Consider the following 248593-nt stretch of genomic DNA (forward strand, 5'->3'; position numbering starts at 1 on the left):
AATAATGTCCTTCAGTTTTAGCATGTCACTATCTTGACTCATGGCAGTGACAATTTGTTCCAATGAAATAGCAGCTGGGGTTATGGTTTTCAGATGACATTTCTGTAGGCTTCAGCTGTCCTAGAAGGGGTGCCAAAGCACTTGATAGGCACTTTTGAGAAGTAGTCAGCGAGGTTCTGATAATTCTCTGGACAATGCACCATGGTCAAATTATATTCTAGAAATTGAAGACCACAATGTCAATGTAAGGAGGCATTTTTGAATTTGGATTGCTAAAGAAAGTCAACAATGCTTGATGATCTTTCATAAGCGTGAAAGGCTTCCCATACAACAATATGTGGGAATGTTCAATAACCCACACCACTGCTAAGCTTTCTTTCTCAAGTTGTGAATATGTACATTCAGTTTGGGACAATCTTTGACTTGCATATGGCACAATACGTCTTCAAACATTTGGGTGTCTGGTGTGCAATGATGTTGCCTAACTCGACAGGGTTAGTATCAGCAATAACCTCAGTATGGGCTTTGGATCAAAGTGTGTCATTTCAGTAGCGTCCTCAATAGCTTGTTTAATTTCTTGGGAGCTTTGTTTGCACTCATGTGATCAAAAGAAAGAATTTTTTTTTTCACCAAATCTGTTAATTGCGCACTGTCAGTGGCAGAGACTTGTATATATCTAGAGCAATAGCTGGCCATGCCAAGGAATGAACGGAACATGGAAACATCTTATGGAGGACTGGTAGTTGACAGCGCTTGCACTTTAGCTGGATTGGGTGTCCTTCACCATCAGAAAAGATTTGGCCAAAGAACTTTAACTTTGTCTTATGGAACTCACATTTCTCAGCGTTCAAAGTTAAACCGGCATCAGTGAAGAACTGACACACTTGTATGAGAGCTTTGTTGTTATCCTTCTGTTTAGCTCCAAAAACCAATATGTCATCACCAAGGTTTTCTCTATTTTTTTTTCTCTGTGTGCAGACGTGTAAGGTCTCTGTGCGCTGCAGCAAAGGCTATGTGCATCAAGAGCCTGACCATGCATGCAAGTACAGCGAAAAACACCACTCCAACGTTTTGCTTAAAAAAAGATAAAAGAAGGTGCATTTCCATATGTACAGTACCGTGTGAGGGATCTTAAGACAGGTTTGCAATATAGATACACACACCATTACATGAATTGGTTACACAGGCAAGTACACTCCGGGTTTATAAAAGCATAGGACTCCAATGGTTGTACCATTATAAGACTCATCCTACACAGGCCAGGACTGGGAACCCAAATCAGCCCTGGCAAATCTTGTCAGACCAACCTTCGTACGGTGCATAGTGAGTGCAGAAAGCAAGTCTGACCATTACAAGCAGTGAATTTTTTTCAGGGGGGGGGGGGGGTTCTTCCCACAAAGAAAATCTGGGCAATAGTGACACATTCTACAGCACTTTTTGCATTATATATTAATTTGTATTTGCTTTTAAGGCATAGTAAATGATGACCTCAGACTGCACCAGGATTCAACATTATTTGTTGGGGCTTTTTAATGAATCCCTTACTCTCCAGTAGTGCCCCTCATCTCTCCATAGCCCCTCTCTCACATATAATTCATTTGTTTTATAGCACCTCTCATACCAGTTTAAGGTGTTGGAGCATTTTACATCACACAGAAATGCAGAGACAATGAATCTTAAATGTGTAAATCATTGTATAGAAAATTTTACATTAGACAACGGGACCACGAGGTGTAAGATTCATGTCATCCATACTGCTAGGCCTTTTTTTAAGTGGCTCGGTCTGGAGAAGAACAAACACAGGATTCAGAATGCTACAGTGTTTAGGGTTGACTTTACTAATAAGAATTTATTTCTACTCAAACAAACCCTTTTAGCAACATTAGGCTAATGAGGCTTGAAAAAACACAACTTTCTATCCTGTACCATGTAGTTTACATGTAGCTCTTCGATTACACTTCATAGCTCACTGTGCTAGATTATGAGTGTAACTGATAAATTGCACAGTAACAAAAGGGTCTTTGTGACAAAAGCTGTAAGCCACTAAGGTATGCATATTCTGTGAACTGCATGGTACAAGTAGTTTGCATCAGGCATATTAACCCTCTGCGCTATCTTAGATGAGTCAAAACTGCCACTACACAAAACTCCCATTTCTCTCCAACAGATACATTATTCACCATTAATTATCTTGACATTTTTATTATAGCCTGAAAACTACTGGATATACAATTAACTCTTCAGTGAGTGCTTTCAAAACCACTGCACTGTTTGTTTAGTACTGTTGCAAATCTTTGGTAACGACTTCATAAAATTGGGATATATTTTTGAATGTTGCAACTTAACATCGCCGGTTTGTAAGAAAAAGCACTGAGGGACTGGGGTCTCCCCTGCTCCAGTGCGAAGCTGTCTGTTGATCATAGGGAGAAATTACATAGAGGTTGGTGTTGGTGTCGCCAGTCTTCTCCCTAATTCAGCATCAGCTGAAATGAGTGGTGGGTTCACCATAATGGCATTGCAACTGCACTTGCTGACTCTGGTACTAAGGAAGTGCCCTCGACTCAAGATCCTGTGATTCTGGGCAAGTCGCATACTCTTCCCAGCCAAAAAGAAATATGTTACACATCCCGGTGCTCATTTAAACCACCCTAATGACCTCTGGTGAGGCCCGCGCTGTTTAAACTGGCAAAAATAATTTACAAAATAAAACCTGTCTTTTCACACTATGCTGAAAGGGGAGCAGAATCATCAAAGATAGAAATGTTGCAGTCTGAGGCAGGGAAACCCCACACGACTGGTCACAGTGGCAAGATGAAAATACTGTCTGAACATCAAGAAATAGTAACGGAAAATGCTACGATTATACTGAGACGCTGACAGCGCGCTTACCTTGCTGATTATTTATTTATTTATGGAATTTATTGAGCGCGAACAATTGCCCAAGGGCGTCTCGGCGCTGTGAATGAGGCAGAAAGAAACAAAAATTGAATTATTGATCAAAAAGCCAAGTTTTAATTTTTCTTCTGAAAATGATAAGAGTAGGAGCTGATCTGATCTCTAGATCAAGGGAGTTCCAGAGTTTAGCGGTTGCAATGTGGAAGCTGCGATCTCCCCATGCAACTGTTCTGGTGCGAGGGACTGTCATAGTGAAATTGTTCATGGACCGAAGTGAGCGATTGGGGACATGAAACGTGAATGGATCAATGAGAAAGCGAGGGCCTTGTTTGTGCGCGGCTTTATAAGCTAAACAGAGTGCCTTGAATTTTATCCTTTTGTTGACTGTAAGCCAGTGATAGTTTTTTATAGTGTTGGCAATGGATTTGAATTTGGGGGTGCCAGAAAGTAGTCTGGCTGCAGCATTTTGTACAGATTGTAACCTCTTAATGACCTTCTTTTGGGCATTCATTAAAAGTCCGTTACAATAGTCCACTGAGGACATAACAAAAGATGTGATCAGAGTTTTACCAGAGTTAGGGGGAAGATAAGGGAGAATCTTTTTTTATAGTTTTCAATTTAAAAAAGGAAGATGACACCGTGGTATTGACATGAGTTGAGTAAGAGAGTGTTTTATCTAAAGTTATACCAAGGTTTTTGACCTTGGTAACAGGGGGTGGAGGAGGACCCAAATCAGTAGGCCACCATACATCAGACCATGAGGGGGTAAGTTTGCCAAAAGTCATTACCTCTGTCTTGTTAGAGTTTAACTTAAGACAGTTAGATGACATCCAATGACTGATGGCTAGCATGCCCTGTTGGAAACTGGCAGCTATTTGTTCTCCATTGTCTTTGATGGTGAGAACTAACTGGGTGTCATCCGCGTAGGATGTTAGGCTCATCCCCCAGTTCTTGATTACCCTTGCCAGATCAGTGACGTAGATATTGAATAGGGTTGGACTGAGGGACGAGCCTTGAGGAACACCACAGGGTAAGGTCAGTTGTTCTGATGAAAATGTATCTAGCTGCACCATCTGAGTACGGCCTGTTAGGAAGGATCTTATAAGATCTTTAGCTTTCGCTTGGATACCAATGGCATTGACACGGTCGATCAAGATGTTGTGATCGACCGTGTCAAACGCCGCGGAAAGATCCAGCAAAATGAGGACCGCAGCTCCTCCCTGGTCAAGTGCTTTCCTAATCTCATCGGTGGATTTGATGAGTGCCGTCTCAGTACTATGAGATTTGCGGAAGCCAAACTGACTACTACAAACTGACTACTGATTAAAAAAAAAAACCTACGTTGATGTTCAAGAGAAAGAGCATTAAAAAAAAGAAATCATGCAAGGAAAATAACACGAAATAAGAATATGAAGTGGGCGCCTGATGCCAGTGCAACCAAAATCCCCACCATTTGATAACTTACCGTCAAGACCTCCGGCCTGTCTTCACGAGCTGAAACCTCTTTCCAATGTTAGTCGTGTACTGGTAACGCATAAGGGGCAGTTGAACCTCTGGCATCATGAAAGTAAAAATGGGACTACACAAACAAGAACCAAGTCTGGGACTGCCATCTTAACATGGGAAATTAGAAGAATCTAACTAGTGATGCGATTAATTACACATAATATGAAGTATCTGCGCTTTTCTGTTGAGATGCTGGTGCTGCAACTGAAAGGTCCCTTGTATGCCCAGAACGAGGTCTCATGTATCAGACTTGATGTAATAATATATTCTGAAAGGATGAATCGAAAAGCAGTGATACTCATGCAGCAGAATGCACATGTGTAAAATGCCAAAGTAAACATCAATGGTATAATATACGATGTTCAAAAAAGCTGTAACGTATGTCATTGAGAAAGACCGCTGCATTGCTTCCAAATATGAGCCTAATTGCGAGACTAAAATGTGGACCAATAACTGGTATTGGCCATTAATGAACCACATCGAGTAGATAAGTAACAGAATGAAAAAGGCGTACCACTCAAACTTCCTGAAGGAAATATAACACATTGAGGTGTGCATAGTCATACTTTTCTTATGACCTTTGGAAATAAGAGGTGTATCAATATATAGGGCGCTAATGCTCCAAAAGAATAAGATTAATATGAAATGAGAAAATCCTGTGCCCCCTACAAGTGTTTCCCACCACCAGTGGTATTAGTGTTCCTATGGGTTGGGTTATATGATAGATTGTATATCTACATGGGTGTGATGCTAGGTCCTAACCCCATTATAAGGAATGTCCCGTCTGGATATTTGGTTATAAAAAACAGCTCATGTCTAAACGGTCATTAAAGCTGTAGGAATCATGGTGTCCAAGTACTTAATCCAATACATTTCTCTTTGAAGTAATTTCATAGTATTGTCAGTCCCTGGTTGGGATATCACTTTTTCTATAATTTGGAACCTGAGTTGCGACATAGTCTGTTTAGCCTCATCCCAGTTAAGTGCTAGGCTTCTGGTTCTGATCTTACTTTTGTGCTCTGTAATCCGTACCTTTATTTTATGCTCCATCTTCCCTACATAGGCCTTGTCGCATGGACACTTAATGCAGTAAACCATATTATTTGTGTTGCGGTCGCTTGTGTGTGGTAGTTGAATCTTTTTGCCAGTGGATGGATTTGTTAAGATATTGCCAATTATGACATTATTGCAATGTATACAATTGTTGCATTCCTTGGTCCCTTGAATTTTCTCCTTGCTAGATGGTTGCTCAGGAATGGATAAGATTTTGCGTACATTTCTGCCCCTGGTGTAAGTATATACGGGTTTGTGCCGAAAAATACCATTAAAGTCTGCTTCATTCTCCAATAATTCCCATCTGGTGTTAATGATCTTTTTAATTGTGTTTGAGGAAGTTGTAAACTTAGACACAAAGGGCCCCATTAGGATGACGGGCGGACTTTGCCCGCCCGTCATCCCATCGTAAATCGGGACCGCCCGCCATAAGGGCGGGGGTCCCGGGTTGCCATTAGGATGTGCCCGGCACAGTGGCGGGCACATCCTGTATTTTCAGCATTGTGGCGGGCGGTGCTCTCTGCACCGCCCGCCACAATGCTGAAAATGCACTTTAACATTGTCATATGCAAAGCGGCAGGCATATTCCGAATGGCGTGTAAAATCAAGAAAGATAACAAAGATAGAAATGTTGCAGGCTCAGGAAGCGCATGTAGATGCTACAAATCGTGATCCTCCTGTTTGAGGCCAAATGCCACTTGGGTTCCAGTTCATACCTGAGGAGCTTTTAGGAGCACTAGATCTTTGCTGTGCAGCATCCTGACAGAAGTGGCCCTCTGACCCGGAAGGGGTTTGTGACCAATCTGACCGTCTGTTGATATTGACACTAACGTGACAGCCGTTTCCAACTTTGACTAGTGCCAGGCTCTCCCGAGATTGTTTTAAAAGCAGCAGCGTGAAACAGTCTCTAGTGTGAAGTGTATGCTTCACGTGAGACACTGTACGCTTAGGTGTAGTATGGGTGCATGCGCAGCCATGCGCGCAACTTATAGGGAACAATGGTCATCACTATAATTGAAAGTGTTCATGACAGACTGTATGGGATGTTGAATGACATCTTGGGATAGCTAAGCAGCTGATGACACACGAAAACTTAGACTTTTGTAACGAAACAAACCAACATGTGTAGAAAAGGTTGTAATGTACCTTCAATTCTCCTCGACTTCCAACTGATTATATCCTTTATTCAGATCAAGGCGAGAGAATACCTTTGCACCATTAGTTTGTGTTATCATGTCAGCAATGTGCGGACCTAGATGTTGTTCTTTTTCAATTGCCTTGTTTGTTTGACCCATGTCCACACAGATGTGCACAGCTCTTTCACTGTCCATTTGGGGTATTACCACCATGGGCGAAACCAATGGAGTTGGACTAGTGGAACGCTAAATGATATTGTGTTTGAGTAAGGATTCCAGTTCTTTTTCAACAGCTTCCGGTAAGTGAAAGACGATTTGTCTTTGTCCCTGACCAACAGGATGGACGCTCTTATTATTGCGTAGTTGGACTTTCACAGTCTTAGGTTTTTCCAACCCATGAAACAACAAAGGGAATTGACTTACTGTTTTGTGATGAGCATTCATGCTATAGTTCATGGATATCAATCCCATATCAACAGCTGCGCTAAAGCAAAGTAAACAGGGGCTTGATGCCTTTACCTGCAAGTACATGAATGGGTACTTGCACTTTTGTTTTCTTATGCTGCATCATTGCTACAAACAAACCTTCACTTTTTAGTGGCTTCAATGCAGCCCTTGTATACACTATAGTTTTCAATGACGTAAGTTGGCGCAATGGAGACAGTTAATTAGATTTCTACTCAGGCATAATATTTATTGACGCACATCTATTGATAATGAAAGGTAATGAACAACCATTGACTTTTAGTGTGATTTTCCGCCAATGTGTGAATAACCTTGGCTTTTTGTTGTGTCGAATTCTCTTGGACCAGTATTTTTCCTCACATGCAGCCAGTCCAACATGAGCATGTTCCTCTGAGGCCCAACCATCTTCATCACTTTCACTTGAAATAGTTACAGAAGAACTATATGACAAAGATTTAGATGTCAATTGACTTTGTTTGGTTTCGATTTGCCTCAACTGATGTGGCTGCTTGGCATTATGGGCGTGCGTCTAAAGTCACTTCTGGAATGTTCGGGCAGCCATTTTGTCTTCACACCGTGACACGCTCACTTTTTCCTTTGCCTTGCACACCATTACAAAATGGTTCTCTTTTCCTCAGCCTCTGCTGATTTGTCCAGTGGCAGGAAATGTACCTTCTTATGGAAATGAAAATTCACATCTGAAGCACAACTTCTTTTTCTGTAGAGTAGTCACTCTGCGGCCTTCGCCTATGTGCTTTGGCTTACTTTTCACTTTCACGACTGACGCACTCTGGGCATCTCTGGCCTCCATTTCAACAGCTTGTCAATCAGCATTCTCTTCAGTGCTTGAAGTTATGAAAACTCGCTTCAGATCATGAGTTTCTCTCAGCATTCGTCATCTTAACAAATCTGACAAGCATCCATCAGCTTAACATTGTAAACCTGCATTCACTTCACTACACTCTAATGCTTACTTCACAGATCTAAAGAGTCCATCTGAAGCTACAAGTGTTCTGTAATTACAGATGCACACTACACTATTCACTGTCACAGTCATATCAGCATTTGTTTAGTCATACGAAAGCTGCAAGAGCCACCATTATCACTTCTGTGACTAAGTGGACTACTGGAGCTCACTATTTAGCTGCATAAACTTTTTTTCTACTTATTCAACTTCAACAGTGATAAGGGAAAGGCTCAATGAGTTCCAGTGTGTTCTGAAGGTCCCAGCTGAGCTGGCTCAGCTTCTAGTCCTTCCGAGGTCAGTAAGTTGATCCTCATTGAATTGGGTGATACATATTATTTACTGAGCTTTGAAGTAGCAGGAAGTGCAATATGAATGACCATATAAAAACAAATTATTATGATTACTATTATTATTATTCATTCATTGTAGGACATTTCAATAAAAATCCAAGGAGAGGGGGCTAAGCTAAGGAGACAGTTGTTTTGACACTCTGTGGAAGGCAGTGCCTTGCCTCTGATAGGCCCAGTGGATCCGCGCCCTCCCAACTGAGCTCCATGCGCACTTTCAGCATTCTGAACGGCTCTAGTCATCCATCTAGTCAGCATGCAACCATTTAGAAAATGAGGGTAGCAGCCAACTGCAGTAACACAATATACTTGAAGCCCTAGTTTAAAAATTCAGCATACTTTCATCTTGAAAATCAGGAAAGCTAAAGCAGATCAAGGCAGGCAAGTTGCTGATATCAGAGAAATCCTTCCTACACTGGGCTTCTTTCAGGCACCTTCATCAAACTAGGCATTTTAAAATCTGCTAAAATATTCTTATTTGCAGTTGCATGAACATCACCCCCTGTAGGCTAAGGAGTGCTAGCAACATGAACTAAACTAGTTTCCAACCCAGGTGTCGTGAACTGCTCAAGGGCACTGGTTTCTCTGTTGACTACAACACAAATCAGAGGTCCACTCACGCTTTTCTGTAAAACATCCTTTGTTCGTCATCATCTATTGTGTCTCCTTTTCTCTCTTCCGAGGGGTAGTCTCTGAAAATCCTGTTGTCATGCTATTGCCACATACCATAGCTGGCATATTGCACTGCATCCCATCATTACAGCATTGTCATACAAGTGATCGAAAAGTTCCATATTTTACCCGGTTGTTAATCACTCCTTCTTACCTGCCAAGAGAAATCTGATCACTCTGCATTGTCCATGTGAGTGGGGGAGATGCACCATTTAGTGGATCCTCTTCTCTAAACTCCCACATTTTACCATTACATTGCTGAGCACCAATTCACTTCCTCATGGGACATTATGTTATCATTCCAATATTGCAAAATATGGGAATATAGGGCTGATCTTTCTTGGGGCTTGGGATCCAACAATGGAAATCCAGGTTCCACCTACTCCACTAAAAATGTTTAAGTTTTTACAAAATTAAGTTATACCTTTCTCTTTGTCTGTAAGCTTTCCGGTGCCCAGGAATCTGTCTTGAAATATGTGAGAAGTTAAGGGTTGGAGGAGCACTCCAATTCATGCTACTTTCTCAAAACGTTTAAACAAAAACTAGTTGCTTGGTGGTGCTACAGTGCTACACTTGCTGCCAATCCAAGTGTTTGGTCAAAAGGGGCTATTAGAAGTATGGTAACTTGAGTGCACTGTGCACTATTCACTGAGTTGTAACCAAACCCATACATTTAATCCAAATATAACATTCTACTCAAAACAATACTCAACAATGATTATCATTTATAAATGAATATTATTCTTGTTATCATAACTTGATCATAGTCATAACCACAGCAAAAACAGAAACAGAAATGAACATTCAATACATAAAAATATATATTATTTAATTTAACAATTCTACTGATGGCTTCATAGCTCATGAATAACTTTCATACTACATGCTTATAAATGCCTGATGCATTTCGGGACGTTTCAGTCCCTTCCTCAGGGGCCAATCTACAAAGGAAAATTATACACTTTTAAAGTCATCAACATAAACTTTGTAATACCACATAAGATTTATTACCCAGTTGCCTGTGCATTACTGGACTGCTGCAAAAGGTAGGAAAACCAAAGGTGCAGAAGAGCTGACTATCGTAGAACTTAATAACCCAACCTAACCAGAGTGAGTCTTTGTTGTTAAAACCTTATGTCAAAGAATGATAAAAAAATAATAATGTGCATGAACACCCAATGTGCCGTTTAGACCTCCAAGAAAAGTAAGAAAATACCTTGTAGGTATACTGCATTGTGAGAAAAAAAAACGGTGATGGATCTAGCCCTGATCTCTTGACTGGGTAAGAGTATTCTGCATCATTCATAAACTCTGTCCATCACCACCCCCTTTTCCAAAATCGATTTTGTCCACACTAAGTGTGGGAGGGTATACTCAGACGTGAGTCCCTTGCTCATTGCACCATCAGGATTCAAGCAAGCCGGGCCGACGATGGCTGAAATGCCAGAAACCGGTCCCCGGAAGCTTGTTTCCTTCCCAGTATAAGAATTGGCTTGGTAGTTTGGTTTGCCCTGTTCCCATCATGCGCTGGTACAGGAACAGACTAATTTGCATGTAGCCAGGTTCTGAGCTGGGATGGTGCAGTGAGCTAAAAAACGGTGATGGATCTAGCCCTGATCTCTTGACTGGTGTTAGGATTCGGTCCCCAGTCCTCTTTTGATGACCATAGCTTTCACCATCACATGACACGCCAGCTGTATAAAAGGGAGTCCTAACATAGTGTCGTTGCTTGTTATTGCAAACCTGTGGGTTCCTGCTATTTTGGTTCCTGTGAAGCTGTTGGTTGTTGCTGTTTCTCACGGGCTCGTGAGAATCGTTGGAGTATTACCCTTTTCCCGTATCCCTTACCCTGAGTCCCGCTGTTGTGAACTACCTGTTCCCTTCCTTCTGTCCCCTTGTTTTCCCGTCCTGTGTCCCTGTAGTTAGTTAGTTAGCTTACTTGTTTCATTTTTCCCCCGTCTCTTGTCAGAGACTTGCCAACGACATCCAGGGGCTCCTGTTTGTCAGACACTATTCAGTGTCTTTTTTCTTTTGTACCCGAGACGTTGTAAGATCAACAAGTACGGACGCTAGGCGTTCGTATCGTATACAAGTCTTGTGGTAACCGTCCGCCTCGTTATGGGCGGATCTGACGTTTGAGCTGTATCCCGGCTGGGATTACTTTACACTCATTCACCCGAGAGACGAGTGGTTATCGTTTCTCAGAACTTTAGGTTATCCCCCTCACTTCCCTTTTTTGAGACACAGGGGTTTTTTGTTCATGCACGTTCTTTTGGGCATGTTTTTTACCCAGTGAATCCCTACACGCCCAAACTGAAACACCCGAATAACTAGTCTTGTTTTTGCAAGATAAACCCCCTCGAAGCAAAACCTGCATCTGTTTCTGGTAAGTGTATGTGTGGTGAACTGCTGGATATGGTCTTTTGTTATCAAGGTCGGATTGGGGACTGAGGTTTATTGTGTGGTGTATCCTTTTTTGTTTCCCTGTTTATGCAGGTGCGGAAGCGAGGAGGAGGGTGTTATTTGACTCTACGCTCTACAGGGGTGGAAGGTTTAGTGCCTTTATTTCCACTCCCTTTTCTGGTTCACCGGTTTACTCATCTGTACCATCTAGTGAGTGACTGGTGAGTCGGGGAAGTGGTTGGGACACACCTCGTTCCTGCAGTGTGTGGGTTGGGCTGGAGCCTAACAGAATAACAAGCCCACGTTAAAATACACTGCCCGAACTTGGATGGACGTGGAGGGAGGAGCTATGGCAGGGGCTGAAGTCCCTACCATGCTTGACATAATGGGTGCCCTAGCCGCATTACAGGCCCAGGTGCAGGATTTAAGACAGGAGAACGTAGGGTTGAGACAAGAACTGGGGGCAGTAAGGGCACGTGAACCCGTCCAACCCAGAGGACCGACACCCATTATACAGCCGGCTACGTTCCAGTATGGAGGGGCGGGACAAAGTAACCCTGGAGGCGGTACCCCTGTTGCTATCACTGTGACATCCCCTGTTCCTGTTCCCCTGGCTCAACCCGAACGATTCTATGGAGACAGTGGGAAATTTGGGATGTTTATGAATCAGTGCCAGTTACACTTTATGTGTAGGCCAGGGGCCTTTCCTGACGATGCGGCAAAAGTAGCCTTTACGCTTTCATATTTGGCTGGTAATGCTGCCCAGTGGGCTATCCCCTTAGTTGAAGGCAAAGATCAGGTGTTGCGGGATTATGATGCTTTCAAGGAGTTGATGCGGGGGTTATTTGCCAAACATGCATTCATGCAAGCCAGCAACTCCGAATTGCTGAAATTGCGACAGGGCAGACAGGATCTCCTGACATATATAGCGACCTTTAACCGGTTGATCTCAGAGACACATTGGCCAGCCGATAAGCGGACTTCATTGTTTTACCAGGGTCTTAATGATGATCTGAAGGATGTGGTGTCACAGGTAGTGGATCCACCGGAGGAGTGTGCCGCATTCATTGACCTGGTGGTTAAACTGAACCATCGGCTATCAGAGCGACGTGGGGATCGTGTACGTTTTCAGGTGTCCCGAGGAAACTTCATGAAAACTGAAGTGAAACAGCCCCTTGGGGAACCGAAGCCTGAACCAATGGAAATAGGGGGAGTAAGGGGGCCTTTGACTCCTGAAGAAAGGAAAAGAAGAAGAGACAAGAATCTATGTCTCTATTGTGGACAGGGTGGTCATTTTGCAAGGGAGTGTCCCGTCAAACCATCAGGTGCAGGGTATGGTAAAAAGGTGGCATACGTACAGGTGGAAAGGTTGCCTCTTCCTGAGCATAAAAGGGGTCAGTATGAGGTGTTGGGGGCAGTGGATTTGGCGCCCAGACATTTTGTCATCTCGGCCCAACTTTTATTGGCAGCGCATAAACGGGTGCCTGTATCGGTGCTGTTAGATTTGGGTGCCACTGGCAATTTCATTGACATCTCCCTAGCCGAGAAGCTAGGTGTGCCTTGCCAGTATAAGAAACAACCGGAGCCTGTACGAGCGATTGACGGAACAGAGTTGTCATCTGGGTGCATCACCAGACAGACGGTGCCTCTACGGTTGGTATGTGACAACGGACACTCGGAGTGCGTGGTGTTTGATCTGATTGATGCGCCTTCCTTCGGTTTGGTGTTAGGGGTGCCTTGGCTCCAGGAGCACAATCCCAGGATTGATTGGGTGCAGCGTCTAGTCACTCTAGATTCGCATTATTGTCTGAAGCATTGTTATAGCGAGGCCAGTGAGAAGGTCCCTCCGTTGTACTGTGCAGCCATGGAAGAAAGAGGGGTTCCAAGGCAGTATGTGGATTACGCCGATGTCTTTGATAAGGGCTGCGCTCAGAGTTTACCACCACATCGGTCTTTTGACTGTAGAATCGATCTAGTGGAGGGGGTTCCTTTGCCCTGTAGCCGTGTCTATGCACTGTCTGAACCGGAGGAGAAACATCTCAAAGAATATCTGGATGAGATGTTAGAACTAGGGTTCATCCGTCCTTCTTCTTCGCCCGTGTCTTCAGCGATCTTCTTTATACCAAAGAAGGAAGGCACCCTGAGGGTGTGTGTGGACTACCGGACATTGAACAAGGCCACCGTTAAGAATAGGTACCCTCTTCCTCTCATCCCCGTGTTGCTGGATCAACTCCGCAAGGCCACGGTGTTTACAAAACTGGACTTGCGTGGAGCTTACCATCTGATCCGTGTGCGGCCCGGGGATGAGTGGAAGACGGCTTTTAAAACTAAACACAGGTTGTTTGAATACTGTGTGATGCCGTTTGGCCTGTGCAATGCGCCAGCAGCGTTCCAGTACTTCATCAACGAGGTCCTGAGTGAGTACTTGGATAGGACTGTAATCGTGTACTTGGATGACATCGGTTGTTGCGAAAGGGGGTCTCTTTTGTGTGGTCCCAGGAAGCTCAAGGCGCTTTTCGGTTATTGTTGAAGACCTTTACAACCGCTCCGGTGTTGGCCCATCCTGATCCTGCTTTGCCCTTCTTTGTGGAGACGGATGCTTCCGCGGGTGCAGTGGGTGGGGTACTGTCCCAGAAGGAGGAGGGCACAGGCCATATGCATCCTATTGCCTATTTTTCGAAGACATTGTTGCCTGCCGAACGCAATTACACGGTGGCGGAACGTGAGTTGTTGGCAGTGAAACTGTCTTTTGAAGAATGGCGTCACTATCTGTGGGGGGCCCGTCATGCAATCACGATTTATACGGACCACAAGAACCTGGAGTTTTTTAGATCGGCCCGGGCGTTGACACCAAGACAGATGCGGTGGGTCTTGTTTTTCAACGAATATGATTTTATCATAACATACAGACCCGCTGCTCAGCAGATCAAATCAGACGCACTGTCTAGGATACATATCGATCCGGAGGAAGTGAAATCAGGGAAAGAAAGTAGACCAATGCTTGATAGCAGGAGGATTGTGGGTGTGGCTTCGGTGGAAGAGTTTGCTTCCAAGGTGAAAGAGCTGTTGCGCAGGATGGATTTGGGCCCATGGTTACAGCTGTCTCAGGTGGTGGTCCAGGATGGGTTGCTATATCAGGGTGATAGGTTGTTTGTTCCACCCGAGTTGAGACCAAAGGTGGTGGAGTGGTGTCACTCCTCCTCCTTGGTCGCACATCCTGGAATAGGTAAGACGAAGGAGTTGTGCTTGAGGTGGTTTTGGTGGGAGACTGTGGCACAGGATATTCAGAGGTATGTGACAGCTTGTCCTGTTTGTGCCATCAATAAGCCTTCGCATAGTAAGCCCTCTGGTCTATTGCAGCCATTGATGGTACCCCCTTCCCCTTGGCATACCATCAGCATGGATTTTGTCACGGATCTTCCTTTGGTGTCCGGATTCACAGCCATTCTTGTGGTAGTGGACTTGTTCACCAAAATGGCCCACTTCATACCACTTAAGAAGATTCCCACAGCTAAGGAAATGGCCTTGGAGTTTATGACTTCGATCGTAAGGTTACATGGGTTACCTACAGCAGTCATCTCAGACAGGGGGGTGCAATTTGTGTCCCATTTCTGGACGGAGCTCTGTCTGGTGCTCAAGATGGATATACGGTTGTCATCTGCGTATCATCCCCAGTCAGATGGGCAGACAGAGCGTACCAACCAGACAATGGAACAATACCTGAGGCGCTTGATTACGTCCCTGTCGTGTGATTGGGTGATGGCATTACCCATAGCTGAATTCGCTTATAATAACAGTATACACACGGCCCTGGGAATGACACCATTCTTTTGTTCTATGGGATACCATCCTAGAGCCCTAGCTATCCAACCCACTGGGCACATGCCAGCCATTGACGAAGTGTGTAAACGGTTGGGTGACATCTGGGAAGCGGCTAGGGGCAGGTTACAGGAAGCCACTATGAAGTTACAGGCGGATCGCCATAGGGTCTCGGCCCCTGGTTATAAGGTGGGCGATCAAGTATGGTTGGTTTCCCGTAATCTGAGACTACAGGGGTCACGCAAACTACAGCCCCGGTATGTAGGCCCTTTTTCGGTTGTACAGGTAGTCAACCCTGTGGCGATGAAGCTGTTATTGACATCGGACTATAAGATCCATCCAGTATTCCACACCTCATTGCTGAAGCCCTTTGTTCCGTCAAATCAGGTCTTGCCCCCTCCCGCTCCGGTAGTGGTGAATGGAGAGGAGGAGTTTGAAGTTCAGGCCATTCTTGATTCTAGGCGACGGAGGGGTAGGTTGTATTACCTGGTAGATTGGAAGGGTTATGCCCCGGAAGACAGGACATGGGAACCAGCTGGAGGGGTGCATGCGCCCGTTTGGTGGGGTTGTTCCATAGACAACATCCCCGGAAGCCAAGACCTGTGGGGAGGATCATTGGGGGGGGGTACTTTAGGATTCGATCCCCAGTCCTCTTTTGATGACCATAGCTTTCACCATCACATGACTCGCCAGCTGTATAAAAGGGAGTCCTACCATAGTGTCGTTGCTTGTTATTGCAAACCTGTGGGTTCCTGCTATTTTGGTTCCTGTGAAGCTGTTGGTTGTTGCTGTTTCTCACGGGCTCGTGAGAATCGTTGGAGTATTACCCTTTTCCCGTAGCCCTTACCCTGAGTCCCGCTGTTGTGAACTACCTGTTCCCTTCCTTCTGTTCCCTTGTTTTCCCGTCCTGTGTCCCTGTAGTTAGTTAGTTAGCTTACTTGTTTCATTTTTCCCCCGTCTCTTGTCAGAGACTCGCCAACGACATCCAGGGGCTCCTGTTTGTCAGACACTATTCAGTGTCTTTTTTCTTTTGTACCCGAGACGTTGTAAGATCAACAAGTACGGACGCTAGGCGTTCGTATAGTATACAAGTCTTGTGGTAACCGTCCGCCTCGTTATGGGCGGATCTGACGTTTGAGCTGTATCCCGGCTGGGATTACTTTACACTCATTCACCCGAGAGACAAGTGGTTATCGTTTCTCAGAACTTTAGGTTATCCCCCTCACTTCCCTTTTTTGAGACACAGGGGTTTTTTGTTCATGCACGTTCTTTTGGGCATGTTTTTTACCCTGTGAATCCCTACACGCCCAAACCGAAACACCCGAATAACTAGTCTTGTTTTTGCAAGATAAACCCCCTCGAAGCAAAACCTGCATCTGTTTCTGGTAAGTGTATGTGTGGTGAACTGCTGGATATGGTCTTTTGTTATCAAGGTCGGATTGGGGACTGAGGTTTATTGTGTGGTGTATCCTTTTTTGTTTCCCTGTTTATGCAGGTCCGGAAGCGAGGAGGAGGGTGTTATTTGACTCTACGCTCTACAGGGGTGGAAGGTTTGGTGCCTTTATTTCCACCCCCTTTTCTGGTTCACCGGTTTACTCATCTGTACCATCTAGTGAGTGACCGGTGAGTCGGGGAAGTGGTTGGGACACACCTCGTTCCTGCAGTGTGTGGGTTGGGCTGGAGCCTAACAACTGGGTAAGAGTATTCTGCATCATTCAGAAACTCTGTCCATCACCACCCCCTTTTCCAAAATCGATTTTGTCCACACTAAGTGTGGGAGGGTATACTCAGACATGAGTCCCTTGCTCATTGCACCATCAGGATTCAAGCAAGCCGGGCCGACGACGGCTGAAATGCCAGAAACCGGTTCCCCGGAAGCTTGTTTCCTTCCCAGTATAAGAATTGGCTTGGTAGTTTGGTTTGCCCTGTTCCCATCATGCACTGGGACAGGAACAGACTAATTTGCATGTAGCCAGGTTCTGAGCTGGGATGGTGCAGGTGAGCTAAAAAACGGTGATGGATCTAGGCCTGATCTCTTGACTGGGTAAGAGTATTCTGCATCATTCAGAAACTCTGTCCATCACTTCCCCCTTTTCCAAAATCGATTTTGTCCACACTAAGTATGGGAGGGTATACTCAGACGTGAGTCCCTTGCTCATTGCACCATCAGGATTCAAGCAAGCCGGGCCGACGACGGCTGAAATGCCAGAAACCGGTCCCCGGAAGCTTGTTTCCTTCCCAGTATAAGAATTGGCTTGGTAGTTTGGTTTGCCGTGTTCCCATCATGCACTGGGACAGGAACAGACTAATTTGCATGTAGCCAGGTTCTGAGCTGGGATGGTGCAGTGAGCTAAAAAACGGTGATGGATCTAGCCCTGATCCCTAGACTGGGTAAGTGTATTCTGCATCATTCAGAAACTCTGTACTTCACCACCCCCTTTTCCAAAATCGGTATACTGCGTTGTGCTCAGATAAATGTAACGCTTATCCTGCCCTATGTTAAAAAATCATCTGTTATTCTTTGGTGCCCTAGAAAACTAGTGGTCAATATGTGCAAATACTCAAAACTCACTCACTTGGAAGATTAGAACATGAAGTTCCAAAAAGCTGTTTGAGCTTCATAAGTCCGTGCATGTAGCAAGATGAAAATACTGTCTGAACATGAAGAAATAGTAACGGAAAATGCTACGATTATACTGAGACGCTGACAGCGCGCTTACCTTGCTGATTTAAAAAAAACGTACGTTGATGTTCAAGAGAAAGAGCATTAAAAAGAAGAAATCCTGCAAGGAAAACAACACGAAATAAGAATATGAAGTGGGCGCATGATGCCAGTGCAACCAAAATCCCCACCATTTGATAACTTACTGACAAGACCTCCGGCCTGTCTTCACGAGCTGAAACCTCTTTCCAATGTTAGTCGTGTATTGGTAACGCATAAGGGGCAGTTGAACCTCTGGCATCATGAAAGTAAAAATGGGACTACACAAACAAGAACCAAGTCTGGGGCTGCCATCTTAACATGGGAAATTAGAAGAATCTAACTAGTGATGCGATTAATTACACATAATATGAAGTATCAGCGCTTTCCTGTTGAGATGCTGGTGCTGCAACTGAAAGGTCCCTTGTATTCCCAGAACGAGGTCTCATGTAAAAGACTTGATGTAATGATATATTCTGAAAGGATGAATCGAAAAGCAGTGATACTCATGCAGCAGAATGCACATGTGTAAAATGCCAAAGTAAACATCAATGGTATAATATACGATGTTCAAAAAAGCTGTAACGTATGTCATTGAGAAAGACCGCTGCATTGCTTCCAAATATGAGCCTAATTGCGAGACTAAAATGTGGACCAATAACTGGTATTGGCCATTAAGGAACCACATCGAGTAGATAAGTAACAGAATGAAAAAGGCGTACCACTCAAACCTCCTGAAGGAAATATAACACATTGAGGTGTGCATAGTCATACTTTTCTTATGACCTTTGGAAATAAGAGGTGCATCAATATATAGGGCGCTAATGCTCTAAAAGAATAAGATTAATAGGAAATGAGAAAATCCTGTGCCCCCTACAAGTGTTTTCCACCACCAGTGGTATTAGTGTTCCTATGGTTTGGGTTATATGATAGATTGTATATCTACATGGGTGTGATGTTAGGTCCTAACCCCATTATAAGGAATGTCCCGTCTGGATATTTGGTTATAAAAAACAGCTCATGTCTAAACGGTCATTAAAGCTGTAGGAATCAGGGTGTCCAAGTACTTAATCCAATACATTTCTCTTTGAAGTAATTTCTTAGTATTGTCAGTCCCTGGTTGGGATATCACTTTTTCTATAATTTGGAACCTGAGTTGCGACATAATGTGTTTAGCCTCATCCCAGTTAAGTGCTAGACTTGATGTAGTGCTTCTGGTTCTGATCTTACTTTTGTGCTCCTTAATCCGTACCTTTATTTTATGCTCCATCTTCCCTACATAGGCCTTGTCGCATGGACACTTAATGCAGTAAACCATATTATTTGTGTTGCGGTCGCTTGTGTGTCGTAGTTGAATCTTTTTGCCAGTGGATGGGTTTGTTAAGATATTGCCAATTATGACATTATTGCAATGTATACAATTGTTGCATTCCTTGGTCCCTTGAATTTTCTCCATTTAGATGGTTGCTCAGGAATGGATAAGATTGTGCGTAAATTTCTGCCCCTGGTGTAAGTATATACGGGTTTGTGCCGAAAAATACCATTAAAGTCTGCTTCATTCTCCAATAATTCCCATCTGGTGTTAATGATCTTTTTAATTGTGTTTGAGGAAGTTGTAAACTTAGACACAAATTCTCTTTTTATCTGAACTGTCCTGCTTGATGAATAGATCCCGGTGTTCCTTAGTTTGAACATGTCTTAAGCAGCCTTGTAATATTTCCTCAGGATAAACACATTCCAGGTACCGTTATTTGTATTCATTAAGTTTCTGTATGCAGATGTTGGGATCCGATCATATCCTTTTAATCCTGATGAATTGTGAGTATGGCAAGTTCCTGATCAAACTCCTGGGATGTAAACTGGCTTACCTGAGTGCGTTATTACGATCAGTAGGTTTACTGTAGATTTGAGTGTCAAAATGTGTGTCAGAAGGTGATTTGCACTAGGATACATCCAAAAAATGAATGCTCTGGTCTTCAATATTGTAGGTGAATATTATCCTGGGATTAATAGTATTCAGTGTGTCAATCATCTGTGTTAACTCTTCCCTGGTGACTGTCCAAATAATGAAAATGCCATCTATATACCGACAATATATTTTGATCTTCTGCCACCAAATTGGATTGCTCATGATATTGTCATGCTCAAATTGGACCAAATAGGTGTTAGCATATGCCGGGCCCCCGAAAAACCCATGGAGGTCCCCGTAAGTTGTGCAAAAAAGTGTCCTTGCCATAAAAAATAGCTATGATATGGGCTGAACTTTAACTGCTGCAAAATGAAAACATTTTCCATGCCAATGTCTCCCATCTGGAGTACGGCCCATTCCACTGCTTCCAGACCGGCTTTGTGTGGTATAGACGTATACAAAGCTGCAATGTCGATGGTATATAGTAACATCCTGTCTAAGCTCTCCACTTCAACCTCTTGTAATTTCTATAAAAAATGAGTGGTAACTTTAAGGTATGATTTCCAACCTTGAACAAATTGCTGCAAATAGAAATCGAAAAATCTACCAAGTGAGTCAAAAAGTGAACCACACCCTGAGACTATAGTGCGGAATGGAGGAGTTTGTACATCCTTATGAATTTTTGGTATCACGTATAGCTTCGGTCTGCATGGGTTGCTTATAGTAAGAAACGTTTTAGTTTGTGAATTAATCCAATCTTGGTCTAGAGCATTTTGCAAAATATCCTCCAACATGCCTTGAAGTTGAGATGTGGGATCATAAATTAATCTCAGATACATGTTTCCATCATCCACATGTGCATTGAACTTTGCATGATAAAATGAGATGTCCATGACAACAATTGCTCCTCCCTTATCGGCTGGTTGCAAAGTAATCTTGGGATTATTTGCTATGGCTTTAATGGCCTTTCTGTCATGAATCTTTAAATTACTGCCTCTGTTAACATCAAAATTCAAATGCTTCAGATCTTTATGAATCAAAATTTCAAATGTGTCAAGCATCGTATGTGAAACAGGTGGCAAAAAGGTACACTTAGGTTTAAAAATAGTGGGTGTGAGTTCCTCTGGTTCAGTTTCTGTGGTTACTATATTGGTGAAATAGTGGCATAGTCTCAGTGATCTCAATAGTCTAAAACTAAAAAAATTTGCTTCAATTTCCAGTTGATTGTTAGTTGGACCAAATGTCATGCTCCTGCCAAGCACATTAATTTGTTGATGCGTTAGTTGCGTTGATGTTCATTTCGGTTTATGCTTTTGTTGTGGTTATGACGATGATCAAGTTATGATAACAAGAATATTAGTCATTTATAAATGATAATCATTGTTGAGTATTGTTTTGACTAGAATGTTATATTTGGATTCAATTTATGGGTTTGGTTGAAATATGTGAGCCATTCAAGAAACATCATAGAAATTGTAGGAAATTGGTGTTATGTGTAGTTTTCTTACGTTCTTTAAAAATGTTTTGGCATATTAGTACTTGTGGGCAAAGGGAGGCTTTTAAACTTCCCAGTGCATGTGCTCCATTAAAAAAAAAGTATTAATACTTTATTTATATAATGTGAGATACACCTTGCCTCTAAACGCTCTAAAAACAGAGGTTTCCCCAACTGATTCGCACTTTTATATTAACAGAAGGACAAAAGGGACGTGTATAACAGCAGTAGCTGCCTAATCCATTGAGCTACCTAAGAATCATATAAATAGTAGTTAAAAGACTGAGGACAAGCAGTGCTTGCTGAGGCTAGGAGCCAGGGAGTTTTGAAGGGGACCTCCCAGTAAAAAAGGTGTCAATCTCGAGTGAGGTGAGGAAGAAGGGGGTTAAAGATGCGAGCATGTCGAACAGTTGCCGGAAGCTAAACGGAGACAAGAGGTAACTCATGATACTGGGAAACTTTGCCATACCCTGACCCCTGATTCATTACACAATTGATTTAGGCAACCCTCCTGATCCCAAATACTCAATGAAAAACCTGGGAATTTGGCTTGATAGTACTCTCACAATGGACTATCAAACAAATAAATTGTCGGGAACCTGCTTTACGTTACTCAGAATGATTAGGAAGATTATCAAACTGATCCCAGATCACTTAAAACAAAACGTCATTCAGTCCCTTATAGTCTCTCGCCTGGACTATGGCAACTCTCTTTACGTAGGCTTGCCAAAATATGTAATAAAGAGACTCCAAGTGGTGCAAAACGCGGCACCCAGGCTCCTGCTAAAAGTCCCAAGCTACGTATCAGTAAAAGAATCTTTTAAACAGCTCCATTGGCTGCAGATCGAAGCAAGAATCAAGTTTAAATCCCTCTGTATTGCTCACCGGACCATAAATAAAAAAGGCCCAGTAAAGCCTTGACAACTGATATCTACGTACACCCCTACTAGGCACCTTAGGCAGTCTTAGAGATGAAGGGTGAGCGGAGGCCACACCTGTACGCGCAACCGATACCGACCAAAGGGCGGGCAATGGAACCTATTATGTGCTAAAGGGTCCAACCACCCCAGATTCTTCTACGGGAGCCTGGTAGGCTCAACTACATAAGGCCACCTGGTACAATAAAGGGAGAATTAAGACGTGCAGGATTCACGCTGACCCAATAACCCTGATGAAATTGCCGGTAAAAGGAATTCGGCGATGAAACATGTTGGTTGTTTTTAATTAGAGCGGGCACAAGGCACAGAATAAAGTTGGAGTTGCCAGTGTAGCTCAGCTCTTTTTATGGTGATGGGACCAGATCTCGAGCACTGGAGGTTTGGTGCACCACAGTGGGTCACTAACATTTAGAACACATTTAGTAAGTAGTAAGTAAATATAGCTTTATTCGATTTTCATATAAAATCATAAAAGCACAACACATACATCAAGTCATAATCACAATTAATAAATGCTTACATATGCACATACAATTAAAATCAAATGTGATATTCGGGCAGGTAAAAGAATATCAGTTGTTATACATTTTAAAGTGCAATATCTACTATCTGCAACAATGAGCGGGGTGAAACCCACAAGAGGGATGTTTTACCACATGGATTTCCGCAACTTTATGACAGTTCTTAAAAAGCAAGATACCGCAAAGATCACGTGCTCATCTTCAAATCTTAACAGTCTTGAGAAAGCTGGCCTGCAATTTCTTATACCCCAGCGATTTAGTAGAGGTTTCAAGTAAAGTTTTCTGGGGTTAGAATAAAAAGTGCAAAAGAACATTATATGTAAATTAGATTGCACTGCGATATCGTCGCATGTACAGAACAGCTTAGTGGTTGACCAATTGTTCATGTCAGGTAAATTTACCATGCAGTAAAAAGACCCAAGGCGTAAACGGGACAGAAGCATTCTGTGATACGGACTAGGATCAACATTTAGGTACATTTGAAAGCCTTCGTTGGGGGTGATTTCCTGAAAGTTTAAGATGGTTTATTTATGCTTTTCAGAATTCCATCTCAAAGTTTCCAGATGGGTGATTAGTGTTTTTTTGAAAACTGATCTTAAGACACCCTCCATAGATCTCGGGTTTTCATAATATTCTGGGTGACCTATCTCGGTAAGTAAGGTTCTTACATACGATAGCCATCTGAAATTTGCAACCCCATCTAGGGCTAGACAGTCTTCTAAAAGGTCCCTGTTGAAAATGGCTTCACTTGTAGTCCATACCTTGTGCCATAAAAGGATAGGGGCCAACACATTTAGTCTTTTCTTTTCACACACAGTCTTTATCCCCATTCTTTTCAGTTGGGAGTTGCTGATGATGAGAACGTGAGTATCCAGGCTAGTACCAGTCTGCCATATCCTCCCCGGGTGTTGCTCCCGTGAGGCACTGCCAACCTCCCTCCCCCTTTTTTCACAGGAGAAAGGTGTAGTGAGGTGTGGGTTAAACACGCGGGTTTTATGCATACACATACTCTGTTTTACAGTTTTTTCTTATTTTTTAAATTGTGACTATAATTAGCACACACAGATAGAAGGTGGCAGTATACCCTCTGTTTAGTTGATTAACATATTAACAACTAGGGGTCCCCGACCCCATAGTTAGTAGGGGCAGGCCATCGATTGTCTATGATGTATTGAGTGGGGGGGGGCCTGTATAAACCCCTGTTCTCTCCCCCCCTAAGGCTCCCTGTAGTTTAGACCACAGCCATACTTACCAGCATTGGCAGCATTACAGCTGGGGGCAATGCCTGTGCTGTAGCAGGCAGGGTCATGGCAAGTTAAGCAGTGGATGCCAATGCCATCGCCTTCCCTAGACCTACTAATTACAGGCAGCACTAGTAGTGACATCACCTGCTGTGCTCGAGCAGCTACCGGCTCTGCAAATAGCCCAGTTACACTGCACTGATTAATATATGCAAAAAAATAATTTTCATTTTGGTGTACATTTTGTTTTTGCTCTCGGTGTAGGTAAGAAAGTAAAACATGTCATCTTCCTCTTCTTTAGGAAAGGCAACAGGAAAAATCAGAGTTCAAAATAGCCGGGACATGTACAGGCTGACGACAGGGGTCACAGGCAGCAGCAGTGTTATAGATGAGAGAGAGAGAGCAGGAGTAAAGAGGAGAAAGAAACAACAGGAGAGGAGAAAGATAAGACGGAGCTAAGTAGAAGAAAAGGAGAGCAAATCAGATACGAAGAGAAAGCAGCCATGATGTGAAGAAGAGAGCATTAAGAAGAGAGAAAATAGAAGGAAATTATGTAGATGACAGGACAGAGGAAAAAAGCAAATGATAAAACGGAGACACAGCTAATCATTGCTAGAAGAGTGATCGTAAAGAGCCAAGATCGAGGGGAGAGAGAGCAGAGCATGGATAAGAGTGACGAGGAAAAAGTGCAGGGGCAGAATGAATAGAGGGCAAATCAGAAATGCAGGGAATAAAGTAACACACCAGGTGTGACAAAGATGATAGAAAACAATTAGAGAGGTTAGAAGATAGACTCTTAGAGCAAAGACGTAGGGGACAGACAACAGATCAAGGTTAGAAGATGGAGACTTAGTCAGTGAGAGTGTTGAAATTGGGGCTCACCGGAGGAAGAAGTGAGCTGTGGCCTCCTTGGCAAAATTTTCAGCACACGCACTTCTTTTTTTACAAATTAAGTACTGGTTAACATGTTTATCATTGTAAAGGTTGATAGTTCAATGCCAGGCTAAGAGTTACAGTTTCAAGAAAAGGATGTTAAGGGGGCGAGAAATTTAGGGGTTGGGGTAGGAGGAATTAGATGAAGTCCTCTATAGTGAGGTCTAATTTTGTGAGGCTAAAGCCTAAGGTGATTTTATGTGATGTTCATCCGTCTTAAAAACATAAAGCGCCCTTTGTCACACAAGAAGCAAGTAAGTGGTCTGTGCTGCCCCTTGTGGCCCAATGATATAATAAATCAGTATTTCACATATAATGGATGTCCTGCCGGAGAAACTTCAATTTCGGAAGCCTTCAATGTAAATATCTGTGACAAGATTATCACATTTTTTGCGAAGGCTTTACATGGTATCAAGTTACATTCTCAATGTAAATATTTCACCACCACATTCGCCAAAATATTGACATGCCAAGCCATCAGAGAGCAGGTATTGAAAAGACTGTATGAAAATGTAATGACAAAAGTTTTGTATATTGGGGATATCTTTATATTGTGATTTTTGTAAATAAAATTATAATCTAGAATTCTTTTAACATGAATAAGAGAAGACTCAGGAAAACATGGGCTTTTCTAAGCATTTCGTCTATGAAAGTCACAGGGGTACTATTCCTCTCATTTATGCTGTAAATATTGACTATAAATCCCTGATAAACCTTTAATGTTTCTGCTCTTTTCAGCATCCAAGTGTACATGTTTTTTGAGTCGTTCAGGGCGTGGACCAATAAAACGAAATGGATGGATAGGTAGATGTAGCAGTATTATCAATAGAGAATGGGATCAGACATTTTATCAAATTGTTGATGTCCTGAGGAGCATAACATACATTAGCGATTACAACTGTGAATGGTGTAGTCATTTATTATTTATTTTGTTGTTTTGTGTAGCTCTTGCTTGAGCGACAAAGTCATTTCATATTACTAATGTGGTCACAGAGATTAGTCCACTTTAAAACTTCCTTGCCAGGAGGCACTCACAGAAGTATGGCGATGGGTGGTCCCCCATGATCCACGACAAGCACTTCTGGGTACTACAGATGGGCTGGATGGGTCTAGAAATGAAAAACTGTTTCTTACTACGGCAATGTTTGTAGCCAAAAGGGACATAGCTGCTTCTTGGAAATGCCCTGATCCCTCAAACGTTGGACGCTGGTGGAGCGGGGTTGACAGGTTCGCCACACAAGAAAAAACCATGTATGAGGCAGGCGGCTGTCCCAAAAAGTACCGTCAGGTGTGGGGGAAGTGGTTGGGGGGATTGGTATAGACTTACAGGGAATGTCCAATTGCATTATTTCTTGTACGCTACCAGATCCGCAATCTGAGAAAGTCGAGCTGTTGAATATGTTCATGCATTTTCATTGTACCGAGATGACTGGCTGATATTGCGTGTTAACCCCTTCACTGCGGAGGCTATTACGCCGCAGTGCTAAGGGGGCGGGGCGGCCGCATGCTGGTGACGGAGCCGCTCCGTCACTAGCGTCGGTGGCGCTGTGCTTATGACGGAGCGGTTCCGTCACGGCCCGCCCCGCTCAATAGAACGCTCAGCGCAGGCGCGGAATTCGCGCCGCGCTTGAGCAGCGAGCGGGCCATGGCGGAACCGCTCCGTCATCAGCACAGCGACACCGCAGCTGATGACGGAGCGGTTCCGTCATCAGCAGACAAAGGGTTAAAAACAATAAAAATGTGTTTATCAAAGGAAAAAAAAAAAAACTTTCTTGCCATCGATTGTAAGTGGTTGAAGGACTTGGGGATGAAATGTATTATTCATAAATATGGGCAGAACCATCATTTTTAAAACATCAGATTGTTCATTGTTGCCCGATTGCTTTACAGTAACAATGGATTTTTCACGTACTTCTTTTATTCGTTACAGTAACAGTTTCAAACCATCTTCAGCTTATTCCCAAGTGCTCCCCGCACATTTCAAAGACTTGTTTTTCAGGTATATCACTATTCAATACATCACAGCATGTGCATATGAAGATCATCTGCCTCAGAAACCTCTCCCTTACCTCCTGCCACTTTTTGTGGGCTCCCCTGGTTTTCATACACCACTTTTGCATACTTCTCTCCTCTTGTAATCAAAGCAGGCATAGTCATTTATTTTGAGTCTGATATAGCAGCACATGCTTGGCCATTTCAGAGCACCATGATAGAAAGAAACAAGCAAGATTTTGAGAGAAAGTTAGTTAAGGAGACCAGCCTGGTGAGTGTACCGGCCCAGGATCAAGAGTTATTCAGTCCAGGATCCAAAGTTAATCTGTCTCTCTCCTTGGTGTAATCAGTGCTTAATTGACGATGGAAGAGCTCGCTTCTCGGGAGCTTCTTGAATTGAATATGGCTTTATTCAGGTCGGATCTACTTCTTGTCAAACATGTATTTGATAACATGGATTGATTTTAACAATAGTTTACTAAATAGTGAGGTGTACTAACAAGGACTTGAAAGGTTAATGGCAATCTGGGATGTTTTCTGTGACTTCTGTCCTTTTGTTGATTAGCCTTTAGAGCTGTAGATGAGCTGAGAAGCATGAGTCGGACAATTTTGATAAAATGCAGAAGGTTGTTTCAAAAACTGGAAAGCTGTCTCCGTGGCCCAGGCTAAGCGGATGAACATTTGCCATTTGCCCAAGAATGGGTAATCTTAAGTGTTTGGTTAGAACTGTTAAGTGGCTACCCTTTCAGGTATTAGGTCGGTGAATATTGTCCAGAATTTAGACAGGATGCTGATACCGTATTGTTTTTAATAATGGGATAGGAGTCCCTTTACATTTTACTAACTTAAGGGCCAGATGTATCAAGATACACTTTTGCGATTCTCAAATAGCGATTTTTAAGGAATCACTATTTGAGAATTGCAAAATGGTATGTATGTAGAAATTCGCTATTTTTTTGCGATTTCTTAAAATTCCTTAATTGCGATTAGCAAATTGCTAATCGCAATTAAGGAATAATTTCCCATTCATTTCTATGGGCCATAGGAATGAATGTGAAATTATTCTCAATTTGCGATTTGCAATTTGCTAATCGCAAATTGAGAATAATTTCAAGGGTGCAAGGGTGTCCAAAGGACACCCTGTTGCACCCCTGAAATAGGCATAGGTGCACATGTGGTGCACATACATGCCCTGAGGGCATGTATGTGCATCACATGGCACTTCGAAAAATGCAAAAATGGGCATTTTTCAAGAAATTTGCAAATTACCACCAACTTGAAGTTGGTGGTAGTTTGCGATTCCTTAGGGACAATTAGCAATTTTTTTTGCATCATACATTGCATTTAAGGAATCACAAATTTTGCGATTCCTTACATGCAATCGCAAAATAAGGAATCGCAAATTTGCGATTCCTTATTTTGCACTGAAATTTGCTACATACATACCATTTTGAGAATTTCGGCGTTTGCGAACCCATTTGAGATTCATACATCTGGCCTCAAGATCTGCAGGGTTGGTCAGTGCAGGGTCTAATATTCAGTTTTTTTATTAGTTTGATCATTTCATTTGGGTGGAAAGTGAACTTTATTGTTATGTACTAGTTACATGGGGTTCTTGTGCTATGGATTAGCTTCCACCTATGTGTGCTTTGTCTATAAACAGCGTTCTGTTGGTTTGATTTATTAAAATTGGAAGAAGTGTGAGTAGTATTCAATACTCTATTATCATTACATTTCATTAGTCACTGATTTGTCTATTCCATTGTTTCCTTAAAATGGTTGGGGGGAGGAGTCTAGCTTCATTAGTGTTAAGGAGTGGAGAGCTGATTGAGTATTAGAGTCTGGAAGATTTTCTGGGATAGGTTTTCGGCCTGGATGCTTCTGTTTATTGAGGATTTATTTTAGTAGCGACAACAGTAGGTAAGTGTTGCCTTTGTGCTTTATACCGTATGCAAACTTTATTAACATGGTATTTAAGACGTGAGTCTTAGAAGCCTGCGTTGTTTCTTTCAAAGATGGTGCCTGCACCATTTTGAAGTTTGAGTTCTGAAGTGTACTTTTCATGCTGGTGAGTTGTATATTTGTTAGCATCTTTTTGATGTAGCTACACACTCTGTTGGTGATTTATTGTAGGGCACTAGTTCACTGTTGGCATGAAGCTACTGACATACTAATCCAAATAACTGACTAGCCTATCCACCACTTAAAATGTACTTGCATGTTTCACTATATTAATTCAACACTAATCCTCTATGGGTCCCAGAGTAGCGTGCTACTCGCCGAAAAAGCGCTTCAACGCCTCGTCTGCGGTAGTAAGCGCTATATAAATGCAATTATAATACAATACAATACTGTATCACTTGATGGTTTTAAGGCTGACTTTGGTGCATATGACGTGAGGTAGTAAGGTTTTCAGAATGTTGCTAAAACGTTCTACTCCTGCTATGAGAAGGCTCTATTTTGCCACATCCGACCCTTTGTCCAAAGTTCTTTTGGTTTATCCATTTCTACCTCATTTCTACCCCACTAACCCATACGTAAGATAACGTAACATCAGTTGAGTTCTATTTTACCATGTATGGGGATAATACGCAGATCTGACCTGCATCAGACTATGAAAATGGCCTTCCACAGACGTTAAGTCCATCACAGCCAGGCCCCTTATCTTATCTTCTACTCACCAATGGACAGCTGAAGTTTATCTAAAATTGAATGCTTCCAAGAAAAAACATTTAATCATGAAAGATACAGAGACCCCATGTCCGCCTACTATCCTTCCAGATTTAATGGACCCATGTCCGCCACCATCAAAACAAGTTTGTAATCTTGCCAGATTTAATGGACCCCTGGCCGCAACCATCAAGAAAAGATTGTAATCTAGACATAATAATAGATCCAGAACTCAAAATGGGTTCACAAGTGGCTAAACCAGATGACAATTGTATTTGGTACCTTAAAAAGATATTGCCTTTCATTGAAAAGACCTTGTGCATTAGACCTTCCACAGATGAGTGATAAATATTTTCATTCTTTCAGGGTTGGATCAGGGTAATGCCTATTATCTGGGTCTTCCTGTCAAATTGCTCAGGCGCTTACAGATAATCTAGAACATAGGTGCTTTTTACTAGCTGGTGTGCCATGTAGGGAGCATATATCCCCTGGTCTTCACACTCTGCCCTGGCTGCCAATCAAACATCAAATGTGGGGAGTGGAAACGCACACCTATCTAAATCTATGCTTGGTATACCACAATGTTTTAAACTATATGTACAAAGGTGCTACAGTGTGACACTTGCTGTCTAACAAGTGTGATATGAAACACAAAAACCGTACTGCCCAGGTAGGTAGTAAACACTGTGCACTGTTCAAATTCAATGGTACGACTGGACCCTTATGAGTTCATCAACAGGTCATCCAAAATTAGTATAAACACAAACACATAAACCTTCCATTAAACTTGTATTTTTTGCAAGTCTATTCGAATAATTATTTATCATGTAAACGCAAAGTTTGAATTAATTCATATTTCAGACATAAGCGTATACAAAAACAGAACATAAATTAATTTCATCATGCACAATAATCAAAAATGTGTTTACGAACAATCCACTCATGAATGAAAGCTTGAAGAGCCCGATGACTTTCGGGACATTGGTGTCCCTTCGTCAGGGTAAGCCTGGCTGAAGTCTTATAATGGGTACAGCTAATCTTGGGAATAGATCACGGAGTTAGCGGGAGGATATCCAGCGGAGATCCAGTATATTGGAATGATCCATTGAAAAAGGGAGCCGTTTTTGGATTTAAGAAGATTGGCACACAACACTGGGTGTTTGACCATATCAGCAGAGTGAGTAACGCATTCCACCCATTTTAGCTGTACCCATTATAAGACTTCAGCCAGGCTGCCCCTGACGAAGGGACACCAATGTCCCAAATGCATCGGGCTCTTCAAGCTTTCATTCATGAGTGGATTGTTCTGTAACACATTTTTGATTATTCTGCATGATGAAATGAATTTATGTTCTGGTTTTGTATACGCTTATTTCTGAAATATGAATTAATTCAAACTTTGCGTTTACATGATAAATAATTATCCGAATAGACTTGCATAAAATACAAGTTTAATGTAAGGTTTATGTGTTTGTGTTTATACTAATTTTGGATGACCTGTTGATGAACTCATAAGGGTCCAGTAGGACCATTGAATTTGAACAGTGCACAGTGTTTACTACCTACCTGGGCAGTACGGTTTTAGTGCCAATCAAACAAGCATTTGCAATGCAATTGGTCTTGTCTTTGGACCTAAGTATTTAGCCATGCAGTATATTATTGTGAGTACAGCAACCTTTTCTGGAATGGCAGCTGTGGCTTATCTATTCTCGGCAGAGCAGCGGGTCAGCCGACAATAAAGGCGCAGTCTCCATAAGAGGGCAGGAGGACCTGGAGAAGTGTAGAATAGGCTCACTATTTTTGGTGGTTGGAGGGAGGGCACTCCACAGGGTGATGCAGCGCCAAACCTGCAAATAAAACATAAAGCGCAGCCCTTGGTAAACGGGTGCCCCACTGGGGAGAGGATGTGGCCTAACGGCCTTGGCTGCCAACTTTAGAGCTGGGAATTAGGTTTGAGCCTCTGCATCGGCTCAACGTCCTGTGATTCTGGGCACATCACTTAATCTCTCAATGCCTACCAAAAATGAATGTGTCCTTGTGTAACATAACTGGTGGTTATGTACAGTGCTCCAATAACTTCGGGTCAAGTTTGTGCTATATAAAACTGCAAAAAAAAAAGTTAAACTACGTTCCAAGGCGGGAGGGTACCCCATGGGGAGATGTAGTGCAGAAGCTGCAAGTAAAAGATAAAGCACGGCGCTCATAAAATAGGCAATGCATTGAAAATTAAACTATGTTCCAAGCTGGGAGGGCACCCCATGATCAAATGCAGTGCCAACATGGCCAATAAAACATAAAGCCCGGTGGTCATGAAACGGGCGCCATGCTGAAAGTGAAACTATGTTCAACGTTTTTTTACAAATGGAGGTGGGCAGGCAGGACTGTGCAGAACAATAGAAAGGCGCAACGTAATACTTCAAGATAAAGCCTGGAATGCTATGCTGCAACAATTTACAAATATGATTCAAGAATAGAAGCGACAAAACAGTGCATGAACACAAAAGGAAAAACACTCCTGAGAAAGGATCCCGTAATAGGTCAATACTCCAGGGGAGGAATAACACAGGAAAAGGTTGAACAAATAAGTAAAATAAACCATAGAGAAGAAAGCCCTTGGAATGACACACACTTTAACCAATCAGCAGCAAGGGCGTGGCCAAAGCCCGTAAAAGCGAATACAGCATGCCTCGCAGAGCAGCGCATGCACTGCCCAGGATTGACCGAAAAAGGCTATTGTTTACATTTCTGATGCTTTTTCATAAGGTAATATGCGGTACTGCCAGGCTGTTCCTGAAGAAAAACTAACTACTGCCACATAAACCTTCGGGATCTCTAAGGCCACAGGCTGCCAATCTTCCCTGTGTTCAAAGAATCAAAACAAAAGCTTTTGGTGATGGTGCCTTTTTAATCATAGCTTTAAATGATTGGAATAATTACCGACCATTTCCATTCCATCCATATTCTACTAAGCTTTCAAAAACTTTTAAAATGTCATCTGTTTAATTTACATTAATTCACTCTTTATCTGTTTTATTTTAGCGCCAAGAAGCTTTTTGCATATGTGCGCTTTATGAATAATAACAATGCAATAAAATACAATACTCTTGGTCTCTTTACAGGCACAGGCTCTCCTGTGGTACAGTCAGCAGTGCGAGGAACTGTGGGCCAATCCATCACCCTATCCTGTACTTACCCCGTTAGGGCATGGAGTGATGTCACCTCCATGTGCTGGGGTCATGGGCACTGCCCTTATTCAGGGTGCAACAATAAAATCCTAAACACAGATGGCTGGAAGGTGACACAACTTAGATCCACCAGATACCGGATGAAAGGGGACATCCCAGGCGGGGACGTGTCTCTGACCATTGAAGATGTGGGAACTTCAGACGCAGGGACCTACTGCTGTCGCGTGGAGATCCCAGGCTGGTTTAATGACCTGAAACTCACGCAGAGTTTCGAGGTGGATCTAGGTGAGTCAAGAACCCCTTCGGAGTAAAGGTCGGTGTAACAGCTTGTGGGCTCCTCTTATTCTTTGTGATTTGTCTTCCTAATAGTTCCTGCAGGGAGACCATCATTTCTGTTCAGAGAACATTGCAATTTCCAGCGGTGTCTGCAAAGGCACTCAAGGGTGCATAAATCAGAGCCTCGCCACACCTGCAGCACACGTCCTTTCACAGATCACTAATTGACTATTCGTCCAGTGCAGTAAGTGCTGCACTTTAGTTTATAAAAAGTACTAGTGACAGTGCTCTCACTTTCAAGTGTTCAAAATACAGGAAGTGCTGAAACTCCTGATTTGCCAGTACTCTTAAGAGTAGCCCTCGTCTGTGACTCATCTTTTTAATTTGTACTGAGAAATTACGTTTTTTATGTCCCATTGCATGGTCATGCCATTTCCTTTGCCTTCTGTGAATGTGTTTCTTTCACCCAGTATGACGACCCATATGCACTTTTGTCCTAGGTTAAGAAAATTTAGACAGGTTACTTACCAGAGAGATAACATTTCAAAGGGGGTGTAATATTGACAAGCATTGGCAAGCAGTATTGCTGAGCTTTGTTATTGAATAAGTGCATTAGCGTATGATATGTCAAGACTGATGAAATGAGGAAAAAATGGCAATTTATTTATATATATAGTGTACTTGAAACTGAAACGTTTTAAATATTTTTTAATTTTAAACAATATTATTTCTAGATTTTAATAAAAAAGACTGTAAAATGTCTTTTCTTGTTAAATCTTCAGAACTCATATTTTTATTTACAAAAGAGTAAATTATTTTACACCACGGTATTTATGTTCTTTTAAAACGTGAAAAGGTAGCTTTTTTGTAAAACACTGTCATTTTCTATTTTTGCCTTTGAACAAATTTTTTTTTTTTTAAATCTCCTTCACATTTGGTGATAATAAAAATACTGAAGAAATGCTGCCATTAATGAAATATAAAAATAGGCAAAATAATTTCATTTTCAGTTTAGAAGCTTCAAAATAATTGTTTCCTGAAACAATATAAACCTCATTCAGGTAGGGCCAAGAGAAGACTGGTAAAGTAACACCTAGAAGCCACAGGAGAATACAATGAAGAGACAGGTGAGGGAAGACGTGGTTACGTGAGGAGGCTGTGAGGGTGAGCTTTCGGAGGCTCTAAAAGACATGGCTGTTTAATCAGTGAACTTTATTATTGCGATCCTGCTAGCTTACACATGCGCCGAGACACCTCAGGGTAATTGTTTGCGCAATAAAAATTCCAAAAAAATAAATAAACAATGAGAGAGGGCACAGAGGGAGGCAGGTGAGACACAGCGAAGGAGGCAAGAGGGCATGTAAGGGTGAGTGGGTTGGGACAGTGTGGGGCGCAGTGCACTCATTGGTGAACAGTGCGGGGGACAAAGCTGGGGGATATCCATGCAAATACGACTGCAGAGTAAGTGCTTGAAATACGTGCTGCGAGAGAGCAGAAATAGAGTGCTGAGGGACTACAGTCGTATTCAAGGGAACAGATAAGTAGACTGGTGTGCAGAGAGGAGTGTCACGTGTGGAGGTTCAAGGGAGCTGACTAGAGAGGCACAGGAGAAGACTGCTGATGGGAGGAGCCTGAGACGGCACAGGAGGATGAGTAATAGATTTGACAGCATACAGCAGTAGGGGAGCACTCACTGCATGAGAGAGTGACTGTCTAAGTGCACAACCGTGTGAAGCATTCCCTGAAGCAGGGAGTAGTTCTAATTTCGGCGTCTGGTAAGCAGCTACTCACTTTTGATTGGATGTTAGGAAGGGTTGGGGAGTACTTGGTGAGTCCATCTCCTTGATGGACTCCTCCACCCCCCCCTCCCAAAGCTCAACCAACAGCGAAGAGAAAGCAAAGGAGGGTGGAGACCAAGGGCCATATGTAGGTTAATCCCAAATACCGATTTTTAACGAATTTTACCAAATTGATAATAAGAAATCAGTATTTGGGATGTAGGTAAAAAATCAGTAAAAATTACCGAATCGGTATAATTTGGTAAATAAATACCGAATCCCCAACACCGATCGGTAAATACTGATTCGGTAACATCCGTATCTGTAAATACCGATTCGGTAAATATCGAATCGGTAATTCAAAAATAGAAACAATTAAGGAAGCAGCCAATTCGGTGCAACCACCCCTCCTCCCAACCAGGAAGTGGCCACACCCATGCAGGTGCACTCAATCAGAAGCTGCTGGAGAGGCTGGGAGAGCAGAGCAGAGCCCTTGAGCCACTGGGAAACTTAATCCTGGAAACCTTCAAAATGGCAAGCAAAGACACTGACAGGGAAGGTGTAGAGAGACAGAGGACGGTTAAATTCAGCATCATGGAGCTGCAGGTCCTCGTGGAGGAGGTAGTCAAGGAACACCACCAGTTGTTTGGGAAGCAGTCCCTGCAGGTGGCAGAATCTGCCAAAAGGAAGATTTGGCTGGCAATACAGACAAAGGTTAATGCCATTGGAGTGGCGCCACAGGACATTGACGACCTGAAGAAGAGGTGGTATGACCTCCGGAACTTGACAAAGCGAAAGATGGCTTAGCTCCACAAACAAGAAAACCTGACAGGAGGAGGGAGGAACAGGGCATCTGCCCTGACTGAGCTGGTGGAGTCCACCATTGAACCAGACAGCATCTGTGGGATTGGGGATGCAGACAGCTCAGCCCGAACTGCCACCAGAAAAGGTAATAAGCATACACAGGAATCACCCCCACCCCTTCCCCTTCCCTTTCCCCTTCCCCAACGTGGTAGTGTTAACCCCACTCCAGTACAGGTTTTAGTATACACCAGCAATGCATTATGGGAGATGTAGTCATTAAAACACCTACCATGTCAGACAGCACACCAAACAACAAGGTGTCAGGAATGGGCAAATCCCTGTCCAGATTTTATCCTCAGCCCCTTTCTACCCGTTCTGCAAAATGAAGAAGAGATTAAACAGAATGTTTCCATACCTGGGTTGGAGCCAGTTAGTTGCCCGTTACCTTGCTAAGAGAGTTTAGATCTTCCTGTTTCCCTTAATCATGCTGCGGGTTAGCGTTCTAGTGTTTTGACCTCCCGCGCGCGCAGGTGGACATTTGGTGCGCGAGCAATTAAGCCGCTGCGCACTTCAACTGAAATTTCCCGGGAGACGGCAGCCTTCTCGTGCTCCCTTTTTCAACCGCCTTTATTGGCGGTATTCTCTTCACCCCGTTTCAGTATGCAGCTCGAGTCCCTTTCTGTCTGCGGAGCAGTTTCCTGAAAGACTTCATGTAGTCCGAAGTTTCCTGTCAAGAACTTCATCTGGGTATCGTTCTGAAGCTGGTAAGATCCACCCATTTTCTTACCGCTTATGCTTTGAGTGAATTCCTGCGTTCAACTTAGAATTTGGGGTGCTGGTGTTTCAACTTGTCCACTCTTCCGTGCTTTGAGCCTCATGTGAACTGCATCCATAGGGACTTACAGAGACTTTATTTGTTGTTTGAATTAGAGGCTTGAGACATTAGTTCAATTTTGTTAGAGCCCTTTTGACTGTACTAATTAGCGCTTCTTACAAGAATTCAGTTAACTCCCCACTTGCCCTTCTGGAGTCAAATCGTTCTACAGTAAGAGAAAGCCTGACAGCTACCTCATAGTAGATGAAAATATATATATATATATATTTTTGCTTACCACCTTTAGTGAAGAGTTCCAGTAGCAGGCTAAAGAGACATTTCCTTGGAGAATAAGATAACTGAATTATCTTTTGAGTTTCCATTATTTCATCCCGAATACTAAGAGAGAAGCAATTGCCCACACAGAGTGAGGTAAAGAGGCAGAGCAGGAATTCCAAAATCTAAGTCTCTAAGTCAGGATTTACAAGAACTGTAGTAATAGTCTCTTTGCAGAAGAATTGAGGTGAAGACATCAGTGTGGCAGTCTCTCTGTTTTTTCTTCCACTTCCCCTTTCCCCCTCATCTCTGAGTCCAGAGTCCTCTGGGTCAGTGGTGTAGGGGAGTTGGGAATTAAGCTTCAATCCTTCGGCCAGACGCTCCCACGGAATTTGGAATTCCAGGTACAGATTCATGACACAAGGCATGTGACACACATCAGTGATGAGCAAGCTGAGGCAATAGCGACAGTGTTTCAGAAATGAGAATTTAATTGTATAAGCAGGGCTGCAGGACCACAGTGTTAATGTACCATTTTCTGTCCACAGGCGAGACATCTCGCAAGCATCCCAAGGACAAGGAAGGTAGTGCACCACGGAGGGAGGACACACAGGAGGCGAGTACCAGTGCAGGGCAAACCACACAGGAAACTGCTGCATCAACAGCACAGCCAGCCTCCCAAGACCTTCCAGCATCACCACAGCTACTGGCCTCCCCAGAGCGGTTTGGCTCACCACTACTCCTGTCTTCACCTGAACTGGTAGCATCACCGGCTGCAACAACACCTGCAGTGCAAAAAAAACAAGAGGCGCATCGTTGCCACACTCAGGGATATGGAGTCTTCTGCAGGAGACACAGTGGGGGGTGATAAATCAACCGTGGCAGTTGAGGACAGCAATGCCAATCAGCAGTCCACCGTCGAGGGGGCCCACACAGGTACCAGACACCACCAGGCCAGAGACAGCAGTCAATACCAACATGGCGAGGGTCCTGGTGTCTTCAGCGGACTAGAGGCTAGTATGGTCAAGGTGCAGCGCATGCAGGGGAAGGACATCCAGTCTGTCCAACGACAGATGATGCACCTGAATGAAAATGTGAAAAACATTAATAAGGGCATCAGCTCAATGGCGGAGGAAATGAGATAGATGGATGCAGGCATGCGGGACATGTCCCAGTCTGTGCTGCTCTTGTGCAGCAAGCTGGATGAGGACAGGGCAACAAGGCGGAAGGAGAGGCAGAGGAAGGAAGGGGAGGCAGAGGTCAGAACAACACACAAGGGCAGTGAACCGCCTAGCCACTACCACTTCCCTGCTTTGAAAGCGCTGCATTAACATGCAGGAGGGACTGGCACACAGCAGCAGTGAAGTCTCTAGGGGCCTTGAGGGGCCAAGTGCAGTTGAGGTGCTGCTGACTGCTCAGTCGGCAAATACTGTTGCTCTAGATGTGGGGAAGAGCGAGGAGAGCACCAGTAGGAGCAGCATACCCCCCCTATTACTGACACCCAGAGGAGCAGCAGGCTCCATGGGGCTGCCACTGCCTACACAGCCAGTGAGGACAGCCAGCCAAATGCATCCAGCACCGGTAGGCGTGCCCGCTAACACTGATGCTGCCCACATGCCCTCCCCTGGAATGGGTGAAGTAACCCAGGACTTCCATAATGGATGGCTACAATTGGACTGGCATATTTGGGCCTTTGTGTACTGGCGTAGTGCAAAAAAGTTAAACTACGTTGTGTACATACTACAACTGGCTGTGTCTCCTTACTTACTTAGAAACAGTTGCGTGTGATCTCTGCCCGTCTCTGTCTCCCATCTGTTGCTTACGCCACTCCTGCTGTGTTGTGCTCAGGGTGTGCAAATTCATCATCGTCATCCTCAATATCTGTTAATTCTACTGCTGTTCCTTACTTAGTGGCAAGGTTGTGCAGCATTGCGCAAGTTGCAATGATTTTACAGCAGATGAGGGGTGAGTACTGACGTGCGCCTCTGCTTTTGTGGAGGCAGCGGAACCTGCTTTTTAACAGCCCAAAGGTGCGCTCCACAAGGTTGCGAGTAGATTTGTGTGCCACGTTGTATCGTCTCTCACTCTGGGTTGATGGGTTCAGGTAGGGTGTCAGGATGAACGAGCGGACGGCATATACTCTATCGCCTATGTGGAAAAGAGATCCATTAATCACATGCACAACAACACCTACATCTGCAGTGTCTATCAGGGTGTGTCACTGTGTTTTACCTAGCAGGTATCCTTTTACGAATTCCCCCGCTGTCAGGCTTGTGTATATCACACTGTTCTGGAAGATGTAGGAGTCGTGGGTGCTTCTTGGGATTTGGCCACGATGTCTGTGATTATGTCGGCAGCATCACAGATTACCTGCACATTTATTGAGTGTGTGGACTTTCTGTTCCTGTAGATGTACTCAGAGGCTGCAGGTGGGCAGATTGGGATGTGTGTGCCATCAATGCAGCCGATCACATGTGGGAACTGTGCCATTTGGTAAAAGTCAGTCTTGGTCTTCAGCAGTTCCGCATGTGTGTCAGGGAAGCTGATGTAATGATGCATTCTCTGCATCATGGCCTGCAGGAACTTCCTGAAGAAACGGGACAGGCAGCTTTGGCACACCCCACCTATCGCAGCTAACACCCCCTGGTAACTGCCAGATGCAAGCAGGTGTAGGCTACAGAGCACCTGCACATGTGGTGGTATGGCATGTGCCCTTGGTGTTGGGTGCTCCAGGAGTGGGTGCAGGTCCCTTATCAAGTCCAGGATGGTGTGGGGGTGTAGCCTGTAACTTTCATGAATCTCTGCCTCAGTAAGTTGGAAGAGTATGATCCGCTGTCTGTAGACTTACTCCTCTTGTCTCCAGTGCCTCTCTCCTGCTGCCTGTAGCCGCCTTGCTATCACATAGAAAGCCACCATTCTGATCTCACTGTTGCATTTTGGGGCCTGTTTTATGGCCTGCACCTGGTTAGCACCATCTTTCAATCCATGGTAATTACTGACTCTTAAATACCGAATTTCATGAAATTCGGTATTTTCGAAGTTACCTACATCTCTATTCTAATTTTTACCGTTTCTTATTTACCAAATCGGTAAATAAGGATTCGGTAAATACCGATTCGGTAATTTAGAATTCGGTAATGAAGAATCGGTATTTACTGAATCCTTAAATTTAGCCTCCTACATCTCAAATGCCTAAATACCGGTCGGTAACGGCAAATTTACCGAATTTAAGCCATTATCGACCAGTATTTAGCTACCTACATATGGCCCTAAGACTTTTTTCAAAGCCTGCACCACCCACTGCTGCCTTGAATGTGCTTGTCTGTGCTGCCACCAGATCATCGAAACCTATGGAGTTGAGTTGGCCTCGCCCTCGGCCACAAACAAATCACCCTAGGTCAGATAAAACCACCAGCGCTGACAAGAGGAAAGCTCCTCTTCGTTGATGCAAGGACTTTCACTCGTGCCTCAGGGGCGAGTGAGAATCTCGCTCAGCACACGCGCAGTGTCAATGCCTGCCAAGATAATAACACACAGCTCAAACCTGATGGGGCAGCTATTCCTTTCACTGAGATGCTCGTGTGTTTCATTCTTCTTCTCGATCTCTCCTCCTTTCTTTTGTGTGGCAGGGCACCGCCCCTTCCGCCCCCACATGCAACAAACGCCCCTGGCTGCCACCAGTGATCCGTTCACTGACCGTGTAGCCCATAAATACTGGGTGGCGGGTGCTGTGCCGCATCATCATCCCTCACCTCTTTTGCCAGGGACCCTTCCATGTGGCATCCCAAGGCCCCCTGAGTCACCATGCACCCTCTTCAAGCACTCTCTGGGATGCCTTGTTTCTTCCATTCAGTTTACTCCAACTCTGCCAAGCTGCTCTGGGGAGTTCCCCCTAAATGGTCCATCCGTGCAGCCAACTAACTCCAATATTTCAGTAATGTTGAGTAGGAACACGTCAAACCCAAGACCATGTGAAGGGCTAAAATTGATTTCTTGCCCCATATTGCACTTGGCACCTTCTTTGGAGGAGATGAGGCACAATTCACTGCTCTGCATAAGCGTGCTTGTCTCCAGCTGTGTAGGGCATCCTGCAGACCTGTGGAGGGAAAAAGCGGATTACTCACCCCAAATTATACCTGCCACTTTCTTTGGAAGAGGTGGGCCACAATCCACAGCAATACATAAGCACACTTGTCTCCTACTGCTCAGGAAGCACGTGGGACAGGCAGCCCAAGCCAGGCTACACCCATCACAGAACCTCGGTGACTGCACCGACCCACTTCTCTTTGAAATGAAGGAAAGATTTGAAAACACACACTAATACCCAAAGGTGTCTAGGCGCAGGACTCAAGACAGGGAAGAAGCCGACTGATGTGAAGAGGTGGCTCAGCTCAAATTAGTGTTTAAACAGCTATGTTTGAATGGCCTTCCTGAAAATAAGCAGATTAGTTTCCTTCTTCAGTGCAAGTGGCAACGAGTTCCAAAGTCGAGAGGTCCATCCAAAAGCACTTCTTCCTCCCCATTGTGCTTCCCTGAACCTAGGGACAACCTGATTGAAAGCTGTAGCGGAGCAAAGTGATCTGGGAAAAGAAAGCTTGCCTAAATAAAGCTGGTCCTTCTCCATGGAGTGCTCTAAAGGAAATACAGAGAGACCTAAATTTGATTTGTTTCTTTAGGGGAAGCCGATGGAGAAGGGAGAGAGATGCAGAGGATTCCCTTTTAGGGTGCCTAAAAGTAGACGGACAGCAGAATTTTGCAAGATCTGCAATTTGTTAAGACATTTTTTTCTAATATTAACAACAAGCATTTGCAATGCAATAGGTCTCGCATTTGCAAGAGTTTGAGCAATTGGCTCTGTAAATGATAATACCTTTTATTCACGTGATTTGCAAACTGGCAAGCATTGTATAAACACAGCTTGCAGGTTTTCTAATCACATAAATAAAAGAGATTGTCATTTGAAATGCCACTAGCTCAAACTCTTGCAAATATGAGACCTTTGTGGCACTTGTGCTTTAGTTGTAAACATCGTAAACTCAAGCGCGGGTGCTGTGATTACTACAAATGTAAAGAAATAGTCTTTGCTTTTAAAGCAATCGTGGCACCGCACTTTAGCTTAACATGTTTAAAGCTAAATACGGGTGCCGCAATTGTAACAAAAGTAAGCATATAGAAATAAAATAGCGTCTGCAAGCTTTTGTTTTTCTACTTGTTTACTTTTGTTACAATGGCAGCACCTGTGCTTAGGCTTTAAACATCTTAAGCTAAAGTGCAGGTGCAGCGATTGCTTCAAAAGTAAAGAAATAGAAAAAAGTTCAAATTTTTTCCTATTTCTTTAGTTTTGAAGCAATCTCGGCAAGCGTGTTTTAGCTTTAAATGATTAAAACTAAAGCGTAGGTGCCACCATTGTAAAAAACAAAAAGTACATACCTTTTAAAAAAGGCATGTGGCCACGTTGGGCGATCGCAAGGAACAAAAGAAAAGTGTGGCCACCATTATTAGTGCTGAGCCGTGCTAGATAAACAAAAAACAAAAAATTGCGGTAGAGCGTTTCCTGCCTGCAAAAGCAGGCAGGGGAAAACCCCTTTAACATACCGAGTAACAAAACATTTAATTGGGTGTGTCCTCATGGGAGGTTACAAGAAGAGAGGTAATAAGGAGGGACTACTAAGCCTATTGACCAATGAAAAGCCACTATTTACAAAGGAAAGGGACAGGCGCCAATTAAAAAGATGGGTGAAAAGTTTTCAGAGCTTCATGCCCATATCCTGAATGCAAAAAGAACTGATGATGGACGGAGTGCTGAATTAATCAAATATTTACCCCCATCGTTTTTTTTGCACGCCACGCCATTCCAGTTTGAAACCAGCCATATGCAAATCAGTCTTGACCTGTTCCCTATGGGAACAGTCCAGCCCGAACTGCTAGGTCAGGTCTTCCGTGTTGACTGGGGGTGAATGTTTGCATTGTTCAGCATTCCGTCCATCAATTGTTTCTTTTTCACGTATCCTGCATGCAGTATGTCTCAAATAGACAGCGCAAGCGCTGCCTAGGCGAGACCTAAAAAGGAGCATTACCATAATCAATCCTAGAAAGCACTAATGATGATATGACTGTTTCTGCAAGTCTTTTGGTATAAAGGGAAAAAAATACCTCTGAGTTTCATGATAAAGAAAGAGGCTGAGGTGATGGAATTTATGTGGTCCGTGAGTTGGTTGTCAAAAACCACTCCCAGGATTTTAACTTTAGTGACCAGGGTAGGGAGTACTCCAAGTTCAGTCGGCCCCCAACTGGGGAACCAGAAAGATGTGTCTTTCCCAAAGAGCAGAACTTCTGTTTCCCTGAATTCCCTGTCAGGCAATTCTGGACTATCCAATTTCCTATTTCCTTCATACAGTTATGAAAGTGCCTGGCTGTGTCTACAGGGTTGGTTAACACAGAGACCACAATTTGAGTATCATCTGCATAGGTTACCACAGAGAATCCGAATGACCTTATCAGTTTGGTTAGTGGAGCCTTGTACACATTAAAAAGGGTCGGACTTAACGATGAGCGGACACCACAGGGAAAGTGAAGGAGGAAGACTTAACATTTTCTAAGGCCACAAATTGTTTCCGGTCTAACAAAAATTATTTAACAAGTAGATAGGCTTTGTTGAATGCAGTCAATATGTTTAAAAGAATCAGAGCCGCATTTCCACCGAAATCTAGCATCTGTCTAATTTTCTCTGCCGCACTTATCAGGGCAAGCTCTGTACTATGGTGGCTTCTTAAGCCAAACTGGAAGGGGTCTACATGGTTATCCTCCTTAATGTGGGAGGCCAGCTGTGATGGCCTTTTTGATAATCTTTACAGACTTGAGATTGACCATATAAATTGGACTTTTTGAGGAGAGGAAGGTTAAATGCTGATTTCCATTTGCTTGGAAATTTCCCTGAGCTAAGCATAAGATTAAAGATATTGGCTAGGTGTTCAGAGTCGATTTCCTCTACCAGGTGTATTTTTTTAGGAGTACAGGGGTTGAGACTTGTTCTGAGGAAAACTCCGAAAGGTAGATAAAGTGGCCAGGGGTTCGTCCTGCTTGGGTTGAAGATCAATTAAGTTTTCAGTGTGATTCATGGAATTGGTTGAGAAAAGAATAAAAACTGTGTGTACCTAAAAGAAAGTAGACAGCGAATTGCAAATGGTTTGATTAATCATTTTATTTACGTTGTCCAGGGGCTTTCTTAATTTCTGTACGGTAACACAAAAAGTTCTTTAGAGGAATTTTTTGCAGATTATATTTTGTGAGTGTAATATCTGGTTTTCTCTTTAAAAATCATTTCTTTTTTTAGGAGGCCACGGTGCGTTTGTATATTTCTTTTTCTGTAAAAGCATAGTGCTGTCTCCATTTCCTTTCTTGCCTATGACATGCTTTTTTGGGGAATCTTAGCTTCAAATGGAGATGATCTTGCATTTTGTGTTAAATCTGACTGGTGCTAAACAGGGATGGTTTGACAAGGCCGCTGTGTTCAGGTTGTCAGTGACCGGTTGCAGGGTCGCAGCGACCCTTGAACCCACCAGGTAGGTCGCTCCCCCTCCGCACAGCACCGCCTGTGCCTCCCTGCCCCAGCTGCCGCTGTTGAGAAAGTTGGAGGCCCTCCACCACCCGCAGGCTACCACCTGCGCCTCATTCCTGGTGGTCAGTGGTAGGCCGTAGGTAGGTTTGTTCATTCTCCGCTTTATTGCTTTTATTGTATTGCCAGTATTTTCATTGTTGTGTCTGTGACTGCTGTTGTCTGTCTTCCCCCGCTGCCTGTACGTGGTCCGTGCCCCCATTTCTTCCCTCTGTTCCCCTCGCTGTGCCCTTGCTCTCTCTGCCTGGTTTTTCCTTCTGTTCCCCTTGCTGCCCCCGTGCCTCTCTGCCCGTTCTGCCTTCTATTCTTAGCTGCCCCTGTATTTCTGTACTCTGTATTCTACCTCTGTTCCACTCGTTTTTTTGTGCCCTTCTGCCCTCTGTGCCACTCTTTTTTCCCTTGTTTTTTGTGCCTTTCTGCCCTCTGTTCCACTTGTTTTCTCCTCGTTTTTTGTGCCTTTCTGCCTTCTGTTCCACTCGTTATTCCCTCATTTTTTGCGCCTTTCTGCCCTCAGTTCGATTCGTTTTTCCCTCGTTTTGTGCCCTTCTACCCTCTGTGCCACTCGTTTTTCCCTCATTTTTGTGCCTTTCTGCCTTCTGTTCCACTCGTTTTTTTGTGCCCTTCCGCCCTCTGTGCCACTCGTTTTTCCCTCGTTTTTTGTGCTCTTCTGCCCTCTGTTCCACTTTTTTTGTGCCCTTCTGCCCTCTATGCCACTTGTTTTTCCCTCGTTTTTTGTGCCTTTCTGCCCTCTGTTCCACTCGTTTTCCCCTCATTTTTTGTGCCTTTCTGCCCTCTGTTTCACTTGCTTTTGTGTGCTCCTTTTGCCTTCTATTCCACTCATTTTTCGTGCCCTTCTGCCCTCTGTTCCACTCGTTTTTTTGTGCCCTTCTGCCCTCTGTTCCACTCGTTTTTCCCTCGTTTTTGGTACCTTTCTGCCCTCTGTTCCACTCGTTTTACCCTTGTTTTTTGTGCCTTTCTGCCCTCTGTTCCACTCGTTTTTTGTGCTCCTTTTGCCTTTTGTTCCACTCATTTTTTGTGCCCTTCTGTCCTCCATTCCACTCGTTTTTTGTGCCCGTCTGCCCTCTTGTGCCTCTCGTTTTTCCCTCGTTTCTGTGCCGTGTTTGCCTTCTGTTCCACCTGTTTTTTGTGCCCTTTTCCTTCTGTTACCTTTGTTGTCCCTCACCGCCCTCCCTGCTGCGTTCCCTGCGGCCCCGCCCCCCTGACTGCCCACTGCCCATTCTCTGCACCCGCCTCCCGCCTCCCAGCTGCTCCTCCCTCCCACCTTCCCATATATGCCAGCCGTTGCCCGACCGTGCCACTGGCGCGCCTTTGGCGAGCCCATCTGCGCCTGTCCGTGCCTGAACCGGACCCAGCGTCAGAACCCCTGGCCCCCGCACCCGCCACGATGAACGCCGCCACTACGACGCCAGCACTCTCTCAACTCCAGACCGAGCCACACCTGCTTCAAGGCCACCCCAAAACGCACACACGGCCCCTTCATCTGCCGGAACTGCAGCGACACCAGCCTCAGAGCCAATAAACCACCCACCAAGAAAGACCCCAACCTCCTCTGATGCATTCTACTGAACACCCGCTCCGCACGCAAGCATGCCGTCGAGCTCTGGGACCTGCTCGACACAACATCCCCGGATGTCGCCTTCCTGACAGATACCTGGTTTAACGACTCCTCCGCACCCGACATCGCCATAGCTATCCCAGATGGCTACAAGATCACCCGCAGAGACCGCACCAACAGAGTCGGAGGAGGAATCGCCATCATCCACAAGAACAGCATCAGGGTCTCGACTAGCACCGACGAACACATGCATTTCCAGATCCACACAGACCCTAATTCCACCCTCAGAGGCACGGCACCCTCATCTACCGACCCCTGGACCCCGCTCCCAGTTCAGCACGCACGCCCTGAAGTCCACAGACTACATCCTCCTCGGAGACCTGAACTTTCACCTTGAGAACAACAACAACAACAACTCCACAACCATGATCGATAACCAAGCCAACCTTGGACTGAAGCAACTCGTTACAACGCCCACCCACTCCACCGGCCACACGCTCGACCTAGTCTTCTCCTCAAGCCTGTACGTCTCCATCAGCCACACCACCGAACTCCTCTGGACTGACCACCCCTGCATCCACTTCGCCTTCCAGAAACCCACCACACACCACCGCACTCAACAGCTTCCCCGCCCCTGCTGGAGCAAAATCATCCTAGAAGACAAACTACAAGCAAACCTCGCTCTCAGCCCACCCACCGAACCCTCCAACACCGACAACGCTGCCCACAGCCTCAGACGCTGGATCGAGGACTGCGCCAACACCCTCGCCCCGCTGAAGAAACCCCCCACACAGAGACACCAGCAAGAGGGCCAGCTGGTTCACCGCAGAACTCCGAGCCTCCAAGCAAGCCTGCCAGAAACTAGAGAAGAAATGGCACAGTGAACAAACTCCGGACAGCCACGCAGCACACAAGGACGTCATCCACAACCACCACCATCTCATCAGGGCGGCCAAGAGTACCTCCTCCAAAGACCGCCTCGACAACAACACACACAATAGCAAGGAGTTCTTCAACATCGTGAAGGAAATCTCCAACCCCAGCTCAAAAACCAACGACATCCCACCGTCGCAAGCCCTGTGCGACTCCCTCGCCACCTTCTTCTACTGCAAGATAGCAGACATCTAGGCCACCGTGAGTATCGATGACACCATCAAGACCATGCGCTTAATCCACTCCGGCTCTCCGTCAGACCCATTCCCGCACCACGTCTTCAACAGAGCAAGCAGCTCCATCGCACCCCACCTGCGCAACGTCATCAATCTCTCCCTCGAGACCGCTACCTTCCCAGAGATCTGGAAAACGCAGAGATCAATGCCCTACTCAAAAAACCTAAGGCAGACCCAAGAGACCTCAAGAACTTCCGGCCCACCTCTCTGCTCCCCTTCCCGGCCAAGGTCATCGAGAAAAACGTCAACAGACAGCTAACCCGATACCTCGAAGAAAACAGAATCCTGGACCCTTCCCAGTCAGGGTTCCCCAGCAACCACAGCACTGAGACTGCCCTCATCGCCGCCACCAACGACATCAGGACCCTGCTGGACAATGGCGAGACCGCAGCACTCATCCACCTAGACCTCTCTGCCACCTTCGACACTGTCTGCCACCGCACACTATGCGCACGCCTTCCCGCCCAGGGATCCGAGACAAGGCTCTGGATTGGACCACCTCCTTCCTCTCCGGCAGAACCCAGAGCGTCTGCCTCCCCCCATTCCTTTCCAAAGCCTCCAAGATCATCTGCAGTGTACCCCAGGGATCCTCCCTCAGCCCAACGCTATTCAACATTTACATGGCCCCGCTCAAACACGTAGCCCGACAGCACAACCTCAACATAATCTCCTATGCTGACCACACGCAGCTGATCCTCTCCCTCACCAAGGATCCCTTCACTGCCAAAGCCAACCACCACGAAGGAATGAAGGCCGTTGCCGAGTGGATGAAGACCAGCCGTCTGAAGCTGAACTCGAACAAGACGGAGGTCCTTATCCTCAGCTCCAACCCTACAGCCTGGGACGACTCCTGGTGGCCGACGGCACTGGGGGCAGCCCAACACCCACCGACCACGCACGCAACCTGGGAATCATCCTCGACTCAACGCTCTCAATGACCAAGCAAGTCAACGCCATCTCCTCCTCCTGCTTCAACACCCTCTGCATGCTCCGCAAGATCTACAGATGGATCCCGACAGATACAAGAAAGACAGTCACCCAGGCCCTCTTCAGCAGCAGACTTGACTATGGAAACGCCGTCTATGCGGGAGCCCCGACCGAGCTCATCAAACGACTACAACGCATCCAAACATGGGCATCCGCATGGGGGGCAAGGAGGGGTGCTTGCCCCCCCTGGAGCGCCCCTCCTTACCCCCCCGCCAGAGCCTACTCTAGAGCGGTACGACCGGTGCCATCGCACCGGGTGCTGACTTCCTTGGGGCGCCGCGTTTACAAATTAATTATGATTTTAAAAGCACCTGCTGCCCATTCCTTTCCTCCTGCAATTAAATAAATCCTGTGATTAATGTTCTTCCTGGCCAGAGATCAGAGTTTTGTGTAGTTGAGGTTTTTGACTTATGTGAAGGTAGTACAGAGGGTTAATATGCCTACTGCAAAGAACGTGTACCAAGTAGATTACAGAGTGCATTTAATGTAAATAGATCAGCAGGTTACTGTTTTTAAAAGAGCCATCCTTTTGTTACTTTCAATTTATAACTTAAAGTCCTAATATAGAAGAGTAATGCATTAACTTTCATCATAGAAGTGCATACACTCTGCTAAGTATAGAACATTGATTAATGTTGAAAAAACGGTTAATTTGGGTAGAAATGGATTCTTATTATTAAAGAAAACTCCGAACTATGCTGTTTCTTTTTTTACTCTAAGTTTGTCCTTGTCCAGACCAAGCACTCCTAAACTATACTGCCTACCAGTATGGATGACGTGTGACTCCTACACTTTTAGTCCTTTGGCTTATGTAATATTTCCTATACACTGATTTACACAAGTATGATTGATTGTCAGTGTAATGTGTGTGTGATGCAATGAGCTCATCATACGTTAAAGGTATGAGTAGCGCTATATAATGAATTCAATGCATCTGAGAGAGAGTGGTTATGGAGACTTGGTCACTGTTAAAGGGTGCTAGTAAGAGAATCTGTGGTGGAGGTGGTAATTGGGGGCGCAAACTAACATTGTCGCACTGGGTGCCACCAGCGCTAAAGCCGGCCCTGCCCCCTGCGGACGCCCATGCACTATGCATTGCACATGGTGCTCCAGCCACTGTACCTATCCAGCTCACACTCTCTGTTCTAGTCTGAAGCTCCTCTGCATCCCAGGGCTCAGTAGGACAAGACGCGGGCTTCCTTTTCCTGCACCGTCCCTTTGGCACTCTCTTCTAGGTGAACTGTCACATCTAGACAACACCTGTAGACTCTGCTCTTTTCTAGATCCTTCTGAGTACCCTCTACCCCCACCCCCCCTCAATCTTATAATTTAGTCAGAAGCGCCAGGAGACCTCAGACTTTATAGAGCGCTCTGACACAATAACAAGATTGAGGCAAAATCTTTTCAAATAATTATTGGATTATAGTGATGGACTGCCTAGATCAGTTGCTGTTAAATACATTACTAAGCAGAAAGAATATTCAAATTTGAATAAAAGAGTATATTTTAACATAGGCACAGCTCTGACATAAAATGGTGGACATCAATGGATGATTTTTGTTTTAATAAGTTGCCTTTATCAAGAAAGATAACACAAACAGAAAAAGAATGGAAATGAAGTGTTAGACATAAGTCAGTACAGAGGGGGATATCCAGATGAGTTAGGAAGCGTGAATGCTACGAGGAGAGGGGCTGAATCCATGTGTAGTCACCACTGTAGTCCAGAGCAGGGAGGAGGCGCAACAAGCAGGCATATGTAAGATGTATCCATGAGTAGAAATTATCATACAGCCCTTCCGAGTCTTACTCATTGAGGGTTAGAGCAACTCGTTCTGGGCACTTGCCCGCATTGCCGTAACATTACAGGTTTCTCATGCAACTCAGGGATGGTATAGATAGCCAAACAGAGGAAAGTTTACATCCATGTGACTGATAGGCAGGGCACTGGAATTATGCAATTGTGCGGTGATTTTCACATAAATTGTGTATTTGCTGCATTTGTTGCATAATCCAACATATGCCTCATAATCTCCAGAGTTTAAGAAAAAAAATTGTTTCTAGCTCAAACGGTTCAAAAGTTAGTAAAAACGCAGCAACACATGTTGCCAGGCAGTTGAAAGTCCTTTGAAAAGGTTGACTGACCAACTTTCTGTAGTTTGATGCTATATTCGGGTGTTTAACTAGTACTAATGAGGTGCAACTAATGCCCAAAAAGTGTTAACAAGTTTAAAAATGACAAAATGAAGTTATACTGTCACAAAATGTGCCACATAATTTGCTTTTTCTTGACGCATAATTCACTCAACCCTTCCACTTTATGTGACCCTCCCTGACTCATAATTACAGTGGCCCTGCTGTTAGGATATCCCTGCTGAGTGCCTCATATTCTACTCATAGCGTAGAGTGTGATTGGTGGAGTAAGGCTGGGCCTGCCTTACCCGTGTGCTCTAGACTAAGATGTTGTGGCTGCGCTTGTGTGGTGAATGTGGCCTCAGGGAGTTCAGACCTCTGTGAGGACAGTAGACAGACAAAGTGAGGAAAGCACCTGGCTGCCGATGGCAGAGCCACTTTTCGCAGCTACCTCTTACCACTGGCGGGCCTCAAAACTATGGCAGTGCCTCATACACACTTAAGGGTCTCCCAACCTGTCCACTAGAGTCTGAGCCTGCGCTGTCGTCAAAATGAGACGGTCAGAGAGAGAAAACAGTAAAACTCGGGGAGTCATGCAATGACACAGAAATGAGTATGAAAACATAACACAAAATCAGCGTAGCAGGTGCTCCTGAGTACACTGGGGAAGATATTTCCGTAGCATCCTGCCAAAAAGATGTCTGCATTCTTCACCTGCACTAAGTGACTATCTGGTGACATCAGAAACAAGGGGTTAGTGGGGCAGCGATGACCAAGCAGTTCGAACTTCCACTCTGACCTAATTTTAGAATTGCAACACTAGCTCAAAGACTGCTTGAGCTTGATAAAGGTAACCAAGTTAAGTAACACCAGTACAAGAGGTGAATGTGATTTGTGAGGTATAGAGTAAAAAAGGATGTAGAAACATCCGTTTCATTTTCATATATCAACTCCTTCCCTAATTACCAAAAATACAGTACAAAAGGTCGAGAATCCATAATTAGGTATTTTGTAACGCGACAAAAAAGGCCATCCTTCCATCCTTTTTCAACTTTGGGCTGAATCTCTTTTTCTGTCCATCTGTTCACAGTTGTTCTTAATCACAGTAAAGCATTGTAAATGGCCATAACATGTGTTTTATTTTTGCATACATTTGACACAGGCAGCCAAATAAATAGCCAGTCGGTGCCTAGAAGAATGTAGGGTCTAAATGTAGTGGATTTGAGATTTGCATAATTGAGGACCCTTTTTCCGAGATCCTTTGCATACATAGACCTTCTAGGAAGGGGGCGCCACAAGTTGTAACTAACACCCCAGATCTCAGGACAAGAAGATTTCCAGGATAGCACAGGTACTGGTCCAGTTCCCGAAGTAAAGATGGGAGATTTATATATTTATAGTGTTCTGGCGTGTGGTGCTTGCATCAGTAATTGCCTTTTGTTAATGGTGTAAAGCTGTAAGTTGTACTTCCAGGTTTCGGCGGCAGTCGTCTGTCACTCTGATTTCTCCCATGGCTGCTGTTTGTTCGCGATGGGTCAGGTTCTTGGATCTAGTGAAAGGCGCCCTTCGGCTGCTTTGTAGTGCTAAGTAGTGTACGTTTCTTCAGTTTACACCAGGGACCCCGCGGAGCGTCTGTCTCTTGATCTGGTGTTGTTTTTGTCCTCAGGCTGCTCTCCACCCCTTATCACCTCTCCGAGAGCCGGTGCCCCCTTTGACCCTCTATCTGCCGCCCACTCCTTCCCCGCCTCTTCTCTAGGTTCACACCTTGGTGCTTTCGCACTTAACGTCACCTCCAGCTCCCATTTTCAGAGAGGGCCCCGGGCTCCCTATCACCGACATGAGGAGGCGGTAGAGAGAGGGGAGACAGAGGAAGACTTGGTGGGGTCGGGAGACGGATACGGTGGGGGTGAGAGTGAACGAAGAGGGGGAGAGAAAGAGAGAGAGAAGCAGTGGGGAAAGAGAGACTGAGAAGTAGGGAGGAAGGAAGATGAAAGAGCAAGTGGAGGGGGAGTGTGGGGTCTGGGTGAGGGAAAGCAGCTTCAGAGAAGTGAGGCCTGTGTCCTAACTCCGCCAGTGAAGACAGCGGATCCATAGGTGAAAGAACCAGGCCAGACAGAGTAGGTCCAGGCAGCATGCACGGAGGCAGGCTCGGTGGGTCCGGAAGAGGGACAGGGCAGGCAGAACAGCTCCAGAAAAGGGCGAGCAGAACCAGACCAGGGCGAGCCGATCCAGACCAGCAGATCCTCCCTGAGCAGGGAGACGGCGCGATACTCAATCAGAATGTAGTGTTCAGCTTTTGGGGTGCCAGGGGGATAATTTTAGGGTTCAGGGTGGATATGGGTTTTGGGGTGCCAGGGGCGTAATTTTAGGGTTCAGGGAGGGTATGAATTTTGGGGGGTCCGGTAATTTTAGGGTTCAGGGTGGGTATGGATTTTGGTGTGTCAGGGGCGTAATTTTAGGGTTCAGGGAGGGTATGAGTTTTGGGGGGTCGGATAATTTTAGGGTTCAGGGTGGGTATGGGTTTTGGGGTGCCAGGGGGTACTTATAGGGACCAGGGCAGGTATGGATTTTGGGGTGCCACAATAGAAAGAGATGGCTGTGGCACAACAACCCTATGGTGTATGAGATCATATGCGGCCTGCTTCCAGCCCCCCATGCCTCCTTCTGCGCCCCAGTGTTTCTTGTTCCCCACCAGGCACACATCATGTCCGAGGATGGTGATGACGTTAACATTTTGCCCCCCCCCCCCCCCCCCCGCTGGAAAAATTTCTGCGGACGCCCATGCATCCAAAACGCCTCGGCATGACTGATCCTTGACGTACCAGGTCACGGCCACCTCACCCCCCACCTGAGAAACCTGCACTGGCTCCCAGTCAACAAGAGGATATCCTTCAAGCTCCTCACCAACACACACAAGGCACTCCACAAGACTGGCCCAGCCTACCTCAACAGACGGCTTTCCTTCTACATCCCCAACTGCCAGCTACGCTCCGCCGACCTCTCACTCGCCACCGTCCCACGCATCGGAAGAACAACCACCAGTGGGAGATCCTTCTCCCACCTCACCGCCAAGACATGGAACACCCTCCCACTGAGCATACGACAGACCCAAGACCTGCTGACCTTCAGGAGGATACTCAAGACCTGGCTATTGAATCAGTAGCACCCCCTGCCTCCTCCCCCCCAAGTGCCTTGAGACCCTCACAGGAATGTAGTGCGCTTTACAAATGATTGATTGAGTTAAGGCCGCTTTCAAGTCATTGGTCTCTATAGTATGCTATTTGCGAGCAGACCTTGGAGGCTTGGTCGTTGCTGCATTCGGAACCAGATTGATATTAAACATTACTGCACGATTGTCAGAGAAGAACAAGTGGAGGGTCGCGATTGTTTGAAGAGGTGGGCAGCAGAGAAGATACCATTAAGTAAATGCCCTGCAGAGTGGGTAGGACCCGTGACCTGTTGTTCTAAACCTAAGTTATTCATCATATACGTGGAATGGAGAGAGTCCTAGTTGTCTGGATTTTCTAGGTTAAGATTAAAGTCACCCAAAATGGCCAAATCCTGTGAGTCAACTTTTAAGTCCAATAGGCCCAAGAGATTGATAGAAAAGGCTGCATACGGGCCTGGAGGGCGTTATAGATGTATACCATTAAAAGCAAAGCAATCGTTTAGCTGTATTTTGAAAGAAAGTGCTTCAAACTCCTTTGTGCTACTGAGCCCCGTAAAGGAGGTTTTAAACAAATTCATATAGATGGCGGCAATGCCTCCATGTCTCTTGCCTACTCGATTGTGCCTGAAACTGAGTAGACTGCTGGCACTGCTGTTAGGAAGGACCAGAGGCCTTATCATCGGCTCACATCTATGTAACGAATGCTATATCTATATCTGTGATTCTAGAAAGTCAGTAAATGTAAGTGCATGCTTTAGCAGGGAGGGCATATTGATAAGAGTACAGCGTGTGGGCCTATTTTGGAGCAAGGCCTTGAGGTTGGAAGCCCTCATGCTTTTTATCTTGAGGTTGTCGAATGTGAGCTTGCACTCAGGGCAGACCGACTCATTTTCTAAGTTAGTTGTACAGAGAGTGGGGGCTTTGCATTCTCTACGTGGACAGTCCAGGTTAGGCAGTTGTTCCTTAGTGTAACGCCCGATGGCTTGGGGCTGGGAGAAAAAAACGGCATAGGGGCTGGTGCTGGCCGCTTTCCGTTCGCGGACGGGCTTGTTTTATGCGCATCCTCTCAGTAGACGTGCTCTGGAGTTCAACCATAATTGGCGGGTGGCGTGTCTTGAGCATGACAACACGGAGCATAGAGTGCAAGCTAAAACAGTGCTCAGAGGAAAGTAAAATCCAAACAGGGGTCCAGCAACCCCTCATGTTCTGCCGCAAGCTCCCTTGCGGCAGGCACTACTGGTAACCAAAAACGAATTAAAGAAAATGGTGTTAAAATCGGGGCAATCATGAAACGATCAAAACACGCTTCACATACGTTAAAGGACCAAACCCTTAACAAGAGTAGGCTCCTAATTCACTGCTAACTAGACAACTTCAAAACAGTACTTCAGTGCTTACAAGAATAGAAAATAGTGAGGTCTCAGCTACTTTCGTTTGAGGCAGGGTGGTCGCACTCTGACATTCAACTTGAAGGCCGTCATCGGCAGGGGCATGCCTTGGGGCGTGCCCCAGTAGGGCGTAACACACCCCCTACGAAATCCCCTTTGTAATATTTCCAGCTCGGGAAGTGAATAAAATTAGCTTTTTCTACTAGCCAGGGATTTTTTAAAGACCCTATTTTTGTATCTTTCATAGATCCTACCACTCTCACTACCCACACCACACATAGCCTATTTTCATAAAAACAAGTGCTCCCGCATATCCTTAGGTTGAAGCACGCCCTGCCCCGTAGAGGGACGGGAAGACCCCTATGATGAAGCATGACACTATGGAATTCTTAGTGTGGGAGGGGTATTTTAAAAACACTTAGTGTTTTTCCTTGACATTTCCGTGATCAGCAACACTCACTTGTCTTTAAATCATGAAAAATATAAAATACAAAACATAATACGAATTAGTATATAGGGTAGAATCATATTGTTTATGACTACTGGTAACCAGAAACGAATTAAAGTAAATGGGGTTAAAATTAGTGAAATTCTAAAACAATCAAAACACTCTTCACATACGTTAAAGAACCAACCACTTAACAGGATTGCTCTCCTAATGAGCTTGGAGCCAGGCAACTCCAAAACAGCACTTCAGTGCTGACACGAAAATAATATAGTGATATCTCAGCTATCTTCATTTGATTTTTGCTCTTTTTATTGCCTGGCCTTCTGCCAATGGGTAGCCTAACATTGGACCTTGTAAACACTCTACTATCCTAACATATTTAAAATCGGCAGTTGGAGGACTTACTGATAAATCACCTTGATTGAGGAAGATTTGAGTTTGAATGCCTGTGAGAAGGGTATAGGGCATCTGGCTCCAACGCCAAAGGTGATTCACTGTCTGCCCTTCTCCAAGCCCCCGAGGTTCTGACAAAGCCTAATTTGGGTGGCAACTCACTAACCACCATTGTTGATGTTCATCATCCCCCCATGAGGGGCCTGAGGATAAAGAGCCTCGAGCAGGAAAGAGGAAAAACATGATGATTCAATGAGGAATGGCCCCTTAAAGCCAAGCAAGGGATCAAGCAGGGGAGATTAGAGTATCGATGCTAAAATAATAGAACCCCAACTGGGCCACCGGTACAAGAAGTTGGGAGCCTTAATTTTGAACTCTTTTGAAAGCTGTAATAAAAGACGGCTGTCAATTGAAAACCCTATTTCTGATTTAGTTTCTTTTGTTAAGGATAATGCTCTTAGGTTGATTTTTTTCTTCACTGAGGTACTGAATTGCTGAATATTACCCCTGCAAACCCATGCAGTTAGTTTGCTGTGAGCTTACCCTTGTGACCCTAATCCAACAGGCCTGGGAACGGATGGACTTAACGGGAGCTTCTTTCCTGGTCGCATGCTACACAGAGTAGCCTCCAGGAAAGCATTAATTCAGTAATTGGTCAAAGTACGCATACTACAATACCCTTGCGTAAAGGGTATGCCCAACATTGGTCTAACGTTAACCCACAGGTAAAAGGTGACAGCAATACCAGTGAGATGGCACTTTCAGATATACCTTCAACTGCACCAATTGCATCTTTTATCATGTTGAACCTGCCACCTGAAGCAACCCTGTTTGTTAAAGCTCTGGTTAATGTTCCTCTCTTCAAATCTGGGACCATAGAACAATGTCACTGTTAAAAAACATAAAAAACAAAGCCATTCATGAACTTATACGCGAGTGGGCGAAGGGACATTTTTGTTCTCACATATAAACATAGGTGGGGAGGCGAGATTCTTGGATTTTTCATAGGTCCCAAAATATTAGATGGTGACTGTATTGTGGTAAACTTTGATCAGCCTTATCTAGCAGGATGGGCTTTGTAATCTTGTTCTTATTGCAATGTCATTCCCTCCCTGATTGTACCTATGGGGTACTTAAATAAGCAGGCTTATTTCCAACACAAATTGAGTTAATTTGTTCGTAATATTCCTAGGAATGGGTTTCCACTAACTAACTACAAAATTCCATTATCCACCTGGTTTGAGGCATTGTGTGCTTTGGAAAATGATGACTGACTTAATAGTTCACGTACTGCAAGTAGGGAGGATCTTTGAAGATAAGACCCCAGAGTGCCTGCCTACCAACTTCTATGAGTTCTTGAGTGAATGTTGTGGGTTTGGCAAGCAAGACCAAGGATGTTGATTGGCTCCTGTTTATTAGAAACTATGAAACAATTTTCCTTCGAAAAACAAGGAATGTTTTCAGTTCTTTCTTTCTGGATGGATATAGCTCCTTTATCACTCCGGCAGTTCCATCTATTTCAGGGAGACCAAAAGAGGGCCTAGCTATCATTGTACCTTTCACATTAAATTGCAGAGTCTTGCAGATGCCTTGTCTCCAGTTCACTGAACTTGATGGTTATTGAATTGTTTTTAAAAAAAATTCCCATAGATTGTTTATCATACATTTTTACAACCCCAATTCCCTGCTCTGAATTCAGAAAACATGTACACTTTAAGAAATTTCTTAGACTCCTTTAGGGCTCTAGACTAGATTATTGTCCTAATTGTGATATTAGGGGATTTTACCCTACACCTTTGATCAAGCGATTGTACTAGGGATGACAGTTTTATGCTAAATGTACAAAGACTTGATTTACATTTTGTCCATACTGAACAAGGGAAAACAATGAAAAACATTTTAAATTATTTTAACTTTTGACTTACAAATGATATGGGACCTAATTTTAACATGGATACTGATCTTGCAGTTCCAACATATGTAGGCAGAGGATGTAGTTTAGTTATTCATTTTCTATGGGTCTTGAACGCCCTCTTCCAGTTGGTATCTGACACCAGAGTTGTTTAGAGTGCACATAATCCTCTTGTTATGTTAATGAAGTGGGGCTCCAATCATAGGCACGTCAAACAAGGTAAGAAGAGTCCTGAGCCGTATTACAGATGACTGCGTCAGCGCTAATCGTCGCTGTGCGCCAGAATATGCACCTGATGGCATTACAGAGGATTGGTCTGTAATATGCCGTGATGTTGACGCAGACTTTGAACTCTGTGTTTATGTGCGTTTGCATCTGTGCACATATTGTATTAGCGCACAGACGCAAATGCACATAAACAGATACATTTTCTGGCGCACAGCGACAATTAGCACCGGTGCAGTCATCTGTAATACGGCCCCTGATAGGTTAAAACACTAGGGCCATAGACTGAGGTGGTCCTGGAGAAGTTTATATAAAACTCTAATTTCCAAATATTTGTTTAATTTTCAAACTTGCTTAAAGAGTACTCAACTAAGGAAATAAATATTGACTCATGATGATTTGTAAGATATTTAATCAAACCTTGATCTTAGCACATAGCCTGAAGTGGTCAAGTGGTCAAACGCTTGCAGATGGTTTGATCATATATGCCCGGTTACTTACCGGTAATTTTCATTAATCTGAGTCCATGCCTTCCTCATCACAGTCCCTATGTATGAGGTTATCTCCATTCATGCAGAACCTCATTACCAAACTTGACTTTTTCTACCTATCCAAGATTGCCCTCATACAAAAGGGTACAAATACATCACTTCCTGGGAAGGATTTCCTTAAACAACAAAACCTAGAAATAAATCAGTTGAACAATAGGGAGTGTTAGGAGCCAGGCCAACATCTCAAAAAGAAGCATCAGTAAAAGCCACCAAAAAGGCATAAGCACCCCCAGTAAACCTCCCAGGGGAAGAAGCCAATATCGTGAGGCTAGCAAAAGAAAAAGAAGGGGTTGGGTCAACCAAAACCAACAGAACAAAGTAGAGAGACAGATGGATGCTTTCAGTGGCATTCTCAACACGCATAGGAGAGAGGACGCTCGGTCCCCTTCCCTCTACCAGGACTCCCAACCCTTATTCTTTTGGTTCCCTAATCGCGGACTACTACGCACATCAGACAACATGGCACAAAATACTTATCTTGCCTCTAACTCCTTTGTCCAATCTGGCGTAAAGTCGGTCAAGATTATCTACCCCAACCAACCTATTGTTAAAGGCTAAGAAGGCCTTTAAGTGCAATATCCTCAAGAGGTGGCCTGAAACTCTGATATCGGACACATATTTCTCAAATAAGGGCACTATAGTGACTGATCTTATCCTCTACATCAATAGAAGAGCGCAGTGGAGAAAGGCCTTCACCTCTTTGCTGCGCTCCAAACAGACCAAAACTCTGCATGGCTTTTGTTTACCACGCTTCCATCCCCGGCCATTATGGTGGAGCTGACCATCTCCATTTACAATAATGGTAATGTCCTTATCCAAGCCTTGGACCTGAACCTCAAGCGATTCAATCATGCCTTCTTGAGGTTCAAGAACAATCTAACTAACTCCAACACCTCCACCGGCAGTCATAATGTGCCACTCACTGGCTCTGATCCTGAGATGATTGACGGCCCCCCCTCCCCCATTGCCCATGCTCCTATCTGTTAAGACACCCCCCACAATTCGACCTAAGTTAACAGAGGCTATACCTATTCCCCACACCACAAGCCCAAAAAACACACAACTATCTAGTGCTGACGAAGGTTTAACTGACCTGAGTACCCCCACCTTGTTGCTATCCGCACAAATGCTCCTCCTTTACCTTGCATCACCTCCTATCCTCAATCCCCTGGGTCACACACAATTTGCTCTATTAATGGGTGTGATTACCAACCCCATCACTCAGGTAGGATTGTATTCTCTCCCCCTAGACCCTGGATCTTCCAATCGCAGGGCACGGAACCTTGTAGATGTCTTCTATTCACTGACAAATAACAAACACTCACCCACACTTTCACCACACGCTTCACCACCCTCTACTCTTCCTAATTCCACTTCGCCTCTCTCTATTCCCACTTCGAGTTCTGATTCCTATCTTGATTATGACCATATCTCCCTATGTAATTGTGCCAATGGTCCTACCCAACCCTCTACTAACCCTACCACAGCGGAACCTGTCCTACCTGCGCAGGCTACTCCTGCGAATAAGTGCTTGAACAATCATGGCCTTGAGAAGAGGATTGATGACCTCAAGCATGATATCTCAGTAGTCAAAGAATTGGTACAAAGCATTTGCAGTTCTCCTTTATTATGGAGAAGCATTGGGTATCCCCCTGTTCAGAGGAATTATATCTATAATTCACAGAAGCTGTACTCAACCAAAGACCTCACCTCCTTCTGCTCCCATTTTAGCTCCAGCTGGAGCTCGAGGCCTCTACCTAACGACCAATCTCGGCCCCACAGACCCTTACCTCAGCTATCAGATGAAAACATTCTCGTCCTGCTAGGGATCTACACGGACTAAAAGACGTCTCCCAACCCAACTCCACTCTCTACATCCCTTCAAACATTTTAGACCCTGACAGGGAGCCAAGCCTTAAACTCAGAAAGGTGAACACTGAGAACCTACCTCACATACACACCTCTACTCAAGAAGTGGTCAATTCCAACCTGCACATCAACTCGATGCTACTCAATTGTAGATCAGCTGTGAAACATGCAGATGATATTTCTGATCTCATCATTATGCATAACTTAGACATTCTGATCATCACTGAAACCTGGCTCAATAATACTTCCTGCCCAATTCTTGACATCTTAATCCCTCTGCCACCTCCATTCTCAAGAGTGATCGACTGGATAAAACAGGAGTGGGCATTGACTGCATTCATCGCTCCAACCTCACAGTAAAACAATACTCATGTACTGTCTTATCCTCCTGTGAACAGCTAGTCTCTGAAATCTGGAACAAAGGCAAGAAGATGTGTGTGCTGCACTCAATCTACCACCCTCCTGGTGACAATCTAGTCTTCATAGAGCAAATAATGGAGGTCATTAGCTCGAGCTCGGATCAACACTGTCACATATTCCTTGGTGACTTCAACCTTCATTGCAATGACACAAATGATCCAATTGTTCGTACCTTTAAGACTTTCCTCTCTGACCTCAATTTCTCACAGCTCTATAAAGGCCTGACTCACAATAAAGGCGCCATTCTAGACCTAATTATTGTCAAAGACAACTTCATACAAATAGGAGAAATCCTACCCTGTGACTGGTGTGATCATTTTCAAATTCCCTTCCTCATCTTAGACAAGGGACCGGGTCAATAGGGTCAACCCCTAAAAGCGAACCTAATGACCCACAATATGAGAGACCTTAGCATTAGCATGATAACGTCTATCACCAAAAATAGACTACAGCCCCCCCTCAATTTGACCAAGCTTGACAATCTCTCTGAACATTACATTAATACTTTTTCTAACATTCTTCACTCTATTGCTCCGAAACAGCTCAAAAAGATCCCAGTCAAACATTGTAATCCATGTTTTAATGGTGCCCTAAAAGATAAACGGCACAATCTAAGACTTTCAGAGGTACTCTAGAGAAACTCGCCTTCCACCACAAATCTCTCTCAACTGAGGAAAGTGAGAAGCGTTTACAACAAACACATACAGTTGGCGAAAACCGAACACTTCAGAATTCAACTAGATGGAGCCAAAAAATAGACCAAAAAAACTCTTTGAAATCATTAAGGAACAAGCTAACCAATCTTCTAACCAGAGCTCAACTCTGTTACCCCTGCTCCCTAGTGGTGGTGATTTTACAGTTCACTTCACTGATAAAACAAGGAAAATAGAGCGGGAGCTATTACCTACCACCCCAACTTTGTTATCCCAGATGCTGCCCTCAGGATCAGTGGAGGTGCAAGATTTCACAACAATATACTCGCCTTTGTGCAGCTCTCTCAAAAACAACGCCTCTTGGAGCAGTTTTCTCCTACCAGCCTGTAATGAGATACTTAGCAACATGTCATCCATCAAACTCTCCAACCACTTTGGTGATCCTCTACCCGCCAAGCTCTATAAACATTTAATCTCAGCCTTTCTCCCTCTTTGGTCCAAGATCATTCATGAATCCCTCTTACAGGGAAAGATTCCAGATTGCCTAAAAATTGGGCAGGTTACTCCCATTCCTAAGAAGCCTAACACAGACCTATCAGATCCAAACAATTTTCGACCTATCACCAGCAGTATGACTCTAGCTAAATTGCTTGAAAAATGCGTACATTCGCAGCTCTGCAAACATATTTAGAAATATCAACTCCTTGATCCTCATCAGTCAGGATTCAGAGCAGAGCACAGCATGGAAACAGCACTAACTCACATTGTGGATGACGCTGTGAGAGCCCTTGAGCAAAATGTCCCATGTCTCCTGATTCTTCTAGACCTGTCCTCAGTATTCGATACCATAAACATGAACAACTGATTGATCTCTTACAACATAGGATGGGATTTTCGGGCCAGGTCCTAAACTGGTTTGCCTCCTTCCTTCAAAACCGCACGCAAAGCATCAAAGTTAATCATGCCCTCGCTTCCAGTACCCCTGTCCTGATTGGAGTCCTCTATGGTTCTACGCTCTCGCCACTCTCTTCAACCTATTTATGGAGCCTCTTGCGGTCATTCTGAACAGAGTGAACATTCAATACCACATGTATGCAGATGACATGCAATTGTACCTGAAGATCTCCTTGCAAGAGGACATAAAAACTTTAAATACTGCACTTGCCCAAACTCAACAACGGTTAGCTCAGAACCATCTCCTACTAAATACTCTCAAAACAGAATTTCTTTTGATCACCCCTCCTAGTCATTCAGCTCCTACCCTTGACTGGATTAAACACCTAGCAGCTCTGTACTGCACACCTCACGCTGTAGACTTTGCCAAATCTTTAGGTATCACCTTGGATAAACACCTAAACATGGAAGCACACATCAGTGCTATTACTAGGGGAGCCAATGTCCAACTCACACACTGAAGAAAATCAAACCATTCCTAGCCCCTGAAGATCTCAGGCCGGCGGTTCAATCACTGATTATCCTTGGAGTGGAATATGGGCTGGTGATCCTAGCAGGACTTTCCAAAGCTAGCATGGCCCCACTCAGAGCTACCTTGAACGCATCGGCCAGACTTTTAACAGGCTTGAGGAAATTTGATCACATTTCACCCGACCTTTTGCAGCTAAATTGGTTATCTATTGAAGCTAGAATCCAACTTGAGATAGCTTGGCTGACTCATAAAGCCATACACCACAATACCCCATACTACCTAGCAAATAAACTTGAACTATCGAGCTCCAGCCAGAGCCTCAGAAGTACATCAGCCCGTCTCTTGAAACCTCCAAGATTAAAAAGAAAAGATCGTACAACCGTGAGCTCACTGGTCTTGCTCCGAGAATCTGGAACTCCTTGCCTTCCGAGATCAGATCCAATCCTTCCACTACTTTCTTTAAAAAACTAGTCAAAAGGCATCTAATGAACAAATATTAGTGCGTTGATTATGCTTGGGTGTTTTGTTAATAACCAAAATCTTGAATCATTTTCACAGATGTTCTATTTTATGTTTCTCTTACATTCGTTTTGTTCTAGTCCTCGATAGTTGATGTTTATTTTTGCTTGTTTCCTTTTTGTTAAAACTCCAGATGCATATTGCACATCTTGGTTCTTTCTATTGTATGATGTTTTTCGCAGAGCACTCTACGCACCTCTGATACACCCTACGTTTTATTCTTGAATGTTTTCCCACAGGTTTTAACTTCACTTACCTTCTTTATGTTTTGTATACTTACTGGTGCCAACTCTGTACAGCGCTCTGATACCCTTTTGGGTCTTGTTCGCTCTATAAAAAACTTTTCAAATAAATAAATAAAAATAAATAAATGGCTAGAGCCCCTCTCCGTCAGACAATGAGAGACAAACAAAGCATCCAACCTGTGAAACAAAGTAGTGCACAGCAAATAAATAGAGAGTACACAATGGACAACTAGAGAACACAAATACCCCTCATCGACAGACACAGGTGGAGGACCAAAGGCAGGCAAAACAATCTCAGAACTCCAAAAGGAAAAGATGAAACCATCTTATCCGGAAAACCACTGAAGCCACGGAGGGGAGGACAACAAAGCCCCAAGAAACCCCAACCCGTTACCACAAACACGCAACCACCAGAAACACAACTGTGGCAGAAGAAAACTAGAAGGCATTTGAATCCAAAGGTTCAAAGCCCAGACATAACACCTGCCCCCCCACCCCCAAAAAGCCAGAACACCGCCCGATGTCTACGGGGGCAGACACAGCCAATACCAACAGAAAAGTTCCCCAAAGGAACTCCAACCCTGCTGAAGAAGCACTAAAAGAAGTGGACAACCCCCAGCATGACACTAAATGGAAAACGTCACTCAAATGGTGGCCAGAAGTCACAGGGGGGATGGCAAATGGGACTTCCGGATCAGGGCCGCACCATCAAACGAACACCCTTGTACCAAGAGGGAAAGCCACACAAGCACCAGACCACAAACCACAACCTAAGAACCATAGTGAAGATGCAGAGTTGGTTGAGGCCCATGTGACAAGGGAGGCAGCACCACTCAATGTGGCCGCACCTACAGATGGAGAAGACAAGTGAACAAAAGGCACAATGACCTAAGCACCAGCAGGTCCTGCACTACCATCTGAAACACCTGAGGGAGGAGAGGAATGGGTAGCAAAAAAGAAAGGAGAACCCTGGGCCATGGAACAACAGCGAGGGCAGTCACCGCCCAAGCCCCCAAGGATGGGACCAGACTTCAGAAAATGGAGAAAGAGGGCGTGCACCTCTGACTCAAACAAAGCCAGCCAAGAGAAACTAAACTGAAGACGAAAGGTCTGAAAAACTTCAGACCCAAACAGAGAATGGACCGACTCAGGGCATTTGCAGGCCCAAACACCCTCCCTGGAAGATAGACTGCAGTTAGCCCAGAGATGGGAAATAGCCCAGAGGTCAAATCCCTGGGAAAAGGAGAAACAGAGAGGGGCACATACCGCTCCACAGGTGCACAGAGGAGCAGACAAGCTGGGTGTCTGCTAGAACACACACCACCGTGTGCAACAACAGGGGATGGAAAAACATAAAGGCCATCACAACAGCTGCCAGCCCATCCCAAGGGTAAGATAGAAGTGTCACCATCCGATTCCATCACCCCAGAGCAGTGGATCCACAGAGGAGCACCCCATCTAACCCACCGGCATTTGCTGGGAGAACCAGGCTGGGAAGAGGAACCAATGAAAAAACACTGGAAAAAGAGCAGGGACCAAGCACCCCTGTAGATCCCTGGGAGCAGAGGAGTCACTGGAACCCGAAACTCTCCCATTCAAGACAACAGGCACCGAAGCCTTAGGTCTTAGGAGATGGAGAACCAGGGGAGACAGTCATCCTCTCCCCAAGGGGAAAAAAGCACCAAAGCAGAGGCAGCACCCCCAGACCACAGAGCCACGTTCCTGCAGAAGCCCAGGAGCGAAGAAGGAAAGAGGACAAAAGGGAGGGGAGAGGAACACAAAGCTCAACCGATACCACCACCCCCGCCCCCCCAAGCTGAAGCGGACGACTATGAAGAGGAGATCCCGGGGCGGCTGGACCAGGAACAAACCCCAGTTGACCAAGAAGCCACCCCCCAGCAACAACATGGTCAGCCAGAGAACCACCAACTGGGCATGAAAAAATAACAGGAGGCAACCAATCAGTCATCCAGAGCAGGGAAGATGAGGACACCTACAAATGGAAAATAACCATCAACGGTGGCAAAGTATGGAGAACACTCTGGGTGCGAATGCCAGCCCAAAGGTAGTGGAGGGCCTGGGCAGGGAAACAGAGGAATAGCTGGGGAGACTACCAAACTGGACCCAGAGAGAAGCAACCATGAAAACAATAGAGGACAGGAATCTGCCTACCAGAAGAGAGACAGAATCACCCGGAGAGACACCTACTAGACAGACACATGAGGGATAAACTGAAGGACCCCCCATGAGGGCCAGAACAGGGCAGAACACACACAGACCCAGCCGGATCAGAAAAATCAGGAGCAAACACCGAAGGAAACCCCACCCAGGAGGAATGATGGCAGCACCAATGAACAAGCCAGAACCAAGACCTGCCAGCAGAGAGGCAACCCACACCAAAGAGGGAAAGGCTACTGCAAAATCACCAGTGGATACCCTAGAGAAAGAAACGGTGGAAAACCTGCCTCATCAGTTTTGGCCCACTCTCCACACAATTGACCACAAAAAGCGAAATGAGGGAGAAGAAAACCAGACTCAAAAACTGAAAATGAGGGCCAGCAGAACCCACATATTTGAGCCCAAATGAAACTGCCTCTAAATACTGTAATCTGGAACAGCCGAACATGACGCCTTAGGATCCATGGGGCCAGAGCTTCTCCTCAGCTGCAAAAACAGAAACCCTGCTGCGTCAATCAATATCTGTAGCAGGGGTAGTACACGTGTGGACCCCCTCCTCCCAGCAGCAAAACCTTTCAGGAAAAGGCACCCTGGGGCAGGCCCCCTCCGCCTCTTGAGGAGACCACAGCATGGTGACATATAGAAGCATGGCTCACCTCCATGCCCACCAAAGAGCCCAAGTGAAAGGACAATACGCCACCAAGAACCTAGATGGCCTGTGTCCCCATGTTACCCAGCAATGGAGAGGGGTCCATGCCCACCAAGCACCGTACTGGAACGCAGGAAGGAAGAGGCAACAAGATCGTGCACACAGGAGATCCAAAGCAACTTCCCACAGCCGGAGCAATGCGCGGACCAACATCCCTGGTCCTGAGTCCAACAGAGGAGTGGCAACCTGAGTACCAGGAGTGCACTTACCACAAAGCTGGCCACTCAGTCTCCCAATGGATAGGGCAGCATACAAGGTAATCCAACAACAGATTAAACAAAGCAACGCAGGGGCAAGCAGTGCAGATATACAATGAAAAAGCTAAAAAAAAAGAACAAAAAGCTAAAATCCAAACTCAGACCCATCAGGGCCAGCACAAACGGCACATTAGCACCTTATCACCCTCTCCATGGAAGGAACCAAACATTAGCCCTGAAACGCAGCTACCACAGCAGCTGCAAGACAGCCCGGACAACAGGGGACACGGCAATCCCAGAAAATGGTCCAGCCACCTATGGAAAATCCCCAGCAACATACTTCACGCAAAGGTAGAAAACCAAAACCTCAAAAAGGTGGAAAATACAGAGCACATAAAAAAGCAGAGAGGGCCCTTCCAAAATGCCCAAAGCTGCCACTGAATACATGGTGCCCAGAACAGAAACCAGACCGGCACTGGAAACTACCTGAGAAAGCTGGCCGTAACAAGGTCAATGCTGCTCACGTCCCGCTTGCTCACTGCCCTCTGCAACTGAACAGGCAGAAGTGCCAGGAAATACCCCCAAGCAGAAGTGGAGGCGCCAATCAGGAAGCAGACAGCTGGATGGGAGACAGGGCAACGCTAACCTCGAGCATGCTCCCCGGCCACAAAGACAGGCCAAAGAACCAGGATGCACCATCCGGTCACAACAGAGGTGCCATTTCGAGATCATGCAGATGCCACACGCATGTTGATCTAATTAGACTGCACCGATAGAGCCACACAATGTACTGCACACCCTTACACAGTGACTCAGTAAAACAATAAAGAGTTTGGAGAAACAAAGACCACAAATATAAAAACAGAAAAAGAAAGGGTCAAACTTCCCATAGGTCGTCATAGACATGCCCTGCACTCGAGCATGACCACACAAAACCAAAAATAAACCGCAATAGCAGCCCTGAAACAAAAGAAAAATAGAAAAACGTACCTGTAGCCAAGGTAATTGGCTGCAGAAAAAAGAAACAGGCAGTCCTCCCTTGGAAGTGATGAATGTATACCCTTTTGTGTTGGGAGCCATCTTGGATTGGGAAGGAAAAGTCAAGTTTAGTAATAAGTTCTGCATGAATGGAGATAAACAAATATGTAAGGACTGTGAGAGGAAGACGGATGAAGAGATAATGCTCTATAGCACATCGGGCCCAGATGATGGCTCGAAAGAAAAAACTAGGGCAGGAATACAGGAAGGGGATGCTTACCATACTAGTTATAAGCAAGCAATTGGAGACAGGAAAGTACTGTTACTGGAGGAGGCATGGGACCAGCTAACTCAAGCAAGTAGCCTCACAAGCAGTACACTTGTTTGAGGCATTGTGAATCAGACCCTTTTTTCTCCTTTGGAGGATGCATCAGTTTGTTCTCAGATTCCTCTTGAGAGTGGGATCTACTATTCTTCAGGTCTGGATTTAATGACCCAGGAGCCCATTTAAAACTTCTAACCTTCGCGTTTCTCTGGATGAAGTTAGTTATGCTTTTCTATTGATAACTAAGAACAAGTCATCAGCTGGGGCATGACCGAGGCTTCTCATGTCCTGCAGGGGACAGGCATCCCCAACTCCTCCAGGGGACCTACCCACAACCCATCAAGAAGGGCCTCATTCAGCCCAAGACCAATGAATTTCAGTCCATCACATTCTGCCACTGGGCACCAGGATTGGATGGGGAGCTATCACATTTTTATAAATCCAAACCCATGGTCTGGGCTTCCTTACTTATGATGGCTATTAAGACCACAGGGTTTAATGGTACCTGGCGACAGTCCATAATAGTACCTGTGTTTAAAACAGGCAACAAAGATGACCCTTGCTATTAGAGACCAATCTCCTTAATCAATTTGTTGATCAAGGTGACAGGGTGGATCATCTTAAGTAGATTAACAACATGGGCTAAGGATAATCACATAATATTGGATGTGCAGTATGGGTTTAGACCTTTGTTGGGCACCATCGACCAATGTTTAAAGCTCCATTTGAACATTAAGAAATATACAGTGACCAGGCAAGGTGTTGTGCACATTACATTTATCGACCTTAGCTCGGCCTTTGACATGGTCAGACAGGACAAACTTTAGAAACTTATGTTTTCTTTAAACATAGACATTAACATTGTCTTGTTTTTATGTAATTTTCATATTAACCTGCTGCTTTGGTTAGATAAGGGGTGAATTGGAGAGCGTAGGTAGTCTTTCAGTATAAAGCAGAAGGAGCATCAAGGTTGCATCATGGCACCCTTTTTGTTTATATTAAATGTTCCCAATTTAGAAAAGATACTGGTTTTAAATGGCCCTGAATGGGAAATCACCAGATTCCAGATCTACTTTCTGTTGACAATACCATTTTATTGTCCAGGACAACACTGAGGCGTCAGGCTATTGTATTCCTTTGTCTAATTTATGGGCACTGTGAGAAACGGGGCTCTAGTTGGCAGTGGCTTACACCCTGTACAAGTAGGGACCCTTATTCTGGTCAGGGTAAGAGAGTTAGATACCTAAAATAACTCCTACTCATCCCCTTGGTTGCTTGGCTGTCAAGCTCAGAGAAAATGTGTAAAGCATTTGTACTTACCCACACAATAAGACAGTGAAAACACTACAAATTGACACCAATCCACTTTAAAAAAATTGACCAATCTTCACTGAATTAGACAAGATCAAAACGACAAAACACCAACATACACAAGCAAAGATATCACTTTAAAAAGGTTCAAAATAGTTCAGTCAATAAGAAACTATGGATGATCGCTTTTATGACAAAGTACATGAGATGCTTCAAAATCAGAGCTGAAAACAGGCGCAGGTTAGATAAAGCGCTGGAAAACAAAACCAAGTTTGATTCCTTACTTGCAGGGGAGGTGATGTGTTGATTCCTTGCTCCCAGGGGAGGTGATGTGTTGATTCTTTAGTGCTGTGTAGGAGAGGTGATGCTTTGATTCCTTAATGACAGGGGAGGTGATGCGTTGTTTCCTTACTGCAAGGGGAGGTGAAGGCTTGGTTTCCAGACACACGGCTTCGGTTTCTTACTGCTAGGCTATGCCGATGAACTTGGTGCACAGGTGCGATGTGTTGAAAATCCAGACTTGCTGGGGTCGATGCGGCAGTGGCAAAACAGGCGCTGTAACAATTTTCCAGCTGCGAGCAGGTGATGCGTTGGTTTCTTCAGCTGCACAGCATGATCTGCCTCAGAGTGGGTGTCTCAGACATGGTGGTCAACCACACGGCAGGCGCTGCATTGAGTCTTCAGCCGCATAACGGTGAGGCTTTGGCTTTTCAGCTGCACTGCAAGACTACGGTGGGAACAACAGGCGCTGATGGTCGATAAGTGGATTTTCAGTCTTCTCTGCAGCAAAACTACCTCCAAGGGTTCAGAACTGGTATTGGCACCACTTGGCAGGTCACAACTCCCAGCAGAGGAATTCAGGGACAGCAAGTGAAGGCTTTGATGACCCTGAGGCTTCTTATCAGGAGGCAAGCACACACAAGTCCTTGGAGAACCTTGGCAAGCAGCATACAGAAAGCAAAGTCCAGTCTTTTCACTGTCCATGACAGAAACAGCAAGCAGCAGGTCTGTAGTGAGGATACGGGATCAACTGCAGACATTGCTATGTCAGCATAAGTGAGGTATATGCAAAAACGCCATTTTGCTGCTTTTGCCGCTTTTGCATACAACACTATATGGCTCTCGTAAATAACCTGCTTGTGCTCTTTCACATGAGAACTTTCTGTTTTTCACAACTCTAGGCGTGCTCTGTGCCCTAAGACTGCACAACGTGCCCAAGGTCGAATAACAATGTATGCTGTTAATTCATGTTGATCAGTCCCACAAATGTTAGACATAACAGAAAACGCAGCTGCTCAAACTCAAACTCGGGTGCTTTTAATATTGCATTGCATGCACGAGGAGGCACTTGGAGACAACCTTTCCAACATCAAGGAGCTGTTCTTGTTGTGGGATGTGATTAATTCCATCTGATCTTGGAGGTATGGGGTCTCCTGTCAAAGCCTAGAGGTCTTCTTCTATTATTAATTAAAACTAGCTAAGAGCACGGGAAGGGTGGTAACAGACCTATAATCTTGTTTCCACTGTTATTTATAATATGATTTCCCCTTTTGTGTTTTATGGAATTGTAACAATGCTGATCTTATTATTACCATGCATCTCATTGTTAGTGTTGGCGAAAGTACTGCATCTTAGAGCACGTTAGTTAAAATAAACATTTTAAACGATACCGTGTCTCTGATTACTCAGGTGTTGGACTGGTATAAGAGCTAGAACGAAAGAGTGTTCTTGATTCCCACTATTCCTGAGAGTTTACTAAGTGGCATGTTCTAGGGTGTCTAATCATTTTTAGCTTCGCTGTAGTACGGAGAATGAATGAGACGCTAATGCTAGTCGGATCGGGGTTCTGGACACTGAGGTGGGTTTTTGGTACACCACAATACACCGAGGTCCTTGTTTCCTGTGCATAATTCTGTGCATGAGCAGAATCCCTGCAACAATGGCGCACCTAACGTTTGGTCTGGTACTTGATTTTGAGACACTTTAGTAGTGCTTATACTTTTTTTTTTTTTTTTAAATATATTTTTATTGCAGAGTTATAAACCACAGGATACAATTAATCAGCCAGTACACCTGTGAGATCCCCCCGTCCAATAAGAATTCCCAGTCGTACACAGCCATTCAGCCCACATCCCGGAGGCCGGGCGGCATATTAGATCACTCAAGAGGAACACATCACAGTGTACGTCCTATAGGGACCCTGGTTGAAAGATCGTTTTGCGTATCTGCTTTTACCCCCCCACCCACAACAACATTCCCATCAGCCATCCCAGTGATAGTCAGTGATGTCGCCCTTGTTGGGACCTGCCCTAGGCGCCATGGGTCGGCCCACCTGGCCGCTCTACCCAGCCATTCTACCCTCCACATAGTGACCTCCGTCCCAGTAGATCCAAGGCCCTAACAAGCGACCATCTAAAGGCTTCCGGCCCTCCCCAAACACCCAACAACCAACCCCCCCAAAGCCCCCCCTCCCCCGGCAACTGCTAAGGTGTGTGCCTCGTCCTGTCGAATTGGATGGGTCCACTACAGTGCGTGGTGCTATACTTCTGTGTTCGCCCCGCGGTGTCCAGCGGCTCAGTCCTCACCATCCTCATCCTCTACCAAAGAATCACGCATAGCCTGTACCACTAACTCCCATGCACGCGCCGCATCCAATGCCTTCTCATTCCCCAACTTTACAGCTTGCTTCATCCGGAGCACACTCTCGCAGTCAGACCACCGCAGCAGCTCATTCTTCCATCTACGCAGTGAGGGTCCCCCCCTGGACTTCCAATGCCACGATATTTCCCTCTGTGCCAATATCAGGCCCAGGTCTATGAATTTGCTTGTCACCCTGGTGTGCTTAGTATGCGGGAACCAGAGCAATAGGCACGCCGCCATGTCGAATTCCACCTCTCTGTCAGTCACTTCATTCAGAAGTTCCCCTACCTCCGCCCAATAGGTCCCCAGTTGTGGGCACCCCCAAAACAAGTGGTCCATGTCCGCTCCCTGGGACGAGCACCGCGGGCAACAGGCATCCGGCACCTGAAAGTACCGCTGTAATTTCTCAGGAGTTAAGTAGGCCCTGTGGAGCACATAGAAATGCACCTGCTGAAAACGCGCGTTTCTAGTGCCCTTCCACGTGCGTCGCAGGATGTGACCCCATGCCGTATCCGGTATGGGCCGGCCGATGCTCACCTCCCATTTAGCCTTGAGCCCTTGGAGAGGTTCTAACCCCTCGTTCAGCATCCTATTATGGAGGCACGTCACAGCTTTGAACGTACCAGCCGCCATCACCACATATTGGCACGCCATAGTCGTCGTGGGTTCCAGGAGCCCCTCTCTCCAGTGCTTTTGTATGGCAGCCACTACTGCCGCGTGTAGGAGAAAGCTCCCAGCAGGCAGCCCGAACTGGGCCCGGAGCACTTCGAACGGCGCCAGAGCCCCATCTATGTACAAGTCGCCCACCACCTGCAGTCCCACCTCCTCCCAATCCAGCAACGGGGACCAATCTCCTCCGTGCGGCAATGCCGTCAACATCCCGATCGGGATCTCCGGGGCATAAGGCCGCGATGCCCTCGCTCTCCGAAGGCTCCGTTGCCAGCACAGCCGGAGCGTCCGCTCTTCCATGGTGAGGGCCCGTAACTCGAGCCGCTGCTGCATGATGATGTAGGACAGCACGTGGCGTTGCATTCCCCGATCCCGGTCCTCCTCCGGGCCCCGGAACACCCTAGCTACGTTCTGTGTGAGGACCTGCAACTGCGCTGCAAGATAATACAGCTCGAGGTCGGGCACAGCCATGCCCCCTTCCAGCTTGGGGCGAAGTAGCGTGCTCAGGGCTACTCTACGGCGGCCATGCCCCCAGAGAAAGCCAATTATCATTGACCGCAGTTCTCTAAACACCCCCTGGGGAATCCAGACAGGCAGCGTTCGGAAATAATAGAGGAAGCGGGGAAGCGCCACCATTTTCAGCAGTGCTATCCTGCCCAGGACCGACAGCGGGAGGGTCGACCAGAAAGACAAGCTGCCCCGCAGCGCCCGGACACAGCGGCCAATGTTGCCCTCCAATAGGTCCGCAGCCGCGTGGTAAATGCGGACACCCAAATAGGTGATGCAAGAGGGTTCCCATACTACACCCAAATCGCTGCTAGGGGCTGGCGATCCCGCTCGCAGCGGAAACACACAGGTCTTCGCCCAATTGACCTTAAGGCCCGACAGCCGGCCAAACTCAGACAGCAGATCCATCGCTCCAACCAATGCCTCCGAGGTGTCAGCTAGGTACAGGAGCAAGTCATCCGCGTATAGCGATATAAAATGCCACTGCCCGCCACTAGCTATCCCCGCGTATCGGTCACCTGATCTCGCATGGACCGCCAAGGGTTCCATCGCCAGGGCAAACAATAGGGGGGAGAGAGAACATCCCTGTCGTGTTCCCCTGCCCACTGGGTACGCCGCAGACACCAGGCCGCCCAATCGTACTCTCGCCGTCGCCGAGGTATATAAGACCCTCGTCCACCTCCGAAACCCCTCACCCACGCCAAACCTCTCTAGCACTCCATCCAGGAAAGGCCATTCCAAGCTAACAAAGGCCTTCTCGATGTCCACGGACAGAACCGCCGGTGCTCCCTCCCTATCCAAGATGGCGTCCATTATTCCCACCAGGCGGCGGATATTGAGCGCCGTGCTCCTCGTGGGTATGAACCCGGCCTGATCCCTGTGTACCAGACCCGTCATGTGCGGGGCCAGCCTGGTGGCCAGGATTCGGCTCAGGATCTTATAATCCACCGTCAGCATGGACAGCGGGCGGTAAGACCTCACATCCGCGGCATCCCGGCCAGGCTTAAGAAGCGGTACAATCAAGGCCTCCCGCATGGACCCAGGCAATGCCCCCGTCTCGAAGGCTTCCGTATACACCACCAGCAGCCTGGGCGCCAGGCTATCCACATATTGTTGATAGAATTCAATTGGCAGTCCGTCCACCCCGGGCGTCTTGTTGCGGGCCATATGTTTGATGGCCACCCGTATTTCCGTGAGCGTGATCGGGCTACCCAGCTCCCTCACGTCGTCCTCGTCCAGGACCGGGAGCTGCCTCTCCCCCAGGTATTCCGCGATGTCCTGAACCCCCACTCCCAGCTGACTCCGGTATAGTTCCTCATAGTACCCCCTAAATCGTTCCAATACCGCTGCCTGGGAGTACACCATCTCTCCCTGCGCATTATTAATGCCGAGAATCGGGCAGCCCCTAAGTTCCGGGTTAGCTAATCTGGCCAAGAGGGTACCCACCTTGTCCCTTTCTGTGTGTGCCCTGATGATGTACTGCCTATAATCATAGCACCTCAAACGTTCCATCTCGGTGGCAACCACTTCCTTCGCCTCCAACAACTGGGCCTGTAGACCTGGCCTAGCCGGCCTGCGGCGCTCCAAGTCCCTCAAAGTTTCTTCCGCTTTCATTAGGTCATTCAGCACCGTCGTACGAGCATTCGAGAACCTACCCAAACACACCCCTCTCACCACCACTTTCATCGCATCCCATTCAATAGACCTACTCGCAGCCGTGCCCTCATTCACTCCAAAATAACTATCAATGCCTTGCCGAACTGCATCGCCGAACACAGAGTCCTCTAGCGTCTCCGGCCGAAGCCGCCATGTTGGTATCACTGAGCGCTCTCTCTGCCACTGAATGTGCACCAATAAGGGGTTATGATCGGATATAGTCCTAGCCAGGTACTCCGCATGGGTAATCAATGGGGCCAGGGATCCCCCGCAAAGCACCGAATCGATCCTGACATGTAGATCATGGAGAGCGGAATAAAAGGAATAATCCCTGGTTCCCCTGTGCCGCTCCCTCCAGACATCCAGCAACCCCCATCGTTCCTGCCAGTCCTTCCTGTGCGCGGCCAGCCTGCGCACTGGAGAGTCTACTAGGGGGGGATGGGACCTGTCCAGAGCAACATCCGTAATCGAGTTGAAGTCCCCCCCTAACACTATCGGACCCGCCAGGAAAGAGGCCAAGGACCCCGAGAGACTATCAAAGTATCGGCCTTGGTCAGTGTTCGGTGCATAGACACAGCAGAAAACCACATCCCGTCCATATAACCTCCCCTCCACCGCCACAAACCTGCCATCCGGATCTACTACTTGATTCAGCACTTGAAAGGGTATCCCCGCCCTCACCCAGATCAACACCCCCCTGGCATACGCTGAGTAAGTGGTGCCAAACACCTGGCCCCGCCATCTTTTCTGCAAGGCAGCGCACTCTTTTTTGGTGAGATGAGTCTCCTGGAGCATAGCAATCTGAACCCCCCTGCGTACCAGATATGCATGTACTTTGTGACGTTTCACCATGGTCCGCAGCCCCCGGACATTCCACGTTAGGCATTTCAGGTTAGGTAATGTCCCCATTCCAACTTCGTACAGTCCGAATCAAATAACAAAGGTCCATGGCCCCCCCATTGCAGTTGCCCCCCCCCGAACATTCCCAAAACTGAAACACTTCCCAAACCCCACTCCCCAGGACAGAGCACACGAACCCAATGGCCGCCCCCATCCAAACCTTGAACCAACTTCTCACACTCTTACCCTGTGGTCTCCACCACAGTCGACCTTAAGGGCCCAAGGGGGGTGAGTCGCCGCCGACCCCAGCTAGCGGAGCCCGCACCCCGCACCTTCATCCCCTCCAAAGCACACAGCTCCCCCTCCCGGCAACCCGCCCTCCATCAACAGGATATCACCCTACCATGAAGTCCCGATCTAGTCCCAGTTCTATCTCAGCCGCAGAAAATACCATCCGATGTCTGTGGGGTCACTATCGGCCCCTTCGAGCTTTCCGCCTCTGAAAGTTCCTCTCCTGTTCTGCTGCCTTCCCCTCCCGAGTCCGTTCCTGCCCGTTCACTGTCCTGTTGCGACCCTGTAATGGCCGCCGTCGCTGCGAGCGCACCCCTCTTCTCCGCCGCCCTTTGAGCCTCCCGTTTCTCCCGCTGGCGCCTGTTGCGGGATCTGATGCGTTGTGACTGCCTCACCCGGGGCTGCTTGGGTTGGTCTCGCCTACTTTGGTGTGATCTGTCCGTCCCCGCTCTATACGACTCGAGCCATTGCCAAACTTCGTCCGGAGTCTGGAAGAAGTGCGTAGTGCCGTCCATAATGATCCGCAGCTTGGCCGGGTAGAGCAAGGAGTACTGGATGCCTTCCTCCCTGAGCTCCTTCTTCACAGCGAGGAACGATGCCCTGTTCTTTTGGACCGCTTGAGTGTAATCCGGGAAGATCGTTACCTTACTGTTCTCCACCTCATACGGGCCCGAGTTCCTGGCCCGCTGGATGAGAAGATCCCGGTCCTTGTAGTGGAGGAGCCGCACCACCATCGGTCGGGGGGGGCGGCCAGGCCCCGGCGGGCGAGCAGGCACCCGGTGAGCTCGCTCCAGAGTGAAAAAAGGAGTAAGCCCCTCCGGTGCCACCACAGTGCGGAACCAGTTCTCCATGTAGGCCACCGCATCCTCCCCCTCAATCCGTTCCGGCAGGCCTACGACCCGCACGTTGTTCCGTCTATGTAGTGCTTATACTTGTCCACAATACCCTCACTCCTGTTTCCGTAAAGCAATTGTAATGGCACAACCTACAACCTACCTATATAGATGATTTATAGGTCCATTCAAGCTTGAGATTTAAAAAAGTTCACATTATTATATTGAATTGCTAACCCTTATTGTGCTACCACACATATAAATAGTTTCCCTTTCTTAGTCGTTATGGCAATCGAAATTGCACCGCATAGTCGCGCGGCACTCCTTCGTCATTTGATACAATATGGAGTGCCTGATGCAGGTATTGCGCTTATTTTTGTGGTTGGTGCCAACGTAGAGTTCCAATTTAAAATTTTCTACTCTTGGGTTACCTTTGGGGCTGTGGATGGGGATGATAACTTATTCCATTCATATAGTCACACAGCAATACCTGTAGCATATCGGCCATATACAACACTTGAAGTTCTCATTTTGGCATGGCAGCATTATATTTGGTTTTATGGTGCCCTCCCCTACACAATGACTCCGGTCCCTTTAGCCCTTCCTCGATCGCAGGGGTACACACCGCATCCACGTTATCTAATTGTCCCGGTGGATGAATTGCATGTTTTACATACCTGCTTAGTAGAGGTACAGCGGGCTTTAGTCCAATACGTTTACTGCATTCTCCAGGTGGGGGCACCTGGGGTTGAGGCACAACTAGCTGGACCTGTCGGGATGTCAATTAGTCCGGTCATGGTTAAATACGGTTATGGGCAAGCGTCCCCAGAATAAGGACGATTTATCTTAATGGCTTGCTGAGAAATTTGACCAGTTGGAAGCTGTGTTTCCTAATACTATGCCTGTGGAAAAACACAGGATACTATTAGTTTGCAGAAAGACTTAATACCAGAGGTAACTGATTGTGAAAATATGGGTATAGTATTTGCAGCAGTGTATGCAAAGTGCTTCGGCACACCTTCTATGACTGTCCTGGCCTCCGTGATCAAGCGTGTTCAGGATGAGCATGGTCCAGATGCGGCAGTTGAGTTGGGAATGAGGCTTGTCTGAGTGTTTGACGTAGTTGCTGATCTCATCTCATCCTTGCGAATGTAAAGAGAGATGCGGTTAACTTTCAAGTGTCTAATGCTTTACGCCTTGTCCCGGATGCCGCGAAACCCTGTGAGTTACCGAAAATTATTGCAGAGGCATATAAAACCAATGGTCGCACTATTTGGGTTTCAAGCCTTTTGCTAAAACAGTAGCACAACCGCAAACTCAGACGGTGCAGTCTAATAAAGACGACCATCCAGTTTTTCCGAAAAAGAACTGGAAAAATAAAAAGCAGGGGAAGCAACATGAGAAACAAGGGTCGCGTGCTGCGTCACCAATACCTGAAACTACTGAGCGCACTTATGATTTGTGCGACCGCGCGAGAATTAGATCTGATGGATTTCAGGTCTCCGATCAGAGTTCTCCATGTTCCTCACAGGAAACACCAGGCTCACAAGCTGGTGGAGGAAATCGCCAGGATCGCGTTAGAGGTCGAGGTGCCCGCAAGGACGGAGCACCCATTTCTGAAATTCTAGAACAATTAGAGTATCAAGGAAGGATTGAGATGTGTGTCACCGATGAATAACCCTCTTTTTACTGTGACCAAACCCGATGGGTCGTACCGCCTAGTTTTGGATTAGCGACATTGAACTCTCAATGTTGAACATGTGCGGTACAAAATACCCATAGTTCTGCCCTCGTAGACAGTCCGAGAAAAAGGTTTAAAACCACACTCAACGTTTCCAATGGCTTTTATAGTCATAACCTGTCCTCAATAAGTAGTCAATGGACAGCCTTTACTTCCGGCACCAAACAAAAACAATTCAAAAGATTGGCCATCTGCTACAAGAACAGCCCAGGCGTTTTTGCTGCATGCGTCGCCTCTTTGTTAGACGACATAGACCCTGATGCGTACTCTACCTTGATGATATTTATCTCACGGACGACAAATTATGGCCGCATCTTTGTCACGTGGACCGCATCATAGTTTTGTTTGCGGATTACGGTTACAAATTTTACTTTGCAAAGTCACACATAGCAGAGTACACAGTGTTGTTTCTGGGCTATGAGCTCAACAGTGAAGGTAGAGGCTGGAGCCTCAATTCTTAGAGAAATGTGCATGTTTGCGTTCTCGAACAACCCTGAAAAAATTACAATCTTTGCTGGGATTTTTGACCTTCGGTCAAACTTACATTCCCGAATATGCCCAGCGTATCAAGCCGCTATATGACTTGATACAACCAACCTTTGCAAAAGCCTGCTGGCTTCCGGAATATTCAGCTATACTGCAATCTTTGCAGTCTGATCTTCTTGAATCTAAATACTTGTTAACACATGATAACCACACAAACCTGGTCATAAGAATTATGTCAGGCGCAGTGGGTTTTACATACTTGACATTAAATAAATGAGACACAGTACCTGTTGCTTACAAGTCACATTTGTACACTTTGGCTGAAATGCGATTTTCAACAGTTGAAAAAATCTTGACACCGGTCCAGATGTTGATCCTGAGGGAACGCGCACTGGCGCAAGGAAAACGCATGTTGGTTGTTACACTGTATCCTGAGCTCTAGGCAGTGACGAAAGCCAGTGTACCAAATTCAAAAGCTTTACATCCTCGTTGGATACAAAAGACTACTTCGCTGACATCTCCTGATGTCACATTTATCTCTGATTCCTTATTGCAAACACAGGAGTTCTTACAGTATGAATGTGTTCATCCTGCTCCTCTGTCTATGCGCCTACTTTAGGATTACCATTGTATCATTTACACCGACGGTTCAGCGCAACCGGCGACTGGATCTAAACAATCTTATTCAGCAGCCTTCGCTATGGTGGCCGGTATCATGGTGAATGGTGAATTCAAGTCCAATGTCGTGCACACACAGGCATAAGGAGACTGTATCACCTAGTTGGCAGAGCTACGTGCCCTGGTGCTTGCACTGGAGTTTGCTGATCCACATTTGACAGCTTTGATTGTAAGTGACTCGTACTACTGTGTTCAGTCCTTCAACGACAAATTATTCTTTTGGACTCAGAATGACTATTGTGATTCCAAAGGTAGCACAATCAAGCATAAAATGCATTTTTGGTTCAAGTCTCAGATCTTAAAGAACGTCTGCCTCTCACACAATTCATACTCTTCATTACCAGCGTGTAGGAGTAAACGCTATTGGCAACAGTTTGACTGACGAAGCAGCTAAAACAGCAGTATCCACATACACAGTTGCAGCAGTTACAAGATCCAGGGGTAAGATTGATGATGACATTTTAGAAGTGATAGCAGCCACAGAGAAGGGAGGTAATTACCCAAAAGGTTTCCCTTCTAAATACTCTTATAATTTAAGTCCCAATAAAGTTCTCTATGTGAGAATAAATGACATCGGTGACAGGTTGATTCCCAACATGGACCGCAGACGTTCATTGATAATAACCGCACACGAAGGCATGAGCCGGCTCATGCAGGCGTTTCGGCGACTGTTTCTATCTTACAGCAACATTACTGGTGGTGTGGATTGTATAAACAAACCTGTGACTATGTGCTTTCTTGTGACATTTGTCAGCAGATTAAACCTTCTACTGCTGTGCGCCCGCCACAAACTCACCTGTACATGTCTAATAAACCCTTCGGTTGTGTTTATTTAGATCACTGCAGTCCATTTTCTGCAGATACTGCGTATACGTTTATCTTAGTTGCAGTTGATTTGTGCACACGCTTTCTATGGGTCTGGCCACAACGTGGTGCTGACGCATGAACTGTCATCAGGGATTTGCATGCCTGTGTGGGAATTTTTGCATGTGGCACCTTCCATTCTGACCGGGGTCCAGCGTTCGCCTCTAAGGCGTACAAGGAAGCCATGGGGTCATTGGGGGTGCAAGTCAAATTTTCATCTCCATACAGGCCTGAGGGCAATTCAGTTGTGGAGCGAATGAACCGTAACTTAAAGCAATCCTTGACAGCTAGAGTTTTAGGTACTGGCAGGAACTGGTTTGCCCATTTGTATAGCATACAACTTGTACTTAATAATCTCCCTAGAAGATTCTGACCCCATACGAAATGCTCTTTGGCATAAAAATGTTTGTCCCTGACCTTGATGGTCTCGACATGGTAGCGACAGCCGCAGCCTTTGAAGTAGATCATAATTCTGCTGTATTACAGAACCTAAAAGAGACTTGTGACAGTCTTGCAAAGGACCACTTGCCCTGCGCCACAGAAGCTGCACTAAAGATTCCGGTAGTTGGCTGGCTACCTAGAGTTGGAGACCTGGTCCGTGAGAAGGTGGAGAGCAAGAAAGAGTTTGGCCCCTCTTATCGTGCACCAGTTCCAGTGCTTGATGTGAAGGGTACTCGTACAGTCATTTTACCACTACTTCCTGGTCGCAAGGATAACAGATACATCTCGGTGGACAATGCCAAATTACAGCGAATGGCCGATTCTTCTTAGTATGACTCCAGCTGTTTCCTGCCCAGCAATGTTAAGGAATTCTGTCTTGGACTCAACGAACAACATCAGGCCTGACATTGCCATTAAGATGCCTACTGTTACCAAATCCATTGTTGAATCCTCCGGCTTGCAGTCCACATGAAGATACGGAGTATCTGTTTCCCTCTGATGTGCCATTGCCTGGTTTGCAAACAGATTAAATTAACCAGTCACGTTTTTTTTTACACTGACTCCACAACATTGAGTTCCCCCTCATAATTTTTCCTTTTTGTTACCTGGTTTAAACACAATTTTTTTGTTCCACCTTGGACTTATATCTGGTTGGTACCCATTGCCATTTTCTTGTTCATGTCGATTAGATTTGTGACATTCTTTTTCCTACTCAATGGTCACTACCTTACTGAAGGCTCTGCTGTAAAGGTGATTGATGGAACTTTGGCACCCCACTCTTCTTCGCACATCATGAAATGAGACCAGACTTTTGTCAACATCTCTGCCTGGCCAGTTTTGGATGGAAATGTTTGGGATGCTGTAAAGTTTCAAATTCATGGACCTACAGAGGCGGTTAATGTCACAAATGTATCGTGTTTCAATGGAGGATGTAGTGAAACAAAACGTAAGCTCTGATGATTGGGACGTTCAAGCCGTACAGTCTTTATTTTCTGATTAAAAGTATTATGCTGCTGTTGATGCTGAAGATTTGTATTTGAATCCTGCTAATTATGCTGATTTATTTTGATACCAGCATTATGGCCATCATTTCCTGCATAAAGCTAACACATTTAGAAATATGGTTAATTATACACAATGGGAACATTGCCCAGCCCCCGCCCAGCTTTTTCAAAAACCCTTTTGAAAAAATGTACATACTTCACTGATTTTTATAAATCCAATCCTGATTCATTTATTTTGAAATTAATTCTACATCCAATTCTAAAGTAAGGCTCACCCACACAAAATTACAATATTCCAAATCTTTTATAGATCAATTGGCTATTGGCGGCTATGAGCCATGGAAAGAAACTGTCGATCTTAAATCTGTTGTGGGTTCTAGACCCTGGCAGGTACAGGGCACAGAAGCTTTACATCGAGCGTGCCTTATCCCTAACCAAATGCTGTTTTTAAACAGTTCAAATTATCAAACAACCTTTTTTGGGTTGGCCACTTCAAAACAAATGAATGCCCCTAATATTCCTAATCTGTATGCTTACTACACCTGGAATAATCATGAAGATATGACCCTTGATGAGTTGCAGTCATTGATTGCAAATGCATCTTTTAATGTTTCTGCCTTAGACCCCATGGGTTGATTGGTTTGGCAAACAAATTCTGACTCCCGCCAACACCGTCTCCTTTCGGTATTCACAAAAGGCATTTAGGAGTAGTAAAGTTAGGATTCCTAACTTTACTACTCCTAATTACCTTTTGTGAATACCGAAAGTTGTAAAGTTCGAATTTTTCTCAGTTTACTTTTGTGAATTGGGCCCTATATCTTCAGTCCTCAACTTTGCAACAAGGAAGGGCAATAAACCTTGGCTGACGATGTTAAAAATGTATCAATTTAAATGTGTCTCGGTCACCTCCTACGGGAGCAACATCTAGGGCTACATTGACAATTCAACATTACAAACTATTGAAAATAAATGTATGCGACGCCTATTGTCTCTGCTGCAGGGGATTCCCGCTTTTATAGCACAGGAGGAGCAGGGCCAAAGATATTTATCAGATGTCTTACAACTGCGTCCTTTTCTCCTGTGGCTTTTAGCCTGGGGGGCGGAGGAAACAGAGCTTATTCAAACTGTAATCAGAAACTGGTTGAGTTACATTAAAACCACTTTTAGAGATCTTGGGAGACTTGAGTTATTTTAAACCTCCGAAATTACATTCAAGGGAGACTTGTTATGAACTAAACCCTCATTTCTTGTGAGAAAGCAAGAAGATAGAGAACAACGTGAGCTGACTTAGCCTACTGTGCCGTCCTATGTAATGTTGAAAACTGTGAAGTTTACTGACCCAGTACTGAATGTTTGTTTCAGTTAATAGTCATCGTTTTTTATTAACTAAGTTTAGAATGAATTTCATTCATTGTTTCCTGGAAGTTCCAAAGGACTGGACAAGTATTTCCCTGCTACATTCATGTGGATGTGATGATATCTTGATAAAACATACAATGCGTTTTATGGTATTTTGTTCATTTTATAAGAAACTTCGCAAATTATTTTTTTATCCCCTTTCTCAAAGGAAAAAGAAAACAGAGACGTTAGACCTGCCTTATGTATTTACAGATTTTATTCAATGAATGTACCTGTTACCATGTGGCATGTTTTCTAAAAGGCTGTGAAAATGAGATTGTTGCTCGATGTTTAATCACTTGTTTTTAAACGTTATTTGTTCTTTTATAGTTTTTATTATAAAACAGATGAAAGATTATTCTGATTCTGACGTTCAACCAACCCCTGCTAGGTGGACCCCATCTTCGATGTAGTACCCTGGGACCTGCAGGTTGTCCAGCCTGTGTCTGACAAGCTCCCAGCCCATGCTCATGCAAAGCCTATTCATTGCCATGTTCACCTGCCTTTGAACCCATCCACAGCCCTGTAACCCGCTGCTTCCCTTCAGCTGAACCTTGGCATGAGCTCGGAACATACAACGCAGTTAGGTCCAATAATCACATCTATTGCTTTCTTCTCTGTTTTCATTGCCGCTAGCAGTTGGCCTCGCCTAAGGGTCATGAGGTCAATACCCCATACCATCAGAGGTAAAACTAGCCCCTCAGGTCTACAGCGCTTTGCTGGTAGACTTTTTGTTGTCAGGAGTAGCAGACCGCACATCACGCTAGACCTACCAAACCACTTGACCTGTGTGTTCGCCAGCGACACCCCTTTGAACGTTCACCCTCATTCTGTGCATGGTTGCGCTCATGTCGCGAATTAATTCCTGTCTAGCCACACCGTCTTTTCATCCTGCGGGTCACCTTCGAAAGTTAAACAGATGTCAACAGTAGCCATCCTGGCATTGCTCTTGTAAACACTGGCTTTCTACATGCCTAACCTCAAAAGGGCTTCTCTGCAGTCCATGCTAGGCTGATGTGGTAGCTACCTCTATTATGAAGGAGTGTCTGCCAAACTGCATATGCACCACCCAAACCCTTGGCTTGCCTTACACATTGCTGCCGTGAATTGGTGTTTACTCAGGAAGATACTATTTGCATGTATGAATAGGAGCCGGCTGCCCAGTGGCCTAAAAGCCCGGTATGCCCTCATTAAGCCCACTGGGCAATATTCGACTGCCTCTATACATTCCAAATAGAACAAACATTTGCAATGCAACAGGTCTCGTCACATTTGTGAAAGCTAGAGCTCTTGCTGTTGAAAATGACAATGTTTTTTTACTTTTCTTTTTTGTGTGCAGTGCAGTGATGATATTTGCATAGCACTAATGCCATTCATATGACCTTGCAGCGCTGGAGAACCACAAAATGGGAAATAGGTTATGTTATTGGTTTGCAAATGTTATTGTTTTGAATTTCAACTTTATTACTGTTTTGGTACTGCATTAATACTTTACACTTTGCACTATTTTTTCTAATTTGGCTTGGGAATTTTATGGTTTTGCATTTCAACTTTATACTGTTTTGGTACTGCATAAATACTTTACACGTTGCCTTAAGTTAAGCCTGTCTGCTCAGTGCCCTACCCAGTGGTGTAATAAAACTTGAGGGGGCCCCCTGAAAAGATCATGGAGGAGGCCCTCATGCTCAGACCCAGGCAGGAGCTCTGGGGCCAGCCACCCGTGCACAGTGCCAGAGGGAGCCCACTGCAGCTTGGGGATGTCCTTGTACCCCTGGGGCTGCGGCGGCTTTTGTTACCTCACTGGCCATAGCTAACATGGGGTGACGCTCAGGTTAATTTAGGGACTTTTAGAGTTCACCATGACAAGGGGTGTGAATATTCCTTGGGTTAGGTAGTAACCCACCTCAAATAATAATCCAATTTCTTGGCTATGGACAGCATTTAACGAAGGCTCTAGTGGTTATTTCTACAAGAACCGCATTTAAGATTTTGTTCATCCTGTTGGGGAAGGCTATTAGAGAGAAGCCATGTTTTTGGCACACCCATTTTCTGCTTCATATACAGTGCTTTGGAAGCAAGATACTTCTGATGCTAAATACATGTTTTGCTGTTGAAGAGGGATAATGTGTATCAGTACTGTAGCACACCTGTAAATCTACATACATCTACATGTGCTTTATTATGCCTCATATAGAGACCACGAGACAGGCAGACAGGCCATAAGGTGTCTAAAGACTCAAACCCAGAGACAGACAGGCATCAAACTAACTGAAGATAAACACCACAACACATGGCTTCTGTGACAGATCTCTACCTTGACAGAACGTTTGTAGACTCAAGAAAAACAACCCCCAACATATAGCCCCTAATTCTAATGCAAGGCATCAAGTGTAGACTGACCTGAAGTCAGACAGACAGGCTTCATGTCAAACACACCCTGAAACTGAGACAGACAGGAGCAAGCCATACAAGACAGCAGGAAACACACATGGATATACTTACAGCTCCTGAAACAGGCACACATATACCACTACACTAAACCCCCTGCATGCCCTTTACAGTGTGACATCTTTGGCTAATAGCTCATATTCTTCCCCTGCTGTTTTGCAGATTTGGAGCCTGTCCCAGTACCCAAGAAGCAAGTCAGTGAAATCAGACCAGGTAATGTTTATGAAGCCTCAGCATCTCTGGTGGAAGAACTGCTGATTCAGATAATGTGTATAAAATTCCAGCATCTAAAGTGTGTAGGAGCCTTTGATCACAGGTAGTATGCTGGTCTGTTACTGGTAATCCGAAGGCTGTGTGCAGCGGGTTTGGCTACGCTACAACAGGTTGGGCACAGTTCGCCTAAGGGGTTGGACATATGTTCAACTTTTAATATGATCAAGAACCTCAGAAATGTCTTGAAAAAAATTAAGGTGAGCTTATAGTTAGGGGTTGAAAAGAGATGTGAACTGATGTTTACAAAATGAACCCCCCCTCAAATTTGCCAGTTATTGATTAGTGAACCAACTATAACTTGCTCACCTGCCATGCACTGGTTATGACAGCATACATTACCCCACATATTGCATGTACAATGAGATCGTTGATGACATCACTGTGAGAAGTTGGCCTGGCATATGATGTACACTATTCTAGTGGGCACCTTGCACCAGTCCAAATGACCCTTATTGATGGTAGGTTTAAAGTCAACCTTTATAGAAAGCTATCCTAGTGGTAGCTGTGGAGAGCAGCCTTCAGGCTAAGACTTAGAGGCGAGTTAAGCAAGTTGTTTTACCAGTATTTAATCTCTTGAATGACCACATGAAAGTACACCACACAAGGTATATATTAAATATATCTATTTATTCTAAACACAATCCCTCTGGTCTCTTTATGAGGCTAGAGGTAAAAGTACAATACAAGGAACTTAATTAGCATATGCTAAGTTGCACAGTATACGTTTTGCCCTAGGGTCCTCACAAACCATATACTAAAATAGTGGAGTCAGGGAAAACATATGTCTGTACTGTTGTAGAACTTGTCTGCAAGCAATCAGTTTGCTGCTGATCAGTGAGGCTGCCTGCCAAGGCTACACTATCTACTGATCCATCATCAGGGTTCTGAGAGAGCAGGTCTGGGAGAGGGTCACTCTCTTCCTCCTGTCCTTCATCAGTAGCCATGAGCAAACCCATGTCTGCCCTCTCAACATATGGTTTCAGTCTGTTGACATGAAGCACCCTAAGGGGGCTCCTGGAAGTTCATAGGTCTACCAAATAGGTAACCTCACCCTTCTGTTCAACAATAGTGTGGGGTCCACTCCACTTGTCTTGAAGAGCTGCTGGGGCCACAGGCTCCACCACCCACACTTTCTGTCCAGGCTGGTAAACAGTCAGCACAGCCTTTTGGTCATGCCAGGCTTTCTGTAATTCCTGGCTAGCCTCAAAGTTTTTATTTGCCTTTTTCATGTACTCGGCCATCCTGTAGCGGAGACCAAGTACATAGTCCACAATATCCTGTTTAGGGGGTTTGAGAGGTAACTCCCATCCCCCTTTCACCAGACAAAAGTGGGCCTCTGACAGGGTGCCCAAACAGAAGTTCAAATGGGCTGTAGCCAACCCCCCTCTGAGGAACCTTCCTGTATGCAAACAAAAGGCAGGGTAGCAGGATATCCCATCTCCGCTGGAGCTTTTCTGGGAGACCCTTAGTCATACCCTTTAAGGTCTTGTTAAATCGTTCAACTAGACCATTACACTGTGGATGAGAGGTTGTGGTGAACTTTTAGTTCACTCCACACTCCGTCCACATTGCAGTTTAGTAGCTAGAATAAAGTTTGCACCTCTGTCTGATACTACCTCCTTAGGGAAACCCACTCTTGAGAAAACTCCCAGGATGACTCTTGCCACAACAGGTGCTGTAGTGGTCCTAAGGAGAATAGCTTCTGGGTACCTGGTGGCATGATCCACTACCAACAGGATAAACATGTGCCCAGATGCTGTTTGGGGATCCATTGGTCCAACAATGTCAATCCCTACATGTTGAAAGGGAACCCCCACCACAGGTAGTGGTATTAGGGGGGGCCTTTGTAGTGCCACCTGCTTTACCACTGGCTTGGCAGGTGACACAGGAGCCACAAAACTCCTTGGTGTCTTCTGACATGTGAGGCCAGTGAAAGTGAGGGACGATTCTGTCCCAAGTCTTGTTCTGGCCAAGATGTCCTGCTAGGGTAATATCATGCCCTAGTCTTGGGGTCTCTACTCTCTGAATACATGAGTTCATCATCCCAGTAGATCTTATGGGTGCCACTAGTATTCCCAGGAGCCTCAGCAGCAGCTTGCTATCTGAGGGGTTCAAGAGAAGGGTAGTCCAACTGTGCCTGACTCAGATCTGCCCTGGAAGGGCCCCCTGACCCCAGACACTCAACCTGATCAGGTTCAAGCTCCTCTGGGACAGTTCCTTCTTCAGGCTCACAATCAGCTTCCTCAGAAGGCTGATCCTCACTCTGAGTCAAGGGGGAAGGCACTGCCTTAACCCTACTGCTCCTTTTCCTGGTAGGCAACTGGTCCATTATTCCAGAATCCAGTGCCTGTTCAGTGTTAGACTTTTTTACCTGTGACCTAGTCACTGCAAGGACATGTGCTGAGATTCCTAACATTTTTTTTTTTTTAAGACCTTTATTGTTAGTATCGCCGATCGTCAACATAGATAGATCTTGCATTTCCACATTATGGTACAAAAGAAAAAAAAACACTGAAGGCCCCGAAGGTCTATACTCAAGGGGTACTGTACACAGCCAGAGTGCCGGCATCCCGGAGGCCCGGCGGCGTGAAGTGGTGGAATCAAGTCAGCACATACTAGGCATATCTCTCCCTACATGCCATTAGCAGCTCAATTGGACAGTCGGCATTCGTACAATGCAAATATAACATTGCGGTCTTATAACAAAAATAAACAAGTAAGAAAACTACCCCTAAACATCCCCAAGTCCCTCCCCGTTTGCTCTCGAGTGTAATCGTGGATTCCCTACCAACCTCCCTATGCTAACAATGTTGGTTGCGCCCTCAGTGTGTGTCATGACTTCCCTCCACCCAAGTCGCCCCCTATTCCACGTCCCACCCAGCCCGCCTCCCTTGTGTAGTGTACGTCTACCCCTTCCACCCTCTCCTAAACTCAAATCTTCAGTCCTCCCCACGTGGCAGGTGTCCCACTTCTAAATCGTTGTCCACCTCCCGTGCCTGGTGCTCGTCAACGTCTGACGTGTCAGAGCTGTCCTCCCCCCCCTTGTGTAGGTGTTCCTTATAAAGGTCCCAGAAGGATTTCGGCCTGCTTTTGGGCGGCAGCAATTCGCTGTACAATTCCGTTTGGGTGCAGCAGTATTGCAAGTCCCTAAGCCACCTCGTTTTGGTAGGGAGTGGTCCACGCATCCAGCAAGCCGCTACTACTCTTCTGGCTAATAACTTTGCCATATCCACCATCCTGCGCAACGAAGGGGCCAGCGGTTTGGAGAAGCCAAGTAGTGCTAGTGCCGGGGACCTTTGCAGCGGCTCCCCCAGAATCCTGTCCAGTTCCGCAAATACCTCCTCCCAGAAGGACCACACCCCCGGGCAGAGCCAGGCCAAATGAAAGAAATCAGCGACCCGGGCTCGACAGCGCTCACACTCCGAGGATGTGCGAAGGCCGTAGCGATGTAGGCGCTCGGGGGTGTAGTACACCCGCTGCAGGTACTTAAAATGCACCAGTCGGTGCCTGCCGTTCAGAGAAACTCTGCGAGTATTGGCGCAGCAATAGCGCCACATAGCATCGTCTATGGGGACTTGGAGATCAGTTTCCCACGCTGCTCTAGCGGCAGAGGTTGGCAATGTTTGGTGCGACACCCCTAATTTGTTGACCTGTGAAACCAGTCTGGTAGGCGTTTTAGTCCTAATAACATATGTCAATTCAGGGATCTCCTCAGGTTCCTCCAACGTGGGGCCCAGTATTTCCCGGCAGGCTGATCGGAGCCTATGGTACTGGAATCTCTGCAGCAATGAGGGGCCCGGGGTAATGGGGGGGAGTTGTTCCCAGGTTTTCAGGGTACCGTCCAAGAACAAGTCCTCCATTGTTACTATGCCAAGGGCTTTTAAGGCCTCTATCACGCCTTTTTCGTTAAGCGGGTCTAGCCATAGGGCCCAGGCCACCGGCATCCGTGGAGAGTACATCAGTTCACAGCCTCGCTCCCTCGTCAGAGCGTGCCAAGCGTGGTTGGTCGCCTTAAGTGAGTCCATCTGCCCGACTGCTCGGTCCGCAGGGAGGCAGATCGTGACAGGCAGGAGATTCCTAACATTTCTGCATGAGTCCTAAGCTCCACCTCAGATCAGGCTGAAGTTTCCAGGTCATTGCAAAGAAAGCATTCAATAGGAAGGTCTGCACTGTTCACAACCTTCTTAAGGTCAGGTACCCCTCCCCAGGAGAAATTAACAACTGCCATACTATAGGTGGTACTAACATTGCGAGCATTGGTTACTTGGTAAGTCTCTCCAAGTATGACTTGTCCAGGGTCCACAAAGTCAGGTATCACCATTGTGACACTAGCCCCTGTGTCTTTGTAGGCCTGAACCTTTTTCTCATTGTTTAAAGGAGTTTGTCTGTACTTGCCCAGGTTACTGGGACTCACAGAGGAGGACATGTCCATGCCTCCATCACATATCAAAACAGTTTGAGTTGGTACTCTGACTAGGCCAGAGTCCATCTCAGTTCCCAGGATTAACCCTACAACACCCTTCTGTTGAGAACCACCACTTGTAGCTGAACTAGGGGGAACAGTTGCCTTAGGGGCAATGGTGGCTGGAGCTGTCTCCTTTTTGGTGCACTCACTGGTCCAGTGAGTATTATTTTTACAAGCTTTGCACCAGGGTTTCTTTGTGCCTTCTTTCTTTTTAGTTTGGGGACCCCCACCATTAGAAGCTTTTTGGGGACCTTGTGAAAACTTCTGGTCTTTACCTTTCTCCCCACCCTTTTGATCCTGCTTTTTCTGGTCACCACCTTGGTTGTGTACCTACTGCTTCACTCTGGTTCTGACCCATTTGTCGTCCTTCTTTCCCAATTCTTGGGGAGAGGTCAGATCAGCGTCAATCAGGTGCTGATGCAACAACTGGTTCTGACAATTATTAAGATTCTGTTCTCTCATGATTAGATTATACAATCCTGTATAGTCACACACTTTACTGCCCAGTAATCAGCCTTCCATAGCCTTAGTAGCACAATCTACAAAGTCAATGCAGTCCTGAGTCTGTGACTTCTGGGTATCTCTGAACTGCAACCTATACTGTTCAGTGGTTAGGCCAAACCCATCTATCAGAGCACTCTTCAGGACATCGTAATTGTCAGCATCCTTTTCTCTTACAGTGAGGAGCTTTTCTCTACCTTTGTCTGCAAAGGAGTGCCACAAGATTGCTGCTCACTGCTCCTGGGGTACCTGCTGTACTTTGCAGGCCCTCTCCAGTGCAGTAATCCATTTTTGGATGTCATCCCCTGACTGATAGGGGGACAATCTTGTTTAGGTTTCTATGGTCATGAGACCTATCCCTACCACTAGGGATGTTGCTGCCACAATGGGACTCTAGTCCCATCTTTTTTCTCTCTCTTTCAAGAGCTAGAGTCTCTTTTTCTAAGGCTACTTCTTGTCTCCTTATTCTAAGCTTGGCTTCTCTCATCCTAGCTTCATGCTCCTTCTGTTCAAGTGAGGTATTCCTCCTTTGAGCAGAGGTAGAGGACTCTATTGATGCATTAGAATGAATGGATTCATCTGAAGGAGATCTATCTCTTCTAGGTACACCACCAACCCTACCTGGGGGGACAAAGGTAGGCCCACGGTGGCCCTCTCCATCTCCAGGTATGACTGGATTCTCCAGGTCTAGACCATTGTCTAGTTCCTGGTCTTTCTCATCTCGAGAGACCTGTGGAAGTGATTCCTCAGTGTTCTCTCCCTCTGAGGTACTAACCCCATTACTATCCTGTGGAGGATTTGATGCCTTCATAAAGTCATCAAGCAACAGCACCTCTACGAGGCGGTTGGTATTGGGATTTTGCCCTGGATTTAACTTTCTCATGGCACACAAAGTCCTTAACTCCTGGAAAGGAAAGGTGGCATATTTAGATGTCTGTCCTTGACTGACATCTGGCAGAGACCCACTAGATCCAGCCTTTAAAGCCATGACTAGTGTGGTGTGGTGTGTGCACCTACCTACACTACTTGGTTTCCTACTAAACCTCCCTAGTAGTTGTAGTCAGGGTGTGCTAAGCCCTTACCACCTACAACTGCTAAGTTCAGTAGAACTTTTGTATTATAAGCTTGATTTATATGTACCTACTGATACCTTAAGTGATTTTTTAAATGCTATTCTCAAAATTATCTGGTAAAACAATGCAAGCTGTGATCTCACACACCGAACACCAATGTGAGAAGTTGGCCTGGCATATGATGTCCACTATTCTAGTGGGAACCTTGCACCAGTCCAAACGACCCTTATTGATGGTAGGTTAAAGTCAACCTTTATAGAAAGCTATCCTAGTGGTATATATGTGGTAGTGGTGTATATGTATTTATTCTAAACACAACCGCTCTGGTCACTTTATGAGGCTAGAGGTAAAAGTACAATACAAGGAACTTAATTAGCATATGATAAGTTGCACAGTATAAGTTTTGCCCTAGGGACCTCACAAACCATATACTAAAATAGTGGTATAAGAATCATGTGCGAGTTAGAAAGCAGGCCTAGGGCCTGTAGAACCATTGGGGCAACTAGGAACCACCCAAGGTTAGGACGCAGGAGACTCAAGGGGACGAGTGCAGAGTCTAAACACAGCGGCAAATCACCATTGACTTTCTATGGAAAACGAACAAGTTACAATTTTAAACATTAAGGACACTTAGGGGTGAACTTCGATGGAACCCTTTTAGACTTAGAGACTTCGAGAGTCAAGACCAACGGGAGCACCGGAGTACTCGAGTTACCTCACCCACGGAAGCCGGGTGCATAGGTGTCTTTTCGTTGTCGATTCCAATAGAGAGCTTCGAAGAAGAAATGCTGCAGGCAACCAGAGGAAAAGTGTCCGGGTGGATCGGAGATCTGAACAACCTGGGGCAGAGGGGACAGAGTCTGGGTCACATGCCAGTGACCAGGATGCCTACAGGAAGATGCCAGCCAATGTCGGGTATTTTTAGGTGAAAGAGGTGAAGCTTGACTCTTCAGCCATAAAGGCCAGGAGGCGTCAACAATGAGCAGGAGCTGGTTTCGAGCTGTCCCACGAAGTATTTCGAGTGCTGCAGTGTCAGAATCTGGATTGGATTCAACAAGCCTTGGCAACAGCAACCCATGCAAGATGACAAGATTGGCTTCGGTGCAGAAAAGCAAGGTCTGAGGGACTCCTCCTTTGGAGAGGAATGAACCACATCCGGAGCAACCAGGTAATCTCAAGAAACAAAAGATTGTCCTTTGTGGGGACCCACTAGCCAATGGACTAGAGATTGCGAAGGAGCCTCGAGCGGAAATGCACAAAGCTGGCCCACGGAACACTCGTGGAGTGAAGGGCTCTGAGCTTCGGTGCAAAAGGTGCTCGGGCAGGGGCTTCAAAATACCCAATGCACCACTTCAGGAAACTTCGTTAAGTAGGTGCAGTTGCTAGGGTTGGACTGGCTGTTGCTGGCACCGGGCAATCCCCCGGTGCACTGCACGGTTGGGGGCTGGTTTTGGGCCCCTGGGGGCATTTTGCCTACAGGGCTGTTTTTGCAGCATAGCTGCAAAATCGGCCCTGTAACAAAATCATACAAAAACCGGCCCTGGCAAAGAGCACAGTCAAACCAACGATGGATGCCATGCCACGGAGCCGGCAGAGACCACTTTGAACGCATTGGAGAACAAGGACAGCTTATTGGGACTGATCCACCAGTGCGCGAGTTTCCATATAAGTGATATACCAGGAACAAAGAAAAATAATGAACAGATAATCTGGAGCTAAATTGGACCCTACTAGTGAGACATTGAAGGAATCTATAGAGAACACAGAAAATTAAATCTTTTGCCCTGAAGAAGTCTGTAAAGGACGAAAGGCGTTGGCTACGGTTACGGTCTGTTTTTATTCGAAGAAAAAAATTATGGAATAAAGAATATACTACAAACAACTCCGCTAAATCTCCATCATCTGCATTGAATAAGTTCTGTTAATACATGGAATGATTGTTGTTATTTGAGCTATAATCGCAATCAAGTGTGCTGGACCAATGTATACCGCTTCTCAATACTTGTTCAAACAATTGTGGTCTTAAATCGGGTGCACTAACTGCCGGTGCAGCGTTAAGGGAAACAGACCACAGGTTCCCAAATCTAATTTCTCCAAAAAGGACACGGCACTCCCAGAGGCTTAAAACCTGCATTTATTAGCACAGCACTTGACCAGCAATGCACACCATGACGCGTTTCGACAAGTTTGTCTTTTTCAAGTGGTGATCATTGTTTAATTCAATTACCAAGTCTTAACTATCTTTTCAAAGCATTGTGGGAATTATAGTATTGTTGTTAACAACATTTAATGCACAGTGCAACTTTTTTATAATACATCCACAATGCACCAGTCATATCCTTGCACTGTATCATGTTCGCCTCCGGACCCTTTCCACACAGACTCAGGCTGCATCGTTGTCATCAAACATAAAAGGGCATCTGTTCGCCATTGTGACAAGCCTGTCCTTTTAATGGGAGTCACGCATGGTGTATTAGAAGTTTGACAAATGTCCATCATCTTCTAAGGTAAGGTACCCACGCAGGGGCATAGTATCCCCTTGCCGATTCCACACTGTGTCAAAACACTGGGCACCGCCGCTTCTCAATACTTGTTCAAACAATTGTGTTCTTAAAGCGGCGCTCACTAACTGCTGGTGCAGCGTTAAGGGAAACAGACCTCAGGCGCCCAAATGTAAGTTCTCCAACAAGGACGCTGCACTCCCAGAGGCTCAAAATCTGTATTTATTAACACAGCACTTGACCAGCAAAATATATATATAGGTTACAGGGACGTTATAGTTAGGTTGACCTTTACCTACACAAAACCATAGAAATTCAGCAGTTATAGTTATACTTTTGTTAAGAAACTATTACTCATGGCCTAAAGTTACTTAACAGCACAAGTTGTAGTTTCTTCAGATAAGTATAACTATAAGTATAAATATAACTGCAGGATTTATATGGTTTTGTGTGGGTAAAAAGTTAACCTGACTATAATGTCCCTGTAACATTCATTCTTTTCAGTGAATTTCTATGTTTTTTAATGTAAAGTAATATATATTTACTGTACATTAATACAACCACTGCCGTGCATGACCATAGGTGTGCCACGATGGCCTGTGGCAAATCTCCCCCCGCACGCATCCAACCCCATACTGCACATGGCCTTTGGATGTGCATGGCAGGATATGGTGTGTGAGTGGGTAAGGTTTTTTTTCCATGTGGGGCTTCTGATCCGCAGGTATCAGCAGATCCTAGATTTGTGCTGCAAAACAATTTGGGACAATTTCCTGCCCATCAGGGGTCCTTTGGGGTCAGGATACCTGTTCCATGACCCCTTATGTGTTTTGACACTTTATTTTTCTCTCCCATGGGCCAAGCGACAAAAAATTAAACAACAGGGGGTGGTGATGGACAGAGTTTCTGAATTAAGCAGAATACTCTCACCCAGCCAAGAGATCAGGGCTTAATCCAACACCGTTTTTTAGCTCACTGCACCATCCCAGCTAAGAACCTGGCTATATGGAAATTAGTCTGTCCCTGGCCCAGTGTATCATGGGAACAGGGCAAACCAAACTACCAAGCCAGTTCCTTCACTGGGAAGGAAACAAGCTACCGGGGACGGGTTTCTGGCATTTCAGCCGTCTTCGGCCCGGCTTGCTTGAATCCTGATGGTGGTATGAGCTAGGGACTCACGCCAGAGTATACCCTTCCACGCTTATGGTGGACAAAATAATTAAACAACAGGGGGTGGTGATGGACAGAGTTTCTGAATTAAGCAGAATACTCTCACCCAGTCAAGAGATCAGGGCTTAATCCAACACCCTTTTTTAGCTCACTGCACCATCCCAGCTAAGAACCTGGCTATATGCAAATTAGTCTGTCCCTGGCCCAGTGTATCATGGGAACAGGGCAAACCAAACTACCAAGCCAATTCCTTCACTGGGAAGGAAACAAGCTACCGGGGACCGGTTTCTGGCATTTCAGCCGTCTTCGGCCCGGCTTGCTTGAATCCTGATGGTGCAATGAGCTAGGGACTCATGTCTGAGTATACCCTTCCACGCTTATGGTGGACAAAATAATTAAACAACAGGGGGTGGTGATGGACAGAGTTTCTGAATTAAGCAAAATACTCTCACCCAGTCAAGAGATCAGGGCTTAATCCAACACCGTTTTTTAGCTCACTGCACCATCCCAGATAAGAACCTGGCTATATGCAAATTAGTCTGTCCCTGGCCCAGTGTATCATGGGAACAGGGCAAACCAAACTACCAAGCCAATTCCTTCACTGGGAAGGACACAAGCTACCGGGGACCGGTTTCTGGCATTTCAGCCGTCTTCGGCCCGGCTTGCTTGAATCCTGATGGTGCAATGAGCTAGGGACTCACGTCTGAGTATACTCTTCCACGCTTATGGTGGACAAAATAATTAAACAACAGGGGGTGGTGATGGACAGAGTTTCTGAATTAAGCAGAATACTCTCACCCAGTCAAGAGAGCAGGGCTTAATCCAACACCGTTTTTTAGCTCACTGCACCATCCCAGCTAAGAACCTGGCTATATGCAAATTAGTCTGTCCCTGGCCCAGTGTATCATGGGAACAGGGCAAACCAAACTGCCAAGCCAATTCCTTCACTGGGAAGGAAACAAGCTACCGGGGACCGGTTTCTGGCATTTCAGCCGTCTTCGGTCCGGCTTGCTTGAATCCTGATGTTGCAATGAGCTAGGGACTCACGTCTGAGTATACCCTTCCACGCTTATGGTGGACAAAATAATTAAACAACAGGGGGTGGTGATGGACAGAGTTTCTGAATTAAGCAGAATGCTCTCACCCAGTCAAGAGATCAGGGCTTAATCCAACACCGTTTTTTAGCTCACTGCACCATCCCAGCTAAGAACCTGGCTATGGGCAAATTAGTCTGTCCATGGCCCAGTGTATCATGGGAACAGGGCAAACCAAACTACCAAGCCAATTCCTTTACTGGGAAGGAAACAAGCTACCGGGGACCGGTTTCTGGCATTTCAGCCGTCTTCGGCCAGGCTTGCTTGAATCCCGAAGGTGCAATGAGCTAGGGACTCACGTCTGAGTATACCCTTCCACGCTTATGGTGGACAAAATAATTAAACAACAGGGGGTGGTGATGGACAGAGTTTCTGAATTAAGCAGAATACTCTCACCCAGTCAAGAGATCAGGGCTTAATCCAACACCGTTTTTTAGCTCACTGCACCATCCCAGCTAAGAACCTGGCTATATGCAAATTAGTCTGTCCCTGGCCCAGTGTATCATGGGTACAGGGCAAACCAAACTACCAAGCCAATTCCTTCACTGGGAAGGAAACAAGCTACCGGGGACCGGTTTCTGGCATTTCAGCCGTCTACGGCCCGGCTTGCTTGAATCCTGATGGTGCAATGAGCTAGGGACTCGAGTCTGAGTATGCCCTTCCACGCTTATGGTGGACAAAATAATTAAACAACAGGGGGTGTGATGGACAGAGTTTCTGAATTAAGCAGAATACTCTCACCCAGTCAAGAGATCAGGGCTTAATCCAACACCGTTTTTTAGCTCACTGCACCATCCCAGCTAAGAACCTAGCTATATGCAAATTAGTCTGTCCCTGGCCCAGTGTATCATGGGAACAGGGCAAACCAAACTACCAAGCCAATTCCTTCACTGGGAAGGAAAGAAGCTACCGGGGACCGGTTTCTGGCATTTCAGCCGTCTTCGGCCCGGCTTGCTTGAATCCTGATGGTGCAATGAGTTAGGGACTCACGTCTGAGTATACCCTTCCACGCTTATGGTGGACAAAATAATTAAGCGTGGAAGGGTATACTCAGACGTGAGTCCCTTGCTCATTGCACCATCAGGATTCAAGCAAGCCGGGCCGAAGACGGCTGAAATGCCAGAAACCGGTCCCCGGAAGCTTGTTTCCTTCCCAGTGAAAGAATTGGCTTGGTAGTTTGGTTTGCCCTGTTCCCATGATGCACTGGGCCAGGGACAGACTAATTTGCATATAGCCAGGTTCTGAGCTGGAATGGTGCAGTGAGCTAAAAAACGGTGTTGGATTAAGCCCTGATCTCTTGACTGGGTCAGAGTATTCTGCTTAATTCAGAAACTCTGTCCATCACCACCCCCTGTTGTTTAATTATTTTGTCCACCATAAGCGTGGAAGGGTATACTCAGACGTGAGTCCCTTGCTCATTGCACCATCAGGATTCAAGCAAGCCGGGCCGAAGACGGCTGAAATGCAGAAACCGGTCCCCGTAAGCTTCTTTCCTTCCCAGTGAAAGAATTGGCTTGGTAGTTTGGTTTGCCCTGTTCCCATGATGCACTGGGCCAGGGACAGACTAATTTGCATATAGCCAGGTTCTGAGCTGGGATGGTGCAGTGAGCTAAAAAACGGTGTTGTATTAAGCCCTGATCTCTTGACTGGGTGAGAGTATTCTGCTTAATTCAGAAACTCTGTCCATCACCACCCCCTGTTGTTTAATTATTAAGCGACAAAAAATGGCAGCCACAACCTTCTTTCCAGGTTGCAGCCAGCCAATCAGGGTTTTGATTTTCTCTTGGATCCGCGGGTGTTGTGAATCTGCTTTTCACAAAAAGGACAGATCCTAACCACAACACTCCCTTGGACCAAGGCAAAACCCCCAAGGCGAAGTAATAACACCAATCCGAATGTATGGAATGTAACACATAAAAATTCATTAATACACTACTTCAACAAAGGCAGACTCCCAAGTAACAAATGGATAATTGGAATAAACGGTCAAAATAGAATGCAATATATATGTGTAGCAATGAATGGAAAATAATAAGAAAAGAGTAGCAAAGAATAGAAAGAACTAGAAAATGGTTTGGCTTGGAACACCTCACCGATTGATTCAGCAACATCCTGCCAGCCCAAGCTGAGAGGAGTCCGGTTCTGCAGCCTTAACAGGAATGCAGTCAGGGCACAAATTCCTTTGCCGTACACAGCAATATGTCTATTCTGTGGTGATCCTCCGTCTGGCCTGCGGAGGCCCCTCGCTTTAATACCATTTATAATGTGAAACGAAGCTTCTAGAAAGCCTCGCCCTTTCTCATTGGAAAACGGGGCTGGCTCGTACCAGTCCGCGTCAAGGTCAAGACAGTGGCTGGCCAAGCCTCTGTATTTTGGCTTTGAGGCGGAGTTTGTACATTTCCCAGATAATATCAAGTTCACTCTGGTTAGTGAGGTGCGATAAACAAGTGAGGAGCAAAATATGCCCTCCCCACCTTGTGAAGCACAGAAAATGGTGACAGTCGAGAAAATGGAGTCAGTTATGCAAGTGCCATTATGCACATAAAGAAGCTTAAAGCAGAGCAAAATTAGTAAGCAAGGTGACATGAGGTCATGTCAAAGCCAATAGCAAGCATTGCCGTGAAGCAAGATTAAGTTAGAGAGCAAGATTGACATGAAACCATGTCAAAATCAATAGTAAAAGCTCATATCAAAATGTTCTCACTAAGGAGGTATATATATCGTTCTACATTAAGGCTAGAATAAAATAATACGCTAAAGTCAGTTTAAGATGGTGATGGGTGATGGTTGATAGTCGTCATCAAGTACCCGACCACAAGAGTGGCCCATTCATAACATTAGGTACTCCTCAAATCCCCTGCAGGTGGATCCGTGAAGGATACTAGTCCCAAGATCTGTATACATTTCTTTCTTGAATAACTCCCAGACTACTGAACAGATTTACATCACTTTCGTGCTGTAGCCATGTTCAAAACCTGCAAAATCCCAATAGACATTGCATGGGGAAAAGTGTTTTGGGATCCTCCTTTTCTCTGCCCCACTTGCCAAATCCAGACAGCAGCTATGGTAATTAGCGTACTACTTTAGATATATATATTAAACAAACAATGCCCGAAAGCTATTCCGAGGGCACACAGCAGCTTGCCTGCCATCCGGCATATCATTCACGGCTTGCACCTTTGATCCTGGATTAAAGTTACTTCTCGACGCGTGGACTGCGAATTCCATGATGCTTGGGGGCAAATGAGGAACCAATAAAAATGCCGGAAGTGCGATTGAGAGAGCCTGTGCTGCTTTTTTACAAACAAATCCCATGAGTAAGAGGCTGAATGCCTTGAAACACGTCGGGAAGTAACTTTAATCCGGGATCAAAGGTGCAAGCTGTGAATGATATGCCGGATGGCAGGCAACCTGCTGTGTGCCCTCGGAATAGCTTTCGGGCATTGTTTGTTTAATATATATATATGTGTGTATATAAATATATATATATATGTATGTGTGTATATGTATATATATATTCAAAACACAGTTTTGCCTGGTAAAAGAGAGCCCACGATGGTATTCAAATTCAGCCAGTTTTAATGGGGAAAGGCACCGCAGAAACAACAGACAGGTGTCACGCTGGAATATGAAGTCTTTTTCCGACGCGTTTCATGCTAAACAGCACTTCTTCTTGGGATACAGGCTTCGCACTGACTGACTGCCACAGCGTTTTTTCTCTCGGCACCTGATAAATCCATTTCACCACGCCCGGGTGGGAGTAGCCACACGAGTGGCTTGCTGGTTGTTGTAGTGCCTAAGCGTATTCCTGCAGTGGGCTGCCGTTTAGGAAAGTCATTGTGCATAATTAAAGACCCTCGTGTGGCTACGCCCACCCGGGCGTGGTGAAATGGATTTATCAGGTGCCGAGAGAAAAAACGCTGTGGCAGTCAGTCAGTGCGAAGCCTGTATCCCAAGAAGAAGTGCTGTTTAGCACGAAACGCGTCGGAAAAAGACTTCATATTCCAGCGTGACACCTGTCTGTTGTTTCTGCGGTGCCTTTCCCCATTAAAACTGGCTGAATTTGAATACCATCGTGGGCTCTCTTTTACCAGGCAAAACTGTGTTTTGAATGTGAGCGGTCAGCCTGCACCGCGAGAAGAAGCCCAGCTGCACGCTGTGCAGTCCGCTTCCACGCCAACTGACGTGGCAGCTTGGAGATGAGTATGCCGATGGGACAAGGATACTTCACACGCAAATGCAGCAGTTGGTTTCCCGCTACCCACGAGGGTCTTTAATTATGCACAATGACTTTCCTAAACGGCAGCCCACTGCAGGAATACGCTTAGGCACTACAACAACCAGCAAGCTACTCGTGTGGCTACGCCCACCCGGGCGTGGTGAAATGGATTTATCAGGTGCCGAGAGAAAAAACGCTGTGGCAGTCAGTCAGTGCGAAGCCTGTATCCCAAGAAGAAGTGCTGTTTAGCACGAAACGCGTCGGAAAAAGACTTCATATTCCAGCGTGACACCTGTCTGTTGTTTCTGCGGTGCCTTTCCCCATTAAAACTGGCTGAATTTGAATACCATCGTGGGCTCTCTTTTACCAGGCAAAACTGTGTTTTGAATGTATATATATATATATATATATATATATATATATATATATATATATATATATATATATGTATATATATATATATATATATTCCAAAAAGATGCTCTGCGGGTTGCTAGAGGCCCCTGGGGAGGTGGCGTGTACTCCGGTCGAGCACGCCGGAAATCCAATTCAGGACGGAAGTACTGCATAAACACGCTCTCAGTGGCAGCCAACGATACGCAAAACAAGAATAGTCCAAGGGTGTTTAATCACCTGCTACATGTTTCGGCTTCTCACAAGCCTTGATCACGCAAATGAAAGGAGTGTGCACAAAGTTTAAATGGAGTGAAATAGAAGTGATAGAAAGGGGACTGCTGGAAAATAAGGGCAGACATCTTGTGCAAATCATACACGTAAACAACATGTCAAGACCTGAAAACCAATGAACGGAAAACATAAACAAATAATATGTACATATCAACGTTCAAAAAGATATTAAATTCATATCAAACGTCGAGATACAAAAATTGATGCAAATGTTCTCGAAAGATCCAAAAGTCCACAGCAAAGTCTCATACAATATGTCATGGTAGATATAAGCAAATGCAGAAGAAAAAGCGCCGGGGACATAATGCAGTCGAAAGTCTGTGACCACACGGAAACACCCGGGAGAGATGGAAAGTTGATTGTGCTGTCTCTGTCATTAAAGGGACAGCGCCATGTAAACACTGGCAACAATAACATGCCCAATGGGAAAGTAAGGGCATGACGTGAGCATGCGAATACCTGGACAAATATCACAGGAAAGTATAGAAGGCAAAGTCGTAGTTAACGAAAGGCAAATCAGATGCCCAGTACTGTAGATACAGTAAAGGTAAAATACTTGCAGGGCAGTGCTGAAATCCCAGGTGAACACGAGAGTGGAGGTCAGGTCTGCACGTCATGCCCAGTGCCCGCTTTATAGTCCGAGATGTGTTCAGTGATGCCCAAGTGGGCATGCTCTTTAGAGTGTGAGCAGGAACATGGTGGATAGCACGCCCTGTGTGAAGTGTTGTGATGGGCTAGGTTCCTGAAGTGCTCTAGATAAAAGAGAACAATGTTAAAATCAAACATGACAACATCATGTGCACGCGTAATAAACAAGTTCAACAACATGGAGAGATACACTAACACATCAAATAGTTAGCGAAAGAAAGTTACAGAGCTATGTATAATCATCTTTAAGATGCACAGCAAGTTCTTAGTCATGATTTAACCCTCCCGGGGCCTTGGTTTGGAAGGAAATTATGTATTTGGATTCCATCTGTCTCATTTTAAGTAGTCTATTGCCGCCCATGGGGTTCCTGTTAACCTGCTCTAAAATGAAGAATTTCATCAGAGAGGGATTAGAGAAATGGTGTTCACTGAAATGCCTGGCCACTGGGTACTTAGCGTCTTTATGAATGATGGCACGATAATGCTCAAGAATGCGTTTTTTGGCATGTGCAGTGGTACTGCCAATATACCATAGTCCGCAGGGACATACAATGACGTAGACTACGAACATGGTATTGCAAGTAAGAAATTGATTGATTTCTTTGCTGACCCCACTGTAAGTAGCTTTCTTGATCGAGGTGCTGTATCTACAGGCCTTGCAGTGGCTACACAGAAAAAACCCTTTCAAACCAAGATCTTGGCTATTGGGGTAAACCGTGATGTCACTGCGGACACATATGTCCCTTATGTTCTTGCCTTTCCTATAGGTGATGCTGGGCCTATCTGCAATAAGATGGCCGATGGTAGCATCGCTCTTGAGGATATTCCAATTTTTGGCTACAATTTTATGTATTTTCTTTGACTCCCTGTTGTATGTGAGAATGAGACGTGTGTTGTTTTCGTCACAAGATGTCTCTTCAGAGGGTTCATCACGCAAGGTGTCGATGCGTGTGACAGAGTCAGCCCTGGGTTTAGCTTTCTTCAGAACCCAGGCAGGATAATTTCTGAGTTTAAGACGTTCCATCATTTCAGAAGCAGCTTGTTGTTAGCTGCTTTTTGTATTACAGTTTCTTTTTGCCCTCAGCAATTCGCCGTATGGAATGCTCCATTTGAGAGGTTCCGGGTGGCTGCTGAGGGCATGGAGAATACTGTTACCAGCAGTGGCTTTCCTGAAGAGAGAGGTTTTGATATTGTTGTCCTTGATGTCAATTCTGACATCAAGGTACTCTGCCATCTCCCTATTGATATTACTAGTGAGTCTGATGTTATGACTGTTATTGTTGAGGATGTCAATGAAGCGCAAGGCTTCGTCTTCAGTGCCATTCCAGACCATGAAGAGGTCATCGATATACCTCCACCAAGTAACTACATAGCTTATGTGTTCAGTCAAAGATGGGTCCGTGAAGATGGTCTGCTCCCAATGTCCCATGAAAAGATTCGCAAAACTTGGGGCAAAACATGAACCCATTGCGGTACCAATCTCTTGTTTATAGATGGCACCATCAAAAAGAAAGAAATTGTTTTTCAAGCAGAATTCCATCATTTCGAGGAGCATTTTGCTGTGCTCCCTGAAACGTAAAGGACGCCCATCAAGAAAATGCTGACAAGCATCCAAGCCTTGCACATGCCAAAAAACGCATTCTTGAGCATTATCGTGCCATCATTCATAAAGACGCTAAGTACCCAGTGGCCAGGCATTTCAGTGAACACCATTTCTCTAATCCCTCTCTGGTGAAATTCTTCATTTTAGAGCAGGTTAACAAGAACCCCATGGGCGGCAATAGACTACTTAAAATGAGACAGATGGAATCCAAATACATCATGTCCTTCCAAACCAAGGCCTCGGGAGGGTTAAATCATGACTAAGAACTTGCTGTCCATCTTAAAGATGATTATACATAGCTCTGTAACTTTCTTTCGCTAACTATTTGATGTGTTAGTGTATCTCTCCATGTTGTTGAACTTGTTTATTACGCGTGCACATGATGTTGTCATGTTTGATTTTAACATTGTTCTCTTTTATCTAGAGCATTTCAGTAACCTAGCCCATCACAACACTTCACACAGGGCGTGCTATCCACCATGTTCCTGCTCACACTCTAAAGAGCATGCCCACTTGGGCATCACTGAACACATCTCGGACTATAAAGCAGGCACTGGGCATGACGTACAGACCTGACCTCCACTCTCGTGTTCACCTGGGATTTCAGCACTGCCCTGCAAGTATTTTACCTTTACTGTACCTACAGTACTGGGCATCTGATTTGGCTTTCGTTAACTACGACTTTGCCTTCCATACTTTCCTGTGACATTTGTCCAGGTATTTGCATGCTCACATCATGCCCTTACTTTCCCATTGGGGATGTTATTGTTGGCAGTGTTTACATGGCGCTGTCCCTTTAATGACAGAGACAGCACAAGCAACTTTCCATCTCTCCCGGGTGTTTCCGTGTGGTCACAGACTTTTGACTGAATTATGTCCCCAGCGCTTTTTTTTTCTGCATTTGCTTATATCTACCATGACATATTGTATGAGACTTTGCTGTGGACTTTTGGATCTTTCGAGAACATTTGCATCAATTTTTGTATCTCGACTTTTGGTATGAATTTAATATCTTTTTGAACGTTGATATGTACATATTATTTGTTTATGTTTTCCGTTCATTGGTTTTCAGGTCTTGACATGTTTTTTACGTGTATGATTTGCACATGATGTCTGCCCTTATTTTCCCGCACTCCCCTTTCTATCACTTCTATTTCACTCCATTTAAACTTTGTGCACACTCCTGTCATTTGCATGATCAAAGCTTGTGAGAAGCCGAAACATGTAGCAGGTGATTAAACACCCTTGGACTATTCTTGTTTTGCATATCTTTGGCTGCCACTGGGAGCGTGTTTATGCAGTACTTCTGACCTGAATATATATACATATATATATTACCTACTGTTATAGTTAGGATTGTTTTCCATAGGAAATCCTCAACATTCTATTTGGAATAACTTTGGCCCTGGTGGATGAGTCTTTGCAAATTTCTCAAAGAAGATGGCTAGGTTCGCTGCACTCCTTCCCTGAAAGTTTGGGGGGGATTGGTCAAGTGGGGGCTGAGATATAAGGGGGGTCCCAAAACGTGTTTTCTCAATGTTATTTTCCATAGGACCTTTAGACTCGGCTACAGTTCGAACGGGTGAATGAATTTATAAGAAATTTGCCAAAACTGTAGAGTCTTGTTAGCAGATTACGCTTTTTTTGGAATGGTGTAAATCCGTTCAGTAGTTGTTGAGAAAATTAAAGTTAAAGTCAATTATATATCTATAGGCGCGCACACGTGCGCGCACCCAAGCGGCTGCGCGTGAGCCGATTTTTTTGGGCTGCGTGACGTCTGTTAACGTTCGATTCGAAGGAAATCAGGAAGTTTTGTCCGCCATTTTGTCACTGCGAGTAAATATATTGTTCATTTCAAAGCGTTGAAACATGGAAAGGGGAGAAGGTAGAGATTGTCTTCCTGCGTAGGTTTTCTCAGGGTGTGTAGTAAGGCCCTTAAACGCGAAAAGATATAATTTTCCCCCGAAAAAAAATACGGGGTGCGCGCACCCGGTCGCGCACACCTATTTACAAGAGTGTGAAAGTGGAGGTAAATCAGAAGTTTGAGTGCTTAGATATAAGGTGGCTCTGAAAAGAGCCCTTGTGTTAATTGAGTGTTTTCTGCATTTATAAGTAAGTACCGATGCAGAGCCTGATGTTGCAGAGGAAGATTCTGTTTCCCTCATTCGTGAAATGAACACCGTCTCTCCTATAGACGTCTTGCATGTGGTATCGCAAGTTGTTGTGGTAAATAGAACCCATGCTATAATCTCTGAGGAACGCAGAAACAGATTTATTTACATGTCTCCTTGCTTTCTCAAATTGTGCCCAATGGTGATTGGACCAATTCCATTTCTGTCTTTGGCATATATTGGAATATACCAAGGCAGATCGAGGAAAAAGTGTCATCAATTGTCAAAAGGTGTCTTTTAGTAGCATTTCCAGGCCTACCCCAGTGATTGTGCCTAGATCGTTCCCACCACAGTGCACAATTATAAGGTCTGGTTCTGGGAGATGCATAAAAGTTTTCACCAATGGAATTAATCGGTGACATTTCAATCCTCTTTTGGAAATCCATGTTATGTGTACATTTGGTAAGCTGAGGTTGCAAATTTGTCTGCTTACTGCATATTTTTCACTCCAGTGAATATAACTGTGTCCTATTAGCCAGACCTTCATTTTCAAGGGATTTGTAGTCGTCTCCGATCGGTTCTGGAAGTGGAATGGTAGTTAGAAGTTGAAATTTTAAATAAAGAAAAAGGAAGAGGCTGGGTGTGGTTAAAAAAATAAAAATGATTGGTTGATTGTAACAAGTGGAGAGTGAACAGGTCAATGTTTATGTTAAACGAAAAGTACTATTGGGTGTGAAAAAACAAGACATGTAACAGAGTTGTGGATTGGCAGGTGTTTCTGGAGGGAAAATAGTCTTCTTAGTTAGCTGTAGAACGTTGAGAGATGAACTTTTGACCTGTGCCTTCTGCAAGGTGCAGAATGAGGTGTAACCATGGAAACAGCCGGAGATGGCAGTTGGTGATGGGTTCACTCTTTGGTGCCTCTGCATCTGAGTCTGTTCTCTGGTGGCTGGCGGACAACTGTTTGTTATTGTGGAGATGAAAGGGTGATAAGGAGAGAAATACGACATAGCAACTCCACAGAATTAGGTCGCCGGCTATGCAGTGGAGAGGAGCAGAATGACTTGATAAATTTTCTAGGAGTCTAGTCACTTATATATTGCTTAGTGGTTATTAAAAAAGTAGCTTTTTTTGAACTGGAGGATGCGTTAAAAAATAAGGGAGTGATTTGAGGGAGTTGTAAAGCAAGGTCAATTTTTTTTTACATCAATGCTGTTTTCTGTGAATGTTAGCTTAGTGAAAGATATGTGTGTGAGCAGATGCAACGTTCAGTTTTAAATGTGACAATGGCGCTCTTGTTCATGTCTTCCGATTCAAGGTCGGTATTCGCTGCCAAATACAAAGATTAAGAAACGCATGCGTGGGGTACATAGTGTGCATTCTTAAAGGAAAGTAAATGAAGGGTTATTTTTACCGCGTTAGCATTGTCGTTTAAAAAGTTATAGTGATTTCTATTGTATGTGAAGAAAGTGTCACTGATGAAGACTGAAAATAAATCCTTATAAATGATACGGACTGGTGTATTTTAGAAAAGGTTTGTAACATTACATGAATTGTGGAAAAAAAATAATGTAATTGAAAGTGTATGGTTTGAAAATGAAAAGTAGAGGTTTATAGTTCATGTTTTGAAAGCAGTTCTAGAGGGTCAGAAGAAAGTGTATGGTTTGAAAATGAAAAGTAGAGGTTTATAGTTCACGTTTTGAAAGCAGTTGTAGAGGGTCAGATGCATGATAGATTTATTAAAAATAGAACATGTTTTTAAATAGTATTTTGGAAAAAATATGTGTCTTTATGTACTATTTACATTATGTGCCTGTTGCGTATTCTTTGAGTTTTAGTAATCCTGTGTCTTATAAGTTTTCTAGGGGCGGTTTGAGGTTCATGGTGGGTTTGGGCAGGGAGGGTAGGTTGGGGGTTTGTAATAGGGGGTTTGGCTGGGGTGGAGTGCGGAGTTTAGTGAAAAGTGAGGGAGGCGGGGAGTTACGGTGTTTGGTAATGGAGCAGAGTCAGAGGACGCCACATTTGTGTTATGGGCTGCCACGGAAATATGTATTTATTCTCAGAGGTTTATTATATTAAGGATATATATTAGCATGGTGGCTCTTGTCGTTTTGTTGTTTAGTGTATGTTTATAATGCTGGCTCTGTAGTTTTTGTTTATGGACCTTATTGCGACACACAGGGGATCTACGTTGCACAGTTGGAGATCAGAGACTTAGGAAATAAAACTTTATAATTGTAAGGGCTGTAAGCGATAGAAATCGCCCGTTCTCGGTGTAAAAAATATCACCGCTATTGGTGGTATTTTCTACGGTGTTAGTACTCGAAGGAGACTAGTAACATATATGTGTAATAAAATTATGTAATAGGCTCAGCATTTTACATTATCTTGGAAAACAAAAGTTGATTTTACATAGCAATAAGTCTCTTATAATTAAGGGACGGAGTGTATATAGTGCTATTTAGTACTCTGCTATGTGATTGATGTCGAATATTTCATAAGAGGAGGCTTTAAAAGATTTACGATAAACTGGTTTTCTAGGGAAGTGGGTGGAGTGTTCCGTGTAAATTGCAGAATAGAAACTAGTAAGAACCAATTGGAAGTGTTGTTTTAAAGTCACATGACTGCACATGCGTGTCTCGACGCGATAGGTGGGTGCGCGCACCCGGTCGCGCACTATAAGAAAGCGGCGAGAAAATATCAGCTAATATGCTCTTCAAGCTTGTTTTGGTACAAAGAGTTAGTTCTGAAAAGAACTTTTTTTTTTTGGAAACAAGTGTTATGATGCTTTTTATTTCTTAAAGTTGCGACGACATTTTTCAGTATGTCATACTATCCAAAGAAAGTGAAGCAATTTAACTTTTCTTGGAGCATTTATGACTCTCAATTATTTGTTTAATTAGAGTAAAGCTTTGCTCTCCGTATACAAGAAGTTCTCCACAGTTCGTGCATTTCATGTGCACGTTCGCCAGATATGGTCTCAAGTCCATCTCAGCACTCGATGGAGATACAGGTCGTCCACCGGAAGATGTGTTGATTACTTCTGATGGTAATAGCGTGGCCTCCGTTTTTCTTGTGAAAGGTGGTCGCTCATTTTCATCAGATTCGGAAGATGAATGCGGAACGGTAGCCATTGTATCGAAGTCTTCGGGAAGATGTTCAACGTTGTTGTCTCTTGAGAGTAGAAAAGAAAGTGATGGTAGTGGGTGGAGTGCTGCGTGTAAATTGCAGAATAGAAACTACCAAGAACCAATTAGAAGTGTTGTTTAGAAGTCACATGACTTCACATGGGAGTGTCAGGTCCTGTACGCGATAGAAGGGTGCGCGCACCCGGTCTCGCACTAAAATAAAGCGGTGAAAAAACATCTTATAATATGCTCTTCGAGCATGTTTTGGTGGAAAGAGTTAGTTCTGAAAAGAACTTTTTTTTTTTTTTTGGAAACAAGTGTTTTGATGCATATGATTTCTTAAAGTTGCTATGATATTTTTCAGTATGTCATACTATCCAAATAAAGTGAAGAAATTTAACTTTTCTTGGAGCATTTATGACTCTCAATTTTGTGTTTAATTAGAGTAAAGCTTTGCTCTCCGTATACAAGAAGTTCTCCACAGTTGTTGCATTTCATGTGCACGTTCGCCAGATATGGTCTCAAGTCCATCTCAGCACTCGATGGAGATACAGGTCGTCCACCGGAAGATGTGTTGATTACTTCTGATGGTAATAGCGTGGCCTCCGTTTTTCTTGTGAAAGGTGGTCGCTCATTTTCATCAGATTCGGAAGATGAATGCGGAACGGTAGCCATTGTACCGAAGTCTTCCGGAAGATGTTCGACGTTGTTGTCTCTTGAGAGTAGAAAAGAAAGTGATGGAAGTGGGTGGAGTGCTGCGTGTAAATTCCAGAATAGAAACTACCAAGAACCAATTGGAAGTGTTGTTTTGAAGTCACATGACTTCATATGCAAGTGTCAGGTCCTATACGCGATAGGAGGGTGCGCGCACCCGGTCTCGCACTAAAATAAAGCGGCGAAAAAATATCTCATAATATGCTCTTGGAGCACGTTTTGGTAGAAAGAGTTAGTTCTGAAAAGAACTTTTTTTTTGGGGAAAGAAGTGTTATAATGCTTTCGATTTCTTAAAGTTGCTACTACATTTTTCAGTATGTAATAGTTTGAAAATGAAGTGAAGAAATTTATCTTTTCTTGGGGCATTTGTGACTGTCAATTTTGAGTTTAATAAGAACGAGGCTCTGCTCTCCATATAAAAGAATTTCTCCACACTTGTTGCATTTCATATGCACCTTCGCAAGATATGGTCTCAAGTCCATTTCAGCACTCGATGGAGATACAGGTCGTACACCAGAAGATGTGCTGGCCACCTCTGATGGTAATAGCGTGGCCAGGGCTCTTGTCGATGCTTTTGCATAATGCTCAAGATGCCTTTGTTTAACATGCCGCTGCATGGTGTGTGCAGAAAAGGAATATTTTTTATTTGGATTTCCTCTTGAGAGCTCCGAATTGCATATCGTGCAGGTTACTTTTGGCGTATTCACTTTCTTTTGATCTTCAGGATAAGTGAAAAATTGCCAAATGAAAGATTCCTTTTTTCTTCTTAACGGTGGTCGCTCATTTCCTTCAGATTCGGAAGATGAATCTGGTAGGGAAGCCATTTCAGCAAAGACTTCCGGAAGATGCTCGACGTTGTTGTCTCTTGAGAGTAGAAATGATTGTGAGGAAAGTGGGTGGAGTGCTTCGTGTATATTCCAGAACAGAAACTACTAATAACCAATTGGAAGTTTTGTTTTCAAGTCACGTGAATTTACATGCGCTTCTCAGGACGTGTAGGCGGTGACACTATGTAGTTACGAACGTGATTACATACTTAGGAACTAGCATTCAAAAAAACTATGAAATTCACTGAAAAAAACATAGGTTTTACACACGTTATAGTTAGGAAGTAGCATTTGAAAAAACCTATGAAATTCACTGAAAAAACCATAGGTTTGACACCAGTTATAGTTAGCTGGAAATTTTACTGACATAAAACCAATGAAATTCCACGTTATAGTTAGTTGGACTCACTATAACTTGCGCGTGTAATGCACTGCTGATGACATTACATATTACATCACTCATGACATGCTCAGTGACATCACTTATGACATCACTGATGACAGACCTCCTTTAAGTGTAATGTAACCCTTAAAACACATATTGGAAAATAGAAATTAACATTTTCAAAAAAATGGACATACCCATACCAGTTACAACAACCAATTCAGTAATTCCACCATCTATATACACATTCTCTCATTCACCAACAGTTCTATATAGTCACTCATACATATACTCACTCATCATATGTAGTGATACACCTATACATTCTGTTACACACCGACAATCATCCAAAAGTTACTCACACACATACTCACACATGCAAATAAACTATTGAACATCCATTTATTTGCATATAAAACTATACACACTCAACCACCCATACAGTCCTGCACATATGGTGTCTTCTAAACACATACAAAGAGAGAGTTAGTCATTCATGCATCTATGTGATTAGTAATACCCCCATGAAACCATAGAAACACTCATACTGATACTAAAAAAACATCTAAGAACCCAAATACCTACACATGTAGGTACTCATCAACCCATGCAGCCAGTTATTCACAAAGTGAAACACTGATACATATATTTAAATATTTAAACATTACTCGCTAATATATGTATTCACTAAGGTACACTTAATAAGCCAGTTATCCAATCATTTCTTTTTGAAAAAAACATTCATTAAGACAATAATTTAAACATTTATTCTTCCCTCGACCTTTACATATACATATATAAAACATATTTATTTTTTAGAAAGACACACATTCACTGGATGGTGTCATAAGTGATGTCACTGACCATGTCATGAGTGATGTAATGTGTAATGTCATCAGCAGTGCATTACACGCGCAAGATATAGTGAGTCCAACTAACTATAACGTGGAATTTCATTGGTTTTATGTCAGTAAAATTTCCAGCTAACTATAACTGGTGTCAAACCTATGGTTTTTTCAGTGAATTTCATAGGTTTTTCAAATGCTACTTCCTAACTATAACGTGTGTAAAACCTATGTTTTTTTCAGTGAATATATATATATATATATATATATATATATATATATATATATATATATATATATATATTATTTTGTGAAAGCATTTATGGAATCGCAAATTGCGATTCCTTAAATGTTTTGTAAAAAGCACCCAAGTCGTGCGATTTCTCCTTATGAAATCGTAAATTTCCACCAACTTCACGTTGGTGGTAATTTGCGATGCACACATGCACATTTCAGGTGTGCAACAGGGTGGCCTTTTGACACACTGGCACCCTTGAAATTACATTCTCAATTTGTGATTCTCTAATTGAGAATCTAATTTGAGAATGTCTTCCTATTCATGAATGGGTAGGTATTCCTTAATTGCGAATCGCAATTTGCAATTCGCAATTAAGGAATATGTAGGATTTGCAAAATTATTTGCAAATACTACATGCATAGCGTTTTGCGATTCTCAAATTGCGATTCTCTAAAAATCGCTAGTTGTGAATCGCAACTGTATCCTTGGATACATGCCCCTATATCCTCAATTATGTAAGAACAACTTATGAGTACCGTTTTTGCCTTATAACAGTAGCAACATCACAACGTAGAACCGTCTTGTGCATTTTTAGGCAGTCTGCTCTTAAAAGTAAGAGTAATATCATTATATTCTGTCCAACCTATTATTCTTTAAATAGATTGTATAATGTCCTAATGTTGTAGTCGCTCAATGATTAAAACGTATGGCATTTGTAGTATAACTGCCCCCTGAAATAAAAATGTATTTATTTTTCGGTTTTCGACAGTACATCTTTAAATCATAAAAATTATATATTCGGTTACCATTGTTAAATTAAGTATAGATACAAGTTCTGATTTATAGTTAGGACATAAGTTGTTTTGTACAGCTTTTCATATTAAATTCTTAAATTCAATTGATATTCAATCAGGCATTGGTAGATATACAAATCTTTCAAAGTCTGTAAAAGTGAAGCTTAGCTGTAGGCAATTGAAGCATTCATGTTCCCAAGAGTAGCTTAGAGCAAACAGGTAGGAATTCGGGTGAGTTTTGGTAGCTATTATTCCCAGAATAGCCATACAGAATTTGTGATTCATTGATGGAAAACTGAACAGCACCTATACACACATCTACTATATCATTTATGGCACCTGTAGAGTGGAATATCTGGTTATGTGACACAATCTGTTCATGAAGCGTTATCAATGGTTTGCAGTAGCATTGATCTACATGCTGTCAGATTATTTCTTTGACAGATGTTAGGTAAAAAAGAAGAGTAACAATTACATTGCTGTAGCAATTTATACCATTCTGATTTAGAAACTGATGTCCTGTTGTTTCTGTGAGTTTGGTTTTCTGTTTCTGTTTAGGAAGTGTAATTTCTTCTTTGTCATTGTAGTTTGTTTAAAGTTTTCTTCTATAAGACATTTTAGGTTTTAACAAAATGAGATATTGACCAAGATGAGGAGCTTATCTGTTCTGCAAATGATTATATTCATTTGAACATCTACTGCTTGCATCAATTCCTGTCTCATCGAAATCAGTTATGTATAGTCCTGTAAGTTTTCTCACTCTAGATAGAGAAACCTATGCCCTACCTTCGTTGAATACTGTTGACTCAATGTTAATGAGTGCATAATCTAATCTTAGTCCTTGGGATTTGTTTATTGTTACCTCATAATCCAAATAAAGTGTAAACTCTTGTCTATGAATATATAAATCTTTCAGAAGTAATAAATCCCATGGCTGCATTTACTTGTCCTTCTTCTACATTGAAATTTTGACTTAAAAGTACACCATTTTTTTACATACTTGTGAATCTTTCTCGCTGTATGTGAAACTGATTTTTTTAATATTTTGTACTTTAGTAGCTAAAGTTCTGCTTATAGCTATGCTTAGTCCATGATTATCCACGTTATCTCTCGAAGGAAGATTTACAATAGTTTGTTTTTATATGTGTAGTATATTATAGTTTATTTGTGCACATCCTCATACATTTGGTATTAAACAAGTAACGAGTTCATGTATGATTCTTCCCATTTGCCATCAATGCCCACCTGTTTTTTAGCATGTCAAGTAGCACACAATAATTTACTGTATCAAAGTCTGCCAGAAAGAATTTGGTGGTTGGAGTTGCCTGACTCCAAGACGCGAAATGCATCATCTACCACCTGGAGTAGTGCTGTTTCAGTGCTAAAAGCTTGATTGAAACCCGATAGGCTTTTATATAGGGCAGCAGTTCTTAACTTTTTTACTCTGTAGACCCCCACCGACACACTACTGGAAGCTGGGGATACCCACTTAAGCAATTGCAACAATTAGCACTACATAACAGTACACAAAATACAGAAACAAGTGTAAATCAAACAAATAAACAAATTATGAAATATTTTATTTAATTCACTAAAAAAAAATATGTAAAAAAACAAATTTTAATGGAAAGTTTGAAACTTTAAAAAATATATATTTCTAAAAGATGAAGCAATATTGTAGATTCTAGCACATCACTTTGTATGTTTTACCTTGTAGCATATGCCAGTGCTTCACTTGAGGCCACCAATCATAAATACTCGTTCCCGTTTGCTGTACTTAAGCTGTTCTAACAAATCAAAATAAGGATACCAACTTAAATGTTAGCCTCCACAGACCCCAGGTTAACAACTGCTACTTTAGGAGGTTGTTGTTTCAGATATGTTGGATAAGTTGGCCTGCTACACATCTTCAAAATTATTTTTGCAAGGAAAGGGAGGTTGGAAATGGGACAAAAATTGTTAAGCTCATTTGCGTCTGCAGAAGGTTGTTTTGGGGAGTAGGATTACTTGTCCAATTTTGAGGCAGTCAGAAAGCATTCCCTGGCTGAGGGAGAGATCCACAAATGTAGCCCTGTAGTGGAGAATGTGTGTGTAAAGGTCTGTAACCCCTTTACCGCAATGGCAATTCCGCCGCAGTGCAGGGCGTTCCATTATGTGGGCGGGGCCACGTCAGCCAACGGACGTGCGCAGCACTACCAAGGTAGTGCTCGCGAAGGCCGTTGGCCGGCAGGCGCACTTAAAGGGTTAAAAATGTTCTCATGAATTGGGTCAACAATGTAATTTTAGAGTTTAGTCTTCGTGCGGATCTCAGTAACTATTCCTCCTCAAATATATCAGACTTGCCAAGTGTTCTTGAATTTACTTATAGTGATTGGGTTGGGATGGTAATTTTTCCCTTAGTGACTGCCTAGACTATTTTAAGAAGGATTAAAGGATAATCATTTGTGATCCATTAAATGCTTTGGGAATTTTACCGCCCATTGTTTGATGTATTTAATCCATTGTTTCACTTTGCTTTATTGAGGTAGAGTTCGGAGTTCCCTCAAACACCCCCTCCTCTCAGCATCCAACCACACAAATGCCAACGGAAAGCCAGAGTTATGTGAGTATAGATCTCATTCCTGTCAGCAACGCTCATGCAGTATGTGGCTCTGTTTATGTTTTCAGTCATTCTTGATTGCCTTTTAGAACTGGCCTGTTTCACCGATCCCATGTGCCCAACTTTCACCCAACACAGCATCTTGCACTCTTATTGGGGTTATTTTTCCTGATCGCTGTTACACCTACGCCTAAGAAAATGTGTATTTTACTGCCAGAACTGATGGGCTAATACTTTACTTTGTCAATGTTTTATTTTTTCTCTCGTTTTTCTATTTTTTGTCATCTTTGTCTGTTGAACCCGTATCATCATGTTATAGTAATTCCAATAGTAATTCAAAGCCAATAGCATATTTTCTTTGTGCGATTAGGAATCATATTTTCCTTGCAAGTGCATTAAAACGAAAATGGAAAGGTTTCTATACATATTCTAAATACACTAGCCATATAGGATGTATCCATACTGCTCTTTTAAAAATAAAGTCCTTTTTTATTACAAGCATATGGCCGCAATGGTTAGGTGGCGCCTATTTCCTTTTCCACGTTTTTTATGTTTGTGGCATACACTTAAAAAACATAGCCATCATACCAGCTTGCTATGGCCACAGTTATTCAATTAGCCAGTGTTTGTTCATTATGCATGTCTCCGGCTTGTAGTAGACACATATGTAATTAAAAAGGTCATGTTTTTGAGTTTACTTTGTGGCCATGATTAAGTGGTAGGCAGTAGCACAGAGAGCAGAGTAAACCTGTTACTGCCTGCTTATATGTTATGGCCAGTAATGCCATGAATATTGTTTCCCGTTACCTAAAGGCCAGCAGTAAGTGGTTGGGGGAGCACAGAAAATAAAATGTCAGTGCTACGGTAGTCAGATTTTCTTCTATCCTTCTTGCCAGTCCTTTTGTAGCTCTGTTTTATCACTAATCATGTAATATGTGTCGATACTACACTGGCAGCAATGGAAGGAGTAACACTGTTCAGAATAAAGCCAGCTTTTAGCTGGTCTTACTCCAAATGACATTACTGGGATGATATTGTCAGCCTTGCAAAGGCAACAGCATGAGTGGTGGTCAAGTGTCACGAATCACATATGACATTAATGCATTTTAGTGCACTCTACTGTGTACAGCAAGCAGAAGGAAATAGCACACATTTGACAAGTGTTAGAGAATGAGCAATACATATGTTAAAGTTATTTTTCACTTATACTTAAAACAAGTTGTGCCTATAGGAGGTATTTTCTGCATTCTCTGTCACATGGTTCCTTCACAGCATTTGGGGCACACCAGTAGGTGAGGGGGGGGGGGGGGGGGGGGGAAGCACTGACACAGACAACTGAAATGTGTGACAAAGGCCGCTTTATTGGAATCAGGTGCACCTACCACAAACATCCCACCTGGCCTGTGCCGAACAAAACTACTGCTCACTAAATAAGAACTGCCTGACCCCCCCCCCACCCCCACCCCTAACATGTTACCCCCAAACATTGCAATTGTAAACAACACATCCGCTCCGCAACCTACCCTCCTACAGCATGCCCCAATGACCTCCATGACCTCACCCCTGCTACCACGAGTCCCCAGGCCTGCAGCAAAACCCCCCTATCTCCTTAGGACAGCGCCCCCAAAAACAGCACCTGTTCCAGCGACAACACAACGAAGCCCTAACCAGTGCACCATCATCCAACAAAACCCTTCCAATGGATACCATGACCAACCCCCCAAGGACCCCGGGACAGAACCCCAAATTCCCCCGACTATACCACAGGGAGGGTGGGCGGGACACGAAGGATCACCCCTGGCTGCTGTGTCACCGCACCACGAAACAGTGTGCGGTGACACAAAATGGCCGGTTTTAAACCCAACCAGCCCAAAATTACCAACCCACCCAAACAGCCCAAAATGCGCCGGCTACGGCACGCCCTGAGTGCCAAACTTCCTCCCCCCCCCTCTACGGTGCCCCAAAAATCCCGGGGGGGGCAAGCCTCCCTCCGGTCGGCCGCCCCCCCAAATCCCCATTGGGGCACACCAGTAGGTGAGGGGGGGAAGCACTGACACAGACAACTGAAATGTGTGACAAAGGCCGCTTTATTGGAATCAGGTGCACCTACCACAAACATCCCACCTGGCCTGTGCCGAACAAAACTACTGCTCACTAAATAAGAACTGCCTGACCCCCCCCACCCCCACCCCTAACATGTTACCCCCAAACATTGCAATTGTAAACAACGCATCCGCTCCGCATCCTACCCTCCTACAGCATGCCCCGATGACCTCCATGACCTCACCCCCGCTACCACGAGTCCCCAGGCCTGCAGCAAAACCCCCCTATCTCCTTAGGACAGCGCCACTCGAAAGCCGTTTATGACTTTCGACCCCCCCCCCACTAGGACTCCTGTCTCCTGGGATACCTGAGCACCCCCAAAGCCCCATCCAATGCCTCCTTCAGCTGGACTATATAAAGCTCCATTCCATACCTGGACAGGTGAACCCCATCCTCCCGGAAAAAATATATTGCGCCACAGCGCAACTCCGGGTGCTCCATTCTCCTCACCCCTTCCCTGTCACAGAAGTCCCACATCTCCTGATTGATCTTCCTTCGTGCTCTGTCAATGGCTGCTGGGCGCTGAGCCCCCCTCCACACCCGCCTAGGAATGAACTCTGACCATATAACATGGCAGCCCGCCCACTGCTCCTTGATTTACTTCAAGTCCCGCTTCATTTGCTTGAGTAGTGCTAACCCCTTGCACTGTACCAGGTCATTCTCCCCCAGGTGAATCACTACCACATCCGGGCGCACCCCCCCTCTCACCATCAAGTTCAACAAAGGAAATAACTCATGCCACCGCCTACCCCCTTTTCCCCTCCAATGGCACCTGTACAACCCCGTATCCAATCCCAAATTGAGTGTCCGATGCCTGTCCCACTCCGCCTGTTCCGCCCTTTTGACGAACGAATGGCCCACAATATATACATTCAGCACAGTCACCTCTGGCCCCGCCACAGCACCTGTAAAGACACACATGTCAGAATCGGGAATCACTGCGGCATCAACCCTTCCACCTCCCTCAACCGCACATACGTCCTGTAACAATCAGACTTCCACCGCCCCAGCCTCTGTATCTCTTCCTTCCCCCAACCCCTTCGAGCCGCCTCCGTCGCCGCCCCGATTCGAAAGGAATGCGTCCCGAAAACTAGGGGATCCTCTCCCATGTACCGCAGGGCGCTCCGCAGGACCCACAACGCCTGTGACGCGGTGACTCCAATCCCCCCACCTCGACCAAAAACCTCCACCTGCTTCTCGCCCCCGTTTGCCATCAACCGCCTACCCCACGCCGCCGGGCTCACCCCCTCCCGGCCGCCCGGACCCAGTACCACCCAGGTTCCAACCCCCCTCTGGTCCGTCTTTGATCGTCGCAAACGCACGGCCACCTCCTGCTCCCGCACCTCTACGTCCCCCCACAACAACCCCCGCCTCCCCCTACCCCCCAGCAGCTCCGACACCCGGAACGCCCCGAAGAAAAGCCAGGACATCAATGTAGAAAACCGCACCACCTCGCCTTCATCCCGGCACACCTTCGGGAGCGCCCCGACCACTCCTTCCAGCAGGTCCACCGTGATGGGACGGCGCAGCCGCGCCGCCGACCCCCTCTCTCTCGCCCACCCCTCCAGCAACCTGGTCCCCAGCTCACCCACCGACGGGGGGTATCCCCCCCCACATCTTGCCCATGAATGCCACCGCCAACAACTTGCCCGCAATCGAGACCCTCGACAAACCTTTTTCCATGAGCGCCAGCATGAACCTTACCACTTGCTCTTCGCGCCGCCACCGGTCCCCGATGCGCACCGCACCTGACTGCAGGAATTCCTCCCAAGCTAGCTCGTACGTCTTCCATGTAGACGCTGCCACCGACGCCTTCACCAACTGAAAGACCCGGCCTCGCCCACCGACCACAGTTCCTCCGGCACCGGCGTCCTGACCTCCTCCGCTGTCGTGGCTAGCCCATGGAACCTCTCCCACTGTGAACGAGACAAAGCATCAGCAATGTCATTGTCCACACCCGGAACGTGGCGCGCCTGAAACAGTATGTCATTCTCCAAACAGCGCAGCACAAACACCCTCATCAGTTTCAGCACTTGCGGGTCCCTGGCCGACTGTCTGTTTACCACCTGCACAACAGCCATGTTGTCCACCCGGAACAACACCCTTTTGTGGGCCAATGCCCCCGCCCACACCGTGGCTGCCACCACCAACGGGAACAACTCCAGGAACGCAATGCTCCTCCCTCCAGCCTGCCACTGCTCCGGCCATTGCTCCGCGCACCACCTTCCGTCCCAGTACAGCCCGAAGCCGCCGACGCCCGCCGCATCCGAGAACATGGTGACGTCCCACTCCCAGTCCTCCGCCGGCGCCATCGGAACCCCGTTGAAACGCTCCAGGAACGCCCGCCACATGCGCAGATTCTCCTTCATTCCTGCGGAAAGGCGCACATGATGATGAGGCAAAGGCAAACCGGACAACGCCAAACCCAACCGCCGGCAGAAAGTTCGGCCCGTCCGCACCACGCGGCAGGCAAAGTTCAAATGTCCGAGCAACCCCTGCACCTCCCGGACCGTCACCTTCTTCTTTGAAAACATTCCATCCACCAAACCCCGCATGGCAGACCTCTTGTCTTCCGGTAGGCGTGCTTCCATGGCGACCGAGTCGAGCTCGATACCGAGAAAGGACAACACTGTACTGGGACCGCACGTCTTCTCTGGCGCCAGGGGAACCCCAAAATCCCCCTTCAACCCGGCCAAACCATCCAGCAGCCGCTGACAGTCCGCCGCACCGGGCCGCCCCACCAGGAAAAAGCCATCCAGATAGTGCGTCACTGACTCCGAGCCTGTGCGCCTGGAAAAAACCCACTGCAGGAAGGAGCGAAAACGCTCAAACAGCGCGCATGAAATGGAACACCCCATTGGCAGCGCCTTATCCACAAAGATGAGACCTTGGAACTGGATCCCCAGCAACTGGTGATCTGCCGGGTGCACTGGAAGAAGCCGGAACGCCGACGTGATATCGCACTTTGCCATCAACGCGCCCCTTGCCCTCCGCTGCGACCAGCCTCCGCGCCACGTCCACAGACGAGTATGTCACCGTCGCCAAGTCCGCCGCAATGTATGCATTGACTGATTCCCCCTCCGGCCACGACAAGTGCTGTATCAATCGGAACTGCCCCTCCTCCTTCTTGGGCACCACCCCGATGGGGGATATTATCAGGCCCGGCAACGGCGGCGCCGTAAAGGGGCCCGCCATCCTCCCTTCCCTGACTTCTTTGAAAAGCTTCTCGCGTACAATGCCCTTGTGTGCGTTCACCGACTTCAGATTGTCCGCCCAGCGAGCAATCCGTGGGCCCTCGTACCCCAGCCTGAAACCCTCCCGAAAACCCCGACGTAGCACGGCTGCATCCTTCGCCCGCGGATAAGCCGCCAACCAGGGCTCCATCCGCTCGATCCTAACCGGCGTACGAGCCTGTTCCCAAGGCCCCCGGTCCCCCCCCTCTGCACCCACCCCGTCCCCCCCACGTTCCTCCTCTGGCTGGGGTCCCCCCGTGGGCGGGCTGTTGCCCCGGCGGGCCCCCGGGCCCCCAGCAACGCAACGCTGGGTGTTTCCGGCAGCATGACGAGCACTCGTGCCGGAATTTGCACGCCGCCCTCCCAAAGGCTCCCCTGTTGAAGTCCCAGCAGGCTCCCACTGCCGCCTGACTTCCCGAGTCTCCCTGACCCACCCCCCCACGGGTGGGGCGGGCCACAAAGGGGGGCGACGCCAGGGGCAGGCCGCTCGCTGTATAGATGGTGCGGCCGAACTTCGCCCCTCCCATCGTCTACTGGTACAAATCCGAATCCAGCTCCCCCCATTGCGCTTCCGGGTCCGCCGCCATGCGTGCCTGGAACTCCTCGTCGTAGTGCGACCATGCATACCCACCATAGGTCACCTGAGCCCTCCGTACGACATCCATGTATTTGAACAACGCGACACACCGGTCTGGGAACTTCTCGCAGTACACACTCGCATAAATGAGAAAAGCCGCCGACCAGTTGTCTAATGTCAGGGGAACCTTTGGGCGCCTAGCTAACTCCTGCTCCTCCTCCTTAGACCCCTCTTTGGACGTCAATTCCCAGTGCAAGAATTTCAGAATGTCTACGTATTCTCCCTTCCAGATCTTCTCCTTCGTCGCCGCCGACAGGTGGGCTCCCAACGGCTTGGTAAGTCCCATGTACGGTAGCTTTCGCACTGGCACCACGCAACTCTCTTTCCCCCCCCCGCCGTCTCCTTCTCCCCCGCCGCCGGCGAAACGCTGCCCGCGCTCAGGCCGTCGCCCTGCGCCGCCCCGTCCGTGCCCACGCCCGCATCCTGCACATACCGTCCCCGTACCAGCCGCCACCCATCCTCCCCATCGCCCCCCGTCCCCACTGAAACCTCCACACATCGCCGCTTGCCACCCCCGCGCCATCACCTGTCTTACCTGGTGTCAAGGTCGGCGTCCTTGCTGGATCCCGCCGCCTAACCAGTGGAGCTGAGGGGGCCATCACCCTTGGCGCTTCTTGCCTTGCTGGCACTTCTCGCCTTGCTGGCACCTGCAACACACTGTCAACAACGTTACCAGCCCTCCCGTCCTCCCTAAGCTCCCCTTCCTCTTCCGACTCCTCATCACCCGGTTCCACACCACTCCGGCCCCCCACCTGGGGTTCCAGCCGGCTCAAACCCGCTTTCTCTCGACACACTCGCATCAAATCCATCCAATCCGCACTCACTCTCCATCCTCCCCCGCATTCAAATCAGTGTCATTCATATCCTTCCTCGCTCCCCTACCCCCGGCGGCCGTAGTGACCCTTCGGGGAGGGGCCAGCAGAGACGCATCCCGCCTCCATTTGCCATGCTCACGAAGTAGGTCCCTCGCTGGAGCTCGGCCGTCCGCACCAAACAGAGCCGGCCCATCCACTCGGTGGGTGGGAGCCGCATGCTGCTCCCCCGAGCGCCTCGCAAACAGCTCCTGCCAAGGAAAAAAGGTGGAGTCTAGCATACCAGGGTAACAGCCACTCCCGTCCCCCCCACGCACTGCCCCCTGCCCCAACCCCCCACCCCATCGCCGCTCCCCTCCCCCATCCGGCCGAGTGACCTCCGCACCGCGACGGGACCCCCCTGCCACCCAGGTCCCAACCCCCTTCCCCGCTCCACCCCCCCACCCCCCGAAACCCCAACTCGGCCCTGCCCCTCCCCCGCGCCCGCCACCCCATGCACCCCCCCAGGGCGCCCCCATACTCCCCTCCCCTCCCCTGAACCTCCCCCAGTGGCCGCCACTTCCCCCCACCCACTCACTCTCCCTCCCCACTCCTCCCCTGTCCCCCCTGACCCACCCCGCCATCCCCGACCCACCCCTCTCGCCCGGCGCACCGCCACCTCCGCGCACCCAGCCCATCCATGCTTATGATGCTGCTAACGTATTTCTATTCTCATCCGTCCAGGGTTGCTCTACTAGGAATACTGTAAATGCCGATATATTTGCAGAATAAAGCAATCATAATTTCAACCAACTTGGGAGGGAGGGTGGTGCTCAAGACCTGGACTTGGAGTGATGAAAATTACCAGTAAATAACTGGGCATTACCTCCTCGTCCGTTACCCTGCCCCAGCCCTTACACAATGAGCCAATACCCAAGCATATGGTGATTGGTTATGAAAAAGAAAATGCAAACACAGTTCTATAATGTAACACGAGTGAACATATTTAATCATAGTTACACATATTAGACACAATGTACAGCTGAGAGGACATGTGAACCAAAGTCTGAAGAAGCTGCCATTCCCAGCTGATGACATTAACGGGAAATTACAGTATGAAGTGAAGTATAAGTTGTAGCATTACAAATATCTTTAATGGATGCCCCTTAAAACATCACCCAGGATGATGAAATGCTCCTAGTAGAGCAACCCTGGACGGATGAGAATAGAAATACGTTAGCAGCATCATAAGCATGGATGATAGCTAACTTAATCCACCTGGAAAGAGTAGATGAAGATGGCTTAAGATCCTTTCCAGATAGATTACAAGTCACAAAAAGAGAGTCCACTTTCCGAAAAGAACCCATTTTTCCTAGGTAAATAGAAAGACCTCTTAGAAGATCCAGGGAATGGGGCCTCTCCTCCTCTCGAGACAAAGATCAGGAAAGAAAACAGGAAGGGCAAAATCTTACTGACAGCAAAAATCCGAAACCATTTTGGGCAAGAAAAATGGGATTGAACAAAGAACAATTTATCATCACAAATTCTCGAAAATGGGGATGATGAAAGAAAAGCTCCAATCTCACTAACCCTTCTACCAGAACAAATGACAACCAAAAATTAAACTTTCTCAGAATTGAATTAAAGTTCTGCTAATTCCAAAAGCTCAAAAGGAGGACCCTTCAGGGCATGGAGAACAAAAGGCAGATCCCAACAAGGGACTGGTGAGCAGAAAACTAGCCTCTGTAAAAAAAAAAGCTCCTTAAGAGCCAGAAGAAAAGAGGTGCATATGGTACTGCACCCTGCATAAGATATGGTAAATCCACCCTACCCATTATGCATTGCATGTAAGGTAGCACTACAAATACATTCAAATAGCTATGTCCATTTATATAATTAGTAGCTTTGAAATGTGACAAAAGAATTATTACATTTATTTTGGATTAGGTATTACTCTGTATGGAGCTGATGAAAGAAAATTTATAGACGGTCTCTTATAAATGTGAGATGGTCTAGTGAGTGAATTAACCACTGCCAGCCTAGCTTAGGACCATGTGTGTGTCCCACCAGAAGCCTTTTAAGAAAATAGTGCCTTGAGGCTATAATTAAAACCTAAGGAGTAACAACACATGTAACAGGGTGCGTCCTCATGGGAGGTTACAAGGAGAGACAAGGTGGCACTAAGGAGAGACTACTAAGCCTATTGACCAATGAAAAGCCACAATTTATTAAGGACAGGGACAGGAGCCAATTAAAAAGATGGGCGGAGCCTTATGCCCATATCCTGAATACAGAATGTCTCGAAGAGACAGTACAAGTGCTGCCTAGATGAGACCTAAAAACAGTACCTGAAATGAAGACTTGCCGGGTATAACATTCTGTAGTGCAGAAAAAAAGGAGCAGGACGTGTAATGATTAGCTCCTCCCTTAAGGCATCATGGGTAATGTACACCATCTTGGGTGAACTTTTTAGACCTATCTGGGTGATTATTAGTTTCAGCTGAACAAGAGAACTGCTCATTGTGTAAGGACTGGAACAGGAAGACGGACAAGGAGGTAATGTTTGTTTTGATATCAGGGAATCAAATCAACATTAAAACCCGACCCAGCAGACCATAAAACAGGCACGCAAACTGCCAAAACAATGACCCAAACATTTCCGACCATCCCGTTAGGCACTATTTGATTGCCCTATAACTAAGCCAGTCTGACCCTGCTTAGAGTCTCTCTGCAGGTACTTGATTTCTATCTTCTCTCGTTCTCATCAGGTTTATTCTGCCCAAACCCCTTCTTTCAGTGCTAGGGCAAACAATGTACTCTTGAAGCTGTACATCCAGGCAGCAAACTTGTGGCTCCTGAACCACAGACGCAAAGAGAAGTGAGCAGAAGTGGCGGGGGGGGGGGGGGGGGGGTGTAAAGATAGTAAAGGGGAAGTAAAATAAAACAGTGGTACAGCGACAGAACGAGGAGGTTGAGCCAGGCTTTGGAGGGAGGGGAAATAGCAAAAGAGACACTGAATGGAAAGAGGAAACGTTGAGAATATGGAACAAAAGAGCCAACAGAAAGAAGGAGATATAGAAATGTGACAAAAGGGGAATACCGGACATATGAGGATTTTTGAAGAATGAAGAGAGGAAAAGAAGGAAAGAGAGGAGTTACGAGCAGTGTTCCCTGGAACCTGCGCGGCTGGGCGCCAGCGCATATCAGTGCCCCCGAGCGCGCACTGCTTTGTCTGTGGCGCGCACACACATCTCCGAGAGCATTCGCGCTACCGAAGCAGCGCGAAAAAACGGCATTTCTAACATGCTGAGGAAGAGGCATTTAGCAAGTGCTTCCTACTCATTGTGTGCTTTTGTTTAAAACATTCGTGTTAATTGCAGAGCCCATCACGAGCTGCGATTAACATGAATGCTTTAAACAAAAGCAACAATATGTCCTGCAGCCACAAAAGAAATGCAGCACCAAACACAGCCTGTGCTTTTAGAATCACCTAAAAGCAAACGCAAAAGCTTGATCATCTGTACTTTAGGTGTTTAAGGCTCATGGGTAACCTAAGACTCAAACAACCGTACATCAAGAACTCCTACTCTGGATGAAGTGGCAGCGCATATTATTAAATCAGCTCTTGAAGGGCCTGATTCTTAAAAGCTTGTTTTGCTTCTAAATGAATCTTAGATCTGCAAAAAACGTTTTGCAAGAACAAAGTCTAGTTTCCCAGTTACAGCGAAATTTCCAAATCTATTTACGGGTGGGTTTGTCTCTGGGTAGGTTCACTCGGTATAGTTGAACCGCTACACCGTTCACCAACACTTAGTAGATACTTTTAGACACTGGAAAATGACACTTTATTACAATAGTAGAACAAGAATTACATATTAACGAGACAACTATGCGAGAAGGAAAGTGAGCAGTTATTGTTGGAGAGGAAATAAATACCTTTAAGAAACAGGCTTTGAATGAGTTGCAGAATAGTAAATATGTGAGCGTAGCCTGACATATTCAGGAAAGGAGCTTGTGTTTGTAGACTTGCTACATTTCTTGTCTTAATAGAGCTGGGCTGTGGGGTGTGACTGTGCCTTTCTTTTTAAAAAAAAGTTTTCGTGTTAATTTCAGCTCATGGACGCTGCCATAAACATGAAAACGTTAACAAAGGCACTCCACAGCTGCGCTCTATTAAGATAAGAAATGCAGGAAGCCTACAAACGCACCGTTGCCCTAAATCGACCTCCTTTTGAGTCACCTTTCACCTCTCCTTGTTGATCACGGTTTAGCACCTTTTTCGCCCCCTCCCTCGAACCCGTTCCATCTCTAATTGCGACCTGATGCACTGAGGAATTCCAGCTCTGGATGGGATTGATCACGAATAGCCCTACCGGTTTGTTGACTCTGACTTTCTGGTGTCCGCTGTAGTCTTCCCTCCTTGTACAGTCTCCTGAGACCCGACCTGCATTCAATCCCCTTTACTTTTTTCCCCCATTACCCTCTATGCCCCATTGATCTTGTTTTCTATGTTATTTAATGTTAAAGCAACGGATGTAATTGTGCAACACAGTTTTTTCCTTATTCTAGGCTAAGCTTTTGTAACTAATGTAACTTTGTAACACTGTTTAACCTCATGTAAAGCGCTCTGATACCCCTGGGTCTAGCTAGCGCTATATAAAACTCTTCAAATAAAAATACAAATAAAAAATAAATACAAATTTGCTTCCAGGTGCATATGCTGAATGGCAAACCACAAAGCTGCCCAGGTTTCAGATTGCCATGTGTGACATTTTCATAATTTCAGAGTACTTATGAGCGATATGTTAACGAGTATGAGTGATACTTTTTTACAAGCAAAATCAAGCTATGAAGATGAGAGCAACATATAAATATGAAAAATTACATTCATTTAAGGATTGGGAAACTCTGAATTAACTGGTGCACAGCGTTAGGAATAATTGTTTACTGACTTCCATTTATCGAGGCATGTCTAAGTCATATACTTAGAATCATAAAAATATCAGAGAGCTCCTTTGCAATATATTAAATCAAGGCATTTCACACATGCTCAGGAGATGTTGTTTTCGGTTGTGTGTTGTTTTGAAACTTATGCTTCCAGCCTTTGCCATACAAAGATTGTCAGCCTTAGTGGTGGGTCACTCCTTCCCAGCAAAATCAGTAGAGTTTAGGGTCTGGGCCTCTCTGACGTTATGCGAGTTACCTGCCGACAGGGAACCAATGTCAGAGAGGCACCAACAACATGAAACACTTAGTTAGTTATACACATTACAGGGTGCCAGTTGAGCCACCTTTGTCACCTTCTGAGCACCAGGAGGCAACGCAGGCTGCAGCTGCCTGATCGTGCTCTGCCACTTACAGGCTAGATACTTTAATTTAATTAGGTTGCGGCCGCAGATGGGAGTCAATTCAGACTGCGGTGGTGGTGCCGCACCATTGGAGGCAGTGATGCAGTCTCTGCCAAGGCTGGAGGAACTGGCAGGCTCAGGCCTGAGTCACTGCAGCTGCAGCAATTCAGGTTTACCGCCGGTCCCCAGCCCGCCCCCAGTGTCGTCAAGGATGGACAGTGAGTCCTACAACTCACAGGAAGTCATAACCATGCTGCGATCTCCAAATCATTAGCCATATCACACTGTGCAATTAGCGGGACACCGTGCCGTAGCCACATGCCTGTTTTGCCATATTTGCACACAAGCTTGAATGCACACCTCCTGCCAGCACTCAATGAGCACCATAATACAAACTGGCAGTCTGGCAAGCGCCTGAGGTAAGAAGGGGGGGCACACAAACAAAGGGGGAATGTCAGGGGGATGAAGGGGGACATCAGACAAACGTGTGTATTGTTCCTCAGACAGCAAGCTCCGCAGCTCCTTCTCCTGCAGTATTCAGTCTCCAGTGCAGCTCCTGAATGTAATGCAGGACTGTATAGGTGATGGGAGATGAGCACTGCTGAAGACATGGCACGTAGCAGGGCTAAAGGGCTGCTTAGCGGTGGGGCTGTTGAGGCTGCCGCAGCACCAGAGTCTCTCACTCCTCTCGGTCTTCCTTGGCTGCGGTAATGAATAATTGAATTCGACAGGGAGCTGACAGTACACAGTCTGTGGCTCGGGCTAGTGTGAGCTGCAGTAGGCAGTGTGATGCTGAGATCGCCAAGCTTGAATTTGGCACCACCTGCATAGTTTTCAACAAACTCAACTCCTGCTGGCAGCAGGATGTGACATCCTCCCTGCGGCGCCAAGACACAGTATAATAAATTATTTCTGCTATATTGTAGCAGTGAGTGTTAGCCTTCAGGCGAGCTCCAAGCCTGCCTGCGCTCACCACGGTAGGCGCGCTGCGAGCTGCCACACTTTTAGGCAGCCTTCAGTACAGTGACAGATACTGACACGCTTATGCATATGCCTGAAAATTCATTTCAGTGCGGTAATACGGAGCACCACACTGAAATGTGTTAGTCTAACGCCTGATACGTGGTACTTGGAAGGACTAAAACCATTTGCCTCCGAGCTATGCAGTTTCTGTCATCAGCACTTCTCCCTTTTTCCATAAGAGCAGTTAAGCATGAATGGCAAAATATCCTAGTTTGCAAATGTTTGCTATATAATTCTGGTTCTGCACTATGTACAGCATAATGCACCATGTGCTGCAGAATTTGACGATTTTAACTAATAAATCGTTTGTAGCTCAAATGGATCAAATGTTGCTAAAATATGGGAATTGTGTTTCTGCAAAGTGGACAGCCCTTTGCAAAGGTTGACTGATCACCTTTGTCACTGCTGGATTTATATGTTACACTTGTACTACTACTAATAAGGCAACATTTTTCCAGAGACTGTTAGCGTCGGTAAAAATTATAAAGTATCATAAAATATACTGCATTACATTCCAGCCTCTTTTTTGCTGCATAATTTATTTAACACTGCGGCATAATTTTGTCGTCCATTGGAGCATAATTACAGTGGCCCCAAAGCAGGCAGCACATATTAAAAGTGCTTGAGCATGAAGCAGAGAGACTGTGAAGATTATGAACTTAGTTTGGTGTGCTTGCAAATCATGCATTGTTGACCCCTGGTGAGTTACAGCTACTACTGCTGAAACAGGGCAAACAGAGGGACCAATGGGTGAGGCGGACGGCCTCAAGGGCAATGGCGGAATGAGCGCTGGTGGAGCCCTGTGCAACAATGTTTGTTGGTGCCCTCTCAATGGCTCGCTCCGCCACTGATTCCCTCACTACCACCCTTCAACAGTGCCCCTCAAGTCTCCATAACCATACTCTCGCTCAGATGAATTTAAATTGATTTACAGCGCCGCTCATACCAGTGAAGGGTGGGTGAGCACTTTACATCACACTTCTTACACAGAGACAATTATTCATATGTGTGTAAATCTTTGTATAGGAAATGTTTCATAAGACAAAGGACTACAATGTGTAGGAGTGACATGACATCCATGCTAGTAGGCAGTGTAGTTTAATAAAGATTGGTTTGGAGAAGCACACTGAAATTAGAATGTAATATCATGATTGCGGGCTCTCTAATAACCAGAATTTATTTCTATTCAAATTAACCCTTTTTGCAACAATAGGGTAATCAGACTGGGGAAACATGAAAGTTAATAGCTTAATGTTCTATTTTAGGATTTTGACATATAAACTGCAAGCATCAAAAGGATCTCCCTGACAAAAGCAGTAACCCACTGACCCATTTACATAAAGTGCACTTTATGATCTGCATGGTACATGTTATTGGCAGCAGGCACATTAATCCTCTGAGCTACCGTTCCATGAGTCAAAACTCCCACTTGACAAAACTCCAGCTATCTCTAGGAAGAACATTAATCACCGGAGTTATCATGACATTTTTATTGTTGCCTAAAATTGCTAGCGGCCAAGCCTGCCCAGCGCTGTTAATTAATATTCTATCTCTGACGAATAGCATTTTAAATTTGAAGACGCAGTTGCATGCACATATGTTAGACAATTTTAGCGTACAGGTGCTGCCTCATTGGCAGTGTACTTAAATTGCAGTATTTTCAGAGGGGCGCTAGAATACGGGACTAATGCATTTTAACGCTGTGGTGTGGACACTAGCATTAAAATTCGGTAGTCGAAAGCCTGGTGCGGCCCTACCCTAACCCAGCCCTGAAACTGCATTTGTTAAAGTTTTCATGTTAATCGCAGCGCCCATCATGAACTGAAATTAACATGAAAACTTGAACAAATGCACACAATCAACCCACAGCCCAGCTCTATTAAGAAAAGAAAGGCAGCAACATAGCTGCCAAGGTTTCAAATTGACATCTGGGATGGTTTCAAACCTGCCTTAACAACATTTACTTGGATCTGTTTGTGAGAAAATGCACCGTCTTTTCACTTTTTAAGCAAGTTTGGAGTGATATTTGGCGCTGCACCCACACGCGCGGTCTGGTTACTGGCGCACATAGCCTTGGCTGCGGCGCACATAGACCTTACACTGCCGCACACAGAGAAAAAATATTAGAGGGAACATTGGTTACGAGAGGAGAGGAAATAGGGTGAAGAAGAAAGAAAGAGATTCTATAGAGAGGGCAGGGAAATGAAGAGAGGGTGGGGAAATAAGAAAGCCTTTGAGAAAAAAAAGAACTAGAAACACCCTAGGAAGAGGAAAGGAAGAGAGACTGTAGACACAGGAGAATAAGTAAGAGAGTCATGTCAATGCATAGGTAAGGAGCTCCTCAAATTGTGTACATTATATGCCATACTGAATTATTTTTGGATTGTTAGAATGCCTAGACATTTATATTGCAATGAAAGGAGTAACATGAAATAAATATTATTGCACAGTCATAAGCAAGTTTGTAATAAAGTGGCACTCATGGAATCATACATGACAAGGAAATGGCACCTAAGCACACTGAAAGCATGAAAATGTCACATATAAGAGAACTGACAACTTAGCAGCTCTGGAACATGCACCTTCCCCGGTTGTAAAATGTTTGTTCTGCTCTGTTTAACACCGAATGCTAAGTACAGGCGCGCAACGCCTATAGGGCTAAAAGGGCTTCAGCCCTCCTACCCCCGTCATGTGCTTCAGCTCGAGCTGATGTGGGCTCGGCTGGGCAGTGTCTGGAGTCTTATCTCTGGCTCCCCCAGGTTTTTCACAGATCTTTAAAGATAATTTACATATTTACATACCTTTATAAACTGTTTAACAAGGCTTAGTTTTTTTCTAGTTCCAGGACCTGCTGGGCCCCCTCGCTGCCTATTTCTTACATTTGGATTTTACTTTTACTGCCTAAGTGTGCGAATACATTTCATGAAAAGAAATATAAAGTAGGCTTGCCAGAAGAAAAGCACCAGCCATTTGTTGTTTAAAGAGCCTGCAAAGGCCTGTCTTAACACTAAAAAGGATTATAAATTAAATCATATGCATTAATTTGTGATGTGACTTTTCTGTTTTTGCTCCCTTTTATTATCCGTCATGGATAATTCAGACAGCCCCTGAACACAATTAAATATGCTTTCTATTTATATTTGCTGTTCCAAATATAAACAGATAAGTGCTGAAAATAGGCCTTAGGTGGCTGCTTATTTTTGTAATGTCTGGGACATCAATATAATGACCCCCAGCCTTCTTGTCTAAAGAGAAAACACCCAGTGCCTGCTATGGCAGTCCAGCCCTGTCCCTGAATAACGCCATAATAGCAACAGTTTAACTTATATCTGAAACCCTACGCCAGCCCTCATTAATATGCTGAGTTACTTCAAGTGTCTGGGAATGCACCCTGCATTCAGACAACTCACTCCTCATTCTCGCCCTTCACTTTCACACTCACCCTGCACTCACAGCAATCACAATGCAATCACACTGATCACCATGCACTCACGCCAGTCACCCTGCACTCATAATGACCACACAGCACTTATGCCACTCACCATGAACTCACACCATTCTCCGTCCACTAACCCTGTGGTCACATGAGCACACTGCTCACTCTGCACTCACCGTGATCTTTCATGCACTCACAATGCACTTGCGCGGTTCACCCTGCAGTCACATTAGCAACTACTCCCCCTTCACTCACCTGTCCCTCTTACTGCTCACTCTGCAATCTCACTCAAACCCATCACTTACCATACATTCATTTGTCCCAGTCTGCACTTACATCCGCACCCAAATTCATATGGTCACCTCACTCACCTTGCAGTCACTCCTCTCACCCTACTCTCACACTGTTGTACCTCTCACCTTGCACTCATATGGGCACTTCTGTCACCCACACAGTGCAGAGGGGTAATGTGCCTGCTACAAAGAATGTGTACCATGCAGATCACAGAACTGAGTGTGAGTAAACTACAAGTAGCCCTTTAAAAAAAATGAAATAAAGAGATGAGTTGCATTATTGGCGAGTAGTAGTGAGGGAAGTTGTGGAAAAGGAGGAAATGGGAGGGGGTGCCAAAAGAGACTGTTTCACCCGCGCAACAGGTGCTGGGGCCAGCTTTGGCTGGGAGTCTTAGCCCCCCTGCCCCCCGAAATTCGGGTCTAGTTGTGCCACTGGCAAAGTATGTGTTAGAAATAAATTGTCCATCATAATGTCCTACCAGTTCACAAGCAACACCCTTGCTTCTGCGAATCTGCGTTTCATGGTAAAAAAATTCCTGAGCGAAAGGCCTATCAACAGACCTGCTAAAATTAAAATATATCTTGCCGTGTGGAAAGGGGGCATGGCTTGGAGGGGGTTGGGCTTTATGCCGAGAACCACCCGAGAGGTCGTCCCATAATCCATCGACCTGCTTCACCCCTCCAAAATAAAAAAATAAAAAAACAAAGGGTGACTGTAACTCGCGCCGGTGTCCTGGGGTATGTTCACATCCTTTAATTGACAAGCCAAGCTGGAAATCCAATCTTTGCAGTGCTTTCCAGCTTGTCTTCCCTGCCACCGTGTGATCTGGGCTTTTCACCAGATGACTGTGTGAAGGTCGACGTGTAGGTTGTCTTTCAAAATATTTAAATAAGGTGTTTCCTTATGGTTTGGATAGAACACTGTGAACCTTATTGCCATCTTGTGGTGTTTGACATTATGGCACTTGATGAGCTATGGAAGATAGACAGCAGTTTGCCAGAGAGGTTCTGTTAGGGTCGGTGTAGGAGCCTGCAGGTGGGCACTGGCACATGGAGCTCAACAGTGGCGTCACTGGGGTTGGTGTCACCCGGTGCGGGTAACTCATGGTGTCACCCCCTCACGACTTACCGCATGGACTACCTCTGTCGGAAATGTACGGTGCTAGGTACTGTCTTACTCCCTCTAGCTCCCTCTTTCTGTATAGCTCCCTCTCTCTGTCTTACTCCCTCTAGCTCACTCTCTCTCTGTCTTACTCCCTCTAGCTCCCTCCCTCTCTGCCTTACGCCCTCTAGCTCCCTCTCTCTCTGTCTTACTCCCTCTAGCTCCCTCTCTCTGTCTTGCTCCCTCTAGCTCCCTCTCTCCCTCTCTTACTCCTTCTAGCTCCCTCTCTCTCTGTCTTACTCCCTCTTGCTCCCTCTCTCTCTGTCTTACTCCCTCTAGCTCCCTCTCTCTGTCTTACTCTCTCTAGCTCCCACTCTCTCTCTTACTCCCTCTAGCTCCCGCTCTCTCTCTTACTCCCTCTAGCTCCCTCTCTCTCTCTTACTCCCTCTAGCTCCCTCTCTCTCTGTCTTGCTCCCTCTAGCTCCCTCTCTCTGCCTTACTCCCTCTAGCTTCCTCTCTCTCTGTCTTACTCCCTCTAGCCCCCTCTTTCTTACTCCCTCTAGCTCCCTCTCTCTCTCTTACTCCCTCTAGCCCCCCTCTCTCTGTCTTGCTCCCTATAGCTCCCTCTCTCTCTGTCTTATTCCCTCTAGCTCCCTCTCACTTACTCCCTCTAGCTCCCTCTCTCTCTGTCTTACTCCCTCTATCCCCCTCTTTCTTACTCCCTCTAGCTCCCTCTCTCTCTCTCTTACTCCCTCTAGCCCCCCTCTCTCTGTCTTGCTCCCTATAGCGCCCTCTCTCTCTGTCTTATTCCCTCTAGCTCCCTCTCTCTTACTCCCTCTAGCTCCCTCTCTGTCTTGCTCCCTCTAGCTCCCTCTCTATCTGTCTTGCTCCGCCTAGCTCCCTCTCTCTCGGTCTTACTCCCTCTAGCTCCCTCTCTCTCCGGTTTGGTCCCTCTAGCTCCCTCTCTCTGTCTTGCTCCCTCTAGCTCCCTCTCTCTCTCTTGCTCCCTGTAGCTCCCTCTCTCTCTGTCTTGCTCGCTCTAGCTCCCTGTAGCTCCCTCTCTCTCTATCTTACTCCCTCTAGCTCCCTCTCTCTGTCTAGCTCCCTCTCTCGCTGTCTTATTCTCTCTAGCTCCCTCTCTCTCTCTGTCTTACTCTCTCTAGCTCCCTCTCTCTGTCTTGCTCCCTCTAGCTCCCTCTCTCTCTCTTGCTCCCTGTAGCTCCCTCTCTCTCTGTCTTGCTCGCTCTAGCTCCCTGTAGCTCCCTCTCTCTCTATCTTACTCCCTCTAGCTCCCTCTCTCTGTCTAGCTCCCTCTCTCGCTGTCTTATTCTCTCTAGCTCCCTCCCTCTCTCTGTCTTGCTCCCTCTAGCTCCCTCTCTCTTGCTCCCTCTAGCTCCCTCTGTCTCCCTCTCTCTCGGTCTTACTCCCTCTAGCTCCCTCTCTCTCTGTCTTACTCCCTCTAGCTCCCTCTCTCTCGGTCGTACTCCCTCTAGCTCCTCGCTCTGTCTTCCACCCTCTAGCTCCCTCTCTCTCTCTTACTCCCTCTAGCTCCCTCTCTCTGTCTAGCTCCCTCTCTCTGTCTTGCTCCCTCTAGCCCCCTCTGACTCCCTCTCTCTCTGTCTTACTCCCTCTAGCTCCCTCTCTCTGTCTAGCTCCCTCTAGCTCCCTCTCTCTCGGTCTTACTCCCTCTAGCTCCCTCTCTCTGTCTAGCTCCCTCGAGCTCCCTCTCTCTCTGTCTTTCTCACTCTAACTCTCTCTCTCTCTCTGTCTTCTTACCCCCTCTAGCTCCCTCTCTCTCGCACATTAAACCCACTCTCTGCCGCTTTCATGTGGTTTCTCTTTTAAAGCTTTTCAAGATGCAAAAAGAAATCTGTGTACAAGGCACCAGCGAGTTTGTAGACGTGAGAATGTTACGATATGTAACAGCTAAAGTAAAAGCTAATTTCCAAGCGGTTAATATCCCCCCCCCCCCTCCCCGCCCCCCCCTTCTTTAGCACTGTGTCTTTTTCCATATAAATGGCGGGGGCCCCTCATTACTACACTTTTCAAACTTTATCTAATGAGAACATTTTAATTCGAATAGGTGAGAAAATATCTCGGTTCGCTTTTGTTTTTAAAGCGGATCGAGTCTCTCCGAGGCCTTCGGGTGCGGTGCAGGGGGTGCCATGTACAGAGGCCTGCTGGGGGGGCGGGGGGCGCAACCAGATGGTGTCACCCCCATGTGAGGGTGTCACCCGGTGCGGTCCGCACCCCCCGCACCCCCCTTGTGACGCCACTGGAGCTCAATCATATTCAGTGGCCCAAGGGAACATACGGGGAGAGGCAACCTGCGGGGTACCTAACACAACTTAACATCAGGGCTGCAAAGCCCAAGGTGTATGTGGGGACAGCCCGATAAGATGAAAAGGTTACAGTGGCCCCTTGGTTAAGGTCTGAGACCTTTACTCTGCACTGTGAAGTTTCTGCGGTGCACGCGGCACACGCAGAGGGCCCCTTAATAGGGAGGCCCCCTAGTGTCGCTTCAGGCTCCTCTCAGCGTCTTGTCTCGGGGACCCCTCCTCTGGAAGTCCTCCCCCTCGGGCCTGGCGCCCTTCAGCGTCATTCACGGTGCATTTTAGTTATATTCTTTGTATGCTTTTACAAATATAGACTGGGTGTAGTGACTCCTTGATTCGTGCGCCGTGCAACCTAACTACTGAAGGGAGCTCTATGTACTGACTATTTTAAACTAGGCTCCAATCCCTTCATTAACACACTATCCCATTTGCACTTTCTTCCAGCATCATTTCTGCGCCCAGTTGGCATCTCTTTCCTTTTGTTGTCAGTCACCAGTGAAGGAGATGGGTTCCATGTTCTAGACTTACTCTGGAACCCCTGCCGGATGTCTCTTTTTGCCTGCCTAAAAGTGAAGACGGGAGAAAGAATCGTTATTCCATTTACTCATCACTGTTCCAATGAACCATGACTCTGAAGAACCACAGACTTTCGATCCAAAGTTTAGTTAGTTTATTAGAAAGCCACGAACAGTTGGACATACAAACATCTCAAACTGAGGTGTAAAAATACATTGGAATAACACAAAGCCAAACCTAAGGGTGAAGTTAAACAGCATACACAAAATAACTAATTCTAGAATCAGTACATAGAATATAACACCTCAGATGTCAAGAGTCCCCTTCATTGGAGGTTCTTAGGTAAAAAGCATTAGTCTGTCCGTACACTATCGCTAATGTAACATCCCTACTTAGCATTCCCACAGGCAAGTTCTGAAAAAGTGTCAGAACATGAATCCTTTTTAAGAAGACCATTCACCTTGAATGGCTCAAGTAGCATAAAACTACAGAGCTCATTCTAAGATGCTCTCAGTCAGAAGTCCCGGGACTCTGTCCCTAACTCCAATACAACAATTGGTACAAGACTTCCTATAATGCTGTGCGACATCACCCCATCCACACAGGACACCTCCTCGTAGGTAACTTTCTGTGCGGCAGCAATGCTCCCACAATGACCTTTTTTTTATTTTTTTTATTTCAGATGTTTAGTCGCCTGATGTCAAATTTCCACCGTCCGAGCCATAGTGCCCATATATCTCCCTTACCGGGGCTTTGTGTATAGGGCTCCCAAGCACCCCTCCCTTCCCACCTGATATCTGTCTAACACATAGGCTGGTTCTGCCGGAGAATGGTAGAGCCAGTGATTTATTGCCACTAATTGCGAAGCCCAGTAGTAGAGTTGTATATCCGGAAGTGCAATCCCCCCGTCGTACCACCCTTTGGTCAGTTTATGTAATGCTATGAGAGGTGCGCCTCCCCTCCACAGTAGCAATTGGACCTCGCTATCAATACTTTAAAAATAACAGTCGGGAATCGTGATGGGGCAGTTTTGGGAGATATACAAAAACCGCGGGAGAGCAAGCATCTTAAACAGGGCAGCTCATCCTAACAATGAAAGCGGTAGCGCTCTCCAATGTTTGACATCATTAGGGAGTCGATCTTAAGGGGCGGCTAGATTTTTCTCATAGAAGAGTTGGGGGTCAAGAGTAATAAAAACTCCAAGGTAGCGAAATCTGCCAAGGGGTATTTCAATCTCGCATTCCGGAGGAAGCCTTGGAATTGGGCCCGAAGAACAAACAGCACTGATTTAGTCCAGTTGATGGCATAGCCAGCGTATTTGCCGAAATTTGTAAAAATATTCAAAAGTCTGTGTATTGAAATATAAGGGGATGCAAAAGATATCAGAACGTTGTCCACGTAAAGTGATATCCTGTCTTCATTTTCTGTCACCTATTTCAAACCTCAGAGTACAACATCTCCTCACACCCAGGACGCCAGTGGTTCCAGCATCAAGGAGAAAAGCAGGGGAATAGGGGGCAGCCTTGTCTAGTGCCTCTGCCTAATGGAAATATACGGGACATGCGGTTAGTGACCTTTACTTGACCCCTCAGCTCCGTGTAGAGTAGCCTAACCACCCCCCCAGGAATCACGGGCCGAACCCCAGGTGTCTCAGCACCTCAAAAAGATGAGGCCATTCTATGGAGTCATCAAGGGAGAGCACCATTGCATCTTCATCTATATATTGTTGATGCCCCAGGACATTATGAATGCGGCGGATATTCAGTGCTGTGTTCCGCCCCAGCATAAAGCCTGATTGATAAGCATGGACCAAGGAGGAGAGCATTGCCACCAAGCGAGAAGCCAGAAGCTTTGCCAAAACTTTAGCCTCAACATTAATTAAAGAATTTGGTCGATAAGAACCACAACTATCAGACGGTTTTCCTGGCTTTCGGATGATTACAATAGAAGCCAAACGTTGGTCCTACGGCAGGATTCCTTACTCAAAGCTTTCATTATATATGTTTTTGAGGTGTGGAGCTACCCGTAGGGCCATGGAATTAAGGAATTTATAGGGACTCCATTGGGTCCCATCGCCTTCAGTGAGTGGATACTGAATATTGCTTTGCAGATCTCTTCGTCTGTGAGGTCTGTTTCCAGTACATTTCTATCTTCCTCCAATAAAGTCGAGAGGCGCAATTCTACTAACAATTGCCGAGAGTCCTCAGCCATAGATGTGGTTGAGGAGGTATAGACCGCCTCCAGATGGTCAGCGAATGCCTCCGCAATGTCCTGCGGATATGAAATATGCTCTGCCCCTTAATGGACATTCCGGGTACCCAACGCTCCCCTTGTTCCCTCTTCTCTAGCCAAGCAAGCATTTTCCCATCTCTGTCCCCCAACTCATACACCTTATGTTGTGTTTGTAATAGTCGAGCCCGAGTCCTCTCCCTCACCAGAGTTTTATATTCCAACTGCTTGATTGTTAATTGGTGTGTGGTGGCCTCACTAGGTGAGGAAGCATGCTGCGCCTCCCATTGCTGAAGTTCACTCTCTAATTGTGACAGCTGTTGATTTTGTTTTCTGACATACCCCACTTTTAACGCTAAGGCTTGCCCTTTCAACACACTGCCTTATATGCCTCCCACACTATCTGTTCTGAGTTCACTGATCCAACATTGTCTTTAAAATAGTGGTCTGTTTGCGTAAGCAGGGTCTCCTTTATATCCGGAACTTTTAGTAACCAGGGATTGAGGACAATGGTATTCTGCTGCCTTTTGCTATGATAGGTAAGCTCGATCCACACTGGGGAATAATCTGAAATGCCTCTGGGCAGACCAAGTGGATGTCTAAAACTTCCAAATCTGCTAGATGTGTAAGGAAATAGTCTATGCGGGACATGCTTTTGTGTGCATTGGAGTAGTAGGTATAGTTTGTCATTTCTGGTTATAAAGCTCGCCACACATATGTCAACCCCACGGCCCGTGTCAATTTCTCCATCTGAGTATTAGGGCATGTTAGGGGTCGCTGTGGTTGTCTATCTCTTTGGTCCTCCATGCTCATATTGAAATCCCCTCCCGGAATTAGGGTACCTACGGGGAGGTCTATCAAAATTTTCCCCAGGTCACTAAGCGCCTCCTTGCCCAGTGCAGGGGGAAGATACACTGAGACCACATTAAGCGGCTTTCCATCCCATCTGGCTTCCAAAACTGCAAACCGCCCCTGGGGATCTGCCCATGTGCGGACGGGGGTGAGTGCAAGACTTCTTCGAAAAAGGATACCGGTGCCCCTTGAACCTGAGGTAAACCCTGCATGGACCAGGAGTTTATACCCCCATACCAAAACCAAATCTGGAGCCTGTCTCCTAAGATATTGCAGCACCCCTCTTCTCTTTATTTGATCTCCCAGCCCATTCACATTCCACGTCAGAATGGATAATGATGTTTCTTCCGTACTTTCCATTATAGATTATGTGGAAAGAATATGAGAGGACCTGTAAGTGTATCGAGAGGTGCCCCTCTACTTCCCCCAACACCATAGCCAAATGTATGGACCTGAAATAACGTTTGGGCATATACAGCTTTAAGAACAGCATGTTTGCATATCCTGCCTTTGAATTCAGAACAGAGCTAACTGAGTCTAATACTTGGCACTGAGAACGAACAAATGAAACAACCCCTACTACACTACTCCCCACCCATACCCCCCTCCCTGCCCCCCTGCCAGTGTATTTCAAACTACCCACTCCCAACAAGGCGGAGTGCCTGTCACCCCCCCTTCTATTCAAGAGGTACTTGGTTTACAGCTTTGCCTCCTCCGCCGTAGTTTAAGGATGGTTTCACTGTATACTAGATACTAGGGCGAGATCCCGTCCCTGTCCTGTGCCATTGGTCCCGAGGTGTCATATAACAGTATGTCTACCCAGGCTTATTAGAACCAAGTCACAAATGTCTACTAGGGTGCGGTTGAGAATGCCCCACCTATTTCTACTTGAGCCACTGTCCTACCTCAGAGTCCCATTATGTGGCTAAATGTATCTATACCAGCACTCCCAGCGCCTTCTTTTCAGCTGCGTGATATTAAGTCCGTCTCTTTCCGGACAGTTTCACTTTATTGCCTTGCATTGTTGTCAGGCCTGCTAGCGTGGGGTCCTCCATTTCGGTCTGTGTTTGGTTTCTCCACCCAGCGCCTGCCCTCCATCCACCCCCATGACTCCTCAGGGGAGGAAAAGAACCACGTCTCGCCCTCTGATTCAATACGGAGTTTCGCCGGGGAGAGCATGGCGTACTTTATTTCCTTATCGCTCAGTGCTCGCTTGACCGCCATGAAACTGCACTGTTGAGCTTGGACTTTTGTGGTGAAGTCCGGAAAAAAGGTGACCAAACTGTCCTCAAATTTAAGCGGCAGGTTTGCACGTGCAGTCTGAAGTATAATGTTGTGGTCCCTGAAATTGAAAACTCACGTTATAATTGGCCACGGAGGGGCTCCAAGTCTAGGCCTACTGCTGAGGACACGATGAGCACGTTCAATGGAGAAATAGTTTGAAAGACTTTTGGTTGTAGCTGTTTCAGGATTAGCTCCTCAAAAAATAAGTCTACTGCAGGACCTTCTGCCTGATCCGGAACTCCCAGGATTTGTATATTATTCCTACGTGCCCTACCTTCATATTCATCAAGCAGCCCCTTCATTTTAGTCTGTCTGTCTTGTAACTGGCATACTTGCTGTTTAGCAGGGCAGTGTCTGTGTTCAAAACTGTTGTGACTTCCTCTATGTCCTTCACCCTGGAGTCTATTTTCCTTAGATCAGCTCTTATAAGGGAGACCTCCACATTCACAGTGTCAATACGAGTCTCGAGGGAGGTCCGCACTCCCCTAATGGCTACCATAATGTCTCGGAGAGTCAAGTCCTGTTGCTGGGGCGGATGTTGTTGGCCATCCAAGGCCCCTTGAGTTGCTGCGTCCTCATCTTTCCCTGCCTTCGACCTGGCAAATTTGGCTAGTTTGCTTTGCGCAGGTGTTTTAGCTCCTTTCCCGCTTGCCATTCTCAATGCTGTGGTGTTCGGTTTATGACTGAGCTTCCTAGGATCCCAATAAGTGCCGCAATCTCCCATCTGCTAGGGGGGAATTTAGCAGGATGTTGGCAGGATTAAGAACAGGATAGACGGAGAGGACTCCGAAGCTATGTAGAGAAAGACAGTGTAGCAAAACTCTAAGGGCGTAAATAATCCCTAAATCAAAATCCAAACAGAATAATAGACCCTCAAAAACAATCAAATAAATGTGTGCTGAAACGGAAATTTATACAAAAATTCTTCAATTTATTTATTTTTAATTTTAGTATATTTTGTTTGTTGTTTTTATCCTTTGTGCAAAATTCATTTACTTATTTAATTCATTGTTCACATTTAAAAAGAACCTTGGAGTATAGTACATGATATTCAGACACAGGCAAAGAATTAATTATTTACAATTAAAGGTGTACAAAGTTAATAAGTGAAAACAGAAAAAATTACATAAACACAAATACATAAACAAAATAACTCAGTGATATACGAAATATTCAGTTGTTGGTATAATTGATGAAGGCAATGCGGTTGAGTGGAACTACGCGCGTTTCGGCCCGAGGCCTTCGTCAGGTGACCGTCATTCGCATATTTTAAATAAATCAAAAAAGGGTGATATAACCTAAACAGACAAAACAAAGATAAAAAAAGTATAGATGTATCAACAGTTCAGACACACATGTTTATTATAGCTATTTACAATGCAGTTTATGTTTCTGTATTTTTAGGGTCTATAACAGTTGCAATGAAGATATATATACAATATTAACATTTTAGTGCAACCACCTAATTACAATTAATGCCAGACCATCTAGTTTTTTTGCTTTCCAGATGCATAAGTCCATATTCGCTGATTCTTGTTCCATATTAGCTAAGCTCAAGATCGTCACTTAAAGTGTATCTATTTCAGTTACATTTCTAACTATGATAGTTTTTCTAATAGGTTCTGAGACCAACAGTTCCATATTAGGCACTAAAGTTTCAGAGAGAAAAGAAGCCAGAAACAGATATAAGTATAGACACACATAAAAAGCCTTATACACTCAACCTAGAGATACCTTTACTAGTGAAAAAAAGGGGAGGGGGGAGGGAAAATGCCATTTTTACTTACACAACAGTGGACAGGTTGACGTATCAACACTTTGCTTCCTATGGCAACAGTTTTAATTTCATTTGTACAGAGTCAGTTATGCTGAAAAGTAGACATGTATCCATTTTTAGATGTTAATATCCGACCATATACTTTTAGTTATAGTAATAACTCTTCTACAATAACGATGTACCTTATTTGCTCCTGCAAAATGACTTTCTATGCACTGAATCACGCGTTGGTTGTAGTGAGACTGGTTGGTTGGAAATAGAAATGAATCCTTAGGATCTTTATTTCAGAGAGCTGATTCTAAATTAAACGAGAGCAAGATAAATTACTATTTATGTAATTTACGATTCTGTTCATGCGATATGGGTTTTACTAGGTCCATGTTAGATTATATGTTATTCATGCCATAAAACTCTCATTTATCTAGTAAGGCATAGTCCTGATAGCAGTGTATAGGTGATTACACATTTTATATCTAAGAGAAATCCTAACAATATATAACCTAATTAGCCAGCACACTTTGCAATTTTTTAGTCTCATAGGGACACTTTTATTAGGGAATTAGAGCCTACCTCAGGTATCCGAAATATTTGTAAAGTGTCGTTTTCCCAAGGCAACCCGCAGAAAAGGCCAAAGCTTTTAGTCACTTTCCTTATAGTCAATCTGCATTTAAGGAGATATAAAAAACGATGCTATTGTACTAAGTAAAGTACCACTATATATTGCCTCTATGATCGTGTTTCTTTGGGTCATTACCTTATTGCAGTGACGCTGGCATATGAACGGGCTGAGAATATTGACCACTGCTAAAGAAAATAGAGAATAAGAACACTATTATACTGGGCATACCCATACTGAAAATTACTTATCTAAACAGAGCGTCTAATCCGACCAACACGATATCATATGCGTGTTAAGCACGTACCTTTGTCTTATGAGTCTCGAGCGTTCAAACGGGGGTTCTGGTTAGTTGATGCTTCCGAAGTCCGCGATCTAAACGGACTGAGCGATTTTCTGCTTTTTATTTGAAAAAGAGGCGCGTTTGTTTGCTCGCATTACGTAGCTTTCAGCTGTTGCCAATTTCTCAAGACGCGGCTCGATGACGATAGACAAACGGGTCACGGGTCACAGAGGCTTACATCGAAGTCGAAAGCAGACTACTGCCGAGTTAGAGCAATTATAGTTAAAGCTACCGGAGCGGCTAAAAGAAAGACTATAGCCCGCTCTTTGATGATGGTCCCACAGAGCAAAATACGCTGTGTAAATCGATATATAAATCCCATTTAAAGATCTCATATTTTAGCTCACAAAATAAATGGGCAAGGATGTGTTTATATTTATAGTCATCCGCATTTATATTCAGACGATATTTGATGTTTAAATAGTGGCCTGTTTACTCTATCTAACAGTTTAATATATAGTAGAAATCAAGTACATCTCTTTTATTTAGGCACATACTCCCATTGAAAGACCTCACATTTTAGCTAACAAAATCAATAGAAAGGGACGTGTTTATATTCAAACGATATTTGATGTTTGAATAGTGGCATATGTACTCTATCTAACAGTTTAGTACATGGTTAAGACAGAGTACATCTCTTTTGTTTAATCATATACTTAGATAGTATTATTAAAGAATAGCTTGCTGCCATGGAATTTCGGAATTAAGGCCTAGTCTAAAAGTGTCCAAAGTGAATATCCAAAACACTTCTCGTTTACGACGGATTTTGTCTGTGTTAATGCCAGCTTTAGCCACAATTTTTTCTAAAACTATCCACCGGATGTCTTCAGGCTTGTGGTCCTTTTCTAGATAGTGCGATACTAAAGGGGCAGTTAACTTTTGTGTACGTATCGCTGATTTGTGTTCCGTGATTCTAGTACTTACAGAACGCGACGATTCACCCACATAACCTTTGTTGCATGGCCTCCAAATTATTCTGGATAACAATATTTTTGAATTTGCGGGGCAACTCTATAAGCAAATTAGAGGAGTCAGCATGGGTGCTTCGTGTGCACCGACGATTGCCAATATCTATGTAGCTCTTTTTGAGGAAAAATTTGTCTTTAATGAGGTTGCGCCTTTCTTTGAATCGGTTTTTTATTGGTCACGCTTCATTGACGATATCATTTTCGTTTGGGACGATAATGAGGATGTTCTAGAAGAATTTGTATCTTGGTTGAATGCCTGTGACCCAAATTTAAAATTCACAGAGAAAAAAAGTAACTCAGAAATTGAATTCCTGGATTTGAGTATCAAACATGATGAAGGAAAGCTAATTATGGACCTTTTTACTAAACCAACAGCACGTAATACTCTCCTTCATTATAGTAGCTTTCACCCCTCGTCACAGAAAGATAGCATTCCCTTCAGTCAATTTCTTAGACTGAGGAGGAATTGTACTAGGTTAATTGACTATGACCAGAGGGCTACTATAATGAAGGAGAAGTTTCTGGAACGCGGTTATCCCCACAGATTAATACGTGACTCTTTTAAAAGAGCTAGGTATTATGACCGTCAACATCTTCTTACAGGCACTAACAAAAAACGAGATGCTAGTCTAGTATTTGTAACTAGGCACTCTATGTTAAACAAACAAATTCAACAAATCTTGTATGCAAATTGGCATATCCTTAATGTCAACAAAAGCGGAAATGAAAGTATAAATAAACCCCTTTTCGCATATAAGAAAAACAAAAATATCAAGGATATAGTTGTCAGATCGAGGATGTCAACTCAGAAGACCTTGAGTCAAAGAGATATCATCACTGGGGCCCCAGTGACTGGAAATCATAGATGTGGTACTTGTAAAATCTGTCCACTAGCCATTGAAACTGCAGAATTTACTTTCAATAACACAGCTATTCCCCTATCGACCATGACAAATTGTAAGACTACGAACATTGTTTACCTTCTAATCTGTCCATGCAACAAAGGTTATGTGGGTGAATCGTCGCGTTCTGTAAGTACTAGAATCACGGAACACAAATCAGCGATACGTACACAAAAGTTAACTGCCCCTTTAGTATCGCACTATCTAGAAAAGGACCACAAGCCTGAAGACATCCGGTGGATAGTTTTAGAAAAAATTGTGGCTAAAGCTGGCATTAACACAGACAAAATCCGTCGTAAACGAGAAGTGTTTTGGATATTCACTTTGGACACTTTTAGACTAGGCCTTAATTCCGAAATTCCATGGCAGCAAGCTATTCTTTAATAATACTATCTAAGTATATGATTAAACAAAAGAGATGTACTCTGTCTTAACCATGTACTAAACTGTTAGATAGAGTACATATGCCACTATTCAAACATCAAATATCGTTTGAATATAAACACGTCCCTTTCTATTGATTTTGTTAGCTAAAATGTGAGGTCTTTCAATGGGAGTATGTGCCTAAATAAAAGAGATGTACTTGATTTCTACTATATATTAAACTGTTAGATAGAGTAAACAGGCCACTATTTAAACATCAAATATCGTCTGAATATAAATGCGGATGACTATAAATATAAACACATCCTTGCCCATTTATTTTGTGAGCTAAAATATGAGATCTTTAAATGGGATTTATATATCGATTTACACAGCGTATTTTGCTCTGTGGGACCATCATCAAAGAGCGGGCTATAGTCTTTCTTTTAGCCGCTCCGGTAGCTTTAACTATAATTGCTCTAACTCGGCAGTAGTCTGCTTTCGACTTCGATGTAAGCCTCTGTGACCCGTGACCCGTTTGTCTATCGTCATCGAGCCGCGTCTTGAGAAATTGGCAACAGCTGAAAGCTACGTAATGCGAGCAAACAAACGCGCCTCTTTTTCAAATAAAAAGCAGAAAATCGCTCAGTCCGTTTAGATCGCGGACTTCGGAAGCATCAACTAACCAGAACCCCCGTTTGAACGCTCGAGACTCATAAGACAAAGGTACGTGCTTAACACGCATATGATATCGTGTTGGTCGGATTAGACGCTCTGTTTAGATAAGTAATTTTCAGTATGGGTATGCCCAGTATAATAGTGTTCTTATTCTCTATTTTCTTTAGCAGTGGTCAATATTCTCAGCCCGTTCATATGCCAGCGTCACTGCAATAAGGTAATGACCCAAAGAAACACGATCATAGAGGCAATATATAGTGGTACTTTACTTAGTACAATAGCATCGTTTTTTATATCTCCTTAAATGCAGATTGACTATAAGGAAAGTGACTAAAAGCTTTGGCCTTTTCTGCGGGTTGCCTTGGGAAAACGACACTTTACAAATATTTCGGATACCTGAGGTAGGCTCTAATTCCCTAATAAAAGTGTCCCTATGAGACTAAAAAATTGCAAAGTGTGCTGGCTAATTAGGTTATATATTGTTAGGATTTCTCTTAGATATAAAATGTGTAATCACCTATACACTGCTATCAGGACTATGCCTTACTAGATAAATGAGAGTTTTATGGCATGAATAACATATAATCTAACATGGACCTAGTAAAACCCATATCGCATGAACAGAATCGTAAATTACATAAATAGTAATTTATCTTGCTCTCGTTTAATTTAGAATCAGCTCTCTGAAATAAAGATCCTAAGGATTCATTTCTATTTCCAACCAACCAGTCTCACTACAACCAACGCGTGATTCAGTGCATAGAAAGTCATTTTGCAGGAGCAAATAAGGTAGATCGTTATTGTAGAAGAGTTATTACTATAACTAAAAGTATATGGTCGGATATTAACATCTAAAAATGGATACATGTCTACTTTTCAGCATAACTGACTCGGTACAAATGAAATTAAAACTGTTGCCATAGGAAGCAAAGTGTTGATACGTCAACCTGTCCACTGTTGTGTAAGTAAAAATGGCATTTTCCCTCCCCCCTCCCCTTTTTTTCACTAGTAAAGGTATCTCTAGGTTGAGTGTATAAGGCTTTTTATGTGTGTCTATACTTATATCTGTTTCTGGCTTCTTTTCTCTCTGAAACTTTAGTGCCTAATATGGAACTGTTGGTCTCAGAACCTATTAGAAAAACTATCATAGTTAGAAATGTAACTGAAATAGATACACTTTAAGTGACGATCTTGAGCTTAGCTAATATGGAACAAGAATCAGCGAATATGGACTTATGCATCTGGAAAGCAAAAAAACTAGATGGTCTGGCATTAATTGTAATTAGGTGGTTGCACTAAAATGTTAATATTGTATATATATCTTCATTGCAACTGTTATAGACCCTAAAAATACAGAAACATAAACTGCATTGTAAATAGCTATAATAAACATGTGTGTCTGAACTGTTGATACATCTATACTTTTTTTATCTTTGTTTTGTCTGTTTAGGTTATATCACCCTTTTTTGATTTATTTAAAATATGCGAATGACGGTCACCTGACGAAGGCCTCGGGCCGAAACGCGCGTAGTTCCACTCAACCGCATTGCCTTCATCAATTATACCAACAACTGAATATTTCGTATATCACTGAGTTATTTTGTTTATGTATTTGTATTTATGTAATTTTTTCTGTTTTCACTTATTAACTTTGTACACCTTTAATTGTAAATAATTAATTCTTTGCCTGTGTCTGAATATCATGTACTATACTCCAAGGTTCTTTTTAAATGTGAACAATGAATTAAATAAGTAAATGAATTTTGCACAAAGGATAAAAACAACAAACAAAATATACTAAAATTAAAAATAAATAAATTGAATAATTTTTGTATAAATTTCCGTTTCAGCACACATTTATTTGATTGTTTTTGAGGGTCTATTATTCTGTTTGGATTTTGATTTAGGGATTATTTACGCCCTTAGAGTTTTGCTACACTGTCTTTCTCTACATAGTTTACCTTCCCTACGAGTAGCTAACTGTATACATTGTAGGGGCCCCCTTTTTCTCATAGAGGACTCCGAAGCTGCCTTAGCGTGGGCTGTTCCCTCCGCCTGCTAGCCATGCCCCCCTCCCATGATGACCTTGACTCCCAGGCTCTCTCCGATGAGAAAGAACACATCCCACATTATTAGCATCGCCCTTCAATGTATCCTCTCCTCCCTAAGCCTAACTCCTAAAACAAAGACATTATTCTAACTAACAAAGATGCATTTCTCCCCCTGTAAAGGAAAACGTGAGAAAGAACAAGTTGGGCATACACATGACTTCCACTAGTAAACCTAACTTGAGAGCAGCAGGGAGGAATACACATTAGGCCTACAGAATTTGGCCAATGTAAGAAACAGCATGTACATTTGTAAAACAGGCGTATATATGATCATAGTTACTCAGCATATTTAAATCAATGCGTTACACAAGCATATGAATTATAACGTTCATTAGTCACATGTACAATTCTTCACATTAAGATTTTCATCTAATCATGTGTAATTGAAATGCTGATTTCTACTTGTTATACAAACATATAACTATCACTTTACATTGCTCATTTATTACAATACACAATATAATGGCACAAATGTTAACACGATAAAGATTATATGCGGGTGACGAGTACCCATGATTATAATGCACCCCTACAAATGACAGAGCAAATCTGCCCTCTATCACCAGTGTTGATTAATGCCCAGCTAATCACTGCAGTTTATACTAGAGCAGTAAGATTAGGAAAGACACGAAGGGGGTTCTACCTCTGGCTGATCCAAGGGAATCTCTGGAGAGATGCAGGTCCACACACATCTCTTTATATTCTTCCAGGAAGGTCCCCATCTGACTGGCGTCCTTTATTCACGCTTTATAGATTGTTCCCCTTATCTCAGAAACATTTTCTTCATTTTCTCAAGTACCTCCGTGCGCAAAGATTTATGTGACCTTGCTTGTCTGAACCTTACACCTTCCTCTTTCTGTTTTTTGCTCCTCACAGGTTGGGGAAGTGCCTGTCCCGAGCAGCCCAGGCCCACAGGTCCAAGTCCATGGGCTCTCGGTGTTTTGGACACAAATCATCATCGGGGGCCTCTTTCTATGTTCCGTGCTCCTGGTGCTGCTACATTTTAAGCTGTAAGTACTCACATACTAGTCCCTGCACGGTTCTGACTTTCATCCAGCAGCAAGGGAGGGCAGCACCGCCTTGGCAGCAGCAAGACTTTCGGTTCCTGATAACCTGACTGGTGGACAAGGGAACTTGTTTGTTGCAAAATTAACTTGTGCAGGATTTCTTTATCCAAATTAGACTTTTGAAAAAAGCTTTCTAAGGTTTGCAGAGGAAAAACGTTTCAAATGTTCCCAACTATCTCAAACTCTGCCAGTTCCTCATTTCAGCCCAGCAGGAAGGGCTTGAGTGCCCAGAGACACAAGGGGTCATTTGGGTGAAATACTTTGTCTCTTGAAAAAATACTCTAATTCTTCAAATATATTTTTGTTTCTGTTGCAGGACAGAGGTGTGATCGTGTGAAAGAAGTCCAGCGATGCTCTGCTTCAAGCGTGTCTGTGCGATCCTTACTGTCCGTGAGATGCTGTGCTCTGAGTTCTACGTCAGAGTCCTCTTACCAGGACATTCCTTGCCCACTCTGTCACTCACTTTATGGTGTGGGGAAGCAGAAAGCCATACCCTATCTGACAGGGCAAAACGTTTAAACTTTCCCTTATCTTTGTGACTACCCTCACAAGCAGAATTAAGGCATTGAATTGTGGCCAAAAATTCGAAAAGATAATTTACTACAAAATGAATTTTCTAGTTATTCGTCTAATAAACTCTTGCATTTCAGTGTAGTCCAAAGATGGAGCCACATCTCCAGGGAGGGAAGGGCTGGTTCTGATGGACATTCCTGTAACATTGTTAAGCGTTGGTATTTGTTTATTAACTACAGATGAAAGTCGCTGAATTTGATGGGTTTTTTTTAAATGGAAGAATGTAGAGGCAGTTCAAATCAGCAACATAATAATGTGTGGATATTCGTGAAAACGTTTTTCACATTTCTGAAGGAAGAGGCAAAGATCGGCGGGAAAACCAAAATATACCGACAGAAGTATGGTAATGTCTCTCAGTTTAGTGTGCGTCATTTTCATAGTAAAAATCAGCGACGGCTCGTGGAGGGAGTTACGGTGGGGCAGCAGGGTGGGGAGGGGGAGGGGCAGGGTGGAGGTTGCTAAAAACCGGCATATGGATAATTGCAGGTAAGTAAACAATTTAATTAATAAAACGAATTTCGTAGTGCGCCTTGCATCGCAAAATGCAATGCAGTGCGAGCTACGAAATTCGTTTTATTAATTAAATTGTTTACTTACCTGCAATTATCCATATGCCGGTTTTTAGCAACCTCCACCCTGCCCCTCCCCCTCCCCACCCTCCTGCCCCACCGTAACTCCCTCCACGAGCCGTCGCTGGTAAAAATATTAATGCTGGTAAATTGTGGGTGGGTTATTACCAAGTGGAGGACTAGCAAAAGTCTTTGTGACTCCCCCTAAAATAGTTCTCCAAGTTAATAATGTAATTGATGATGTCTACAAAACAGCACTTTTAATCTTTATTAATCCAATGGCTATATATCCCTATAGATAACGTTAAACGAAAAAGATTGAGGGCCAGATGTAGGTAATCCCAGATTACTGATTCTTAAATACCGAATCATACCGATTCGGTATTTAAGAACAGGCAAATGGGATGTAGGTAAGTTTACCGAAAAAATTACCGAATCGGTAAATTTCGGTAATTCCTATGGGCCTGGAGGCACATAGGAATGAATGTCAATTACTGAATCGGTAAAAACGATTCGGTAATTGGGGGAAACATTGAAGGGTGGCAGGGTGTCATTTTTACACCCTGTTGCACCCCTCAATTGTGCATGGGTGCTCATGTTGCAGACATACATGCCCTAAGGGCATGTATGTCTGCAACATGGCACTGTTGGAAAAGCAATAAAAATGCTTTTTCAAGGGTTTTCATTATTTACCACCAACTTCTAGTTGGTGGTAAATAACGAATCCTTAACTGAGGAATTCATTAACTTGAGTGCTTCCTACATCCTGAATTCAGTATTTTACTGAATCGGTATGTTAAGAATTCGGTATTTTACCGAATCCTTAAATTACCGATTCGGTAAAATACTGAATCCTTAAAAAATGCCACCTACATCTGGAAAGCCCAATACCGGTCGGTAACGGCCGAAATTCGGTAATTTCGGCCGTTACCGACCGGTATTGGGCGACCTACATCTGGCCCTGAGTCTTTTCTGGACCCTGGAAATACAATTAAATATATATTGACAACTGTAAACATAGTTATTTTTTATCATCTTGGTGGCAAAGTTCCAAGCAGTGTTTGCCACACATGTGTGTTAATATTCAAATGAGATTGTGGTGACTGACATCATGCGCAAGAAAAAGCATAAAGATAACATATTTTCATACCAATGTGCTTTGCTGAGCAAAAATAAAATTCTGCTTGGTATTTGCATGAATCTGCATATGTGCACTATGCTTATGCAACTAAGCACTAAAGCAGGATGCACCGCATGGATGCATAATTATGTGCAGGTAAAAATATGTAGCTTGTATCATCTCCATCCCCATGCCTGTATTTGTCTTCTCAGCGTGGGCAGGCTGTCTGAGAGGTGCCTGCCACAAGTATCTAACAGGCTGGCATTTGATAATGGCTCTAAGCTATGTATCTCCATCCATGGACTGGGACATTCTTAAGAAACTGTCAAGTTTTTTCTAAATTTCAAATATTCTTGAATACTTTCTAAGCTAGCAAGTGTTCCAGAGTTCATCCTCTTGGACTGAAATAGTAGATCCTCCTATGGATTTCTTTATGTAAAGGTATATGATGATACTTGGTGCTAATTTGGAGCATAGTGTCCTATTGTACTGTTTCTGAGATGAGCTCTTTGGAGATTGTGTCACAGAAGGCTTGAAAATTAATTTGAAGCCCTGTGGGTTGGAACGCTGCCAGTACTTTGTGTGTTTCCTTTCCTGGGCTGGATGAATCCATTATTTGTGTGGAGAAGTAATGTCTTTGGTTAGATGTGAATCCTGTGCTGGGAAATCAATTTTCTTCCCTGGTCTTTACATACCGTTGCATCGATGGGAAGTCTCTGGGTTTGCTCCATGAGTTAGGAAGTTGACTTGAAGGCAACAATGTGATGGGTGCTCCAGTTAATGAGGGAGTTGTGGGTTACCACACAAGGTGAACAAGACATGAAGTGTGTGTCCAGCCGGTTGAGTTGGTTCAGATATAATTTGTAAAAGGTTGTGGACCTACGAGGTTGATGTGTGATATATTTGGTATTTATTAGATCCTTTTTTGGAACCCAGTGTGAAAGTTCTTGAGGATGTACAGACCAGGATGGTTTAGTGTAATTTAGTCATTGGTTCCAGTAAGGAATATTTACGTTTCCCATTGCCTGGAGGTGATTTTAAAATTAGGAGGAAGGCGCAAGCAATGGTTGCTATGGGTTGGCGTCTCACCAGCACAGATACACAATGGGGAGTGTCACAATTTCAAAGATTTCTTAAAGATGATTGCTAGACCCTTTTCTATCTTGCCCCATAAGGTTTCTTTTCGATGATACATCTTCAAGAAGAATGGCCTTAGGACATGCTGGTTTGGTGTCATCACTTAACCAAGTTTCCTTGATAAAGGTGAAGTCTGGTGCTGTTTCTGAAATGGGATCTAAGATGCTTAGGTAAATTTTGTTCATGAACTTGCGTTGAAACAAGGTATTTTAGCTGTTTTGCTTCTGTTCCCTTGAGTTGAGGTTAGGGTGGAGGTGGCCCTAGTAACAAGGGAAGTGAGGAGGAAAGGGGGCTGAGTTCAGAGAAAGGGAATAGTGGCTGTGGTCTGGGTGGTAAGCTGAGAATAAGGGATAACCCATGTGGCTGCAGGAGAGGGTGGTCCAGTGATGATAGCTGAAAAGGAAGTACAGAGGTGGAACTGTGTCAGGTTCTTAAAGGTCTGCAGCATCTGGAACTGAAAGGTGAGGATCTGGGAATCTGGTAACCGTGTGTCTTCTTTGTGCTTTGGGTCTCATCTTCTTCCTAGTAAGTTTTTGTGTGTGTTGAGTTGTGGTCTTCTGTGGAAGAGTTATCTTTAATTAGATGCAGAGACGGTTTATGGGTGTATGAAAAGCTGGTTGTTGCTCTAAGTGGTTTGGGCAACGAGGGTTTATAGATTCTTGATGTGGTAGAGTTCTTTGAGTGGGTGGTGCTGGCTCTCTGCTACCTGGTTTGCCTCCCTTCTGTTAGCTGAATGAGGGTGTCTATCCTGTTAACTGGCTGTGGGATTCTACTAAGAAGCGGCAATTCCCACCTTATGGCAGTTGAGTGAGATTACACTCAGGAACAACTGTTTCAACGCTTCTGAAGTGGCAGTGCATCAGAGTGACTATCCACACCCTGCTTAGTTTAAGGAGGAGTTAAGCTGACCCTAATGGAGATTACTGCAAACTATACACTGAAGTGACACAATGGGCCCCCACTCTGGAAACTTCTGCGTGCATTGCATAGAGGTGAATTGTGAGGAATTACTAAGGGCTAGATCCTAGGGGATCCTTTTCTTTGATGAGATTGGAAGTAGGGCTATGGCCGGAAGCTACTAACACTATGGTTAGTGGAGACGCCGGCCCCCAAGAGGTGAGTTCTAACAGAAGTGTGGTGGACTAAGGGTCCCTCTGTTTACATTAGATCATTAGCAGGTGTGAAAACCAAGGGCTTACCTGAGCACCTCCCTCTCTTCAGAGAGGGAAGAGAGGGAGGTAGAGTGTAAGGTCCAGTGACCTTCCAGGACCCACAGACACAGACATGGAGAGCGTCCTTAATCTGTCACCCTCTATCTGGATGCTTGCACTTCATGCCCTTAGGAGAAGTATTGCGTAGTAGTAAGATACCTGTTAGGAGGGAATGGGGCCTCCAACATCACAATTAGGTGGGAGGAACTGGGAAAACCGGCCCATCAGTAAGGTGTGTAGCAATGTAGGGTGGTATGTGATGCCTGGGAGATAAGGGACAGTGAACCTCAGAAACACAAACTAATACAAATACTGCACATAATGGGAGCAGGTAGGAAAAGAGTTGGGTATGTTTGCATCATTGGAACTTACTGTTACACTGCTAACTCCCCATCAGGAGAAATGGGAAACGGAGATTGAAAGAGGTTTGTTTCAGTGAGGAATAAAGGGGGACTTTCTTTAACGTTGGCATATAGTGACTCGCAATGGCAGGTTCAAATATATACAATTCAGCCTTTTGCACAGGGCGTATCTGTCCCTGAGCAAGCTTGGCAAAATTAACCATGAGGTATCTGACGTGTTAGCACTGTCATGTTGCTTGCACATTTTGTGGAATTGTCCAAAAATCAATGCATTCTCTCAGGAGGTCACTGACACCCTGAACACGGTCACAGATACAAGCAACTTCGAAGGGTGCATCCTGGGGCTGTTTTAATGCTAGTAAAAGCCCAGAGCTGGGGCTAAAATCCTAGATCCTGCAACCATGACAATGGGACCTGGAGGGAAGGCTCCTAGAGCCCCACCTCACTCCAGATGGATCAAGGCTGGACAACCATAGGCTGTGTCGGTACACAGATAAGGAAATCAAGCATTGGCAAAGCTAATCTCATTGATGTGAGAGCTATTGGCTTTGCCAATATCTTTTTGCAATGTTGTACAGCATCATGTTCGCTGTACAGCATGGCTGGAGGTAAAAAGAAAGTGGTACAAGGCAGCCAGTGCTGCGCGCGTCATAGCTTTTTATTTTTATTGCGCTAAAAAGCAGCTCTTTTTGTGACTTTCAGCCAAGCAGCAGGGCTAGTATTTACAGGAACAGTAGAATGATGGCTGCATTGTAGGGGGCTAAAGCATGAAAAGGAGTTAGGGGTAAAGCCCGTAGATAGATATGAGTAGGGTGCATCATCACTGTGCCAAATACCGGTTATGTTGCGCCAACTGCAGAACTGAATCAGTCCGGCAGAAAATGCAAAACACTCTCAGTGTATCTGCAACAGCCTAGTCCGATACTTACGTTTCTGATGTGACGAGCCTAGTCTACCTTGTGTCCCCCAAATTCCCCTTTGTATTATTGCACCGCGCATGTTTTGGGACGCCAGTCTTGATTTTTTATTTGAGAGTGCTTTCAGTGTAATAACAGCAGAGGGCGGTGTTGTCTTTCTACCGAACCTTAGTTGCCTGCCTGCCTTCCGTAAATCGATATTGCTTCATGTGGTAAATGCTTCTATGTATTTTCCCTCTCTACCACTTTATGAGAATGTCCTGTGACATCATGGAATGTTGGTGTGCCTCTCTGTGTAAAGATTGTCAGTTGGTCATCTGAGGCTGAGGAGCTGGTAGCTCTCTCCTGGTGGGGTTTTCTCCCTGCAACTTACTATCCTGTAACCTGCCACCTAACTACCTGTCAATAAAGAGGGACCTTCCACTACACCTGGACTACGCATCCTTGTTTGTGTACCACAGTTTGGCGACGTTTTGGATTAATCTACGCTGCAAGGAAGGAAGATTCAAGCTCAACATTAAAGGAAACCAAGAAGGACTGTTCTATATTTAAGTAAGTTATCTCATGGAATCAGAGTAACGCCCAGCTAACCCCACCAGTGTCCTTTTCAATTTGGACAGCCTTCACCCTGGGCGTCTGTGTTGTGAGAGCCCTAACTGCCATCTCTCTGTCATCTGGAGTCTGACTGTTTCCAGCTACAAGAGACACTGTCTCAGCGGGCCTGATCACCCTGTTGTGCCTTCCTGTCTTCTTGCGTCCCATGACAGTTCACTATTATTACAGCCACTGTGTTTATTCTGTGTTTTCACACAGTGTGGGCATTTTTCTTGAGCACTTTTTCTGTTTGCTCTTATGGAGGTGCCCTGGCTCTGGCAGTACGCTCTCAGGCACAGCAACTTTCGTCTGTGAGGTTACGTTTTCTTTCCCTATTTTGGCCTTCAACATGTTGCCTTGGTTCAGTGACAGTTTAACTGTCAACCTAACGTCTGCAAGTTCTGAGGCTGATGTTGTTTTCTCTCTTGGGATTGTGCTCAACATCGATGGGGAATTAAGGATACTTTCAGTTGGTGAGATTAAACCTTTGTTTTCTACGTGACTGTGCCCAAGATTTGAGTTCTTTAGCTCATTTTCTGCGTGACTGTGCCCAAGATTTGAGTACTATGACTTGCCTGCTTCTTTTTCATTGATGTGTGGACACGTTGCAGACCCTGCTCTGAAATTCACTCGAGTGCTGTTTCTTCTGTACCTGCTGGTTTGACAGTTGCTGAGCGTCTCATTGCTTCACAGCGGCATTGGTTCTCGCCAGGCGTCCTTCCCAACTGCATTTCTGTCCCCTGTTGGTCCGTTCATTCCGCTTTCCGCTGCACCTCTGATGACGTAGTGGTATGCATGGCGATGTTGGTGGATGATAGTGACTACGTTCATGGATCAGCGTTCTTTACGCAAGCTCCTCATTCTTCCCGACGTTTCTCCGTCTGCTCACGTCACGAGGAAGCCATTTTAGTTACACCAGCCTCCAGGAAACTGTCCACGCTGATCGGTTTCCACAGCAACGGACTCCGACAATCACGAAGCGTCTACGCAAGGATTTTGACTGTTTTGGTATCATCTCTGCTAGCAGTTCCTGCGCACTTAGTTTGCCTCAGTCGCACACACGCTGTTTGGGTGTCTCTCTTCAGATTTGAAGGTACTTTTCCCTGCGCATCAGCGCATTTGTGCATTGACTACAGGTCTCGAGTTTTCTTTTGTTTTCTTAAGTGGAGGATCCTGCGATTTTCTTTTTAAGTCTTGCCTGCATGTCACCCTACTTAGTTTCCTGCTGTGAAGTCTTTCTTAAGGACTTTTGGACAATCCTGGCCATGAAGACCTCGGGTGAGAAATCGCTCACCGGAGCTAAAAACTCATTTGCCTATGTTTTACCTTATTTGTATTTTGGTGTATGTTGAAGCTTGATGTGTGTGTTGGGCGTAATGGGTTGTTTCATTTACTTTTGGGGGTTGTACTATGTCATTGTGGTGAACTTTTTAGCATCTCTGTTCATGTTGTGGGTGGGTGTATGTTTTGAGCTGTACGTTTCCTAAGGCAACATCTTAACCCTACAGTGCCTTATTTTGAGACTAGGGTGATGTTGTACCTTATGGTGTACCCTGTATGTGCTTATAGGGGATGTTTTGGTTTTGGTCTCACAGGGTGTGTATCCTGTGTTTCACCCTGCTTGTGCAGCTAGGGTGTTTGTGTTTAATTTATACTCCATCCATCTACTTAGGGTTAGTAGTTTTGGTGTACCCTTACTTAGGGGAAGTTGTGGGGTTGTGGTGCCAGTCAGTGCCTACTTGTGGTTTTCTAGGGTCTTGTCGTTACTCTTTGGAGAAGTCATTTTTTTTTTTAACGTGGTGTACCCTTTTATTAGGGGAGGTTGTCTGCATCTAGATATTTTTCTCCAAAGTTTCAAAGATTAGTTTTCTTTGTGTACCCTTTTTATGGGGAAAGTGGTGTGCGTTGTCAGCGCCGCCATTTAGTGATGTTATCTTGAACAATTTCTACATTGGTCAATGGTGTACCCTTTTGTTTGGGGAGGAGTTGCATCACTCTATGTGGGTTGTCGGGGTGCGTTGTCAGCGCTACCTCTTGGTGTAGTTGTGCCACCATTGCGTGGTTACTGTCTACTTTGTTCCAGGGGTCTTTGGTTCCTCTGGTGTACCCTTTCCTGGGGAGTTGTTTTGTTTCTCGGTTTTAAGGTTGCCTTTCTATGTGTACCCTTTATGGGGAGGTTTTTAGTGCACGTCATGCACTAGTTTCTTTTGCAAGGCATTCCTTTTTCTGTAGGTTCCTATTTTCATCTTATTGTGCTTATTTCCACCTGCACTGATTTTCTCATTATGTTGTTACACCCTGCTTGATTTGCCAGGATCGCTACCTTGTTTTATTAAGGAGGGTGGATGGGCATGTTATATAATTTGCATTTAGTTTATCTGTGCATCTTATGTTTATCTTTCTACATGCCTCTTTTTATTGTCCTTTGTTTCTGCTTTCTTGCTTGAGTTTCCTGCTTTTCAATATGTCCCTTTGATTAGCTTTTGTGTCTACAGTCTCCTCTGAATCCTTCTGCTCCGTCTTAACTTCTTTCTTGCTGTTGTTTGTTAACGGAAGAGGATGTGTGGTAAATGCTTCTATGTATTTTCCCTCTCTACCACTTTATGAGAATGTCCTGTGACATCATGGAATGTTGGTGTGCCTCTCTGTGTAAAGATTGTCAGTTGGTCATCTGAGGCTGAGGAGCTGGTAGCTCTCTCCTGGTGGGGTTTTCTCCCTGCAACTTACTATCCTGTAACCTGCCACCTAACTACCTGTCAATAAAGAGGGACCTTCCACTACACCTGGACTACGCATCCTTGTTTGTGTACCACACTTCACATGCTCCTTTTGGTTTGTTTTCATGGTTTCTTCTCTTTTCTTATTGTGTTTGGTTTCAAGGCTCGTTTAAAAGGATGACCACTGCTGTATTAGGAACATGATCCGGTAGTTATGCTTTTATGTCTATGTACAAATTACATTCCTTTGCTGCCGTGTATACTCCTGTGTCGATGGATCTTGTGAAGACCTTGCAAACATGACAAAAAAACATAAAGAGGATAGCACAATCAGTCTGCACCTGTCATAGAACGTTTACATTTTCTGCAACTTAGTCAGCAATACGCCTGGGCTATGGTGTAGGGCAATAAAGGCGTCGCCAAGCACGCAGAGAACATAACAGCCGAAAGCATGGATCTCACAAATGCAATTCATTCTACATCAGCTCAGTACCGAATGCTGAGACGTGGGAAAAAACCTATTTGTCTGTTTACTATAGGACCCAGAGGTGGCATCTCTTCATGCATGGATGATACATATCTGTCCGCAATAACAGAGTGAGACTAACCTCTGACCATATCAGGATGGGCATTTCTGGCGCAACGCAGAACCGAGTGTCTGTTTCATCTGTCTGCAGGGCGTAAATGAATTAATTTACTGCGCTATTTCTCTGAGTTCCTGCTTTATTTTCAGACTAATGCTCGGAAACAGTAAGAAAAGTTTGGCTTTTTCTGATTCTGAGCTGCGCTGCCTGAAAATAAAGCTCTAAAGCAGAGACATATTGTATGAAATGACTTCACTTTGCACCCTGCAAGGGCATAAATCAGGTCCTCAGCTCTGCACCCAAAACATATATCCCGATATAATCCCATAGTGTTGTAAGGTTCAACGGGGCTCGAGCACAAATCACCATTTTAGTTACATGTTTAAACGTGACATCGTTTTCCAAATCGTGACTTTTTACATGCTTTGCACGTACATGATAGCATACTTCGAAATCTTTCTGCACGCAGTACATTTCTGAGCAAGCATATTATCAAGTTGTCTAGTAGACTCCATCCAAGGCAAGGAACATTGAGCACATTTCCCTTGTTTTAGGTTGTCCAGCCCTGAGGCACAACACAAACAATCACATAAGGACTGCTCCTCTGACACAGTGTGATTGGAACAGTGCTTTTCTTATATAAACCACTTTGCCTGTGACTGAGATGCAGCTATGCAGATCTAATCTCTATCCTGCAAAGGACAGCAGCCTGTTCTACAACAGATATGCTTCCTGATACATCACACACAGGTATGAAGGGTTTGGTTGTCCCAAAGGATCTGGCAAAGGGTGCACCCACTATTCTCTTGATAGTCTAGGCAGTATTTGGTAGGAGTATAAGTATATGCATAAGCCTATACACAATTTTGTTGTAATGATTTAACTGTTTATGTTTTCCACCATTCTTGTATTGCTGATAACGATGCTTTGTTTCCTCTTGCTGATAATTGCAGTTCATGTTTTTATTACAATTGCTTCAATAAATGATTGAAAAGCCAATTCATAAATTTCTAGTGTGTTTCTTTGTGCATGCCTGAATAACATGGAAAAGATAGATGTGTTTCCATAATTTCCTTGGGGAATTAGAGTGGTCATGTTCTGAGATTGCAGATATCATCTGTAGGGCTCCCGGATTTCCGTTTTTACAGATTTGACATATAAATACAGATGGAAAACAAGTTTTCTTTTATCTGTATTTATATATAAAAATGAGAAAATACTAGTACATTTTGCTGTGCTGCCATGCTCCAGCAGACCTCCCTACAGTAACACAAAACACTTTTACTGATGCCCCAGCCATTTACCGGTGCTCCGTTCCTCCCCTCGAGTGAGGTCTTCATTGACATCAATAGAATCACACCCCCAACGATCTGATGTCTCCCCCTCCTTAGAGGGTTAAGAGGTGTCAACCCGGGCTGAGACAGCTTCCCGGGCACACACAAAGCTGCCAGCCGCACCCGAGTACTTCACAGGTCTTTGAAAGACCATTTACTTGTTAATGAGACTTTGTTGTTCTTTCACCCCTTCTTAGAGCCCCTGCCTTTTCACTCTTTTTTTCTTTTTTTAGGTCAGTTCTAAGAGCACTCCAAGACATTCTAAGAGGTAGGCGTCACTTGCTTGCAAGAAGCTCTCCCCCTTGCCACTGTGATCGAGGGAAGGAGTGCAGAGCCTGGGTCTATCAGTTACAATACCATCTTCTGTTTCAGACTGTGTTTATTTTTTGCTGGTGGGCAGCAGCAAGATGTCACTTGCTTACTTGAGTGACTGCGCCTGTCAGGCATCTTTTAAACGTATTCAAAGATGGGACTATATTCAGTTCTGCAAATGTTTGCAATAGTGGTGCTCCTGTTACTGGAGAAGGACTTTCAATCTTAAACTAAAAAGTCTGCCATTACCTCTATGGCACCACAAAACACTTTCTACAGTTCCTGCGGTCCTTCGTATCGTCCACGCCTCCTGGAACACCTGCCTGGTTCACAGGGCCGGACTGACAATGCCGGGCACCGGGCAATCCCCCGGTAGGCTGCTAGGGGTGGGGGCCGGTTTTTTGGACGGGGGCTGGTTTTGTTGCTGGGCGTGGGTGGGGCCGATTTTTTGGACACTCAGTACAGTGTAGTAGTCACTTACTACTGTACTCTGCTCCATGCCTGCCTCTCACCTCGCTCCGTGTGGAAAAGGCCACAACTTAATTAACCTAATACATTGGAGAGCAGTAGTGTCATTTTAGGGGGTGGGTCGCGTGTGCACGCACACGTCTCCACCTCCGCGCTGCCTGCTCTTAGTCTAAGTTAACCCCCTTTAGGGCTGGGGGGGGGCGGGCGCGGCTTTTGGATGTGCATGCGCATTGGGGCTCGCGCAGGACCGTGACGACGAGAGGCCTTCTCTCACCGAACCATAATTTAATTATGTCTAGCCCCCCCCTGGCCCTGCCTGTCCCAGTGTCCCTGTTGCCGAATGTCTGCCAGTGCCGCCCGCCGCCAGGTGAGTGTTGTTTAAATGTTTGCAATCACATGTACTCCTATGTACTGCTCGAAGGCGGGATCCATTCTTCTCATTCCAGGCCCCAGGACGGTGAATGTCTGCTTTCGTAACCACCATTGGAGAAGCTGTATGCTGTTTGCTTCTCAACAGTTGTACCGACTTTTTGCCAGTTCCGATCGAGTTTGGGTCAGGAGTCGATTCTATTTATTAATTGGAACGTGGCAGCGGGGCTTGTGAAACAAATTGCATCGCCCTGTAAACATCTTAGTGATCATGAAAGTATGCATCATGCTTTGAAACAGCGCTGCTGTCTCACTTTCATGAACACTGATGTATTTAAAAAGTTACCCAATAGCAGCGCTGCGCTGTCTCAAAGCATGATGCGCTTTCACAATCCTAAAATATATTTTAAAGGCCTCACAATCTGCATTGCACTACGAAGGCAGAACTTCTATGAAGGCTCGGCTCGACAAAAGCCAGACAATCTCGGGGAACAGTCCCGAGAAGGATATGGGGCACTGACCTGGCAATCTATATCCACCGTACACCATGGAGTTCTCCCGGGTCTTCTGAGTTATCCCTAGAGAGTATTTATCATAGCTGCCTTTACCCAGTGCAATTCTGTGTTTGCTCTTTTATCGCACTTAGCCTGTCCCCGCAGAGCATGAAACCTAGGATGCAGTAACTTCTGCATACATGTAGCCTTTCTTCTTTGCTTCTAAATCAATGCCAGATCATACAGAAGTAACTGTTCACTGGTGCTTTAGGAAAACTGCTCTCTATCACTCCTGGCTGTACATCCTAGAGCATTTGTGAATTGCCTCTTTAGATTATTTACGATGCCTGCCTGTATTGAGGGCACACCGTGCCCTGCCCTCTGTTGTCTAGTTACACCCCACAGGGCATTTATGCTGACCGCATATAATCAGTGCATTCTGCTAATCGTGTGATGTAAGATCTGTTGTTAGCCCTGGAGTCACGCTATAGAGGCTCTACTCTGACTAAGTATAACCAGCAAATGCTTGTGTGTCATAACTTTATCACCTCCCACCCTCCCTTGGTGCTGTGACTGCGTCCCCCTCCGACCTCACTTAATGGACCTCTACTCTTCTGCTCTTTTTTTTTTTTGGTTCTTGACCTGAGAAAATCTACTATGTGTATATATATATGTATATAGAGATAACTCTAATCACTAGTATATGCAGTAGACCCTTGTACTCTCTACCATTCCTATGTGACTCTTAGAGTTTATCCATTTGTATCTCTTCCTTGAGTGACTGTACATCTTGTACATTTTCAATTTTTTCTGTTGGTATCTTTCATGTAACGCATGTAATCCTAAGTCCTTATGTTTTGCAACTGGTTCTTATGTAAAACGCTCTGACACCTTCGGGTAAAGTTTGCGCTACATAAAATCGCATTAAATAAATAAATTGAATAAATAAATAAATAAAATTTACTTGCAGGGCACGTCTGTCTTTTTTTTCTTTAACCCCTTCACTGCAGGGCTGATTCCCCTGCTGTGCTGGGGGGCGGGGCGGGGGTGGGGGGCGCGCAGTGCCCGGGTGCTCATGACGAGCTCAGCTCGTCATGAGCCACGGTGCTCATGACAAGCTCAGCTCGTCACGTCCACACCCGTTTACTTAGAAGGCTCAGCACAGCAGGAGAATTAGCCCCGCGTGTGAGCGTTCTAATGGTCATGACGAGCTGAGCTCGTCAGGGGCATTGGAGGGGTTAAAAAAAGCTTTCTACTTGTGGCATGATTTACATGTGGGCTTCTGTTGTTCCACTCACTCCTCCTGGAAAGATAAATATCACTCAGCAAATGTTCATTAAAAGGCTGTCGTGTGATGTAAGGCGTTCTGATACCCTGCATTGGGATGAGTTGTGGAACTTTCCATCCCAATGCAGGATGTCAGATCACTTTACATCACAAGTATACAAATATTTTAAATACCACTATTTTGCTTTTTCTTTTATAGCACTTTATCACTTCTGTAGTGCTAAAGCGCTATAAAAGAAATAAAACAAAATAATGGTATTTAAATTGTAATTTGTGTAAATACTAGGGAGACCAACAAATCTGACATTCTTACATTCTCTGGAAGAGAAGACGGAACAAACAAGGAAAATGCCATCACGGAGGCCTCTTGGAAATACTTAGTCCATCAGTGGGAGTTATCTTTACATCATCAAAACTTTGAAACATGATTTACAGAGTACTGTTTTTGATAATGTCACGGTCAACATTTGAACAAAATTTGGTTGTTAAATATTTCTTATTGCCAATCATCATTATTTCTCATATTTATTCAGTATTTTACTGTCTACAATTGTTATTCAAGGAATTTTATGCTAATAATCTATTATCACAGCACATGTTTGATTCATTAAAGGGTATGATGTGCAGGGTGTGTCTGAATGTTTCTTTCCTTTTTTCATGATTTGGATTGGTCTATTTGTATGTTTTGCATATCCTTTAGTGTCACATGCTTATTTAAACTGCATGGTTTGAATGAAGTAGCGTCACTTACAGTGTTAAAAATTGGTAATCAATGACCGGTTTATTTTGTGCACCATTGAGTTGGTTCAACGGTTATCAAATTAAGCTGTCACAATTGGTTTATGCACATGGGTTGGTTTAACACGGGGGAACATTTTATTCTGTTCACAGTGTAAAAGCACGTAAATTCCAGTGTTTAATTTCTTTCATTGAGTTTATCTTTAAAACATCTTATGGGTTTTAGGACAGGCAGAGACTTTGAAAGCGTAATTAGTTGAAGTATGTTTTGATGTTGTTTTCAATATATTCACTTTAAGGAAGCCTTATTTTACTTCTATGATCTCCCAAAAATTCTTTCTGAATCCACCCCTCATGTATCCCAAACCTCATTTTACTACTGTGATTTCACTAATCCCTTTCTAGAGACTCGTCCCACCTCCATCTTTCCTTTTACACCTCACAATCCTCATCTCACTGCTATGATCTCCTAAAAAAACACTTTCTAGACTATTCCCTCTTCCATCCCTCCATTATCCTATTCAATCCAACTAACAGACTCACATGTCCACCACTCAAATGAACATATATTTACAGATTCTCTTATACTAACCCACCACTAATCCTTTTTGGGTTCAGGAGTAGCGTGCTACTCGCCGAAAAGTGCTTTGACACCCCATCAGGGGTAGTAATATATATATATAATATATATATATATATATTCTTCTCCTCCATTTCACCTAGGTGTGAGGCTCCCAGTCAGGATACTCCAATAAAAAAGAGGTCTTATGGCCCCTTGACTTTTTATGGGCAACATTTGTGCGCTGCTTCATGGCTTCTGTCACCCCATTAAAAGACTATTTAAAACAAAATACATAGTGGTATATGGATGCTTCACATTGTATTTCATCAAGAGTTTCCTAAGAGGATTTGCTTTTCCAGAAGATGTGAATAGGTATTTATTTGATGCAGCATATGATTTGTACAGTGCATACTGTGAACTGAGTTGCATTCTGATTTCATGAAAAGAAGTTGCAGGTGCATTTTTATGGCAGGACTTGATTGAGAGCTCTGGAGTTGAGACAGAATGCAGTGCTAGTTTCATACAGTGCCTGTCAATGGGTCCTAGAGGTGTCAAGACTACATGCACCTCCAAACTTTGGCCTCTCCACATACCACAGAGAGTGACGTCTGAGGCCAATAACATGAGCTCTATCCAGGTGAATATGCACTATTAGGCAGTTTCTGTGATTTACCAGAATTAATACAGAGAGAGGGCTTTGGCTCGGCTCACTTCAATCAGTGCTTTTTGTGGGGCGTTCATGGTTTGCCATTTCTTGGAAGGACTGTCCATCAAGACTATGGCGTGCATATCTAAATTGCAAATCTGTCTTGAGACCCCTCATATGGCGCTGTATGTGTGAAAATTCACTTTCTTTTCACATTAAGTAAAAGCTTGGAGTAGTATTTGCACTGATAATTTGTTGCTGCACTCGCATGCATGGTCGGATACTTGGTGCACATAGCCTTGGCTGCAGCGCACAGAGACCAAACACTGCCGCACACAAAGGAAAGAAATGTGAGGGAACATTGGTCAGGACCTTGGTAGGACCGTTCTATGGTTTCAGCAAGATTCTACAGCTCTTTAGGTAAGTAGCAAAGTCCCGCTGGTTGCATTGTCAGCCCCCCCCTTCTCTGCGGGACAGTAAGTGCTTCCCACAGTGCGCTGGTGCTTCCCTTGAGCATTCTGTGTCTCCTCTGGGATGCTGAGCCCTGTGGGGCAGTAAGTGCTTCTCTTGAGCATTCTGCGTCTCCACTATACCAGCAAGTTAAAGCAGAAATAGTGCGCTTCAATGTTAAAGAGGAGGAAAGAAATAATACCTTTCAAGGAAAGATATTTGCATGATGAAACCAATTGCTATTGGACACTTCTCCAAGTAGCCGGCCGGTATCTCGAAAGTGCACCTGAAAAGAACCCCAAACGTGTCCAACTTTCTTTTGAAAGGTCGAAGAGCTAAAATCCTAAACGTGTCTCCGAGTGCCACGGTTGCCACACACGCTATACAAATAAATGCACTGAGCTAGGCGGCCTGAGGAGTTATTTCTTAATGAGCGGGATAGAAAGCAACTGGTTATTCGTGCATGGCCCCTAGTTTCTGGATTTAAATACATCTTAAATGAGGCAGTTTTAAGTAGTTGCCTCTTTAATCAAGATCAAATTAGCCTTAAATTACATAACATAACCGTTTCCCCATAACTGTGACTCAATGAGCAAATAAAACCTTTCATTCAAGGGCTATTTCTTAAGGAGCGCATGTACTCTGTATAGCACTCCGCTCTCTCCTGAATGAGGAAATGTAAATGTACTTACATAATAAAGCCAATGCTTATTTCATCGAATAATATGCCGCATAATTTGAAATTCCATGCAGCATAAATAATTCAAACTCTGCTAGTAGTCTTCGAGGCACTTCAGATAGCAACTCATTTCACTTGCTGGGTGCTCAGTAGCTAGTTAAAAAATGTATTGTTTCTACACCTAGAATAACCACACAGAAGCAAGAGCAACTGGAATAAAACGCAATATTCAAATTGTTTCAGACTACTGGTGCTGCACAGCAGTATCTAAAGAGGAGGGAGGGAGGGACCGCATATGCCACTTCTATACGATGCATCTTTTTATGCGGTTGTACATGTTGAAGCAGCACATTGATTGATTCAACAAGGTAATCTGTGATCTGCCCTGAAACAGTGGCTTCTATTTCCGCACTGTTGTTTATCTCATCAGTACTGCTACCTCGCTCAGGCCAACAGTCAAATATGTAATCAAACAAATGCGCAAAATCTGTAGCAATTTTACACTGACTGACTCCATTTTGCCTGCCTCTACAAAATGGTATAAAGAAACCATCATGCTGCAGTAAGGAGAGCCTGAGGCCAGACCACATCCATCACTTAAGAGGCATTGATTGGTACAGGTACCGTACAGTAGAAATAACACCGGCCTTCCGTGTTGTAGTTTCTACCTAACTTTTCAAAATGTTCCCATTACAGTTTGCATTGCATTGCCTGCTAAACGATCTCGTTGCTATCTCTGAATAATTACAATACTGATCTGTTGAGAATAAGACCAGATTTACAGTACCACACTTAAATGCCTACCACTGCGACCCCCCCCCCCACACACGAGATCACTGAATTGTACTGATAAAGCAGGAGATAATTGTATGTTATGGTTACATGGCCAGTGTCATATCTAAAACCCAGTGATGCCATTAAAGCCAAGAAATGCTGGGGAGAAGGGAAAGGTAAGGGGTGAATAATGGAAATTTGGGAGGAGAAAGTAGGGGAAGATAACTAGAAAGACGTCCTGTTCACTCATAAGCTTGACAAAGGATCCATTTTGCCCTTTAGGAGCTGGTACAGGTACACCATTGTACAGTAACCCAGGTCTGTGAGGTGCAGCACTCGTAGATATTTCTGCCAAGAGAGTTCTCAAAATGCATTTGTGAGAAAATCTACGCAGGGGCCCTACTGCTTCTCAAACTGTTGCAGCTGGTGGTTTACTGTAGCTGAGATCTTCTCCATGGTCACAGTGTGGTACAGCTTGTGAAGCCAGTAGATCTCTTCCGGCATGTCGCCCATACCCCAATGACCATTCACTTTTTGCATGTGAATTACAGATGAGCACGTTGTAGGTGTTGAAACAGGTGGGCGGAAAAGGAAAAGCTACAGAAAAAGTCCCAGCGCCATTAGCACATGTAAAATGTTTTTTAGATACATATTGTTCATACTGACTGCTGAGACATGGTTAGATAAGTCGCTGTCGGCCTCAGATTCCTCTAAATTAAAATCCGGTTTCATCTGCTTTATTGAATCAAAAAAGGCCATTTGTGTTGGCTCTTAGGGCTCAGTGCACTTTACTACCACTAGCCAGTGCTTAAGTGCTTGCGCTCTTTCCTTTGAAACATGGTGCCTTACACCGAATGGGCAATTTTAAATTACTTGTAAATCCCTAGAAATGTGATTCTACATGTACCCAGGGACTGTACATTAAATGCTGCTAGTGGGTCTGCAACACTTATTTTGCCACCCACTTAAGTAGGCTATTTAATGATGTGTCATGTCAAGGCAAGGGCCTTTTGTGTTAATTTTTCATACTTTCTGGCTAGGGTGCCATTTGAGACATTTCCATGCCTTCTGTCAGCCTGGGTGCTTATGTGTGACTTTTCCATGCTTTCTGGCCTGGGTGCTTAATTATGTATGCTATTTTCATAATTGCTGGCCTCAGTGACCTGGAGCTGGGGGCTCATGTGTGACATTTCCATGCTTACGGCCTGGGTGCTTATATGTGACGTTTGCATGCTTACTGGCCTGGTGGTGTGACCAGGCCTGGGTCAGTGCCTTGGTGCTTATGTGTGAGATTTCCACAGTTTCTGGCCTCAGTCAGCGGCCTGTGTGGTCATGTGTGACATCACATCAGTGCTTAATTTGTGACAACATGAGTGACAATTTACTATGCTTTAAAAGTTAATACAATCTAATATGTAATGAAAAATGTGTTGGAAAATGCTTTGTTTTGGCCTTTCTGTCTCTCAAATTTTCTTGGGGGGGGGACAAGTTCAACACCCCAAACTCCCCCTAGTAGTGGTTGCTCACTGTGCTTGCTGGCTACACACCATGTGGATGTTGGTCTCACTTTTACTTTGCTCTCTCTGATTCACTACTTGTGTCTATTTTTGATGCTCTCTGAAAGAGGAACAAGATTACTGACGGCCAACACTCAGGATCGAAATACTCGTACCTTGCTCTGTCCTAGATAGATCTTGCTCCTGGAGTATCCTCTGTTTCACTTAAATTCTAAAAACACCCAAGTTACTCACCACCCTCACACACCATGTGGGGGTTGGTCTCACTTTTACTTTGCTCTCTCTGATTCACTACTTGTGTCTATTTTTGATGCTCTCTGAAAAGATGTCTATGGGTACATTTGACTGGGTGGCTAACCTGGTGCTCTTTAAGGTCATCATCTACTATTTACTGTACTTTGAAAGTTGATACAATTTAATATGTAATGAAAAATGTGCTGTAAAATTCACCCTTTTGGTTTGCCGTTTTCCAAAATTTTCTTGGGGGGAGAACCCCCCCAAACCCCCCTAGTAGCAGTCGAACTCGCTCGCTCGCTACGCGCCAGGCGGAGGCTGGTCTGCAGAAATTTGCCAGGGCTGCTTTCAAGTCCCAGTCCGGCCCTGCTGGTTCACCATCACCCTGCAGCTCAGAGTCAGACCTGGTCCCCCACAATCACTGCACTAAAATACTAAAAGTAAAGTTTGCATACAACATCCCAAGCAGCTGTGATTCTAGGAGGCGCCACCCACCCTTCACCAATGAAGGGACTGAGCACCTCGTTCTGTGATAAAGGACTCACGCCCTGCACTCTTCATGTCGGTGTAACAAAGGCACACGATGGAGACAGTGCATAAGTGAACCCAGGCTGAGGTGTATCTCGAAGGCCAATACAGTGAAGGACAGGAGGGATCATAGTGCAGGTTGCAGGGGGCCTTTGTCAGCAGTACCCTTAAACTTACATGCAATGTTCAGAGCCTGGAGAGGGCAGTGAACACCTGCATAGTGCATTTCATCCCAGGGGGTAAGCTCCCCCACAGTGATGCCACTACTAGGGGAGAGGGAGGTATGGCATGGATAGTAAGTATTGCAAGTACCCCCACGAGGGGGTCCCCTGGTGAGGACAGTAACCCCCACCACACAGGAGGATGCAATACCCCCGGGCCCATGCACTGTGCAGTCACACAGCCCCCGGCCGGTGAGGGTCCCCCTGGCCACAGCCGCACCCCCTGGGCCACTCGCTGCTGGCCGAGCAGATGAGCATCATCGGCAGCCGCAAGAAGAACATCAACATGACCGAGTGCGTGCCGGTGCCCAGCTCTTCGAGCACGTCGCCGAGATCGTGGGCCGGCAAGGCGAGTACCGGTAGCTGGGCCTGCCTCTTCACTCTGCCGATTGCCGAAGAATTAGCCCTCCCCTGAAATTTTTATTACTCCCCTCACCCCCTGAAATTTCACTTTAGTTGCGCCTCCGAATGTGGGTCCCTTCCAAACTGTTTGACTTTGACTTTGAAGCTACCACCAACATCAGGGACATAGAACCGGCCAAATGATCAGTTTTCTGCTCATTTGTAATTTGCAAACACAGTGAATGCTTTTGGAAAGTACTTCATATATGTCATCGCACACTTACGCCCTCGTTGCGAGTGTCCCAGTAAGTTCCTGCGTTTGTGGTAACTCCTGTTACTGCACATATTGGATTATGAGTTTTGCATTTTTTAGTGCATCCAGTACATAGTGGTGGGATAGAAACCCATTAGCTGGATACATTTCGGCATGCCAAACCAGCAGACATTTATCAATGGGAAAATGTCAGGTGAATAATGGGATATGTAGATTTTGGTGTGTACGCTCCAAACTTGCAATATGTGCCCCATTTTAGGGGTAAAACTCGGAATAAATGATAATTATTGCTCACAATAAATTTTGTGTACCTCTGTGTCAGTTTTTATGTTCTGCACACACAAACCATCAATCATCATAGTGATGGCCAGGGACAGCTTTAGCGCTGGTGGGGCACAATTGGGTTGCAGCTGAAGGCAGTGTGAGTTTCTCTCAATGGGGCAGTATGGTACTCAGTGGGGGAGAGGATGTGGCACTCTGCCGATGACAGAAACTGCAAGGCTCTGAGACAAATGGCTTGTGATAACACTTTTAAGCATATTTGGGACATCCTGCAAAGTTTTCAGATGAATGTATAGTGTTGACCAATAACAACCGAGAGCATGTGTGCATTGTCAGTTTAAATAAATGTGGAAATATACTAGATGTAGCGTCATCTTTTGCTTGCGGCAAAAATAAATGCGGATAAAAACAGAAAAAATGCCCAAAAAAGAAATATGGATAAATACAGAGGGAAATAGCAAAACAATAAATACCATAAAACCGGGAGCCCTAATCATATGGTACCCTTTATGGATAAGGGTTCTGAGGGGCCCTGTAAACTAGCTAGGAATAGGGGCAACATATCTTGATGGTGTGTGGACTCAGTCTGCATATTCTGACGATAATGTTGTGTGGATACACAGACCTACTTGTCGGAACTATACTACAGTTGTCCGTCTTGCATCATCCTACCAGCACGACTGGGGGAACCCGTTGACAGTCTCAGCAAAAGCAAAGCTCTTCAACCGGGAAAGGTCTCTAGGTGGTGCATCCACCCCTAAAGAGAGATCCTGACAAAACGTAAAGAAATCTCCATCTTTAAACTCTTACTAATGCAGAGAGAGTCTTCTAGAAGCTCCCCCTCCATTAAGCTGCACTATAGGTGATGGCTACACTCTCTGTGATGAGGTCACTCAGCAGAGCTGGCCAGGCTCAGATGAGAGTTGAGGCAGATTTCTTCACTTTCTCATCCTTGGGCATTGTACGCAGCCCATACTTGTCTGTTCTTCCAGCTTATCTCTCCCGCTTGGTGAAGTGAAAAACATAAACATTTCTGTGTGTGTTCAAGTAACATGGGGCCTGCCTGCATTTGCAGCTGAAAGGAAGGTAAAGAGAGACATAAGATGAAACCATGCTCTCAAGTGTAATTAAAGCAACATGGAGTCAATGGTCAACACATGATGTGTATATATATACATATATATATATATATATATTTATACATACATATATATATATATATATATATACATATATATATATATATATATATATACATATATATATATATATATATATACACATATTACCTACTGGCGGTCGCCAGTAGGTAGTTATAGTTAGGATAATTTTCAATGTTAAATCTCAACATTCTATTTTGAATAACTTTGGCGCCGGTTGACGAATCTGCCTGAAATTTTCAGGAAAATGGTCTCATGGCGGTCCGGTCCTTCCCTGAAAGTTTGGGGGGGATTCGTCAAGCGGGGGCCGAGATAAAAGGGGGGTCCCAAAACGCGTTTTCCCCATGTTAATTTCCATAGGGCGGTCGATTTCACTTTTAGCCCGAACGGCTGAATGGATTTCCACCAAACTTGGCAAAATTGTAGGGACTGGTAGCCCGATGTGCCTTTGCTATGTCTCAAGATATGTGCTCCAGTGGATTTTGAGTAATTTAGGTTCAAAAAAATATATATATATATACACACACATATATATATATACACGCACACATATATATATATATGTATGTGTGTATATATATATATATATATATATATATATATATATATATATATATATATATATATATATATATATATATATATATATATACATATACATATACATATATGCAAAAAAGAAGAAGAGAACTCTAGGTAGTTCCCAAGTTTAGGTGGAAGGCAGCTCCTGTATAGAGCAACCTCAACACCAGCGAGACTCTAAATTTGCTCACCGCAAATGTCTGCTTTTCTATCAAAGTTTTTAAGCATAGGATTAGCACAGTGCTATCCATGCCGAGATAGAAATGGACAAAGTCTTTTGCCATTTGTACAGCAAAGTTTTAAGCATAGGATTAGCACAGTGCTATCCTCGCCGAGCTGTAAAATGGCAAAAGCTTGATAGAAAAGCAGACATTTGAGGTGAGGAAATTTCGAGTGTCGCTGGTGTTGAGGGTGCTCTATACAGGAGCTGCCTTCCACCTAAATTTGGGAACTACCCAGAGTTCTCTTCTTCTTATTTGCATAATTTATGCGTCACTCTATGCCTGCAAGGGCATTATTTTGACTTGTGTGTGTGTGTGTGTGTATGTGTATGTATACATGCCTGCAGCATTGCACTTCACCCCTTGACCAATGACTAATAATTAGAAAAGTCAGAGTCCTAGGAAAGTTAGGCACATATTGTGAACAGCAACACATAGATATCCGGATAAAAAGCATAATGAAAATGACACTTAAAAAATAATTAGGTTGACCAAAATCAAGCAACCATCCAAATAACCAAACCCACAATCCTTTGTCCATATCCCTCTTTACTACTTTGACTAATTTATGCAAAGCATTAAGATGCAAATGGATGAATGTGGAATGGTCAGAAAAATTGAAACAGCATAAACCGTCAAAGTCTGCACAACTAAAGGCATGTTTTGAAAGCAAATAATCAATAGCTGCCCTATTTTGTAAGACACCTTTTCTTATTTGCTGAACATCTAATAGAATTCAGCTAAAGCAGTAAAAGTTAAATTTATGGTTTTTACTATAAACCCGTTTACCGTGGCGGACATTCCGCTGCGGTGTGGGCATTCGACGCAGTGGGCGTGGCTGCGTCGGCCGCTGGTCGTGCGCAGCACCCGGGAGGTAGTGCTCACCGACGCGAGCACGCAACGGGGTAAACGAGCAAACTTGTTTATTATCCTATACTGTACACAGTTAATCCAGTTGTCTACAGTGAATGTAGCTAGACTAATATATTCAGTTTTGAATTTCAGAGTCACAGTCTTTGGACAGTTGAAATGCATCTCTAGCATAGCGAGAACGTATAGCTGAATGTAAAGGAAACATCAGAAGTCCTAATCATGTTAAGGCACATGGTCCACTGGTAAGGTTCACTGGAATATAGGTGTATGATGTATTTCCTCATGAAAAGAGTCATCCCTTTGGTAATTTAACATGTACTAAGTTACGAGCAACAGGCACTATATACTTTTAAGACATATTGTTATTTAGAGTGCTACATATACTATCGCTCCTTAAGTGGCATAAAATATGTTGCTCTCTGTTAATGCTATTCATCGAACAGTAAGATTTAACTGTTGCCACTTGCCTATTTTAGAAGGATCACAAGTAAGGTTAAAATAGATGTCTGCAACAGAGATATTGAATGGTATGATATGGGTCATGCTTTTCCACAGGTTTCCTGTTACCTCTGGGCAATATTTGCAGTATTCCTATAAGGAGAGATTGGTTCTGACATTGCTTTCCTACACCACATAAGCATCGGTAGCATTAAACATATGTAAAAGAACATTAACAGGAGTAGGTATAGCAACCAGACATGTGGAGATAAGATTGAGGGTGCTCTTAATGTTCCGCATACAGAAATAGGATATGTTGAGCACATTTTGTGCCAAATAAACCCATATGTTCTCTGGCTACTATGGTAATGTCATGTAATACTGGCGGTTGATTTCTTTGACTGTGGATATCCCAGGACCCTCCCGGTCTCCTCTGGACTTGCCCGAACACAGTCGACGCAGAACAACCAGGGCATAAACATGCCATGCTGTGATCTAGAAGAACAGAGAACAAACAAGTATTATTAATTCTTGCAAAAAGCATTCAGCAGCAGGCTTATGTTTCCATTTCTCCTCTCGAGGTCTCACTACAACTAACATGTTGTATTTTTCTGTAGCTATAATTGCAGCAGTTGCAGGATAGTTATTGGGGGATTCAATCCATACTCTGGCACCTGTGTTAATAATAGTGGAACCAAACCCTCCATTTCCCCATTCAGTAAGAAGGGCTGGGGCAGTCCCCTTCCTAACAATTCCTCCAAAACTGGCATGATGATAATCTGAGCAACTCGATCTCTAGGTTGCACAACTAATCAGTTCAACAGTATCACTTTTATCTCTCCTTGGTAATCAGAGTCTATTACCTCACCCAGAATTTGGATGCATTTCAAGACAAGCCCAGACCAAGGGGCAATCAATCCAAAATGCCTCCGGGGAATCTGAATTCCAACTCCTTTTTTCAATCAAACCTATATCTCTGGATTTCAGTTTGTGCATCTGCAAAGCATGCTAATCAAGAACTGCAGCCTCTGGGGTGGTCTGACATGGAGCCAAGGCTCTGGGAGTTGTCCTACAGTACAAGATAGTGTTAGTGGCCATGTGAGGCTGAATCTGCAAAGCTGGTATCAACATTCACATTAATGGAGTTTCTGCATTTGTCAAAGTTCTGCTGTTTAAAATTAACAACGCATTGTGCAAGTTATCTCTCCAACCTTTTAATATTCCATATGAAAATGCTTGTGCACAAAAATCCTGCACAGATTTGCCTTAGAAATGAGAAGCATTGTCACTTTTTGTTTTATTTCTCTTTTTTTATTGATAAATAAGGTGTAATTCCATTAAGAACCAATACATATTCAGTTGATACATTATACGTATATAAAATTCCAAATGTGCAATAAGTTAGTCAGCATAATACAAAAGAAGTATAAATACATACATTCATAGCTCACGGGGAATTCATATTACTATTATAAACACATTAATAAGCTTAAAACACTCATAAATAATGTATTCATAAAACTTGTCTTCTATTAATTCCTGCATTTCTTCAGAGGCTCCCAGATATTTCTACCAAATTCTCGCGCTGTCCTCCCCTTAAATTCGTATAGGCATGCCTCTAAATTATGCATACCTAACAATCTGGACAGCCACATTTGAAATATAGGAGCAACAGTATCCTTCCAACCAGCCAAAATAAGAATTCGTAATACCGCTACTGCAATGAACAATAACGCTTGGGTATCTCTCCCAACATTATGTTTATTGTCTGTCCATGTAATAACCAGGGTAGGGGATAGGTTGATGTTAATACCTAGCAGCCCCTCCAAGAATAAAGTTATTTCACTGCGTATTAAGACCAAATTGGGACAGTAATAAAACATGTGCAGTAGGTCTGCCGGACCTGAATTGCATTTGGGGCATTTATCATCTTCTCTAAGTCCCCACCCATATAATTTCGCTGGGGTTTAGTATACGTTAAACAAAGTCTTATAATGTTGCGACCTTAGTTTTGATGCTCGAAATACTTTTTTACTTAATATTAAGGCAAGGTCTATATCGACATCTGGATCCCCCAATTTTTGTGCCCATGTGGCCTCTGTTTTTTCCAGATCATCTGTGAGGCCAGGCAAAGACAGATTGTAAGCAGTTCTTATCTTCTTTCCCCCTTTTTTTAGGTATTCAATCAATTGGCTATCTGGGAGTAGCAGAATTTTTAGTCTGTATGCTAATAATGTTTGAGCAATTTGTTCATATAAAATCCAGTGGCTACCGGGGATCCCATACCTCTTCTGTAACTCGTCAAAGCTAAGGACAGCACCACCTTTCATGATATCACCCAGAGATCTTATCCCATGCTCTCTCCATACAGTACAATACGCACTTTGGCCCAGATGTGGAAATAGGTTAGATTTCCAAAGATTTATATTGGTGTTTATTTTGGGGATCTTCATAATTTTGCTGATCGCTTTCCAAGTTCCCCATACCCCTTCAATGATCTTATACCTTGCCTTCCTATAATATCTGCGATCTAACTCGCATTATAATAACCCATAGGCCATCCTCCCCAATAACAGCTCGAAGATAGAGGGGGGGACCTGACTCTCAGTTTGATCTTCAGATGGTAGGGGTTCCGATTGAATTAATATGTTCATCTGTGTAAGGAGGCATACCAAATGATATAATCTAAAATTCGGCATAGCCAGACCTCCCCTGTCCCAAGGTAGTGACATGTAATTAATTGAACGTCTAACTTTGCCATACTGCCAAACAAAGCTAACAAATGTGGATTCGATTTTCCTCAACACACTTTCCTCTAACAGCAGTGGGATAGCCCTAAACAAATATAAAACTTTGGGGAACATCGTCATTTTTAAAACATTCACTCTACCAATCAAAGATAAGTGTAACACGTCAATTCTTTTCAAGTCCTTTTCAATTTCATTAATAAGGGGAAGATAATTCTCTCCAACCATCTTCTCAACTGCTGCATTAATTCTGACCCCAAGATCTATGGCTGAATTTACAAACCTATAATCAGTCTTCACTATATTTTTAGTGCATATTATCTGCGTTTCCCCTCATTTAACCAATAACCTGAGTGAAGACCAAATTCGTTGGCCAGTTGGACCAAAGCTGGCATTGCTTGATGTGGGTCAGATGTAGTTATCGCCAGATCATCAGCATAGGCAAGCAATTTTGTAGTGAAGCCATTAAACACTACAGGGCTGATTTGGCGAGAGACTAACATTTTTTGAATAAAAGGATTTATATATAGGGAAAATAGGATCGGGGAGCAAGGGCAACCCTGGCGTGTCCCTCTCTTAATCACTATTTTATCAGACTTTTCCTCCATGACCATAACACGAGCCACCGGATCAAGGTACATAGCCTTAATTGCCCTCAGAAAGTTATTACCAAAGCCTCTACCGACCAAAATCCCCCAGAGAAAATCCCATACCACTTGGTCGAAGGCTTTCTCAGCGTCAAGGAGGATCATGGCCATCTCCCCCCTGAGGTTCCGTGACAATTGTAAGTGGTGTTTTTAACTCGCACGAATATGGTCGAGTCTAGTATCTATGAACCGCAAATGACGAGTTTTGTAAGTGTGCGCAGTTTCGCTGTGCTAACTTAAACCGTTCGTTTGTTATGTGGGTTTGTCATCTGTACCCACGGGTTCCATCTTAGATACGGCATCCATTTTGTCTCTTGCCCTCAAGTAGCCAGCGAACGGACGCTGTCCGCTTCGCGACCCTGGGACTCCCAAGATATGGCGGAAGACGCATGTTCTTTGTAAGTGTCTTTATGACGAGGGGGATGCTACTGTAAGGCAGATGGCGCCGCTCGAGGCTCATCTTGCCGCACGGGCTTATTGTCTCAGTCGTGCATCTCATTAGGCACGTCCCTTTGATGCCTGTATCTCGTGCTTCTCGACACTCCCCTTTTACACCCTTTCCGATCTCCCTACTGTCTCCGTCTTCCTCTGCACCTGTCTTCGTTCCTATTTCGATCTACTTTACTGCTGATTGGAATTTGCTAATGGTGGGAAGATGGGTTTTTACAGTTGGGAACCGCCAAATGTTTCCGCACTTATGTTCCGGATCTTGTGTGTTTCAAAGTGATCTAAGCGACCCCTCTGAGAGCGACTTGTGGGAACCAGGTTGTAAACTATTGTGTATCATGTTATCCTATGGGTAAAAACTGTATAAAAGGAGCGATCCACAAATACAATTTGAAGCAGTCTCCCCGAACTACACTCGATGTACTTCCTGTGACTTCTGTGTTCCCTGCAGTAAATAAACCTTGACTCTTTGACGCCGAAGGAAGTGTCCCGTGTCTCTGTGACTTGTACGCCGGAGCAGGTTACCCACGAAGGTTTCAGGTGTTGTGCCCTGGCACCGCTGGGTCCAAAGAACCCAGTCCTTCAGTTGGCGCCCAACGTGGGGCTGCATCAGTGGTACCGGTCCAAGCCCGACGATCGTGAGGAACTTCGTGTGAAATCTCCGAGGGAAGGTGCACCCCGCTTCATCGATCCTGTTGTCGAAATAAGTGGCCCGAAGACTTTTCCCGCGAAGATTCCCGCCTCCTAACGGCTGCGACGGACTGCTGCCCTGACTGTAGACCTGTTTTGGCGCCTGGCGTAGACCTTGGTATAGCGAGACGATTGACGGGCCTTCCTGAGGACGCCATTGATCTTTGAGTTAAGTATTTGTGGGTCGCTCCCAGAGTTCTTGGTTGTAGACACTTTAGCGAGTGTCTTTGTTGTAAACACTTTAGCGAGTGTTTTTGTTGTAGACACTTTAGCGGGTGTCTTTGTTGTACACGCTGTGTGAGTGTTTTTGTCGGTGACACTTTGCTAGCGTACTTTGTTGTTGTTGTATTTGTTTGACGACTGCAGCCGCCAAAGACCGAGGGTTTAGTTCTTTGCTGGGACTTGGTAAATCCCGAAATCCCGTAACCCTTGAAGTTTGTGAAACTCGGCTAGTGTGCAAGATGCCTGGTCGCAGTACTTTGTTCAGTTGCTTTAGACCTTGTGGTGCGGATTCCCTGCTGGAGGACTCGTGTCCGATACCTCCGGTTGGAACTCCTACATATGACTTATATAGCAAACATGGGCTAGGCCCGATTGCTTTTAACGATTATTGGATCAAATATACAAAGAAAGACGGCGATCTTCGTTGGCCACCTCACGGTAGCTTCGAAGCGTCGATCTTAGATAATTTGGAAATAAAGTTGTTCGAACGTAAATCAAGGCCGGCCATGTTTGATGCCTTTCGGTTCTGGCGCAAAGAAGCCCGACAGAAAGAGATCAGACAAAATAAACGTAGTCAGCGAGATATTGTTGCTACTATAGTGAAGAAAGCTGAGCAGTTTCAGCGTGATAAGGAGGATAAGGATAAGGAAGTGTTTGAGAGATTACAGCGTATGTCCATAGACAAATGCTATCCTGTTTTGCCTACGGAGTCGGATAAGAAGGAAGAGGCAGTTGAGGATTCTTTAATGTCCTATCTTATGAAGTCGCCACCTCCGTACGTACAGGGTACCGCAGCTCCTGTGGTCCCTGCCGTACCTGTTCTTCCACCTGTTATTCCTCCACCAGTTCCTCAACCTGCACCTGCTCTTCCGACTGTTCCTGCTCCTTTGCCTATTTCTATTCCTACTGCTCCTCCGCTTCCACATACTCCTGTTCCCGCTACTGCTCACGCTACTGCTCCTGTGTTGTTAACCCCTGTTGCTGCTAACGTCTCTACTCCTTCTCTTGTTAGTCCTGTGTCTTACTCTTCTCCCTCTACTCGTAATCGTGATTCTCCCCTTGCGACAAACTTCTTTCAGTCGCTCGGACCTGTTTTTGGGTCTGCAGGTTCTGATGGTCCACAGAGACGTAGCCAGCTTCCTGGTAATAGAGAACGTGTTGCGCTATACAATATGGCGATGGGTTGGATGATAAACCCTGTTAGAAATCCACCTCGTGTTGTCCTCGAAACGTTTGATCAATTCAACATACCTACTCAGAGATATGTGTTTGATGAAATGTGCAAGTTCTTACATGATCAGATAGCGGCCAATGCGCCTGACGAGGTGCTGACCGCCCTGTCTGAACTCCGGCTTCAGTTCGCAACTGGACTGATAGTCGACACTAATGTCCGACGTGCTATTGAGCGGTTGCTATCTCTTCGTCCCGCTCCTATTCCTCATGCATTGTTCGTTGAGGACATTGAACAACGAGATGGGTCTGGCCAATATCCTATGCGTGAAGTTCCGCCAGTTTGGGTACCCGCTGATAATACTAATGCTAATGCTCCAATACCAGCACATTTCCAGAGAGTGTGGATACACCTCCCTTGGAAACGATCGGAAGTGCTTCAGGTGAAACAAACTTTGCCTGATCCTCGCAAAAATCCTGCGGGGTATTACAAAGAATTATCGCAGCTCGTAGACGCTACGATAATGAATCTGGCCGATATCGACATGTTGTTTGGCAATGTCGTACCGCAACCGGTATGGGCCAAGATTCGTCACCAAGATCACGCGAATGAATTAGGTGGTGATTGGGCTGCCATTACAGCGGCAGACGCTGGACAAGTGGCTGCTACTAAACCCGATCAGTTGATTGAACTTCTTCCCCAGCGAATCATTACATTAATGAAAACGCTTATGCCAGCTATGAGGGTAAATTGGGACAAGTTGTCAGCCTGTAAGCAGAAGAAAGATGAGAGTGTTTCAGACTTCTTTACGAGGTTCGAGGAAACATTCGTCGATCATAGTGGGCAGGATATGGGTACTGAGGGTGGACAGAGGTTGTTTGTGGATAAATTCGTATCGAACTTATTGCCCGACTTGAGCCATAAATTGAAAAATTCAGAAAGTTCATGGGCCGTTTCTACCTCAGCTCAGATATTGGCTACGGCACAATATTACGAAAATAGAGAAAAAGAGGAAAATGACCGTGCCGATAAAAAGACGAAAGAGCTGAAAACTAAAGTGTTGTTACAACAAGCATATCCGCCGCGTTCTAATCAGAATGCGCCTCAGCAGAATAGATCGCAGTCGCAATCGAATCGATCGCAGCCGCGTAATGATTCATCTTTTCAGAGATCTTCATTAGGGTACAATCAATGTGCTTATTGTAGACAGGAGGGACACATTAAATTCAATTGTCCTGCTTTAAATGACCGTAGTGGTGGTAATTCGTCTAGAGGAGGTCGTGGTGGTGCACAGCACGCATCACGTGGTAGAGGTCGTGGTGCTCAGAATGATCGCTCTGACCATTCATCAAATTCTAATAACTGTTTCGATCAACGTGGATCATCGCAAGGACGATCTGCGCAGTACAATGTAGACGATTATTACGTCGATCAGGGACCTGACGATAGTAATTACTAGGACAGCCAAAGACAAGGAGAGGGAGTGGTATCAGTTCCGGTTGATCAGAGAGGGCCTTACGTCGCAGTTGCTACATCGGGCGTCGTTGAGCCTTTTCTGTTGGACACTGGTGCAGCGAAAAGTTCTATCATGCATTCGAAACTCCCTGGCGCACCTTTGTCTGGCTTAACAAATGTTTCCGTTGGATTCTCTGGCGCCCCCGTTAGCAATCCAGTTTCGCGCCCTTTGCCCCTTAAAATTGGGCCACGTGAGCTCGAAGCTCCATTGATTTTGTCTACTGGTTGTGGCGAAAATCTTTTGGGTCTGGATTTGCTTAAACGCTTGTATGCGACTTTGTATTGTTCTCCTGCGGGTGTAAAGCTTACGTTAGGAGAGAGGGTAGTCTCTCCCATGTACTTGTCCCTCGATAAGCTTCCACCGGAATTGAGTTCTCTTCCTGCATCTTTGTGGGCGACGGGTCCAAATGACGTGGGCCTACTTGATATCTCCCCTTATGTTGTTCAGTTGAAATCGAATGTGCGATTGCCACGTATTCCCCAATATCGTATCTCCCTTGATGGTGAACGAGCTTTGTTAGCGATCATCTATGATTTGATCGAGAAAGATGTCATTGAAGAAACTCGGGGAAACGTGTGCAATAGTCCTGTACTGCCCATTCTTAAACGTACTGATCCTACCAAACCGCCTGTTTATCGTTTTGTTATCGATTTACGGGAGGTGAATAAAATTGTGGTTCCTCAATTCCCTGTTGTGCCTGACATTACGGCGCTACTGACTCTGATTCCAGCTACAGCTTCATGGTTTTCGGTGATTGATTTGAAAAATGCGTTTTTCAGCATCCCGATTGCCGAAGAGAGCAGGGACCTTTTCGGTTTCTCTCTTGGTGGACGTAGCTTCCGGTTCAAACGCGCTCCTCAGGGCTACTGTGAAAGTCCATCGATTTACAGTCAAGCTTTGAAGGGTCAACTAGATGCGTTTAGGTTGCCGGTTGGTGCGGCTTTAATCCAATACGTCGACGACTTATTGGTGGCTGCTGATACTCAGGACATTTGCAAAATTGCTACAGTGTCGTTGCTGCAACATCTCTGTGAGTTAAATCACAAGGTGTCACCTTCTAAACTCCAATATTGTTGTCAAGAAGTAACCTACCTAGGTCACTTATTGTCAAAGGAGGGAAGGAGATTGACCCCAGAGAGAATTGCAGCGATTGCGCGCATGGCTGTGCCACAAACCCAAAGAGATGTGCGTGCCTTTCTAGGTATCACATCGTACTGCAGGCAGTGGATTCCTAATTTTTCATTGCTAGCGAAACCATTGGTGGCTCTTACGTGCAAGGATGTTTCGACTCCTTTACCATGGACGGAAGAATGTCAGAAAAGTTTTTCTGAATTACGTGATTCATTGTGTTCGGCTCCTGTGTTAGGTACCCCTGATTACAGTAAACCGTTCACGTTATATGTTCACGAGAGGGAAGGTTGTGCTTTAAGCGTCTTAACGCAACCTTTTGGTGGTAAGCAACGTCCATGTGCATATTTTTCCTCGACCTTAGACCCAGTAGCTAGAGCATTGCCGAGTTGTTTGAGAGCAACTGCGGCAGCTGCGGTCTCCATCCGACAATCAGCAGGATTGGTCATGGATAATATGCTTACGGTGATGGTTCCGCATGCAGTCGATACTCTTTTGAACCGTACGAAAACTCAGCACTTGACGAGTGCGAGGTTATCTGGGTACGAATTGACGCTCTTGGCAAGCCACATTCAGATAAAACGTTGTAATGTCCTAAATCCGGCAACTTTGTTACCAATTAGTGCAGAGTCAGATGCAGTAACAGAACATGACTGTTACTTGCGGACAGAGGAGGAAACAAAAGGTCGTGTGGACCTTAAAAACACCCCATTGGAAGACCCGGATGGCATCCTGTATGTGGATGGGTCATGTTTTAAATTGCCGAATGGTGATGTGACTACTGCTTATGCTGTGGTGACATTGAATACTGTTGTTGAGACTGCGAGATTGAATCAGAATTCTGCCCAAGCTGCAGAGCTGATCGCTCTTACTAGAGCATGTGTATTAGCAAAAGGTAAACGTGTGAATGTGTACACCGATAGTCAGTATGCTTTCGGTGTAGCGCATAGTTTCGGACGATTGTGGCGAGAACGTGGTTTCTTGACGTCACATGGCACGAAAATACAGCATGGCCAGCTTGTGAACGATCTTTTGGATGCATTGACTTTGCCTGCTCAAGTTGCAATTGTTAAATGTAGTGCGCATCGTAAAGTGACGGATGATGTTGGTCGTGGTAATGCGTTTGCAGATGAGATTGCTAAGGAGACTGCCCGGAACCTTAGCACTCGAATGTATGTGACGAATTCGGTTAGGTGGCCTACAGAATCAAGTATGTGTGAGAATACTATAGAGAGTGTGAAAGCAATTCAGAATGAGGCCACCGACACTGAAAAGATGAAGTGGAAAGAAAGTACGGGAAGGTTGGATGTGAATGGTTGCTGGATTGATTTGTCAGATCAGAAAAGATGGATGTTGCCTGATGCGTATGTACTGGCCGTTGTGCAAATGGCACATGGGTTAGCACATATTAGCGCGAAAGGTATTTGCAAGTTGTTGGCTGATGTGTGGAAGAATGATGGAATTACTAAGTGTGCTGAACGTTTGGTGAAGAATTGTATGGTGTGTATAATGTACAATCCTGGCAAAGGAACCCCAACTCCCCCTGGCAGTTTTGCTCCTCCTTTGTATCCCTTTGAGGTGATCCAATTGGACTTCGTCCATATGGAGCGATGCAATAACCTGAAATACGTTTTGGTTGTGGTTTGCGCATTCTCCCGATGGATCGAGGCCTATCCCCTCAAAGACAATACTGCTTTGTCTACTGCGAAAATCCTACTGAAGGAATACTTTCCTCGGTATGGAATGCCTAGAGTCGTGTGGTCAGATAACGGAAGTGAGTTTGTTGGAAGTGTGATGAAGAGTGTGTGTAAGGGCCTTGGAATAAATCAGAAATTCCATAGCGCCAATCATCCCCAGTCAGCTGGATTGGTTGAAGGGTACAATGGCACCCTTAAACTAAAATTAGCGAAGATTCAAGCTACGACTGGACTTTCGTGGCCTGATGCTTTGCCTCTAGCATTACTGTCAACTAGGGCGACTGTACACTCCCGAATAGGGCTCAGTCCCTATGAAATAGTGTTCGGCCGTCCTGCGAATGTGTGGGGGGTTCCTAGGCCAGGAATATTCTCTGATCTTGAGTTTCCGATGTTGATTGATTACTTACATGACTTGACTGCTAAACTGAGGTTAATTCATCAACAGGTTTACGACGCCTTGCCGACGCAGACGGAGGGTCCAGGCCACCAGCTCCAGCCCGGAGATTGGGTGGTTACCCGAAATTTTTCACGAAAAAACAATCTGGACCCTCGCTTCACCGGACCTTACCAGGTGCTCCTGGCCACGAGGACTGCCGTTCGTCTTGAGGGGCGGAAAAATTGGGTACATGCTACCCATTGTAAGCGAGTCCCTATTCCTTTGTCGGCAGACCCGTGGGTAAGGAAAGGCATTGCGTCAACAGAAACAGAAACATTGCCGGCGTTTGTACCTTTTAGCGACGCACAGCTTGTTGGAGAACCCTCAGCGCAGCAGAAAGCCACTGTTGAACATTTGTCAGCAAGAGACTCAAGACCAGACCAACGAACTGATCAGCAGGACGCTGTCTCTTCGACAGATCCTTTGTTCGACGTGCAGACACGTCCCGGGAAACATCGATATTCTTTGCGATCTCACACTAAGGACAAATAAAAATTTGCTTGCTTTGCTGAAATTGATAACTGCAATATCTTCGTTTCCCATGATCAACTTTGAACATTCGTATCATTGAAAATTGTTTTGTATATATATATATATCAAGCTTCTTCCTTGTATCTTTTTCTTCCACAGCTGAGAAATATTGTGCTAATATATACATATTGTGTATTGAGGGCCGTAGGGCCGCGCGCGTACTTCCTTCTGGACAGTAGGTCTTGACACTAGGTTAAAGACCGTCGGTTCCTAGGAACTCCTGGGGATTGACTATTGCTGCACAGAACGAAGTGCGTCAAGAAACGTTGCGGACGGTCGTAGGGAAATGGCATTTTCGAAGCTGAATGATTTGGAAGGAGCTCAGGCATATAGAGTCAAGCTGCAGAAACTTAGTCGTACGAAATGTTTTGTATCCCAGTTGTTTGTTTTGTTTTTAACTGCTTCTGCATTTTTGGCGGGTGGGGTGTATTACACTATGTCTTACTTCTTACTTCCTACCCCTACTCCTACTCCTTACCCTAACATTACTTCTACTGCTTCTCCTCATTCCTTTCATATGTTACCAGAACACGAACAGGCTAGACGTGTAGAATTCCGCAACAATTCCTTTATCCAGCTCCTCCATCAGCATCAGTTAGTGGTTAACACTACTAATTGTTGGGTGTGTGGGTTGATGCCACATACTACGGGTAAGGGAATTCCATATCTGGTGTTACCGTATAGTTCCCAAGGGTCAGCTCGAGCATTCCAAACAATGCTTCGAAGCGCACTGGGTTTCCACCCCACTCCAGAACAACGTTCCCCCAACGCTGGTCCTACCTCGTATCAGTGGGTGCTATCGATGGCAATAGAGGAGATGGAAGATGAGATCCATGATCCTTTTCTTATCCCTAAAGAAGAGGTACAAGCCTATAGGGTCCTAAGTAGAGGGGAATATAGTATGTTCATTAATGAAAAGCAGCTTAAAAGCTCGTCTCCAATATGGGTCGTACCCCACACTGGTAATCTTTGTCTTGTGGGTCGTGGCTCGCAAGCCTCACTTGGAGTAAGTGCTTGCACTGAAAGTTACGTTTTGCCAATGTCCCCGTCCCCTGTGTTTCTGGCTGCCAAGGGTACATACTTTATCTGTCATGATCGTGCATACACATGGTTGCCCGCAGACTTCATGGGCTCATGTTTTGTTGCAAATCTGTTGCCTCCGACGTTTACTGTAGATGCCGATTATCATAAGACTAGAGTTGTACGAGGCGTAATTAGCGAAGAGGATACTGCCGGTCAAGAGGCAGGAGACTTTTTCAAGGGTTTCCTCCCGTTTTGGGGACCTATGGTTAATAGTAGGAACCTGAGACATTTGACTCGAGTGGTAGAATCGACAGCTAACATTACTGCCAGTGCCCTTGGTAATATCACCACAGAACTTCAGGCGGAGAGACTTATGACATTACAAAACCGTATGGTTTTAGATGTTGTCTTAGCAGATCGCGGTGGGGTATGTAAAGTGATCCATTCGAGCTGTTGCATTTTCATTCCAGATAATGCTCCTACTGTCTATCAAGCCATCTCGAAGTTGCACAAGATCTCCGAATCCATACACGTGGATGTAGGGGATTGGACGCTACTTGGTTGGTTTTGGGGCCTGGTGTCGACTTGGGGTTGGAAGATTCTGACGATCATCGGGGTTGTGGTAGTGTTCCTGTTCACGTGTTGCCTTTGTGTGCAGTGTGGTCCTGCCTTATGTGGCCTCTGTGCTACAACGTGTATGAGACAACCATCTGTTACCAAGGGGACTCGGTTGGACAGAGCTATGCTACAACGACATCTTGATGGTCTGATGAATATCGAGTATGATTCCGACTAGTGCTTGCCTACATGAGGGCAAAAGGAGCGTCTGAGGTTCCGTGACAATTGTAAGTGGTGTTTTTAACTCGCACGAATATGGTCGAGTCTAGTATCTATGAACCGCAAATGACGAGTTTTGTAAGTGTGCGCAGTTTCGCTGTGCTAACTTAAACCGTTCGTTTGTTATGTGGGTTTGTCATCTGTACCCACGGGTTCCATCTTAGATACGGCATCCATTTTGTCTCTTGCCCTCAAGTAGCCAGCGAACGGACGCTGTCCGCTTCGCGACCCTGGGACTCCCAAGATATGGCGGAAGACGCATGTTCTTTGTAAGTGTCTTTATGACGAGGGGGATGCTACTGTAAGGCAGATGGCGCCGCTCGAGGCTCATCTTGCCGCACGGGCTTATTGTCTCAGTCGTGCATCTCATTAGGCACGTCCCTTTGATGCCTGTATCTCGTGCTTCTCGACACTCCCCTTTTACACCCTTTCCGATCTCCCTACTGTCTCCGTCTTCCTCTGCACCTGTCTTCGTTCCTATTTCGATCTACTTTACTGCTGATTGGAATTTGCTAATGGTGGGAAGATGGGTTTTTACAGTTGGGAACCGCCAAATGTTTCCGCACTTATGTTCCGGATCTTGTGTGTTTCAAAGTGATCTAAGCGACCCCTCTGAGAGCGACTTGTGGGAACCAGGTTGTAAACTATTGTGTATCATGTTATCCTATGGGTAAAAACTGTATAAAAGGAGCGATCCACAAATACAATTTGAAGCAGTCTCCCCGAACTACACTCGATGTACTTCCTGTGACTTCTGTGTTCCCTGCAGTAAATAAACCTTGACTCTTTGACGCCGAAGGAAGTGTCCCGTGTCTCTGTGACTTGTACGCCGGAGCAGGTTACCCACGAAGGTTTCAGGTGTTGTGCCCTGGCACCGCTGGGTCCAAAGAACCCAGTCCTTCACCCCCGTAGCATCATGGGCATCAAATAGCGCAATTGCTCTTCTAGTGTGTTCTGTAGTGCCTCTCCCAGGTATAAACCCATGCTGCCACGGGGAAACGAGACGTCCAATGATCCCTCCCAACCTGCCAGCCCAGATCTTAGAATATAGTTTGGTGTCTGCATTAATTAGCAATATCGGTCGGTAAGACCCTGGCAATTCCTTGGGTTTCCCCTTCTTGTGGAAGATAACGATGTTAGTCTCCTTCCAGGACTCGGGTATTATACCTGACCACAAAATACCATTGAATAGATCCAATAAAATTAGTGCGATCTCCTTCTCTAAACATTTATAAACCTCGAGGGGGATTCCGTCAGGTCCTGCTGCCTTACCTGAGGCTAATTCCTGTAAGGCCTTAGTTAATTCTGGCATATCTAGGTCTCTATCAAGATCTTCTCTAGTTTGAGTGTCTAGTCACGGCCCACCATCTGCATAGCCAGAATCTAAACCATGCTCACCCATGGAGCCCTCTTCGTTATACAGATTCTGATAAAAATTCTGAAAGACTCTTAAGATGTCTTTAGGCTCCGTATACTCCTTATCTTCGTCCTGTATACGTGAGATTAAATTCTTAGTCCTCTTTTGTCTTATCTGCAGAGCAAGTGCCTTACCTGCCTGTTCTCCTGTTTCATAGCGTCTTGCCTTGGAAACCTGATACTCACTAGTTTCTTTCTGAGTGATTATTTTCTGCAAGTCCGCTTTAATAACAGTTATTCTTTTTCGACTCTCCCGTCCCTCTCGTCCCTGACCTATGTCCTTAATATGCTGTTCTTCAGCTACCACTAGCATATCTGTAAGCTTCTCAATTTCTCTCTTATCGTCTTTCCTAATCCTAGCGGAGCAACTTATCGTCTCTCCTCGTAGAGCGGCCTTAAAGGCACCCAGACGTTATTTCTAGACGCACTATACCTATTAATATCATAAAACTCCACAGCCCATTTTTTAAGATGTTCAACAAATCTTGCATCCAATAATAATTTTCTCTCAAAAGACCAGCTGGTTTGTTTCCTTTCCATTTTAGGCATATCATGGAAAATACTAGAGGATTGTGGTCTGATATTGATTTTGGGAGTTTCTTGATTCTCACCTTATTCAACTCCGTGGAGGAAATCAAAAAGTAGTCTAATTTAGTATATTTCGAGTTAGGGCAAGAAAAATAAGTGTAGCCTGGATCTAAGGGTTCCCTTACCGCCCACACATCTTTAAGACCATGTGACTTCATAAGGGAATCGAGAGCTCGGAACACTTTAGGTTTCCGCCCAGCATAATCATCTGCAAGATGGCGGCTGCTTAGTAGAAGCCGAAGCAGTAGAGCAGTGAAGCTCGTACGGATTGCTCCCGACGGACACTTACGGCGATGGCTATCTATACCGCATGAACTGTCAAGATGCGGAACCTAAATAAAGTACAATAAATCCGGCGGAAACTTTTGGAAAACTTCTCGGATGATTTTACCGCTCACCTGTCGCGGCTCGGCAGTACGGCTGCTCCAGGAGTTGACGCGGGCAGCTCTCTCACTGTGCTCCAGTCGGAGAGCAAGAGGGCGGGGCTCGAGTGACGCTTCGCGGGTGCCGCGGAGCAGAGCGGCGTTCGAGGCAAGATCGCCGAGGCGCGCAGGTCGGGACGAGGAGCTTGGTGCAAGGAGGCTTTGGGCAGGAAGGCGGCGATCTGCAATGGCTCCAAAGGTCAACACCGGAGGAAAATCCACCATAGAGAAAGAAAAAAAAAAGGCTGGAATTGAAACTGCGCTGAGTGACTCGGATGGCAAACTACAGACCCCTCCGGTAAGAAAGCAGATGGTGGGCAGAACAAGACAGGCAACAGCTACAGCTACGGCCCCAATCGCTGACATATTTACAAAGGCTGGCAGAGAGAAGGGGGCAAAAACCATAATACCACCACGGGAGGGGGCGAGCCTGAACCAGTGATAGATGATACAGGCTCTGTGATTCTCCCAGATGTAACTGATTTGACTGATCCTCTCCCCCTCCAGAATACTATAGGATTAAGTTCGAGGAAAGGGGATGATCTGAATGAGTCCGAACCAAAGCATAAGCCTGAACCTGACCATGACCCTGAGCCTAAGCCTGATATTCCTGGCAAATGCGAGAATGAGGCTATGGGGAAAAGGAAAGAGACTAATAGCAACACCATAATGTGGGAGCCAGGGGACTCTAACACCGGGTTAGGTATATGTAACTCCCAAAGGAGTCCAGCGGCTCTGGTTGATGTCGTGAATACGGCAGAAGATCAAGAGGGACCAAATGATGGCGCATCTATAAAGGAGAATTTTGTGGCCAGTGGGGAAGCTGAGAAGGGGAAAGAAAATGAAAAGGTTCCGAGTGAATGCTTCTTCTCAGTGTCGGAGGGGGGGGAGTGGTCAGAGGACAATGAAGATGAGGAGCTTGGCTCCAATGTGGTCTCAGATCCAGATGCAGAAAGCTATCTCGAGCACGGCTCCCCCGTAACAGCAGTTAAACCACCAAAAAAGTGTGAGTTCCCTCAGAGTGAGCTCAGTTTGGACCATTCCTCAGCGCTGCACCTGCAGGGGAGCCCGGGGGGAGGTGCTGCACAAATGTCGCTATTAGAGACTATCCACAGCGAGATTCTGGCTCACAGAGAGGAAGCCCGGCAGGACAGTCGAAAATCCCAAGTAGTTGTGAAGAAAATCCAGGGGGCTGTTAGAAAGTTGTCTAAGGCCTGTATTAATCTGGGAGATCGGGTAACTAATCTGGAGGATAGAGTTGTATCTACGGAGGCGGAAGCAGCAGCCGCAGTCAACAAGGTTGAAGCCCAAAATGCACAAGTTATAGATATTCAATGGAAATTAGAAGACTTAGAAAACAGGATGAGACGGAATAACCTCCGGGTTCTCGGGGGTTCCTGAAGGGGCGGAAGGATCTGATGCTAGAGCTTACGTCATCAAAATATTTGTACAAGCATTCCCAGAGCTCTCTAACTGGACTTGGGCAGCAGAGATTCAAAGAGCTCACCGCACGCCGTTTAAAATCAAAAAAGGTACCAAAGAAGGGGACAAACCTAGAGCTATCCTAATTTTCTTGGGTAACTTCGTGCTGAGGCAGGCAATTGCGGAGAAGGCAAGACCGAATGCCGAGAGGAACGTTGATGGGGTCTCGTTCTTCGTACGCCCGGATTTTTGCCATATAACAGTGGCGAGACGCTGGAGACTCAGGCAACTGATTAACCCATTTCAGCAGAAGAAAATGCAGGCCTATCTATTTAATCCAGCCCAACTGAAAGTCATAAACGAGGGGAGAACTATGTACTTTACTTCTGAGATTAAAGCTACAGAGTATCTGGACTCTTATGGGAAATAGAACAGTTCTGGATATATGTGGTGTACGTCTCTAGCATTGTGGAAATATTGGGGAGGGGTCAGGTGAATTGGTAGTCTGGGTGTTTACTTAAAAAAAAAATGTCCAAAGGGGGTAACAGAATGTTGAGTTAGATTATAATATGATATCACAAGCTTCACTGCTCTCACTGTGTCCATCACACGCACAGACTCCGTCTGAGCGCCTCACTAGCTAGGGAGCAGGGGTGTAGGGAGAGGGTGGGAAGGAGGGGGGTAAGGGGGGGTGGGTGAATTGGGTGGTGGGGGCTGCTGGGCAGCCAGGGGGGAGGGAGTGCAAGGGGTTGGGAGAAAAATCTAAAAAAAAAGAGAAAATAAGGTGTATCAAGGTAAAAATTGTTAACATTAAAATTCAGCAGGGAAGCTTAATACAAAACATGTCAAACATTAAAATTTGTTCAGCTAATGTAGGTGGCTTCAATGATGCGAGAAAACGTCAAAGGGTGGAGTATTTTTCTAAGTTTAATAATGTTGATATTTTTTGCATACAGGAGACCCACCTTCCCTGGGCAAAAAGAAATTTAATGAAATTCAGGGGTCTCAAAATCGTAGCCTGTTCATCTCAAACGTCAACAATTAGAGGAGTGGCCATTTTAGCAAAACCTATGGTAGGAGGAGCAAAACGTTACAAGGCTGACAGCACAGGGAGATGGGTGATAGTTGAACTTAATTTAGGCTGGACAATATGCGTGATATATGGCTCAAATCAGGATGATCCGGAAATCTTTGACTATTTGGAAGGGGAACTAGCTAATTGGCCAACACCCTTAATGGTTTGTGGGGATTTAAATATTTCAGTAGACTGGAACAAAGAAGCATTGTCACTTTGAATGTGCAATAGAATACCATAATGCAAAATTAATAAATTCAAAGTTTTCTGCTATGTGGCACATTTACATGGAAAGGCTATCAAGTAGCCAAAGCAAGTGTCCACCACTATACATGCATACTGACACTCTGACTAATTGCCATTGGTCCAATGTAGTCGATCTGCTATACCTGCCCTGGCGTATTTTCCCTACCTGGCTCACCTCTCATCACCTGTGGCACTGGTCTGTGTTGTGTATGCTGACAAATGGGAGATTGCATAATCACAGTTTTGATCAAATCTAGGGGAATATGCATCCCTCTATTCTATGCTCACCTGTTAGTGACTTTTTCTCCCAGGGTCTACATTTTTGGTGTACCCACTTAGCCATTCCCACCGAATCAGAATCATGTATTGCCACCTCTGCAGTTGGGATTTTGTCTTTTTCATCTACATAAGAATTACACGATCATTCTAAGTTTGTTGGGATGTAGGCATCTACGTGATATACAGTAACTGTGCTTTGTGGTGAGATTTCCTAGATCTCTTACTGCAACTCCTTACTCCACTTCACAGGGGACTCTCTGTATCTCTGTATCTTCCACTGAGGTCTACTGAGGCAACACTGCAATACCTTTGGGGCCTACTCGGGCCCTATCTTGTATGTACCACGTCTACTTCCTGTGCATGGCCTATTCACTGAGTCAGGGGGAACTCATCACCCATTGCATTATAGGAAGCTCAGGTCTCAAAATCCCACTGTGCCTCAGGGCCAACTGCTCAGTGTCCACTGGAACCCAATAACATGCAAGCAACTGCTTTTGAAATGGAGTGTACTGCTCTCCAGCATCTGGTAATTTATTTGCCCAAAATCCTAAAGGCATCCTCATCTATCCTTGCTTCTGCCACAAACTCCAATTGGCATACTATCCCGCACCGTCACATTCAGCTCAACATCCCCCTCTTGTACTGGCCACAAATCTAAGGCACATTGTATAGCCTCCATTGCTGAATTAAATGCATTTTGTTGCTGCTCTCCCAACTCAAACTTGTGTTTCTTTTGCATAACTTTGTTCAAAGGGGCCAAAATCTTTATCTTATTTCGAGCTGATATATTTAACAATTCATTCATCACATCATGAGAAACACCTATGAAAATTGCAATCTTCATGACATCCTTATTCATTCTCTGAATTACATCCCTTAGCGTAAACCAGGGCTTGTCAGTTGGCGGCCAATCTGACTCAGTTGGGTATTATTTATGTAAACATCCATCTGTCGTTAACTGCAGTAAAGTGATCTGAGCATTTCCCTGAAAATTCCTAAACTCATCTTGCAGAATCGCTGCTTAGTATATAAAGGTTTGCTGCATCTCCATGATCTAAATGCACACCCTGTGCTCCCTGCCAAATGTACCTTTCTCTTGTTAACCCTACCTCTTAGTTTTTTCCACTTATATTGTGCTACACACACCACTGCCTTTTCAGCCACTAGCTGATAACTTTCCAACGTATGTGGAAATAATTTGATCTGATATGACAACATTACAGAAGTATTCTTAGCTCCCACTAGCTGTTTTGCCATCGCTTCACACGCCTTTCCTAACTGAATACATTTTTATGCATTTTCCCATAAGCATTTAGGAGGATTCAGCCTCTTTGACCCAATGTACAGAACGCATTTCCTGTTCATTTGGCCCTTTTTGCAAGCAAATTAAAACATCTTATGTCTGTGCACCAGACATACACATGCTCCAATTCTCACTCAACCCAACACAATGCTACCACACATGAGCAAGCTGACTATATGGAACTAATTCCTATCCTGGTATTTCATTTGATATCTGGGAACCTGCCCTATCCATTTTTGTTTTTCTACCAAATATTCTGCCCCTTTCACTTTGAATTCTGCAGGTGATGCTAAAATGTCTTGCTTTCTCTTCAGAACACCTGAGCAAGACATCAAAAGACCAGGATACAATGTGAACATTCTTCAAAAATAGGACTCTATACCTCTTTAGAGTACCAAAATGCAACATAAACAAAAGCCAAACAATTATTTGGCAAGTAAAGAGGAATATTTATTACCGCAAGTTCCCATACATCAAACAGCAATAATGTACATGTAAAATAAATGCATATAGTAAATGTAGAAACACACAAATAAATGCATGGAAAGATAACGACATGTACACAAGAATAATGTAATTGAAACTTAGAATACATCACCGGTTGTCTGTCTTGCATCATCCTGCCAGCATGACTAGCAAACCAGTTTACAGTCTCTGTAGAAGCTCTGCAACAGGTAAAGGACTCCAGGCGGTGCATCCTCCCCTAAAGAGAGTTCTTGACAAAGAGGTTGCCATTTTTATATGCTTACTATCTGATGTTCCACAACCTGCTGTTTTTCTCCCAGTTCTGTTTTAAAAATCCCCACTACGTCTCTCGCCCTAGATCTTCCCTTCCCACACCAATTTTTGGCTACAAAGAGGCTCCTGAGTCACACGCCTCCTGTGTGTTTCACTCCCATCCACATATATGGCATTCCTGTCCAGAGGTATCAAGCTCAGACCCTGTGGTGTTTGTTCTTCATCCCCAAGGTAAGCCAGTACCTCTGCCACCTTGAGCACCTCATGGGAGCCTTCCCCATTCATCTCACACTCCTTCCCTCCCCTACAGGGTTCCTGAATCTCTCAGAGCCTCCTCAAAACAAGCTGCCCCCCATCAGCCTCCATCCCGTTAGGATTGACTTCTTTCGTCATACCATGGACACGGGACCGTGTCCCTTTCAGGAAGACTCTGTCCCTCACAACCATGCTATGTACTTACCACTCTTCACGCACCGCAGCTCCCTAACCCGCTTTTCCATTCCCGGTTCTTCGAGCCGCCGGCCCGCCCTCACGCAGACGTTGTTCGCTGCGCCACCTCTGGACCTTCCCTCAACCAAGCTCTTCCTACCTAGCCTGACCCTCAAATAGGCTCATCCGCCTGCGCCGATCTCACCGACACACACCTTCCTGCCTTTCCCTTCCACATCCTGTACAGCACTGCCTAATCGGCAACCCGGTCCTGAAGAGGATTCTCATTCTCTAGGATGGAAACGTAGTCGACTCCTCAGCGCAACTTACGGTGCAATACCTCTTGTGGTTCAATTGAATCGTTCAGTCATTCCCAATCAATCATTGTAAAGCGTTCCTGTTGAACCACAAAGTCCTCTGTACATATTTCACAATTTATCACCTTGCGCCTTTTCGCCAGTCCTTATGTTTATGTTAAAACACTTCCTTTTATGTACAAGCTTATGGGAGGTACCAATTTGGGGAGGGTGGGACTGGAATAAGGAACTCTGTCTTCACAGAAGGTAAAAAAAATGCGCAGGTAAATATCTCTTGTGCTACATAATAAATCTAGTAAGATATCGGACCCTCCAGAGAATCATGTATGTTCTGGCCACCTATTTATCTGTCTTGATTAAAACTGGTTTCTCTTGCAACATCTAAGTGCAGGACATTAAGCATAAAGAAGAATAGGTAACAACTCTTTCCAATTTCAGGAATGTTGCAGCTCCTCCAAAGTCCCTGAATAAAATCCTGTCCTATTGTGCCCCACACCCCCTGGAACTTCCATTGGTTGTTATAATGTTTAGAATCTACTTGGTTAAGGAGATGCCTCTCAACATCTTCTCTGTGCACAACCACAATTTCAGAGATTCCCTCATTGATTGATTCAGTGCAAAGAACACATGGTAACTCCCTGATGTCGTATCCTAATGATCTTAAAGAAAATGTAGTAACCCTTCTAGGGGAAAACGAGACAAAGGGACTATAAAGACTGTTGATACAAACAAGCCCTTTAGTCTTAGCTGTAGTCTTACTGGAGGTAAGTTGTCTCTAAAACAGTCTTTATTAAAGCGGGTATCTTCTCCATGCTTTCCTGCATCATGAGGCTCTTCTTAGCCCAGGCCCAGATTTACTATGATTTTGCGTCAGGATTGTGTCACTTTTGTGGTGCAGCACCGACGCAAAATCATTTTTAGAATATCCTCAGCCACACAAAGCCACTTTCCGTAGCTTTGCATGGTTTAGTAAATAAAAAGAACCACAAAGCAGGGCATAGCGCTGCCTTGAGTTACTTTGCATTTTGTAGGTGTTGCATGGATGGAACCTGGGCATTCCCATACATCCAGCCAAGATTTCAGATGCAAACCCAGATTTACAAAGATCTGTAAGCATGGACATGCGCCAAAATGGTGCGCCTACCAGACAAAGACATAACGAGGAAATATACCTTTATTTCAGTTTGTTACTTTGATAGAGCGCCATGTTATTCTGAAAATTGTAGGGTTACATCATAATCACCGATAGTCAGCACCCGCATATTTAGAGGACTGTATTAACGTGTAATCTTTAGCAATGTAGTGTTACATCAGTTTACATTAAAATGCTTAGATGTATATTCATGTTGTGCTGAAGATTAGAGTAGTGTTTAATCGTAAAGATGCTTTGGAAATGCAAAATGTATTGGTTCACATGTAAAGGTGATGCATTAGGATTAAACGTGCACCATGTAAAAGTTTGCATGTGTAGGTTGCTTCCATGTAGTGCATTAATGTATTAGATAACCGCAAATAGCAATGCTTATAATGTGATATTAGAAAATGTGTGTTTAAATGTAGGAAGGCCTGACTGCATATAAGTATAGGGAAAGGCCTATTTATGATTTCTTATGTTAGCCAGAATTTGTAGAGCCGAAATGTGTTTCTTCCTTAGGAAGGCTCATTTCTTTAATTAAAAGCAGACAGTGAAATTTGTGTGCTTGCAGGGACGAATTGTTTACCAGCTTCCAGTTGCAGGTGCAAAGACACATGTCTCGTTAAGCAGAATAACCCCACTTTGTAGGGATGGTAGGAACACTCGCCATGGTAGTCAACCGGAATGCGGATAGTCTGTTTTAAGCGAAGAAGGTGTCTGGAACTCAAGGTTGACCCAACGGTTCTTGGATTAAGTCAGAGTTTCGATGGAAAATCCAGAAGGAGGACCTGCTTGAGGGGGTGTACAAAGGGCATGCCCTCCTGTTTTGGGATATTGTATTAGGGACAGTGCCCAAGAGAAGAGGGACAGAGTAGGAGTGAAGGGGTGAGAAAGAGCCTCTTAGAACAAGCTCTGTAGCTTAGGCTACTTACCTTTGCAAGGTGAGTGTACTTCTATGGAAGTCTTCACTGTTGACACCTTTTTCCATTTTCCTGGGAATGATGCTCTGTAGGGGTGTCACTTTAGTGTTAGTGTAGGGACAGATTATTGGTTTTCCTTTCTTTTAGGTCAATGCAGTCATCTCTTCAAGAAGGGACTGTAGTAGTTTGCCTCATGCTTTTAGAGATCACTCTGATCATCATATTGAGTCGTTTGAGGCTCATCCGTAGGATTATGTTTGTATTAGTGCCCATTTATTTTCTGAACCTCTTGCTGAGGTGTCTGTATATCCAAGTGTTTCTGGCTTTGTAATAAATCTTTAAACTTTATTCTGTAGTCAGTAGTTATTGATTCGGACTGAAATTGTTAATGAGAAATTGCAAATGAGAAAAAGAGTTTCTCCCCTTTACACTTCTTAGCAGCAGAAAGGTCCGGAGAAGAGGATTCGAGAATTGGTAAGATAAGGTTGAAAATTCAGGTAAGAATCCAGCGTCATCAACTTAATCTTTCCCTTCGTGCTGCATTCTGAAACACTCACAGAAAGAGGTATAGGCATCCTCTATGGATTGTTTGTATGCAGGAAGGTGTCTCTTCTCCTTTACAAATACGATCCTGCCCGTACTTGCACTATGGCGTAAGGGTTTCTGCATTAGCGCTAAGTAGCACACAGTGCGCCGGCACTAGGAGAAAGCAGAAATGCTCCATATCTTTGTAAATGACAAACATTTCTGCTCTCTCCCGTTCACAAAGTGGTGTCAGCTCTTTGTTTTTATTTTTTATTGTCTCTTCAGACACGTTCAGACACTACTGCTACGACTGTTCTGGTAAATCTTTTTTCACGCTGGTCTGGTTTTCCAAAAAGTTACTGTTAGCCCAATAACAGTCGTGCACTTGCATTTGCATTTGAAAGGCTATCTCTGCCCTCTACCCCCCACTGGACTCGTTAACCCTTGATTGTCTAGCAATTAAATGTGGATGGTCAGGAACTAAGTTTTCTTTTCCATTTCACAAATATGTCAAGTGGAACTGTGACGTATTATACCCTGATTCATTTCTGGCTTCTCAGCCAACTGCATGTTGTATTGTGGGGCTTGTAGTTTTGCTTTTAACGTTGCCATTATGGGCTGAAATGCCAGAATTGTCTGAATGTGTTATACATGACTGGGACTCACTTGTCATCTATGTTTCAAAAAATGTTGCAAAGTCATCTCGTCCATTTCAAACACTGCTTGTTTTAGACGTGGAACAAACCGTAAACTAGGCTCACATATTTTGTGAGAGGTCACTCTATCCTCAACATCATGCATTAAAATAAGCACTGGCAAGGCTCAATGAATGTCTTTTGTGTAATGGAAAGTTTTATACTGAGCTTCATAATGCAATAAAGGATCAACATCTGCAGTAAGTACACCCGTCTCCTAAACAAAGAATTTTTAATGTATACTTAGCAGTAGCAGCAGGAACAACACATACACAGAACAGGTTTAAGGCAATTAGCTAACACTAAAGAGGGAGTGAGAGGAATTAAAGGACTGCTGTACACTCTCTATTAACAGACATAAATGTAAGTATGTTTGATTTTGATTTTCGAAAGCACCAACTTAACTAGCTAGTGACAAAGCACTGTACAGTAGCCAAAATCCAGTGGGGATACATAGGAAGGGAGGGGACGGAGGGAGGAGGAGACAGAGCAAATGAAAAGGGAAAGAAGTAATTCTGTCTGAGGTAGTGTTCCTTTGGAGAGGTGAGGTTTCAGTTTCTTCCTCACTTTGGGAAATATATATCAAAGGGTTGCTTTTGCAACAGCAACGAGTCCAACAGGTACTCTGCTGTAGGCAGTGCATTGTGGGTGTTCTAAGTAGGGGTGCAGGCCTCACGTAAAGTATGTTGCCCATAGTGTAGAGTCGGAGGCTTTTATAATCTTCAGGATTGTGCAGCTGACTTGCTGTTTAGGCTCTTATTATGACAGGTGAGACAATATATGATAGCTCTGGCTTTCTTTTTCAAGGCGACTAAGTGGGCCGTCAGTTTAAAGGTCTCGCTGAACCATACCCTCAGGTAATTATACTTTGTTGTTGTTTTGGTGGTTGCGGCCCCCTGGCACCATGTTAGGAATTTCATGTTTTATGATGCCCAAATATGAAGCCTTCAGTCTTGTCTTGGTTGATTGTAAAAAACATTGCTTCATTATATTTCTGGAGTTTGCTGAGGGCTCGCTGGATCCCGACTATGGTGTGGTCCATTATGATGATATCATTAGCATACCGTAAAATGTGTAAATTTGAGTGGCCTAGTTGTAGAGGTACCACGCAACTGCTCTCCAGAAATGTGCTCAAGTTAGCTGTGTATAAGTTGAAAAGGAGGGGAGCAAGGACATACCCCTGCTTCAGGCCACCATCAATTGGGATTTTAGGGTTTACAGTGTGGGAGCCTGCTCTCAAGTGTACCCATGTGTTTGAATACAAAGAAATTATATCGACAAGTAGTTTCGGGGGCACGTCCCATGTGTTTCATTTTCTCCAAAGCGAACAATGCACTGTAGTCGATAAACAGGTGAAAAGTGGAGGCTGACTTTTTTGAGCTGCTCCGTGATTCAGATTAGCAAGTACAGTGATGTGATCAATTGTTGAAGCAGCTACATGAAACCCTGTCTGCAAAAAAGCAAAACGTAATTTTCCACTGCCCTATCCTCTAGCTGTTTGAGAAGAGAGTGGGCATAAACTTTGACTTCTAGGTTTAGGAGGGATATCAGACGATAGTTGAATGGAATTGTTGGATCTCCTTTCTTGAAAATCAGGCACAGGGCAGAACTCCTCCATGAGTCTGTAAATTGTGAACAGAGGAAGGTTTGATTAAAGAGGGGGGTTAAGACTTTTGCCCAGAACTCAGTGGCACATTAAAATATTCAGGACAGAAGGCCATTGGGGCCTGGCGCTCCATCGTTTTCCATAGCTTTTATAGGTTTGATCTGCAGTCCCTCAATTGAGAGTGTAATTTATTGCTGTTGGCTGGCCAGCGTATAATGCTTTTAGATGTCACACCCAGTATCCTTCTGGAACAACATAGTGCCTGGTGCAGTTACAAGTTTTGAGTTTATTGACATAATTCCAAAAATTGGTTAATCTTTTTTCCTGCAGCATTTGATGCATTTTAACCATTCTTTTTGTTTTGTTCGAAGTTTTGCTTCGCCTCCCAAGTTGTTTTTGGGTGTTTTTTGCACAAGTTAGCTATGATCTTAGCAGAGTATGTGGTGGGATTAAGCTTGTGAATGGGTATAGACCTTAGTGTTCTTCGTGCAATGAAATTGGCCCTGTTGTGCTCCAGTTGGAACTGCTCCTTCAAGATGGCATTAGGATGTTGTTGGGAGCCAACTGGTCCCAAAAGATAGTCCCTTAGAATATTTATTAGACTGTCCCATCTGTTATATAAGTATCTCAAGGGGTTGATGTTGGACTCTATGATTACGTCTTCTAGCCACCTAGCCACTTTTGAAGTATCTGTCGCTCTCCATTTGATTCTCCTTACTAGCTTGAATGCTTGAGGATACATGGAGAGCCCACTTCCGAGAATCTAGTAACTGTTGCAGCGTTTAGGTCAAGTGTTAAAGTCAAGGGATTATGGCTACTATCAGGGAAATCAGGGTTCTCGAAGTAAACTGCATGACTCGCTAAAGATGCTGCGAAAAAGCGTAGTCTTTGATTGAGATCCCTTTGAACGTGTCAGGGAACTAGAAATGAGTGTCTTGAAAGATTGTTCACCAGAAAATAATTTGTAGCTTGACAAGAGGTTGTTCATTTTTGCTGTTCTTTAATTTTGCAGGCTTAGTTATCGGTGTTCCCCAGAGCCCTTATGTTGAAGTCCACTTCTAGCAGAATTTCATGTGTGGCAAACTCCAAAGGTCCACCAGACTGTCATATATATATATCTTTGGTAGAAGTTAATTTTAGTGGTTTGGTTGCGCTGTGATAGCAGTTTATTAATAACAGCAGGATGTCTTTGCTGTTAGTTGATATACCTGGCATCGCTACTGCTTACGAGGCTGGGGAATTCCAGATCAGGGGCACAGCCTTGATTTTGCAGGAGTAATTAAAAAAAATTGTGAGGCTTCCTGATAGTCAGGCAAAATTATTAGTGCATTTTAGACATATAGAACTGAAGGGGTAAGTGCCCATGTCTCCTGTAGGCAAAGAATGTCACTTCTATCCAGATAGGTCAACACAGGTTTACTTGTCAAAGTTGATCAGAGGCCTGCCACATTCCAAGTTGAAATTGTAAATCTGGACCTTGACAGGGGTGTCAGGGATTGAGCACAACCTTGGGAGTTCGAGCTAGAAGGAATTTTCTAGGATGCATCTGTGGGGGTTGCCAGCTGGTTCCACCGATCAAAATTGTTGCTGGAAATTCAATTGGAATCTAAAATCTTACACAACACCCACTCCACTTTCTTATATATGACTTCTACTAAATACTAAGTCGTAAACATGTTGAAACATATCTAAAATATAGCTACACAACAAGTGTTTAAAACCCACCGAAAATACATTAAAATGCATTGGTACTGGTTGTACATTAAAGAACATTGGTGCTGTACGCATTTAAAGCAATGTATCATTCTAAGCATATAGTTGATATTCAAAAATGCTATCTGAATGAATCATAAAAATATATATTTATGAAATGGCTCGTAAATACAGAAGAAAAAGGTGCCAAAACCATTTCATGTCAAATTACATAAAAACTGTTTGTATGTGGACAAGGTCAAATATTGTCTCTGGAAGTTTTTCAAAGCATTCTTGTTCTCTATGAATAGTTCTACTTTAAGCAGATTACTTGTGCCAAAAAAAAGAAAAATACAAATTTGGAAGAAAAAATTAATCATAGAAAAAAAGAGTCCCAAAGTTGTAACTTTGTTTTGAAAAAAAAAGTGTGTCAAATCAAAAGTCATTGTTAGGGCTTGGAGAAAACATGAAATCTTCTAAGTCTGTAGACAAAAATGTGTCTACCATAGTAGGTGAAAGTTGGATTACCTTGTTTAGAAGATTATCCGCACATAGAGGTGAAGCATCGTCGTCAGCATTGGTCGCATTAGCAATGTTCGTAATGGATGGTACCTGCGTGCCTGTTTACTCTCGTACCTCAGCAGTTGTAATTTGCCACTGTGAGATCTCAATGAATGCTGTCATCAGAATTGGTATGACTGATGAGAGTGTGAGACATGTGTCTAACACGCATTCTTCTCCGCATAGCAGGCAGCGTAGAACAGGTAAGATGCAATCTTGCCAAATTGGTCTGAATGACAGAAACCATGTGGTATTTAATTCTCGTAGACAAGGTAGTCCTAATATTTGGACGATGCTCTCCCAACACTTCATCGCCAGTAGAGTTGTCTCCATGGAGAACTGGGTGTCGCTGGTGTATTGGCTTGCCATATCGCAGCAGTAGGAGCAAAAATAGTATCCCTGCAACGATTTCCAAAAGGAGGGGCAGTCCGCCAAACACAGAGTGCACGAAGTTTGGAAATATTCCTAGGACCGCTTCAAAAGGTGCTAACAGTCGAGAAAATACACTCTTAAATACATGTACAATACCGCTCGTATCAGACATGTTTAAGATACAACTTAACAATTCTGAGAAATGTATAGGGCAGTTTGTAGTTAAGAGGGCATGTATCTCGGCAGAAGTCTTTGCGATTTTGTAGATCATGTCTCTTTGGCCGAGGTCAGTGGCACAGTTTTTTGCAAAAGAATGGCTTTCATTCTGCTTAAAGTATCAATTTGTATATGATGTTCAGTGAAGGCCATAAAGGAGACTCCTTGTCTGTCTTGGTTTTAGGAAACAATACTTGCATACAGCAAGTGACCCTGGCTGTCACAGTTACTAGATATGGGTGTAGAGTCAAAATATTGAGTTTTTAATATCGACTAGACATAATATCGAGTAAAAAATATAGAATGGACATAATATCGACTAGACATAATATAGACTACCAAAATATCGACTAGAAAATTTTAATATCGAATAGAATGGACATAATATCGAATCAAAAAAATAGAATGGACATAATATCGACTAGACATAATATAGACAACAAGAATATCGAATTTCAGGTAAGTTAATATTCATTTTTATTTTTTGTGTAATATAATTCTGTAGCGGGTTGTGGGTTTATAGGGGAATAGGGTGGGAAGTAATTTAGTTATAATTAATTAAATATGCTATTTTTTTATTTAGAATAAATTGTTAATTAATTATTAATTGGTAATTAATTAAAATATAATTGGTAATTAATTGTAATTGATTAATTGATAAACGTTAATTTTAGGAATTTATTTTCTGTAGCGGTTTGTGGGTTTATAGGGGAATAGGGTGGGAAGTAATTTAATTTTAATTAATTTAAAATGTTATTTTATTTATTGTTATTTATTTAGAATTAATTGTTAATTAATTATTATTTGTAATTAATTAAAATATAATTGGTAATTAATTTTAATTGATTAATTGATAAATATGTTAATTTTAGTATTCATTTTCTGTAGGGGGTTGTGGGTTTATAGGGGAATAGGGTGGGAAGTAATTTTATTATAATTAATTAAATATGTAATTTAATTATTGGTATTTATTTAGAATTAATCGTAAATTAATTATTAATTTGTAATTAATTAAAATATATTTTGAAATTTATTGTAATGGATTAATTGATAATTATGCTAATTTTATTAAATTAATTTCTGTAGTGGGTTGTGTGTTTTTGGGGGAATAGCTTGTGAAGTAATTTAATTGTAAGTAATTACATGTTTTAATAAATAATTTACTGAGTTAATTTTTAAAAATACTTTTAAATTGTTAATTATTTTATTTTTAATATGTAAATAATTATTATTGGTAGGTAATTTGTATTATTAAATAATTTTTATTTGTATTTTAAATTGATTATTTAATATATTTTACACAATTGTAAAATATTTTAATCAATTTGAAATTGGTGTTACTATTTATATATTTATATTTAAATAAGAAGTATTTACTTGCCCTACTATTGCTCTCACTGTATTTGGAATAGTAATTTTACCCCTATGCTATCCAATGCTTTCCCTACTGTTGCACTCACTGGAGTCGGAATAGTAATTTTTACCCCTACGCTATCCAACGCTTTCCCTACTCTTGCACTCACTGGAGTGGGAATAGTAATTTTTACCCCTACGCTATCCAACGCTTTCCCTACTGTCACACTCACTGGAGTGGGAATAGTAATTTTTACCCCTACGCTAGCCAACGCTTTCCCTACTGTTGCACTCACTGGAGTGGGAATAGTAAATTTTAACCCTACGTTATCGAACGATTTCCCTACTGTTACACTCACTGGAGTGGGAATAGTAATTTTTAACCCTACGCTATCCAACGCTTTTCCTACTGTTGCACTCTCTGGAGTGGTAATAGTAATTTCTACCCCTACGCTATCCAATGTTTTCCCTACTGTTGCACTCTCTGGAGTTGGAATAGTAATTTTTACTCCTACGCTATCCAACGCTTACCCTACTGTTACACTCACTGGATTTGGAATAGTAATTTGAACCCCTACGCTATCCAACGCTTTCCCTACTGTTGCACTCACAGGAGTGGGAATAGTAATTTTTACCTCTACGCTATCGAACGCTTTCCCTACTGTTGCACTTCCTGGAGTGGTAATAGTAATTTTTACCCCTACGCTATCCAATGTTTTCCCTACTGTTGCACTCGCTGGAGTGGGAATAGTAATTTTTACCCCTACGCTATCCAACGCTTTCCCTACTGTTGCACTTACTGGAGTGGGAATAGTAATTTTTACCCCTACGCTATCCAACGCTTTCCCTACTGTTGCACTCTCTGGACTGGGAATAGTATTTTTTACTCTTACGCTATCCAACGCTTTCCCTACAGTTGCACTCTCTGGAGTGGGAATAGTAATTATTACCCCTACGCTATCCAATGCTTTCCCTACTGTTGCACTCACTGGAGTCGTTACAGTAAAAGTAACCCTTTCGCTATCCTACGGTAAAAATATTGCATATGTTTTGTAAATAATATGTATATATATATATATATATATATATATATATGTATTAAAAATATATATATTTTTAAAGTTACATTAATTATTTCTCAATTTTACGTTTATTTAAGTATTTTAAATATGTTTAAATTAATTTAATTTATTATTATATTACTTTTAATTTACTTTTAAGACTTTTAAAAAATTCGATATTTTGACACTCTATATTTTTTACACTCGATATTTTGGAGTCGATATTTTTGTACTTACCTGTTTGAAGATAGGAAGTCGATACTTTTGCAGTCGATATTTTGACCACGATACCTTGTCCTCTCGATATTTTGTCTGTCGATGTTCTGTCAGTGATCCCTAGATATGGTATTCCTGGCAACATGCCACGGCAGCTGTGACCATTCGAGAGTTGTCCAAAAATTCGATCAATCACTGCAGCTGGTGAACCTTGCAGGTGGCAGGATAAATTGTTTGAGGAGCCATCACAGTCCAGTGTAAGTTTATACTGTTGTATAGTCCTTTCTTAGTGTTCCTACCTTCTCCCCGCTTAATTTTATTTACAACATATACCCTGACAAAGGCGAGAACCTCTTTTCCTGCTAATAAACACTTCACGTCCCCCACTCCAACATCTTTGTGTGTATGGTAATTCCCAGGATGTCTTGATGTATTCTTTACCCAACCTTTCATATGTGCCTGCTGGTATGTGTTTTAGGCAATACTGAAAATGGAAAATTGTAACAGGCAGAGTGATCGTTCCATGTATAATCCATTCAATAGCTGGTTTTTCTGCTACCGTAAATGGAAATCTTTCCAGTTTTTCAATGCTCAGCACCATATAGTCTGCTCCCCTTTGTGCCAGTTTGATCTGTTTATCAGTGAGATTGAATTCTGAAAACAGTGACGTAGTATTGATAAAAAACACCAAGGCACATAGACTGAACGAAGGTTTTGCAACGTTCAGCCTAATAGCATGATAGAACGTAATGGCGACTGACCATGTTGCAACATGACCAAGTCCTGTTCCATGATATCTATGGCAGAAGACACTATGCTGTCCAATGAATATATCCTGGACGACAGAGTCGTTAACCCATTGTCAACCACAGAGAGAGTTTTCTCTAAATAATACGATCAATTTCTCGTATTCTTTCTGCAGTCACTGCTTGCGTAATCTTCCATGCTTCATTATAAGCAGCATAGATACCGGCATATATAAAACGTTTATGACGCTGTATTCTTGGTCCTAGCAAGAATTCCCTGAGATCAGTGCCATCTTTATGTAAAGATAAGTGTTGTTTTACATCCTTAAGTGTAGATCTGTGTAGCCAAACAAGGCACAGCTTCCCTACACTGTATGTTGTTACTATTTCAGGATGCTGTCTTTGAACATACCTTGGGTCTGGCCTATTGAATGTGAAACCCTATGTTATGTTCAGGAATCTATCTTGACTGTTGTTTTGTGTCTGTGGGTCAGATCAACCATTTTTTCCAATCGGGATCTGTTCTGTTGTGAAGCAAAATAGTATGTACATTGACCTCTCCCTGTGAAGTGTTACTGCTATCAGGTGTAGGTGTAGGTATGGACAGATTTTTCAGGTCTGTTATCTTGGCTAACCCAAGACAAGACGTCTGTTGAACAGTTTATTCAAAAACATAATTTGCTCAGGGATGATACAGGCTCTAAACATAGTTTCTATACCCTGGACCCCCCAATCTTTTGTGCCCCAGACAGTTTTGTCTCATTGTTGTCTTTCCAAAAGTCAAAACCTAGTTTAGACAGCTGGGCATAAAAGGCTTCAGAATAAATCTGTTTGGTATTTGTCAACATACTTTTCATGCCTGTTTTGTTTACATTTTTAAAGTAAAATGATTCAACATTGGATACATTGAACCCTGAAAAGTACGGAAATTTCATAGTAAATGTTTTTGAGCTACCCTTTGGTAGCGTTGGACAATGTTCCCTTTGGTTATACATTAATACATTTCTAGGATTTGCAGATTTGTGCAAGAAATGATGACCATAATGATTATAACAATACATTTGTTCATAGTCTGATGAACCTTCTAAGTATTCATGATTTGTAAATACTGCAGACATTTCTAGGTCTGACATATTAATAACAGTCTTGAAGTCCCAATCATCAGAAAAGGTACTAGATGAAACAAAGTCACTTAATGGAATCTTGAATAAGCGTGGAATCTTTAACAGCTCCGACAGGCCAAAAATGTCATAATCCATTTTGTCCCAAGCTATACCACCAGGATATGAAACGGCTGTGATGTTAACTGATGGCAAGTCTCTCTGTTCATGATGGGATGATTTGTGTGGCTTGAGGAGTAAGTTTATGTTCTTACTTGCTGTGTCCATTTTGACATATCTTCCATTTATCAGCATTCCCAAAGTTATTACCAGAGTCAACCAAAGTAGAAGAAAAAATACACCCAACACAATCCAAAGTTCAATCCATGGTGATACCAGATAAGTCTTTTCCAGGTGATGTAAACGGTCTGTTGTTTGTTCTTTCAAAGTTCTTTTTACTGTTGTTGTTTCAGGTTCGCTGGGATCCTTGGAAAACGTATCAAAGTTAATGAAGTAGCCAGAGGCAGTCCTGTCAATTGTCTGGATTGCATCAGGATTTGTTGAAATCCCTGGAACCACTTGATCACTTGTTACATTTGTGTAGTCAGATGCTACTTCATTTTAGACAGGTGTTTCTTGACAAACTGTTATTTTGGGTCTCAAGAGGTACAAATTCCATAGCTGTGTTGCTTAGTCCTTCATTTCGCACGGCAGATTCTTCAAAGGTGATGAGTCTCTCAGTTTGAACCTCTTGGATAGTAGCTAGAGCAGGGCGTCTGCTACATTGGTGAAGTCCACTTGGCCTACTGCTTATTATCGGCCACATAATGTGGTTGGACCAGGTCGATAGACACAAACCTGTTCTCCTTTTAACCAGCAAGGGGCGGCAGTAATACTGTTCTTGATCCGTGGATTGCTAGGACAGGTACTGGTTGTCTGTAAGAAGGACCAAATTACTTCTTGTACGCGATCTTCTATCTGACTAGATCACCAAGCTTGGGGATCCAAACAGGCCTTGCCGGGATGGTTGGTTTTTCCTTAGTGTTGGTAGGTTTGAGGATTACGTTACTCTGTTTCGTTCTTATTTCTTTTAAGTACTGTAAAACAGCCAAACGATCTTTGATATCAAAATCTTTCTGGTCCACCACTGATGTCCGACAATCAAGGTCTGCAACCAGCATTCTAGTTCCAGAAAGGACTTCATATGGAGTGATACCCCATAGAGAACTTCTTGGCAAGTTGTTAAGTCTATGTTGGACACTTATTAGATGTTTGACCCACCCGTCACCTGAACCTAATACCCTAGCTGTTATAAATTGCTTTATGTCCCGGTTTTTTGTCTCCACTACTGAATTTTCCTCAGGATGGAATGGACTAGAGTACTGCAATGCAACGCCTAGATTGGCTATGGCCTCCTTGTAAGCTTGAGAGCTAAACGCAGGACCCTGGTCAGAATGTAGCGTGCCGACTGCGTAAGTGCCGATAAAGACTCACAAATCTTTTATAACGGTTCGAGCATCAGCCAAGCGCTGAGGCCACATCCAAATAAATGTAGAACACGAATCCACTGCGACCATGATATATTTATAGTTAAACAGGGGTGTCGGCGCAGGACGTTTCACTGTAGAGACATTCCTCTTTTGGCATATTTCACATTCTAAAACATAATTTCTTGTTTGTTTCCTCATGCGCGGCCACCAGTATCTCCGTTTTAACAGTGATACGATGGCGGAAACACCTGCATGTGCAGAGGCGAGCCCTTCATGTGCTGCTGAATTTAGTCCTAATCTGTGTTCCATGTTTGGAATCACTCTATCCCCCACTCCAGGGATTCAGACAAACTGAACATTGTTCGCACAGTTATGTATGAGTATTTGAGTGGAAACCCTTTAGGTCATGTTTTACAATTGTCTTTGCTTGAAGCATTGACAGCCAGCATTATTTCACTGTCTATTTTTGTTTTTGAATGATTGATTGCAGCTACAGAAGCCGTTTGCACAGCTGCCTTCGCGGCTTCTTCAGCGAATGAATTCCCTTCAACGTGAACGCCATCACGTTGATGACTCAGCGTATGTTTCACATGAGTGTTTTGTAGTCCTTGTCGTAACTGAACTACTTGTTCCCAAAGCATTTGATGCTTGATTGTGCCACCTTTTGCATCTTTGAAACCATTTTGAAGCCAATTTTGCAAATATTCATTGGAAGAGTGAATACAATAATACAAATCACACACTAGGAGTGTGGGGAATTCGCGGTCAGTATTCACAAGTGCCATCTTGAATGCTTGTAGTTCAGCTCGCTGACATGTACAATCTCCTAGAGTTTGCGTTTAACAATCGCTCTCGCTGCACTATAGACTTGTTTACCCCCCGTAACGGGTTGAGCTGATCTGTCAGTATAAATTATACATTCATACCAATCTAGAATCTCAGAATTTCAGTAGGCAGAGGACATTCTTGTACGTATTGTAGAAATTCTTGTGTTTTCAAATAAGGATCAAAAACGTATTCAACATCAATTGCAGCAAGAGAATGAACCCATTGTATCCATCTTGGATGTACAGCTTTAGCATTTGGAATCCTCGCTTTCGTCACTGCCTCTAAGGCAGGTACATGTGTAACGACCATAATGTGCTTTCTCTGTGTGAGGGCTCTTTCTTTTGCTACCGCAGTTTGAACAGCTGTCAGAATATTTTCTGTAGAAGTTAATTTTATTTCTGCTTGTGAGTACAAATGTGATTTGTAAGCTATTGGTACTTTTTCACCTTCGTTAAAAGTTAAGTACGTAAATCCGCATTGTCCTGGAATGATTCGGATAACTAAGTTGCGTACGTTTACAAGTGTTTGCAAATGTTTTGTTGCCAACATGTCTGTTTGGAGTGAACGCAAAATTTCTGTATGTTTTTGTGTCCAATTAACTGTTTTAAAATCAGGTTTTATTAATTCGTAGAGAGGTTTTTTAACCCCTTCTGCGTAATTTAGAATGTATGTTCTTCCGAAATTTAGGAAACCTAGAATTGACTATAAGTTTGTCAGAGTTTTTGGAGGTTGAAGCAGCGCACATTTTTCTAAAAAGTTGGCTTCCAGGCTTCTGCCCTCACTTGATAGCTCATATCCTAGAAAAAGGATGTTGAGATGGGCAATTCTTGATTTCTTGAAATAAAATTTGTACCCTTCAGAAGCCAATCCAAGTATAATGGTGTTCACCCTGTTCAAGTGCATATCCAAGTCATCGTCTGTCAGATAGATGTCATCGACATATGACAATGCCTCGTCATCATAAGTTTGTAGTAACTCTGTTACCCTTGCTGAAAATAACCCAGGACTATTCTTGAAAACCTGAGGGAGGCGACAGAAGTGACGCTATGTCCCCATAATTGAGAAAGCAGTCAAATACCTACTTTCAGGTGCAACGTTTTGACAGAAGAAACCATTAGAAATATTGAATGTGGTTTTATATTTTTTTAAGCACAATGTTATTCATTAATGCCGTACTGTGTGCATTTTGCACAACAAATGTTTTGCAACAAGAATTTGGATGTCTGTAATCCAATACTAGAAGATATGTATTGTCTGGTTTGGAGACAGGAAACAAAGGATTGCTCATTGTTCCCTTTACCCACTCCAGGCGTCTATTGGAGTACTACGGAAAAGGGGTCTCTGAGAAAAGCACAATTGAGTTATTTTAGCATCTAGCGTTAAATTAGTGCCTTACCAAACCGTTGGGCGCCATGTAGTGTAGTTCCTATATTCCAAAAAGGGCTCTGCGCATTGGAATAATATGCACTATAGATTTGACATAGGACTGAGGTCAGTATGTCTCTATCGAGTATACTAAACTTGATTGTGAGTGCCAGCTAGCTCAGAGGTCACTAGAAACTTTCTCGAATACACAAGAAGGGATTCGTTTCTGACAACCGCATAAACATGACAACTTTGTTTCCCAAGAATAAAACGTATCTTCAGAGTCGTGGAAACAATAGATAACTATTGTGCAGGCTTCGTTTCTAAAGAGTTGCAGAGAAAATAGAGAGACAAGCGTTTCAATAAAAGGGATTTATTGAACAGTCTTCTTCCTCATGCAAGAGAGGTGAACTGCTACAATCGTTAGCCAGAATGCAAAATATAATGCGTACAGCGTAAACAGTAATATAAAATAATACTGTAATAGCATTGTCTGGTGCTATGACATATAAAAATACATACTTAAATAACACAGACTAAAATACTCAACTGGTGCTTCTAAAATCAGCCTACCCCAATGTACCTAACCTAGGTCTAGTACGAGGGAAGAAGTAAGTGTGGTCTTTAGCATAGGTTTAGTTTTATCAAGAGTTTCCAAAGGTTTCTCTAGGTTCTAATCCGCTCCATACCTTAGAATGAGCGAGGTTGGTATCTCTTTCACAGACTCGATTTCCCAACACCCCGCAAGGGGAGTCAGAAACACTAGAGCTGGCTTTCTCGGCAGAGGAGGACAGCTTCTGATCAGTACGTCAGCTGGAGAGTTGGCTTTCTTTCGCACTTGCTGTAGCGAGCTGCGTCATGCAAGTAGGTAGTCGAACTGTACCGAACCACACCGTGCTTTGCTATAGCAAGTGAAGGTAAATTTATACCTTAAAGGTGTTTAGGAATGCCAGCTTTGACGTAAAGTCGGGCATATGAATGTCATGAATGAACCCCTAAGGAATAGATGTTCAAGCATAATAACTGAGTTCTTGGAGAAATCAATATTCAAGCAAGCGAAAGTCCCTAATGGCTTAGGAGTCTGGTTTTCCAAGAAATCGTTGTGACGTAGATGAACGGATGGAAGTAGCCATGCCTGTATTTGGGCAGCATGGGCTATGCCTAAATAACGACTGGATTTCTATGCCCATATAGGGGCAACGCGAATTGTACCTATATAAGGGCATGAATTGGGAAAATCAATCGGAACCTAAAATCTTACACAACAGCTTCATCATAGGGTTTCCAGCTGGGCTGCTGAGTGCAACCCAGCTGTGTTGTGACGCCTGAACTACAGCAGAGTGGGTTTCTTTTGAGTGAGTGTGTGAAAAGGACAAGTGCAGAGAGGAGCCAGCCGAGGGGAAGGAAGATGGCGGATTGATGCCACTGAGGACGCCTGCCTCTGTTTTGGCTCTGTGAGCTCCGGAGGCCTTGTTACCTGCCCGCCGGTCAAACCAGGGATTGATGCCGCTGCACCCGGGAGCATTTTAAAGAACGTACTAGCCTTCATGAAGACCCCTCCCCATCTGCTGATGTGACGGTGAGTTGCCAGATCACATGGGTATTCAGAACAGTCAGCGTGGCTCGAGCGGCTCTTTGGCAGAAACGGCAGACACCGTTTGAACTGCTTGAGCCAGTCAGCACTCAGAAAATCCGAGGTGGTTGGTGGAGGCTGGTTTTCAATACTGAAAGGCGGCAAGGTGAAGCTGCAAGGCCCCACCACGTACTACAAGGGGCAGAGGTCGTATGGGAGCACAAGTGGAAGCAAGAGAAGCAGGAGAAGCCATGGGAGGGCTGGAGGATCGAAGAAACAGCGATGTTGTGGAAGATAATACAGGTGAGCTTCTAGGAAGTGATGTTACCCCCACCCCTAGCTCCAATAAAAGAACTGGTTCACGACTGGGGAAACCTTTACTGAAACTATTGCAATCTGAAAAAGGCACTGATTTACACCAGTCCTGCAGTTTAGAGGCATCCAGTCCGGGTTTTGATATGGCTGATTTGTTGATGGTGCTGCCAAAAGGGCTTGGGGACTGGAGATGGTGTGACAAATGGTTCTTCTGCGTTAGTGGCCTCTCAGGGGGCAGATGGGTAGCAACCGGAGAAGTGGGTGGAGTGAAAGACAACTTTACCCCGGCTTCTATTTTAATTACATCAGCCACCCTTGTGGACTCAAGTAGTTTGTCATTGAGCATTTTAAGAAAACTTGCGACACTACGGCCAGTCCAATGGCTGAAGCAAATGTTGAGATATATCAGATTTTGGATAAAGTACCCGATTGCGCAGATAATAAAAAGTGGAGTAGTGCTAGTGGTGTAGAAGATCGACTTGAGTGCTAATCGCACAGTTCTGTCGACACTGTGAGTGGTGTGGATGTAGATGCCGGGTTTGTGGCAAACGACGACTTGGCCACAGTCGAGTTGATCATCGATGCAGTATTTCCAAGTCCTGTTCAAGTCAACGATACCTGCTCTCCCAGTCCTCCTAGTCCTTCAGTGGGATCTGCGAAGCAACAGGAAGCATGGAGCTATATGCTGAGAAGCCATGCTAATGATACAGAGGCTTAGTGCAATTCTAAGGACAGTGTCGTTGAAGGGGCGAAAGGCAGTAAACTCAAAGGTCCGAAAGCTGCAAAAATCAGCAAGGGAGCTAAAGGTCGTGGTGGTGGAGGAAAGCAGCAAGTTGCTAATACTGTGGGGCAGCTTAAGGAGGCAGTGGCAAACACCTCAAAGACTGGCTCAGCATCTAGTCTCTTCAAAGGGAGAAGTCAAGTCTATGGTCTTAAGGTTGTCTAACTCTGGTAGTCTGACAGCAGTGACATCAGCAGCAGCTGGAATTGGCACAGGAACTCTCCCTAACGAAGAACAAGAAGGACCTCCTAACAAGGAGCAAGAGGGACCTGTAGAGGTTGCGGTAATAACTACTGGAGAAGGAGCAAAGCATCAGGGGAAAGCTTCAGGCACTTTGATTAAGTTATCCGCAGGCCCTCTTACAAAAGTCAATTGAAAAAGAACCATCTGGGCTGACTTCAGGCCAAAAGACCGTTAACACTCTCTTGCATAGTAAAACCTCCCCTAAAGAACATCTTTTAACAGGCTGTGAGGCACCATCACTGTCTAGAATAATGCAGACATTACTGACCCAGAGAACAGAGGCACAAGAGTATTAGCAACAAGCCAAAGTAGACAGTAAGGAGATAAAGCAAGCTCTGTTGGAGGTCACATCCAAAGTTACCCAGCTTTCTTCAGAGGCCACAGATTTACAGGAATGGGTTGCAGCAGTAGAGGAGGCAAACACGTATTCTACGAACCTGGTGGAATCGTAAAACTCCCAAACTGGATTTATGCAAGCAAAACTGGAAGACCTTGAGAACAGGCAACGCCGTCAGAACTTAAGGGTCTTTGGTATCCTGGAAGGGATGGAGGGCAGCGATCCAAGAGCATTTATTGTCAGCCTTTTTTTAAAAAGCCTTTCTTAACACAGGAGACTGGGACATGGACTCACAGATCCAACGTGCACACCGGCTGCCCCTGGCTCTAAAGCAGGCTAATCAAGGTCGTTCCAATTTTGCACGCCAATTCTGGTATTCGTAGGCAATTTTTTGTTTCGCCAGGCAATATACCTGAAGGCCCGCCCAGCTGCACCTGTTAAGGTTGACTCAATGTCCATGGATCTGCTTAAGAATTTTTGCATACAGGTATTCTTACAAGAGCCGGCCCTCCTTAAAGTTATGAAGGACGGTCTAACACATTTTTTTTTCAACGAACATGATTCTCAACAACCTCTCTCGTAGTGGCAATCTGCTGCCAAGAAGGGGCTGAATACCCAATGATCTAGTTTGGTTTCTCTGCTGCTCCTTGTTTTTTCTTTTTCTGCCTTTTCCTGCTAGGTATGTTTGGGGGGCTGGGTCCTTTCCAATCTAGATTCATAGTGAACAATAATTAGTGAATGGCTGTAGAATGTGTTCTAATGGTTTTCTTTTGTATGGGGATTCTCTGCATAATAATGGGTGTAGCGGATAAGCATTAAGATAGCCATGGTGGGATTGGGTGGCGGTCTGGGGCTTGCGGGGGGCTTACGGGGGGAGCATCCTCCCAAGATGCTGTCAGGGTGGGACATCAGAGAAAGGGGCGATTCCTTTCCATAGACACAGGGGGAGGGTTGGTTGGGTGGGGGTGACTTTTGGAGTTGGGTGTTTTGAATTTAGCTTACAACATGTTGGATGGGAAGGGGTTGAGGGAGGGAGGGGTGTAAGTAGCCACAGTTTTGGGAAGACAGCACTGATCAAGCACAAAGGAACGACAAGTGTATATAAGTAGAACTAGTGGGCGCCTTTTTTCAATTAGATAAATGGCGTATATAAAATATATGTGTTGGAATGAATCTGGCCTCAATAATTCTGGAAAACACCAGCTAGTTACGGAGGAACTTTGGGTATGTAAACCTCATTTACTAGGACTCTTCAAAACCCATCTGGCTTATAAAGACAGAGCACACTTAAAACAGCTTACTTATGAGGTACTGGTTAGCACCTCACAATTGATTTCTTTTCAGTGGTGGCTATTCTAAAATGTAAAAACTGTCAGGCTATTGTACTACGTACACTGGCTGATTCTAAGTGGAGATGGGCAATAGCTCAGGCACTGATGTCTGGGTATAAAGTTATGGTTTGTTTAGTATATGGGCCCAATATTGATTGTCCTGATATTTTCTCTTACTTGTGTACCGAGTTAATGGAATGGGATGGCGATCTGATTCTCATGGGAGAATTTAATTGTATCTTGGATAGAAAAATAGACACTACTAATATTTTAACTCGGTCTAGGTTGGGAAAGGTTTGGGCGGCTATATTTGAGCTTCTTCACATATTTCAATTAGAGGATGTCTGGTGCAGATTAAACCCTACGTTGCCAGGCTATATGTATTATTCACACCCTCATTATACTTACTCTAGAATCAACATGATTTTTACTAGTAATAGGATTTGGGATAGGGCACAAATTAAAGTCTGCCCCAAGATTAATTCGGATCTTAATCTGCTGATGTTGACTTGGAAGCTTCAATCGGGGGTTAAAGAGCCAAGGAGAGAGTTTTCCTTCCCCAGATACCTTCTAAATAGTGTGTGGAATGTATGCAAGGAACATTGGGGGAATTCTTTGGTAATAATGTGGGAACAGCGTCAGTAGCAATGGTTTGGGATTGTATGAAGGCGTTTGTTAGAGGGGCAGCATTACAATATATTTTAAAAAGAATAGACAGGGGCTATCCGTACTCGAACAGAGGTACAAGACATAGTTAGAATTAGAGTAAAAGCACACTGGGCTATTAATCTAAAAGATCCTGGAGAACAGTTGATTTACCATCAGGTGATATACGTCAGTGCCACACTTAAAAGAAGCTTAAGGGACAAAGTAGCGAATAGCTATCATAAGTTTAAAACTAAACAGTATGAGTATGGGTAGAGGGTGGGCGTGTGTTAGCCAATCAAAGTGCTGACATGAGGGTTAGCTCTAGTATCAAATGTATTAAAGGGGCAGATAGATTATTATACACTAGATTAGAGGATATACTTGAACAATTTAAATTATACTATGCCAATTTGTACGACAATTCAACTTGCTTTAATCATCAAGCTGCTGTAGGGTATATTGAGGAGAGCGTTATGCCCATCTTGAACGACTCTCTCTCTGAGCCCTTGCAAAGGGAAATCGATTTGGAGGAAATAGAGGGCGCTATCAATGCTCTGCCTACTAGTAAAGCTGTAGGTGGTGAAACAATCCAACTGGAATTGTATAAGATCTTTAAAAATAGGCTCCTACCGGTTTCTTTAGCACTATGTAATGAGATTGTGCAGGGGGGATGTCCCGCTATCTTGGAATAATACCAATATTGTAGTTTTTTTTTAAAAAGTGGGAGCCAGCAGAAGAGCTGAGTACATATCGTCGATATCATTAATAAAGGTTGATGCAATTTTTTTTTCTATAATCCTCGCATCTCGTCTAGCCCCGGTTATCTATGTTTTAGTGTCAGAACATCAGCACGGATTTGTCCCCGGCAGGGAGATGGCAGCCGGCATTAACACAGCTATTGCTGTGTTCGATGTTTGTAGTCGGGCAGAACAGCGTGTTGGGATGCTAATGCTGGATGCTTAGAAGGATTTCGACCAAGTAGTCTGGGATCACTGTGGTTAACAATGACAACGCTTGGTCTCGGTCGAAGGTTCATCTCGGCAACTCAGAAATTATACAGCTATCCGACAGCTTCGGTTAAAGTTAATGGTCTTGCCTCACCTTTTTTTTCAGTTCAAAGGGGCATGCGACATGGGTGTCCCCTATCCCCGTTATTGTTCGCCCTTTATATTTGAGCCCTTCGTACAGCACTTGTTACATATAGTAGGGATTCCACCAGTATTTTTTAATGCCATAGAGCTCAAACTGACGGCATACGCAGACGACATAGCAGTCTTTACTAGCACACCTGAAGACTCTATAGCTGAGATCACTTTAGAAGCCCAGAGTTTTGGGTCTTTTTCAGGTTACAAATTGAACTTAGACTAAACCCAAACTATACGGAATTATCAATAAAATGCGGCTCCAGCAGCTCTGGGGATTACACAAATAGCAACATATCTAGGGGTTTGCATTTGTAGACAAGTAGACAAGGTGATTGCTAAAGAAGGTTGTCTCAAACATGCACAGTTGCCATTAGCATTGTGGAAAGGTGTAATATTGTTACGTTTTTGTATTTATTTCGGACTATTCCATACAGGGTCTCCCTGTCTTTTTTTAAACATCTAGAGGGTGCTGTAGAGAGCTTTATATGGAGCTATCGATGTGCTAGGAGAGCTCTACGTTTTATTAAATTACCATATATCCGAGGTGGGTTTATGCTCCCAGATTTTACATTATATTTTTGGGCTACTTTTTTGGTCGAATGCAAAGCCTTTTTAATGGTCCTAATAGTGGCAGTACCTGCCTCTCATATGAAATAGCGAGTGGTCCCGATGCAGGGTTTTTGTTGTACAAAACAATAGACCCAAATTACTACAAAAGGTGGCGATTTAAGACTGTGAGGGATATCATCAGGATATGGCAAGATATGTCTAAACTATATTCCCTTGCATACAGGCATGTATATACTAGGCTATGGGGGAATACCGCACTGCCAGAAATATTTCATGATCCTATCGGAAGCAGGTGGCAAAGCAGGGGAATAGAACAACTTGGACAACTATATGATGGCCAAGGGTTCCTGTCGTTTCCCACACTCCGGGAAGAGTATGGGTTGCCACAGAATAATTTTTTAAAAATATTTACAAATAAGGGACTAGGGCCATATGTAGGTATGTATTTTGCAATTGCAAACACTGCGATTCGTAGAATCCAGGGTGTATGCGATCGCAAAAGAGAGTATTCTGATGTAGGTAAGCATTGCGGCTTGCAAAAATGGGAATCGCAAATATTCTGCGAATAAAATTGCGAATTCGCAATTTGAGATGTAGCAAAAAAATCGCAATTTGTGATTTTACGAAAATCGCAATTTTGCACTTCTCAAATACCACCAACTCTGAACAGGTGGTAACCAGGTGCAACCTATTTAAATAGGCCCACAATGCCACTGGGGCTTCCCACAATGGCTGGCTTGTATGTGATAGCCAAGAGGCTGCGTATCCGAGAGGCTGCACAGAGAAGGAGACGCCAGGAAAGGATCTACAGAGCACGCATCATCCTTTTCCAGCGGACCCAGGAGGACATCCATGTGCACTACAGGCTGCACCGAGACAGTTTCCTGGAGTTGATAGAGGAGCTGACACCCATACTTGAGCACCCCACATGCAGGGCACACACCATTCCCACCCACATACAGTATTTGTGCGCACTGCACCACCTAGCATCAGGGACTTTTCAGGGGGTAATAGCCACAGCAGGAGGGGTCTCCCGGAGTGCACTTTCACGCTTTTCCATGCTTTCCTTGATGCTATGGTTTAGAGGATGCATCACCACATCCAATTCCCAAACACACAGCAGGCACTAGCCCAGACCAAGCAAGATTTTTACCAAATAGCCCAATTTCCCCACGTGATTGGCTGAGTAGACGGGACCCATGTCGCACTGTCACCCCCATAACAGAATGAGTATATTTTTAGAAACAGAAAATCCTATTATTCCCTGAACATCCAGGTAGTGTGCAATGCTAAACATGTCATCACAGATATTGTTGCAAAATTCCCAGGACGCACACACGATTCCTTCATTTTTCGACACTTTGGTTTACATCGCAGACTCACAATTGGCGAGTTGGGAGAGGGCTACCTGCTAGGTAATTGCATGGCACAAACAAACACACGAGTAGGAAAGGTATGAACTGGCAGGACCTACTTTTGCTGTGCAGCTGACAGTGCGTATGCTGTGCGTGACTACATCCTCACACCATGAATCAGAAGTCCGTATTTTGTAGAAAAGTTGCTCTTTATTTGTTTAGATAAAAACATGAACAGCCGACACGTGTTTCGCCCCTATGGCGATTTGGGCCAGGGCTTTTTCAAGGCTATTTACAATATTTTTTGTTCTTTACAGTTCTTCATTGTTTGTGCAAATTTTTTTTCCAAAATAGAATCCGGTTTTTCAATTTGTGAGGGTAAAATCCCTGGAGTACTACGTCGACAGTCTGTTCGGTAATCCTTCCGCTGTCGGATTCTATTTTGGAAATTTTTTTTGCACAAACAATGAAGAACTGTAAAGAACAAAAAATATTGTAAATAGCCTTGAAAAAGCCCTGGCGCAAATCACCATAGGGGCGAAACACGTGTCGGCTGTTCATGTTTTTATCTAAGCAAATAAAGAGCAACTTTTCTACAAAATAAGGACTTCTGACTCTGACTATACAAGCAAGGATTGAGCCTAAGGACACTAAGACTTGACACCAAACACACTCATTACCCCCTTCAAAAACTCAAGAGGTCCAGAGTTTTTTTGAGTGTGTTACCATTACAAAAACCATTACAAAAACCATGTGAAAACTGATATGGACTTGGATTCTCCTGTGGACCACTCCCTCTCTGTAGAAAACATCCTCACACCATACCTCAATCCAGCCACAGCAGCAGAGCGGAGGTGCAACAGCGCCCACAGAGCCACAAGATGCACCATTGAGAGGACCTTTGGAATCCCTAAAAGCCATTTTCGGTGCCTCTATAAGAGTGGAGGTGCCCTACAGTACAGCTCTGAGACGTGTTGCAAAATCGTAGTGGCCTGCGCAAAGCTACACAACATCGCTACCAAGAAGGGCACACCAGTGGATCTGACAGATGCAGACACATCAGATGAGGAGGATCCAGCTCCACAACGCAGACGTGCAGGTGGTGCCGGGGCAGCTGCCGGGTGCCTGAGATGTGATGACATCACACAGAACTACTTCCAGGTGAGAAATGAGGACACAATGCCAAATTATGATGCTCAAATAAGATGTTTATTTCCTTAAAAGCAAGATTAAACCTGTCACACAGCGTGACTGAAGTGTTGATAGTTGCACATGTTAAGGTCACAGTGCTATCATTGTCAAGAGTCACTATGTCCATATGGTATGTGTTGCCTCACACATTGCCATGAGTACATGCTGCCCCTTCATCTCCTGCGTGCACACCCTGTTGCCCCTCGTTCGGGCTGCGCACTGGCCTCACTGGTGTCTTCCCCTGCTCTCCCCTGATGCCCACTCCGGTGTCTTTCTGCAGTAAGTGGAGGAGTTAGGCTGCTCCTGCTTGACTGTTCATCAGTGTCCACGCTGCTCAGTGTCCCAATGCCACCTGTGGCTTTAGCACGCATTTGGTCAACTGCATGTGTGACCTGCACCAGGCCCCTACCCACATCTTGGCAGCAGTGCGCCATTTCGTGCTGCATGCTCACACATCTCCTAGATAGAAGGGATATGGCTGTGGACTGGCGGTTCACAGCCTTAGTGTAGATGTCCATCCGGGTGTGCTGGCAATGTTTCTCCCTGAGGCTGGCCAGCCTGTCTCTCCTGATCTCTCTACACAGTCCTTCTAATGCACCAGTCATGGAATTCACACTGAGCCGTAACTCAGACATGTGATGGTTATGTGTGGCAAGTTGGCGCTGGATTGATCAAATGCCTTTACCTTGCAGGCGCTGTGCTCTTAACATGCTGCCCCCCGGGCCTGTAAACTCTCTGTCTCTGTCGGATGGTGAATTGCTGGTGGTGGCCTGTGCCCTGCATCTCGAACAACTGCCATTTGATGTTTGTACAGTGGTCTGTGGTGTGTGCTGTCTTGCTTGTTGTCTTGGACCTGGCTGTACCTCCTCATCTGCATCTGTGGACTCTGCCTCCATCAGTGGCAGTGGTGAGATAATGTTGCGCCATTTGCGTTGCACAGGTTGTGTGTGTCTTGCTGCGCCCTGCTCCTCCCACCCGGCCACGCCCACATTTGCTGGTGTCTCCACCCCTACAGCCAATGTTTCCTGTGTTGTCGGTGGTGCTGTAAAATTAAATGCACACATTAGTTGTGTGTCATGTTAACATTTTGTTATGCATTAATGTTTGTAAAAAACTAATCACATTACTACTACTTGTCTGTTTTGCACATTCCAAGTATGACTCTACTCTATGTCCCCTAGCTATGTGTCATAGGACCAGGTATCAGTGCATGGAACTACATTTCCCAAAATGCAATTCTGGGAGTGCTTGTGGACATGTACTGGAGTTGTACTCAGGCATGGGTGTTTGGGGCTGTAAGTGGGCTGGATATGTTTTGGGGATATTGGCATGCATCTTACCTTGTCTGGTGTCTGTATTTTCAGAGCTGTCCCGGTCAGCCACGCCAGTCACAGTTTCAGGCATAAGTGTGCCCTACACCAAATCCTCCAGGGGTGTCGGCCCTGGTGCTGTTGAGGTCCCTCCTCCAGTACATTTTGCCTCAGCTAATCTGGTGGCCACCCTCTCCTTGGACCTTTGGCGCATGTCATACCACCACTTGCGTAGATCTTCAACTGTGCGGTGGGTTACGCCAATCGCGTTCACCTTCTCCTGGATCTCATTCCAGATTCTCCTTTTCCTTGCCTCTGGAACACGGAGTGAGTTCTTTCCAAAAAGGAGGTCATGTTCCCTTACTACGTCCTCTCTGAGCACCTCAAGCTCCCTCTCACTAAACTTTTGTTTTCTTTTTCTTGTTGGTTCTTCTGGCTATGTCTCACTCCCCTGAGACTCCCTTTCTCCTTCCTGCAACTGCTGAGTAAAAACCACACTCCCTCCTCACAGTCCTTAGGCAGCTTCTGACTCAGACACAGGTGCTGGCAATCAGGTGCCGCATGGGCAGTCACACTTCCTGGTTATGATGTCATCATTCTGGACCTGAATTGCTGTTTTCTGTAATTGTGATTCCTTATTAGCGATTTCGCTGTTAAGGAACGAAGTTTGAGTAATTGCTATAATATTCTGCGATTTTTTGGTAATCACGATTTTTTTGTGATTATTTACCTACATCGCGATTTGCGATTCAGAAAATGCGATTCACGGAAAATCGCATTTTCCGAATCGCAAAACCTTTTTTACCTACATATGCCCCTATATGTTACGCGGCTAGGGCCTAGCAGTTACCAAGGATACTCTGTACTTTTTCAGACCTGTGGCCGGGTTTCATTGGCAAAGCCTACAACAAACTTTTAGTTACTGCTAGCGACAATGGCACCCAAGATGCAGAAAAGTTAAGTTGGGTTTTTCAAATGAATATAACCAGCAACAAAGTACAGGAATATTTGGTGACTATAGATGCAGCAGTAGCATCGGTTAATTTGAAGCTACTGCAATATAGGGTCATCTTTATGTAGTATTATACCCCAGAGGTAATTTCCAAATGGGTTATGAATCACACAGCTTCATCCAAAGTATATTGCCCAAAGTGTCAAATGTATGCTGCTGATCTATGTCATATGTTCATTAAGTGCCCTGTGCTGAGTGTATTTTGGTCTAAAGTTAATCATGCTCGTTCAACGTTGGCCGGCCACAGCATTCAAATGACAGAGAAGGAAATTGTGCTGAGGGCTATTCAGGACCGAGGTTGTCTCTCTGGCTCTTTTGTTTAAATTTTTATCATATGTGCTCGATTGTGTATTGCTCGAGTCTGGATTAAAAAAACAGGGCCCAGTATTAACGAATTTTGGTCTTTACTCCATTAAATAATATATGAAATGAAAATAGCTCTTGCGAAAGCTAGAGGCCCACGCGCGTGGAGAAAATTTCAATGGATTTGGTTGGGCACTCAGTGGGATTACAACTGTGTGCTTCACGTACTCTACTGGGGTCTATATACTTAGTAAGATGTATTTGAGTGTATACTTAATTTTTGTACCCCCTTGTTCTCCCTTCTTATTTTCTAATTAATATATTTTACATTTTTTCCCAAATTTTATCTTTTGTTAGAGATTTGTCAATATAATTTCCTGATGTGCTCGTCTTCAGTGTATAGGTATACGTTTATGACTAAATAAATAAAAAACTTTAAAAAAAAAAGAAAAGGACAAGTGCAAGTGCAAATTAAAAGTACCTCCAGAGTTTTCAGAGGTTCATTTTTATTCTTGAGTCTCTGGGGCACGGTTAAAAATGAAGCTGGGATATGTATGAAGATAAAATTGGTTTTCCTTATCCCAATTTATATGGTCTACATGTTTCAGCCTCAGCAAAGTGGTACTGAGGCTTTCGTAAGGCCTAAATCAAAGTGCAAGAAAGAGAAGTGAGCACACACGCTAAGGTGTGCAGTGATACAGTGTCACTACCGTACTTATGGTTACCACTGTCACTGAACTAATGAAAACTGCACGTATTAAGTAGCTTAAATGATCCTGGAGGTGGGCGGACTCCTGAAGTCACACATTCGTCAAGGATGTCCACCCTATGATACCTACATCGGTCCGTCACGAGATCCATTGATCATTTTCAGGGAGACAGACGTTCCACGCATTCCTTACTCTCTCTTTGTTGCCATTTGTACTTCATATCTTGACAATAGAGTTCAGGCGACTCATCTCCTGCCGTTCCATTCGGAGTTCCTGTTAGAAATGGGATTTCTGGTTGGCTAGGGCAAATGCCTAAGCCAGGCAGAAACCACCACTCTAGTCAGGGCAAGGGAGTTACACACCCAGGATTCCCCCTGTTCACCTGTTCACCCCCTTGGTAGCTTGGCAGAGCAGTCAGTCTTATCCCAGATGCAATGTGTAAAGCATTTGCGCAACACACTCACACAGGAGCAACAAACTAGGTACACCAGAAAAGAAACTCCACACAAGGGTGAGTAAAAGTAGTGTTTCTATTACTAATAAAACACATTAGAACGCATCACATATATACACTGTGCCACCTGGCACTAGGAATGACTTTATAGTGATTATATACACTACAGGGCCAATCGGGCCACTCTCTTAACCAACATAATGCGAGTAGGTAATGTAAAACAACCAGTAACCTCTGGCATTAGCACATAGGGATAACCAATATATCACAACACTTAGCATATGCAGAGCATATTTGGCATAACCATCATATGCATCATCCCATTAGGCATACATCATAGCATATGTAAAACATAATCAACATGTAGTGCAGTACATCACCACAACCCATCCTGCCCACCATTGTTAGCAGTACCGGTTAGCCACTTACTAGGTGTACACCTTATCACCCTAGTCTAAACACATTATACATAGCCACTGGGGAACTGGGTTAGAGCCTCTGCAATGATGCTGAGCATCCTGTGATTCTGGGTAAATCCCTTAATCTCCCTGTGCCTAAAAAAAATGAATGTGTCTTCATGTAAAGTGATCTGATACCGGATTTGGATCAAGTTTGTGCTATATTAAACTCTGTAAAAATAAAAAAAATAAAAAAATTAACATGTCAGTGTGGCATAAACCTTATTGCCAGCATAATGCTGGCAGATTGTACACGTTAGGGACATTGTCTAACAAAACCAGCAGTACTGTGGTACACATAGGACGTAAACATGTTATCCACAGCCAAGCTCCCTCCGGCACAACACATATGCCTAAGGCCACTCCCAGGGCTCACTGGCACCTGGCTTATCCAGCCCGAACACAGGGTACAGCCACAGTGCTTCGGTGCTAACTGTGGGGGTGCATAGTATTTACAGGAATAGGACCTCTGTTGAGGGTTGCTACCCTGTCCTGCCTTCAAGTGTCCCCAAGAAAATAGGTGCCAGAAAGGGAAAGGGGCTCTCGGCCAGGTCTGCCCAATTGGTTTAGGCAGCTGCTCACTACCACTCGGGGCAGCTGCTATGGCTGGGGAGCGGCGTTATTCTACCCCCACCTCTCGTACTGCTTCTCACCTGAGACAGTCTGAGCAGCGCTCATTTCATGGCCGGGGCGCATGAAAAGCTTACTTCTCCGACCTCCTTTCTTCCGCTGGGGAAGGCCAAATCCACTGGACTCCGGTAACGGCCACAACACGCATGAGCCGGGGCCTCCCACCCGGCTCCTTGATTGTGGATCACAAACCAAAGCCTCAATTGGCCTCGCCAACAACTTTGCCGGGCTTCCGCCCTCTCCCCTTTCACACAGGAGCTCCATGCGAGTTCAGGTGCCATCAGCCTGACCTCCGATACTCCGACTTGCCTGACTTCCGCGGACTTCTTCGTCCTCAAGCGCCCACATTCGTTGGGGATTATTTAGGGGAGAGCACTCCTCTGGCACAGCTCCTACCTCCGTCATCAACTCTGCCCCTCACTCTCCACTGTGAGGACACGCATGGGGCTCTCCTCTGCCCCTCCCAATCAATCAATCAATCATAGAACTTGTAAAGCGCGCTACTTACCCGTGAGGGTCTCAAGGCGCTGAGGGGAGTGGGTGCCGCTACTGCTCGAAGAGCCAGGTCTTGAGGAGTCTTCTGAAGGCGAGTAGGTCTTGGGTCTGCCGTAGGTGGGTAGGGAGGGTGTTCCAGGTCTTGGCGGTGAGGTAGGAGAAGGATCTGCTGCCGGAGGTTTTTGCTGGATGCGGGGGACATCGGCGAAGGCGAGGCTGGCGGAGCGGAGCTGGCGGGTCGGGGTGTAGAAGTTGAGTCTGCTGTTCAGGTAGGCTGGTCCAGCGTTGTGGAGTGCTTTGTGTGCGTTGGTGAGGAGCTTGAAGGGGATCCTCTTGTCAACGGGGAGCCAGTGTAGGTCTCTTAGGTGGGGGGTGATGTGGCTGCGGCAGGGGACGTTGACGATCAGTCGGGCGGAGGCGTTTTTGATGCGTTGTAGTTGTTGTAGGTGTTTGGCTGGGATTCCTGCATAGAGTGCGTTGCCGTAGTCTAGTCTGCTGCTGACTAGGGTCTGTGCCACCATTCTTCTTGTTTCGGTCGGGATCCACTTGTAGTTCCTGCAGAGGGTATTGTGGCAGGAGGAGGAGACGGCGTTGACCTGTTTAGAAATGGAGAGGGATGAATCAAGGATGAATCCTAGGTTGCGTGCATGGTCAGTAGGTGTCGGTGCTGCTCCCAGTGTGGTCGGCCACCAGGAGTCAGGCTGAGGGGGTGGGTCCGAGGTTGAGTACCTCCGTCTTGTCTGAGTTTAGCTTCAGACGGCTGTTCTGCATCCAGTCGGCGATGGCCTTCATTCCCTTGTGGAGGTTGGTTTTGGTGGTGTGCTGGTCCTTGGTGAGGGAGAGGATGAGCTGGGTGTCTGTTCTGACCGGGTTTTCTGCCCCTTTTTGAGTGAAGATGACTTTAGCCTGCTCTCATTCTAATAGGAGGATTAGAACCTCAGACCTGGCCGATTTACCAGGTCTTTGATGTAATTCCCTACCCTTTTTGCATCTTAGGGTCTATAAACTTATGTTAATGAATAGATTCCTTAGTATTAGTATTAATCCGTCTTTTTGTAAGGTTGCTAGCATATTTCTGATGGAGTTATGCTTATTTTGGGCCCTGTAGGCCTCGAACGGGAGATACTCCACCTTTCTTTCTGCCTCGGCTGCTTGAGATGCTTTTAGGTCGAATGTAATGTTTTAGTTATAAGGTGTTGTTCGCTTGGAGAGAACCGGCTCAGGCTGGCCCTTATCGAAGGATTGTATTTTTCTTCGTGTCGAAGACATAACATCAGGCTGGCCGACTGAGAACGTGTCCTTGGCACGGGGTGGTACAAGAATTTAGTGGGCGGCAGGTTACTGGCCGTAAATTTCCATGCATGAACACGGTTCTATATTAGCGAAAGCACAGAGAGTTCAGGGTTCAGTCCGTGAGTCAGTTAGTAGACAGCAGCTAGTCGTTAGCATTATTGCAGTTAATCAACTCAAGGCAGACAGTCGCCATTTTGAAGTCCGAGAAAGACCGAGCACTTATACTCTCTCAGAAAGATTGAAGTTATTTTAGTTGGAGCAGCTGGCGACCTTTGACACTAAGATCAGAGCATGCAGAATGAAGCAGTTAGCGGAGCGAACGAATGCTAGAGCGGCAGAATCTGCTTTATAAGATCGAAGTTAGAAGGTGAAGATAGTCCGTGATTGAGAGGAGAGAGGAGTAGTGCAGAACAGCGAGAGTGAAGCAAACGAAGTAGAGAATAAGAAGGAGGTTCCAGTGACTTGGAGGGGAGCAGAGGAGACAGAGCATAGCAGTGCAGACGTGTATCCGTGACTGCAGGGGTTATCCTAAGATGAGCCAAGGCACAGACGAGAAGGGAACCCAGATGACAACTGAGCCCAGACTTCATACTCATAAGGTGACGTCGACACTTTCTTATTAGCGTGCACACACATTCTAATTCTTTCTTTTGCTTTTCAGGTTATTTGTTATATTGCAGTATTATATTGTTATTGTTTAAATAAAGGGACCCCAGTTCTTAGTGAACAGCTGTGCAAGTGTTATTATTCATAATAAAGTTAACCCATTCTTCTAGTCAGATGCTGTTATGTGAACGGATGCATCTCCGTCCAGGTAAATGGAAACTGAGCAAGGGAGTAGAGGAGCACTTATATTGGAAAATAACCTTTGCATATTGTGATTTGGCCATTCTTGTGTGAAAAGGATCGACCTGTCTATCTATCACATAACCTATAATAATATATTCCCAGTAGATATTAGATATATAAAGAAACTTCCCAACAGAGAGAGAAAGAGCTGAAGGTATTCATAGGACAGTGATCGTCGTTGTGTAGCGGCGTTAATGAGAGCATTGATTGTGATCAATGTGTATACCCACAAGATTGTGGTTTGAGAGAGCACTGATTGTGGTCAGAGTGTAATGAGATCGCCGCTAGGGAAAGTGGCGTTAGTGAGAGCATTGACCGTGGTCAATGTGTATACCCACAGGATTGTGGCTTGTGTATGTGTGAAATAGTGAGAGCACTGGGGGTATACAGTGTTTATACCCACAAGATTGTGGCTTGTGCGAGCACTGATTGTGATCAGTGTGTAATGGTAAGTAATCGGAATTGCCTCAGGGTAGTCTAGTCTGGGCCTATTTTGCCGCGAGACTATAAGGTATGAGTGCGGTGTGGAATAATCAGTGAGTATTTCTAGTAATCCCTATAGATTTAGTGGTGTTTTTGATGATATAAGCTTGTATATGGCTAATTCCCCATCCTCAGGTAGCTACCCAGGTGCCTTTTGTAAGTAGGTCCTGAGGAGGGAGGTGATTACGTTTCGGCTGGGTTTGGTGGTGTTTTGTAAGCTGATTCTACCTGGTCCGAAAATCCGGTCGTTACAGTGTTGTCGGCGTAGGAGATGATGTTGAGGTCGTGTTGGCAGGCCACGTGTGCGAGAGGGGCCATGTAAATGTTAAACAGCGTCGGGCTGAAGGATGAGCTCTTGGGACACCACAGATGATGTGGCCTCGGATCGAAAGAGCGGGAGGCGGACGCTCTGGGTTCTGCCGAAGAGGAAGGACGTGGTCCAGTCCAGGGCCTTCTCTTGGATTCTGGCTTCTAGGAGGTGTGTCTTTAGAGTGCGATGGCAGACCGTGTTGACAGGTCCAGGAGGATGAGGGCTGATGTTTCGCCGTTGTCTAGTTGGTGCCTGATGTCGTCTGTGGCGGCGATGAGGGCTGTCTCGGTGCTGTGGTTTGGTCTGAACCCGGACTGGGACGGGTCAAAGATCTTGTTGTCTTCCAGGTGGCGGGCCAGTTGCACGTTGACGATTTTCTCGATGACCTTCGTTGGAAACGGGAGCAGGCAGATGGGCCGGAAGTTCTTGAGGTCTTTGGGGTCCACCTTGGGCTTCTTGAGGAGGGCGCTGATTTGGGCGTGTTTCCAGCTTTACGGGAATGTTGCTGCTTTGTAGATGTGGATGACCTTCCGTAGTTGGGGTACGATGGCAGCGTCTGCTTTGTTGAATACGTGGTGTGGGCACGGGACTGACAAAGATCCTGAGTGGATGGAGTTCAAGACCTTGCGTGTCTCGTCTTCGTTGACGTTTGTAGCGACAGGATAATTTGTACTATTTGGACTGGTGGTAACCAATGTCCACCGCCATCTCAATATATGATGATAGGTCCTTTATTTTTGACTTTATTCTACCTATTTGCAGTGTTTGCCTATTTGCTTTGGCATGATTCTATGTATTTTTGCCTCCTTTCGGACCTAGAGGCCTAAACTAGAGAGACTCCATTTTGTCTCTGCCCTGACTCTCTGAGGCGCTTGTAGGTAAGGGGTGAAGCTTTGGTTATAACTTGTTGTTCGCTCTTTGCAAACTGGAAGGAACCAGCACAGAGCTTGGTGCAGGAATCTGCTGGGAGGCGGGTTGCTGGCTGGAAATTTCCATGAGGAGAGAGCTTCTATATTATCAAAGAGCAGTGGAGCAGAGTGGTCAGATGGTGTTTGGAATGATTGGAATTACATCGTCAGTTGGTCCGTTGATCAGTTGGTCTTCGGAGTGGGTGAAGTCTGTTGGAAGTCAGCTGGAAGAGTTAGAACAGTCAGTTGGAGTCCAGTGCAGTCCAGTTCAGTTGGAAGTCAGATGGAAGAGCTGGAACTGTTGGTTGTTATTGGAGTTACATCTGGAGTTGGTTTTTGGAGCAGTTGGAGTGCAGTTGGAGCCAATGGCGTGCAGAGGCCATGAGGAACATCAGAAGTTAGCCCATTGGTGATGGTGATTTGGTGATGACAGAGAGTCCTGATTCAACCAAAGAGGAACAGAGAGTTGGACCCCTTCTTAATAGGGTGAGGTGTTCTGAGAATGTTCTAATTGTACCTGTTCATAATGAATCACTTTCCTTTCAGCTTCCCATTTGTATGTATGTGTTGGTGATTGCTATCCTATTATTGTGTAATAAAGATTATTTCTTGTCATTCTATTATTATGTAATAAAGAAACCCCAGTGTGCATTAGTTCCATGTGTATGTTGTTTCTAAGAAGGAGCCCCAGTGTCTTTTTAGCCAGGTGCTGACGTATAGAAGGATGGGCGATTACCTTCGTACAGGTAACTGATGACGGAAAGGTGCATGACTCATGATTAGAGATAATTGCAGATGGGAGTGTTTTGGTTTAACAGTTCTTGTTTGGGAAGGTCGGGCCCCTCTCCAGTGTGTAAGGGAAATCGGCTCTCATCAGGGACACCCAAATTGTAAAGACCGTCGAGTGACGTTAAGGTGATCGTCGAGTTACGTTAAAGTGATCGTCGAGTGACGTTAAAGTGATCGTCGAGTGACGTTAACGTGATCGTCGGGAGACGTTAAAGTGATCGTCGAGTGACGTTAAAGTGATCGTCGAGTGATGTTAAAGTGATCGTCGAGTGACGTTAATGTGATCATCGCGAAATGTTAAAGTGATCGCCGAATGACGTTAAAGTGCAGTGCAGTGAGGTGACTATAAGATATAGAGTGGATTTCCCCAGATTCTAGTAGTATTTCTAACTATATAAGATGTCTATTGTCATTTTCCTCATTCCCAGGTAGGTATTTTAGGTGTTGTGCTCTATAGGGCCTGAGGAGGGTGGTGATACAAGGCTGCTGGGTGTGCTATAATCGATGAGCTGATAACTTGGTCGGAAAATCCGGTCGCTACATTTGGCCTCACAAACAGTTTCGGGTGGAGTGTAAGGGGATTGCATTACTTCTTGGCCCCTGACTTACAGGATTGAACGGGTGGAGTGTAAGGAGATTGCATTACTTCTTGGTTCCTGACTCACAGGATTGAAGGGTGGAAGTGTGGAAGGAAACCAATTACATCTTGGTGTTGTGACAGTTGTAAAGTTGAAAAGGTGGACTGTATTTTAGTTATTTGTGTTGTAAACATCTTGGTCTTGTGACAGTTGTAAAAAGTGTTTTGTATAAAGAGGCTTGTACATAGCTTGTTGTATTGCTTGTGCTCAATTATTATGTGAAATGTGGGAGGTAAATGCTTGGTATTCCCTTGAGACTACAGACTAGGGAAAAAAGCGTTTTCGAGCTGACAGACAGAGAGATAACATCTTGGACAGAGAAAGCAGTGTTCATTTAAATGTGCTGCTTAATATGAATTCACAATTGTGTGAGGATATACCTTTAAAAACAGGATTAAATGTGTGTGATTCAGAGGCCGGAAATGTTACAAATAAACCAGTTAGTCTGCAAGGTACACAGGTGGTTTTAAATAAGCATTCAGTGGAGGAGTTTCAATTAGCACGGAATGTGCAGAGAAATAAATCAAACCCAACAGTGCATGATAAACTGTGTTTTAAAAAGTATTTTTGCACTGATATAAGGCAGAACAGCGTGAGAGAAAATGTGATCTGCTGATGGGAAATTGCATTAGTCATAAAGTGGCCCACTTAGACAGGGAAAGTTGTCTGCGCAGAACAGAGCAGAACTGAACAGAAATAGATTTGGTTACTTTAATCATGTATGCGCAAATGTGAAAATTCCTGGTTCATATCTATGATTGAATGCTGTGAAAGTAAAATGTATATCTTTTTCCCTTTTTAAAATTGATGCTGTCCCAAATATCATTACAAGAAGTATCATGTGATTTTTCATGCTGCTAAATGTTTTTGCCTTTCATCTATCTATAGTTCTAGAGTGTTTAGCTTGCTTTAAAGTAGTCTTTCATAAAGCTGTAGAAGGATGTACGTTGTTACAACACATGCTTTTTCAACGCATGCCTTTACCACGCAGGTTTTACAACGCAAGTTGTTACAACAACTTGCGTTGGGGGGCGCTGGATAGTTGAATAGTTTAATTTACTATTCCAACTCCAGTCCCCGTGGATTGTAGGGAAGGTTTTGGATAGTAAATTAAACTATTCCCTATCCTACAGTGCCTCCCAGCGCAAGGCATTGTAACGACTTGCATTGTAATACCTGCGTGGTAAAGGTACTGCGTTGAAAAAGTTGCGTTGTAAAGGATGTTTCCCCTGTAGAAATGTTTTGTCTTTTAGCTGTCAATAATGTTAGAGTGTTTAGCCTGCTTTAAGTTCATTTTTAATAAGGCTGTAGACAAATGATAGTTTAGCATTTGCTTAAATTAGATAAATATAACTGTGGAGTGTTTAAACATGAAATGCAGGGTTTGGCTGGAGGTCAAAAGAGGTTAGGTCTGTTTTTTGTCTAAGACGACAAAATATAAAAGTTGCATGTGGTTTCATTTAAGAACGGAAAACTTCACAGTAGTGAACAGTTAGAAGCAAACTTGTGTTTTGGTTTTTTTTGTTTCTTTTTATTGAAATATACAAACAAGCAAGGCCTAAGACATGTCATACAAAGTGCCAGTTCAATTATCGGAGGAAAAATACACTGAACAGCATTCAATAGGAAGAAAAGAGAAGGGTGACACAAGGGTCAAATATAATGACAATACAAGAGATTGATCAAAACGTATGGGTCAGGAGGAAGGTGGTACATCAGTGTTGTCACTTACAGGCGGTATACATATATTCCCACGATAACTATTCCGAGGTCCCCACACTCTGCACCACTTCCGTGGACGGCCCCTGGCTAGGTACACAGTCTTTTCCCTGAACATGCACCAGTCCATGTTTTCCTTCCATAAGTCCACTGTAGGAGGTCTCTGGGACCCCCATAGCTGAGCAATATCATGCTTGGCAATCATAGCCCCCAGGGACGCCCACTGAGTCTGAGCCACATTATAATCAGTAGGTTCCCAGACGTTCAACAGGCAGCGTCTGGCTACCGGAAGCAGAGCAACACCGGTCACTTCCTTCATGACCTCATGGACTCTACTCCAAAAAGCAGCAATCTCTTGACATTCCCAAATGATATGGAGAAAGGTAGCAACCTGCCCACATCCTCGCTTACATAACCCTTCCTCAGAAAAACCCATTTGGACCAAGCAGGGACCCGTAACGTAAATTCTATGGAGGATCTTAAGTTGTACCAGTCGGAGTCGAGCTGGAATCGCGACCTCCTTGGGAGAGGAGATCGCAGACTGCCAGTCCTCGTCGTCCAATTCCAGGCCATCCCGGGTCCAAGAATCCCGGAGATGTAGCAGGAGATCAGGCCTATCATTCATTAATTTTTTGTAAACGAGGGAGATGGTGCTGTCTAGGACATGGCCATCCAGCAGCCTATCCTCAAGAGGGGACGATTCCGGAATCTCCTCACCCATAGGGAAGACCGACATTAAGGCATGGCGAATCTGGACATAGCCGAAATATTCTGTGTCACCCAATTCAAACTCAGTCTTTAGCATCTCAAATGATTTCACCTGGCCCTTAATCCAGAGGTCGGCCACTTTACTAATCCCGATAAGGTCCCATCTATCAAATCCCTGGGTGTCCATAACCACGCAAGGGGGTCTTCGTAGAGAAGCGCACCCATCCAATAAAACCAGGTCCAAACCCAAATTTAGCCAAAACGGCTCATAAGTACGGCCCTTCCACAACATCAAAAGCCATTGTGGCATCTAGCGACGCCAAGATGGCCGGCTCACGCAACGTCACGGCTCTCACGAGAACAAACGCCTGAGATTCAAAGCAGTATTTCTATGTGGAATGAAACCGATTGATCCGGGTGTATCAATTCACTGATAACGGTGATCAAGCGGTTAACCAGCAATTTTGCAAGGATTTTAGGTTCAGCATTTAAAAGAGAAATCGGCCTGTACGACGTACACCTGTCTCTCGGCTTCCCCTCCTTATGGATCACCACAATGGTAGCGAGACGTTGATCGCTAGGTAGAGAACCGCACTGCCGAGACTCCAAAAACATATCTCGTACATAGGGCGCTATCCTGTCGGGCCGCAATTTGTAGAGTTCAATGGGTAGGCCATTAGGACCCATAGCCTTTCCAGAACGCAAGGAGCGAATCGCAATAGCCACCTCGTCTGCAGTTATCGGAGCATCTATACGTTCCCTATCCAAATCAGAAAGACGAGGTAAAGCAATATCACGCAACAGTAAATGTGAATCCTCCTCCGAATCCTCCTCCGGCCTATCCAACACAGAAGCATATACTGACTGGAAGTGATCTGCGAAACTCTGAACGATCTCTACAGGGTCAGTAACCTGACAACAACTCGCTGTCTCAATCACAGGCACCTCACGACTAGCCCTATCTTTCTTATCTAGCCATGCTATCAATTTGCCAGCTTTATCTCCTATGTCATAAAGCCGTCCCTGTTGTTCTCTACTCATTGCCTTAGCTGCCCTGTAACCATCGCCCTATACTCCAACTGCTTGAGTCGCAAAACATGCGTCTTTGCACGTGTAATTTCCCATTCCAGGCCGATCTCAAGATCCGCTATCGCCGCTTCAATCCTAACCACCTCCTCGTCCCTCCGCAATTAACGACAGGGCCTGCCCTTGAGAACAGTTTTAAAAGGATCCCAGAGGGAAACCGCCGACGATACCGAACCCTCGTTCTCAAGGAAGTAGTGGTCGAGAGATTTCACCAGGTCTGCACGAGTTTTAGGGTTCCGGAAATACCACGGGTTGATCGGGGCTACCCGACCCTCCGTAGCAGGACCGGACCCCATACAGACCCATAGTGGAGATTGATCAGAGATCCCCCGAGCAAGATGCTTAACCTCAGTAACAGAAAGCGCCTGTGCGGCCGGGACCAAAACATAATCAATCCTAGAGAGGCTACCGTGCGCACCCGAGTGGAAGGTAAACTGTCTCTGAACAGGATGCAATAACCTCCAACAATCTACCAAGCCCAAAGTATCAATGAAATCATGAAGCCAGTTCTGCGCCCCCTTAAGATCTCTAGGCGGATGACGATCTGCCATACCAGAAGCTACAGCTTTAAAATCACCACCCAGTAGTAAGGACCGCTCAGGGAGGGCAAGGATCACCCGCCCCAGATCCGCAAAAGTAGTAGATTGTAGGCCAGGGGGGACATAGACAGAAACCAGGGAAAGAGTCCGACCCTCCCACCTACCCGTTAAAGCAATATATCGACCCCTGTCATCCAGGAACGTTGAATCAATCTCGAGGGGGAGAGAAGTCTTAATCAGAATACCAACCCCCCTTGAGCCTGAGGAAAACCCAACATGAGCGACCAGCCGATACCCCTTCCTGTTCATGGCATGACAAGTATTACCTATCAAGTGAGTATCCTGAAGAATAACTACATCTGGAGAAAGACGTTTCAACAATTGCAGAACTACCCCGCGTTTAATCATATCCCCCCAACCCATTCACGTTCCAACTCAACAATTTCAGCCCCCTACCCCATCTGAAAGTGAAAGTTCCAACCCCAACGAGAATCCAGCACTTCATACGTAGAGTTTAACAGTACATTGCCTTGCGAAAAAACAAACACGCACCCCAACCAGAACCCCCGCCCCCCACCAACATCCCGTTACAAACCCCCCCCAGCCTGCACCCCTCCATAAGACTAAAAAGCCACCCCAACTTGCAGTGTGCCTGTCGCCCCCACATCAACTAAGCTACAAAAAAGTAAATCAGAGGTGGAAAGAAACCCCTGATAGCCCCGCAACCCCCCCCCCCCGATGTCACAAATATTTTAATTACAATAGTAGCGAACCACATTTCGAGGCCAGCTGGGGGAACCCAGAAACCAGGCCAAAGGTGTCAATTCCTGCTCCATCGATCCGCCTTACGCCCCTCCGGATTGTTCTTCTGGTACATGACGGTTCGGCAGAGTGTCCAACCAGTCGATCGAAAAAATAAGTGCGCTCAGCATGTTCGATTATCAACTTGGCTGGGAAAAGCATAGCGTACTTTAAGCCCATGTCACGTAGTCTCCTCTTTACCCCTAGGAAACCAAGTCTCTGCCTTTGAACCGTTTGGGTAAAGTCTGGGTAGAAGTTGATTGTGGAGTTCTGGAACTAAGTAGGTCCACCCATCTGCGAGGCCTGCAGGATAGCGTCTCTGTCGCAAAAAATTGAAAATCCTTGCGATCATAGGCCGCGGTGGGGCACCCACCTTTGGCCTACCACCCGGCACTCTATGAGCTTGTTCGACCATGAATAATTTACTTAGTCCCTTAGGTGCAAGATGATTAACAACCACATTTTCAACAAAGAGGTCAGCTGCAGCATCTTCTGCCTACTCCGGGACACCAATAATGCGAACGTTGTTCCGCCGAGCCCTCCCTTCGAAATCATCCAGACGACGAACAAAGATATCATTGGAGGCCCTATACCAGCTATTTTGTAGACATGAGGTTGTTCTTATTTTCCTACTATTACGCTATTGCTTTGGTCAATTGACCCTTGATAAGGACAATGGGATTAGCTCCTCAGGTGTTTACCTGATGCTTTGATTTATCTTGGGTGGTGTATCTCTTAGTTATGTTGTTGTTCTTTATGTGTGTTTGGTCTTTTGGGTATGCTTTGTCCCTGTTAGATCATTTTGAGTCCATTCAGTCCCATATTGATTAGTTGCATGAGCTGACCTGGGTGGTCAAGCATGATTTGGATCAAGGGTGGTTTCATTGGCTTTTTGGGTGGCTGCCTGACTTACACTTTTCACGCCAAATTCTGGGTGGGAGACGTTAAAGTGATCATCGAGTGACATTAAAGTGATCGTCGAGTGATGTTAAAGTGATCGTCGAGTGACGTTAAAGTGATCGTCGGGAGACGTTAAAGTGATCGTCGAGTGACGTTAAAGTGATCGTCGAGTGACGTCAAAGAGATCGCCGAGTGACGTTAAAGTGATCGTTGAGTGACGTTAAAGTGCAGTGCAGTGAGGTGACTATAAGATATAGTGTGGATTTCCCCAGATTCTAGTAGTATTTCTAACTATATAAGCTTGTCTATTGTAATTTTCCACATTCTCAGGTAGGTATTTTAGGTGTTGTGCTCTATAGGGCCTGAGGAGGGTGGTGGTACGTGGCGGCTGGGTGTGCTATGATCGATGAGCTGATAACTTGGTCTGAAAATCCGGTCGCTGCAACGTTGGACCAGGAGGTCAGGCGCTTGGCGCTGGTGGTGTTCACAGGGGAGGTAGGGTCTGGCGTAGTTGCGGTGGTCATGGTGTTGAAGCTGGAGAACAACAACAACCGCAACACCAGCACCCTGCTCGACAACCTCGCCAATCTTGGACTCAAGCAACTGGTGTCCACCCCCACCCACCTCGCCGGACACACACTCGACGCAGTCTTCTCTTCCAGCACAGACATCGCCTTCAGCCACGCCACAGAGCTTCAATGGACGGACCACAGCTGCGTCCACTTCACCTTCAAGAGAACGACGACCCACCACCACCAGCAACAGGCCGCCCGCAGAAGCTGGAACAAGATCACAGCAGACCAGCTCGCCACCTCCCTGAGCCAGCACCCTCCTGCCAGCTCAGCGAACCCCAGCCAGGCCGCCGACAACCTCACGAAGTGGATCAGCAACTGCGCGGACGAACTCGCCCCTCTGAGGACCCAGCCCAGCAGACCCGGCAGCAAGAAAGCCCCGTGGTTCACCGACGAACTCAAGAGCTCCAAGAAGAACTGCCGAGCCCTCGAGAAAGTCTGGAGAAGGGAACCTACACCGGACAACAGGACCTCCTTCAAGCTTGCCACCCGGAAGCACCACCAGCTGATCCGCGCCGCCAAGAAAACAGCATTCAAGGACCGGTTGGACAACAACGCACACAACTGCAAGGAACTCTTCAACATCGTGAAAGAGCTTTCCAACCCCAGCACAGGAAACAACGACATCACCCCATCGCAAGACCTCTGTAACTCCCTCGCTTCATACTTCCACAACAAGATCGCGGACATACACAACAGCTTCAACAACCAACCAACGCACACCATGACCGAACAACCACCCCCCACCACCACCCTCCACGCCTGGACCCCGATCAGCACCGAAGACACCATCCGCACGATGAACTCCATCCACTCCGGATCACCGACCGACCCCCGCCCTCACCACGTCTTCAACAAGGCCGACGCTGTCATCGCACCCCACCTGCGAGACATCATCAACACATCCTTCGACACCGCCACCTTCCCTGAGAGCTGGAAACACGCCGAACTCAGCGCTCTGCTCAAGAAACCAACAGCGGACCCCACCAAACTCAAGAACTACCGCCCCACCTCGCTCCTCCCGTTTCCTGCGAAAGTCATCGAGAAGACCGTCAACAAGCAGATGGCCGCCTTCCTCGAGACGAACGGATCCCTCGACCCCTCACAGTCCGGCTTCCGAGCCAATCACAGCACCGAGACCGCCCTCATCGCCGCCACCGATGACATCCGAGCCCTGATGGACAATGGAGAAACAGCGGCCCTCATCCTCCTAGACCTCTCCGCGGCATTCAACACGGTCTGCCACCGCACCCTAGTACAGCGCCTCAGCAACATCGGAATCCAGGACAAGGCGCTGGAATGGATCATCTCCTTCCTCGACAGAAGAACACAGAGAGTCCGCCTACCACCGTACAAGTCAGAGGCCTCCGAAGTCATCTGCGGCGTCCCTCAAGGATCATCTCTGAGCCCCACCCTCTTCAACGTCTACATGAGCCCCCTCGCGGCCATCGTACGCAAACACAACCTCAGCATAATCTCCTACGCCGACGACACCCAGCTGATCCTCTCCCTGACCAACGACCCCGCCTCCGCCAGAGCCAACCTGCACGAAGGGATGAAAGAGGTAGCCGAGTGGATGGCGACCAGCCGCCTGAAACTGAACTCTGACAAGACGGAGGTCCTCATCCTGGGCTCTTCACCCTCCGCCTGGGACAACTCCTGGTGGCCTCCCGCCCTGGGCGCCGCACCCAAACCGACAGACCATGCACGCAACCTGGGCTTCATCCTGGACTCCTCCCTCTCCATGACCAGGCAAGTCAACAACGTCTCCTCGGCGTGCTTCAACATCCTACGCATGCTACGGAAGATCTTCTGGTGGATCCCCACCGAGACCAGGAAGACCCTCACCCAGGCCCTCGTCACCAGCCGACTGGACTACGGCAACGCCCTCTACGCCGGTACCACCGCCAAGGTCCAGAAGAGACTCCAGCGGATCCAGAATGCCTCAGCCAGACTCATCCTCGACATCCCACGAACCAGCCACATCACCGGACACCTGAAAGACCTTCACTGGCTCCCCGTCAACAAAAGAATCACCTTCCGCCTCCTCACCCACGCACACAAAGCCCTACACGACCAAGGCCCGAGCTACCTCAACAGCCGGATCAACTTCTACGCTCCCAAACGCCACCTCCGATCAGCCAACCACGCCCTCGCCGCCGTCCCCCGCATCCGAAGAGCGACTACAGGAGGAAGGTCCTTCTCCTACCTGGCCGCCAAGACCTGGAACTCCCTCCCGACCGACCTGCGCCTGACCCAAGACCACCTCTCCTTCAGGAAGAAGCTGAAGACCTGGCTGTTCGACCAGTAGCGGCACCCCCCCCCCCAGCGCCTTGAGACCCTACGGGTATGTAGCGCGCTCTATAAGTGTCATTGATTGATTGATTGATTGATTGATGTCAGCGATCTTGCTGTGGAAGAAGATGGCCAGTGAGTTGATCAGTTCTTGTGAGGGCGGTATGTCGTTGGCGTTGGCGTTGGCGTTGGCGTTGGGGTTGGAGAGTTCCTTTACGATGCAGAAGAGCTCTTTGCTGTCGTGTGCATTGTTATCCAGGCGGTCTTTGAAAAAGGATCTCTTGGCTAATTTGATGAGGTGGTGATGTCTGCGGGTGGTGTCCTTGTGGTCTGCGTGGTTGGAGCCATATCTTCTCCAGTTTCCGGCAGGCGCGTTTGGAGGTCAGCAGCTCGTTGGAGAACCAGGTGGCTCTCTTGCTTGCGTGGTTGTTAGAGGGTTTCTTGAGTGGGGCAAGGGTGTTGGCGCAATCGTAGATCCACTATCTGAGGTTGTGGGCTGCGGCGTCTGGGTTGATGGGGTCGGTGGGTGGGTTCTGGGCGATGGTGGTGATCAGCTGGTCTTCGGTGACTTTGCTCCAGCAGCGGCGAGGCAGCTGTTGGTTGCGGTGGTGCATAGTTGGTTGGTTGAAGGTGAAATGGATGCAGCGGTGGTTGGTCCAGTGGAGTTCGGTGGTGTGGTCGAAGGCGACGTGGGTGCCTGTGGAGAAGATGGGGTCCAGTGTGTGGCCAGCGGCGTGGGTAGGTGCAGTGATGAGTTGTCTGAGGCCGAGGTTGGCGAGGTTGTCGATCAGGGTGGCGGAGTTGGCATCGTTGTTGTTCTCGAGGTGGAAGTTCAGGTCCCCGAGGAGGATGTAGTCTGTGGTGGCGAGTGCGTGGGTGCTGGCAAGGTCAGCGATGGAGTCGCTGAATTGTGCTCGGGGTCTGGGTGGTCTGTAGATGATTGTTCCCCTGAGGGTGGTGGTGGGGTCGGTGTGGATCCGGAAGTGCAGGTGTTCTGCGGTGTTAAGGGTGTCTCGTCTGCATGGGTGGCGACCTTGAGGGTGGACTTGTGGACGATGGCTATTCCTCCTCCGATTCCGTTGGCGCGATCCCTGCGGGTGATCTTGTAGCTGTCCGGGATCCACCAGGTCTTGGTCAGGAAGGCCACATCTGGGGCGGAGGTGTCAAGCAGATCCCAAAGCTCAACGGCGTGTTTGCGTGCGGAGCGGGTGTTGAGGAGTATGCAGCGGAGGTGTTCGGGTCTGGTCCTTGGAGGTTTAGTGGTTCTGTCGCAGGTGAAGCTGCAGGTGTGGCAGGTGAAAGGTCCGTGACTCCGTCTCTGTGTGGCTTGGAAGCAGGTGTGGTTTCGGCCGGCGTTGAGTGCGTGGAGGGTGCTGGCGTCGTAGCAGAGTCTGGTGTTGTGGCGATCGCGGGGTCCAGGAGTTATGGCACTGGGCGTGGTCCAGGCATGGACGGGCGCAGACAGGCTTGCCTTTGACGTGCCTTCGGCACGCCAGCGGTGCGCCTGCTGCGTGGCCTCCATATGAGGTGGGTAGGGAGGGAGGAACAGCTGGGAGGCGGCAGCGGGTTGGCCAATGGGTGTCAGGGGGCGGGGCCGCAGAGACGCAGCAGCGGGAACGAGGGAGCGGGAGACGGCGGCGGCAGGAGCAACTAGGCAGCTGGCGGCTATGTGTTGGCATGAGAAGCGACCTGCCTGCGTGCACAGTCAGGCAACAGCCACCTGACTTCCGGTTTTCGCGAAGCGCTCACGAGGTGCTGGGAGCAGGAGCCTCCCTTCCTAGAGTTCCATGGAAGAGAGCACAACAAAAGAAAGGTGAAGTGCTCAGATGAGCATTTCGAGCAGCAGGGCCCCCCTCTCTCTCAGGGGCACTGGAGACACCTGCACCAGGATAGCAGGCAGGCAGGCAAGCACGTCAGTGACCCTCAGTGAAGGAGGCAAAACCTTCTGGTAGCTCAGCAGGCCCAAGATCAGCACACCAGGCAAAGTCCAGATGGCGGTTCCTCCTGGCAGTCCTCTGGCCAGGTGCAGTTCCACGAAGCCTCTTCTAATCCAGTTCAGCTCCAGCAACCTGCCGGCAGCAGGCTTCAGGTAAGCACCCAGCAGCACATTTTCATGGGGTCACAGCCCCACTATTTATACCCCTTAGTGTCTTTGTTCTCCCCCTGCCACAGGGCTCTGCGCCCGGTCCAGTTTTGTGGGCACTCACACCTTTCCCTAAAGGTGCACCACCACTCCCTTTGTCAGTGTAAGCTCTGGCCCCAGACACACCACAGGCAGGCGGAGCCAGCAATGTGGAAGGCAGGCACAGTCCCATTCAGTCCCAGGGGCTACCCCTCCCACCATTCCAAATGCAGATTAGCCTATTCAGCCTAGTGCAGACTGACCCAGCCCCTGTCACTCCAGAGTCAGACATGCAATACACATCAGGCAGGCACAAAGACACATAGCACACAGAAAAGCCACTTATAAAAGTGGCATTTCTAAAATATTGAGAATGAATCTGCAAACACCATTGCACAGAATTTATTATCACTAATCCAAAAATACCCAACTTGACCACTCTACTCCTCTAAGATCAGGAATTACCACTGAAGTACATATTAGGGAACCCCCAATGCATTGCTATGAGAGGGGAGCCTCATAGTTGTGAGAAACCAAAATGACTGTCACTGTCACTACCAGATATTGCCATGTAATTATGGCACATGTCCTACCTTTTACCTACAATGCACGCTGCCCATGGGGCTAGCTAGGGCCTATCTTAGGGGTGACCGATATGTAGTAAACGGGGGGTCACAGACGTGGCAACCACTTTATGTGCCATGTCACAGCTGCAGTGAACTGCGCGTGCAGGCCCTGCAATGGCAGGGGCCTAAGTCAGGTTTGAAAGGCTATCTTTGGTGGGTGGCGCAATCAGCGCTGCAAGCCCACCAGTAGCATTTAATTTACTGGCCCCGGGTATAGGAGATACCACATTACTGTGGACTGATAGGTAAATTAAATTAGCCAAACAAGTGTAGACCAATCTTACCACGTTTCACCATAGAGAGCACATTCACTTTACATTGGCCAGCAGTGATAAAGTTCCCAGAGTCCTAAAACCACCAACACCACAACACCATATCAGAATAAATACCAGGAGTAAGGAAAAAAGTTCAGGGATGACTCTGCAAAAAGGGCCAAGTCCAACAGTTCCATTGCTGCAAACTTTGCTTTAGCATTGAGCCCTACTCTTTTGAATATTTACTTGAGGCTTCTAGCTTACCTACTCTAGCTCCTTCTTAGCTACTCTACAGTGTATCATCTTCATGAATTATGCGCATGACACCCAACTTGTAATCTCAGCTGACTCCCCAGCTCCTGCTCCATAAGAAAATTTCATCTTCACATGCACTAAATTACTAAATGACAGTCCTCAAACTATCTCAAGTTTAATGAGGATGAATCTGAGGCACTCTGTTGCGCTGTGAATAAGATCCCTCGTACTCTTCCTTCAGACTTCTGGTCTTCTCAGTCTGATTTTCCTTCAGTGGGATTGTCTGATGTCAGTATCTTTGTTTATCTTTAATAGTAATCCATCCTTGTCAGCTCACTTAATAGGTTGACTTCCACCTATTTCTCATTCCTCAAAGTGCTCTATAAGATATTATCTCTCCTTCCTGCTGAGCACATACATATCGCTGATTGTTCAAGCTACCATTTTTTTTTCAAAACTCTTTTTTATTAAGTCAGCTGATATAGTGTTTGTAAGCATTACAAAGCAATGAGAACATACAATTTTCCATATAGTGTATTACGAGCAGGTGACTATTATATAATAGTTAAGTAATAAGAAACTAAACATTTCGGGATCGAGAACGACAGACCCAAACATTGTAACACACTGTGTTGAATACTGTAAATCAGAACCCCAATTATGCCCCGCACGCCCATCGATAAACCTCAAGTCCATCTGAGCAGCCATAAAGACCCATGCCTCATCCCTAAATGGTTTTGACGTCCACAGGGTGCGGAGGAGGTGGCTCCAGTTCAAGGCCCCTAAAATTCGCCCACCATTTCCATATTTTATAATTTTTCTGAGGGCACCCTCTTGCTTTAAAAATAGGTTGTTTCTGACCCATGCACCAGTTAAAACCAGCTCGCAAGTGCTCAATTTGGGTGGGGACATATTCTTCCATGCTCTGGCAATGTCCCTTTTAGCTAGAGTAAGACCCAAGAACAGTAGTTGCCTTTTGTATATATTACCCCCTATCTCATCCGTTATATACAATAGAACAAGCCTAGGTGGAGAAGGTACAACCCACCCCAGTACTTCTGATAGACAGCGAATGACCCCCATCCAGAACTGACTCAAGGCTGTACAGTTCCATGTTGTGTGGAGCAGTGTACCCTCCTCTTCGTGACATCTAAGGCACATGGGGGAGTCTATCATCCCTGCCCTACAAAGCCGATGCCTAGTAAAATATGTGCAGTGGAGGAATTTATATTGGATAAGCCTGAGACAAGAGGCAATTGCACCATATCTCTGGGATTCCAAGGCTTCTCACCAATCATCACCGTTCGAGGGGCCCAGGTCCATCTGCCACTTATCCTAGAGGGGATCTAGGGTCGTGGACAGATTTGTCACTAACGTCTGGTATATCTTTGCAGTTTTATGATCACGCAAGTCCCCCATAAAGACTTTCCCCTCAATAGGGTTGAATTCCGGAAGGGAGTCCAGGTGTGAAATGTACGGGGATAAGGCATGTCACAATTGCAGGTATTTGTAGAACTGAGTATGTGGCATAGCAGATTCAACCATGAGGTCTTGAAACTATTTCATCATAGTGCCCATCATAACGTCACCCAGCATAGAGATATCAATGGCGTCCCACTGTTTAAATCCCGCTAGTGTAGTCACTTGCGGCATCAGGCCACTCTGCCAGAGTGGGGTCTCCCTCGTCAACTGCTGCAGCAACCCCACCTGATGTAGTGAGTCTGTCCACACACTGAATGCTACCCGGGTAGCGAGCGGCAGCCTGCACAGCTCCCTTGTCGCAATAGCAGTATGTGCGACAACATATCTCCCATCAGCCATTTCTCCACTCGATATGCCGGGTCAGTGCTGATGCCGTACCACCAGTCATTTAGAACCAATAGGTCGGATGACGAGTGATATGATTGGAGATCGGGGGTCGCTATACCCCTGCAAAAGGTGGACTGGAGGGACACCCTGGCAGCCTAATCGTGCCACAAGAATTGGCTCAGCCTAGAATTTAGCTGTCGGAACCAGGAAGGTGCAATCTGAAAGGGGTGATTTTGTAGTTGGTAAAGGAGGCGAAGAAGGGAAACCATTTGAAATATTGTGGATCTGCCCAGTATAGAGAGGGGCATACATGACCACGCCTCCATCTCCGCCTGTGCACGTGATCAAATAGGGGCGATATTTCAATCCCATGATACCGATTGTGTGTCTGAAACATATACACCGAGGTATTTCAGCCCGGTTGTAGCCCCCATCACCCCCGCCACCCAGGAGCCCATATCCGATCCCCTGCGCACAGGCCATAGTACCGATTTTTTTGCATTCATATATAAGCCGGTGTGTTGGCTGAAGATCTGCATGATGCTGAGAATATGTGGGCCTGTTCGTTGAGGAACCATAATAATTGGCCACTCCAATCCCGTAACCTGTGCATCAATACAGACCCAGGCGGCTAATGGTTCCATAGCTAGGGCAAATAAATACAGGGAGAGGGGGCAACCTTGTTGGGTACTGTTTCCTATGGGGAATGAAACGGACACCGTGCCAGCAATTCTGACCCAGGCCGAAAGGTCAGTGTAAAGAAGTTTAATATACGAGAGAAGGCGGGGCCAAGATTTAAACGGTGTAATAAAGCAAACAAATAGGTCCACCCCAACAAGTCGAACGCTCTGTCAATAATGGCTAAGAGCAGGGCCGCCAGACCCTGAAGGCGATCAATGGCCACAACTGCATTATGCACCCGTCTAATGTTATGATGGGTAGCCAGCTCGGGCATAAAACTGGCCTAGTCTGGGTAAACCAGTTCGGACATATAGGGGAGAATGTGATTGGCCAACGCTTCACCCAGTAATTTTACCTCAAGGTTCAACAGTGAAATAGGGCGATACGAGGAATGCTGATCTGGGGGTCGGCCAGGCTTGGGGAAAACTGCGATTTCAGCATGCCGCCAGTCCGGAGGAAGCTTCTCCTCACCGAGGGCTGAATTTATTGCTTCAAAGTAATGGGGAAGGAGTTGAGTCTGAAATGATTAAAAAAAATTGCAGGGGAAGCCGTTCGGTTCAAGTGCCTTCCCGGATCTTAAATCGACCAACGCCGTGCCCAGCTCGTTGTCAGTCAGCGGGACGTCTAAATCCCCTCTCATACTGTCTGAAATGGCCTTGGGAGGCAAATCGTCAAGATATTGTTGGACGAGCGGTTCCGAAAGGGCATCCCTGGGAGCACAAAGCTCCCCGTAGTACCCAGCAAAACTAGCAGCAATTTGAGCAGGGCCCGTGAGTATCCGGCCATCCCTATCAGGGATACCCGGGATGCTCACTGGGCAAAGAGCACGTTGGCACAAACGATGTAGCAGCAAGCTTGATTTGTCACCCCATTGGTAAATTCTGCTGCGGATGCCAACCAAGCCTGTCTTGCCTCCTTGCGAAGAGTATCAGCATATGTTTGCTGGAGAAGGAGCAATTGGCGACGGTGTGCTCCACCATGTTTATCCCTACATTTTTGTTCTAGTTGCAAAATCTGGGCCTCGGTCTGACTCAAAGACTCCCGGCGCTTTTTCCATTGGGCGGCACAGTATGCAATATCCACTCCCCTTATGGTGGGCTTCGTTGCCTCCCAGGGCATGGCCAGAGAATCTATTGTGCTCGAGTACTGAGAAAAGTAAGATGTAAGGGCCTGATGTAGGTGGGACAAGTAGTGTAGGTCTTGGAGATGCCACAGAGATAAGTGCCATCGAAGGGGGGGGGGGGGGGCGCCACTTCTAGGCGGAGCGTTTTGGCCATCAGAGAATGATCTGACAGACCTCTTGGTAAGATATCTGTCTCAGTGATTCGACCAAAATAGTAGTTTGGTATGAACATGTAGTCCAGCCTGGAGAACGAGTCATGGACAGCCGAGTAGTATGTGTCAGCATATGTAGCAAGGTGTATATGCCTCCAGTGTCTAACCACCCCATGTCCCTCATGAACGTGTGTAGCCATGTAGGTCTAGAAAGCTCTGGCACCGTACGTAAGTGCCAACTGTCCTGCACCACATTTGCCACATCATTCCAATCCCTCCAACAATAGAGAGGCTCCCAGGTATTTCCAACAATTTTGCCAATAGGCACTCAAAAACTTTGTCTAAAAGCGGAGGAGGTGCATAAATACTGCCCAAGGTTATAGTTTCCCCCCATTTTGTCCCAGAGACGGTGGTGTATCTACTGTGAGGGTCAGTCATCCAAGTTTTAGAATGAATATAAGGGATTCGGCGGTGAAAGAGTGTGGCCACCATCCGGGAGCCCCTGGTGAACCCTGCGTGGAAGACTTGTATATAACCACAGCGAGCAACACACAACGCCTTGGTACCCAGCAGATGGGTCTCCTCTAGAAGAAGAACATCAGCTAGGGCCTGCTTGGCCTGTCGTAAGACTGCACGTCGTTTGATCCTTTTGAGTGCCCCCTATGTTCCAGCTGACCACCTGGAGCCTACCTATGGGGTCAACTACATGGCAAGACATCTAAGAAGGGCGTAAAATTCTGAGCTGTCGCAGAGCATAGAGAGCTTTGATGAAAACGACAAGGACACAGTGTGATCAACAACATTCTACAAAACCAACCCCTCCCACATCCAATACTTCTAAACAGCTGAGGCCTTTGTCACGGTATGTGTCACGCTGCTGCCCCAACGGGGGCAGGGCTCAGTCCCATACCAAGAGTCCCCAAAAGAACTGTCCCCAAACATCAACAGGGTTGTCAGGTACTGAGAAAAGAGTTATGGGGGGTGGGTCTCACGTCAGCTCATGATATAGCAAACGTCATTGGCGCTGAAGCCAATATAATGAGAGTTCTGCAACCTTGAGTCAAGTCAGTGACAGGGTTCACGAGTCCCCTCTATTCTTGATGCAGATGTACTTCGTGATTTGGAGTGGCGTCTCGAGTGGGACCTGTGAGCTGATTTTAGCTTTGCCTGGTCGCTTGTTACGTAGACTCTTGGGACGATGGGTCAGGGTCGAAACGTGGTGGGGTATGCGGCCTGTGTCTTTGTCTCTCATCCCCCAGGCAAAGACTTCCTCCGGGAAGTCGAAAAAATTAGTATGTGACTTGTATATAACTCTCAATCTGGCTGGGAAAAGAAGCGCATATTGGATTTTGAGCTCCCGCAACCTGGCTTTAGCAGCAGTAAAGGATTGGCGTAGTTATTGTACCAATATTAGGATGTGGTTAAAGTCAAAGTGGAGTTTACCGGTCAGGCTGGCCTGTGCAAGGATGGCATCACGA

General features: G+C 44.9%; 1 protein-coding gene across 1 annotated transcript; it reads left to right on the plus strand.

Moving 5' to 3' along the window:
• Positions 1-32871: 32871 nt before the first annotated feature.
• LOC147702566 (hepatitis A virus cellular receptor 2 homolog) lies at positions 32872-149894 on the plus strand. The gene is made up of 5 exons (XM_086929421.1): positions 32872-33133; positions 85848-85903; positions 115483-115560; positions 149375-149508; positions 149882-149894. The coding sequence occupies exons 1-5, from the start codon at positions 32887-32889 to the stop codon at positions 149892-149894; spliced, it is 528 nt and encodes a 175-aa protein (XP_086785547.1). The 5' UTR covers positions 32872-32886.
• The last annotated feature ends 98699 nt before the right edge of the window (positions 149895-248593 follow it).

Source organism: Lissotriton vulgaris, chromosome 7 (genome assembly GCF_964263255.1).
Source record: "Lissotriton vulgaris chromosome 7, aLisVul1.2, whole genome shotgun sequence".
NCBI classification, from domain to species: Eukaryota; Metazoa; Chordata; class Amphibia; order Caudata; family Salamandridae; genus Lissotriton; species Lissotriton vulgaris.

Excerpts from the sequence above, each read along its gene's own strand:
- LOC147702566 (XM_086929421.1), top strand. The coding sequence starts at position 32,887 with ATGTGCTGGGGTCATGGGCACTGCCCTTATTCAGGGTGCAACAATAAA. Across the intron at positions 33,134-85,847 it reads GAGTTTCGAGGTGGATCTAG|ATTTGGAGCCTGTCCCAGTA; the intron begins GTGAGTCAAGAA and ends GCTGTTTTGCAG. Across the intron at positions 85,904-115,482 it reads GTGAAATCAGACCAGGTAAT|GTAGAGTTCGGAGTTCCCTC; the intron begins GTTTATGAAGCC and ends TGCTTTATTGAG.